General features: G+C 46.0%; 6 protein-coding genes and 1 non-coding gene across 12 annotated transcripts; 1 reads left to right on the top strand and 6 right to left on the bottom strand.

Moving 5' to 3' along the window:
* Positions 1-19,093: 19,093 nt before the first annotated feature.
* On the top strand, positions 19,094-19,558 carry LOC118089389 (corticoliberin-like). The gene has a single exon (XM_035123995.1). It carries the CDS (start codon positions 19,094-19,096, stop codon positions 19,526-19,528), a length of 435 nt encoding a protein of 144 aa, XP_034979886.1. The 3' UTR covers positions 19,529-19,558.
* A 1,330-nt stretch (positions 19,559-20,888) lies between these two features.
* Positions 20,889-53,350, bottom strand: LOC118088418 (tripartite motif-containing protein 54-like). The gene is made up of 11 exons (XM_060277357.1): positions 51,960-53,350; positions 45,306-45,466; positions 43,096-43,261; positions 39,266-39,361; positions 37,528-37,761; positions 28,853-28,875; positions 28,599-28,723; positions 27,330-27,568; positions 26,230-26,478; positions 23,033-23,154; positions 20,889-21,299 (listed from the first exon to the last, which is right to left on the bottom strand). The coding sequence occupies exons 1-10, from the start codon at positions 52,125-52,127 to the stop codon at positions 23,050-23,052; spliced, it is 1,566 nt and encodes a 521-aa protein (XP_060133340.1). The 5' UTR covers positions 52,128-53,350; the 3' UTR covers positions 20,889-21,299; positions 23,033-23,049.
* Positions 53,351-53,504: 154 nt separating this feature from the next.
* On the bottom strand, positions 53,505-107,959 carry DNAJC5 (DnaJ heat shock protein family (Hsp40) member C5). 2 transcript variants are annotated; one of them, XM_060277358.1, is made up of 7 exons: positions 107,775-107,959; positions 94,116-94,281; positions 84,538-84,628; positions 67,727-67,844; positions 63,984-64,197; positions 61,724-61,895; positions 53,505-60,573 (listed from the first exon to the last, which is right to left on the bottom strand). In XM_060277358.1, the coding sequence occupies exons 4-7, from the start codon at positions 67,831-67,833 to the stop codon at positions 60,476-60,478; spliced, it is 591 nt and encodes a 196-aa protein (XP_060133341.1). In that variant the 5' UTR covers positions 67,834-67,844; positions 84,538-84,628; positions 94,116-94,281; positions 107,775-107,959; the 3' UTR covers positions 53,505-60,475. The 2 variants fall into 2 exon arrangements, with proteins under 2 accessions (XP_060133341.1, XP_034977537.1); XM_035121646.2 differs by lacking the exon at positions 94,116-94,281.
* A 1,433-nt stretch (positions 107,960-109,392) lies between these two features.
* Positions 109,393-109,464, bottom strand: TRNAE-CUC (transfer RNA glutamic acid (anticodon CUC)). The gene has a single exon. It is a non-coding gene; the product is annotated as a tRNA-Glu (tRNA).
* Positions 109,465-116,877: 7,413 nt separating this feature from the next.
* TPD52L2 (TPD52 like 2) lies at positions 116,878-145,835 on the bottom strand. 5 transcript variants are annotated; one of them, XM_035122295.2, is made up of 8 exons: positions 145,685-145,835; positions 142,241-142,407; positions 140,175-140,323; positions 138,794-138,853; positions 134,143-134,202; positions 127,990-128,091; positions 119,387-119,435; positions 116,878-118,775 (listed from the first exon to the last, which is right to left on the bottom strand). In XM_035122295.2, the coding sequence occupies exons 1-8, from the start codon at positions 145,701-145,703 to the stop codon at positions 118,680-118,682; spliced, it is 702 nt and encodes a 233-aa protein (XP_034978186.1). In that variant the 5' UTR covers positions 145,704-145,835; the 3' UTR covers positions 116,878-118,679. The 5 variants fall into 5 exon arrangements, with proteins under 5 accessions (XP_034978186.1, XP_034978187.1, XP_034978189.1 ...); XM_035122296.2 differs by having other exon boundaries at positions 142,241-142,380; positions 145,685-145,833; XM_035122298.2 differs by lacking the exon at positions 134,143-134,202.
* An 11,594-nt stretch (positions 145,836-157,429) lies between these two features.
* Positions 157,430-158,821, bottom strand: LOC118089028 (protein ABHD16B-like). Its single transcript, XM_035123374.2, has one exon. It carries the CDS (start codon positions 158,819-158,821, stop codon positions 157,430-157,432), a length of 1,392 nt encoding a protein of 463 aa, XP_034979265.1.
* A 7,313-nt stretch (positions 158,822-166,134) lies between these two features.
* LOC118089034 (protein ABHD16B-like) lies at positions 166,135-167,463 on the bottom strand. The gene has a single exon (XM_035123383.2). The coding sequence runs from the start codon at positions 167,461-167,463 to the stop codon at positions 166,135-166,137; it is 1,329 nt and encodes a 442-aa protein (XP_034979274.1).
* Positions 167,464-232,084: the final 64,621 nt, after the last annotated feature.

Consider the following 232,084-nt stretch of genomic DNA (forward strand, 5'->3'; position numbering starts at 1 on the left):
TACATGCTGAATGGAGAAGTACTTTCACCTCACAGAGTGTTTGTTGTGGGGGAGGAAGGGAAAGGAGAATGTTAGCCGCTTTGAGACTCCTTTTGGTAGTGATAAAGCGGGATATCAGATCCAAACTCTTCTTCTTCTTTCTTTCTTTTATCTTTCCTGAATCTTCCAGCATTCAGCTTCATTGGACGTCTGTGGGTTCTAGTGTTATGAAAAACAAAAAAAAGCAAAAATGTTAAATCATAAAGCCATAGAATCATAGAGTTGGAAGGGACCCCAAGGCTCATCTAGTCCAACCCCCTTCAATGCAGGAATTGCAGCTAAAGAGCCCATGCCAGGTGGCCACCCAACCTTTGCTTAAAAACCTCCAAGGAAGGAGAATCTCACTGCTTCTCAAAGGAGTCCTTTCCACCGTCAAACAGCTCTTACCTCGAGAAAGTTCTTCCTAAAGTTTAGCCAGAATTCTCATTTCTAAATAAAGGGCAAGAGAGTTGATGATGCAGAGCAATGAATAGGGCTCAAGGTTCCTGCTTTTCCTGGCAGCACCATGTTCTTTTAACATGTCACTGTGCCCTGCAAAAATCCATTGTCTTCGGCAAACGAACTGCATTCTCCGCCTGGGTCCCTTGCTCTGCGATGCGGTCTGCTACGCACTCGAAACCAGGTCTTCACACAGAGACACCGGCCAGCTTTCAGGCCTGTAATGGGGAAGAGGCTCGGGCGAGGAGGGATGACTCGTTGCTCAAGGTCTTTGTGACTCAGACTCTGAAGAGATTGGAGAAGATTCTCTGCAGTTTTTCGACCCAGAGTTTCTGAGAAGACCCAAGAGAATGGAAATGCCGGAAGGGGGGTTTCCTAAAATAGACTTGGTGCGTTGTAGCTGCGCAAATCAAATCAAAACACCCACCTCCAGGTTACAGCTGCTTATATCGAAGACATTTCCCACATAAAAGGCTTCTGAAATTCTTTTGAGGCAGGAAACTGCACCATTATCCACAAACCCAGGCTTCCCCATCCGGGTGCCCCCTTCAGATGTTTGGGACTAAACTCCCAGCAGCCTAAGGCTGGCTGGAGCTGGTCAGAATTGTACCTCAAAACTTCTGGAGAGTAGCAGGTTTGGGGGGGGTAGATGTAGCCACTGAGGGCTCCCACCTTTTGAGGAAACAAAGCCTGTTCTATGGCTGCTTCTACTGTAAGCTGCTGCTCTTTTTAAGGTGGAATTCAGCTTCCTAGTGCAATTAGAATCATAGATCATAGAGTTGGAAGAGACCACAAGGGCCATCCAGTCCAACCCCCTGCCAAGCAGGAAACACCATCAAAGCATTCTTGACATATGCCTGTCAAGCCTCTGCTTAAAGACCTCCAAAGAAGGAGACTCCACCACACTCCTTGGCAGCAATTTCAGCTGCCGAACAGCTCTTACTGTCAGGAAGTTCTTCCTAATGTTGAGGTGGAATCTTCTTTCTTGTAGTTTGAATCCATTGCTCCGTGTCCGCTTCTCTGGAGTAGCAGAAAACAACCTTTCTCCCTCCTCTATGTGGCATCCTTTCATATATTTGAACATGGCCATCATATCACCCCTTAACCTTCTCTTCTCCAGGCTAAACATACCCAGCTCCCTAAGCCGTTCCTCATAAGGCATCGTTTCCAGGCCTTTGACCATTTTGGTTGCCTTCTTCTGGACACATTCCAGCTTGTCAGTATCCTTCTTGAACTGTGGTGGCCAGAACTGGACTGGAATTAAAGTGGATTGGGGGGAAAACTTCCACAACTTTTTGTGGCATGGGAAGGGATGTAAAAATGCTCTGGAAAGTGCCGAACTTGATGTCATATAACCTCCCACAAACAAATCAGAACAGGAGCTCGGTGAAAAGTCGACATCATATAATGTCCCACTAAGTTTTTTGGGTAGAGTAGACTAAGCATGGGGGGGGGGGGGCGGATTCCGAAAGTGAAGTTGTTCGTTTGCCCCAGTAGGCAAGGGGGTGGTGATGACCAAGCAAGACCTGAGAGGTAATAATCCACTTGGAAAAGATTTGTTTTAAATACATCAGCAGGAGACCAGGAGATTGCACTTCCGCTTATCAAAGATATAAACTTAATAATAGTACCACAGGGAAATCAACAGCAGATTACGCAGAGATAAATCTTGGGGAGTGAAAAAAATCTAATAAACAATAAAATGCTTATTACATGAAAGGATTAAAATATGTCAGATTAAGATTAATGATTTAACCACTGCTGAACCACTGACCCACGTAAGTAAACAACTCCAAGGCTACAAATCCAGAGTGGAATTCTAGGAAACAGGCTCCTGTGGTCTTAGATGCATGTTACTAGGGACAACTGACCTTAGACAGCTGCTTCCCACATCTCTTCTGGTGGTACTGGTAGACTAAGCATGGACAAAGTAGCCACAACACCATAGAATCATAGAGTTGGAAGAGACCACAAGGGCCATCCAGTCCAACCCCCTGCCAAGCAGGAAACACCATCAAAGCATTCTTGACATATGCTTGTCAAGCCTCTGCTTAAAGACCTCCAAAGAAGGAGACTCCACCACACTTCTTGGCAGCAAATTCCACTGCCGAACAGCTCTTACTGTCAGGAAGTTCTTCCTAATGTTTAGGTGGAATCTTCTTTCTTGTAGTTTGAATCCATTGCTCCATGTCCGCTTCTCTGGAGCAGCAGAAAACAACCTTTCTCCCTCCTCTATATGACATCCTTTTATATATTTGAACATGGCTATCATATCACCCCTTAACCTTCTCTTCTCCAGGCTAAACATACGCAGCTCCCTAAGCCGTTTCTCATAAGGCATCGTTTCCAGGCCTTTGACCATTTTGGTTGCCCTCTTCTGGACACGTCCCAGCTTGTCAGTATCCTTCTTGAACTGTGGTGCCCAGAACTGGACACAGTACTCCAGGTGAGGTCTGACCAGAGCAGAATACAGTGGTACTGTTACTTCCCTTGATCTAGACCTTCAGGAAACAGGACACCTGCAGGAAGCAGGACAGGAGAGACGTGACATGGTGCAAAGCACGGTGGGAATGCCAGCAACTTGGATGGGTTCAAAAGCAGGTGAGACCAGCTCATAAAGCTATCAATAGGGACGCAGGTGGCGCTGTGGTCTAAACCACTGAGCCTCTTGGGCTGCCAATCGGAAGGTCGGCGGTTCGAATCCCTGCGACAGGGTGAGCTCCCGTTGCTCTGTCCTAGCTCCTGCCAACCTAGCAGTTCAAAAGCACACCAGTGCCAGTAGATAAACAGGTACCACTGTGGTGGGATGGTAAATGGTGTTTCCGTGCGCTCTGGTTTCTGTCATGGTGTTCCGTTGCACCAGAAGTGGTTTAGTCATGCTCAGGGCCGGTGCTAGGGTTTTTTGCACCCTAGGTGAGATCACCTTCTGGCGCCCCCCCCCCCCAATTTCCCAGAGTTGTTGACCTTTTTTAGAAAAATTAAAAAGTGGAATAAAAAAATAAAATAAAGAAATAAATGAAAATAAAAAGAGGAAAAGAGGAAAAAATTAAAAAGTAGAAAAAATAAAAAAATAAAAAGAGAGTTCCTTGGTTGTTGGTGAGGGGAAGGGGTAAAAAGCAGTCTCTTTACCTTGTCAGCTAGCGGCCTCCCCTGTTTCTGGCGCAGCCTTCCCCTGCTTCCTCTGGAGCCCAATCTTGGCGCACTAGCTGCTGGAGGGGTAGGCCCAGCTTGAGCGAGCGAGCGAGCACCTCCAGGGCCGCCCCTAGGCACAGGCTGGCTGGTGCAAGGCGCCAGGGCGCCTGGCCATCAGGGGTGCCGAACTCAGCGGTTTCAGGTGGGCAGTGGGCAGGCTGGCCAGCGCCCCCTCCATTTTAGCGCCCTAGGCAGCTGCCTAGTTCGCCTTAATGGGTGCGCCGGCCCTGGTCATGCTGGCCACATGACCCAGAAAGCTGTCTGTGGACAAACGGCAGCTCCCTAGGCCTGAAGCAAGATGAGCGCCGCACCCCTTAGTCACCTTTGACCATAGCTGCCAAGTTTTCCCTTTTCTCGCGAGGAAGCCTATTCAGCATAATGGAATTTCCCTTAAAAAAAGGGAGAACTTGGCAGCTATGCCTTTGACTGGATTAACCATCCAGGGGTCCTTTACCTTTACCTTTTGCTAATGGTCAATCTGGTGTCCAGAACATAGGATCTAGAAAAATCCAAACCAGAAAATGTTTAGAAAATATAATACGGAGCATCGCCTGGAAACAAGGTAATCTATAAATCAGTTAAATCTCTGCAAAGCTGTCAAAGGAATATTCAAAGCTATTCATAGGCCAATGCTCAGGAAAAGTCTAGTTCTGTGTAATAATCAAAAAGATTTCTGAAAAAGGCAAAGTAAAATCTCCCCCAAACAAGTAAGATAAATTAATCAGCACAGAAAAACCTAACCTTGTGCAAGCAGTAAGAACAGACTATAATAGAAAAGTTTTCTTCTCTCTGTGTGTGTTCCAGATAAGAGACAAGTTGTAGCCCAAAATGACAGGTGGGAAACTTGTTTGGATGAGAGCTGAAGCTATGATGGTGTCCAGGGAAGAAAATGAACCCTCTCTCTGCTCCCCAACATCTCCAAAAACTTTTCCTGCTTGCTGATTGGCTCCTTTATTTTGTCTTTGTTCACATCTAAAACTTGCTCTCTGTTGGTAAAGACAAAACACACAGAGAAAGTTTTCTCTTGTTTTAGGGGTTGATGCAACCCTAAGCCTTACAGGAGGGACACGGGTGGCGCTGTGGGTTAAACCACAGAGCCTAGGGCTTGCTGATCAGAAGGTTGGCGGTTCGAATCCCCGCGACGGGGTGAGCTCCCATTGCTCGGTCCCAGCTCCTGCCAACCTAGCAGTTCGAAAGCACACAGTGCAAGTAAATAAATGGGAACCGCTCCGGTGGGAAGGTAAACGGTGTTTCCGTGTGCTGCTCTGGTTCGCCAGAAGCGGCTTCGTCATGCTGGCCACATGACCTGGAAGCTGTACGCCGGCTCCCTCGGCCAATAACGCGAGATGTGCGCCTCAACCCCAGAGTCAGTCACGACTGGACCTAATGGTCCTTTACCTTTAAGCCTTATAGGAAGGCCCCCAAACATCCCCCAGCGCATGCTACTAGCTGCATGGAGTAACAAATATTGTAACTTCATTGCACTGCTGTATTGTCTTGGCTTGACAAAAGCCTTCCTCCCCTTGGGAAAGATATTCAGGTCTAGGTAAAGGTAAGATATTCAGGCCTACTTCTGTAATAAAGCAGAGCTTCTTGACCAAAGTATTTCTTCCATCCCAGTCTACAGTTTCTGGGACAATCATCTGCTCTGTGCGTACAGATTCCCCCCCCCCTTTCAAAATGAGCTCAGTGGCAGGTACCTCTGCAAATTGGTCATTTATTCACTGTTATTCACAGTTTCCTGATGCTGCTTGAATACAAAGCCATTCACATCTCCAAGCGGAAACTCACCTGTGCTGTAAGCATGTCTGAATGTTCCTACATCCCTGGCCTCTCTAGTGACAAAGGGACTTGGAGGGCTGAGAAATGCCCCCTTCCAGACAGCTGCTGCCGGTCACGGTTGGCCATAGTTGGCTAGAATCAGGGATAGCCAGACATGGTGCACTCCAGATGTCAGTCCAGTCCAGCTCCCAACAGCCCCAGCCAGCAGAGCCAAAGGTCAGAAATGACAGCAGTGGTCATCCAACAGTATCTGCAGCCTTAGCTACCACTGGGGTAGATAACCCAAACAGCAGACTCAGAATGAGGCAGATTTGCATGCCCACATCTCTATAGACTTCAGTTCTGAACAGGGCCATCTTAAGTATATTTGGCGCCCTGGTGCGACGGATCCCTCCGGTGCCCCCGCCCCGTCCCATTTCCCAGTGCGAAGGGTGGGCGGAGCAGCGCGGCCGGAGCTGCGCGGCTGGGCCGGCGGGCGGGTGGGCGCAGCTGCGGAGCACCCCCCTGGTGGGCAGGCGCCCTGCGCCACCCAGCCTGGCCGTAGGGCCGGCCCTGGTTCTGAAGCCCCCAAATCAGTTCCTCTCAGGGTAAAACGCCTTCAGCTGAAGCTGTATTTGGATTTGGGACAGGGTGGGTGGGTGGGTTAATGCAAGCTGCCGTTTTGCAAAGTCCACAGCTTTGCAAACTTTTGTAATAGGTGGTCCATGGATTCGGAATGCTTAGGCACTTCTTTTGGTTCTCTGTTTCTGATGGTGCATCCTTAACCTAGGACTAACACACTGAAACATGGAGAGGCCCGGTTAATTAAGACTCCAGGAGGCAGCATCTCTGGATATCCCCGGGTACCAGGGAGTGGCATGGCTCTCATGTGCTGCTTATGTGTCAGGCGTCAGAGGATCCAACTCCCCCTCTCCCATGGTAGGTTGCCAGGAATGGATAAGACAAGGAAAGTTCTTACCAATGTTGTTTATTTAATGTTCACAGAGAGAGGCTTAGAAATGCAGCCTCTTGGAGTAATGGTGTTGCTCTGAGTAATTCTCCACCCTGCTTCTCTCCTACTTCCTCATTCATCAACAGTACCACCCACCTTATGGTTGCTGCTGGGGGCCATCTGTCTCCGAGCCCATTGCTCTCCTACTTTCAGTGCTCACCAGGTGCTAGGAGAGGGGGGTCTGGAATGCTTCCTAGTGATAACATGTTAGCCAACTGCTCCGACTCTGCCTCCTCCTCCTCCTCCTCCTCCTCTCCCATTATTTCACAGCTTCCCCCCTCATCTGCCTCTGAGCTGTGACCTCCGGCAAACCACTGTTAATAATAATAATAATAATTTATTATTTATACCCCAGCCACTCTGGGCGGCTCCCAACAGAATATTAAAAAGACGATAAAACATCAAACATAAAAAAAACTTCCCTAAACAGGGCTGCCTTCAGATGTAAATCTATAAATCTGTTGTAAATCTATACTGTCTTCCTCTTCTCTGGAAGGGTCAGGCTGGGGAGGCGGTCTCCACCATTCCTCCTCTGTCCAGGCCCTGACATTATGGGCTTCTCATAGACCTCTGGCTGGCCGCTGGGAGGCTGGTAGTAGACTGATCTTGCAGAGCCTTTCTTATGTTCTCCATGTTACATAAACAACTCGTCTCCTAATTCATTAGACGCTACTTGAGATATCACAAGTGTTTTATTAATGAAAAGAGGGTTGGATTGCATGAGTCAACAGAACTCCTTCAAAGTATGAGGTTTTTCTACCTTGCTCCCCACCCCCACCCCCAGCTCCCAATCAATGAACAAATGAACATCCCGGTCCAGCAATTAAATTTCCTTTGGCTTCAGCGAGGCTCTGTGAAGGTGCCAAGATCTTTACCGCTTGTAGTCTTCTGCAGGATCAAAGGCCCCCTAATATATCCCTTGGCAATATATGCTTTCAGATTGAATATAATACGTCTGCAATTGCTGAAATTTCTCCCACGCACAATGGGGAGGAAATGGACTGAGACGGCCGTGAAAGGAAGGAAAAGGAGAGCAATGGTGTAAAAATGTAGAATGAAGGTCCTTTCTTCCCACTCTCCTTGCACAGAATTCGGTGAGCCTTCTGGGTTCACCAGGAATGGAAGGTACTGGTCCCAAACTGACAGTTTAGTCGACCTGGTTTCCCCAAAGAGGGTTGCCATAGACCGCCCCTTTGCCCTTCCATCTGTTGCTGAATCTCTGCTTGCCCACAGTCCGCAAGATCTTCTAGAGCAGGGTTTGGGTGTCAGTGACTGCCCAGATGTTGCTGAACTACAACTCCTATCATCCTTGAGCATTCCCCAATCCTGTTGGGATGGGTGGGTGTTGTAGTCCAAAATTCCCGAAGAGACCCAGGTTGGAAGAAGCTGCTGTAAAATGTCCCATACATAGATGGTGCCATTTAAGAATATGTTGTTGTTGTTGTTGTTGTTGTTGTTGTTGTTGTTGTTGTTGTTGTTTAGTCATTTAGTCGTGTCCGACTCTTCATGACCCCATGGGCCATAGCACGCCAGGCACTCCTGTCTTGCACTGCCTCCCGCAGTTTGGTCAAACTCATGTTCGTAGCTTCGAGAACACTGTCCAACCATCTCGTCCTCTGTCGTCCCCTTCTCCTAGTGCCCTCAATCTTTCCCAACATCAGGGTCTTTTCCAAGGATTCTTCTCTTCTCATTTCTATTAATCCAAATCTATTCAGTCTCCATTCTAGCCAAAATTCAACATTAAACTACAAGTCTTATTCCAATCCTACTAATAACACTGTCCAACCATCTCGTCCTCTGTCGTCCCCTTCTCCTAGTGCCCTCCATCTTTCCCAACATCAGGGTCTTTTCCAGGGAGTCTTCTCTTCTCATGAGGCGGCCAAAGTATTGGAGCCTCAGCTTCACGATCTGTCCTTCCAGTGAGCACTCAGGGCTGATTTCCTTCAGAATGGATAGGTTTGATCCCCTTCATGGACTTGAATAACTCAGAGAAGCTATGTGCTATGCCATGCAGGGCCACCCAAGATGGACAGGTCATAGTGGAGAGTTTTGACTAAACGTGATCCAACTGGAGAAGGAACTGGCAAGCCACTCCAGTATCCCTCCATGGACAAAGACAACAGGCATTTAAGAACATAAGGATAGAAAAAGAACGTGGCAGCATCAGGCCAATGGCCCATATGGTCCAGCATCCTGTTCTCACAGTGGCCAACCAGATGCCCGTGGGAAACCCACAAGCAGGATTGGGCACAAGAGCTGTCTCCCCCCACTGCAGTTTCCAGCAGCTGGTATTCAGAAGCTTTGCTGCCTCTAATCCTTGAGGCAAAGCATATTTATCAATCTGTCTTTGTTGCCTGCCATGCAAACAAATATGAGCTTGGAAATGAGTTGTGTGGATTCGTGAAATGGGCTCAGGCACACCTCCACTTGTCCCATGATTCTAGGCACAAGTCTGAGAGGCATCTCTTTTGTCCCTCTGCTTTCCCCAGGAAAACCCGCTGCTTACTGTTGAATCAGAACAAGCATCAGTTGGGATTTCTGCAGACTGACGTCTCTTCCCCTTCAGCAGTAAACAGCAGGTTTTCCTGGGGAATGCAGAGACAAAAGGAAAATCCCTCAGACCTGTGCCTAGAAATCACAGGACAAGCGGAAGTGTAGATGAGCCCATAGATGATGTCATGCTCTGTTTGCATATCCTGATAAACTTCTCATTTCTCACCTGCCATTTGCAACATCAAATGCCCCACAATCAGCAGCGGAGCAAGCCGATCGGGGGCCTGGGGCGGCACGGGGCCAGCACCCCGTGGGGACCGTTCGGGGCAGCGCGGAGCCTGCAGGCGCCCAAGCCACCGTGTCACTTCCAGGAGAGACGCGTGGCTCAGGCATGCTGCAGGCCCAGCGGTTAGTGCCACCCGCCATTTTGTCACCCCTCAGTGGTGAAACCCAGGGCGACCCTTCCTCCGCCCCTGACCATAATGCCATAAACTTATAATATAAATGCTGTATCCCATCATGTAACGCAGCCTCCCCATTTGAAATCCACGAGGAAAGTAAGCAAAGAGGAGGGAGCCAGAAACCTACCGCTGGATTGCACTTTCCCACACAATGGCAAGAGTTATCATTGCACATCATTAGAAATGATGGAGTTTCATGAGACTCCATCTTACAAAAGATGAAGGCTTAGATTAGTAGCAATCGACAGCTTCTGCTCTTTGTCTCTGAATGAGATGCTTCATTCAATCTCCTTTGTCCCAGGGTCCAATCGCAACACAGCCCAGAAAAAGGTAAAAGTGGTCACTCATTCAGCATTAAGGAGCGCTTCAATAGAGACTCTGGTTTCAGAAGAAAGCCAAGAGGTGACATTTCTAAGGGGATATTAAAGGTAAAGGTAAAGGGACCCCTGACCATTAGGTCCAGTCGTGACCGACTCTGGGGTTGCGCGCTCATCTCGCATTATTGGCCGAGGGAGCCGGCGTATAGCTTCCAGGTCATGTGGCCAGCATGACAAAGCCGCTTCTGGCAAACCAGAGCAGCACATGGAAACACCATTTACCTTCCCGCTGTAGCGGTTCCTATTTATCTACTTGCATTTTGACATGCTTTCGAACTGCTAGGTTGGCAGGAGCTGGGACCAAGCAACGGGAGCTCACCCCATCACAGGGATTCGAACCGCCGACCTTCTGATCAGCAAGCCCTAGGCTCAGTGGTTTAACCACAGCGCCACCTGGGTCCCCAAGGGGATATTATTATTATTATTATTATTATTATTATTATTATTATTATTAGTGGAGGGGTAGCAGAGGGAAGTGAGGGGCAGATGAGGTTCATCATCCTGGGAAGGTAGCCCATCCAGGAGAAAGAAAACACTGATCCTAAACTTCTGCTGCCTTGAGGGATATCTTTGGGAGAAGAAAGGGCTAAGGAGCAAACCCAACACGAACCCAGAGTGGAGTCCCTAAGATGGTTAGATGGCATCTTGTTTGCCTCCGTCCAGCAACTCCTGCAGCCAAACTGGTGCCAAACGTCTTGCTCTGCTTTCCTTTGGACCCCATCAGTGAGGCTGAGAGAGGGGTCTTGTCAACAACAACAACAACAACAACAACAACAACAACAATTTATTATTTGTACCCCGCCCATCCGGCTGGGTTTCCAACAGAGATTAAAATACATTAAAATATCACACATGAAAAACTTCCCTAAACAGGGCTGCCTTCAGATGTTTTCTAAATGTCAGGTAGTTATTTATCTCTTTGACATTTGATGGGAGGGCATTCCACGGGGTGGGTGCCACTACCGAGAAGGCCCTCTCCCTGGTTCCCTGTAGCTTTGGTTCTTGCAGGGAGGGAATCGCCAGAAGGCCCTCGGCGCTGGACCTCAGTGTCCGGGCAGAACAATGGGGGTGGAGACACTCCTTCAGGCAGCCCAGGACCTCCATGAACACTGCCCAGGCTTGCACCCCAGAGAGGTCACTTCAGTGTGCTCTAGACTTACAATGTCCACTCACTCATTGATGGGGAGGGTGGAGGGGACTTAAAGGCATAAAAGAAACAAACCAACCAGGATACCATTGTGGATTTCACCTTAAAGATCCAGCATGGAAAAGATGAGAGGAAGTAGTTTGCATGCAGGCAAAGTTCCACGAATTATCTGTTCTTTTGAGAAATATACACGCTTTGTGAATGGAATGTTAAACTCTCAGCCTCTCAATAGATAACTCATTCCCATCCTAAATGCTGAATGATGCCATAAAAAAGAGAAGAAACCCCATAGATGAGTGTGTGAAGTAAACTACAGCTCCAATTTACGTTAATACTTGGGGGGTCCATTTATTTGTGATTAGACAAAGAAAAGCAGGCTTCCTCCGTACTCAACTAAGGGAAGAAAATTGCTTTCAAGAGTACTATCCGGGCTTCTTAAGTGGTGTCTTAAACTGCATGAGATCACGAAATGAATCACGCACAAAGCACCTAGAGAAATATTCCTTATTTTTGATGCATGAAATGGTAGCCTGGAAAAATAATCTAGTTATGAGAGGAAGCTATCAAAGTCCAACCCTTCACACAAAGGTCCTTATAAATTGCCAATTAGAATATTTTAAAAATGACAGTAGAGACAGTCCCATTATCTGAATGCCAGCTATCTGAAACATCTAAATTACCCAGATTTGCTCCCTCCAACCTAAGTCAATGTAACCTTGGATAAATAGTGCACATGTTAGCTGAACAGTGAGTTGTCCAACTGTCTTGTCTTTTTGCCGCCGTCCCCACTGCATGATGGGGAAGTCCGGAGTCTGGGAGTGAATTTGTGATTCCCGTCAGGAACACATTCAGGATTTTACCAGAAGCAGGTTCAGTGAGGGAAAAAAGTATTTGATCCCCTGCTAAATTTGCCCGTTTGCCCTCTGACAAAGAAATGACCAGTCCATAATTTTAATGGTAGGTTTATTGTAGCTGTGAGAGACAGAATAACAACAGGGAAACCCCCAGAAACCCAGAAGACAAAAGTCAGAGATGGATGTGCATTATAATGAGTGAAGTATTTGATCCCTTTGCAAAAGATGACTTGATACTTGGTGGCAAAACCATTGTTGGCAATAACAGAGGTCAGACGTTTCTTGTAGGTGGCCACCAGGTTTGCACACATCTCAGGAGGTATTTTGTCCCACTCCTCTTTGCAGATCCTCTCCAAGTCAGTAAGATTTTGAGGCTCCCTCCACAGATTTTTGATGGGATTAAGGTCTGGAGACTGGCTAGGCCACTCCAGGACCTTGATGTGCTGCTTCTTGAGCCACTCCTTTATTGCCTTTGCTGTTTGTTTTGGGTCATTGTCATGCTGGAATACCCATCCTCAACCCATTTTCAATGCCCTGACTGAGGAAAGGAGGTGCTCACCCAAGATTTGACGATACATGGTCCCGTCCACCGTCCCTTCGATGCAGTGAAGGTGTCCTGTCCCCTTAGCAGAAAGACACCCCCAAAGCATAACATGTCCCCCTCCATGTTTGACGGTGGGGATGGTGTTCTTGGGGTTCTTGGGTTCCTCCTCCTCCAAACACGGCGAGTTGAATTAATGCCAAAGAGCTTGATTTGGGTCTCATCTAACCACAGCACTTTCACCCAGTTCTCCTCTGGGTCATTCCGATGTACATTGGCAAACTGCAGATGGGCCTGTACATGTGCTGTCTTGAGCAAGGGGACCTTGCGGGCTCTGCAAGATCTCAGTCCTTCACGGCGTAGTGTGTTACCAACTGTTTTCATGGTGACTAAGGTCCCAGCTGCCCTGAGATCATTGACAAGTTCCCCCCATGTAGTTCTGGGCTGCTTCATCACTGTTCTCATGATCATTTCAACTCCACGAGATGAGATCTTGCATGGAGCCCCAGACTGAGGGAGGTTGACAGTTACCGAGTATAAGCCGACCCGAATATAAGCCGAGGCACCTAATTTTACCACAAAAAACTGGGGAAACTTATTGACTCGAGTATAAGCCTAGGGTGGGAAATGCAGCCGCTACTGGTAAATTTCAAAAATAAAAATAAATGCACCTACCGATTGCAGCCTACAACACTGGACTCCAGCAACCATTTTCTTTTTGTATTTGCTTAACTATCCCTCTCAAGCAGTATTCTGCCTCCAACCCTGGGCAACTCCTACATCCTCCAGCTAAAGTCCACAACACCACAGGGAACTCCATTGTCCACTAGTCAGTTCCAGTTTCCAACAACTCAGCAACACAGCAAATGGTGTTCCATGGTTGTTGGGTGTTTTTTTTTTAAAGGCACAAGAAGCTTTGTCTCTAAGTCGCAACCTCACAACTAAAGACTACCCATACAAACTGGAAGAAGAGACTCTTCAGATACCCAAAGGCCACATTGGATGCAGAATGCAGACAGCCTGGAGCACAACACAGAGAAGTGCCGATGTGCATGAGACAGGGGAGCAGCCTCTCATTTGGAAGAAGAAAACCAGCACAAGCGTATGTCTGCTTTATGCCCCTCTAAACTCCTGTTATAATCTCTTATTATATCACTGCCAAGACACCTATCTGCTGCTGTTAGTTCTCTTTCTCTCCCCCCAGACATCAGGAATCACAAGACAGAGAAACCAGTAGGAGAACACTTCAATCTCCCAGGACATTCTATACAAGATCTCAAAGTAGCTGTCTTATTACAAAAGAATTTCAGGAATAGACTGGAAAGAGAAGTTGCTGAATTGCAACTTATTACCAAACTTAAAACCACGGAGAGACCTGGTCTGAATTGGATTATACATGCTAAAGCTCTTTTTAGCCATCTCACCCCTTTCGTGTGCATGCACACTTCTTCAGATACACTGAAACAGAAGTAACCAGACCCTTATGTATATTCAGAAGGTGGGGGGTGATGGGAATGGGTGATGGGCTGATAGGAGTGGTAAACCTGTTGATGACTGTTAACGACTGTTAATGACTGCAATTGGTCTTGCGGGAAAAAGCAAGGGCTGAGGTGCTAAAGAAAGCTTGATCATGCTTGATCATGTATAATGAGATAAGAATCCTACGCCTCTGTTCATACCAGGTGTCTCCATGGTTTTAAGCTTGGTAATGAGTTGCAAGTGTATTGGCTGCTCAAAATATCTAAACAGAGTTCCCTCATTATGTTGGGGCAAGATCAAATGGACAATTGGTTTGGAAGCACAAGAGAGCCATAGACATACTGGATAGCCTAAATTCATCATCTGTAAAATAGGGGTAATGATCCCCTATGTCTTACAAGGATGTTGTGAGAATAAAAGAGATGAGGAAATATTGTCAAATATACCTCTCAGGTCTGGAAGGAGCTGAGCTTTGAATATGCTTAAAATAATAATAATAATAATAATCCATAAAATACTCACTCTTCACTCCCCCACTGCTCCCTCCCAAACAAGGAATGGGACTTTGTAAAGTCCCAAGCTTTAAGACTCTGCAGGAGAGGAAACTGGGGATCTGGAACAGTGGAACGAGTCCGCTACCCCATCTATGTTGACTTGTGGTGGTTGCGATTGCTACTAACCAAGCCCAAACTGCTACAGTACTGTTACACACCACCCCAATCTCTGAGCAGTGAGAGAATCCAGCGGTTCCAGGTGTTTACTCAGGTTTGGCTTCCTTGGAAGGAAGCTCCGTGGCAACTGTGGTGTCTTTAGGATATATGGTTTTGTTTGCAGGTAGATACAACCTGAGCATTAGATACCTCAGCCTCACACAGCATTAGCACCCCCATTGATCGTGCTTCTTCATTCATCACAAGTTTGGATCCAGCCCAGAGCAGGCATGTCTCTGTGTCCAGCTCCCAGCCAGCTCCCACCTCACTCACTCGCACTACTCTCCTATTGCTCTTTCCCCTAATATTTCGGGGAGGAGGGAGGGCAAGACCCACCCGTTCATTCTATGCCCCAGAGCAACTTCTTTGGTTATGCTAATTAGCCATTGCCTAGTCAAAGGGACTAGTTTGTCAAGTTTCTTCTTGTAGTTTCTCCCCCCACAGATATAGGAACCCAAAAGAATTGGACAAATTCATGGAGGCTATCGAGGGCTACTAGCTACAATGGCTATGCTCTGCTTCCATGCTTGGAGGCAGCAATGCACCCGAATACCAGTTGCTGGAAACCGCAGGAGGGGAGAGGGCTTCTATTTTCATGTTCTGCTCCCTGGTTTCCCCCCAGGCATCTGTTTGGCCAATGTGAGAACAGGCTGCTGGACTATATCAGCCATTGGCCTGACCCAGCAATTTATTCTTATGTTCCTTTGTTATTTGAACTAGGCGGGACTCGGGACATCCTGAAGACTGAACCCCCCCAAAGCTGCAGCAGGATGTTCATCCACCCAGCACCCTCCTTCTCCCTGTCCCCACGTCCCCAGCCCGGGTAACTGGAAAGCATAGAAGAAGAAACTGAGATCCTTCGCATTCCGTTCATTCAACTCTATGTTTAATAAGGAACCCGAAACTAGGAACCAACTTCAGCCCCGTTGCGTCCACCGCAATCCAGCCAGCACCGGCGATTTCAGCACTTCGGACAGCTCCCGCGCCTGCCTTGCCGTATTTGCGGTAATTCAACCCCAGCAATTTTATATGTGTACATGTTTAATGCAATCTCTTTAGAAGAGGACTCCGCTCCCTCGTTCCTCTTCCCCTCCCGGGGCTGGAGAAGACCTACGTCACAGTTCCCGGTGCTAGGGAGCCCCCACCCCATCTTTCTCTCTCTCTCTCTCTCACCCGCTCCTGCCGGGGAAGGAGGGGTGGAAGGAGCCGGGAGCGGTGCAAGGAGTCTCCCCCCTATAAATAGGTCTGCTGGCTTCTTGCAGACAGGAGTCTGATAAAGATTGGGGGTGTCAGCAGCGCCACGCAAGAGTTGTGGGGCAAAAGACCGAAACCTCTTGAAGGCTGCGCAAGGTGAGTTGCCAGGACCAAGCCCTCCTTTCAGATAGACCCTGGTAGCGCACCTGGGATGTAGCATCCGGAGCGAGGAGTTGGGCGTGATTACATGCCAAGGGGAATCCTAAGGTGCGGGGTTATAATTCTGAAGCAAAGAGGCAGGTGAGCTGCTCTTGGGTTTTCAGGTGAGGGATGGGGAGGGGTGAAGGAAAGAAGCTTCTATGTAACTGAAGCCAAGGAACCGGGAAGCTACAGGTGCAGAGAGATTGTAGGTACAACCTCTTCACCTGGGGAGACGGAGGTGAAAGATCAGCTATGAAGTGGCATTTCTATGTTTACCTCTATAGAACAGGGACAGGAGCAAAGATCTCCCAGGAGTGCAGACACGTGCTTATTTGTTAAGTATTTATTAATGGGATATTAAATGCTTGGATATAACTTTCTATGTCTTGAGGAAGGGAGGGTATACCCCCACCAGCACTTGAAAGGCTGCTGCTATTCTTGTTATTCTTTCCAATCCAATACTATTAATTAATTATTATCATCATCATCCTTCCACCCTCCACTGTAAGGTCCCGGGGCAGGTTAAGGCAATATAAATGACAAGTTTAAAACCAATCAAACCTATTTAACTCATTCCTTCCACTGATCCACAGCTAGGGTTGCCAGTCTCAATAGAGGACAGGACTTCTGTGCCTTTAATTGCCCTGCTCTCTTTTGCGTCTGGAAACCTTAAAGAGAAACCAGCAGACCCTTTGCTTGGAAATTAAACAAAGGGTCTGCTGGTTTCTCTTCAAGGTTTCCAGACTCAAAAGAGAGCAGGGCAATTAAAGGCACAGAAGTCCTGTCCTCTATTGAGTCTGGCAACCCCATCCACAGCAGGACCTCCTAATTTTCATGTAGATGGGTTTGAAGAGGGATCACACCCATTCATGGAAGAGGAAAATGTATTGGCAGGTAGTAGTTTTTATAGCTAAATAGACTGGAGCCTCCATGGTCTGTAGCAGTATAGCTCTGGAAGGCAGACTCAAGGCGAGCAAATGACAGTGACTTCCCCCAAGGAATTTGGTTCACACCATTAGAAATCAGGTGCTAGACCCATAATATGATTCAGCAGGGATCTCCTTACAAGCAGAGAATGTAAGGCAAGTTTTTGGATGTGGGTGATCATTTCTAGAGAAGCCGATAATGTTTGGTTCCCAATAAATCAGGGTGAATTAACATGAGCTTCATGACCAAGGTACGAATATAGGGTGTTATTATTCCAAGTCACATTGGTTTTTCATCTCTATTTCCTTTAATCCCCAGGGCTCCATGCTTTTCCTTTGTGTGCAGCTTGGCTCATTTACTTAAGCCAGCCACATTGTGTTGCTCAAATCTTTCTTGTACATGGCCATCTGCAGCACAGGGATGGCTCTTTGGTTGGGGGTAATAAAGTTTTGATGACCCCCCCCCCTTCATTTATTTATTTTTTAAAGTGTTCTGGTGCTTTTCTGGGCACAGTACAACTCTCTCAACATCAGAGTAGTGCTTTTAGATCCATTTAATGCCAGCATTATGTTTAAATCCGCTGTGACACGGAGTAAATGCAGCATTGGTTCTTTGCAGACACACATTAACCAAATTCAATAGCGTGGCTTAGTCCAGCATAGGTACACAGGGTAGCATGAAAAAATGACACTTGTTGAATGTTTGCTATGCAGCTGTCATAGGCATAGATTCTACATCCGGGGAAATAAGAGAAAGCAGCTAATTGATGGTTTTCATGAGGCAGTGGGTCGTAGCCATTCCATTGCCATTCCAGATGTGTTCTGAGAGGTGATATGATAGCCATCTTTTAGCTGAGATTCCTGCACTGCAGGGGGTTGGATCAGAGGACGCTTGAGGGCGCCTCCCCACTCTTCAATTCTATGAACACACAAAACGCTTGACTCTTTAGGAAATGAGTTAGTGCTAGAGATTTAACATAGACTCTGTACATGCAAAGTATGTTCTGTTATCAACAAGACACAGCACCTCCTCCACCTCAGACAAATAGCAACAGGAAGATGCCTTCTACTGAATCAGATCTTTGGTCCATCTAGCTCTGTATTGCCTGCACTGACTGGCAGTGGCTCTCCAAGCTTTCAGAATGGAGACATTTCTAACCCTACCTGGGTAATCTGAAATTTAGCCCCTGGCACTTGCAGTTAGAAGAATCAGGTATAGCAGGTGACAGGAGCAACCAGCCCCAAATCTGACACCCTGGAGAGCTGCTGTCAATCAGAGTCGGCAGGCAATAGACTGAGTTTAGACTGACCAGTTTTAAGGCTGCTTCCTGAGGTGTCCCTGAAACATTATCAGGTGGCAGAAATGAATTGAGTTGAATGCAAAGTGCACTGAGCTAGTTGCAGGAGTCTTTGAACTGTGTTTGGGTGAAGGCTGGGCTTCCTTGACAGTAAGATGTGGAAATTCCTGCACTGCAGGGGGTTGGACTAGATGATCCTTTGATTCCCTTCCAATTCTATAATTCTGTGATTCTATGGTTTTCTGCAATGTGAAGAAAGCATCTCTGAAAGACAGCCTGCCCTCTGTTACCAAACCACCCTTGCAATTAATCAACTATTCACTTCATTTAAAAGACACACACACACACACACACAGAGAGAGAGAGAGAGAGAGAGAGAGAGAGAGAGAGAGAGAGAGAGAGAGAGAGAGAGAGACTCTGATGATGCTTTAAAGCACATCCACCTAGCTCAATATTGCTTACTCAGGCTGGCAGCAACCCTCAAAGTTCTCAGACATATCTTCTATCTTATTAATTGATTTCAATTTGTGTACTGCTTGATTGTACTGCTCTACAACCAAGCTACAGCCACTCACCCCCAGACCCCCCAAAAAGACCCAGGGAGGAAATAATTGTAGCATTATCACCCTCATTCCACCAGTGCAAAGATTTTCAGCTGGCTGGGTGGACTGATTCTCCCCTCTCCTCTCCTCACATGATGTTCTGAGGTTTCCCCCAACCTCCTGAACCAGGATGAAGAGAGAGGGAGACAAGTCTCATTATGCTAATGGAAGGCCTTGTATGTTCACAGTTCTCCAGTGTTTAAGCAGCTAGCTTGTTTTTAATTCTTGTTTTGATGCTGTTTACATTGTTAGCCCCTTTGGGGCTCTTAGAGTGTGTGGGGGGGGGAGGTGCTTTGAAGTAAATCCATTCCTGCTGGGGCCCATAGTTAACTCGGATGCTGCATTTTCTCCTAGACAAAGGACATTTGATGATGGCACAGATGGTCTCAGCTGCCTTTTGCCTCCTCCTCCTGTTTCTCCCGCTGAAATCCTGCCTCCCTTCGGGGTGGCCCAGGCCAGCCGTGTCCCATCTGCTCCCTGTAAGTAGCCTGAGCTGGGAGCAGTGGCTTAGCCGCTCAGAATGGGAGGACAACCCTCCAAGACCCCCGGCTGGTTCAGAAGAGGGACTCTTCCAAGACCAAAGATCTCCCAGGTCCTGCAAACCACCAGAGGCCAGATCGGGGTCCCAGCAGCAGCAGAGAGCTGAGCGGTCTGCTGCCTCCAGCAAAAGACGCGATGGCCGCCCAAACTCCCTAGACTTGACCTTTCACCTCCTCCGGGAGTTCCTGGAGATGTCCCGGGAAGAGAGACTGGCTCAGAAAGCTCGGAGTAACAAAATATTGCTGCATAATATTGGCAAGTGAACAGGGATTGAATGGAGGGACTGGGCATAACTGTAAAGCTTAACATTTATTCTTTCAATTGTGCAGTTGGGGTTTTTTTTGGGGGGGGGAGATGATGTGATATCCCTTAATCTTGGGTCTGCTCTGTCAATTTCTCCTACACTTGTGTGTGTGTGTGTGTGTATGTATGTGTGTGGGGGGGGTCCTTCTGCCCAGCAACAAAAGAAGACAATGTGTTTTACTACAACTCCCAGAAAGTTTCTAATTAATATTGTTCCTATACTTTCTATAGTGCTGTCAATGCACACCAACCCTCTTTGACAGAGGGGCATAAGTGAGAAAAGGGCAGTTTCTGTGCAAAAGGTGTTCCAAATTTGAGATGGTAGAAGAAGTGGGGGGTATGAGTTGGGCAAGGCTAACAGGCTATGGCTCACTGGAAGGACAGATTGTGAAGCTGAGGCTCCAATTCTTTGACCACCTCATGAGAAGAGAAGACTCCCTGGAAAAGACCCTGATGTTGGGAAAGATGGAGGGCACAAGGAGAAGGGGACGACAGAGGACGAGATGGTTGGACAGTGTTCTCAAAGCTACCAACATGAGTTTGACCAAACTGCGGGAGGCAGTGGAATACAGGAGTGCCTGGCGTGCTCTGGTCTATGGGGTCATGAAGAGTCGGACACGACTAAATGACTAAACAACAACAACAACAACAACAACAACAACAACAACAACAACAACAACAGGCTATGATCATGAGTGAAAATGCTCTCCTAGAACGTCATGAAGAGTTTTTTCTAGCGTTGCATTCGCAGGTACAGCACACAATTTGAAGTGCTTGTTCCAAAGGCAGGAAACCTGCAGAGGTTCATACAGAAATTTTTAAGAACTGAAAAGCCGCAGTGGTTCTGCAAGCAGATCTTTGAGCAAGATTCAGGGGGAATCTAGTCTTCTACTCTTTCCTGATAAGGAAGGAGGTCATTTTTTTTTATTTCAGATACAGTGGGGGTGGGGTGGGGAGAATCTTTCCTGTGCTGGAACTCAGCTAGAAGCAGAGGTCCTTAAACTGTCCATCATCAAGCCTGTGATTAAATCCTGCCAAAAATGTACAGCTTATTGAGTGTTTGGGGGGGGGAGGGTGCTATAAGCATGTCTTGTATCTTTTCTACAGCTTTGGGATCATGAGGATGTGATCATGGCAAAACATGTGTATGTGTGTGTGTGCGTCTGTTCAGAGTGCCGAAGACATTGTGGCTTCTCTTGCTGATACCCAGCAGTTCATACCTCCTGATCTAAGTGTGACCTGGCTGATTTAGTCATGTACAGATGTTATTATCTCTCAGTCTCCAATGGATTACTAAAGCAACCACCCAACCGGAGGGTGTACACTGAAGTGTCCGGAATAAACTTTATTTTTTAATAAGGCTGCTTCCTTCTTAAGCTGGGGTCAAACACAGGCGGGGCCTTCAACCTCTGCAAATCACAGGTTCTAAACAAATTCAAAGAGTGGGGATGCACTTTGCATCATCTTGAATTTAATACTCCTCTCTGGAAAGCACCAAAGTGGAAGAGAATAAGGTGAGAATGTGGTTGGGGGGGGGGGTAACAGTGAAAGGAGAGGAAATAGGAATGCTGAGGAGTGCCAAGGGGGTGCTGTCCTTTTGAGTATGTGGTCTGGCTCACTTGCTTGAGCTCTGCACTGGTGCGTCTCCCTCCTTGATGATCTTGCACAACGGAGTGGGTTAGGTCAACTGATGTGCTGAGCAATAGATTCTCCTGAAGGGTGCAGTTGGACCTGATGGTTAAGAAAAGACCAGGAGATCAAACACCAGGAGAACATGCGTCAGGATGCAAGGGAGCATATTGTGATGATATATGGAAAACTTCAAGGTGGAGAGAGGATCGGGCAGTGGATTTTAAGCATCTGTGCTCAGGCTTAGACCCTAATCTGGATTCTGGCCAGTCCAAAATGGATCCATCTGCAATAGCTTCATTCACTATCCAGAGCAGGGGTGGGGAACATTTTTCGAGGGCCATATTCCCTTATGGAGAACCTTCCAGGGCCCGCATGCTAGTGCAGGGAAGGGCCAGAGGTGAAAACAGGCATAGCAAGAGATATGCCTCATACCTCAAGCAGGAAGCTACCGTTCATTCCAGCCATGCAAAAGCCAGATGTTTCTACATCCCCATGCATCTCTCCACCTCCCACCCCAACAAACAAATGTCATTATCATAGGCAAAATCTCTCGAGGAGAAGGCAGAGCAAGGCCATGACTGGGATGAAGCATGACCCAGGAAGAGCCTCGGGGGCCAAAGAAGCCCTGGAGGGCCACATTTGGTCCCCAAAGCTAAGGTTTCCACAGCCCTGCTCCAAATTCCTTCTCTCCTTCCATTGACACAACCATCAATTCACAATCCTCCAGATATTACACACTTTCTGCAGAGACGGCAGCGGCGAGGTCTCAGAATGCCAGGCACAAAGAGGTCCCCTGATACTGCCCTGAAGGCTCACTGCAACATTCAGAGACACTGAATCATGGATGTTGTGATCTTATGGTGGGAAGACTTCAGGCTTTGGGCACTGACGTTGCTTTCACTCAAACCCAGAGATGCATCAATCAAAGCCAAGTATTGATGGCAGAAACTGCAGAAGAGGAGCCCGAGACGGTGTAGTGGTCAGGGTGCTGGACTAGGACCTGGGAGACCAGTGTTCAAAACCCCACTCAGCCATGAGCCTTGCTGAGTGACCTTGGCCAGTTAGTGCCTCTCAGCCTAACCTACGGTACCTCACAGGGCTGTTGTTGGGATTTTTTTTGGGGGGGGGAGAACCATGCATACCACCTTGAGCTCATTGGAGGAAAAGGTGGAATATAAATGATGCAATAAATAATTTGTTCCTAGAACCAGAAATGAACTGCTCTCAAAGTCCTTTCCCCCACCACTGGCTTCTTCATTTCAGAAGGATTTTTTTTGGGGGGGTGAGGCATTTTACAGTGGTACCTCTACTTACGAATGACTCGACTTACTAATGTTTCTACTTACGAATGGAGCTCCGTCCGCCATCTTGGATGCTGTTTAGATAGGATTTTTTCTACTTACGAATTTTTAGAGAGGGTTGCTTCGACTTACGAATTTTTTCTCCCAATGCATTCCTATGGGATTCGACTTACAATTTTTTTCGACTTACAAATGTGCGTTTGGAACGCATTAAATTCGTAAGTAGAGGTACCACTGTATTGTTGCCACTGTTAAACAATTGGACATCAGAAACCCTTGTGGATCAACTTCAAATCACTCAAACGTTCAGCTAGCAGATCCCAGTTGACCTTCTGCCCACCCCTGACTTAAGGCTTCAGCCATGCTTGTTCAGGTATGTTTCCCTTTCTCTGTTATGTTTGTGTAGCTGGAGGAGAGTCCAATCTGATGACCCCCCCCTTCCAAGCTCCCTTCCTGTATTTTAGCGACTGCAGAGCAGAAAGCATGGAAACTGCCAGCGTGGACTGAGATGTCCTCCGGTTCCGTCCTCACCTATGCACTAACTCTCCTTAATCGTGTAGCCAAAGGGTCGTCGGGTTGAAGAAGCTGCTGAGGAGAGGTTCAGTAATCTCCTCACTTCTCCATCTCTCAGCGGTGGGACTGGATGCAGGAGCCTGGGGAAAGGAGGGGGATTCAGGGAGTGAAAAGCAGCCTCAACGGTCAAGGATAGACGAAGAGAGTTTTGGAGTGTGCGCTTCTAAAAACATAGAGGCAACCAATGCATGCAGAGTACAAAGAAACCTATTATTATTATTATTATTATTATTATTATTATTATTATTATTATTATATTTATTTACACATACATACATACCCCATCCATCTGGCTGGGTTTCCCCAGCCACTCTGGGAGACTCCTAACAGAATATTAAAGGTAAAGGGACCCCTGACCATTAGGTCCAGTTGTGACCGACTCTGGGGTTGCGCACTCATCTCGCATTATTGGCCGAGGGAGCAGGCGTACAGCTTCCAGGTCATGTGGCCAGCATGACAAAGCCACTTCTGGTGAACCAGAGCAGCACATGGAAACACCGTTTACCTTTCCGCTGTAGCGGTTCCTATTTATCTACTTGCATTTTTGACGTGCTTTCGAACTGCTAGAATATTATAAACACAATAAAACATCAAACATTAAAAACTTCCCTAAACAGGGCTGCCTTCAGGTGTCTTCTAAAAGTTTGTTTGTTTGCTTGCTTGCTTGCTTGTTTGCTTGCTTGCTTGCTTGCTTGCTTGTTTATACATACCCCACCCATCTGGGTGGGTTTCCCCAGCCACTCTGGGAGGCACTTCTAATAGAATATTATAAACACAATAAAACATTAAAAACTTCCCTAAACGGGGCTGCCTTCAGATTTCTTCTAAAAGTCAGATAGTTGCTTATTTCCTTGACATCTGAAGGGAGGGCGTTCCACAAGGCGGGCGCCACCACCGAGAAGGCCCTCTGCCTGGTTCCCTGTAACCTCACATCTCACAGTGAGCTTGGACCTCAGTGTCCAGGCTGAACAATGGGGGTGGAGACGCTCCTTCAGGTATACTGGGCCGAGGCCGTTTAGGGCTTTAAAGGTCAGAAAGAGGAGCCTGGCTGCTGGATCAGGCCAAAGGCCCATCTAGTCTAGCACCCAGTTCGCACAGCAGCCAAGCAGATGCCTATAGGAAGCCCACAAACAGGACCTGAAGGTAACAGCACTCTTCCCCCTCTTGGATACGTGTCAAACGACACCTGGCACCATCCTCTGGGCCCATCAACCCAGGTGCAAACACCTCCAGAAACTGAGGCTCTCCCTTTTAGCCCCAGCTCCTACCTCAGTGAAAGCTCTGGCAGATGAAACGTGTGGCTCATACTTGAGGTATTGTTAAGAGAGGAAGGATGGAACAAGAGAAGCTAAGAATAGACTCGCCAAGAGTCCGTTGCAAGGCCAGGCAGCCCAGGCAGCTCTTTGAAGCAAGCGAAGGGAGGGAAGAGTTTAATCATCGCTGGAGAGGCATCAAGGTTTAACTCTGAATGGGCTCTGGAGGAGCAGAAGGGCCCCTGCCCCGCATGCAATTGTGGGCACCGTTCTAGGACACCTGCTCCCTGTTGCTAAAATAAAACAGCCAAATAAATGCCCAGTTGCAATCATCCCTGCTGGAGGAAGAGAGAAGAGAGAGCTATTCTCAGAAGCAAGGCCACTTTGCACTCGCTTTGTGGCAGCCAAGCCGTGGCTTGATCATTTAACCCAGTGGTTTTCAAACAGTGTACCGTGGCACCTTGGGGTGCCTTGAATGGTGGTCAGGGGTGCTGTGGGCAACACTGGCCTCTGTCTCTCTTCCCTCCCTCCTTGGATGCCCTCTTGTGTCTCTGCCTCCTCCCAAAGGCTTGTACAGCTGTTGGTTGCAGCAGCCCTGGCTACAAGCTCCCCAGGTGAATAATGCGTCTGGGGCTGGCCAGGGGGGTGCTTCCCAGGCCCCTGTGGGGCAGTATGAGGAGGCACCTCTCTGTGGGGCAGTGGGGGGCAGCTCAGAGACCAGGGGCAGCAGCTGCAGCTGTTCAAAGGACTCCCGAGGAGAGGAGGCTGAGGGAAAACTCCACAAGGGGGGTATTTGAAAAAGGGGAGAGGCTGCAAGCTCTGCAGGCAAGGGGTGGCATAACTGGGCTCCTGAGCCCCACAGGGTTACCGCAGAGAGAATGTAGTTGGTCAAGGGAGCCGTGGACTCAAAAAGGTTGATTTAACCCTTCCCACGTCCACAGCTGCATCTGCACTGTGCTGGCTGCTAAAGCAGGAATTAACAATCTTGCAATGGAATGGAGCCTAAAGGGCCTTGGGTGGCACAAAATTGCCCCTTGAGAAGGGGTGAGGTCAAAAGCCACAGCAAGATTCTCCAAAGGCCTGATCACGGATAGGCTGAAGATTAAACTCAGGAAACAGTTGTGCATCTTTGTTTATTTCTTTTTTTATACTCTGTAATGCAACAGCTGCCATGTTCCTAATAACTGTGTATTCCCATCTGAGAAAAGACTGAAGCATCTTGGTGCTTTTTTAACTTTAAAACAGGCACGCCCAACAGGTAGATCATGATCTACCAGTAGATCACTGGACGTCTGTGGTAGATCACTGGTAGATCAGTGGCTCCCCCCAAAGAAGCTCAACAACTTTGGCTCCCCTAAAAAAAAGCTCAACATTTTTGCCCTGCACCCCAAAGAAATGGGGCTTTCCTCCCCCCTAAAAAAGCCCTACAACTTTGACCTGAACCCCCCCCCCCAACGGGGTAGATCACCGCCAGTTTTTAACTCTGTGAGTAGATCACAGTCTCTTGGGAGTTGGCCACCCCTGCTTTAAAAGAAAGACTGGGTGAGGGGAGATGAGGAGAGGCATGTGGAAGAGGCTTAGGTCTGGTACGTATATAGAAAGAGGAAAGCTCTTCCCTCTCTCTCTCTCTCTCTCTCTCTCTCTCTCTCTCTCTCTCTCTCTCTCTCTCTCTCTCATTCTCGTAACACTAGAACCTGGGGACATCCAATGAGGATGAATGGTAGAAGGTCCACAGTTGAAGAGGAGCCAACCGTTCTGAGCCTGGCTACATGTTACACTCCTCCCACCAAAGGAAAGCCTTGCCAGTTGAGAATGCTTACAGCTTCCCCCAAAAAAGGGGCAGAGAAAGTTGAGTGACATGACAACCAACACAAATAAGACTAGCTTCATGATGCCACTGACCTGGCTGGTGGCAGATGCCATCCCGTTCAGAAGATGGGCATGACCAGCTTCGCCTTCCCTACCACTGCCCAGGCCTCTGCTCTCCTCGGTCTCTGCTGAGCTGTCCGTGGTGCTGAAGGCTTCACTAGCGTCTCCCTCCACTTTGGGCTGCTCCATGTCTTGGGTGAGAACATTACTCTGTAAATTGCATTCTGGCAAGGTCGCTGGGGGACTGGAGCCGGTCAGATGGAGCTCCCCATCCAGCTGACTCTGAAAGAAAGAAAAAATCAGGAGAAGATGAAAGGCTACAATGAAACCTAAGTTTCTGCCCAACTCTTGAGCTCAAAAACTTTGCAACACCTTTAAAATCAATGACACAGCTCATTAAACAAGTTTGATTTTTACTCATTAGCCATCTTATTTTAAAAACTCAAATGGAAAAAATGAATTATTGTGATAATTGCCTGTATATGCCATCATTTGCCTCTTTTATTTCCTTTCAAATGAGTAAGACGGTCCTGTTGCTTCCTGGTCAATGTTCTAAGGGCCACGTGGCAGTGGTGGAAGGGGCCAGAGGCAAAGTGGGTGGAGCAAAAAAGTTTATTTTTGTTTATCTGGTTTCTATGCACACTCACACATCCACATACCCCTATCCTCCATCTAGGCAAAAATACTCAGAATGTGAAGCAGAGTCATTGAGGGGTGAGGCCTGGGAGGAGGAACTTCCTGACAGTAAGAGCTGTTCGGCAGTGGAATTTGCTGCCAAGGAGTGTGGCGGAGTCTCCTTCTTTGGAGGTCTTTAAGCAGAGGCTTGACAGGCATATGTCAAGAATGCTTTGATGGTGTTTCCTGCTTGGCAGGGGTTTGGACTGGATGGCCCTTGTGGTCTCTTCCAACTCTATGATCCTATGATTATCCCTACCTTGAGATGTCAGGACAAAATGCCGTGGAAAACTAGCTAGCCTTTCTACCACGCCTAACCCTTTATGAGAAAAGCAGAAATGCTGCAGGTCAAGTGCACAGCCCAAGGAGACAGAGGAGCCTGAACCTCCCATGTCCCCCTTCTTGCCTCCTGAGAGCAGCCCCACGTCACACTCAAGGAACCTAGATCTGGATCTCACCTGCTGGCCACCCCATAAATCGTCCTCTTTGCCAGCCAGGACTTCTGTCCCAGCCTGCGGTGTAGCTTTCACCCCACTGCTCAGCGTCTCATTTGTCATTGGGGCTCTTCCTTGAGCCTGCTCTTCCTTCTCAGGGTCCTCTCGTCCCTCGCCAGCTGCTGCCCCGTACTCTGCCAAAGCATCTTCAGCCTCGGCAGAGGCTCCATCTTCCTCTGCCATTGGCTCAGATTCTTCTTCAACTAGAAAGGGGGGGATTTTAAAAAGACAGCATGAAGGCGAAGGTGCTGGTGGCACACAGCTGTTGCACAGAAGTTTCGTCTAAGGTAGCCTACTCCTGCCCCGATGCTCTACACCCCAAACACTCTTGGACTGCAACTGCCATAGTCACTGGCCATTGGCCATGGTGGCAGGAGCTGCTCTTCAACATCCTCTGGAGGTCATGAAATTAGCCACCGCAATCTGAAGACTGCTTACGACGTGTTGTGCGGACTTAGATATCTGGATCCACATGCTCCATCGAAATCCCAGAGTGGACTTTGGACTCCAGAATAGGAATTCTTGATCCATTCCTACTTCTGGTTCCATGTACTTGGGTTTCATTGTGTATTGAGAATTCATATTCACCTTGGAACTCCCTGCCTATTGATGCAGGGCTTCACTGAACAGTCAAACCTCGATTCCCAAACGGCTTAGTTGCCAAACAAATCGGCTCCCGGATGCCACAAACCCGGAAGTAAGTGTTCCGGTTTGCGAATGTCTTTCAGAAGCCGAACATCCGACGCGGCTTCCGCTTGAGTGCAGGAAGTTCCTGCAGCCAATCGGAAGCCGTGCCTTGGTTTTTGAATGGTTTTGGGAGTCAAACAGACTCCTGGAATGGATTATGTTCAAGAACCAAGGTACCACTGTACTCTTTTCTGCACCTGCTAAAAACACTTTTTTTTTTAACCCAGATATGTAGAATGTTTGCATGTGTTTTAATCTGTTTTTAGCTTATCGGTCTTAATTATTTTGGAATGTTTTAAACAGCTTTTTTAAAACCTTGTTTGCTGATGAGCTTATTGTTTTATTCTTTTTTTGTAAACCTCTTTTATTATTATTATTTTGGTATAATGAAGTGGTGTATAAATTTTATGAACTAAGTAAAAATAAATGCACAGGGTTATTTTTATGAAGAGTGAGCTAATAATAAAGAAAATCAATCAATCAAATCCTGGTTTCAAATCCTTCAATAACTTGAATGGGGGCACCTAGGGGTGCTTCCCACCCCACCTTTGATAAAATCCAGCTGGTAGAGAAGTCGTTCTTCCGCATTGAAATCGACCATGTAGTGATCCATGTTGTCATAGCCTGACTCCAGCTTCTCAGGTTTGCAGCTCTGGGACATTTCAGAAATCCTGCAGGAAGGAAAGCAATCACAGGTCCCTGGTGAAGAGCTTCCATCTTTTGAAACCCCAAAACTTGAGAAGGGGAGGAAGGAAAGAGGGTAGGTATGCAGAGGCAATAAGACAAGGAATGATACTTACTTCTGGATGAGAACTTTGGCGTTCTGATGTAGGGAGAGAAAAGACACGAATGGAAAGAATCGTGATTTGTTGAGAGCGGATGACAAAGCAAGAGGAGAGCCACCCCTCATTTCTACGTCCATGAGTCAACTCTGTGCGAGAAAACACTTGACTGCAATAGCTAGTAATACCTGGCAAAATCTCAGAAGGTGGCCAGTGAGCACATGAATGTATAGAGGTGCCTGGCTTGCTGAAGCAGACCTCTGGGTTCATCAAGATCAGCACACCAGTGGTTCTCAGACTTTTCCCCCTGGGCCACACTTTCAGGATTTTGCTATTTGCTATTGCTGCAAAAGGTAAAGGGTAAAGGTAAAGGGACCCAGGTCGTGCTGTGGTTAAACCACTGAGCCTAGGGCTTGCTGATCAGAAGGTTGGCGGTTCGAATCCCTGTGACGGGGTGAGCTCCCGTTGCTTGGTCCCAGCTCCTGCCAACCTAGCAGTTCGAAAGCACGTCAAAATGCAAGTAGATGAATAGGTGGGAAGGTAAACGGTGTTTCCGTGTGCTGCTCTGGTTTGCCAGAAGCGGCTTTGTCATGCTGGCCACATGACCTGGAAGCTATACGCTGGCTCCCTTGGCCAATAATGCGAGATGAGCGCGCTACCCCAGAGTCGGTCACAACTGGACCTAATGGTCAGGGGTCCCTTTACCTTTACCTTTACCTATTGCTGCACCAAAATTCTTATTGATAAGAAATACATTGGAAAGCAAAAAGAAACAACTCCTATCCATCCTTGATTTATATAACACAGAACACAACTACTTTATAAGATGACCATGGGACCACATTATAAAGGAGAAAAGGCTGCAGCAGCATAAGAACGTGCATCCTTCCCAAAATATAATTATAAACGAGCCTCTTACATATGTAACTTAAGTACGTGTACAAACTCAATGAGGGGCGTGCGCTTGCTTTTGTCGCATAATCTCGTTTATATTAGGCCTAATCTGAGACAAACTTTCATCTCCTCATCAATACAAAGAAGCCTTTCTCGTTTCTGATCTTTCGTATTTGCCAGAGTTGAAAATCCCCTTTGACAGCAATATGTCAGGGAGAACTGCAGGAAAAGAGCCAGTGCTCTTGAAAAGAGAGGCACGGATCCTGTTTCTGGTTGTTCAGTCAAAGCTCATGTTACGTCCTCTGCGGGTTACGTCTTTTCAGGTTACGGACGCGCTGAACCCGGAAGTCCCGGAATGGGTTACTTCCGGGTTCGGCACACGTGCATGCGCAGAAGCACTAAATCACACTTTGTGCATGCGCAGGAGCGCTGAATTGTGTCAGGTGCGTGTGCAGACGTGGCACTTCAGGATGCGGCCTTTTCATGTTGCGAACGGGCCTCCGGAACGGATCCTGTTCGCAACCAGAGGTACCACTGTATATCCAAACAAAATGATCCCTGCATGTGTGCATGGGGCCCACATAAAGCGTTCCATTCTGTTCTGCCCTTTCCATGGCATTTGGGGGTCACTTCTGGGTTCAGTGTGCGTGCGCGATCGCGCATTAATCAGACGCATCTTAATTGGCCGTTGCCTGTATACACTACACTGAAATGTTTCAATGTTTATGTGATTGTCCTTGAATCTTCCTGCTACACTCGTCAACCTCTCCTGCACTCTGGGTCAGCAGCAGCAATCTGGGTTTGCAGGCACAGAACTTTCCCCAGAGACTCCAGGGTCTGGATCAGGGGCCAGATTTAGCTTTGATGAGGCCCTAAGCTACTGAAGGTAATGGGGCCCTTTATATGTCCAGCTGCCCTTTGTCAACAACAAATGGTCGCTGTTTTTTGTGTCGAATGTACGCTGCGTGGTAATTTATGGACCTAATAGGTATCTCAAGCCATTTGCACGTGTTGCCATGCAACCAGTACATGCAGAATGTAGGCACCCTATATAGAGAAATGAGCAAACCAGGGATATTTTAGGGAGCAGGCTAGCAGGTGGGGCCCATTAATTACACCATAGGAGCCTACACCCCCTTCATGGATCAATGCCTTGTCGTGGCGAAGGGGCTTGAATAACTCGGAGAAGCTATGAGCTATGCCATGCAGGGCCACCCAAGATGGACAGGTCATAGTGGAGAGTTTTGACTAAACGTGATCCACCTGGAGAAGGAACTGGCAAGCCACTCCAGTATCCCTGCCAAGAAAACTCCATGGACAAAGACAACAGGCATATAAAAGTTATGACGCTGGAAGATGAGCCCCTCAGGTCGGAAGGCGTCCAACATGCTACTGAGGAAGAGCGGAGGACAAGTACAAGTAGATTCAGAGCTGATGAAGCGGCTGGGCCAAAGCCGAAAGGACGCTCAGTTGCGGATATGCCTGGAAGCGAAAGGAAAGTCCGATGCTGTAAAGAAAAATATTGCATAGGAACCTGGAATGTAAGAACCATGGATGGAGGTAAGCTGGATGTGGTCAAAAATGAGATGACAAGAATAAATATCGACATCCTGGGCATCAGTGAACTAAAATGGAAGGGAATGGGCGAATTCAGTTCGGGTGACTATCATATCTACTACTGTGGGCAAGAATCCTGTAGCAGAAATGGAGTGGCCCTCATAGTCAACAAAAGAGTGGCAAAAGCTGTAATGGGATGCAATCTCAAAAATGACAGAATGATCTCGATACGAATCCAAGGCAGACCTTTTAACATCACAGTAATCCAAGTTTATGCACCAACTACCGGTGCTGAAGAAAGTGAAATTGACCAATTCTATGAAGACCTACAACACCTTCTAGAAATAACACCAAAGAAGGATGTTCTTCTCATTACAGGGGATTGGAATGCTAAAGTAGGGAATCAAGAGATAAAAGGAATAACTGGCAAGTTTGGCCTTGGAGTTCAAAATGAAGCAGGGCAAAGGCTAATAGAGTTCTGTCAAGAGAACAAGCTGGTCATCACAAACACTCTCTTCCAACAACACAAGAGATGACTCTACACATGGATATCACCAAATGGGCAGCATCGAAATCAGATTGATTATATTCTCTGCAGCCAAAGATGGAGAAGCTCTATACAGTCAGCAAAAACAAGACCTGGAGCTGACTGTAACTCAGATCATCAGCTTCTTATAGCAAAATTCCAGCTTAAACTGAAGAAAGTAGGAAAAACCACTGGGCCAGTAAGATACAATCTGAATCAAATCCCTTATGAATACACAGTGGAAGTGAGGAACAGGTTTAAGGATTTAGATTTGGTGGACAGAGTGCCTGAAGAACTATGGATGGAGGCTTGTAACATTATACAGGAGGCAGCAACGAAAACCATCCCAAGGAAAAGGAAATGCAAGAAAGCAAAATGGCTGTCCAACGAGGCCTTACAAATAGCGGAGGAGAGGAGGCAAGCAAAATGCAAGGGAGATAGGGAAAGATACAGGAAACTGAATGCAGATTTCCAAAAAGCAGCAAGGAGAGACAAGAGGGTCTTCTTAAATGAGCAATGCAAAGAAATAGAGGAAAACAATAGAATGGGGAAAACCAGAGATCTTTTCAAGAAAATTGGAGATATGAAAGGAACATTTCGTACAAAGATTACCATAATCAAGGACAAAAGTGGTAAGGACCTAACAGAAGCAGAAGACATCAAGAAGAGGTGGCAAGAATACACAGAGGAATTATACCAGAAAGATATGGAGGTCTCGTACACCCCAGGTAGTGTGGTTGCTGACCTTGAGCCAGACATCTTGGAGAGTGAAGTCAAATGGGCCTTAGAAAGCACTGCTAATAACAAGGCCAGTGGAAGTGATGATATTCCAGCTGAACTATTTAAATTTTTAAAAGATGATGCTGTTAAGGTGCTACACCCAATATGCCAGCAAGTTTGGAAAACTCAGCAATGGCCAGAGGATTGGAGAAGATCAGTACATCCCAATTCCAAAGAAGGGCAGTGCCAAAGAATGCTCCAACTACCGCACAATTGCGCTCATTTCACACGCTAGCAAGGTTATGCTCAAAATTCTACAAGGCAGGCTTAGGCAGTATGTGGACCGAGAACTCCCAGAAGTGCAAGCTGGATTTCGAAAGGGCAGAGGAACCAGAGACCAAATAGCAAACATGCGCTGGATTATGGAGAAAGCTAGAGAGTTCCAGAAAAACGTCTACTTCTGCTTCATTGACTATGCAAAAGCCTTTGACTGTGTCGACCACAGCAAACTATGGCAAGTTCTTAAAGAAATGGGAGTGCCTGATCACCTCATCTGTCTCCTGAGAAATCTCTATGTGGGACAAGAAGCTACAGTTAGAACTGGATATGGAACAACTGATTGGTTCAAAATTGGGAAAGGAGTACGACAAGGTTGTATATTGTCTCCCTGCTTATTTAACTTATATGCAGAATTCATCATGCGAAAGGCTGGACTAGATGAATCCCAAGCCGGAATTAAGATTGCCGGAATATCAACAACCTCAGATATGCAGATGACACAACCTTGATGGCAGAAAGCGAGGAGGAATTAAAGAACCTTTTAATGAGGGTGAAAGAGGAGAGCGCAAAATATGGTCTGAAGCTCAACATCAAAAAAACCAAGATCATGGCCACCGGTCCCATCACCTCCTGGCAAATAGAAGGGGAAGAAATGGAGGCAGTGAGAGATTTTACTTTCTTGGGCTCCTTGATCACTGCAGATGGTGACAGCAGTCACGAAATTAAAAGACGCCTGCTTCTTGGGAGAAAAGCAATGACAAACCTAGACAGCATCTAGGTCCGTATAGTTAAAGCTATGGTTTTCCCAGTAGTGATGTATGGAAGTGAGAGCTGGACAATAAAGAAGGCTGATCGCCGAAGAATTGATGCTCTTGAATTATGGTGCTGGAGGAGACTCTTGAGAGTCCCATGGACTGCTAGAAGATCAAACCTATCCATTCTTAAGGAAATCAGCCCTGAGTGCTCCCTGGAAGGACAGATCGTGAAGCTGAGGCTCCAATACTTTGGCCACCTCATGAGAAGAGAAGAATCCTTGGAAAAGACCCTGATGTTGGGAAAGATTGAGGGCACTAGGAGAAGGGGACGACAGAGGACAAGATGGTTGGACAGTGTTCTCGAAGCTACGAACATGAGTTTGACCAAACTGCGGGAGGCAGTGGAAGACAGGAGTGCCTGGCGTGCTATGGTCCATGGGGTCACGAAGAGTCGGACACGACTAAACGACTAAACAACAACAACAGGAGCCTACACAACACAAATCACTGTCGCTGTATGTAGGTTTTATTTTATCTGTTTTTTATCTTATACAATGCTACCTTGGTTGAAGAACAGCTTAGTTTATGAACAACTTGGATTAAGAACGCTGCAAACCCGGAAGTAGGTGTTTTGGTTTGCAAACTTTGCCTTGGAAGCAGAACATGTTCCGCTTCCTGTTGAGTGTGTTCCATTTGTAAATTGAGTCCCCTGCTGCTATGGGAAAGCACGCCTTGGTTTAAGAACGCTTTGGTTTAAGAATGGACTTCCAGAACAGATTAAGTTCATAAGCCAAGGTACCACTGTATTTTGGAAATGTACATCCAGGTGTTTTTTCCTTTAATTTTTTTGGGGGCCCCCAAGAGTGGGGCTCTAAGCTATAGCTTGTTTAGCTTATACATAAATCTGGCACTGGATTGGACTCCTGTAACTACCTGCAGAGAAAGCAGGGGCTTTGTCACAGAGCCAGGGTCCCATCCTTACCTTTGTAGCTATAGGCTCATACTGTTGCCTCACCCCCAAGTCATACCATTGCTCCATTTAGCTCTGCATTGTCTACATCAGGCAAAGGGGAGACCTGTGGGGCTCTCACCCTCACAACGAACTCTCTCCAGCCTAGGGAGACTGGCTTTTCCCTTTGCAAAGGAAAACTAGGCTATCTATATTAATTGCTGCTGCTTTAGAAGCTGGTTGTGATTCCAAATCTAAGAAATGTTCTAAGATTCTTCCCCCACACCCACACGCAACATCTTGTGAGTCACCCTGAGCTCCCTTTGGGAGGAAGGAGGGCAGGCTATGAAAACGGTGAAAGAAATCAATCCAGTGAAATAATCTCTGAGCATTGGCTGTGCTGGCTGGTGTTGAAAGGAGCTGGGAGTTGGACAAAGGGTGTGTTCTACCACTGCGCTATGGCTTTTTCCCAAGGTCTGAGGAAGATTTTAACTCGTCACCTAGGGACGGCTTCATTCGCCTCCATAGCTGTTCGCGCCTTCCAACGAGGAGGGGACCCCAACAAACCGCGCAAAACTTGCAAATATGGGCTTGGTTTGTGTAATGTGTACAGGGCCCCCAATTCAGCTTCCTTGGGCTACTTAAATGCAGTCTTGGGGTTTCTTTAAATCAGGTTCATTGCACTTGCAGAAGGAAAACTGCTCCAGCCAATATCTGGGCCAATATCGATGAGCTGTTCCCATCGCCTTGAGTTTCACAGGTCCATCTCAGAACTTATTAGAATCTTAATACTGGAATGGATCCAAAAGTCCAGCTACACCTGACAACATGGCAATGCCATCCACATTAACAAAAAGTCTCCTGAATGTCCCTTGTCTGAGACACTGGAGAGAGGCTGCCAAGGAGTGTAGACAATACTCAACTGGATGGACCGATGGTCTGCCTCGATATAAGGCCGTTTCCTATGTTCCTAGGACATGTTTGAATGCTTGCCTACCAAAAGGGAGAGAGACGCTTCCTGCACATAGAAAACCAGTTTTTCAGGGAGATGATTGCCTTACATCATGGGTAGGCAAACTAAGGCCCGGGGGCCGGATCCGGCCCAATCGCCTTCTCAATCTGGCCCGCGGACGGTCCGGGAAGAATTAGTGTGTTTTTACATGAGTAGAATGTATCCTTTTATTAAAAATGCATCTCTGGGTTATTTGTGGGGCCTGCCTGGTGTTTTTACATGAGTAGAATGTGTCCTTTTATTTAAAATGCATCTCTGGGTTATTTGTGGGGCATAGGAATTCGTTCACTATTTTTTTTTCAAAATATAGTCCGGCCCCCCATAAGGTGGAAACGATGCCTTATGAGGAACGGCTTAGGGAGCTGGGTATGTTTAGCCTGGAGAAGAGAAGGTTAAGGGGGATATGATAGCCATGTTCAAATATATAAAAGGATGTCATATAGAGGAGGGAGAAAGGTTGTTTTCTGCTGCTCCAGAGAAGCGGACACGGAGCAATGGATTCAAACTACAAGAAAAAAGATTCCACCTAAACATTAGGAAGAACTTCCTGACAGTAAGAGCTGTTCGGCAGTGGAATTTGCTACCAAGGAGTGTGGTGGAGTCTCCTTCTTTGGAGGTCTTTAAGCAGAGGCTTGACAGGCATATGTCAAGAATGCTTTGATGGTGTTTCCTGCTCGGCAGGGGGTTGGACTGGATGGCCCTTGTGGTCTCTTCCAACTCTGCGATTCTATGATTCTAGGTCTGAGGGACAATACCGGCCCCTGCTGATAAAGTTTGCTGACCCCTGTCCTAGGACCTGTTTGAATGCAGAGAGAGAGAGAGAGAGAGAGAGAGAGAGAGAGAGAGAGAGAGAGAGACTCTTGCACATAGAAACCCAGTTTTTCAGAGAAATGGTTGCCTCCTTACATGCTACACTTCTTTTCAACAGGGAGCTGTTTTTGTGGGGCAGCATTCAAACACTTCTAGTCAGAAGTGAAACAGCCCAGGAAAACCTGAACCACTTCGAGAACTCAGCTATACCGCTGCAAAAAATAATTTTAAAAAGTTTCAAGTGTTTTTCACAAGTTTCAAGACAGGAGTGCTTGGAGTGCTCTGGTCCATGGGGTCACGAAGAGTCGGACACGACTAAATGACTAAACAACAACAACATACAATGTGACACTAGATGGTGACAGTGAGCCTTATGGGGAATTCAATGCATTTTTTAAAAACACACATTTTCAGAACGTTTTTTTTTTTTTTTTTTTTTGGTTTTTTTAAAATACATTTTATTCCGATTTTCCAAATTCAACAAATTAACAAAACCAATCTTTTATACAAAATCTTATATTCACATCTTTTACCTTGCTCCGCCGAGCTATGACTTCCCCCCCTCCCTTCATGCGGTTTTCTTGTTAATTCCCTTTTTTGCAGTTCCTTTTTTAACATATTGGTCAATTCGTAAGGTTTATTTTAATCCTGCGAGAGTTTTTAATGATCTACAGTTTTTCTCCATATAGTCCACATATTTACTCCAGTCCTTTTGAAACCTTGTCTCCCCCTGGTCACGAATCTTGCATGTCAATCTAGCAAGTTCAGCATAGTCCATCATTTTTATCTGCCACTCCACAATTGTAGGTAATTCCTGTAGTTTCCATTTTTGGGCTAACAAAGTCCTAGCCGCGGTTGTTGCATACATAAACAGTGTTTGATCTTCTTTTCTAATCTCTCCTCCTATTATTCCTAACAAAAATGCTTCTGGTTTTTTTGGGAAGGTATATCTAAACATCTTTTTCAATTCATTATATAAACTTTCCCAAAATCTTTTAACTTTTTCGCATGTCCACCACATATGATAAAATTCACCATCTTTCTCTTTACATTTCCAGCAACTTTTATCACTCATTCTATACATTTTAGCTAACCAGAACGTTTTTTAAATATGTGTGTAGATTCCACCTGAGCCTACTGCCTTGTTTGTTGGATGGAGTGTGGAAGCAGAGCGGTTTTCGGTTACTTAACCTGCACAAATACAGCCATCTGCGGCTCCTCCATGGACTGCAAGGCTGTGTCCACCAATTTGGAAGAAGACTCAATATGGTCGCCACATGTTTTGCAGAGGGATTTCAGGTGCTGGATCTTTTCCTCCTGTTCGTAGGTGATCCTCTGCAGCATGATCTTCCGCCTCTCTTCCAAAATGGCACACATGCGATCAAACTTCTCGCACAGGGCCTGCTTCTGGGCTTTGCAGTTGTGCTGCTCAAAAAAAAAGGGAGGGGAAGAAAGCTTAGACTGAAATTGGTCTCTTGGTACTAAAACGATCCATTTCAGACTTAACAAAAGGTGGTCTGTCGTTCTGAGAGCAGGTTCCAGGAACAACAATTTCTACACAGCTTCTCTAAGGCAAAAAACTACAATGAGGGCAACATTTCTTACCTTTATCACATTTGAGCAAATTAACAATATTTATTCATCTCCTCTCAAAAACTGACTTTTTTTTAAAAAAAGGCTCCCTGCAGAAATATGTGAGATACTTTTAAAACGATGACAGATTTTCTTTCCTCCAGGAAAAATAACTTGTTGTTCTTTGCTTTTTCTTTCATACACATAAATCCATTAGCACCAGCAATTGTTGTTGTTGTTTTTTAAAAGTATGTGAATCTCACCCACCTTCTCCCCCAAATCTATTCTGCTTAATTTCCTTAGGTTTTTGACAGAAAGGCATTTACCTACAGTCAGTTGAGAAGGTGATATGAGGGAGGGGAAATTGCAAAGCTAATTCAGATCTCTCTGAAACAGGGTTTCCCCCTCCCCACAGTATTTAATGACATAAATCTTAATGCAATGCAACCATCTTAGCAAAAGTTCTTAAATGGTGAGTCCTTATCTGAACACGCAGTTTGTGCACTTCCATCAGACAAATCCTCTGGCTTAGTCGTCAGGGAAACTTTTTACCGAAGTCTTAGAGCAAATATCGTTCATCTCCACTGAAATTGACTTTTAAAAAAAAAAAAAAACAAACCACCCCTCATCTCAACAATCATTCATGTGGTAAGCACTGTGACATAGACACCAAAGGAAATGTTACAGGTAGGTAGCCGTGTTGGTCTGAGTCGGGGAAAAAAAAAAGGGTGATGGGCTGATAGGAGTGGTAAACCTGTTGATGACTGTTAATGACTGTTAATGACTGCAATTGGTCTTGCGGGGGGGGAGAAAGCAAGGGCTGAGGTGCTAAGGAAAGCTTGATCATGTATAATGAGATAAGAATCCTATGTCTTTGTTCAAAGACATAGGATTCTTATCTCATTATACATTATCAAGCTTAAAACCATGGAGCCACCTGGAATGAACAAAGACATAGGATTCTTATCTCATTATACATGATCAAGCTTTCCTTAGCACCTCAGCCTTTGCTTTCCCCACCCCCCGCAAGACCAATTGCAGTCATTAACAGTCGTTAACAGTCATCAACAGGTTTACCACTCCTATCAGCCCATCACCCATTCCCTTCGCCCCCACCCTCTGAATATACATAAGGGTCTGGTGGATTCTGTTTCAGTGTATCTGACGAAGTGTGCATGCACACGAAAGCTCATACCAAAATAAAAACTTAGTTGGTCTTTAAGGTGCTACTGAAGAGGGGGGGAAATTACCAAAGGAAATGTCACTGATCCTTTGAACACTGTGACCTGACACAGATAAATGGAGAGATGGCAAAAATAAATAAAAAATACCGAAATGTTGAGGAGTCGCGTCCTACCTCAACGTTCCTGCAGGAGCCTTGCAAATCCCCAACGTAGGCCTGGATCCGGTCGTTCGCAGCCACGAGTGCACCAATCCCCCCCGTCAGCTCTGCCTGGAAGGGAGAGGACCAAAATTAGACTGATGTGCCAACAACACGGCTCAGTCTGCTCCCCTAATGCTCCCGGAAGCAGCAGGCCGTGCTTCAGACGGCCGCATCCAACCCAGGAGAGTCAATTTCAAAGTGAGATACAGAAGGGATCCCCCCTGTGAGCACGGGATCACGGGATCACGCCTTGCACCCAACTTCAGGCCGCCCAAAACACAAAATGCTGCACAGCCAGCAACACACAATGGAGAAGGAAATGGCTCAAAGGAGACACTCTTTATTCATGCCGACCCCAAAAGGAATTTGTTTATTGATTGGCCTCCACAGTCACTTACAGACTCGCTGTTAAAACAGTGTTTATGGAAGACAATCTTACTCAGCTACGAGTGATCGCCAAAGAAGTATATTATTGAACAGTCACACACACACACACACACACACACACACCGCGGTGCAAATGCACCAAGCATCTTTGGCAACATGCTTTCAATGGCAGTTAAAAACATTTTTTCTCGCACAAGCATTTACTAGATCTTAAATCCTCTTTTGGCTCAGCAAGTCCCTGTCTGTTGCTTTATTGGTTTTTAAATGGAATTTTAATGTACTCGATCTCATGTTGTACGCCACCTTGCTACATAAATTACAGAGGTGGCTTTAAAATATACTATGATGGTGATGATGGTGGTGATAATGATGATGATACAGGGGGCAAGCCTATCCTCACACAGATGGCTATTTTATCACAGGCATGGTTGTGATCTGTGACAAAATGTTCCTTACCATTTGGGCTGGATAATACAGATGGCCAAACTACCACAGCACAATTCAAAGTGTTGGTGCTGACATTTAAAGCCCTAAACGGCCTCGGTCCAGTATACCTGAAGGAGCATCTCCACCCCCATCGTTCTGCCCGGACACTGAGGTCCACCGCCGAGGGCCTTCTGGCGGTTCCCTCACTACGAGAAGCCAAGTTACAGGGAACCAGGCAGAGGGCCTTCTCGGTAGTGGCACCCACCCTGTGGAATGCCCTCCCACCAGAGGTCAAAGAGAACAACAATTACCAGACCTTTAGAAGGCATCTCAAGGCAGCCCTGTTTAGGGAAGCTTTTAATGTTTGATGGATTTCTGTATTTTAATATTTTGTTGGAAGCCGCCCAGAGTGGCTGGGGGAACCCGGCCAGATGGGCGGGGTATTATTATTATTATTATTATTATTATTATTATTATTATTATTACCACCACAGGGTGGTAGAAGGCCCAAGACATTCTACTGCCTGAGGCAATGGACAAGATGGCTCCGTGGGTTAGAGCACGATGCTGATAATGCCAAGGGTTCACGTTTGATCCCTCCATGGGATAGCTGGATATTTCTGCAATGCAGGGGGTTGGACTAGAGGATCTTTGGGGTCCCTTCCAACTCTACAGTTCTATGACTCTATGACATATAGTTCTCCAGTTTCCCCCTCCTCCATGGGTGTATTTTCCTCTGCAGGAATTTGTCCGAAAGCAACACTGTGGGAGGAAGAGGATTGTGTTGTTGTTGTTGTTGTGTGTGTGTGTGTGTGTGTGTGTGTGTGTGAATCTATTCCTTGTAGCCAAAATTAAGCATTCCAACCATTCCCAGTAGCTTCTCAGTAATAAAGGTAAAGGTAAAGGTACCCCTGATCATTAAGGTCCAGTTGCGGACAACTCTGGGGTTGTGGCGCTCATCTCGCTTTACAGGCCGGGGAACCGACGTTTGTCCGCAGACAGTTTTTCCGGGTGATGAGGCCAGCAGGACTAAGCCGCTTCTGGCGAACCAGAGCAGCGCATGGAAACGCCGTTTACCTTCCCACTGGAGCGGTACCTTTTATCTACTTGCACTTTGACGTGCTTTCAAACTGCTAGGTTGGCAGTTATATGTGTGTTTTAAAGGTTTTCCAAGCTGGGTTTTAAAAAGAAATTAATTTTTAAAAGATTTCAGGTTGGTACACAAAAGTCGACCAATTTGTTCCCTTCAAAGAGCGGGGGGGGGGGGGGACCAAACATTATACATGCATGCATACATATAAAAAGAATCCATCAATTAGTTTTTCTCAAATTAAACATTGCTCCTTCTCATTGTTCTGAAACTACGTAGGAAGAAAGCACTTTACAATAGCGCTCTCCTTCTGAACAGAGGAAGAAATGAAGAGGAAGGAAGGAGCTCTGATGAGTTTGGGGAGGTGTTGGGGGTTTGATAAAATGAGGCATGTGTGCCCACCTGGCTGCAGGATGCCACACCTGTGTCCTAGTAGCATGGCCGGATTTAGGTTGGATGAGGCCCTAAGCTACTGAAGGTAATGGGGCCCTTTATATGTCCAGCTGGCCTTTGTCAACAACAAATTGTCACTGGTTTTTTTGTCTTGAAAATATGCTATATGGTAATTTATGGAACTACTGTAATAGGTATCTCAAACCATTTGCACATAACAAAATATGTATTTTATCAAAGTAATGGTTGAACTGAAATACAATTAAGAAGAAGTATATTAATACTGAAATACAATTAAGAAGTATATTAACAGTGAAACACAATTAAGAAGAAGTATATTACTAGTGAAATAATCATTAAGCTCTAACTTAAAATGATTTTTTATGCATAACAAACTAAATAATGCAAACAGATTGGCATTTGGCAATAACAAAAGTTCCTTCAGAAACACAATTTACAAAGACTCATATTCTAGTCTCTAGAAACTTGCTATAACATGAGATCATAATAGGTGTAAATATATGATGCAAACCACTAATAATTATAAATAGCAGTATGTAGGCACCCTATATAGAGAAATGAGCAAACCAGGGATATTTTAGGGAGCAGGCTAGCAGGCGGGGCCCATGACTTACATCATAGGAACCTACATAACACAAAACACTGTTGCTGTATGTAGGTTTTATTTTATTTGTTTTTATCTTATATTTTGGAAATGTACATCCAGTTTTCCCCCCCCTTTAAATTTGTTGGGGGCCCCCAAGAGAGTGGGGCCCTTAGCTATAGCTTGTTTAGCTTACCCATAAATCCAGCACTGCCTAGCAGCGGCTCCAGCCAGGGGCGTAGCAAGGGGGTGCGCTGGGGGCGGGCCGCCCTGGGTGCCACTCTGGAGGGGGGATGACACTCGGGCCGCCGCCCCACCTGCAGCACCCAAGCCGAGCCCCGCCACCCGTTAAAAATCCTAGTTCGGTGTGGCGGCAGCCACTCACCTGCCCGGCCGGCGCACACTTTGCTTCTTCCTTCCTGCTGGACGGAGCCGCAGAGGTGAGGCCTCCCTGGCCCACCCCTTGCCTCTGCGGCTCTGCCCAGAAGGAAGGAAGAAGCAAAGTTCGCGCCGGCCGAGCAGGTGAGCGAGCAAGCCGGCCGCCACCACGCCAAGCGAGGCTTTTTACCGGGAGGCTGGAGGCTGGCAGGAAGAAGCATCCCCTCCCGTCCACCCACCCACCGCTCCCAGCTCTGCCTTGGGGGGGGGCAGCGCAAGCCGCGACGCTGGGACCCTGCTATGTAGCGCGCATGCATCGTATGTAGCGATGTATGCGCCGTTGCGTCGTATGTGGCAACACTGCGTGTGCATGTAGCCATGCCCCACCCCGGGGTGCGCGTCATGTTTGCCGCTCCGGGTGCCTGAGCGGTTTCCGACGCCAGTGTCTCCAGCTAAGCGACAGGTCCTACTGCCAACGTCGCAGAACAAAACAGGAAACAGTGGAGCCGCCAGCGAGAAGCCAACCTTTTGTTGCATGTAGATGTCAGAGAGAGGCGCCACCTCGCAATCCTTGTGCTCCCCGAAGACCTTGCAGAGGGAGCACGTGGGGACCCCGCAGGTCACGCAATAGATGTTGATCCTTTCTTCTTCATGCTCTTCGCAAATCGGGTGCTCGGTTTTTAAAGGGGGTCTGCGGGGGGGGGGGGGACAAGAGAGGGAAATGAGCTTATAATGTAGGGAGAGACAGAGGCAAGAGACTTAAGCCAAGGAAAACAGCCACCAGCCAGGAGAAGACAATACGGAGTTGCACGCTACACATTTAAAGTACACTCCCCAGCACAGAATCCTGGGAACTGTAATAATAATAATAATAATAATAATAATAATAATAATAATAATAATAATAATTTATTATTTATACCCCGCCCATCTGGCTGGGTTTCCCCAGCCACTCTGGGCGGCTTCCAACAGAAAAAGAAAACACAATAATCTATTAAACATTAAAAGCCTCCCTGAACAGGGCTGCCTTCAGGTGTCTTCTAAAAGTCTGGTAGTTGTTTTCCTCTTTGACATCTGTTGGGAGGGTGTTCCACAGGGTGGGCGCCACCACCGAGAAGGCCCTCTGCCTGGCTTCCTGTAACCTCGCTTCTCGCAGTGAGGGAACTGCCAGAAGGCCCTCGGTGCTGGACCTCAGTGTCCGGGCAGAATGATGGAGGTGGAGACGCTCCTTCAGGTAGTTTGCTAAGGGTGCTGCAAGCAGGAAACCACAGTTCTCGTGATGATTTTTTTTGTGCAGGGGGTGCTTTAAATACATACAGTATTGTGGCTACAGTGAAAGAGAGACCTGGCCACTTCAGCTAGTTGGCATTTGTAAAGGTGAACCGTTTTTTAGAGTCTCCAGTTATAATGGGGAAAGCTAAGCCCCTAGGAAAAGTACTTAAACCAAGGTAATCAACAGGTTGCCCTCCTGATATTGGACTCCAGCTCCCATCCTCCTGGGCAAGACAGCTGGGGATGATGGGAGCTGGAGTCCAAACACACCTGGAAGTCACCACACTGGCCATTCCTGGCTATTACAATTTTGCTTCCATGTCCCCTTCAACGCCCTCAGTCTCCTTTCTGGCTGGCCAGGAGATTCGGAACCAGCAAAAACGACGGGATCTCTTATTCACATGGCAGGAAACTGCTCTCAACTATGGTGGCTTTAAAGGGGATTTAAAGGCCCTCTTTGCGGCTACTAGTCTCACCACAGCTACATGCTCTCTGTCCATGGTCAGAGGCAGCATGCCTCTGAATTACCAGTCGCTGGGCCAGCTGCAAAAGAGGCCCATTGCCCTCCTATCTTGCTTGTGGGTTTCCCATTGGGCAGTCTGGTTGGCCACTGTGGGCAGGCAACAAAGGATGCTCCACCTGGTAGGCCTTTGGTCTCATCCTGCTACAAGGCTGCCCTTGGTCACCTGGGTTCTTTTGGGCAAGTGACCAAATGCTTTGGGCATGTCATAAAACCAGCATTCTTTTCCTTCCCTCCTAAAGCAAATATCACCACCTACAATGAAGGGAGGGAGGAGAGGGGGAGAGGAGAGGGGTCTGAAAGGTTGATTAAAATCTCTTTTTCTGTGGCATACAGAGACCTCTAGTGGCCAGCTGTAACATTTCATGACCCTGATATTTTTTTAAACATATGCAGGAGTTTAAAACTTATGCCGAATTTGAAGAATATCAGGAGATGAGAATTGCAGTTTAATAATTTATAATTAATGTATATAATGGGAAAAATCTAAGTAATATAGCATCTTTATAAGTCAAGAAAAGAACACCATGGAAAGGTTCTTGATTCAGGTAGGTAGACGTGTTGGTCGGAGGCAGGATGCCTTGGAACGCCCACTCTCTGGAAGTCTGTGAGTTGTGCATATTCTGTCAACTTAAGTTGCCATTCTTCTTTGGTTGGGACTTCACTCGTTTTCCATTTGGGGGCTAACAAAACACAGGCCACAGTTGTAGCATACATAAATAATCATTTTTGATTATCCCCAACAGAAAGGACTCTTGTTTTTTTTAGTAAAGTACTTTTAAACATTTTTTCCCATTCATTATGGATCATTTCCCAATGCTATTTTATCCTTTTACAAGTCCACATTTGCCAACATTTTGGGGTGTGCAAAACACACACACAGAGAGAGAGAGAGACACACACACACCACAAACATACACAATGACGGCTGGGTGCCACATACCTCTCGGGCCCCCTGGCTGATTCTTGCTTATAAATATCAATGATGTTCTCAACCAGAAGGTTCCTTTGCAGTCCGTAGATGCCATGTCTGTCGAGGACCACTTCATGGCGGCAAGACGGGCAGCGAAACCTCCCCGCAGAGCCCAAGGTCGTTCCTCGAGACTGAAACACACAGAAGAGATGTTTTGGAGGCAGGGACACCCCTCAAACCCATGTGTTTGTGTGTGTATTATTTTGCACGGTTCCAGGCGCTTACCTAGAGTTCCTGTTTCCTTTTGGAAACAAAGCACATCAGAGAATGTGGTGTTTTTATGATATTTGGTTTATTTCCACCTATCTACAACCTGAGCCTGCGATGGAGGGGTTCACAGCATTAACACCCCAAAAGGGTGTTGCTTCTCCCATAGATGCAGCCTTGTACAGTCGTACCTTGGTTCTCGAACGCCTTGTGACTCAAATGTTTTGGCTCCTGAATGCCGCAAACTCGAAAGTGAGTGTTCCGGTTTGCAAACTTTTTTTTGGAAGCCAAACACCCAACGCAGCTTACGCAGCTTCCGATTGAGTGCAGGAAGCTCCTGCAGCCAATCGGAAGCTGCGCCTTGGCTTTCGAACGTTTTTGGAAGTCGAACAGACTTCCAGAATGGATTGTGTTCAAGAACTAACGTACGACTCTATTCAAACAGAAATCAGGCAGAGATATCTCTCTAGCTTCTCAGCCTGCAGCTTTTCCGCTCCTAGCATCTAGCTGGCATCACTCCTCCCTCCACTCTGGCCTGTGTCTGTCTAACCACCAGACATTTGAGGGAGGGAGGCCTACCCATTTCCTGTCTGGCACAGATCCATTGCCTTTGTTTCCTTAATGGCCCATTACCTAAGCTATCACCTCACCAGGAATTTGAATCCTTGCTTCTATTTTAACACTTGCTGGATCCAGGGGTTAGAAGGGTCCCGGCATACAGCCCACTTCCCCCACACACACAAAAAAAACCTTCATAACTATATATATTGCTGTCAATTGCAGTTTTAAAACACTTGGGTAATCCAGGCACGATGTCCCTCTCAGGCAATGGGGAGGGTTGAGAAAGTGAAAGATAAATGAGCTAGCTAGAGTTTTGTTGTTTAGTCGTTTAGTCGTGTCCGACTCTTCATGACCCCATGGACCATAGCACGCCAGGCACTCCTGTCTTGCACTGCCTCCCGCAGTTTGGTCAAACTCATGTTCGTAGCTTCGAGAACACTGTCCAACCATCTCGTCCTCTGTCGTCCCCTTCTCCTAGTGCCCTCCATCTTTCCCAACATCAAGGTCTTTCCCAAGGATTCTTCTCTTCTCATGAGGTGGCCAAAGTATTGGAGCCTCAGCTTCACGATCTGTCCTTCCAGTGAGCACTCAGGGCTGATTTCCTTCAGAATGGATAGGTTTGATCTTCTAGCAGTCCATGGGACTCTCAAGAGTCTCCTCCAGCACCATAATTCAAAAGCATCAATTCTTCGGCAATCAGCCTTCTTTATGGTCCAGCTCTCACTTCCATGCATCACTACTGGGAAAACCATAGCTTTAACTATACGGACCTTTGTAGGCAAGGTGATGTCTCTGCTTTTTAAGATGCTGTCTAGGTTTGTCATTGCTTTTCTCCCAAGAAGCAGGCGTCTTTTAATTTCATGACTGCTGTCACCATCTGCAGTGATCAAGGAGCCCAAGAAAGTAAAATCTCTCCCTGCCTCCATTTCTTCCCCTTCTATTTGCCAGGAGGTGATGGGACCAGTGACCATGATCTTGGTTTTTTTGATGTTGAGCTTCAGACCATATTTTGCGCTCTCCTCTTTCACCCTCATTAAAAGGTTCTTTAATTCCTCCTCGCTTTCTGCCCTCAAGGTTGTGTCATCCGCATATCTGAGGTTGTTGATATTTCTTCCGGCAATCTTAATTCCGGCTTGGGATTCATCTAGTCCAGCCTTTCGCATGATGAATTCTGCATATAAGTTAAATAAGCAGGGAGACAATATACAACCTTGTCGTACTCCTTTCCCAATTTTGAACCAATCAGTTGTTCCGTATCCAGTTCTAACTGTAGCTTCTTGTCCCACATAGAGATTTCTCAGTTTACAAGGGACCAAATTTACATTTTTGTATTTGGACATTCATCTCTAATCATTCTAGAAGAATAATAGGCCACTGCGTTATTTAGTGTTGCCTTTATTTTGATTGAGGCCCTGTTGAGCTTCATAAAAGGTGACTAGATTGTCCCAGTGAGTCTTCAAAAACACAGCTATGGTATTAAAATATATCACAACTTCAGCTCAGAACAGGTGTTATAATGAAAGTCATCGCGGAAACCTCCAGAGAGGCTTCCAGGAAGGAGACAAGTTACGTGGGCTGCTTAAGAAGGACTGGTGATATTTTTACAAGTAACCAAAGGCCAGAAGCCAAGAGCAAAACGCAAGACATTTAATCGTGTGAAGGCAAGTGTCAGGCATCTCTCGGGAGAACGGAAGGGGCTGGAAATTAGAACAGTCGCAATCTCCTAGTTATCCAAATCTGTCTGGACGTAGCCTGAGGAAGGAATCTAAGCCCTGCAAAGCAAGCAAATGTCTTGGGGAAAACGTCAAGATTTGGTGTCTTCCCACCCCAATGCTTCAGCCCACTGAAATTAAGTCACAGTAAACTAGCCTTTGCCAACCTGGGGCCGTCTAGCTGTGAAGGACTACATCTCCCATCTGCCCCAGCAAGCATGGGCTGATGGGAGTTGTAGTCCAAGACATCAGGATGCCCCTGGCTTGGTGGAGGCCACAGCATGTGCAGAGCTAGATAGAGCCACACCTTGAAGCTCAAGAGTTTGTTTTTGTTGACCGATGCTAGGATTTCCAACCTGCTTTCCCCCTCCATCAGAGGCTAACAAAAAAACTCACCTAAAATAATTAATTATAATAATCATACCAGTCAGTGCATCACAGAAATCACAGAGCAAATAGCATGCCACCATACCTAAAGCGGCGTAAAAAGAACTCAAGGAGCCAGCTAACAAATAACAACAACGCACACAGCAAGTGTTAATCACCAGCAGGCAGAGGAGAAATGCTAATTGCTTCGGCTAATAGCTAATTGCTCTCTGGGAGGGGGATCGCAGCTCAGTTCTGCAGAACATACCATCCCATGTCCAACTTAGGATATCTCTCGTTGAAGGGATCAGATGGCGAGGGAAAGATGCCTGAGACCCTAGCCCAGTGGGTTCCCAAATTTTGGGGAGCCACTGCCCCCTTATTTCTGGCCCTACCCTATAAAAAGTGTTATTCAGAATAGCGGTTTGCAAAACCCACTCAGGAAGATAACAGCACAATAACATTAAAAAGCAATACAGTAATGATTAATTGCACATTCGTTCAAAATCCCGTTATAGCTATTCGGCTAAATTAATACAACAAAGTGGATGGACTCGATACCGGCTTTTCAAAGACTGGTGGTCATTTATACCTCTGGAGGCCCCCCCCCCTGTAATGCCACCACCCAGCTTAGGAACCAAATGGATGCCCCAAATGGTTGCTGCGAGCCAGAGTAGACAACACTGACCTAGATCAGGGGTGGGGCCATAGCTGCCAAGTTATCCCTTTTTTACAGGGATTTTCCCTTATGCTGAATAGGCTTCCTCGCGAGAAAAGCGAAAACTTGGCAGCTATGGGTGGGGCACCTTCTTCAGCCTGGGGTTTTTTTGGGGGGGGGCACATGCCAGGGGTAAGCAGAGTCAAAGTGAGCAGAGAAAGAAACATTTTACCTTTGTACAGTAGACTAGTTTCTACATACAGAGAAAGACCCTTTCTTCTCCACCCAATGGAGCCAAAGGTTCCATTATCAGGGACGTGGGTGGCGCTGTGGTCTAACCATCGAGCCTCTTGGGCTTGTGGAAGTGTTGCCAAAGGCTGCTCTCCCCCTGAAATGCACCCTCAGCGCAGCATGTTGTAGCTGCAATTCCTGCATTGCAGGGGGTTGGACTAGATGACTCTTAAGGTCCCTTTCCAACCCTACAATTCCGTGCTTCATAAGCAAGCCATTCAGTTGAAGCCATGAAGGCAAAGCATTTTTTATGCTGATAGCAGCATTGTTTAAACTCGACTGCTATCCAAGTGGCCTGGGTTGATTCTAGGCAATGTGGTAATTATAGGTCAGCAATCATTCTTTTCAATATCATTACCTCTAAGCACTTCCCCACTGGGTTTTTCCCTCGTGCTTTCCTCTTAATGGAATAGTGATGAATCTGCACGTGCACAGTTTGGATTAGTACCGCGCTATGTTTCCACCCAGTCCCACACCAGCTGCAGGGTCAGAAGCAGGATAAGGGCCACTTCTGAGCTGGCAATCCCTGTGCAGAACAGAGAGGTGATGCAATGGGTCCCTGTGCCATCTCTCCATTTCGTACCAGCAGGGCTGGGGAGCTGGCATCTCAATAAGAGAAGACTGCTGTCCATTGCAGAGCATTTGGAGGCACCTCCCCATTTAGGGCACAGTGTCATGTGCAAGGGACGTATGAAGCGGGTGCAGTCCGCCCCGAGGGTCACCCTGATGGGGGTGACAAGATGGTGGGCAGCACTCGTCACAGCGGAGCCTGCAGCGCACACAAGCCACACGTGGGGTGTGTGTGGCAAGCCTAGGCAGTGTGGATGGAGGTCTTGCGCTGCCCAGATGACAAGACCCCCCTCTTGGCCTCACTGATGTGGTCCAAAGGAAAGCAGAGCAAGACATTGGACACCAGCTTGGCTGAAGGAGTCGCCAGGAGGAGGCATATACAAGACGCAATCCAACCATCTTAGGGACTCTGCTCAGGATTTGTTTAGAGTTTGCTCTTTAGCTTTCTCTTCTCCCGAAGATGTCCCACGAGGCAGCGGGTACTGTGGCTGAAGTACATTCAGTTTCATCAGCTGATCCCCCAGTTCTAGAGCTATGGAGAAGTATTTCTCCCTCTCTGCTTTTTGCAAGCCATTCTGTTCTATAATAGGTACCATGTCCTTAGCTATCTTATAGCACAGGGGTGGGGGCCAAATACAGCCCTCCGGGCCTCACTACCCGGGCCTCTGAGCTCTCCCTAGGCCACACCCCTTCTTCCACAGGCCACGCCCATTACTCCCAGGCCACACCCCTCAACACTTTCAAACCCTCCTTGAGTGTTTTTGCCTGCTCTCAATGTCTCCTTGTCCTCTGATGTTAACTGTTACTTGTCTGGCTGTAGGATACAAAGGGATGTGCAGGTAAAAGTAACCAACAAAGGTAAAATTGGCATTATTTGTTCTGCCCACCTTTGCCTCTGTCTCTGGCCTGTGGCCCCCAGAAGGAAAAACAACCCTAAGGAGATCAAGTATTATTTATGTATGCGACAACCGCGGCAAGGACTTTGTTAGCCCAAAAATGGAAAACTCAGGAGTTACCGACGATCGAAGAGTGGCAGACAAAAATTATAGACTATGCGGAATTAGCAAGACTGACTAGCAGGATCCGAAACCAGGGAGAGGCAAAGTTCCAAAAAGACTGGAGTAAATTTGTGGACTATATGGAGAGGAATTGTAGAAGTTTAAAGACACTTGCAGGATTGAAATAAATCCTACGAAATGACTTTAAGTAGGAGGAGTAAAGGAACTGCGAGATAAGAGTTGATAAGAAAACCAAATGAGGGGAGGGAGGGAAGTCAAAGCTCGGCAGAGCATTGGGAATTTGAGATAGGTGAATAGATGTTAAAAAGAGAAAATTTGTGTGTGTTGTGTTTGTTGTTGAATGTTTTGTTTTAATGTGTTTAATGTGTTTATTTGAAAAATTTAATAAATTGCTTTTTTAAAAAAAAGGAAAAACAACCCTCAGTCTGCAAAAGCTTCCCCAGCCCTCTTGTAACTCCATGATTATATAATGTATTAAAAAAATACTAACAGGGAGCCAGGAGTGCCCCCCCTTTACAGGGGTTGCTTAGCAGTGGTTCCCAACAGGTGGTCCGGGGACCCCCAGGGGTCCGTGAGCTATGCCAGAGGGGTCCGCAAGATGCTATTAGAATAAAAAATATATTAAATATATTTCGTATGATAACAGATTTTTTGTTTTGGCCGCTTCCTGCATGAGCAGAGTCTAGCGCAAAACTAGAATTAGATAAGGCAGTAGTTCTGCTGTATGCCGTTAGGTGGCGCTTTACAAACACTACTGTTTTGCAAAGAGGCAGCGCGCGCATTCTACTAACGCTCACCTCCCCAAGATGCTTTGCGCGCATCGGCTTCATTTGTGCGCTACTGCGCAGGTACCCTGTCTTCTCCATTCCCCTCCCTCCTCCCTGGACTCTTATAAAAAGGCTCTTAATTTGGCTCTCACTTTTTAATTTTAGGATTAGGAATTAATGGGGGTCCTTGTCACAATAGCGGCTCAATGAGGGGTCCTCGAGAAAATTTTGTTGGGAACCCCTGACTTATAGCATGTGTCCATCAGTCCATGCAGATTCCCCCAGTGATCTTACAAGACACAGGCCCTTCTTCAAAGCTCACACCACCTGCAATGACGACGGGCATTTTCCTAGCGATTCCATATCCCTGGTGCCACCTTCTCTCCTGCCAGCAGGCAACTGAACACTATGCGCTTTTAGCCCCCAAATGAAAACCAAACTAAGCTGTTAACCCAGGCACGTCCCCGGCTCACCTGAAAGATGTCGTTGGCACATTTCCTGCACAAGTTGTGCTGACAGGGCAGGATGACCACCGGCTTGGTAAACATCTCCAAACAAATGGGGCAAATGAGCTGCCTTTCCAGGCTATCCATGGTGGGGCAACCTCTCGGGCAGGAGTTGTAGTCCATGTGGGTCGACATGACAAGGGAAGAGGCAAGTGCCGGTCTGGACGTGGCTCCCTGTGTGCCCTCGCGCCAGTCCTGGAGTGCGGCGGCGAGAAAGGGCAAGAGGAACGGCTCACCCCTGCCAACGCCTCCATGTGGGAGGCAGCTGTTTGCTCTGATTTCCCCCGAGGTCCGCAAAAGCTCGGCTCGAATGCTCCAGGAATGTGATGGTGGAGACTCTCTTGCTCCTGCCGTCTCGAGACAGGGGACAGTTTGCCTTTTTATTCTGCCTCAGCATCCCTGCTCAGACACATTGAAGATACTGTTACCCCAATCTCCAAGCAGCGAGAGATTCCAGGAGTTTCAGCGCTTGGTTTTGTTTTGGAATGAAGGCCAGCAGGAATGAAGTTGGCGTCTTTAGGATATATGGTTTCATTTAAACTTTTATTTGTAATCTGCTTGGGGGCAGGGACCTGCCTTGTGCGCATTTTCCTCTGTAAAGCACCGTCTTCACAACACTATAAAGAACCAGAAATCAGAACACAGAGCTAAAACCTCCACCCCTTCCTTTGAAAATAGAGAAGAACCTTATGGAGCAACTTTTGGTTGGGATGGGGGCAATACACGAGGCTCCCTTTGAAGACTGCATGGAAACAGCAGCTAATATAGAATGCAGTCAGCGGCTATTATCTCTGGTGAGATAGTGTCTAGCTAGTGCAGGCATAGGCAACCTTTGGCTCCCAGATGTTTTGGAACTACGACTCCCATGATCCCTAGCTAACAGTGCCAGTGGTCAGAGATCATGGGAATCCTCACTTAGTCACGAAGCTCACTGCCTCTTGGCCTAACCTACCTCACAGGGTTGTTGTAACCATATGAGCCCACTTGAGCCCCTTAGAGCAGGCTTCCTCAACCTCGGCCCTCCAGATGTTTTTGGCCTACAACTCCCATGGTGCCTAGTTAGCAGGACCAGTGGTCAGGGGTGATGGGAATTGTAGTCTCAAAACATCTGGAGGGCCGAGGTTGAGGAAGCCTGCCTTAGAGGAAAAGGTTATGATATAGATAGGCTGGTCTTATTGAAAACTTCCACTTCTCCTCAGAATTCCTCAGAAATTTCTGTGGCCACTCTACACAAGATAGCTTTGCGTCCAAAGGCTGCCACAAAGATGGGCGGGGTTTAAATAATAAATTATTATGATTATCATCACAGTTCCTCGGGACAAGAACCCAAGCTACACAAGGAAGGTGGCTTCCATGTTTGATTTCTTCCTCCTTTAAGCCACAGCATTTTGGTTAATGGCAGAAAATGCCCTAATCCAGCCTTAAAATAAACATTTTTTTTTTTTAAAAAAGATCAAGAGAACACTTTGGGTGGTTTTTTTTGCCTTGAAAACATTTATTTTACAACCTTGGTTTCTGATAATTTAGCAGTCTTTATTTTTTCAATTTTATGTTCCTATTCAGACATACAATACATAAATTACATGCTAAAACATAAAATAAATTCCTTCTGCTTGAACTGTAGGTATGTACAGGAGCTCAGTATTTGCGAGTGTTAACAATCCACAAACTTCGGACAGCCACAGCTACTTACATACAATTTAAAGGATGACCCTTTAAGTAACATAACAAAATATATATATATATTTTCTATGTATATGTATATATATATAATTGCTTTTCAAATGCATTTATACTTTCTGATTGTTCTTTACAACTAACATTTTTCTTAATTAAAAAAAAAATCTGGATTTCCCCTTTTCTCCAGCAAGTACAAGTGCAATATGGGACTCTTGATACATCTTCATCAGGTCACAGAGACTTCAGGAGAGGCCACAATAAATCTTACTAAAAAATCAACAGTTAAGTGAATGATGGAATCTACCAAACTTTGCTTTCTGGAGCCATGGTTCATTTCAATGGGGCTTGCAAACCTTCACTGAAAGGAACGGCATGAAAGGAGCAATGGCTGGCTGGGCCACAGCTCATCCGAACTTTTTTTTAACTCATATGCAAGAAGTGGCTGCCTTGAATAGAGCGATAGCTACACAAAACAAAAAACACACACCATGTTCCCCAATAGAGGAGAAGGGGCAGCAGCAGGAGATGATGATACAAAAATTAATAGAACACCAGCAGTAGCTGAACGACGCAACACACACATACACCCACACAACTAATGTGGAAAACGCAACTTCTACAGCTTTTGCAGCTTGGCAAATCTCCAGGTTCATTACATACACACACAGCCCACCCATTGACACACAACACACAGGCGTACCAAAAAGTAAAACAAGATCGCCGAGTCAAAACATCGAAACGGAAATAAGCTGCAGGTCTTGCGCTGTGCAATTAAACAATTTGGGTTGGTTTGCCTCCAGCGAAATACCAAAAATCAAATGTCAAGTGTTATTGTTGGCCTGCAGATTAGAGTCTAATAATTAGGCATTGGGACTGCGGGAAGAGGTAAAGAAACAATGGAAAGACAGGAAGGGTCCCTGTCTTCCTCCTCCAACAGGGAAGGGGGGGGAGGCTGTCTCTGCCATGCCTAGTTTTGGGGTCTTTAGACCAGGGGTTGGCAAGGTTTACATTGCCTGGGCCAGTTCACTCCCGTGGAGATTGCTCCGTAGGCCGGATCACGTCTGCGCAGATGTGATTTCCAGTGTCTGCGTATGCACAGGTGCGTTTTCCGGTGTTTGCGTCTGTGCAGACGTGATTTCTGGCACCACGGAAGCAAGTCCTCGCTCCGTGCTGCGCCAGTTTAGCACAGCGCGCGGGGACTCAGGGGCGGCTCGTGGGCCATTTAAACGACCCTGTGGGCCACTTGTGGCCCATGGTCCGCAGGTTGCCAACTCCTGCTTTAGACAATCACATCGACTCATCTCCTTAACAGTCAAAGCTGAATTACCAGCAGAAAAGAACCATGGCAATGCAAGCACTCATCCTACGATTTCCCATGCTATGCCCCACTTTGTTAAATACGCTGCCTCCTGAAACAGCTTAGAGGCATCTAATTTTTAGCCATGCCCTGAAACTATTTCAGAAGCCACCTTTTCCCCACTTCAACCCATGACAACCATACCAGAAACAACTCTTTGCCTCTCAGGATATTGCTGCCTTCTCTTTGAATCAAGCCAACATGCATTTGCTGTCCGTTCTTGATGTGTTTGTTTGCAGGAGCCCCAATTGCTGCAGGAGGCTCCTAGAATCAGGGCACAGTGCCCACCTCCACCTGTAACGTAGGTAAAAACTGCCACAAAGGTTGCTGATTGAACAGCAGACCCCACTCCACCCAGCAACACCACCCCACCACTGAGAACATAATGTGAAACTCTGCCATTGAATAAGCTTGGGAGGGGTGCTCTTCTAATAGGTCACTACACAATGAAATGTTATGGAGCATCACTTTTTATTGACTACTACGAGGGCTATAAGAAAAGGGGGGGTGGAGAGAATCAATTTTTGGAAGTTACTAAGCTGAAAGAAAAAAGCTCTTGGTAACATCAGAAATGGCAGAAATCTACCCACAAGTGCTGCAAGGATGTTTACGTAAATGTTTTATATATACATGTATATACAGATAAAAACAACAGATTCATACATACACAGCCTGTGAAATTTATTTAGCATTCGTAGGTACAATGCCCCCTGGCTCTCCAAACAAAGGATGACTGCATTGCTCATTGCACCAAACAACTTCTTTTATTTTTATTTTTTATCACTTCAACAGCAGCTGCTGCTGAGGGGATTTGGAGCTCATCTGGAATGTAGAACAAATTAAGACCAGTTTCCCAAGCGACACTTTTCCTGAACACATCAGGACTTGGCACTTTGGTGTCTGAAAACGTAACATCTGGTTCTTAGTAACTCTGAGAACAGTGTGCCTTCTCCACGGCAGTTATATCTAATCAGTGCATCCATGATACATTTTCAGACACGGGAAAGCCTTCCAGGGTCACTCCTGTGTTGGGAAAGGGGTGTAGAATCAGCGCTCAAAGCAAGTTTCCGGATGCAAGCCTGTGGCTTGGCATGATTTAGTAAGAAGCTTGGAAGTCCAACCAGCAAACTACCAACCTTCCTCAGGTTGCATTAGCCCCAAATTGCATCTCCCAGGTAATCAAAACGGCAGCCCTCAAAGCTCTTTCCGTACCACAGGAAGCTGGACAGATCCTCCCTGACTCTGCACAAGTAGTCTGACGACTGGGCAGTATGAACATGTTATGTTAGGAGTTGCTAACACAGCCAGCTCCCCGAATACAATCTGAGAGCAAAATGGGCAGGCTCATGAAGATGCTTGGGAAAGCTAGCATCACTTAAAGTAAAAATGAACACACTAATTTAATTTGCTGGCAACACATTTAAGCATAGAAAAATGGTGCAAAAGTTTCATATGCATTGGCAGTGAACGTTCTTCATGTAAGCCAGTGCCAATGGACTTTTGAAAAGTTCATTGCCCATTTTTCATTTCTCTCTTCATTCTCACTAGCTCCAAATGAATATTCAAGTCCCTGGGAGCTGAATTGAGCCAAAGAGCCAGAGCTAGGGTGTGGTTTGGCCACCATGCAAAGCGAAGCAGGTACTTCTGGGCTTGGGGCATTATATATGCCTATCACAAAGCCGCGTGGAACTCACTTTAATTGGCTGGATCCACTGGTTTTGACACAGCTAAATGGGACTAATGGACAACCTTCTGCAAGTCTTCTAACAACATAATATGAGTTTGAAAAAAATGAAAAAGGGTGAGCCATGGCAGTCTAAAGGAAAACTGCTGTAAGGGGATGAGGTAGTGGACTTGATAAATAAGACTGAAGATAGATGGATGTGGGTTTTGTTCCAGAAATTTTAAAGGTAGCTTGAAAGGTGGCTCACACTCAGCATCATGTATGCTCACTCCCCACTCTCACCTTCTATTAAATGACTTTGGTATGGTCTCAAAAACCCTCAAGTCCTGTTTGTCCAGAGGCAGAAACAAGAAGACTTACAGCAAGCACACAAATGCAATGGAAGGTGAAACTCCTCTCAAATAATTTTCAGCTTTGTTTGCTGAATTTTAGTTGAAGATAGAGCTATTAGAAATTAGAATTAGAAACTTTCCTTTAGATCAAACAGCAAGCAGACTTTGAAAGAGCCCCTGTTCCCTGTGTGCAGCAACACAAGGTTAGGAGCAGAGAGCAGAGACTGTGTTTTAAGACTATGTGAAGCACCTTCATCCTGGCATTTTAGCTTAGCAGTTAATGGATATTTAGAACAAGCTTCAGATGGATGCAAATCTAAAGGACACAGTGGCCTAAGAAAACACAGGAAGTACTACAGCTTTACACCCAAATTGCTACTGGAATGATTATGGAAATCATTGCCCAACAGCAAAATGATTAATAAATTGATCTACTTTAAATCAACACAAATAGCAATACTCTGAACTCCAAGACTGAGAAGGAGAAGGGAGGGGGAAAGTGCCTTGAAACTGTATTAAAACAATTAACTATGCTAGAGATTGAAGCAGCTTGTTTCCAGTGGCAGCAAACTGTTTAGGGGTTATTACATGTTTGTAATAACCGGATCATGGCCCAAGTTCTTCACTAGATGCTTTGCTCTGGAGCGCCAATGTTGTTAGGTCATGAAATCAGTCCAACATGGTCAATTTTAGTTATGTTAAAATCAAGACTGAAGCCGGGCAGCAGGAGCGCAGCTGAGATCATTCTTTACTTTTAGGCAAAGAACTCTGTCACCTATAAATTCTCCATATTATACCCTCCATGTAACCCTCAACAAGATGGATGAGGCTTTCAAGTCTAGATATGTAAATCTCTGTGTGTGGGACGTTGAGTAAAATCCAGTGGCAGGCATTAGGAATGCATGATAAGCCTGTTTTTGCCTAGAGATACAAGTCTGAAATATATTAACTTTGAATCATGCAGATGGATTCAAGGAATATTAAAGTACTGAGCTGTCCAGAGTATTTATCCGAAAACTAAGGGTGTAATATCAAAACGAGTGTTAGTAATGTGTTAGCTCATCCAAATGTAAAGAACTGCCCTTCTGCCTAGCCTAAGTAAAGAGAACATGTCATATTGGGCACCTTTGAAGAAGACTGGAGAGGGCAGGGGAGGAAAGAAAAGAGCTGGCTTGGCTTTCAAAAGACTCTTTTGGTCCATATGGTTAAGAAGCTTTCAAAGATCTTTCCTTTAGTACAGATTTCAGGTCAGGTGTAGGGAAGACGAAGTCCTGCAAAGAAAGCAAACCCTGCTTGTGGGGAAGCAGAACACATGTAGAACAAAGTCAGGCCTCATCCCACACAATCTGCATTACGAGACTGTGGGATGCTGAGGAGGTGCTGGCAGAGCCCAACTGCACTATTTCAGACTGCAGACAAGGGAAGACATTTCTACAATGCTCCCCAATAAACTTGTCCAACAGGCAAAGGGCTGAATGAGACTCACTTTTCCTTGTGTGTTAATTTTTCTATTTGCATTGACTTTGCTTTTCTCCACATGCCCTGGGGAATATTCATATTGGCATCTCCCACTTGCAATCTGAAATGGTACCACCTCAGAATGGTGTGTACATAGAGACAGCCACAGTTAATTCCAAAAAGGAGGAGGAGGAGAGACAAAATTGGGGGGGGGGAGAGAGAAAGGGAACAGAAGGAAGACTGATCTGAGCTCTGAAACTCTAAAGCATCAGTGTCTCTGGGTGACACATTTTTTAAGTGGATCGAACATTTTCTAAAATGAGACTGAACAAACAATAGCAGAGAAGATGCTAAGATACCTAATGAAGCCTCATGATACCCACCACATTCACACACACACACACACACACACACACACACACACAATTTCCATTCATAATTTTTATTCCACCGTAGAGAGGGAAACCGTTCCAGAATATCCATCACAAAGTTATCAATGAAGGGAAGTAAGGGAAACCCCAAACGAAATAAACATTATCTTTAAAAAGAACACGTGCAAATCATTTCACGGGTCCACATACAAGGAAACAGATGTGATTAGTTATTTGACAACCATTCAGCAATACTAATTAAACAACCATGCAGTGCTTCGATTTTGTAAAGCACTGCACACTGGTTAGAGCAGATCAGACTTATTGATCCCATTTTAGCAAGGTAGAACAGAGGCAATCAAATTTGTGCTAGGAAGCCACATGGCTGTAGCTATACTTGGATGTCTCAGCTCCAAAACGCAGCGTTTTGTCTGCTGAGCCAATCAGCTTAGATCTGTTTCCTACATCACATAGCAGCAAACTGAAGCTTGCCACCCAGTGAACACTCAAAAGGGAGCCACAGCCAATCTCTGTCCCTTGATAAGTATACCTGCAGCATTTATACTAGAGATATTTTTTAAAAGTACTCTTAGACGTATACCTAGAATGCATAATGTGTAAAGTGGCCTTAGTTTTCTTTAAGAGGTGCTTGTAAAAATGTAAAAAGCAATGCATATTCAAACAACAGAAATCTAAACTTTGCTCTTGGCTATTTATTTGCTTAGACTTCATTCAAACGCGACAGTGAGAGCATACATAAGTTTCTGTTTTCCATGTTCATGCACAAGTAAAAAAAATGGCAATAACTGATCATAAATAGTGCAGGGGAATGATTAAATTCAAACAAAACTAGTGTGCACTTTAATTTGAGATAATTCAAGTAACATCTGGTTTTATAGCAAAACCCACATTTTGGCCCTCTCCTATACAAGAACATCTTAACTATAAAGCCACTGACACTCAGAAGATGAAACAGATGTGCAGGGAGTATTTTTTTCCTTTTAAAAAAAATCCCTTCCATGCAACATCAGCCATTTTCAAGGTTAGCTCTTGACACAGGGGTGTTAGGAGCAAAGGGGCAGTCGGGGTATACTGGAAATCTTAGTTGCTATCAAGTGGATGATCAACAGCTGCCTTCAAGTGACGTTCGTAGCTCAACTGTATGGAAGTGTGGGGGCTTCTGTGGCAGATTTAAATTCTCTCATTGTTTTTTGGCTGGTATCGCTGCTTAAAATGCAGAATGTATCCATCACACTCGTTGTGATAACTCCTCAATACATTACAACACAAAGACATTTATAACATAAACTCCACACATGCTAATTTTTTTTCTTTTTTAAAAAAGGAAACAAAATAAGACCAAAAGCTAAACTGCTTTAAATACTGCATGCTACAGTATCATCCATGTATCATCAAGATACGACACTGAAGGTGACAAAAGGCGAAGGGATTACAAAATATTCTCAGCAGGTTGGAGGCGGCCCTCCTTGTGGCAGGACGTCTCCCTTCCCCGTACTCTATTATCTAATGTCCATGATTCTAGTGCTGGATTGGCCATATTATTTATTCTTATCCATTCTAGTTAACAGTGCTTCCTTAACTTAGTTAAATCCATCGGTATGGTAGCTGGGGTGGGAGTCCGCTGTGAGCTGGGTGGTCTCTGAGACTGGCTGTATCACAATAGGTGTATCTGAGGTGTCTGAAAAATCAAAGGAAATTGTGGTTAGAGAGCTCGCTCCTAAAATTGCTGAAAGGAAACGACGCAATGAAGACCAGGCTTGTCAAAAGCAACTTGCCAGCCCTAAGTGCTTCTCGGCAACCGGGTAAGGGCGTCTACAATTTTTTTCTTCATTGCAGCTACAAATGACCAGGGTAGGATTGTGGGGGAAACAGGGAAATTTGCTGACTTAAGATTTCTGTGCAGCCGTTAATTTTATAAAAGTTCCTCCTTCTTAAGATGCTGGTTTGCTTCATTATTTTTCCATCAGTTTCAGTTAAACAGACAGAAGGGTTGTATTTAATTAATTGTTTCAACACCATATTCTTAGTTCTTGGTGTCCATTCAGTGAGTAATATGCAAGGTAGGGGAAATTCCTCCATAAACTGCTAACTGTGTCAACAAATGTTATCTTTGCCTTTCCTCTTAAGGCTACACCAACTAGCTTCAAAAGAAGCATACCCACTGGGTGCCTTTAGACCATCGTTCCATGAATAGGACTGCAAAGATGAAGGGAAGCACTCTCCAGTTTCTGCCATCAAGCCGGGAGTCAAGAGCCACTGGACGTTTGCACTCTCTGCCTCCTATAGCAAGGAGACCTACCAGCCTGGCCAAACCCATGGATCAGAGAAGGAGCAGCTTGCAAGAAGCTTGCCTTTCCCTCTCCCTGCCAGAAAGAACCCCTGGGTGCAACTGCCACAAGCCCTGGAACTGCAGAAGTGAGAAGCAGCACACTCTGGCCCCCAACCACCAGAAAGGGGACAAAGGGGGTGCCCGGCTGTGTGTGTGTGTGTGTGTGTGTGTGTTTGCAATTTGTGTATAGGTATTATGAGCTGGCTCAAGGGCCATTCCACTGAAAGGAAAGTTATAAAATCTTCTAAATGATATGAGCAACTAATTTGCTCACCTCTTCACCATCTTGTACATGAGCAAACCTCGGTTTCATTCAGGGAAATATTTAGGAATCTCCATGAAGCCAGGTCTTCAGAAAGAAAACACATTTGCTTTTTAGGGACCTCCTGGTAAGCTTCAGTTGAAGCTACACCTCCTCCCCCTCCTTTTCCTTTCTCTACTCTGCCCTGTGATTTTGAGACATTCCATGAGTGGCTGACCTGGAGAGAAGAAGACTTACCCCTCTCATCTGACTGTAGCTGTGCCTCCAAGTCTTCAGGGGAGACATAGTATTCCTGCTCTTCACCTTCAGGGGGTTTCGGTTTACACTTTCCACAGCAACAGTTACAGCAACAGCAGAGACAGCAACAGCAGTAGCAGCCCGTGATGAGTCCACAGAATACAAACAGCGCCTGCACGGAGGAAGAGAGAAAGTGTCTCCAACCGGCGCCTCTGCGACGAATGCCAACTTAACTTAGATCTCATGCTTGGGATATCAGCAGCAGAAAAACAGCGTATTGAACTTAAAAAGCTTGCACCCTCCTGTAGCAGAAAATCTAAAATGGGAAGGGAACCTCTCAGACAAAGGTTTGCCTCGTCATAATCACATATGATGGTCTCATGAAAAACTGCCCATGTGTTGTACAACCGCAAGTTACTATGTCTTGAGGTGAAGCAAAGGCCAACCCCTCTGCTCTAGCACTCCCAAGCACTGCTGTAGTTTATGCTATTGCAGTTGATGGACTGTCCCAGCCTATGGCTTCTCATCAATTACTGTGGGTGGAATTCAACCATGGGCTCTTCCAATCATTCTGTCTGCACAAGTACTGCCAGGTGGAACAACTCCATGTTGTGTTCTGGAGCTTCTCCCAGCTCCACAGAGCCAACTCTGGGAGCGCAGGGCATGCAGAAGTAAGAAAGAGAAGGAAGCCCATTGCAGAAGTCCTTCTGCAGACTGATTAGTTGAATCCCACCCTGTATTCCCCCAAAATGCAAGCCAATACATCCAAAATATGCCCCAAGAAGCACTTAGAAGCCCAGCTACTGCATAAAATAAATAAAATAAAACATGCCTGATTTGTACAAAAATTACAAGAAAGCTAATCATTTCAAAACTGTTTCAGTTTGCCACTCAGTTATCTGCTCCATGGCGCTCAAAAGCTTCTCTCTCACGAAAAAGTAGTCAGGAGAAAGCAGGAAAAGAAAATATCCCAATGGGTGATTCATCAAAACAGGAAACCAACACATTCAGAAAGCAAGTTAAGAGACTTCAAGGACTGACATCACATGACACACTGAGCTTTTAATTGATAAAAGACCACACACCCTTTTTGTACTGTGAACTTGAGTCAAAACAATCTTCTTTCAAACCACAAGGAACCTACAAAAGCATTCCAGGACTTTCAAGAGATACAGTGGTGCCTCGCTAGACAAAATTAATTCGTTCCACGGGTCTTTTCTTATAGCGAAAAATTCGTCTAGCGAATCCCATAGGAATGCACTGAATTTTTATTTATTTATTTTTTTGCCCATAGGAACGCATTAATTGAATTTCAATGCATTCCTATGGGAAACCGCGATTCGCTAGAGGAATTTTTCATAAAAAGCATTCGTCTAGCGAGGTAACCTCCGCTCGAAAAATCCTTTCGTTAAGTGGAAATTTCGTTAAGCAGGGCATTCGTTAAGCGAGGCACCACTGTAATGCTTCGGAGACTGCTGCTTGTGGAATATTTCTAAATCAGTTGCCATTTTAAGCCAGAATCCATATTTTTAAATGGATGCACTTAAACTTTTAATCATGACTGGACACCACAGCCAAAAATTTATGACAGTACTATCTTTAAAAAGGAGCATTCTGCTTTTTTCCCTCATACAGGAGGCCATGTCTCTTCCATATAGAATAATAGAATTGCAGAGCTGGAAGGGACCCCCAGGGTCATGGAGTTCAGCCCCCTGCAATGCAGGAATAAACTAAACAGAAATATGTCTGCCACAACAGCACATGCACATCATCTAAAAACAAGAACAGCAACGTCTCTTGCTTCTGAAACGTTTTTACCCATACACAAATCTGAGCAATAGATTATATGAGTTTTGTTTAATTAATTAATGGAGTTCTATAATAGGTTGCACCCCTAGGGCATCAGAAAGAACTTTCTGGCCGTAAGAGCTGTTTGACAGTGGAACGAATTCCCTGAGAAACTGGCACTGTATAGACCCTCCTTCCCTGGAGGTTTTTAAGCAGAGGTTGTATGGTCAACTGTCAAGGTTTCTTTGGTTGTGATACCTACACTGCAGGGGGTTGGACAAGATGACCCTCAAGGTCCCCGCCAACTCCACAATTCTGTGATTCAATGATTATCTTGAAAAACTAACATACCTACTGGGGAGGCAGCAGAATCGCTCAAGGTTCCTAGAAACTGTTGAAACGTCATCCTGTATGGGATTATTACTGTGCTACACAAAGAACATGTTCAGAGGAGAATCTGTCTGTTGCTTACCTTTGCCCACCAGCTGGATAGCACAAAGTACGTGTTCACGTTCTCCTCTCCAAACTGCTCTGCTACATACAGACCCAAGGAGCCATACTTATCATAAATATTTCGTTTTGTAGCATCAGTTAATATCGCGTGTGCATTGTTGATTTCTTTAAATTTCTCTGCAGCTTCTGGATTATCTGGGTTCTTATCAGGGTGATATTTTAACGCAAGTTTCCTGTGGAAAGAAGAAACCACAGAAGAACATGACAAGCCTTCTGGATCAGGGCAAAGGTCCATCTAGTCTAGCATCTTGTTCTCACACTTCTCATAGTGGTTAACCAAATGCCTATAGGAAACACACAAGCAGTATCTGGGTACAGCAGAACTCTACCCCTCCTGTGGTTTCCAGCAACTGGCATTCAGAAACATACTGATTCAGATAGTGGAGGCAGAGCACAGACATCCTGGTTAGCAGCTATTAATAGCCTGATTAATAGCCTCCTTGAATTTGTCTAATCCTCTTTTAAAGTTCCAAGTTGGTGGCCATCGTTGTCCCTTGTGGGAGCAAATTCCATAGAAGAAGAAGAAGAAGAAGAGTTTGGATTTGATATCCCGCTTTATCACTACCCGAAGGAGTCTCAAAGCGGCTAACAATCTCCTTTCCCCTCCTCCCCCACAACAGACACCCTGTGAGGTGGGTGGGGCTGAGAGACTTCAGAGAAGTGTGACTAGCCCAAGGTCACCCAGCAGCTGCATGTGGAGGAGCGGAGACGCGAACCCGGTTCCCCAGATTACGAGTCTGCCGCTCTTAACCACTACACCACACTGGCTCTCATAGTTTAACTATGTGATGTGCGGAGAAGTACTTTGTTTGGTATGTCCTGAATCTTCCAAAATCCCGTTTCATTGGGTATCAATAAATTCTAGTGTTAAGAGGCGGGGGGGGGATCTCTACCCACTTTCTCCATGCCATGCGTAATTTTATAAACTTCTAACATGTTCCCCCTTACTCACTCTTTCTCTAAACTAAAAAGACCTTACAGGGGTGGAGGAGGACTCAAACAAGTTGCATGCTCTGCTTCCATCAAGGCATCTCCGAGTTGGGATACTGAGGTTCAGCAAACCTTCACTTGTCATGGGATAGAGATAGTTGACCTGGAAGTCCTGTCTGTAAGGGCTGGTGGGGGAAGTGGGGGAGGACAGTGCTGTCTGCTCCCTGCCTTTATTCCACAAGGTGCCTTAAAGCCCCACCTCCTTTGGGGGCCTCTTCACGCTTCTGGGTGTACCTTGTTTTCATTTTTTTAAAAAAGTAAGGTATGAACGTATCTGACGCGAGTCTCATGTGGGTGCTCTTGCTGGGGGCAGAATCTGAGAACTGAGTGCAGCAACTCCCAGGCTGAGGGATGTTTGCAGTTGGTGGCAGACCTGGGTCTACTTTGTGCCACTTGCAAAGCCTGGCTCTGGGTTTGGGAGGGAAATTATGTTTTTACCTGGTATCCCACAGCCATGAACTCAAAAAGGTTGAAAACCTCTGCCCTTGGCCATTTTGGTTGCCTTTCTCTGAACCTTTTCCAACGCTACAAAATTCTTTTTGAGGTGAAGCAACCAGAACTATACACAGTATCCCAAGTGTGGCCGCACCATAGATTTGTATGATGGCATCAGTTTTGTGTTCAATTCCTTTCTTAATGTTCCCTAGAATGGAATTCACCTTTTTCTTAGCTGCCGCACAATATGAAATGCAGATGGGACTTACTCCCAAACATGTACAGGACTACAACCCAAATCTACTCCTCCTAATATTTTCTGCAGCAGTTTCCGACACTGCCAAATTTTTACAGCATACAGCTGATCAAGTCAAAAAGAGCAAAATTGTTTGTACCCAGATTTAGTCAGTAATGGCAGAAAGCATCCAACATAGTCAATGTAGGGGTGGTTTATATGAAGAGCAAAAGCCCATTAGAAAACTACAAATAGCTGCAACTCTGGAAAGGCTGACAATTTCTGCACATAAATATCCTGCAAAGAGCTCCATGTCTCAAAAGTCACATGAGAGAGATACAACTTCAAGCAGATGTTTGCCCAAAGCAGAGAACTGCAGTTGCCGGTTGACTCTTCCACTTCAGGAGGAACAAAAGACTAATATTTCCAGACAGATGCACAGCTATCCATTTACAGTGAGGAATAATACAACATTTTTCAAAGAAAGGGAAGATTCACTGTGGTACTGAACATAGGAAGCTGCATTATATTGATGGTACAACGAAAGCTAACATAAATTTCCACAAATTTCTGTTCACAAAAGAATACCTGTAGCCAGAATCTCCACACATCTCCTATTGTTTGCTTCTGCTCTTAGAAATAGTGGGAATACAATTAAAGTTTATTATTTGGAACCCATCGTTTCCACCCTGTTAGTGCAAACTCAGGAAAAGTAGCTTGCTCTCACTAAATCACTTACCATCGTGAAAAGGTTTACTGCTGACCCCTAGTGTAAAATTCAGTTCATTGCAGTTTATCACTAGTATGCCCCCTGAACTCACCTCTGGGCTCATCCTCACTTCCCTTTCTTTGTCCTGAGATTTCTTGTTCTTCTCATGATTTCAAGACACGGGTCCGGGAGATTTTCATTTTGGCCTGCTGCTTTCCCCAGGAAAAAAAACATTGTTTACTGCTGAATCGAAATATATGTCAATCTGCAGAAAACTCAATTGACGTTTGTTCCAATTCAGCAGTAAACTGTGGTTTTCCCTGGGAAAAGCAGAGTAAAGAAGAAAGAAACCTCTCAAACTGATGCCTAGAAGACTACTGCTGGTTCACCAGCACATCTATTTAGCCTATGGACTTTTATCTTCCACTGTTCCCAAAAAGTTTTAAAGCAAGAGCATCAAAAGTTTTGATTTTTTAAAAAAATGTGATTAAAAGTTTGGTGTGAAAAGCAGACTGATCTCTACAGCTAAGATTTATTCCCAAGACAAGACCCATCACTGAGTCACTGGACTTTCTTTTTCCATTGCTGCCCAGTAAAATAGCTGTGATGAAGACACAACTTTATAAAAGCAACATTATGTGGACTGACAAGAAAATTGTAGATCATGATTCAAGCCTTATTATGTTCCAAACTTTAGGAGAGATTTTATTTCTCAGTGGCATGACTTATGACTGAAAAAGCTGAAGTTCTGAAAATATAAGTGAACAAATCTCAGGTTCTACTTATCTCAAAATCATCACACGATACAACTAGAGCAAACAGTGTACTATGTAAAGGGGGTACATATAGATATCTTCTACTCAACTACAGTGGAACCTCGGTTTACAAATGCGATCGGTTCCACGGAGGCGTTTGTAAACGGAGGCATTCGCTCCCCGAAGGCACGCTTCTGCGCATGGGCGAAGCACCGAGCGCTTCTGCGCGCACACACGCTGCGCAGATCGCATCTGCGCATCCAACGCTGCGGAACCCGGATGTAAACACTTCTGGGTTCGCGGCATTCGTAAACGGGACTGTTTGTAAACCGAGGTACCACTGTACTTTGAACAAGGAAGTTGGGTTAGATTCCTATTACCATGTTTTGTGTGGGGTTTTTTCAGAGAGAAACCATAGTTATCTATGTTTCAGATAACCCAAGAGATAAACAGAATCATCTCACTTGCAGTGTTTAGCATCTCCGAGGTAGCAGAAACTTATGGAGGTGATAATCATGAGGCAAGCTGGCTGTGTTAGAATGTATGCTATGTTTAGAGCGAGCTCTTAGCCTTCTTACCTGTATGACTTTTTAATATCATCTGAGGTGGCGTTCTTGTCCAGTCCTAGAACATGGTACAATGATTCCCCAGACGTAGACAATGAGCGTTGCCTCTGGTCTCCCATCTTGAGCTAACCTGGGGAGAGAAGAGTTTAGGATAAAAATCATAATTGGGCCGAGTGCTGGATTTCACACTAGGTGGTGTACCAGGGTTCATAGCCCTGCTCAGCCATGAAACTCACTTGGTGCCCTTGGGGAAATCACCATCTCCCAGCCTGACCAAACTCACAAGAGTGTTGAGAGTAACTGTCGGGAAAACCCATATATGCCACTCTAAGCTTCCAGAAGGAAGGGCGTGACACAAAGAAGATGAAATTGGTTTATAATCTCAAGCTTCTTCCAACCCCCTTTTTTGTAGACAGTAACTTAAGAAAAACACCTAACATCTCTGAAGATATGACTATGCCCAGTTCGCACGTAACACTACGCCAAACTGTGGCTAAGCATTGACAAGCAAACACGCCGGGACTTAAGAACAAAAACCACTACCCACAGTTTTGCTGCTGTTGCTCTACACCAGTATTTCCCAACCTTGGGCCTCCAGCTGTTTTTGGACTACAATTCCCATCATTCCTGACCACTGGTCTTGCTAGCTAGGGATGATGGGAGTTGTAGTCCAAAAACAGCTGGCGGCCCAAGGTTGGGAAACGCTGCTCTACACAGAGCTAAGTCATGGTTTGGTTAAGCAGTTTGTTTGAACCTGACTTGTGGTTTTTCTCCCCCAAACAAACCATGAGTGGCAAGCCAAGGGCAAACTTTACTTTCACCTCATGGCTTGTCTGAAGTGAGACAACCCACGAAACCAGGTTAGGACACGGCACTAAGCCAAACCATGACTTAATTCCTAGTAACACAGCAGCAGCAGAAATGGGGGAGCAGCAAAGTGGCACCAATTTGAACAGGCTTGCTTGTTCACACTTAGCCACGGTGTGTGATCCGGTCTACTACTTCTTTGACTCCTGCACTACTTGAGGAGCAAAAATCCCACATCACAGTTTGTAATTGCTGTTTATGTATAGCCAATAACCTCCCATCAATACTCTGCACAACAAAGGGGTCACAGAAAACTCTCGCAGAACATAAGCAATATGTTTTTGGCAACCATTAGAATCCAAGCAACACTTCACAATCTAGCTTTAGATGCAAATTACCGTATTTTACGGACCATAACACGCACCGGACCATACCACACACCTAGTTTTTAGAGGAGGAAAACAAGAAAAAATTTTTTTCTGGTTTTCCTCCTCTAAAAGGCTGGGAGGCGGCAGCAACAGCAGCAGCACAATTTCGACCGCTTCTCTCAACCCTCAGCTGCTGGCTTTCGGGCTGATGCTGCCTCCCCCTTGTCGCTGTCGGTGAAGGGGGAGGAGCTGCCAGCTCTCCAGGGGCAAGCCCGTTTGCCCCCCTCCTTGGGAGAGCCGGTGGCAGCACCAGAGCCCCGAAAGGAGCGCGCTGATGCCGCTGCTGGCTCTCCAGGGGCAAGCCCGTCTGCCCCTCCTGACGCCGCTCGCAAAAGCGGAGCGCGGCGGCGGCGGTGGGGGAGAGAGGAACGAGCAGCTCTTCCTCCTCAGAAGCCGCTCCCAGCGCGCTCCGCTTTTGCAAGCGGCGGCGGGTGGCTTCAGAGGAGGAAGAGCTTCTCGTTCCTCTCCCGCCCCAACTGCATTTTCATTTTGAGAATCCACTTCTGTCCATACTTCTCATGGTCTCAAACATTTCTCTTCTCTCAAAGACTTAGAGCCATAGCGTCTCAACCAACCTATATTCATGGAACACCCCGACAAATACCCCAATAATAATAATAATAATAATAATAATAATAATAATAATAATAATAATTTATTATTTATACCCCGCCCATCTGGCTGGGTTTCCCCAGCCACTCTTGACAGCTTCCAACAGAAAAACAAAATACAATAATCTATTAAACATTAAAAGCCTCCCTAAACAGGGCTGTCTTCAGATGTCTTCTAAAAATCTGGTAGCTGTTTTTCTCTTTGACATCTGATGGGAGGGCGTTCCACAGGGCGGGCGCCACTACCGAGAAGGCCCTCTGCCTGGTTCCCTGCAACTTAGCTTCTCGCAACTTAAATCGCTCCTTTCTGCACCTTCTTCCTCTCAGCCATGATTAGTGACACAGAAGGGGGGAGGATCACTCCTTTATTTTCCCAGGGGAAACTTTCCATTTTATAAGTTCATCAGTTGAACCACAAATAGATTATAGGCAAGCTTAGCAGCTTTACTAAAAACAAGTAAATAGGGCATCAAAAATTGTTCCAATACAAATTACACCTCAGTGTGCAGAGGAATATTTTCCAGAAAATCCATGTCTCTGACCATATAATAATGATTAATTATTTCAGTGTTGGATAACCAGTATTATGTGCAATGTTCTAAAGATGGACATAATTATAATCGTATATAATAGCAAAGAGCAATTAAGAAAAGGAAATGCTCAATGCTTTTGAAAGGTATCTTTTTCTTTCAAACAGCACTGAGGGTTTGACTTAAGTTTGCCAGACTATAGCACGGGTCACATGGCACCCAGATAAAGAACTCCAGTTCACAGAATATGTTGGAGCCAGAAGGCATCCTGAGCAAGTTTGCAGATGACACCAAATTGGGAGGGGTGGCTAACACCCCAGAGGACAGGATCACACTTCAGAATGACCTTAACAGATTAGACAACTGGGCCAAAGCAAACAAGATGAATTTTAACAAGGAGAAATTTAAAGTACTACACTTGGGCAAAAAAAATGAAAGGCACAAATACAGGATGGGAGACACCTGGCTTGAGAGCAGTACATGTGAAAAGGATCTAGGAGTCTTGGTAGACCACAAACTTGACATGAGTCAGCAGTGTGGTGCAGCAGCTAAAAAAGCCAATGCAATTCTGGGCTGCATCAATAGGAGTATAGCATCTAGATCAAGGGAAGTAATAGTACCACTGTATTCTGCTCTGGTCAGACCTCACCTGGAGTACTGTGTCCAGTTCTGGGCACCACAGTTCAAGAAGGATACTGACAAGCTGGAACGTGTCCAGAAGAGGGCAACCAAAATGGTCAAAGGCCTGGAAACGATGCCTTATGAGGAACGGCTTAGGGAGCTGGGTATGTTTAGCCTGGAGAAGAGAAGGTTAAGGGGTGATATGATAGCCATGTTCAAATATATTAAAGGATGTCATATAGAGGAGGGAGAAAGGTTGTTTTCTGCTGCTCCAGAGAAGCGGACACGGAGCAACGGATTCAAACTACAAGAAAGAAAATTCCACCTAAACATTAGGAAGAACTTCCTGACAGTAAGAGCTGTTCGGCAGTGGAATTTGCTGCCAAGGAGTGTGGTGGAGTCTCCTTCTTTGGAGGTCTTTAAGCAGAGGCTTAACAGCCATCTGTCAGGAATGCTTTGATGGTGTTTCCTGCTTGGCAGGGGGTTGGACTGGATGGCCCTTGTGGTCTCTTCCAACTCTATGATTCTATGATTCTATGAAGGCAAATCGGAAACCAGGTAGAAGCTGCTCCATGGGCAATTACTTTAAAAACTAGAATAAAAATCTTACTTTAGAGTGAGGCAAATAAGTTCCTGTTGAGACACAGTGTGAAACACGTGAAGCCTCGATGCCATCTGGTAAGGCAATAATTAGAATATATTTTAAGCACCACTTTTCAGGAGCCTGTATTATATGACAACCAAAACAGATGTCAAAGATTTAAGCACGCAGGATCCAAATGGTTAAAGGGCAACAAAACCCTCAAACATTGTTCATGTTCTCAGGTAAGAGAAGAAGCATCAGGCGGCTCAAGGCTCCAAAACTCACAGCAGACCAAGAAGTCTGTCAGGCATGTTAATAAGAGTCTGAAAAGCAAACTCAAATTCTGCGGAAACCATCGGACATTTCGAGCTGTTCCATTTGGCTGGGACGCATTCCACAGGTTTAGAAGTGCAATACGGGATTGTCACCTGACTCTGCACAAAAAAGATAATTCTTCTTACAACCTCAAGGTAATAAATGACAACGTCCTCCCGCCATCCACAACGCAACACTCATAGTTCTTACACCTTCCATGACAATAAACCTGAGGACAGAAGCCAGATATAACAATTTCTACAGATTCTATCGTAGACTCCTTTAGCACTTCACAGATAAATTAACCTCTTTCCTGACCTCTTTGCTATCCAGTTACAAAACTAACTTGATACTGAGCTGGATCTTCATGCTGCCGCGCCAGCTGCATTTAGACACAATGCTCACCAAATGTTAGCATTGTCTTTCTCAACCTGATGCACTCCAGATGTTTTTTAGACTACAACTCTCAAAAGGCCTCGCCCGCGTGACTCTGTGCTAGCTGTGCTTGATGATGATGATGATGATGATGATGTGACCCGCCCATCTCACTGGGTTGCCTTTGTCTGAACTTCAGGTAAGTTCTTTTAATTTTGTCTGCCCTTTTGGTGTGGATTCTCTCTCCCCACCCCATATTTAATTTTATTATATTACAGTACTGTTTCTGGTATTTTATCATTGATCACGGGAGGGGGGGGGGGCTTTTTAGGGCCAAGAAGTGAAGCATAAACTCTCTCTCTCTCATATATATATATGTGTGTGTGTGTGTGTACCGTATGTATGTATCATGTATACCATGTGTGTACACACACACACACACACACACACACACACACACACACCACCCATATGCCTCCTAAAGTGGCAATAAGACCAACAATTGTACCTCTGCAATGGATATTTCTTACAGGCCCCAAATTCTCGGAAACATACGGTAACTTTCTTTCATTGTTCTTTTTGGCTGCTGAAATGCTGCAAAGTTCCACTTATTATTTCTATACCACCCTTCATTCATAGATCTCAGGGTGGTTTACAGCATAAAAATACAAGTTAAAAACACAAAACTCATAATAAAACAAAACAAAACAAAAAACCCCACCCCCCTCTGATGCTTTTACCTTCTGAGAATGAGCTTTTAAATCATTTATGATCAGGAATCTGCAGATTTGGGAAATGCTATGTTAAAACATAGATCAAACCTATCCATTCTGAAGGAAATCAGCCCCGAGTGCTCCCTGGAAGGACAGATCCTGAAGCTGAGGCCTCAATACTTTGGCCACCTCATGAGAAGAGAAGACTCCCTGGAAAAGACCCTGATGTTGGGAAAGATGGAGGGCACAAGGAGAAGGGGACGACAGAGGACGAGATGGTTGGACAGTGTTCTCGAAGCTACGAAAATGAGTTTGACCAAACTGCGGGAGGCAGTGCAAGACAGAAGTGCCTGGCGTGCTCTGGTCCATGGGGTCATGAAGAGTCGGACACGACTAAACGACAACAATGGTGAAACATTCCAAAGCATGATTGAAATGCAAAATGATTCTCAGCTACCTTTTTTTACTACCCACATGACTGGCAGTACATAAAAGAAAGCACTTCTTTATGCAGCACAGTTAAACTCTGGAACTTGCTCCCACAGGAGGCACCAACTTCAGGGAGGAGAGGGCTATCAAAAGATACTAGCATGTCGTTGGGGATCCTGCCATCTTCCATTCTGTGGACATGACCAAGCAAGTGTAGACATCGGTGAGACAGAACATGCTGGGAGAGCACATCTTTGTTTGAAACCCTATCCTGCCATGTGATGCTCCAAACCTTCCTGACACAGTACATGTGGAAGGCGTTGAGGCATTGCTCCTGGCAGGTGCAAGCTGCCTACGTCTCACCACCATAAAATAGCATGCTCAACATGCAAGCCTGGTAGACCTTCATCTTGGCATTGGTCATTAGCATCACATACTCCCGTACCCTTCTGGAGGGGCAAGCCACTGTCATAGCTGACTTGCCAGATGGACAAAATCATTTACCGGCTCCCAGTGGAGCCCAGTGGAAGGCTGCAAAAGGCCATGGTTTGCATCTCAAACATTGGACAGCGGGAAGACCATTCCCAAAGCATCACTTGAAAGTGGGGCATCTGGACTGTTTCATATAAAAGAAGGCAGGTATCACGGACTCAGACTGCTTAGGGCCTTAAAGGTTGAAGTTAGCACTTCAGAGTGAGCCCAGAAGTAAATTGGTAGCCAGCACAGTTGAAAGAGCACCAATGTGATGTGATCAATATGAACGTTGTTCTCTTATGGTTCCATGAACGTTAATGCTTAAAACTACAGTAACCCAAGAATCCAGTTACAGTAATACCTTGATGACAAGCACAATGTTATCAACATTCACAGGATGTAATTCAGCCTTTGGAGGCATTATTAGTAAAAAGGCAAATTGCTTTACACAGGGACTTTAAAAAAATCCTATGCTTGGGTTTTCTCCTCGGTTCACATTTTAACGTACAAACCCCCTCAAAATCAAGCCCAACACAACAATGCCGCTAACAAAACGAAGAGCTGCCATTCTTCAGCAGCAGACACGTTGGGAAAAGACAGGCTTCTGGCTATTTTTGGATTAGGTCATTTCAGCTAGCCCACACTAGATTAAATAGGCCTTTGGAGGAGGTATTTTTAAAGCACGTGGCTCTCAGCCAGCTTAACTCTCTCTCTCTCTCTCTCTCTCTCTCTCTCTCTCGTGGCACGGGCCTATCTATTTTCAACAAAAGATGCTTATAAAAACAAAGCAAAACTGAGCATTATTTGGTTCTCAAAGCTGGCTCTTCAAAAGAACTAGATGCATTGCATACCAGAGGCAAATCATGCTCCCATCCTGGTGGTGGGTAAAGAAATTTAGCGGGGTGTGTGAGTGTGACAAGTAAATAAGACTTGCAACAGCTAGAATAAAAAAGCAGACATTTTGCAAATTCCCCCCCCCAAAGCCATGTTAAGATGGGGGAAGCTATGTGACTCAGTGGGCATAATGATCCCAGCTGTAAGGATGGTTTGCATATATGCCTGAAATCCACTTCTGCAAATACAGCAGACCCACTGAAACAAGGGCATCTGGGTTTAATTTATGAGCTCGGAGTGCACCCACCGAAATCAATGGACATGACTATCTTCAGTTCATTGATTTCAAGTACTCTATGACTTTCTTAGATACAAACCAGAAAATCCCAATACATTCACATTTAATGCTAGATTTCATTTGCACTGCAGCTACATTGTGCTTTGAGAGCTCTGGCTGAGGTGCCTTATAGTATTTAAATTAAGCAGTTATGCCTTGAGCTCCAAGGCCCAAATGCAACGCAGGATGAAAACACAGAGCTGCATCAGCATGAAATTCCCTGCATGTTCATCTGAGATTAACTGAAATTCAGAAACCAAATTATTTCCCTCGTTGGATGGCACTGAGAGTCCTCTTTACACTTTAACATTTTCAGTGTTGTGTAAGGTGGACAAAGTATTTTGATGGGTGCTTGCAAAAGTACAGTAGCTGGAACTGAATTTGGCATCTTAAGGATATCAATATTAAGATTTTAAAAATGAAGTTTCTGGCTCTCATGCCAGTAAAGAGAACATGAGAATATGTGGGAGATACCTGAGAAAATTTTACTACTAAACAATTAATTAGCACTAAGAATATCCTTTGTATTGAACAGAACATGGCACAATGGGTCAGTACATCTGATCTTAGATCTTATGTGATGATGATCAGATGTACTGATCAGCCCAAGATCTATAAAGTACAGTGGGATAAATTATGGAGATCAACTATGAGATTTACAGCCTGTACTGGAATCAAAGAAAACATGATGAAGTTAGTGTATAGGTGGCACTTGACACCAGAAAAGATGGCAAAGATCTTTAAAACAGAATCGAAGGAATGTTAAAGTGTCAGGAGAAAGTCGGCAGTTATTTTCATTGTTGGTGGGAGTGTACAAATATTTATACATTTTGGAACGAGATATATGAGAATTTGAAAAGGATGTTAAAAATTACATTTGAAAAGAAACCTGAGTATTTCTTATTAAGTTTGATCCCAGAAAATATACCAGAAGATAGGAAAATTATTTTTTTGTATGCCGGCACAGCAGCGAGACTACACATAGCTCAAAATTGGAAAGGGGAGGAAACACCAATAATCCAAGAGTGGCAGATCAAATTACTGTAGTAGAATTTATGAATTTGGCAAAGATGACAGCGGCAATTAGGAATATACCAAAACAAAGATCGAAAGCTGAATGGAAGTATGTGGAAGATTATTTTTTAAAAAGAAGGTATAAAAATGGAGTTAGTGATTTGTTTTGATTAAGAGGGCACATGAGAATACGTATATATAGAAAGGTGAATTAATTAGTTTTATATTCCAAATTTTTAAGAGGTAAAGCAAGTTACATGTATATATTAAGGGAAATGATGTACTAACGATTGGAAGTCAATTTTAAGTTATATTGTATAGGTTTTTATGTTTTTATTCTATAGATTTCTGTTTCGGGATTTGCTTTAATTCGTTGATTTGTTTATTTTGCCCAATAGGTATAAATTAATTTGGTTTAATTTATGTATTGTTTTACGTTGGGTGGCTTAAGTTTGAATTTATGTTGTTATATTTGTTTTTGTATTTTTTAAAAAATCTGAATAAAGTAAGTTAAAATTTTAAATTAAAAAAATGGGTCAGTACATCTGGCTGTTAACTAGAAGGTTGGTGGTCTGAACCCACCCAAGGGACTGCTGTGGGCAAGATCCTGCATTCCAACTCTGCAATTCTATGATTCTAAGCACTGAGCACCCACAAGGATTTTTGAGAAAGTTATAGAAGAGTCCTATCCCTTCCTTGTTTCTCAATTGGTAGACTTGGTTTCCATTAAAAAGCAGTCCTAGTTTCTGGATAAAATCTTTCCCCTTGCAGTTGTTTTCTATAGATTATTAATATCAGCAGTCATACTGCAAAATATTTTCAACTTGTCACATGATGCTAATCTGACAAATCTAGCTACCTACTTTAGTCAATCTGACAGGGATACTTTAGAACAGGCATCCCCAAACTTTGGCCCTCCAGATGTTTTAGACTATAATTCCCATCTTCCCCGACCACTGGTCCTGTTAGCTAGGGATCATGGGAGTTGTAGGCCAAAACATCTGGAGGGCCGCAGTTTGGGGATGCCTGCTTTAAAATCTAGACTCTTTCAGTTTGGGACAGCAGTTAAATAGGAAGGTCCAACAACGTAGGCTTATACCAGCATTGCTCAGAGGATTTCTCAATGCATGAAAGCTATCTTAAAGGTAAAGGGACCCCTGACCATTAGGTCCAGTCATGACCGACTCTGGGGTTGCGGCGCTCATCTCGCATTATTGACTGAGGAAGCCGGCATACAGCTTCCAGGTCATGTGGCCAACAGGACTAAGCCACTTCTGGCGAACCAGAGAAACACACGGAAACGCCGTTTACCTTCCTGCTATAGTGGTACCTATTTATCTACTTGCACTTGACGTGCTTTCGAACTGCTAGGTTGGCAGGAGCAGGGACCGAGCAACGGGAGCTCACCCCATCGCGGGGATTCGAACTGCCGACCTTCTGATTGGCAAGCCTTAGGCTCTGTGGTTTAACCCACAGCGCAACCCGCGTCCTGAAAGCTATCTTACCCCATTAGCAAATGTAACCTGGAGAAGCAACACATATCTCAACACAGCTGCTCTCATGATTCGGCAGATAGTGGACAGATTGGCATATAACACCCTGGTCTGTTTAACCCAAAGTGTGGCTTGTTTGATTCTCTAAACCCAGCCTCACCAGTTTTCTTCTGCAAATCTCTGCCTTGCTACAAACTATAAACTTCCAGAACCCCAAATCTACAAACAAACATTTCGTTTTAGCCTCATTCTGCTTTGAACCTGATGGTCTTGCATTCAAAAATAAAGTTAGGTGCCAGAATGGAAGCAAAACTAATTTAAATGTGAGATGACAAAAGAGTTTCCATATAATGGAAAACCTACAAGTTCGCTTTTCACAGGTAATGGAATATCTAATGTGTACAGATTTTATATTCTGGAGAACAACCATATCACTATCTTTTCCACAGATTCAGCCCTTTTGGGGAGCCCTATTTCATGGGTCCCACTTATGTTCTGTACCTTTAAAGAGCATGCCTTGCTACACACTCACCAGCCATCTGTTATGCATTCGAGGCAGGGAGGGTTCCCTTGAAGTGGTTTCTCTCCATAGGCTATGAAGAAAGGTAATCTCCTGGATTAAAACAGCATCACTCTTAACTGTCTAAATACCAAGCACTAAGGGTTTATAGTTAGTACTATTGCAGGGGGGGGGGGGTGAGGGGAACAGACATGCACATATGTCTGCTCCACATTTCTTCATTACTTTCATTGTTTTCATGTATCTTAACCAATGTTTAAGTGTATCATGTCAGACTTAATTTAGATTAACACACGTCTTTGCGCATTGAGTCACTACAGTGACTCAGAGTCCCTCCTTTATCAGTGAACATCTGTGCCTTCATTTTAACACCCAGCCTCATGGTGGAATCACTGCACAATGCAAGCTAATTTGGTCGCTGGGGGGGGGGGAGTACAAAGCTGTCAGTCTTGTTTTCATGCGGCCCCCCCTCAGGAAAATAAGAAGGGGGGCTATTCAAACTAACAATCCAACACCTTCAAAATCTCTGATATATATTAGTATCAGCACCAACATATAACTCTGTAAGGAAACTGCAAGGTACATATGCTTTGTCATTTACAATAGCCCTCCTTTTACAGCCGATTTTAAGAGTATTCCCCATGTCTAACTAAACAAACTGAAGCGGCTTAATAGGAGTGACTGATCCCAAGTTGCTTACTCTGCCTTGGCAATAAAAATACATCTCTGAAGCCAGCAAGCTGACAAACTTCATTAGTCTTCTAAAGTGCTACGGTGAAAGAACGCCAAATATGCCCCAATTGTGAACATTCTAATGATCAGCCTCTATGTGCAGCTTGTACAGCACATGAGGAGGTTTTCAAAGAGCCTGATCAACTTCTTCCTCTGAATTCGCAAAGCCAATTGACCAGGCCCACTTCTAGAACACCTACATGCTGACATGAAATTAAGCAATGGATTGAAATCTTCAGCCACTGGGATCTTCAATATAGAGTCAATGTAGTATAGTGTTAGAATGTTGGGCTAGGACCTGGGAGACCAGGGTTCAAATCCCTGCTCAGCTACAATGCGCACTGGGTGACTTTGGGCCAGTAACTGGGGAGGGGGACAGCTCCTTAGAGAAAAATGTGGGCTATAAATGCAGTAAAAAATAATTATTTAATATCTCTTTATTCCAAATGCATCAATTCTTGGGCTATGGTCCAATTTCAAAGCTGTCCAGTAACATCTCCCTACCCTTTTGCACAAATGTGTGGCCTGAGACTAGCGACCTCCTTAGCTTTATGGACAGGTGCATATATGGCACAAAGCCCCCCCAAGCTGATGTTATTTTAGTGCATTGTGTACCAGGCTTGCCCACTTAGTATGACCGAATCCTACAAAACTGATAGTGTGGTGCATCAACTGAATTCCATCCAGGATTATCAGTTTGCAAATCAGCTCCATTTATTTATTTATTTATTTGGTCCACTGGCAGCAGTTTTATCACCTGTATGTTATTTTTATATTGCTTTTATGCTATGCACTTTCTCTTTTCTGTACGCCACTTTGGTATTTTCTAGTAGCACATGGCTTTGAAATCTTTAAAATACAATTAATCTTTTGAGACCTTCTTTTCAACATGGCCTTATAGGACTTGGCATTTTGCATGTTGCCAACTCTCACCCTCCTGCAACATCAAAATATCTACCACCCACCTGCCCAAGTCCCTTGTCTTCCAGCAGTAGCCAGCACTAGATCTGCAGAGACACACAAGCCCATTCCACAATGCATTTTCGGATCCTGCATGAGGCTTTGTTCACAAGAGATGCACACTCATTTGATGATAAGAATACAAACCTACGTGAAATCAATGAACTTCAATTCAATGACCATCCTCAACATTGCCAACTGCTAAGAAGCGTGTTGGGTGAAACACTTCCTTTCTTATGAAGCTGAATGACCTCTCAACTACTTAATGGGAGCTCTGATATCACAATGAATTGGTTGACATCACAAAATGGAACAAGCAACAGAAGAGCCAAAGAAATTTTGAAGGAGCACTGAACATCGGTGGCTGCAAAGGAGAGGCAGCACAACTGAAGCTCAGAAGTGATGAAGCCCCAGCAAGACTATAGGGCTGAAGGCTATGACACGGACCACGTGGAAAGGAACCACAGAAACAAAAGGCAAAGATTGGCTGGAGATGACAGTGCCAAAAGGTTAGTACCGCAATCCCAGAATGAGTGTGACAACTAAAATGGAGAAGTACCCACAACTGACATTGGTTTGTCAGTGATGGGGGAGAGAGAGAAAAGGGCAGGTGTAGAGTGAGCAGGATAGCTAGCTAGCAATGGGAGGGGAAGTAGCTAAAGACCAAAGATATGGGAACTGGCCAGGGAAGAATAGCTGACTAATGATAGGGGTGGGGAGATAGAAAAGTAGCAAGGAAGACAGTAAATCAACTGTGGGGCTCATATGGCATCGGGAGGAGGTCAGATACAAGGAGGGTCAGTGCTTTTTTCTGGGGGGACGCAGGGGTAAGCATACCCCTAAATATTTTGTGAATCTAAGTTTGGCCTCTTTGAGGGGCAGTATTTCAATATGAGTAGGAAAATGAGAGTACCACTAAACATCTTTTTGGGGGGGGGGAGCACTGGGAAAGACTATTATGAAGGGAATGAAATGGGTAGTTGTGAAAGGGCTACCTTGGTTGGAAGCCATGGCTCAGTGGCCCAGCACATGACTGGCATGCATAAAAGACATAGGCTGAGTACCCAGCATTTTCAATTAAGCAACCACCATGAATAGGGTCAAAACCAGGGTGGATTTTATTTAAATCTAACTGATTTAAATCACGATTTAAATCACTAGTCAGTAAGGCTTGATTTAAATCATAGTTTTCTACATAAAGACTAATTCTTGCTCGTATAACTTTAATATGCAAGTAGATGAAGATTTTTAGAATAACAACTTTTCATATTAGTTTTTTTATCCCCAGTTTAATAGGTTAATCATTCATATTTGGACAACTTTACTGTTGTACTTAGGAAGGAGAAAAATAACCATTACCTTAATAATAACAATTTAAATAGATTTATTCAACTGAAACAATAACATTACAGCATATGTTATTTGCTTAAACAAACAACCATGTTTGTTAACTAATTTGGCTAAACAAAAACAAAATATATATATTTTAAGAAACTTAGACTGTCAGCCCAGCCTACACATGAAAAACTTAAACACTGTCTACTCCAAACAATCAGAAAAATATTGTTTCTATTCTGTTCAGTGAACTTCAGCACTGAAGGGGTTGTTTCTGTATTCATAGGTTTGTAGAACAATAGGATTAAGGTCTTTTTCTCAACTCTGTTCATGTTATAACATTTTTGCTGTAAAGAAGAGGCATGTGATTTCTGTTGAGTCAAATTCAGTTTTGAGAACTGCAAAAGTAAACCAAGCATCTGTGATAATATCTTGTAGGCAGAGAAACTGCCCAATAATCTTACAAAAACCTCTGGAAGAGCATGACATTGTAAATGGATTAATGGAATTTATTTACCCCAAAAATTAAACATATACAACCTTATTCTACATAATTAAAAAACTAATCTTTATTTCATGATGGAACAACCTTTGGATGGTAATATATTTTGCTCGAAAAGCATTTTATTTAAAAAATATCTGATTTAAATAAAAAATCCGATTTAAATCAAAAAAATCTGATTTTTTATTTTTTTAAAAAAAATAATAATTGATTTTTATCCCCCTGGTCAAAACAGATCTCTCTGCCTAAGGCCTTGAGAGCCTGCTAATTTATTTTATTTGATGTATTAAATTTCTATACCACCCTTCATCCGAGGATTACAGGGTGGTATACAATATGGAAACACACACAAAAAAAACCCATTAAGTAGTAGCAAAGTAAAAACTGCAGCCCACCCCCACAGCAGATTGCACTGGATTAGATCAATTGGGAGAAATGAATCAGAGTAAGGCAGAATCATGTGTTCCTACAAAAAGAGGAGCGACCAAAATGCAATAGATGGAAACAAGCAATGGGAACAGGTGGTTGGCAGATGGAGATTAATAATGATGGGAAGGTGGCCTGCATGAAAGCTATGGGGCCTGGCAAGCTCTGTCCTATGTCCTTGAGGTGCTTCAAGTGCCTTGACAGCTCAGCAGTAGCCTCAGCATTCCCTTGTACCGTTCTCTTCCCGACCACCAAAGCTGGAGAAGAGGATAATCCCCACCCTCTATCTCCAAGGGTGGAAGGAAGGCTGGGGTTCATTACACTCATCTGAGTGTGATGGAACATTTGCCACAGCAAGCAGAACTGCTGGCCTATACTTGCTGGAAAGGTTGTGAGACTGAAGGGGATTCCGTTCTCACCTCTCAAAGTAATAGCTTTGTTAATTTCTGCTGGTATAGCATATTCTTATAAAATGCCAATGCCTTTTAAAATGCTAGCATCCCTTGTGGCTCATTTTGTAGCTACACTCATAAATAGCAGCACACTAATCTCTGGTATACAGAAGTATGCTGTATGAAGCGCTCCCTGTAAGTGCACAGGTGGCTATGAATAAGAAGCCAGCAAAGAAAAGTAGGTGCTCCACCAGCCAGGAATTATTCCTAGGGGGAAACGGCTCCCAGCCCCAAATCAACCATGTCAGAAGGTATGCCTGATTACCCTTACAGAGGGATCACCAAGGGCACACAGGTATGGCACACTTCCCAGTTTAGCACAACAGCGCTGCAACAAATCCTTTAAAAAGGAGTGCAGGACAACCCCATGCCAGCTCTGAAATAGTCCACAGAGGTCCCAGATGCCCGCATTCGAGATAACAGGTAAAAGGCCAGTGCAGTTTCGAAGTCAATCCCTTGTGGATTGCATGGGACAGATGTGCATTAGACCTCCCTGAAATCATTTATGCAGACATAGCTAAAAGATAGCCACATCTGCTGATCCACGGCTGGTGGGGGCTTGAGTTAATGGAGAAAAAGAGCCCAGAGTTCAAGTGATGAGGAAACCCAAGCATCTAAAGGACTATGCTAATCAATGGTAAACTAGGAGGGACCCTGACTTCATTAGACTGTTATTTTGATGTCTATTAGTTAGTTGTGCATGTCACTCTCTATTGCTCTATCACTCTTGAGAACTTAGATGCCAATGCAGCATACCACCTTCTACCCTTCAAAACTAGCTTTGGCACTCCATTACACATTTCTCAAACTGCATGCATGACAACTAGTTGTGGAAACAAGGGATGAGTCTTGCACACCAGCACCTGTTAAATTCTGGGCATTCAAAGGTTATTGTTCCAGAACTCAGGTCACATTAGATCTCAGAACTCTTTAGTTTTATTTAGTTATGGAAGTTTTTAATGACTGATGTTTTAATGTATTTTTAATCTTTTGTTGGAAGCCGCCCAGAGTGCCTGGGGAAACCCAGCCAGATGGGCGGGGTATCTTTATTATTTATTTATTTCATCATCATCATCATCATCATCTTTCTATTTAAAACCTGGTGATGCTAAATTCTCGAGAATAATCTGGATTAATTAGAATATTATACCATTCAATGGCACTGCCAAAACCAGTTACTGGCACTAAATAATAATATAGAAACGTCAACTGTTTAAATCAAGGCCACCTCACATGCTGTTATACATAACTGTATAGGCCTAGGTACTTTAAATGTATAAAGCATTAAAGCTACTTTTTGTTATATATATATATATCACACTGTCTGGCCCAGGGTATAGAATTGCTAAGAATAAGGTCACTCCAAAATAGGGGAGGAAAAGCTATTACATATAGTTGAAATACATACGAATTCAAATGTTCATCAAATTAAATGAATAGCATTTTTAAAACTAAAAAAAAAATGTTTTCTGTAGCTCACAATTCAGAACTGCCAATGGTGAATGACACAATGCCCAGTAATGTAACTGGATTGTTTTTAAAAACAAAACAGTATTCATTACTTACACTGGCAATATCACAGCTTAACTTATTATTTACTAGATTTTTAAAATGTGGGTTGTAAAACTGGTTCTTACATTAGAATTTACAGTTTGTGGAGAATACTGTCCAAAGAATTTTCTAGCGGAGAATATTATCAAGAATATTCTCATTCTCAAGAATATTCTCCGGAGAATATTCTCACCTCACATCACTATTAAAACCTAACTTTCCAATGCACATCTTGGAATTGTAATATACCCTTTTACTGCTCCTTTGAGGAACAAGAGCTCTCTGGCAATGCAACTCAATCTCTTATGTAAAACTGTAGTTGCCCACCCTGAACTTTTGAAACAGGGATGGCTACAGGAATGAAATTAAAAGGGTTGTTTCTCTTTCAGTCAATATTTAATCAATAAAATGACTCAATAATATGACAGATTACTAACTATTGTTTTTTCCCCAACCTGTAGTGCCAGTGCAGGATCAAACATACAGTCTACCAGCTTAATGTTAATTAAGAATAAAAGTTAAAATCTGGCAACTTTCAAGCGTAGCTCAACTCATGTACAATATCCTTTATAAGGCTAATCCAAGATGCAGTCCTTGCAACTAGTGCTAACTAGAAAGAATTCTCATCCTCCACTTCTACCAACTCCCACAAAGCAATGATGGAATCGCTCTCTACCTGCTGCATTTGAAGGGAACCAAACTGCTTTCTGCTCCTGCCACATCATCTGCCAGAGAGCTGAGATTTTCAAACTCTTAACAGAGGTTAAGAGGCTTCACTTGCCTTAACAAATCCGTCCTTATGAAACAGCCGAGCTAGATCCTAGATGTGGGATCCCAAAAATTCAGCCTTCAGGTTCCAGAACAGGATTCTCCTAAGGACAAAGCACAGGTAAACAACAATATATCAGATTGCTAATATTACACTGTGTATTGGGAGAACAGAGGAGGGGCAGAGAACATTTAACAATGTCAAATGTTTATAATAACACTAATCTAAATCTTTCTTGCTTAATAATAACTGATTTAAATGATCCAGAAGACAGTTTTATTACTTTACTCATTGACAGAAAAATATAATCTCCAACAACTGCAGTTTGCATAGCTGATACATGCAAATTTCTACAGGCAACTGGGAATGATGGGTGACTTGGACTTCCCATTTATGTGAAGCCTCTTACAGCACTAGAATTCGATATGGTCAGTGCCTCCAAGACAGACAAGAAAAGGCTCCAACGAGCTGTAAGAATTGCAGAAAGGGTAATTGGTGCTAGCCTGCCTACAATAGAGACAATCTATGCTACCAGAGTTAAGAAGAGAGCAGAGAGAATTGCAGCAGATCCTTTACATCCTGGTCATCATCTGCTAGATTTACTCCCATCTGGACGCTGCTACAGGTCTTCATATACAAAATCGGCCAGGCACGGGAACAGTTTTTTCCCTTGTGCCATTAAATTGTTAAATTTGTAGATGTGTAGCTGAAGGGGAGGTCAATTATGGGTGGGTTTCTTTGTTTATTTGTATTGTGTGTGGAACAGTGTGTGTATGTTTACATTGCAATGTAGCTGAAACAAATTCCAAGTGTGTTGGAAAATGTTGTTGTTGTTGTTGTTGTTGTTGTTGTTGTTGTTGTTGTTTAGTCATTTAGTCGTGTCCGACTCTTTGTGACCCCATGTTGGAAAATGTACTTGGCCAATAATAAATTCTTCTTCTTCTTCCTCTTCCTCCTCCTCTTCTTCTTCTTCTTCTTCTTCTTCTTCTTCTTCTTCTTCTTCTTCTTCTTCTTCTTCTTCTTCTTCTAATGTTCATCAGCTGCTAATTTGTGCAACTGATTAGAACAGGCTTCCTCAACCTCGGCCCTCCAGATGTTTTTGGCCTACAACTCCCATTATCCCTAGCTAGCAGGACCAGTGGTCAGGGATGATGGGAACTGTAGTCTCAAAACATCTGGAGGGCTGAGGTTGAGGAAGCCTGGATTAGAACAAGCAGGATCAGTTGAGCGAAATGACTGCAACCTTTCAGCAAAATCCCACATAAAAGATTTTAAAGCAAAATCTAAAAGGGTTTGGCCAAGAACCTTTGGCCTTTGCCATATGAAATACTCTTACAAGTGATTCAAACAAGTGTGTGCCCCATTGTTCTGGTGGCTGGCATGTGTTTCGGGAGACAGCAGAGAAGTGCACCTTTTGGGGTGAAGTCAAACTGTTGGAAGGTTGTACTGTAGTGCCTGCTGTGGCTGTAGAGACCAATATGGGAGAGACATGTTTGGTTGCAGCTGGGGCAGATGACCGTGCCCAGTTGTGCTGCTGCAGATGCACTATGGAGTTTCATTACTCAGGTTACACTTAAATTAAATGGCTGGTTAACAAATTACATCAAAAGGTAATACACCATGGGATTTTGTGGTGAAATCTGCAATGTGCAATGAGGTTCCATGCATTAGTTTCACTGTAGAAAACAATGCTGTGGGTTGTCAGAGCCACGGACAGCTCTGTCTGTTTTCATGGTTGTGAACGCATGAGGGTGTAATTAATTAGCCATCCAGCTAAAATTAAAAAGGAATAAAACTAGATTTTTTAAAAAATGGCAGCAACTGGGTGTAAAGGACAAGAAATGTTAGTAGTGAGATAAGAAGGAAACTCAAGACTGTCATTTAGGTTACAGCTTACATGTATTTATGTAAAATTATGACTGTGCCCACTGACATCTTGAAATTGGTAAGCTAATGAACACCTTAGTGAGATAAAAGGCTGTTTATTCCTATTCAGATCACAGGTGATTAAACTGAAATTCATTATTGGTTGTATTTCAGGAGCTTCACACTGGAGTCTCCCTTTGAAGTATCTGTGCTCAAGAAAAGCCACCTTAATTAAGGTCGGTAACAGTGTTCCTGGGAGGTTGTAATGGTCTCCTACTGGCTTCTATTGCCCTTTTTATGTCATTTTTTTGTCTATTTACCATCAATGATGCTTAATGCACATGTCAGCAAGGAAGGCGCACACAGCCTCCCTGCTAGTATGGAACGGTCTCAGATCCCAGCCTATTGGCAGAGGTTTGGATTAAAATAAAGCTCTGTGTTTACTGAATAATCTTTTTGTTGTTTGGAATACTCTGACTATATTTTCATAAACTGCATTTTATACAGAGAAGAGATTGGTCCCTCCCCTCCACACACATCCAAATGAGAGGAGAAAAATCACAATTCAGTGTTAATGCTTTGAAATCTATGGTACTTTTCTTCAGTTCCTCCATTTGCACAGAATTTCTGACTGCACTAAAACTGCAGGTTCTACAATCACATTTCCCCCCCTTTAAACTCATATTACTTTCCTTGAAATTAATAAAGTATCTTCATATGCTAGAGGGGCAGTAGGTATACAGAGAAAATTATTGTCATCTTAGGTTGCTAACAGCAACACTTGGCCTTCAAAAAACTGATAGATTTGTTGTCAGCTATGCCTGATGCTCTTAACAGATGGAGGGGAAACTAAATTCTACTCACAAGTAGACCCACTAAAGTTAGTGGTTCCAAGTTAGTCACATCCACTTATTTCAATGGATCTACTCAAAGTATGATGACTAACAATGGATATAACCCAATGACAATATTAAATATTGTTGCTATAATAAATTTTGAAACCTGAAAGTATTTTATTATATTTTTTTACCCTGCATCTCCTCCCATAGCAGCCCAGAGTGGTACAAAATTAGATAAAAACAATCTAATTAAAATACTGTTAAGAAGCATTTTTATGTGGGTATCAGTAAAGGAGTTTATATATAACCCAGAGGTGCATTTTAAATAAAAGAAAACATTCTACTCATGTAAAATCACGCTGATTCCCGGACCATCCGTGGGTCAGATTGAGAAGGTGATTGGGCCGCATCTGGCCCATGGGCCTTAGGTTGCCTACCCCTGCTTATTCAAAACCCACACCATTGGGCATGGCCTATTTGGCAATGATGTGAGATAAGTCACCGCCCGCAGGGAGCACCCTGACTTTGGACCTCTCCCCCTGTAGAATTGTGTTTGTCTCCTATGGTGATGTAATTTCGCTTACAGTTTAAAATGTACCTGTTTGCCTGGACCTTTGGCAAGGAAGATTTGGGCTGATGACCTATTATTCAATGCCTTTTGTACTGCATTTGTGGGGCCTGCCTGGTGTTTTTACATGAGTAGAATGTGTGCTTTTATTTAAAATGCATCTCTGGGTTATTTGTGGGGCATAGGAATTTGTTCATATTTTTTTTTCAAAATACGGTATAGTCCAGCCCACCACATGGTCTGAGGGACAATGGACCAGCCCACGACTGAAAAAGGTTGCTGACCCCTGGAATAAGGTCTCCACCACAGATCTTAAGGCACAAGTCAGCAAGTATTGGAAAAGATGCTTCTATAAGTACTAAGGCCCTAAGTTGTCCAGGGCTTCTAATACTAATGCAAACACCTTGAACAGGAACCAATAGCTCAGAGGCAACCAGTGCCATGCTTTCTGGATTGGCGTTATATGATCGTACTTTGTTGCCCCATTTATTGGCCCTAATGAAGCTGGTCAATGCCCCCAGACACCAGCTTAGGACCTGAATAGTCTCTCCTGATTCAGATGAAATTCAACAGCATACCAGTATTCCAGTTAGTAATGTAGTCCTTCCTGTTTCAAGGACCCAAACTTGTTGTATAGCTGAAATATTTAAGACATTTCTACAGCCAAGTTCAGCATGCCAGGTTTTAAATTATGGGGAGATTCATCAGCATCAGAAGCCATCATCAGGCTGGCCGACCTCTTTCAGAATAGATCCCAAGTGGGCAATGTTTGCCTCAAACCTATTTTTCAGCAGACCTATAGGCTTGGAGCTTTGTATCAAACCTAAAGCACCTTGCCTTCACCCAGAGGAAATACACTGTTGAATCGTATCGAGTACTGTCAAGTCGCAACTTGGAGAGATGCACAACACAAAAAGATTTGTTTGGTTGATTCAAATCACCCTTACTGCTTTCTGGGTCCTCTGTTGCTGAGCTCTTTTGAGGAATCCAGATGGGAAGAGGCAATGGCCAGGTCTGCACATCATAGTAAGCGAAAGTGTGTCTTATCATGACCATATAAACATGCTGGCTCCCCACAAAGAGCCTGCAGTCGCTTTGCTCCCCGCAGAATTTTTAGTTCAGCACATAATGGTAACACAGCCAGGATTTAGCTTACAGTGTTGGGCAAACCCAGGATTGTGTTTAAAGTCTCTCCTCCCCAACCTTGGCTACAAATCATGGTTTAGGAGGAAATACTTTAACGGGTTCAGATGACACAGTATGCCTACCCTTGGATTATTTGCCAGTCCAACCTATAAAGTCCAGAGATGAGCAAAATAGCTGTTGGCTTCTTCACAGGAAACGGCGTATATATACATTAAGCCATAGTACAGCTTAGCGTGATATATGAACACGACCAATCTGTGTGTTTAGTGGGTCTCTTGGCCTAGAAACACACTATGAGAAGCTGAGGATCTAGAGTTGTTTAAACTCATTTTTATTAGGTAAAAAGTTATGTTTCCATCACCTAATTGGAGCAATCTAGTACATACCACATGCACACAATTTTTCAGCTTAATTACGGCCCCCAACTAGCTCACACTAAGAAATATTTTTAACCATCATCATTAACCTTGTTTTACAGGTTACACTCTCTTGTGACAAGTTTAACTACCGCTGCCCAAATGTTGTTGCTCTAATAAGCTTAGTGGATTAAAATTTAGCCATTTAAGTCTAATTGACCAACTTCTTATAAAGGCCTGTGACCTTGTACTCTATGTAAGAATATGACACACTGATATTGAGTGCAACTAGACATAAGAGGGGCACCACAGAGTCATGCAGAATCCTTATAAAGTATGCTTTGGGGGAGGAATGATTTAAACCACACCGTGGGGTGGTTTGGGACTCCTCCAAGTGCACTTTGCCCCTGAAGCAGCTTTTGCCTCTCCTGTCAGAAGTGAACTCACCCCCACCCTGAAAACACTGGTAAAAAGCATTGAGGGAGCAAACAATACAGGGTGGAAAGTTAATTACCTCTCATGCTGTGCATAAAAAGCTCCCTCCTTATGCACACTTTGAAGGGATTCAGTAGTAACCCAAACACCCTTCACCCCCCCCCCCCACTAAGAGGGGCTTTCACCAAAGGTAGAAAAGCAGTTACCATAGCAAGTAGAATTCAAACTCTTATATGACCCTAAGATGTTAAAGAAATTGAATTCTTTAGAAACTCCCAAAGCCTTCCATTTCACATACTAAATTACTGAACTGGTTAAATGAAAGAAACAATGAAGGCTTTCTTTTGGGAAAAGTTATTAAAAAGGGGGGGGGAAACAAGTCATCTAGAAGAGAGCCTTTTAACCTGGGCTGCTTATTGACTTATTTCTAAAAAAATAAGTATTTTTTTAAAATAAAAAAACAACTATATTAGGATTCAAATATACAAATCAAGCAGAAAAGGAAAGAAAGAAAACCAACATCAGTTGCCTCCCAGAAATGACAGGCATTAATATCATGCATGTGGCTTTGAGAGGATGCTGGCTAATTTTTAATATATCAAAACTGTGCAAGAGTTAAGGCAACATATTATCACCTCAAACAGTGTAGCTAAATATCCCAAAAAGCTGGGACCTAGTTAAATATGTAACCAGACCAGGTTATGAAAAAACAGTGCCAAGGTAATATAGATGGTTCATACCTTTCCTATGGAAAATATCCTGTCAGGAGAAAAAGAAATAAAGTACTTCTATGTATTGAGAAAGAAAGAGTCAGCAGAAACCCACTTGGAATAGCCTAAAGATGGAAGGTAAGAAACAACTATAGCTACAAAGGCATGAAGAACTGTTGTTATTTGACCTAAATATGAATTATATATAAAATCTAAAGCTGAAACCTCCACTACAATATGAACATGTCAAAATACATTAGCAATATACTGTTTATTCTATCAGATATTTATTCTATCTGCTGCTCGAGAGCCGTTTGACTGACATTATCCTGAAACCCGCCTGCTCACATAAAAAGCCTAATGCTTTTTTCTGCCCTAGAATCACCAGATTATGAATGTGAAACGAGAGCGCTAAGAGCAGAGCTCAGAAACTGTGACATCAGCAGCACCAGCAGAGTCAGAGTGACTTCATGAGACTGCGCACCACGGGCAGCAGCGAGAGGCCTGGCAGGGTGTCAAGTGCGTAAGAGGATGCGCCTCCAGTGTGGGTAAGCTACACTAATACCGGAGCAATCTTTCCAAATGTAGTAGCAATGGAAGCATCCAGCCAGGACCTATGCAAAGCAATTTATACTGTAGTTGATGGTTTTCCCTTTTCAAAGGTGTGGTTAACAGGAGAACTGGCTGTGTACAGTGTCTTGAAGCAAAATCTCCTGACAATGAGCTGCAAACAAGGAAGCAGACTTCTGCTTCTACGATGGAACTTCACCCTCCTCTGTGCGCCCCCCCCCCCCCGTTCCCATGCACCCTTTAAAATCTGTTCCAAAGGGTTTGGGGACCCTTCTGGTGAAGATAAGAATAAGCTCCAACAACTAAAAGGGTAGTCAATGTTTTCATTTTTTGAAAACTTCAAAGTTTTTCTTTCCTTTTTCTTAGAGGAACTCACTAGGACACCTTCAAAATCCCAGAATCTCAGGCACACTTAGGGCCAATGATTTATATGCATACATTATAGATGCATCTGACAAGAGTGAAAGAAAAACACACACTTTGGTTTGGTTTGCTGTTTTTTTGAGAAAGGAGGCTGTTTACAAAGGGCAAGGATGCTAGGTGGAAATGTGAATCATACTATTTAATGTGCAATGTTTCCTTATAGCCACCTGCAAAAGACCAAGGGAGAGATTTCAGAACAGCAACCATGTTAGCCCACTGTAGCTAACAAGTGATGCTAACATGCATTTTAATTTTATTATATATTTTACACTGTTGGTTTTACTTATATATATTTTTAGTTCAACTTGCTTTTTGCTTCTGACTTTTATAAGTAACTTTAACATACTGTACATTTTATATTTTATGTAAACCGCTTAGAGGCTTTCACAAGCTCTATATAAATTCTCTTGCACACACTCTACCCCCATAAAATAGCATCTGAATTCATTAATTAGCTTCCGTCTTTCTGCCTTACCCCCTACCCTTATTTTGGGAACTGCTACTACAAACACTTCATCCAACACACTATATCTTTGATATTCCTCCAGAAAAGTGACCATGGCCTGAAGTGGATTTTTCTGTGGAAGGACTGGGCTCTGTTCCATTCTGGTACTTAAAACCAAGTCATGAGCTCATATTTCTTTTCTTTCCAACTGTATGTTTTCTATACCAAGCTCTCATGGATGTAACTCAGGATTCTAGTAAAACAAATAAAATAGAATAGGCCCTGCCAGCCTTAAGCCTGTCTGCTTCTCACCCAGGAACTTCTCTACCATAAGGGGATGACTTTAAACAGATAAAACCACTAATTAAGATCTGTAAGAACAAAAATATGACACGACTGAGCCCTTGATGGTCCAGCTCTAGGCAAAGGACAGATAAGGACACACAAGTTTCTATGGAAGGTTCAAGACAGAAAACAACACATGCTTAATTCATTGAATTCTTCATCACAGGATGTTGGAAAGACCATCAGCATACCCTGACTTTTTAAAAGGATGGCATACAAGTATTAAATACTACTGGTCACATAACCTATTAAAAAAAAAAGGACCCCATGTTTGTAAGAGGATCAGTCCCAAAATACTCTGAGGCAAATGAAAAGTGTTGCTGCTCAAAGGTTATTTGGAATGGTGGAAGATTAGTTGCTTAGTGAATAGAGTGCAGGCCTGTAAGAAAGAATGGGTATTCCAATAAGTCTATGAATAATGTTAGGCTGTCAAACTGGATGGCAGCTCAACAAATAAAGAATGAGGAGTCAATGCTAAATGGGGAATGAAGGTGGTTGAGAGTAAAGGACTCAAAGACTACATTTAGAAGACTTCAAACTCTTCACAGAGTGCAAGAGGGTTTTTTCCTTCTGGTTCCTGGTATTGCCTATGAGAACAATACAATTGAGAATTTCTTTCATGTCACTGAGAAGAACAAGACCACTGAGTTGAAGGTTAACCTCAGTGCTTATATCATGGGAGGGTAAGCATTGGACACCATCTATTTTAGATATTATATTGCTATCAGATTGTGTGCTAAATAGCTTTCTCCTCAATCAATGGGGCATGGTGCGCACCAAGTGACCTGCCATGGGGCAAACAGCAGCTTGGGGAGGATATATTTTAATTGGGGAAATGACTGCGAGGGGAGGGTTAAACTCACACTCCTCCCGCATCTCCACTGTTTCAATCCGAATTGGAACTTTCCAAAGTGTCATTAACATAAAAAAAAAAACCCAAACAAACAAACAGCGAGAGACCCTGTTCATGAATCTCTAGGCATGCCTGAAGTCAGAAGGTATATTTTGACATGTCAAGACAGGATACAAGGAGGTAAAGTTTGGATCATCATTCCAACTGCAAAACAAAGGAAGGTGAATTGAAGTGGCACTGGGTAGAAGGGAAGGGTGTTTAGGCAGGGATGTGTCCAGGCAAAGTACACACAGAGAAAGAGGAGCTTAGTTCCCATCCTGCCAGCTGTTTTAGTTTCTTCTGCACAAGGGAAACCGAATCACACACTACAGTGCAATGGTCATCCATTTTTGTAAGGGTGTGGCATTCAAAAGATTCTAACCTTAGCTGTGCTTTTTTGCCACTTCACGTTTTACAATGCCAGTAAGAAAAGTGTGCACTCTGGTCAAATACTACCAGGCAATGCAAGCTCATAAATGAGACAAAGTGTCCTGCACTGCATGTACTGCCAACTGAGATATTCTTTCCTTGAAACAGAGTACAGTGGAACCTCTGCTTATGGACATAATCGGTTCCAGAGGTCCGTACATAAGTCAATCCGGGTCACTGGTAGAAGCGCTGTTGTGCGCAGGTGCATTTGGCGGCAGCGCGCTTCTGCGCATGTGCAGACAGCGGCAGCCGCTTCTGCGTGTGCACGAATCATGGCAACCCCGGTATTTACTTCTGGGTTTGCCGCGGTTGCAACATGGATTGGGCCCAAGTAGAGGCAGTTGTGGATTGTGGTTGTGGATTGTGGATTGTGGTTGCAACATGGATTGTTGTGGATTGTGGATTGTGATTGTTGTGGATTGTGGTTGCAACATGGATTGGGCCCAAGTAGAGCAGTGACAGCAGTCACGAAATTAAAAGACGCCTGCTTCTTGGGAGAAAAGCAATGACAAACCTAGACAGCATCTTAAAAAGCAGAGACATCACTTAAAAAGCAGAGACATCACCTTGCCGACAAAGGTCCGTATAGTTAAAGCTATGGTTTTCCCAGTAGTGATGTATGGAAGTGAGAGCTGGACCATAAAGAAGGCTGATCGCCGAAGAATTGATGCTTTTGAATTATGGTGCTGGAGGAGACTCTTGAGAGTCCCGTGGACTGCAAGAAGATCAAACCTATCCATTCTTAAGGAAATCAGCCCTGAGTGCTCCCTGGAAGGACAGATCGTGAAGCTCAGGCTCCAATACTTTGGCCACCTCATGAGAAGAGAAGAATCCTTGGAAAAGACCCTGATGTTGGGAAAGATTGAGGGCACTAGGAGAAGGGGACGACAGAGGACGAGATGGTTGGACAGTGTTCTCGAAGCTACGAACATGAGTTTGACCAAACTGCGGGAGGCAGTACAAGACAGGAGTGCCTGGCGTGCTATGGTCCATGGGGTCACGAAGAGTCGGACACGACTAAACGACTAAACAACAACAACAAGAGGCAGTTGTAAGTAGAGGTTCTACTGTATTCAGGTTTATAGCACTCCACCCAGCCTTAAGAAAAACAAGGGCTGCAGGGTGAGGACATATTTCAAGTTTCTGGACAACCTGGCGATTATTCCAGCCTGGCCCCATACAAACACCATTAAATACTTGGCTGTACTCAGAAAAAGCTAGCAGAGAATTCAGAAATGCCCATGTTAGGGATCAAATATATTTCAAATTTCTGTCAAGTAAGATTAACAGTAACAGCCAACTAAGTCTTATTTTTAGTTTCTTTCTCTCTATATGTAAAATAAATAAATATCACCTTAGGAATTTTGAAAGTAGTGGCAACAATATTCCCTTGGGTACTTAACATAATATATTGCTGATTTATGAGCACGCTGGGTACAGCTTTTTCTAGGGAACACTGAAGCTCAGTACAAATGTTACACTTAACCATGGTACCAAGACCCTGGATGTTGCCTTAACCCTTGATGACTCCAAACTTACAAGGTATTTTGGAGAGGACCTATAGGGACTCCCATCACACCTAACCAGTATCCATGCTGCCAGGGCTTGATGGAAGCTGAGCGTCCAAGAACCTACCGTATGGAGCGCCACAAGTTCCTGACAGTTTGCATTTCTTAGTACAGGAGGTATTGATCTGATGTGTAGAGATCTTTCCTATTCTAATTAATTCAAGAGGGTTCTGGAAGCTTGTGTGTGTGAAAGAAACAAGCAGAAGGTTCATGGTGTTTGGGTTATTCCTTCAGAGAAGTCAAGCACTGTACAGCTGGTACAGATTCTGTTATCTCTTCTGTCAAGGTCAAGCTGACTATAATAATAAGGCCAGAAGGAGCTTGGGTTTCACTTTCTCTTTCTGTCTCTCTTCCTTCTGGTGTGGTGTTCTGTATACTGTATAGTGTTAAAGTTTAGTCTTATTATAAGTTATTGTAAGTTTAAGTTAGGGCTGCTGCAATTAGATTTCTTATGGACAGTGCCAATCCTGAATGTATTTTGTATTTTTGACCATTATGCTCATTTGCCTTCAGTAGCAGTAAAGCTCTGCTGGATGAAATACAATTGCCTCTGGTCTATTTTGGGGGGAATCCTGCAACGTGTTTAAGTTTTTACTCTGCTAACACTATGTCGGAGTTCTGCTCTGGATTAATAATGAGTAGAATTCCGTGACAGTTCCTATCCCTGCATTAAGAAATAGTTTACTACAAACCAGGACCATAAATCAGTTTCAATACTTCCTTCTTTTAATAAACCACAGTTAAAGCTGACCATAGTTTGTCCTTTCCAGATATAACAATAAACAGAAGTTAGAGGAAAAACGGGAAGCAGGTGCTTCGAGTCCCCAAAGACAGGAGCAAGCCCAAGGCTCCCCCACATAGCACGAAACTGCAGTTTATTGTGATATTCAAGCTGGGTCATGGAAGCCATTGGTTAGTTTACTGAGCTAAGTCTTGTCCTTGAGAGCATACAAAAGTCAACCATGAAACTTACTTGTTACCTGCAAGCAAAGAGGCTGGGCAAGTGGGGCAACAGTTTTTCATACTTCCTTCAATGAAGTAAATGCTTAACCACTTCATGAAGATTCACTTCAAAGGAGGCTTGATATCCTGCTTGGAACCAATCCTTAACCTAGGCTTTATATTCAGGTATAAGGTAAAGGCAAAGGTAAAGGTACCCCTGACTGTTAGGTCCAGTCATGGGGGTTGCGTGCTCATCTCACTTTATAGGCCGAGGGAGCCGGCGTTTGTCCGCAGACAGCTTCTTTGTCATGTGGCCAGCATGACTAAGCCGCTTCTGGCAAACCAGAGCAGTGCACAGAAACTCCATTTACCTTCCCGCCAGAGTGGTACCTATTTATCTACTTGCACTTGACGTGCTATCGAACTGCTAGGTGGGCAGGAGCTGGGACCAAACAATGGGAGCTCACCCCGCCGCGGGGATTCGAACTGCCGACCTTCTGATTGGCAAGCCCTAGGCTCTGTGGTTTAGACCACAGCGCCACCCACGTCCCATATTCAGGTATAATAAACCTCAAATCTGGCCTTGACACCTGAAATATAGATCCCGCTCCTGCCAATCTAGCAGTTCGAAAGCATGTCAAAGTGCAAGTAGATAAATAGGTACTGCCCTGGCAGGAAGGTAAACGGCATTTCCATGCGCTGCTCTGGTTTTGCGACTGGACTTAACTGTCAGGGGTCCTTTACCTTTATACTATTAGACACAATCTCATCAGCATCCTTGCAAGTGCTATTACAGTATTGACTGTGCACTCTATTCCACCGATATTCTATGGCAGCAGTTTTCAGACTATACCCATGCTAGGACATCTCCCTCCTTGGTGCTCATTTCCCCAAAGTGCTTCATTCAGCAGATTGTCAGGTCTACGCACAGCTGGTGATTCATGGACCATTTTTAGCATACTTGCTTTTTAGCAGCCCCTGTTAGTAACCAGACTGGCAACTATGCAATATATTTTATCTGGAAAAGTTTTGGAATTAAAGACTGTTACATAAGCGAGGCAGTGTTACTTCCGCATTTGGCATCCTTAAAACATGTTACTACCACCACCACCACCAAAAAAGCATGTGCAACAGGAAACAGGAAGGCACCATTTCACCAATAGGATTTTAGTTTGTAAATTAACCATAACACCACGTGGGAGAGACAGGACCTCCTTTCATATTTGAAAAAATAAAGGCTAGTCCCAGTTCTGGGCACCACAATCGAAGGAGGATACTGATAAGCCTCAACGTGTATAGAGGAAGGTGACTAAGATAATATATCTAAAGTGCTGTCACAAGGAAGATGGAACAAGCTTGTTTTCTTCTACTCCAGAGGGGAGGACCCAAACCAATGGCTTCAAGAAAGGAGATTCCAACTAAACATGAGGAAGAACTTTCTGATGGCTAACAGCTGTCTGACAATGGAATAGACTCCCTCAGAAAGTGGCAGACTCTCCTTCCTGGGAGGCTTTTAAGCAGAGGCTGGATGGCTATTTGTCATGGATGAGATTTCTGCATTGCAGGGTGCTGGACTTGGATGATTCTTGCAACTAACTCTAGAATTCTATGAAGTACACAAAACAAGCCGAATTCTGTTGCTTTCATTCAGTTGGCAGATGGCGAAGAAAACTGGGACATGTCTCATTTCTACAAGATCTTTAAATCTGATATAGTTACGTACAACTGTCGGAAATCATAAATGAGCCGTTTTGGGGGGGGGGGGGAAGATGTAAAGACAAATAACCAGAAGCTTCAAAGATGGACTACATAGTTATTTTTGTTACTCTATTCCTTGCTTTCAGTGTTTTATTTATTCATTAAATTGATATCCCACCTTTCGTCCAAAAGGAGCCCAGAGCAGCAAACAAGTGTTTTTAAAAAATCTTAAAAGCAAATCCAATACAGATATAGACTAACATATCAGCAAGTCTGCCATCACATTTTCAGATTTATCTCTACAACTATGGCTTGTTCCTGACCTGCTTCCTCACATTGTATTCAAGCTAGCATCCTCAATACGGTACTGAGAGCATGCAGCAAACAAGGAAAAACACCAACCTCCCTTAATAACCTGTTTACCCAAGGCTAACAAATCTGGGGTAACACACGGATAAGCAAGAGAAAAGAGCAAGAATTCACACTCAACTCTGAACCTGCTATGTGAATTTTTTTACTTCAATGTAATACGGTCTTATGGACACCTCTCCATGGAAACCGTTGTAAAAGCCTGTCCATGTCTGGAAAAGGACAGAGCTACATATTACAAATGTTTGCATGTAACTCATTATAATGGCTGTTCCCTACCACCAACACCCAAAAAAGGATCTCCACGAGGAAGTAATGCCTAGCAGAGAAATAGCAAGGGGGGAGAGAAAGAGATACTAATCTTTTCTCCACCCACTTTTCTGCTCTGAATCACCCACCAATCTGGCCACCCTCCAAGCTAGGCTCCAAACATCTGCTAACTTCCCCTAAAACGCATTTGATATCCTGCAAGGGAAAGTGTGACTGGGAGCGGGTGACCTGGAGAAGAAACACAGGAGGTAGGGAAAGGGTTATGCACCTCCTCTCTGCCCTCCTATTTCATCACACACACAAAGCTGATTTTTCAAAGATAAAGGGGCCATCAGGAGTAGAATCCAGTAACTCTTGAGTCTGGATACCCTAAAACTCCACTTCAGAGAGGAAACCAAACTCAAGATTTCCCATGCTGGACAGCTCCAAGAGGAGTATACCTACCATGCACTGAGAATTCCCTACATTTTCTGGACAAAGACAGGATTCCGCAGGCTTAACTGAAACAGTCTTTATACATTAAGCACAGGTGAATACCCATAAGGTATGAAAAATAAAACGATCTTGGAGATTGCTGGTGGGTCAAGTTTCACTGTTAAGCAAATGAATTTATTACATAGTTGAGAAACGTAATTCTCATCCTAATTACTAAGCGTGTGAAACTGACATTCCATGCACCACCACTGTAAAGAGAACATATTGCCAAGCAGTTATAAGTCTCCTACATTACCTTCCCCTTCAAAAGATTCCCCAGCAGGTCAACAAACTGCTTGCAAATTCTACATTTTATAAGAAATTTCATAGCTTGGTTCTAATGCACTAGTGGGTCACAAGCCCAAAGTCAGAAGCCATTATGTGAGCATGGCAGAGACAGTAAATGGAGCTCCAGAGGCACAAATGCTTAGAATCTGAATGCAAGAGTAAATGACACCATGATTCAATTAAACATACCCAAGAATGTGTTTGTGCTTTCCAACTCCTGGACTTCTTTATGGACTACTCAAAATTGAAAGTGAGCAAAACTAATGAGCATAAAATGGATTAACTGGCATACATAATTTTAAAAGAACTGCTAGTTTGACAGTTTAAGTAACAAAAACGTAAAACTCTGATTCTTCATCTTTTTGTCATTAGCTAAAAGCAACCAATCATTTCCATAGATACATTTGCAGATGCCTCAAGACATGACTTAGAAAATTATTTTATTCAGCAAGTCAGCATTTCACGATCAGCTATGTCAGAGGTAAATGTGTTAATAGCTATCTGCATATTTTGGAGTAAATAATCTTATAAGACTGCAGACAGAGATTTGATTTCACCAGCTTACCATGCTCAATTTCATGAAGCTGCTCCAAACATCAAAACGAAAATACCCAAATGTTTTTTTTTTTATAATAATAAAAGTTCTGATGTACTCAACAGCCTGTTTAGACTGGAAGTAGTTGCAACAACACACAAAGGAAGCACACAGAACAGAAGGGTAAGTGCTGCGTGTGACACCTTTTCCATAACACGTAGGTATGGCAACACATAACAGGTGGTGGGAGAAACTCAACATGGGGTTGTCATTTTCAGCAGCACACCAGTGATCAATGTCATATTTAGTTCCACCCCAATTTATGACTGTTATACAGCAAGCCTTTGCATAAAACACAACCAGCATCTGTTCCTGAATGGCCTTGGCATGCATTTTGTTTCTGGAGCATACTAGGAAGTTTTGTTTTGTTTGTTTTTTGCTACTTTGAAATATTTTCATTTTCATTTTCCACAATGTGACTCTAGACTGTATGTCTAGGCGCATTTGCATGGGGGGAAAGGAGAACTGCTACATAATGCAATAAACCAACAGAAAATGAATCTTCTGTAGCCCTTCCTTTGAGCACTTACCTGCTTTGCTCTTAGGAGTTATCGAAGAGATAAGAGAAGACAATTAACTCACTGGAGCACAATTTAATGCTGCTGTAAACTAATGAATCAAATCTCTTAAGGCAGTTTGAAAAGGTATTGCACTGATAAGAATGAAAGTAATCTTGGGTACCATTTAATAAAATCAAAATTAGTCAAAAATGGGGTGCTATGGCAGAAAAGTTAACGGCCACTATAACTCCTGATAACTGAAGTGTCATCACATGTGTTCAAGCCAGGAAGTAACAGACCTACTTTTTACTCATTCTGACTACTGTTTTGGATGCATTTTTTGCATGGACAGTGATAACCTGAAAATAACTTTGAAAAAAACATGCATTATAAGCTACAGTATGCATTTGCATAGTTTAATTTGAATATGTATGCAGAGTTTGTGTTGTTGTATCTTTAACTTTGATTTAAATACATGTTGATATAAATAAATCTAAAGTCAGAAATGCTTGTTAACTATTTATTATGCTTTGCAGTTTGTTTAGCTTGCACAGTGTAATCTGCCATGAACACAATTTCCTTCTGGAAAGGCGACATATAAACTGAAGCCTAATCTAAGCTCTAGAAGACAAATAGCAGGGTATTTTTAAGCCTAGAGAAAAGGTGTAGGGTGCATATTGACAATTCAAAAAATAGTTAAAACGTTAAAAAGAAAAACAGCACAAGCAACAAGCAGCTTAAATCAGAGGAAGTTGGGTTTAGCTGAACTTTAGTAACAACTTCCTAACCATATGAACAAGTGAACAAACGGCGTAAGAGCAGAACTAGGCAAACACCTGTTGCCCAACCTACATTTGTTAAAATACAGTATTGGGGATACAGGGACACGGGTGGCGCTGTGGGTTAAACCACAGAGCCTAGGGCTTGCCGATCAGAAGGTCGGTGGTTCAAATCCCCGCGACTGGGTGAGCTCCTGTTGCTCGGTCCCAGCTCCTACCAACCTAGCAGTTCGAAAGCATGTCAAAGTGCAAGTAGATAAATAGGTACCGCTACAGTGGGATACAGTGGCCAGAGGATTGGAGAAGATCAGTCTACATCCCAATTCCAAAGAAGGGCAGTGCCAAAGAATGCTCCAACTACCGCACAATTGCGCTCATTTCACATGCTAGCAAGGTTATGCTCAAAATTCTACAAGGCAGGCTTAGGCAGTATGTGGACCGAGAACTCCCAGAAGTGCAAGCTGGATTTCGAAAGGGCAGAGGAACCAGAGACCAAATAGCAAACTTGCGCTGGATTATGGAGAAAGCTAGAGAGTTCCAGAAAAACGTCTACTTCTGCTTCATTGACTATGCAAAAGCCTTTGACTGTGTCGACCACAGCAAACTATGGCAAGTTCTTAAAGAAATGGGAGTGCCTGATCACCTCATCTGTCTCCTGAGAAATCTCTATGTGGGACAAGAAGCTACAGTTAGAACTGGATATGGAACAACTGAGTGGTTCAAAATTGGGAAAGGAGTACGACAAGGTTGTATATTGTCTCCCTGCTTATTTAACTTATATGCAGAATTCATCATGCGAAAGGCTGGACTAGATGAATCCCAAGCCGGAATTAAGATTGCCGGAAGAAATATCAACAACCTCAGATATGCAGATGACACAACCTTGATGGCAGAAAGCGAGGAGGAATTAAAGAACCTTTTAATGAGGGTGAAAGAGGAGAGCGCAAAATATGGTCTGAAGCTCAACATCAAAAAAACCAAGATCATGGCCACTGGTCCCATCACCTCCTGGCAAATAGAAGGGGAAGAAATGGAGGCAGTGAGAGATTTTACTTTCTTGGGCTCCTTGATCACTGCAGAAGGTGACAGCAGTCACGAAATTAAAAGACGCCTGCTTCTTGGGAGAAAAGCAATGACAAACCTAGACAGCATCTTAAAAAGCAGAGACATCACCTTGCCGACAAAGGTCCGTATAGTTAAAGCTATGGTTTTCCCAGTAGTGATGTATGGAAGTGAGAGCTGGACCATAAAGAAGGCTGATCGCCGAAGAATTGATGCTTTTGAATTATGGTGCTGGAGGAGACTCTTGAGAGTCCCATGGACTGCAAGAAGATCAAACCTATCCATTCTTAAGGAAATCAGCCCTGAGTGCTCCCTGGAAGGACAGATCGTGAAGCTGAGGCTCCAATACTTTGGCCACCTCATGAGAAGAGAAGAATCCTTGGAAAAGACCCTGATGTTGGGAAAGATTGAGGGCACTAGGAGAAGGGGACGTCAGAGGACAAGATGGTTGGACAGTATTCTCGAAGCTACCAACATGAGTTTGACCAAACTGCGGGAGGCAGTGGAAGACAGGAGTGCCTGGCGTGCTATGGTCCATGGGGTCACGAAGAGTCGGACACGACTAAACGACTAAACAAAAACAACAGTGGGAAGGTAAACGGCATTTCCGTGTGCTGCTCTGGTTCACCAAAAGCGGCTTTGTCATGATGTGGCCACATGACCTGGAAGCTGTACGCCGGCTCCCTCGGCCAACAACTCGAGATGAGCGCTGTAACCCCCAAGCCAGTCACGGCTGGACCGAATGGTCAGGGGTCCCTTTACCTTTACAGGGAACAGAGGGGGATCAGTGAGTGAAATGTGCCTTTTTTGTCCCCAGCCACTAGTTCTCACCTGCAAATGTTCCCCAAACTGTCCCCCGCACACTCAGTTTGGTTTAGTTCCAGTACGAGTTTAGCTGGGCAAATTACTCATTTTCACCCCAGGGAAGAGTATACCACAGACCAGTAAGGTAAGAACTGGCAGATACTCCCCCTTCAAATCCCCCCCCCATCATCATCACTGAGGATGGTAATCCTCATGTTTCCCATATAACATTCAGCTCCACACTAAGGTGGGAAATGGTGACCATGTTCAACCTTTACTGTCGCATTATGCCTCTGAATACCAGTTTGGCGAACCCCAAGTGGGTAGAGTGCTCCTGCACTCGTCATGCTTTTGTGTTTTCCATAGGCATCTGGTTGGGCCATTTTGAGTACAGGATGCAGGTGAGATGGGTCACCAGGCTCTGATTATATCCTTATGGTGGGATTTCCTCCCTTACAGCTTTTCAGGGAGGGGAACAAAAGATGCCAGTCATCTAAAGTTTCTTAAGGCCAAGTCACTCGTGGCTAGCAATCTGGTATGTGTGCTGGGGTAGCTAATGCATGCAGCCCTCGCTGCACATATATGATGGGTGTCATGCGCATATATGTCTATACATACATTGACCTGAACGTTACATTCAAGCTGGTAAGAGCAACATTCTGAAGACATCTTAAGACAGATGTTTCGTTACTCTAGTCTAAACATAAGGGGGTGGATTCACCAGCTACAACATTCCCCCAATAGGTCTGCTGCTTCCTACTAATTCTCATGCTTAGCCATGTTCCTTCCAGGAGACCAAACTGGAAGAAAAACAAGAATGCGCATGCGTATTCCCAGACGGCCCCAACCCTGGGTGGAAGGGCAGGATAAAAGCCTAACAAATAATAATATTATCTCGCACAAAGCAGTCCCCTACACCCGCGCTCCATCAGGGGGGGCCTGCTACACAGTTTAAGGACCAGTTTAAGGATACTGTCACATGCATAGACAGACGTCCCTGAGGTAAACAGACTGATGAGAAAGCCAAAAATGGTACCCTGGTTACTCAACCTGATCTGTGTTTTTATTGGAAGACACTTCCATGCTTCCATCTTTAACTCTCTAGTTGTGGCAGTGACTTCTGTTTTGCATCAGCTTCTTTTCTTGCTCAGTAACTATGCGCTTCCCCACCCTCAAAGAAATGGAACTGAAAGCCTGCAACATCTCAGTGTTAGAAAGGCTTACCCTTCTCTTTCAGGCACCAATTACCAGTCTTCTGTTCAGTATTGACAAAGGCACGTGTGAGCCATCAGCTTCCATTAACCATGGCATATAAAACTGAAGTCAGGAAACTATAGGAATAATTTCTGCGGCCACGGCAGCAGGAAATTGACACGTTATATTTCCTGGATTCTTATTTACCCACAGATTACATTTCTATAGCACAGGGAAAGATGTCATGCGTATGCATGAGAGCTCTCTCTATTTCCAAAATACAATAGAATAGTATCAGTTTATTGTAGTATCAGAGGACAAGATGGTTGGACAGTGTTCTCGAAGCTACGAACATGAGTTTGACCAAACTACGGGAGGCAGTGCAAGACAGGAGTGCCTGGCGTGCTATGGTCCATGGGGTCACGAAGAGTCGGACACGACTAAACGACTAAACAACAAGTATCAGTTTACCAGACAACACACATGGGTCTGTAAGAGAGGTTGGTGATAAAGCAGCCAGATCACTGGGAACCAGCAGCTGTGCAGCTGAGAAGCTTCCGCTCACAAGAATAGCATGACTTAATGAGCAACACTCCGTCCACAATCCAACACTTCATTGGAGAAGCAGAGAAGCTGCCTACAATATTTTTGTACATATTTTCTTGCCCAACTGATTTCCAAACTGGCCCAGTTCTGAAAGGGAGTTACAGAATGTGGAAATGCAATTTGGTTGCAAATGAAAGTGCCACACTATGGAAAAGTGCAGAGTAAGTCCCCCACCACCTCCCAGAATTTACTGAATTGAAGCATATCCAACTGGTGCAAATTTAAGAGCAACACCTTCACTTCCCACCCTGCTTCTTCCTCCATTTTAATCTCCCTTTTCAGTAGGCACAGAATAAATTAAAATGTGCTATAACCATTTGTTAATTGAATTGGCTTTATGAGAGTCTGTAAAAGAAATGAATCATGCATCACTAGCAATATTAACAGGTAGGTAGCCGTGTTGGTCTGAGTCGAAGCAAAATAAAAAAATTCCTTCAGTAGCACCTTAAAGACCAACTACCGGTAAGTTTTTATTTTGGTATGAGCTTTCGTGTGCATGCCTGTGACCCACAAATGAGCACAGTCTGACCCAGGGGGTAGCTGATGTGGTGCCTCTGAGATAATACAACTCTCATCAACCTGAACTACTGGCCAAACTGGTTTGGGCTGATGAGAAATATAGCCCAACAATTACTGGAGGGCTCCATATTGGCTACTTCCCTAACCTTTACATTTGTGAGGTTTTCTGTTTTGTTTTGTTTCTCTTTCAAAGAAAAGGTGACAGAAAAAGAGATGTATTCAGAAATCATTTAAAAGTAGCTCCTAGGTCCAACATTGGGCTTAAAGGCGGATGCCAGGTTTTACATGATTAGAAATGCATAAATACAACCATTTTCATCCCAAATCAGAGCTTAATTTCTTTAATGAGATGGCTATATACTTGCTAAGCTCATCAGTAGATGACCAATCTAGTTCTAGCTTACATTGCTTTGCTTCAGTGACCAACTGCTGTGTCATAAATGAAAGGTAACCTCACCTTTTCAGAGTCCAAGGAGAAAATCACAGCAATAAAACAGCTTGAACAGATAAGGCAGATTTCATCTCACACTAGTTCAAAATGATGTACTGACTTTGTCTTTTACCCTTGAATACACATTATACTACAGAGCTTGCAGCCTGAGACACAGCACAAAATGCAGAGACCTACAGCAAAAGCTAGCAGTACACACTAACTGCAAACTGATACTTCAGTGGATAAAATGCAAGCAAGATGTGAAAGCTTCTAAGTCCCTTCTGTGTCACAGCGCCAGCAGCTGGCATGGATGGCTTTCACCTCTTGGGGGGGGGGGGATGGCTCCAGCAACATAACATGCTCCAGTAATATGTCAAATGAATTGTTCCGCCATGTCTACGACTGCAAGGTATTGGTAAAGCATAGAAGGGACAACTAAGTGTTGCTCTGACTCATGGCCCTTGCTCATTTCATCCAGCAACATTTAAAGGCACTATCTGTGGGGTGGCCACCAGTCAAAACCAAAAAAGGGAGGATGCAAATTCAACTCTCAAGCTCATTTCACAGATGCAGTTAATGCATCGCGTCATAAAAACTCAACTGTGCAATGATTCTGTGGAATCATCGATTAGGGGGACGAGACTTCTTGATTCTCTCCCACCCATGTCACTTGCCATTATCAATCACAGTGAATACACAGCGATCCTACCTATAAAACCATTATTTATATAATCTATGAGCTTTTTAATCTTTAATCATCTTGGAACTGCATGAGAAGGGAGCTTGAGCACGTACCTATGATAATAGCTTTCCCTTGGCACAGAGTAAAGGTACGTCAGTGAAGGGATGAGGAGTTCCCCCAGCCTACCTTGGATGAAAGAGGTTCCCAAGAATAAACCTCCAGCTCTCCCCTGCAGGAACTACTGCTTTATCAACCCCATTCTCCACATTATGTTGAGGAGCACACACATGCACACACACATCTGCAATAGAGCCCAGGGGGAACCCCGCCTCATCTTCTTTTACCCCCTCGTAGTTTCTTCCCAATGACTTGAGGCCTTTTTCTTGCCAATCTGTCTTTCAGCATTAACAGGGCTGTCCTCATCACCAGGCAGACTCTGGCGGGGGGGGGGGGTGCGTAGAGGGGATGTTATGTCATGCAGGAAGAGACAGAAGCTTCCAACCCCAACTTTCTCTTTCACAAACACCCAAACAGCCCTATGCATGATCTGCCCACAGCCACCTAATTCCAGCCTCGATTTCTCTCCCCACCCCTTTTCCTCTGTCATCCCCACCCGGACCAGCAGCCCTCTCTCTGCCCTTCAACTGCACCGGCGGCCTCCTCCGCACAAACGGGACCCCCAATTCCCCTCCCCATCTCCCACTCCTCCTCTTTCGTCAGCCCTTCCCAAACCCACCTCATCCCTTCTTCTCCCCTCCCCATATCCCTGGTTGAACGACCCCCATCCCCCACCTCCTTGCACTCCTCTTTTCCTACCCACCACAATCTGACTACATCCCACCCCCCAAAAAACACACCCATCTTCTTCTCCCTCTCCCCCCCCACCTCTGGGGTGGGCCTCAATTTCTCCCCTAATTCTCCTCTCTTTCACACACTCCCCTCCCCATTTCGCACACTCCTCATTCCCCCACCCTCAATGGTCCCCTCAATTCCTCCTCACCCTCAATTCTTCCTTGACCCCCCCCCCACCCTCAACGACCCCTCCCCATTCCCAAACCCCACCCTCAAACACACCCCTCCATGACTCCTCACCTTCCATTCCTCCTTACCCCCCACAAACCCTCCTCATTCCCCCTCACCTCTTGCCCCCCCACCCTCAACGACCCCTCCCAATTCCTCATTCCCACCCTCAAACCCTTCTCGCCCACCCTCCATTTCCCCACACGCCCCTCTTCGACGTCCCCCCCCCCCCAAATGCGCCACAGAGAGAGACCACGAGCCCCTCCCGCCATGGCTTCTCTTCCCCCCCCCCCTCTCGCGGCCTCCCTCCTTCTCCGCCCGGCCGACCGACCGAGAGACGCTGACAGAAAATCCGCCGCTTCCCTCCTCCTCCTCCCCCGCCTGGGCCGCCGCCGCCTCCTCCTCCTCCGCTGCGCCCTCACCTGCCGGATCCTCCGTCGGCGTCTCCCGGCGGGCTGGGCACGGTGGGGTCGGATCCTGCGCAGCTTCCTTCCTTGGGGGGAGAAGGGGGCCAGCGGCAGCACCGAGCAGAGAGAGAGAGAGACAGAGCTAGGCGGCCGGGAGGGAGCAGGACGACGCCGACGACGACTGGAGCCAGCAGCGTGCGCGCTCACGGAGGAAGAGGCTCGGGCACGCGCCAGGCTGTTCCGAAGGGTGCGCGCGCGCAGGGCTCGCTCCCGTGCGCCTGTCTCCGTGCGTGGGCGCGCGCGCTCCCCCTCGCTCACCTTCCCGTCCCCCCCCCCCCCCGTCCGCGCAGGAAAAGAAGACAGCCTGACGCAGGCAAGGCTCGGGGAACTAGGGAGCGCGCGGGGGCGCGCCTGCTTGCCTATCCATTTTCCCCGTCCCTTTCTTCGGCAGCAGGCGCCTGTCTGGTTCGCCTGGAGAGGGGGAAAAGAGGAGGGGGAAGGGAGGGCATGCAGCAAAAATCGTAAGAGGAGTGGGGAGGAGGAAGGAAGGAGTTGGGAATCGTAAAACTTGTTGTGGAGCTGGGAAGTGGGGGGTGGACCCCCGAGGGTCGTCTAGTCCAACCCCCCTGCAATGCAGGAATCTCGACTCAAGGGTTAAGGAGGAGGAGGAGGGGTCGTGCGCTTTGCAAAAAATAAAAATAAAGGAGGGACGCCGTGCACTCTAGAATAAGAATAAGAATAATAAAAACAACCGTCGGTTTTAGTTTTCTTGGAAATCCTAAAACACCCGCAATCCCGGACACCCTCTTACTTGGGTGTCATATTGCACACATACTCAATGGGGTGTTTTGTTTTGTTTTTACTTCTGAGTAGACGTTAGGTGTAAGCTTGAGTAAAGTTGCAGGCACAAATCAGAGGGGTGGTAGTGGGCGTGTACGTGTTCAGGTGCGGGATGCGACGCAGGGTATCCGAGCGCGCGCGCAATTTGTAATACTGTAATAGTATAATTATTGTAAGGAGGCGCTTTTCTGGAGGAGGCCGGTGGCAACGTCTCGGCGCACCCCAGGCAATGTAGCCCCACTTCTTCTCTGGCTGGTGCACGGAATGGCCTTGCAAATCTTTGCCCCGAACCATCTCCTTGCAGCGCGCATCCTCGATCGGGGACTCCCCCCGGCCCCCTGCTTCTGCTGAGCCTTGCTAGGCGTGCTTACTCGGGAGCAAGGTCCACCGAGCCCTGCGAGGCTTGTTCGGAAGCAACGAGGCGCGGGATCGCAGCCTGGCGCTGCAGAGGCGCGCGGGGCGGGCTTCCCCCTTGCAAAGCGCGCTCGCCGGCCTCGTTCATGGCGGCGGCAATCTTCTTAAGCGTGTGCACGGCCGCGGAGCGAGCGTGAAGGGTGCAGCCGCCGGCGGCAGAAGTAGCGGCGGCCTCCCTTGGAAAGAACAGGGCGCATGCATCGAGCGGATGGTGCACGCTTCCAAATGCAAAAAAAAAGCAAAAGCGGCTGGCCTGCAGAGTATTGCATTCAGGGAATGAAGAGCAGCCAGTGTAGAAGCAAATGCAAAAATCAAAGCGAGCTCCCCACCCATTGTAAATCTACGTGGATTTAAGAAATTTTTGATTTAAAAAATGTCATTCCCTGACCGGGAATCGAACCCGGGCCGCGGCGGTGAGAGCGCCGAATCCTAACCACTAGACCACCAGGGAAGGCTAAAAGAGGAGTTGGCTGACATGCTTATCTTCGTGAAATGACGTCAGTCTCTTTTTCCCCTCCCCCAAGTTGAGTGCATGTTGTTATAATGAGGTCTCATCTCTACACCAACTTCCAGGCAAGGCAACAGCAAGAAATGGCCAGAGTGCATCCATGAAAGGGGTGGGGGTGGGGAGAGGTATTTAGCTACATAATAATACATTTTTAAATTAAAATTTGGAATAACGAGATGTCATTGTTCAGCACTGCCCGGAAATGAAAAGTAAATATGGATTGTGCACTCTGTTTCAAGTAAAAATATTGCAACCGCATGACCTCTGGAACACATGGATTCATCTGCCCCTGGAACCTCATGGCTTTCCGACTGGCCACTGGGACGCAGTCAGGGCTGTGGGCACCACCAAATAATTAAACAGCTACTGTACATTGTTGTCAAAAGCAGTAAAGGGACAAACCTGTTGCAATAAACAAGAACAGCTATCTGAAGAAGTGTGCATGCACATGAAAGCTCATACCAAAATAAAAACTTAGTTGGTCTTCAAGGTGCTACTGAAGGAATTTTTTTATTTTGCTAGCACATTTATCAAAGCTAAGCAGGGTCCTATGTGGTTTCAAATTGGATGGGAAACCACTGTTGAGATTCTTGCTTTGAAGGGGGGGTGTGATTAGATGACTCCCTTCCATATCAACAATTCTGTGATTCTAGCCATTTGCCCTTCCAGCATGGATCTGGAGAAGTGCCGTGGCTAGTCTAGGCAAATCAAAATTGTAGCAGTGTTTAGCATTTGCCTTTCTCATTCTTTTTTTAAAATTATTATTAGGATTAGTGGTCCAACCATTACAAATATCCAGTACCTGTAATCTTGACAACAGCCTTGTAAGGTAGGCTGCATGGTGCACTGTACGACACAATGCCGCTTTCATTGCATGAAAATCAGTGGCACTTCTAAGCATACTTTAAAATCCCCTTTTGAGCTCAATAGGACTTCTGAGTGTTTGGGATTGTGCTGTGAGTTTCCTGTTCTCACAGTGGCCAACCAAGGTGCCTGTGGGAAACCCACAAAGAAGACCCGAGCGCAGGAGCCCTCTCCCCTCCTGTGGCTGGTATTCAGCAACTGGTATTCAGAAGCGTTGCCGCTCCTCTATGAATTTACCTAAGTCTCTTTCAAAGCAATCCAAGCTGGTGGCTACCACTGCCTCTGGTTGCAGTGAGTTCCATCGTTTACCTGTACGCTACACGAATAAGTACTTTTGTTTATTTGTCCTGATTCTTCAAGCACCCAGCTTCATTGGATGTCCCCAGTGCTGGATTTATGTCTAGGCTAAGTTGGCTGAAGCCTAGGGCCTTAGATGCACTTTCTTTAAGAGATACATTTAGGATATAATCCATTACAGTATTCCTATATTACAGGCACGTCCAACAGGTGGATCGTGATCTACCGGTAGATCACTGGACGTCTGTGGTAGATCACTGGTAGATCACTGGCTCCCCCCAAAGAAGCTCAACAACTTTGGCTTCCCCTAAAAAATGCTCAACATTTTAGCCATTCACCCCCCAAAAAACAGGGCTTTCCTCCCGCCTCAGAAAAGCTCAACAACTCTGACCTGAACCCCTAAAAATGGGCCTTCCTAAAAAAATCTCAACAACTTTGATCTGAACCCCCCAAGAGGGGGTAGATCACTGCCAGTTTTTAACTCTGTGAGTAGATCACAGTCTCTTCGGACTTGGCCACCCCTGCTATATTAGATGTATTTGAAGCCAATTTAAAAAGTACTGTGTACAGTTATGTTGCACACGTGTTTTCCATTCTTGCTATTCTGAAAGCATCTAAGCAAGAAATTCAGCAAACTGTTGATGGGAGCATACCCAGAAGAGATGGATCTGAAACTTTGCACTTTCACCTGTATGTGAGACAAAGCCATAGGCTTACAGCAGAGCACTCTCTGTCTCATACAGACCTTTATCAAATTATATACAGTACAAGGAAAAATTCAGGTGGCCTTTCCTAATGTGGAAGCAATCTTGCTGCAATTTCTTAGCTTTAAAGACCTTTAAAGCCCTAAACGGCCTCGGTCCTGTATACCTGAAGGAGCGTCTCCACCCCCACCATTCAGCCCGGACACTGAGATCCAGCACCGAGGGCCTTCTGCCGGTTCCCTCGCTGCGAGAAGTGAGGTTACAGGGAACCAGACAGAGGGCCTTCTCGGTAGTGGCACCCGCCCTGTGGAATGCCCTCCCAGCAGATGTCAAGGCAATAAGCAACTGTTTTACTTTTAGAAGACAACTGAAGGCAGCCCTGTTTAGGGAGGTTTTTAATGTTTGATGCTGTACTGTTTTTAATATTCGGTTGGAAGCCGAATATTGAAATATTATTATGGCCACTAACTGCTCGGGAGAGAGAAGTTTTTCAAGACTCAAAAAAATTAAAAATGAATTAAGGGCCACAATGTCTCAAGAGAGGTTGTGCTCACTGAGCATTCTGTACATTGAAAGTGACAAACTTTGTTGTTGTTGTTTAGTCGTTTAGTCGTGTCCGACTCTTCGTGACCCCATGGACCATAGCACGCCAGGCACTCCTGTCTTGCACCGCCTCCCGCAGTTTGGTCAGACTCATGTTGGTAGCTTTGAGAACACTGTCCAACCATCTCGTCCTCTGTCGTCCCCTTCTCCTAGTGCCCTCAATCTTTCCCAACATCAGGGTCTTTTCCAGGGAGTCTTCTCTTCTCATGATGTGGCCAAAGTATTAGAGCCTCAGCTTCACGATCTGTCCTTCCAGTGAGCACTCAGGGCTGATTTCCTTAAGAATGGATAGGTTTGATCTTCTTGCAGTCCATGGGACTCTCAAGAGTCTCCTCCAGCACCACAATTCAAAAGCATCAATTCTTCGGCGATCAGCCTTCTTTATGGTCCAGCTCTCACTTCCATACATCACTACTGGGAAAACCATAGCTTTAATTATACGGACCTTTGTAGGCAAGGTTAGTAGGTTTGTAGGCAAACTTAGACAAACAAATTTTGATGAAGTTTTCTGATGTCCTTTAGAGGAGAAATTGTGAATTTCATAATTTTAAATACCCATCATCATCCTTGGCTTCACTCAATTTTGTTTATAACATTCTTCCATTTTCTTCTAGTCATGAAGACTAGTTTTGTTATGATAGCAAATTAGTTTGGCCTCATTTTGGAAGCTCCCAATTTTCTTTCAATTAGCAGTTCAGGTTCTGATGAAATTAGCCTTCAGAAAAATATCATGAGAGCATTGCAATAAGAACTTGAGATTTAAGGGGCACCATTTACCTTCCTTCGCCCTAGGGCCAACTTTTCATGCAGGCAGCTGCAGTCATGCATCGCAGCTGTCGGAGGCATGGTCCATGCACCACTTTCAAACTCTAAAATCAGAATTAGTTGCAGATTTCTTTTTGGCTAATTATGCTCCTCCCAAGGTGTCCAGGAATTTGGCTTTTATCTAGTAAAGAAGAGGTGACAGGATGTTATGGAATGCAAAATCTCCACCACACAAAAAGCCATGAGGATGACACCTCACCGGGCTGTGTGTCTCCTTCCCTCCCACCCATTGCTTAATGAGAGCATCTCTTGCTGAGCTACTTTATCATATGAAACAGTCCTGCTGGAATAGATCAAAGCCTTGTCTCGTCTGGCACGCCATCTCCAAATGCAGTCGTGCAGAGGGACCCAGGCAATTACAAACAGGGCATGAGGAGGCTGCCTGCCTTTTATTTGTCCACAGATCTATGCTGTCTCTGCACATCAGATGTAGTCAGCATGGCAGCCTCTAGCTGCTCTTGAGTGACAGCTGTGAGCATCCTTAAGCCATTGGCTATGCCGGCTGAGGCCGACGCAATCAGAGTCCAGCAACATCTGAAGGGCACCACATTATTTATTATTTTACGTATTAAAATTATATCTCACCCTTTCTCCCAAAGGAGCCCAAGGCATCAACTCCAAATAAGCCACAAGGCAGAACATCTGTAAGAAATATTTGTGGCTATATATTTTCCTTGTCTAAAACATACTTGAGACAAAATAAAAATTAAAAAAAATCCTTCCAGTAGCACCTTAGAGACCAACTAAGTTTGTCATAGGTATGAGCTTTCGTGTGCATGCACACTTCTTCAGATACACTGATGTCCTTATTCAGACCAGGTCTCTCCATGGTTTCAAGCTTGGTAATCAGTCTGTTTCTGAAATTTTTCTGAAATAAAACAGCTACTTTGAGATCTTGTATAGAATGTCCTGGGAGATTGAAGTGTTCTCCTACTGGTTTCAGAAACAGACTGGAAAGAGAAGTTGCTGAATTGCAACTCATTACCAAGCTTAAAACCATGGAGAGACCTGGTCTGAATATGGACACTGGATTCTTATCTCATTATACATTATCAAGCTTTCTTTAGCACCTCAGCCCTTGCTTTTTCCTGCAAGACCAATTGCAGTCGTCAACAGTCGTTAACAGTCATCAACAGGTTTACCACTCCTATCAGCCAATCACCCATTCCCATCACCCCTCCCCACCCTCTGACTATACATAAGGGTCTGGTGACTTCTGTTTCAGTGTATCTGAAGAAGTGTGCATGCACACGAAAGCTCATACCTATGACAAACTTAGTTGGTCTCTAAGGTGCTACTGGAAGGATTTTTTATTTTTATTTTGACTGCGTCAGACCAACACGGCTACCTACCTATAACTAATACTTGAGACAGATACCTTAACCATTCAAACTGCTTTAATTACCCTCGGCCCTTAAGACAATTATGCCTCAGATTTGTTCTCATTTGTAAAAATGAGTTTTTAATGCAGGTACAAAGGTTTGGTGATCCTTTTGTCATGTTGGCTGTCCTGGCTGTATATGGACATTCTATTTGATGGCACAACTAGACCAATTCTCCATCAGTTTGTCCAACCATGTTTAAAGTTATCTAACAGTGCAGTCCTAACCAGGTCTACTCAGAAGCGAGTCCTGTTGAATTCAGTAAACCTTGCATGCACCTAAGTGGGGTTAGGATTGCGGTCTGGTGTTTGTGTTTTCTTTTACGCGTCCTGGATCAGTGTGGCTAATTAGCTTTGTTGTGGGATCCAGAATTCTAATATACTGAGTGAACTCAAGCTCAGTGCCTAAATTTACAGGCAAAATCCTTCCCAAGCTTAAGACAGTAGCTACTTCAAGTGTCTGCTTGTGACAGTATCTCAAGAGCCAAGGAAGCCAGACAGACTGCTTTGCACGATTCATGATGTTTTTAATTGTCTTTCTGCATTGCATTATCCCTTGAGCACCAGAGAGAAGAGGCAGAGGACGCAAACTTTTTTTGCTGTTTTATCTTTGTTGTCCAGGTGACTCATCTCAGCAAGTCCTGGTTCGTTGTGCAGAAAGAGAATTCCAAACTGATCTCTTGTCTGTATAATAATGCTGATACACATTTCTAAAGGAAATTTTCCTATCTGAAGGAAATCCACACTGCAGTATCAACAAGGCATTTAACCACTCTCCAGCTGCTGTGAACAGGTGCTTTTACTGGACAAGTTCTAACAATCTGCACCCAACATGCCAGGAATTAAACGTCAACGCCTCAGCTGTTAAAAAGTCTAATTGCCAAATTGGCTTTTACTGTCTGCTTTCCTTTCTGCAAATACAAATTTCGAAACAGTCAAGAATGTAAAAAGCCCTGGTGGGTCAGGCTAAAGGACCACCTAGTCCACCATCCTATTCTCACAGTGTCCAACAAGATGCCCGTGAGAAACCCCTCAAGCAGAACCCAAACGCAACAGTGATTCTTGTGCCCTTTTAATACTTTGGCACCCAATTGTATTTGTAACAGACGGGTTTCGTGCCAAATATGCAGCCCAGTTTTAGCACTTCAGGAAAGAGTGTGGGCTAACATCCCCTCCTCCTTGAGCATCACTACAAGATACATTGGATATCTGCTTCCCATATTTTCAACTAACCACAGAATGTTATGTTATGGTATGGGAGAAAAGTTGCTAGTTTTAACTATGATTTGCCTGAGCAAACTTCAAACTGTTGTTTATTATGCTTGCTTGTTAAAACTAACCAGTTTTTCTATGTTCTGCTAACCACTAGGATGAATTACAGCAACAAGTTGAACTTAAGGCTGCCTCTGAAGATGGTTTGAGCATATTTCTTCTTCTTTTGAGCATATTACACCTATCCTGGCCCAACTGCAATAGCTACCAATTAGTTTCAGGGCCCAATTCAAAGTGCTGCCATTGACCTATGAAGCCTTAAACAGCTCAGGGCCACAATACCCCAAGGACCGCCTCTCCCCATATGAACTGACCCAGACTCTGTGATCATCATCCAAGGCCCTTCTTCATGTGCCTCCTCCACGAGAGGTCCAGTGGGTGGCAAAAAGAGAACGGTCCTTTTCTGCAGTTGCTAATTTGTATGCCTGGCACCTTTGCTATGTATCTTTAGACACCAGACAAAAATGTTCCTCTTCTCCCAGACACTTGGCTAGTTAAAAAAATCTACGGCCTTTTAAACTGTGTGAGTGGCCCGGGGTGGGGGGGGGAGGGTTTTGTTCTTGTGTTATGTTATGCATTTTTGTGTTTTTATATTGTAAGCCAGGCTGTGATCTTTGGGTGAAGCGTGGTATAGAAATTCAAGGCATAAAGTTAACCTCAGTTGGCAGATTGTATTACACAAATACCTTCATCTTTGAAGGGGGGGCAGCAGGGGCAGGAGGACAAATAGGAACAGCAGTATACACAGGTGAGTCAGAAAGCTATGAAATGCAAAGGTACAGATGGTTTGCAACAGGCCTTCTGTGCAAACAACAGGTGTAAATATGGTTGCCGTTTCTCATTGCTACAGCGATGGGTGTAAGAGCATTGTACTGATCGTCCAACATGAAACTGTCAGGTGCATGTAAGTGGCCTCTAGCTAATAAATTCTGTTTAAAGACTAAGAGATTTGACTGTTTTACCCTTAGAGAGGTTGCTTGTGTGCTCATCTACCCACTGATTCCAGACAGCGTTGTGTATGGGCACAGAGACTTGTGAAACCACTTCCCTCCCCCCCGCCTCCTTTCCAAAGCCTTTCCCAAACCATCTGAATCACCTCTTCATTGCCAGATGACTCTCCTCTAGCCCACCTCCACTCATCACCCAACCCCTGACCACCTTCATATTTCATCCCCTGCAGACAAAGCCTCCCGCACCCTAAGCTGCCATCATTTCAGTTCAGCACCGCTGGCACAAATAAGTTGCAGTGAACAAGGGCAATCACATCGGGAGCAACCAACCATGTCATCCATTTAGAAATGTCTGAACTCTCTGTGATGCAAGGAGGGTCACCCTGAAGCCAAGGTCAAAACCACATGGCTCTTGGGCAGGTTCGCACCTGGGACACAAACCCAAAGATGAAGACAGCCGTTTTGCTTTTCAAAAAAGAATATTTTATTGACAAAGTTCCCCCCGTAGTCACCTGTACAGGAGAAACAGTTCAGTCTGTGTTCTAACAGCTCCCCGGTCCCAGTGGCACCGCTTTCCCCACCCAACACGGGTGCCTACTTTACCCTTGAACGAACTCCAGCAAATGATACCCCCCACACCCTGCAGATTCTCTCCTCCGTTGTGCCAGGTCTACACGGCATGGTCATCGTCCATAGGCAACACAGGAAACAGGGAGAGTTCTACAATCAGCACGTTAAGTGTTGAAACTTGCTTCTCAGTGGGCGGCTGGGCAAGAGGGGTCAGATAAGAGCTTGAAGCCTTCTGGGGGCACCAAGGCCTTGAAGCAAAACAGCTTTATCGATATGTACTTCGGGCACTGCTGAAGTCCCACCGAGCCTCTAAGGCACAGAAAGGTTTGGATAATTTAAGAGGCACCTTTTGCCTTAGTACTAAGGGGCCAGGACAGTGGAAGGTTTGCAGCCTTTTTTTGGAAGGAGGAGCAGACACACCACACACTAGTGCTCCTAGCATTGAATGAAAACAGAGCCAGGAACCGGTGGCAAGTGTTGCGAACAAAAAGCATCAGAGGTGGATCTCTTTGTCATCACATAAAGTGTACAACGTATTTTAAGGAGGTTCCTGGTAGGAGAACCAAACCGAGAGAGAGAGAAGGAGCCCTCCACAATAGCTCTCTTGTGCTGCGATCAACATGTCCTTCCTTAATCTGATTAAATGGGTGGACTAAGGAAACAGAGGCATAAGCCCAGAGGCAGAGAAGCAAGTTCCACACACTCAGAAGAGAGAAAGAGAGCAAAAGCAGGCATGTGAACCACCACACACCGATGAAATGAACACAAGACCAGCACATCCACATGCGATTACTATGGTAGGATGCAGAACTCCAGTGCTTCACCCCTTCCCTCCCCCCCAAAAAAGAATTCTTTGCGCTTTTGAGATATAAAAAAGGTTATAAACCAGTAAAGCAGGTGGTGATGTAAGGCTTGTGTTTCAGCTTCCGCATTCAAAGGTAGATTGCCCCTAAATGTCGATGCTAAAAGCTGGCATGTTCTGAAGTCCACTGCATTCCAAAAAAATAAAAGTTCTGAGATTCATTAAAGCTAGAGAATCGGTGTAGCAAAGCTAGGCAGTCGCTAAATAGAGGCTCTAAATATCTTCTATCACCCTCCCTCCCCTGCTTCCCGGAAGAAAACCCCAAACCTGGTTATATATATCTTAAATGGAAACTGCAGACTTCCGAAGCTTTCCCGGTGCTTCCAATCGCAGAGAAAGCCACGATAGCAGAAAGCTGGCTAGCTATATGCAGAGGAGGAGATGGAGCAGGAATCGAGAGAAGCTCCCTGTGCAGCTAGCGGCACCTGAGAACTATTCTTTCTACATGACATACAGAAATCATTTTTTTGCCTGCACATTAGAGGGGATCGGGGTGGGAGGAAAGAGTGCAGGACTTTGGTGCCAAAAAAAAGGGCTGTTTTGGGCCAGGGTTGCAGAATCCTCATTGCTGGTGCTCTTCCAAAAAAGGCAGCCCAGCAATGTGTTCCATCTAGAAACCTTTTTAGTGTAAAATATATAAGTGTACAAAAAACTGTGTGTTCACTTTATTGGACCTGAAGAATCCAGCAGCAAAAGAACGTCTACATATATGATGTATGGATCTCTCTCGTCAGAGTGGGACCTGCGGCCCAGGACCCTTTTCCTTTTGTCTTGCATGTTGGGAAGAACAAGGGGCGAGGCTCTGGCAGTCATGCACCACGGATGTAGACTTAGAAAGGCGCGTTGTCTTGGGAGGGCTTGTCGCCAGATGCTGATGGGGAGTGGAGCTCATCAGTGCCGTTGTCTTTGCCGCCCACAACTTTGGACTGGACAGAAAGGAAGAAATGGGAACAGGTGAGAGCAGGAAGCAGCGGCCAGGACTCAAACGAAGAACCCCATCAGCAGAAGCCCTCCAGTTGTGCAACGGAGCTTCCCCTCCCTTCTATTTCCCCTGAAATTGGACTGGAGTGAGATGTGCCCCCGGAACAGAGCATGGGGAGAGGACAGGAAGGACCATTGCAGCTGGCAAGCTGAACTGCTTGCACGATTGGAACATTTGTAATAGCGCATTGAATTCCACCCAGCGTCATTTGAATCCTTGCCCTCCCCACAATCTACTTTCCTGTGCACAAACCTTTGTACAGAAGCCAGTTCACACAGAGTGTGATCAAGCAATATAAAAACAGGATGGGACTCAGCGGACAGGAGGACAGGTCCTTAATGACAGAGGCGGCTGCCCCCACCTACATCCCCTTTCTCATCCAAGGAGGCTTTTCATTCATTCATATGGGTCTCTCTCCCTGGTTTTGCAATATGCAACCTCTCCCGTTGCACACACCCAGCCAGTTATGACAGCGGGCATTTTGCTTGTCTAGCAGAAACGCGTCGATCCTAAACACATTGAGGCTTTGTAACCATGTCACAGGAGGGAAATTACCTTTATGGTTCCAACGCGGTCTTCAAAAGACTTGAAGGTTGCAGAATTTCTTAAGGGAAAAAGAGGAAGAAGCAAGTGAGAAAATAAAACTGCAGAAGCATATTAGAAACTTGCATTCCGTTTTGAGGCAGGTGGCGAAGCATCTACAGACCCCTCCAAAGCACTCATGGCCCCTGAAAAGCTTGGCTCAACCACAGCTGCTGCAAATTCCTGGTTCTGCTACCAGCATTCACCAACTCGTTTCAGAGAAATAAACGTGCACCCAACTGCAGAGGAAGTCAATATCAAAAACTACTTGGCAGCTTTTAATTTAGGGTCCCAACCAGAGAACATCCTAAGGTAGCACACACATACACAACGTCCCCTCCTCCCCAAAATGAAAAAGAGAAAAATCAAATATCAAGAGACCCAGGAACACACAAAAAATATTTAGTGGAATTAGTTCAAAAGTATCTCAGTTGCCTCCAGTCGTCTTCATTTATCTTAGTTTGGAGAATAGGTTACCAAGAGCTGCCAAACTTTCATAACCTAAGAGTCACGTTCCCAAAGTAGGCTGAGATTCGGCATGGTGTAACTGATAGAATATATTTGTTTATTACATTTATATACCACCTTTTTCTTCCAAGGATCTCAAGGTGGTGTACATGGTTCTCCACATTTCATTCCATCCTCACGACAAGCCTGTGAGGTAGGTTGGGCTAAGAGATGGCGACTGGGCCCAAGGTCACCCAGTGAGCTTCATGGCTGAGTGGAGATACAGACCCTGCTCTCCCAGGTCCCAGTCTAACACTCTGACCGTTATGCCACACTGCCTATGGGCCCGAGATCCCTTGCTTTGAATCCCCACCCTCCCAGCCACAAAGCCCATGGGCAAGTCACAATCTCTCAGCCTATCCTACTTTCAAAGTAGGCCGAGGCACCAGCTATCGAAATGGACTTAGTCATGGTTGAGAAGATGTCCCCATAGATGTGTTCTTGAGCCATATGAAAGCTTTGCGATAGCCATTTCAAAAAACTAGAACTGTATAATACAATGTGAACCAGCCATCAAACACAGGAGCTGAAAAGTAGTTTCATCAGCTTTGATGTTAGCACTCACTTAAGAGTGGACAGTGACCGATTCTGAAAAAGCAGTTTGCCAGGCCCACCAGTTAAAAGTGATCCATTGCACAGAACATTTGTGGGTTGATTTTAAAAAAATTGTCTACATAAAGCTGACGTGATGCCCTTACGGTCCACTTTCTGCAGGCAAGGCTGCAAGCTCATGCTAAGGGACCCCCATAACTGCCTTAGTTAATATCTGTAGACTGAAGATTCATTCCTATTAATATCCAATGACCAGCCAGCCCACTGCTCTTTTGCAGCAGGCAAGACAGAATGAAATATTTTTAAAGCAAAGCAATTTAACTGGGTCCTGAGCGTGGCAAGTGGCTGTTTGGGGATGGGGGGGGTGGAAGAGGAGAGGGGCTTTTCGGTGGTGATGCCAGGACTTTGCAACACCCTCCCCAGAGTGCCTTGCCTGGCACCTCCTTCAATGTATTTTAAGCACCAGTCAGATACCTTCATTTTCTTCCTGTAATATTTTGTCGCAACTGCTTACATTTTTATGGATTTGCCTTTTTATCCTGTATTTTATATTTTGCAATATTTGTAACTGTGTGTTTGTTAGCTGCCGAGAAAACCTTGTTGACAGGCAGGACATAAATATCCAAGTTATGAACAATTCACAATACACGATCTTTTCCCCTCTGAGTGTGTGCCTCACCACCACCCCATACATTTAGCAGAGCCAGAGTCACCCTTAGTCAAATATGGGAGTTGCAAAAGAGATGGGGGCTTTTGCTACTTTACCTCATAGCTGGCATACTTATCGAGTGACGAATGGAGTAGCTGCTACTCGGAAGCGTTAAGGGGAAAGGAGGAACATATTAGAAGCAGTTAAAACCCTGGAAGCCGCCACACCCAGCTGCCCCCATCCACACAGCGCCATGTACAAAACTGCAAAGCATTTTGGGAGACTTCCTTTGTGCAGAACTGTGTTTTGGGGGCGCAAATTGTATAGCTTCCCCCCCCTTGCTCGATAGGCCACCACAGCTGAAAATGCAACCTTTTACAAGTAGGCTCTCCGAGGTTCTGAACCCGCCCCCATAAAGACCCCCCCTTCCAAAGTGTGCCAGAGGTTTATAACTAAAAGCAAAGGAATCTACTCCTCTGCTCAAAGAACCAGGCTACCTGTCGACTAGCAAATAGATACAAAACACCACTACTGATCTTGATTCAAATCAGCCTGGGAGGAGGAGTACTTAAAGCTGGGGTCCCTCAATATGGTACCTTTGGGCACTAAAACATCCCGGGAGGGGGTCTGGGGGGTGTTCTTTGCTTCTCGGAGGGTGGTCTGCTTTTGGGGCTATGTAGGGGTTTAGCTTGGGTCTTTGGGGGAGTGAAAGGCTCTGAGCACCACCAGTTTTTCTCCTGCGAAATGGGCATTTTGTGGTACCCGCAGCAGTTTTAGACTCCCAAATGCGCTCCTGGGCTTAAATGGGTTGGGGACCCCAGATTCAAAGCATCCACTGGTGTTGCCGCACCTTAGAGAGCAAGCGTGACAAACACACAGCCCTTCCTGCCTACAACTCCAATTCAGACCTATCCAAAGCAGCCACTGGCCAGGGATGGGTGGTGGGATCTGCAGGCACCAGGGTCCCCTCTTCCGTCGCACGGCGACATGAACGGGACATGTCACCAGCCAGAGGAGCCTAAAGTCCAACATCCCACATTACAGGAGCTGGCTGGATGTTGCACTGCAGCTACACTGCCTCTGGTCAAAAAGCCAAAGCTGCCCACACAAGCACCAATTCATTTTAATTTAAGGGAAAGCCTTTTAATACTGCGCTCTGCCCAAGAGACGCATCTGGCCCACAACCAAGCCCAGGAGTGGCCTCTGTTTAAGGGGGTGGGGGGAGAGGCAGGGCAGCACACAATGCTGTCAACACAGCAAAGTGGGAAAGAGGCATTCAAATGGCTTTTGCAGCACTAGGTTTCCGACCCCCCCCCCCAACTTGCCTTCAATCTAAAGCCATGGGTGGAAAAGGAGAGCAGGTGAAAGCTCCTCCTGCCAAGCGTGTAATGAACTCGCCCAGTTGTGACAGTTTTGTGTAAAAAAAAAAGCTGCCTTTGTCTGGGGAGAAGCAAAGGTCCAGCTTGCCCAGCACCGTCTATTGTAGGCCAACTGGCTGTTGTTCTCAAGTGTCTTCCCAGCCATTTTATCTGGCCCCCATCTGAGCCAAGTTGCGGAATGAAGCCAAAGGAAAGCTGTTCAGACTCTTCTGTTGTGTCAAACCAGTTCTTGCGTTTAACATGACCACCCCAAAAAGGCATTTGGGAGCATGTATGCGTGAGAGATTAAGCAGCCCCTCCGACAGCCAATAACCTCTCATTTTTTAAGAGGGATAACCAGAAGCTTTTGGCTTTGAGCTCATTGGAAAGATACTGGCAGCATCTATAAATGGCTCTGGGCTTGGAGGGCTGGAGTGTTATGTTGCCATTTGTGGTTCCCTTTCCTTTCAACTGAAAGGGAGGCTCATGTCTATTCCTCTGAAAACAACCTTGCTTAACCAGATTCCTTGCAGATATCCCTCCTGAACAGTCTTACCTAAAGGAATGTGAGAAGGGGTGGGCCCTGGAAGAATCCAATGGCAGCAGGAAAGGAAAGCAGTGAAAGAGGTGATTAGTTGCAAATTCCCACACCAACCAGTACAACACTCAAGAGATCCCAAAGGAACCCACCTAAAGACCAACAGATAAAAGAGCAAGCAGTGATTTCAGGAGAGGTTAGGAACAGAGGAAGCTGTCTTATACAGAGTCAGACCATTGGTACACCAGCACTGTCTTCACAGACTGGCAGCGGCTCTCCAAGATTTCGGGTGGCGAACATTCCCAGCCCTACATGGAGATGCTCAGGATTGAACCTTGTAGCCAATGCATGCAAAGCAGATTCCTTGCCACTGTAAGCTCCAGCCCTGCTGTATTCCTGGCACTGGGCACTGACCATGAGAGCATTAAGCCACGCTAAATTAACCTGCCATTTATTGCATCATTAAGCATGTGGCAAACTCTCATAGGTAAAGAGATACGCTTGCCAACTTTTCATCCAGAGGCACTGCTAACTGGTTAAACCTGACTCCTTCAATCCACCTGTATTTACTATGTGGCCAGTGGGTCAATTTTACCAGACCCACAGATCACACAGCGGGGGAGTTGGTCTCAAAAAGCATCTCAGACGCAAGTGTGCCTGGGAGGAAAACAACCATGATGAACTATTGTGTAAATCCTGCCTGGAGAGTGAAAACCTCCACCTCCCTAAGAGGCTTAGGGGTGTGTGTGTCATTTTAACGTGCTATGGAGAATTCTGTATCTAGCCCTTCAGGGTAGAAATCTACAACTAGATAACGATTTTCAACTTTGTAGAGAGGGGCTTTGCATTTCGAGGGCAGCATGCCCTCCAGCCACGAATGCATAACACACTATCTGGGTTCAATTGACTTTTACTTAGTACACCACCAAAAATTAATCTCCAGCTTTGCCAATACAGTGGTACCTCGGGTTACAAACAGTCCTGCTTATGAACGCGTCGGGATACGAACTCCACAAACCCGGAAGTAGGTGTCCCGGATTGCGAACTTTGCCCTGGGATACGAACACAATCCGCTTCTGGGGCTGAGGGAGGCTTATGGAGGGAATGTGCGCCTCGGGTTAAGAGCGGACTTCTGGAATGAATTAAGTTCGTAACCCAAGGTACCACTGTATGTAAGGGCTGCTATATTTCTCTTTACACTTCCTTTCAAGCCAGGAATGTGTGTGTCTTTTTGCTTAAGGGACGAAACAGATACTGGTAACAGCTGGACTCTCTCTTTCAGCATTTGCCCCTTCATCCCAGAATCCTACAGGCAACCTGATACCCGAGTCCATCTGCATCTTCAGATGAGTGTCTAAATGGAGACTTCAAAATGCAGAGTTATTACTATTATTTCTTCATGTTTCCCCTCATTCTCCCGACCCCTAAAATCCTGTGCACGATTTTGAGACATTTCAGTTGGCTTTAATAAGACACACTGCCCAAGTATGGATTTTGGAAGGGACAGACACTATTGTACCAAGAGGTTCAGGGACACCCTAACAAAGCAGAAGAGTTTAGATCAGGCACCCCCAAACTGCGGCCCTCCAGATGTTTTGGCCTACAACTCCCATGATCCCTAGCTAACAGGACCAGTGGTTGGGGAAGATGGGAATTGTAGTCCAAAACATCTGGAGGGCCGAAGTTTGGGGGTGCCTGGTTTAGATCCTTAACTGCTTCTCCTAAGTCATGTGAGTGGGATTTGGCAGCATGCGCAAAGCATCTTTTTCTGCCCTCGATTCCTCACAAGCTGTAGAGCAGCAAGGAGAAAATGCAGGCCAAGGTCTGGTAGCCAGGAATTGAGTGTGGCAGTGTCAGAATTAAGAGGACTAAGATTCCAAAGGACTCTGTTCCAAAGGAATATTGGGAGAACAGCTGTTATGAAATCTTGCATCCCAAAAAGTCCAGTGCGATTTGGCCCAATTTGCATTGCACATAAAAGTTTGATGATAGTGGTCCCTTGTTTTCAAGAGGGATCATGAGAACCATGCCATTGGCCAATGCTGCAAGGCCGTTAATTCCATTCATTAAAAAAAGATTAGCAGAGGCTTCTCTACTGGGGCTTTTCACAACAATTAGCTAGTTATGATGGGTTGGATCCAGAGGAAGTTATGTCACAGTTTGGTTCCATTTAGTTCAGTGGAACTGGAGTGTGACTAAACTTATCAAGTTGGACCCTGAGGAAGTTAAATCAGATTAGATACTATAGAAAATATACAGGCAATGCATCGAAGTTGAAGGCTTATCCAGCAGGTGTCTGCGAGTTCAAGGAGATTATTGGTGCTTAGACCTGACCAAGATCAGATGACTTCCTTGTCCCTTCATCATTTACCTTTCCCCTTACTTGGAGCAGCCAAGCTGGAAAGTTTCATCTATGAACACACTTCACACTAGCAAAACAAAGGAATGGAGTTTGCTTCTTAAGAAAATAGTATAAAAAGAGCAGAATCTCAAAGGCACATGACAAAGATGAATGAGGCTGAACAGAGAAAAAAATCTCTTCTACTCAAAGGAAAGAGGTTCACTGCAAAACACCAGTTTCACTCCTTTTAGTCTCCGATCACATAAGTCAAGCTTCGTGGCACAAGTCTGCCATTCATTTGAGGGAATTGGTTCAGTAAGGACTAGGAGAAGAGCCTCTGTGGACATCAGGATGACAACATGGAGAACTTGCAGGAGGAGGCAGCTTCTCTCTCCCACTTGTTTGACTGCTGCTATCTGGGGCAGAGAAAATTACATGCAGCGGTACTTTATTGACATTTAACTAGACATTACCAGAGTGTGGGAAAGAGGAGACCACAAATGATCTGTCCTAACTAAGTTTCAACCACACCTTTGTTAAGATGTGGGTTGAAAGTTCATTCTCTTCGAGGATAAACCACCAAAGTCTCCATTTATCACATTACACTAAGTGGCACAGGGCATTGCTCTGCCTTCTCAAAGGTTTATTCTCCTCATTAGCCTAGCTATGAGTTCTATTCCTGCTTTCTTTCAGATCCTGTGTGATTTGGCCACAATGACAAATACATTTGCTATTCACACTCTAGATGCCACATTGTAATTTGTGAATTTCAGGAAGTCGACCATGTAAAACTAAAATAGCAAACTAGGTTCTTAATAAGCTGGGGGGGGGGAGAGGAGGCATGGGTCTTGTTTGCAAGCTGTATCAGTTTCCAGGAAAAGGTTGTCAAGACCAACACATTTATGAAATAATTCTCTGGGACATTTAAGCAAGCATGTTGCTTTTGGTAAGAAAACGGTGCTATTTGCTAACTCAAAGAACAACATGCACACATACACACAAAACCACAATGTACTAGAGGTGGCAATAGTCCTGAAAGTGCTATTATGTGATCAGAGTTTATATCAAGCGCTTACCACCCCGATATTCCCAGCCAGAGAGGGAAAGGAGAATTTCTGAGAAGAATCAATGTTGGAGTGAATACAAGGGCTCAATTCTACATTAAGTACTATTGACACATTAAGCAGTTGAGATATATATATATATATAGTGTAGCACAACGCAGCTTGCATTTATAAAAACCCTCAAGAGTAAGGATTGAAGGAGAATCATTTGCTGTCCTGCATTTCACAAATAAGTGTGAACATACCCTGTGAACCTTGGATAACTTCCTTCCATATTCTCTTGACCGAATCAGAGTGGCAACTTCACTTGCTGCAAGTCAATGCTAGTGTTGCATTACGTGGGGATACAGTATTCAAGTAAGACTTCATGTGTCTTCATGGGAAAAGGTAGAGTTAAGCTTCTAGCCTGCTTTTGGCCCTGTAAATATTTAGACTACCAGCAGTTCAGTTTAAAATGAAGACCTGAATAGAGTTTCCAAACCAGAAACTGCACCCTTCAGCAAACGCTACACAACTATCACCTGACTGCAGGCTAGCAAAGTTTGGAGCACATAGATAATTTGCAATGGAGCTGAACTCTAGTGAAAGTCTGAACATTTAGGGGATGTTTTAATTATTTACTTATATGCCGCTTTTCCATAATGAGATTGGCCAAACTGGCTTACAGCAAACATCAAAATATAAAGCCTTAGAAATACAAATATACAAAATACAGAACATGTCATTAAATAAATAAATAAGCATAAACCGATTTGGCAAACAGAGAATAAATTCAATATTACACACACACACACATTTCTAGGTTTAAGTACATAAATACAACACAACACAAGAGTTAACCAGCAATAAAGTTTTTGGTACTGGTCTGCTGCACTCCCGATAGGGGTATGCCCACAACCCAAGTTCTCACTGAACCCATGAACAAACAGGATTAGACCATCTAATGGGTTAAATGCCCCCCCAACTGACCATTTAAATCAAGCTTATAAAACATTAGGTGTGTAACAAATAGAGAAATCTATGCCAAACAACTGTTATTAAGTTATGGACTCAAGTTCTAAACTTAGTTGCCTATAGTAGTAGTACACAAGCACATGTGTAGGCAAAACACGTTCTACAAATCAAAAAATCCTCTGTCGTTTTTCATCTCAGAAAAACAGTGATGGAGCAAGAAAAGAAAAGAAAAGAAATCAAATAATTTGTTTAAAAGATCAGTTTATGTAACATTACAGTGCCTGGCAGTGGGGGACATGCTTCTAAAAGCAGTGTACACTAGCTGCAAATTCCTCAGAACTAAGAAGAATATTGCTTTTATCAGATATCAATAGGGCATTATTATTATTATTATTATTATTATTATTATTATTGGAGAGGCCACCAAGGAAAGGCCATTCTTGGCTTCAGAGAAAATGTAAGTGAAATAGGCAGTCCAACAACCTGCACCTCTCGCCCCTGTAACTGGAACCAGTTAATAATACCAGGGCTGCTACGATACTGATTGCTACTGTTGCACTGGGAGCATGCTCAATTTCCTCTCCCTTTGAAGCAAATATAGCGCAAAAATTACCTCATGTCTCCAAGCTTCCGGCTGATCACAGAACCCACGTTGGAAAGGGCAGCCGAAGTCTTCTGCCCTGCCTGCGAGAGAGTTTCCTGCGTCTTCTTGTAGCTAGGCAAGAAAAACAAGGCCTGTTAGCTGCTGAAGATAGCAATTAAGGAGGAAGGACTAGGCAGCGCTAGGGGAAAAGGCAGCTGGTGTCTGGCAAACAGGGCTCTTGTGGATAAAGGGGGCAGCGGCACTTCTGACCAGGGTCTCATTGTGCGCAAACAACACTTGAGGGTCCTCCATGGCTCTTCATTCCAAAAAACCATGCGGCTGTGGTTAAAACAGGGCATACGTAGCTGCAAGTGACATTGGCACACATCCTCAGAGGCATTTACTGAAACTAAAAGACTTCAGTGAATATGTGAGAATGGCTGGAAAGTTGTTTAGCTGGTTCCCAGTGCAATGATGGGTTAAAGCCTTTTTGCACAGAAGCGGTAAAGATGTTTCTTTAACGTATGCCTTTACTACCAGTGCTGGGTTTTTTTTTTTAAAAAAAAAATCTCATTGCACAGGGCTAGAAGCGTTTTCTCACTGCAAGTCAGTCAAACTGCATTTGGGGCATTCGTTCTCCTTAACGACGCCATGATTTTCCTTTGCACCCATATTTAAAAAGAGGATTTCTCATCTACCCGTGAAATTACAACCAGCCCCCCCCCCTCCCCCAGCAAAAAAAAGCTTTCAGCTGGCAACAGCATTAGAAATTTAGAAGGAACGGTTAACAGTGACAAGTTAATTCAGAAAAGAATCAGCCTTGCTTCTGCTATGTAAGGAAAATGTTTCCCATCAGTTACCATTAACATTGCTATTTTAAAACAGGGACAATAGCAACACACTCCAAGGAACTGAAGGACCCATTTCTGGGATAGTTTTCTGCCATCAATCCAAAGACTCAGATGGCACAGTCTTTATTGTTTTAGTTCCAACACAGTATTTCAGTCCCTACGGAGTAAGTCACTAACATCCCCAGAAAAAAATCAGTGCACGGAGGGAACAGATTAAAGATTACAGCCAAGCACCTTCTAAACTCTTCCCCTGACCGTTAATGCTGGAATTCTGCATGCACTAACAACCTAAACTCAGTGGGACTTGTCCCTCATCAGCCACATACAAGATACCACTATTCACATTGCCATTAATTAGGATAGCACTAGAATCATAGAGTTGGAAGAGACCACAAGGGCCATCCAGTCCAACCCCCTGCCAAGCAGGAAACACCATCAAAGCATTCTTGACATATGCCTGTCAAGCCTCTGCTTAAAGACCTCCAAAGAAGGAGACTCCACCACACTCCTTGGCAGCAAATTCCACTGCCGAACAGCTCTTACGATCAGGAAGTTCTTCCTAATGTTTGCATTGTTTGTATACAGTGGTGCCTCGCTAGACGAATTTAATTCATTCCACGGGTCTTTTCTTATAACGAAAAATTCGTCTAGCGAATCCCATAGGAATGCATTGGATATTTTTTTTTGCCCATAGGAACGCATTAATTGAATTTCAATGCATTCCTATGGGAAACCGCGATTCGCTAGACGAATTTTTCATAAAACGAATTCGTCTAGCGAGGCAACCTCTGCTCGAAAAATCCTTTCGTTAAGCGGAAATTTCATTAAGCAGGGCATTCGTTAAGCGAGGCACCACTGTACTGTACAAACAGCATCGCTGGTGGCGAGTATATTCCATATCCTAACGAAGTAAACCGTTGTACAGTGAATCCTCATAAACTCACTGCCCCGGGCTCTCGTGTGCTAGCTAATATCACTTCAAGTATCAGAGCCAAGCTGGAGAGAAAGCTCAGACTGTGGTCCATGGAGAGGCAAGACTTGTCCTCGCCCATGAACCCAGGCCTCTGGTTCCTTCCTTTGAAAAATTATTAATTATCTAATTATTAAATCTGCACTGCAGCCTTCTTCCCAAAGGTGCCCAGTTCTCATTGAAGCTGGCAATTCTTGTGTGTAACCTGGGCTACTTTAGATTTACAGATGGGTGCTCACTTTGAAGCTTAATAGTTAAAAGTAGTGCTCCAGTAGGAACACAGCCGTTGAAAACAAACCTGCTAGACCCTCCCGCTACCCCAGTTTTCTATGTAGAGGGTCTGAGATCTGAGCCACAGCTGCATCCTCAAGAGGGCCACTCAGAAGGCAGGTCGGCCATCTCATCCAAAGGGAGGCCTTGGTCCCAGCAAGAGTTCCTCAACAGCAGTGTTTCTCAAGCTTGGATTACAACTTCGATCATCCCCAACCACAGGTCCTGCTAACTAGGGGATGATGGGAGTTGTAGTGCAATGACAGCTGTGGACCCAAGCTTACACTGCTCTGCAGATATTAAACTTCTTCTACCTGTCTACCTAGGCTAGACATGCTTCAGCAGAAACCCTCAGGCTTCTCAACCCTGTCTGTGCAGAATAAGGGCATGAACAGAGGCAGAACCTTCTCTGCGAGGGAGCCAAATGGATAAGATCTGTACTACAAATTTAGCATGCATCTTTTGAGTTGCACCTTATTAATGGAATTTGAAGGTCCTTTTTCAATTAAACCAAACTGTACCCATTGAAGCAATGGACAGACAGAACAGGAACAATGCGGAGGTTCAGCTTAAATGTGGGGAAAAAATTCCCATCTGTTCAGGGACAGAATCTTGGTAACATGCTGGACTGGAGCCCACGATCTAGCAACTAGGCCATTTTACTTGCTTCCTTGTTTAAAGCATTGGCAGCTTCATTAAACATGGCTGCAGCTATCCCAGGTGTTGGTCCTCAGTTGTTTAAAAGGGTTTGTGAATGCTATTTGTCTTCTTCAGCATTCTCCTGCCCTGCATTAGTTGTTAAGATACTGCAAGGGTCGGCTGGGGACGACTTAGCAAGACCAGCTGTCGTGTAGCTGTACCTATTATTCACCTTGACACCAAAAGCACCCCGATTACAGTCCAGCAAGTTCCTAACCATTTGTCCCCCAAGACGTGGGGTATAATCATCTGAAGGCGTAGGCCAGCAGCACCTGGTCTCTGTACTCCTCAAACATTATGGTTTTTTTTTAATGGTAACCCTAAGCCCCAGCACTATTTCAAACACTCTCTCTCTCTTTGGCTCAGACATGCAACACGGAAGCTCCTTAAGCACTGTACAAAAGCTGCTTCTACCCTAAGCGTCCCAGAAGCCACGTGTTGCTTCCTGTACTGACAAGAAAGCTCGTGCATTTGCTTGAACCACTCTGGAATAATACTGCTTATTCAGCTGAGGCCTCCCAAAAACCCATCCTGCCTTTGCGGCTTCCCTGCAGCCCCAGCTGTCTTAGCAGAAGCTGAAGTTTCCGACAAATATAGGGAAGAGATATTTGCCTTGCAATACCCTAATACACAGCCTTCCACAAGCCAATGCTTTCCACATATTTTGAACCATCTGTGATAGCTGGGGCTGATGGAAACTACGTTATGAAACATCTGGAGGGCACTGGGTTGGGGAAGGATGGTGCACACCTCCACCCCTCTAGTCATTTGTCATCGAATTCAGTGAAGCGTTGGTACTTAACGAAAACCTGAAAAGGAAGGCTAGCATAGCATGACTAAAAAAAGGTAAAAGGTAAAGGACCCCTGACAGTTAAGTCCAATCACAGACGACTCTGGGGTTGCGGCACTCATCTTTACAGGCTGAGGGAACAGACGTTTGTCCGCAGAGTTTTTCCGGGTCATGTGGCCAGCATGACTAAGCTGCTTCTGGTGAACCAGAGCAGCGCACGGAAATGCCGTTTACCTCCCCCCTGCAGCGGTACCTATTTATCTACTTGCACTTTTTGCGTGCTTTCAAACTGCTAGGCTGGCAGGAGCTGGGACCGAGCAATGGGGGCTCACCCCATCGTGGGGATTCAAACTGCCAACCTTCTGATTGGCAAGCCCAAGAGGCTCAGTAGTTTCACAGTGCCACCCACGTCCCTATAGCATGCCTAGAGGTGTTTTAAAAATTCAGCTCCGGAAACTTTCCACCGAAGTTGACTTCCTGCTGCAGTTTTCAGGAAGCTGAAGTTTGCAAAACTTCCTGCTTTGCCTGGGGGTGTCCACTCAGATTAAACTCAGGACAAACTCTGATTAAACCCCACCAAAGTAAATTGCTTTCTGTTAACTCAAAGCAACTGCCGGTTATGTCAATGCACAGCAAGGTAACCATACACTTTCATGGGAGAAAGCAGGTAGCAATCTCAGTTTAATGGAGGTCAAGTTCCTCTATCAGAATTTCCCCCTAATCAGCCTAAATTGTAACAGGAAAAAGGGCAGGTGGCACTGAGGGGCAATGAGTTAAACAATAAAATACCCCCAAAAGCAGAAAAGTGTTGTGGGCAGGGGGGAGGAAGGGTGAAGCTCCACAAACAAGTCACTAAGGCCAAGTACTATACAGTCGTACCTCGGAAGCTGAACAGAATCTGTTCCAGAAGTCCATTCGACTTCCAAAACATTTGGAAACCAAGGTATGGCTTCTGATTGGCTGTAGGAAGCTCCTGCAGCCAATCGGATGTCGCTTCGGATGTTTGGGTTCCAAGTAACTTTTGCAAACTGGAACACTCACTTCCAGGTTTGCGGCGTTCGGGAGCCTAAACGTTCAAGTCGCAAGGCGTTCGACTTCCGAGGTATGACTGTAAATCCAAAGGAGCTTCTCACAGAACAGGTCTTTCCCAGTTCCTTATTTCTGATGCAGTCTATCCTCCCTGTAAAGCAGACATCCCTAAACTTTGCACTACAATTCCCATCTTCCCCGAGCACTGGTCCTGTTAGCTAGGGATCATGGGAGTTGTAGGCCAAAACATCTGGAGGGCTGCAGTTTGGGGGTGCCTGCTGTAAAGCCACTCCAAAGGACTGGGAGATCCTTCAGAATGGCATTCAATGAATGAAGTGCTGCAGCAGGACTGGAAATCAGTAACCCACCCACCCCTCACATGCATGCAAGCAGAAATGCCTTCCATTCCAGCCTCAGCTTCTCTGAATTCAAGTAACCAGGGACTCTTCCTCTGTCATCAGCTCCATTGAAGTGAATGGGAAACAATCAGAGTTGCTGGGTTCTTCTGTTACTTCCACTTATTTCAACAGGGATGAGATGCTAACATGAGAGACTCACATGCTTGATACTAATGACTGTAAGATCATATAAGGACTATAACCAGAAGTTTCCTAGGCATAAGGTGAACCAAATGAAATTGTTGCAGTGCCCTCCTGTTGAAACTAGGATTGGGAATCTACGGTTCTCCAGAACCCCCATCTAAGGGTTACACAATGCACCTGTCTTAAGCTCGCTTTAAATTATATGCAGTAATGCTGCACACAGGAGCATTACTGTGCTTAGTTAGGTTCACTGCAAGGCCCTGTGAGCCTACTGAATACAAAACCTTTTAAAAAATAATAAAACTCCATTCCCTTACCATCTAAATTCTGCACGCACACACAAAATGCATTCTACGATTTGCAAAACTATGCCATTTGCAACCATTTCTCTCTATGCTGTGGGTTTTCTCCCCCTCATTTGCATGATTTATTCTGCTTTGCTAGTCATGGGTGGGGTACAGTCACTGAAGCTCTCTGGCTGCTGAAATTTCAGACACGCTGCCCACATACTTTCAAACTTTTTTTACACCCCTAAGGGCTAGAATTCATGCATTTAGAAAAAATTAATTAAAAGAAGAGAACCTCAGGATTCTGGTCCCGCTATTACATTCTGCATTACATTTTGCACTCCCGCAGCACCGCAGTCCACAAGCAAGAATCATCTGCAAGCTTAAACTGCGCGTTGACCTGAACGAGGCCTATCAAAAGGAAGCGCAGAAGCAGGCGAAGGTGTTTACTGCCAAAGAGCAATGGGCAAACGGTGTTTACTGCCAAAGAGCAATGGGCAAACGTCAGGGTGGCAAGGATATCACAGATCAATTCATGGAATCATAGGGAAAGCTGCCACGCAGTAAGCTGCAGAGTCTAAGTCATCCATCTCCCGCTATCCCTAATTAGTCAGCAAAATAAATGGCCGTTTATAGAGAATGGAGACCAAGCAGGAAGGCAAGTTAGTGCAGGGAAGGAACTGTTAGTTGCAGGATGCTATTGGAATAAGGGAACGTGCTTTAGGCTGAAGGTTAAGACACTCACGCTTCTGATTGGGTTAATTTCTCATTCCAGTCCTCCAGGGTGCTGCTGGCCGAAACATATCTATAAATACAATGGAAGTTAGAGAAGGGGCCAAAACCTTTCTTCCACAGCACTCCAAACCACAAGGGCTGTAACAAAGACATCACTATTTCTTCAAGCTTTTGCATTTATTCCTCCCTAGTTTGTGTTATTTCGAGGTCAGATTCCTTCCTGTTCTTGGGGCGAACCATCAAAGACACACAAGTCTTATTTTTTAAAATAAAATAAAATGTTCAGACGTTACAAAAATGGACTATCCTGTTCCTTCATTTTCATGCTTGCGGAGGGCAGAGGGGAAGGCACCACACTAGACTTAGCAGTTCCTACTTTGCTGCAGTTAGATTGAAACAGACAGAGCCCATCCCTGCAGGATCAGTCCCATGGCCCACCTAACCCAGCATCCTGTCCTCACAGCGGGCAGCCAGATGCTCTAATGGGAAACCAGCAAGGCAGGATTCAAGCACAGGAGTTTACGCTGGGTGTTCACGGAAGTGCATCAAAACAGCAACCGTTCTTCTTCCTTCCTTTGGCAAAGGCAGACCCACCAGTGACCCCAAAGCTACTTTAATCAGCCTCTCCCTCTCCCACTATCGTTTGGTTGAGGCAGCAGTGTCTCAAAGAAATTGCCACACATACCTTTACGTGACTTAACATTTGCCAGGTGCTTTGTTTTAAAGTGCAATTAAGTTTAAAAGGCTGCAAGGCTGCTGCAGTGCAGATAGTGGTGGAAGGCAAGTTTTAAACTGGTGGAAGGCAGGTTTTAAACTGCCGTTTCAAACATTTATTTCTATGCCTCCCCTGCGGAAAAATCAATCTGAAAGGCTAGATTTTTTGGGGGGGGGGAATGTGTCTCACTGTTGCCTATGGCTTGGGCTACCATTTGCAGTTAGATGCACTGCAGCATCTGGGAAAATAAAGAGTGAAGACATAATTGAGCGTCTTAAGGTCACACTAAGCCCAGGATTCTATAAATACAAGTGCTATAGCAGCCTATTAACACCCAGTTTTCAGAAACCGCTTTGAGGGGTTTTTTGGGTGGGGCATTTTACAATCAAGCAGTACATAAATGAAATAAAATTAAGATTTCGCTTTTTGGAAAAAAAACTTCTGCACGGGGGGGGGGGAGAGTGTCTGCTTAATAGTTAGCTGGCTGGCAATAATTACCTAGTCCAGTCCCAAATATAAAGGAAAATACAAGCCAAGACAAATAATTTGAGTCAAAAACAGTTCTAGCGTGCCAGCTTTAAGCTGAATTGTCAGGCTTGTAAAGTAATAAAGCCTGAAAGAATCACCACTACCCTGACATTTGCTCAAAGGGGCGGACCAAGGAGCAACAGAGTGCCCTGTCCCAAATTCAGGAGCTTATTTGGATTTCTGCACTAGGCACGGGGCGGGGGCGAGATTCTCATACACTAATTCAGGCAAGGGTGCTCATATGCCAGCATGCAGACCTACAGATATAGGGATGCAAGCAGTCGACCATATGGACACAGCTCCCTCCCCCACCTCAGCAACACCACACCAGGCAGCCCCAGCCCAAATCCCAAGCCAGCCAGGAGGCTGCAACACAGTCATGTCCAAAGTTGCTCCGTCTTGGCCAAGAACTAATCCTAGAATACATTCCTAGGTGTGCTTCCTCAGCAGTGAGCCACACTGAACTCCGTGGAACCTTTGAGCAGAGATGCACAGAATAACACTGCAGGACTATCAGCTTGAAGGTCTCCCACGGCCCCATTCATCCTCCTTTGCTGCCTCTTGCACCTGGAATGGCAAGCTGCGAATGCTGCTGCTGCCTCTCACACCCCAACGAGGGAACAATGCCTTCTGTGGCCACCTCACATGCTGTTGTTGTTTAGTCGTGTCCAACTCTTCATGACCCCATGGACCACTGCACACCAGGCACTCCTCTCTTGCACTGCCTCCCGCAGTTTGGTCAGACCCATGTTCGTAGCTTCGAGAACACTGTCCAACCATCTCGTCCTCTGTCGTACCCTTCTCCTTCTGCCCTCAATCTTTCCCAGCATCAGGGTCTTTTCCAGGGAGTCTTCTCTTCTCATGAGGTGGCCAAAGTATTGGAGCCTCAGCTTCACAATCTGTCCTTCCAGTGAGCACTCAGGGCTGATTTCCTTCAGAATGGATAGGTTTGATCTTCTTGCAGTCCATGGGACTCTCAAGAGTCTTCTCCAGCACCATAATTCAAAAGCATCAATTCTTCGGCGATCAGCCTTCTTTATGGTCCAGCTCTCACTTCCATACATCACTACTGGGAAAACCATAGCTTTAACTATACGGACCTTTGTCGGCAAGGTGATGTCTCTGCTTTTTAAGATGCTGTCTAGGTTTGTCATTGCTTTTCTCCCAAGAAGCAGGCGTCTTTTAATTTCGTGACTGCAGTCACCTTTCTGCAGTGATCAAGGAGCCCAAGAAATTAAAATCTCTCACTGCCTCCATTTCTTCCCCTTCTATTTTCCAGGAGGTGATGGGACCAGACAGAAGAGGATGAAGAAGAAATCACTGTTTCACCGGTGGGAGGGGTGGAACAGGGAAGGGACTTGATCCAAAAGTCCCCCAAAAAGGGGGGAAACAAAAAGGTTGTCACCCCAGTGAGAGAGGAGGAGAAGGAAGCAGGTGGGGGGGGCAGAAAGAGAATGAGATTGAAAATAAAATGTTGGGAATACAGCGGGGGGGAGGGTTGAGCAAAACTTAGAATGGGACAGAGGAGGAGTGGGGTGAGGAGGAAGTGAGGTAATTTCTATAGGTGGATAAAACATGGTTTGAACTCGGAAAGCATCAAGGAGCTGGCTGAAATCTCTGGAGACATCGATTCAAAGGAAAGGGGGTAGATTTAGTTTTAAGGGTGGGAATAAAAAGGGGGGAAAGATTTTGAAAATTAATTTTGAATATTTTTGGGTAAAAGGGTAGAGAATATTGGGTAATGTAGTTAAAGAGAAGTATGAAGGGCAAATAGTCAAAAAGAAGTTATAAATTGGAAGAATGTAATTTTAGATTGGGAAACTGCAATAATTAGTGATCAATAAGGAACTCAAGAAGGGGGAATGAGGAAGTCTGAAATGTTTAGATTATAAATTGGAAAATATGATTATGTCTTTTTATTATTTTGGGTTTTTTCTTTATATTTTTCCTTCGCTCTTCTATATAAAATGAATAAGAATCATTTATGAATAAGGTATGAAATGGGAGATAAGATGTAATTCTATGATGTCTAGTTAAGATTTGGAAATGTTATGAGAATTATTAATAAGGACGGAAGAAGGGGAAGGGAAGAAGTTCGAAGATATAAGATGTGATAATATTGTTCTGCATTTTTGTATTTCTTTTTTTTTAATTTCTTTTTTTCTTTTTCCTTCCCCCCCCTTCATGTAAAACCTAATAAAAATTATACAAAAAAAGGAGGTGATGGGACCAGTGGCCATGATCTTAGTTTTTTTGATGTTGAGCTTCATACTATATTTTGAGCTCTCCTCTTTCACCCCCATTAAAAGGTTCTTTAATTCCTCCTCACTTTCTGACATCAAGGTTGTGTCATCAACATATCTCAGGTTGTTGATATTTCTTCCGGCAATCTTAATTCCGGCTTCGGATTCATCCAGCCACCTCACTTAGTGAAATCCAAGGCACCATTTCTCCTTTGCAAAGCAGCCTCCAGAAAAAGAAGAGAAGAGTTTGGATTTGATATCCCGCTTTATCACTACCCGAAGGAGTCTCAAAGCGGCTAACATTCTCCTTTCCCTTCCTCCGCCACAACAAACACTCTGTGAGGTGAGTGGGGCTGAGAGACTTCAGAGAAGTGTGACTAGCCCAAAGTCACCCAGACGAGTCCACTGCTCTTAACCACTACGCCACACTGGCTTTCAGAAGAAGAGGTCCTCAGTGAAGAAGCAGTGAGCCAGGGTGCAGAACCCTTCTCTGCTGCCCGCAAGTGTTTGCAGGGGGAATGCAATGGGCAAGAGTTGAGCATCCTTTCCCACTGCTGATCTCCCCCTTTCAACACCACTTTGTAGCCATGGAACATACGGGTATTCAACTAAGTTTAATTCACAGTATAGTCACTGAAATTAATAGACCTTGCTTAGTCATTAATTTTAATGAGTCTACTCTGCGTAAAACTTATACCACCCGATGGTTCCAACTGAAAGCTAAAACCAAAAGTTACGAAATTGCATTTGCTAACACCCAGCCTTTACATTTCCCACTCTCCTTTGTCCATGGTCTACATGTGAGCATCAGAATCTGAAATGGTAAAACCTCCCTTTTGCCATGTACAGGAGTGATGCTAAATTAACATAGCCAATTCCCGGCTGGACTTCTGCAATGTTTCAATGTGGCCTGGTAACTGATTGGAATTTTCCTTTCTCTATGCAAGGAAATGTCACGGAAGACAGCAAGATTAGCTTAATCTTGAACGGGGACAAGAAATGTTTATGGGCAAAAGAATGGAGCTTTGACGTTAATAAGCGAAAGGCCCAGAAGTTGCTCCTCCAACATCCCAAGCACACAGCCAGCTTCCTCTGGGACCAAAGGGGTAGAATGAGTCAGAGGAAAAGAGCAAGGAAGAGGGAGTTGGTGCTTGTAAGGCGGGAGAGGAACTCACAGGTCCGATCGGGTCAGTTTCTCATTCCACTCTCCAAGTTTCTCAGAGGTTTTCATATAACTAGAAACAAAAACCTGGGGGTCAATCACACTTTTGAAAGCTGGGGTTGAAATGGTTTCAAGAGAGGAGAAGAAAACCCAACATCCAAGAGGCAGGTGATGAAATATTGACCCAGCCTTACCCAGTCTTGGCAATACTCCTGTCAGAGAAAAATGAAGCAGTATGTGAGATTCACAGCATCCTGGGATGGGGAGCTACAGTATATTTCTAGCTTTGATATATGCACAGTTCCTCAGGTGCCTTTGGGAAGAGGTTGTGATTTAGAATTATAAAATTAAAGGTGTTGCAGGGGATGAATGGATTGGGGTGTGCGCTGCAAAGCTGCTACAGCTGTTCCTCAGGCTAGCAGAAGTCTTGGCAAGGAGGGTTTTAAAACCAGTGGGTTCAACAAGGCAATTAGAAGCCCAGACTGTGATCCAAAGAAGCATCAAGCCTAGATAGCTCAGTTGGTTAGAGTGTGGTGCTGATAACGCCAAGGCTGCAGGTTCGATCCCCGTAGGGGACAGCTGCCTATACCTGCATTGCAGGGGGTTGGACTAGATGGTCCTCAGGGTCCCTTCCAACTCTTCAATTCTATGATTCCACCGCTATGACAAACAAGCTGGGTGCTCAGTGGCCTAATGGGCACCCTCTATATGACGTAACTGGCAATGGGAGCTCCATGTAGGCATCCTTCAAGTCTCCTTCCCTGTAAAGCAAGTGTGAAGAAGTGGTTCTGACTGTTGGGAGCCAGATCCTTATCTCTCCTACCCTTCATGGGTCACGATCTGGGAGGTGGGCATGGTGTCAGGTGAGGGGGCAATTTGACGTTCCAACAACTGTTGCGGCTTCAGAGCGCTGGGCAGGCCATGCAAGGAGCCCTGTGTGGTGCTTTGGAGCCCTGCCGATCAGCTGGTGGTCAGTCCTTCAAAGAACTGAGCAGGGCCTCTTGGGCAGGAGCAAGATTACAAAGAGCACCACGGCTCTTTGCCAGCCCCTCCATGCAGCCAATCCCAGCTGGCTTGCTCCACTGATTGGTGGTGATAGCAAGCCTCCCCTGCCAATACACAACTGGGAGCATTTTAAGGCTGTGCACTGGCAGCCCTGTCACATGTGTTATCGGTTGTGGCTGTGGTTTGGGGATAAGTCTCCTGGACCAGAGGTCCTCCACTGCTATGGTAAAGGAAGATTTAAGGCTTCAGGATCTCAAAGGATAAAAGCTCATAGATAGGACTCGTGCTAGGTGGAGAAGGCCTTTTTTTTCCTGTCAGAGCAAGCCCCAATAGAACACCACGTCTAATTCTACAGGTTAAGGTGGAGAATCACCCTAGGCAACACCTACGCAGTGGAGACCTGGACATCATGCCAGCTCTTTGAGAGGTTTTGCTTCAGGCCATCCAAGGGGGTCAGGCCCAGCTTTCTCTTCAGCTCCCCACAGTGTCTCTCTTTGGCAGCCAATACCTGGCGCAGGGTGCCTATCTCCTCTTCCACCTGCAAAAAAAAAAGAAAAAGAAAAGAGAGGAGAGGTATCTGGGTTAGAGACCCAAGTGTCGCAGGAGCAGGTACGTAACTGTTCAGCATGGAAGGTGAGCAGTGACGTCCTGGCCTCCAAGAGAAGAGGCAAGCAAGACATGGACCACAAAGCATTTTAAATGAATTAATCAACATAACTGCTTAAGCTTTGTTCTGCAACTAGTGGGCTGCGCCCACAACTGGGTTGTAGCCTGTTGTAACGTGTGAGGCAGCAGTGGTGCTACCAACATACAAATACTTCGCAAAATTAAGAAGTAGTTCGGGCTAAAGTTAGGTCCCCAGAAGACTGAAGATTATTTATCTACAGCACTGTTCCCCCAACTTGGCCATCTGGCTGTTTTGGAACTACAGTTCCCATCATCCCTGACCACTGGCCCTGGTAACTAGGGATGATGGGACTTGTAGTCCAAAAAGAGCTGTATACCAAAGTTTGGGAAACGCTGTTCTAGAGTAGAGATGGCCAGAAAGTAGGCCACAGCGGACCGCCTAACAGCTGATGGTTTTCTGGGATTCTTGCCAGAACACTGTACTAGCTGGACCTTGATCCAATTCTGCAAACACTCTGTGTACACAAGTGAAGAACTCATGGCCACTTCCTACAGATCGGTTGTTCCTTAACTGCCTAAGTATTATGGGCATGCACTTTTACTTTTGTGAGTTTAGACCATGCAGTTTCTGATTAAGAAAAAGTAGACTGCAGGCCTTTGTACAAAGAATATAATTGATCGGAGAGTTTCCCCAGCACATCAACTTTAATGGAAACCTGACACAGCAACATTCCTGATGGATGTGTTTGTATGAACACAGCCCTCTGTTTCTGCAGTCAAGTTTCACATGCAGGCTGATTTGTGGTATGAAGCCCAATCAGGAGAAAATATCAAAGTGTTGCAATGTGTGAACAGTGGACCTGACATATCAGTGATTTGCTTCTGGTCCTCAAGGAAATCCAGTGTCATTTGTCTACAGAGGACCTTGTGTGTTGCAGAAGGTTCTTGGGCATGTTTTGGGAGATACCATTTCAGCTTAGGTCTGGTCAGTTGCCCTGCATGCTAGACTTTAACACTATTCCACAGAAGTCAACTGCACCACCTAGAACGCACCCATAACTCTGAGGCTTCAAATCAAAGAAATTGTTTTTTAAATGGACAGTATTCAGCCACCTTTCTTTACTAAGCAACCACAGGATTTCTAAGGAGCAGGGTTTGAAAACCAGTCCTATGCCCCAGTTTTAGAAAACCATGAGCAAGACCTGTATTACAGAGACCTACTGCCAAATAACAGTGCAGTGTTGGAACTGGAATGGGGAGAGTTTTACATCCCCAGAGAGATAGCCATGAAGCTCACTGGGTAATCTTCAGCTAGTGCGTCACCCTAACTTAACTCACAGAGTTGTTCTGAGGATAAACATTGTGGAGACTACATCTGCCACCCTCAGCTTCTCAGAGGACGGGCAGGATAAAAATTTACTAAAGGGATATTTGAATTCCTAGGTAATGTGGCTGTACACATAGTAGCGCCTTCAAATGCCACAATATTGTCTAAGACTCTAAAGCAGTGTTTCCTCAAATTTGGGTCTCCAGCTGCTGTTGGACTACAATTTCCATTATCCCTGACCACTGGTGCTAGCTAAGGGTGAGGGGAGTTGTAGTCCAACAACAGCTGGAGAGCCAGGTTTGAGGAAAAACTGCTCTGAAGGAACATGTCTACAAAATAGGGAACTACAAGGTTACACCAGGCACTTTAGAAATTCTGGTCTGTGGGCTTTCTAAGTCTGAGCTCTTTAGAGCTACAGGGAATAAATTATCTGGGCTCCCTGCACCACAGCAACAGAGCACAGCATGGAGAAAAGCAGTGTGTGAAGGCAGCCTCCTTTACCTTGACCAGCTCGGCCCTTAGCTCCTCTTCCTCCGCTTCTGTGAGCCCATTGTAGGCCGAGGCCCTTGCAGGAGGAGCAGCGGGGGCGGCAGCACTCGTGTTATCCACAGGCACATCTGTCATAGTATCCGACAACAGACCTTTGTTGGGAGAGTTAAGGTTGATATCTGTCATGGACAAGAAGCAAACCAGGGGGGAAAGGATAAGCAGCTAAAAGGCAGAGCATGTTAGTCTTGCAGGCGCCGCTCTATACAGTGAAGATGAAGAGGGAAAAGAGGAACAGGCTGCTCTAAATCAGGTCCTGCCCAAGAGACCCGCAGAAGCATATTTGCATTATCAGGAGCTCCGGAGAAGCAGCTTCCCACAAGCTGCATCCACAACAACAAGAACTGTGCACCGTCTGCTGTCCCTGGAGACATGGCCTCTTCCCTTCCCCTCCGGCTGACAAGTTCGGGAATGGCAATCTAGTGATCTTGTCATTCTCCTTGCAGGGAGAGCAGGTAACTCAAGGCTGCCTCGCACAGTAACCCAGCAACAAACCCAGGTTTGTCAGAGCATGCATAGGGACTTGCCTTTTTATTATCAAGGCCATCTACCTTAGTATTGTCTACACTGACTGGCAGCAGCTCTCCAGTTTCAGAAAGGGGTCTCTGCCAGCCCTACCTGGAGATGCCAGGATTTGAACCTGGGACCTTCTGCACTGAGGGCAGATCCGTGAACTACAGTCCTTCCCCTTCCATACCCCTGACAGGGAGCAAACGCTAGTACTGGCATTCTGAAGACCGCATCTATACTGCACACATCCTCATATTATTCTCATTCCCCTTGCAAAATGAAGGGGTGGGCCTATTAAGAACACAATGGGTTGCCTTGCTTCTTGTAATCTATATTGGAAGTGTGCCAAGGGATTTGGTGGCAATGCTGCCTCAGGAGTGATATTATGGAAGGGTGAAGCTGACAGTTGCTGGCAGAGGTGGTCCTCCAAGCCCAAAAGGGTGGGGTAAACAGAAAGGTCTCTAGTTGCTTGCTCAACATGAGCTTGGGGCAGGATAGAGCCAGAGGAACTGTGATACAGATGTGGTAGAAAAGCTGAAATCCATACTATGTTCCAAAGTTCATGGAGAAGAAGCTTGCTAAGTTGCTATCTCTACACGGAGCTTACCTCATCGTTTTGCTGCAAGGCTATAAATCACCTTGCTGCTTGCTTAGAGGGATGGAAGTGCAACAAATGATTAAAAGAAGCTAATGCAATATGACCTCGCTGTCGAAGCCCTAACCATATCCCACAAAGATGACTCTTGGGCAAAATGGAAGGGAGGCCTTTCCAGCTAAATCAGCCACACACAAATGTGCTGAATTACGTTACTCTTCGGCAATTGCAATGACAGCCTCTAGGGCGGGGGGGGGGGGCACCTGAGCTGGTGGGCCCCCAAATCCGCTCCAGACAGCAAGGCGCAGATGAGAAGTTTGGGTCTAGGGCCACAGGCTCCCACCCCAGCTTTAGAGATTGCAAGTTGCCCACTTTTCAGCATAAGAAGAAGTACTCTTGCTGTCTTTACCCCTCAAAAGCCCTGCAGATAAGATAGCAGCTGCACTTTCAAAGACACAAAGGAGCAGGCAAAAGGTTAGTTTAACAAACAAAACCTCACTACACACACGACTGTGTGTTACTGCTCACAGCGGACGGGAGTCGAGAGCCTACATAAGCACGTTAAAAATTAATGCAACTGCTTGAAAAACAGAGGAGAGAATCGCACAGACCATATACTTTCATTCTTTGCTGGTAAGCATCAAAGCCAAAGCTCTCAAGAAAAATGAAAGCAGGGAATCTACCAAAGCTCAAAGCTATAACTCTTTGATCTCAAGCTAACCCACTTAAAAGGATGGCGGGGAGCTCAGATTTTCGAGCTCTATATTCAGCCTCCTGGAATTCCATCGCAGGTCCTCCCCACCTAGCCCCCTGATCAAATCCGTGGGGCTCCCTACGTAAGGGGTAGCGCAAAATCAAGGACCAAGCTTAACATTTTGAGTCTCCTGACTCCCATAATCACTCATCAATCTATATGCCCTGCCCACCTAAATTCAACCATCATGCCCATCCAACCAGGGTTCAAATCCCCCCTCAGCCACGAACCCCACTGAGTGTGCTTGGGCCAGCCGTTGCCTCTAAACTTGACCTAGCTCACAGACTTGTTGTGGGGATTAAAAGAGGAGAGGAGAACTATGTAAGCTCTCTGATCCACCAACTTCTTCCCTCAGCTGGGCCTACACAGAAACAACTCTTGCATGTAAACACCTTCCCTTCTTAATAAATCCCCTTCCCACTCACTCTCCATGTGGCACACCCTAACCCAACCCACCTCAAAAGCAAACATTCCTGCTGCACTGGATTTAGATCCAGTCCTAGTTCTCAACTTTGAGGTGGTCTTATTTTTATATAGTAATAATAATAATAAAAAAGAAGCTGTGGGGTATACATAGGGTAGGTGCTACTTAAGACAACTTCCTTGCCAGCTTAAAAGCAATACATGGTTAATTACAAGAACCAGCATAGGAAAAAACACCAGCACCAGCTATGACTTTACAAACTCTCCAGCCAGCTGAAACCCCAGCATCTGCTCTCAAAGGCCACTCCTCAAAAACAAACAGATGCTCAATCCCCATTTAAAGGCTCGCAAGGGAGGAGCTACTGGCACCAGGAAGGGTATCCCATAATCATGGGGCCGCCATTGAGAAGGCTCCCACATAACATGCCTGCCAGCCTGCTCACTGAAACTCACGTTGTTCCACAATACAAATAAAAGGGGAGGGGAGAGGGGGGGAAAGAATAATTTCCCCCCATTTCATAAAATTTATACACCCCCTGATCGTAAAATAATAATTTTTTTAAAAAACACCTTCAAGTGGTTTTCAAAACCCCTGCACATAAAAATCTAATGTCAGAGAGAAGGCTAGCCTAGAAGCCTTCTTTGCAATATACCACATTTCTACATGCAGGAATCTGTCCACTTACACAGCCTAGAAACCGTCTCCCCGATACACTAGCTTTCTACATACTGTACAGGGCTTTGCCTACTTACACATGGGCTAAAATCCTACCCCCATAAGTTACCTTTCTATATGCAGGAATCTCTTCGCTTATACAGCCTAGATAAAACCTTCCCCTCGACATATAACTAGCCTTATTCATGCAGGATTCTCTTTCCACTTACATGGCCTAGAAGCTTGCTTTCTACATGCAGGGATGCGCTCCCTTGCGAGGCCCCGCCCCGCCTGCCGCCCTCCTTCAAACCGAAGCGGTGTCGCCCTAGGAAGCCGAGAGCAGGCCGGAGGTGGGCTACGTCCCGCCCCGGGGCCTGGCCTCCTCCTCCCAACCCAGCGCGGCCTTCCCAGGGGGACGAGGCGGCGGCGGCCCTCTCCCTAGCCTGGCCTGCCTTGGCTTACCCTGGCTGGCGCTCTCCATCTCGCCCGGAGGCCGCTGCGCAGCTACGCGAGGGAAGGAGGCGGCGGCGGCGACAACAAACTCCTCGCTTGACGGCGCGGCGACGTCACACGCCTCCTGCTCTTCCCTCTCCGCACGCGCACTTCCTCCCTCCCCCGGAAGTCGCAGCTGTCAACGTCATCAGGAGGCGCTTGCAGCCTTAAGAGGAGCTTACAAAGGGCCACGGCTGCCGCCTTAATTTCCGGTTCCCTTTTGACGCTTCTATATTGAGGATAAATCATTAATATAAATCGGGGTTAGACGCTCCATTTGCTTTCTCCACATTTGCCGAGGTTGTGATCAAAGTGTCGTTAGCCTTCGGTTCCCCCCATTCCCCCTGCTTTGGGGAGAAAAGCGTGGCTGTTTCAAAGCAGGGCGGTCTGCCTCTAACCTATCTCGGAAGCATTTTTAAAAGCTGGCGTAGAAATCTGAAGCAGAAATTCCATTTCTGTTTCTGATTTTGCACTGAAGCTTAAATGTCTTCGCCGTTCAATCCACGCGCTGCTAGGACCTGCGATCGGGATCCGGAACTAGCCTGCAGGTTCGCTCCAGCCTGCAGCCCTTTGGTGTTACTCTTTGGCTGCAGACGGTCAAAGGGGTTCAATCGCAAAGTTGTGCTTATGATTTCCGGTTACAGGTAGGTAGCCGTGTTGGTCTGCCATAGTCGAAACAAAAATTTTAAAAATCCTTCCAGTAGCACTTTAGAGACCAACTAAGTTTGTCATTGGTATGAGCTTTCGTGTGCTCTTCAGATACTTCAGTACTTCTTCAGATACCATGATTTCCGGGCAGTCTTGACGGCGCTGCCCTGGACGTGGTTACTTAGTCATATATATATTAACTAGCGCCACTACACTTGGCAAAATAAAAAAATTCATTCAGTAGCACCTTAAAGACCAACTAAGTTTTTATTCTGGTAAGTGTGCATGCACACGAAAGCTCATACCAAAATAAAAACTTAGTTGGTCTTTAAGGTGCTACTGAAGGAATTTTTTTATTTTGTTTCGACTCAGACCAACATGGCTTCCTACCTGTAACTACACTTGGCAGTTGGTGGGTTCACAGATAACGTTCAACAGGTGTGTAGTTTGTGTGTACCCAACAAATGAACTGTATACACCCTTTCGCGCAAACACTTGAGCAGGTTGCAGAAACAACAGTTTGCACCTATGTGCAAAGAGTAAGCAAGCCTAATAGCTCACAGTCTCCTGGTATGGAAGCTATACTCGGAAATAAAAGCAGCAGCGACAATACAATTTAAACTCAAGCACCCAGCACAGCACAGCACAACAGCTACAGCCAGGAAAGCCATTCAGTGACCCACCAAGACCCTCAGCAATTTTCAAGTCATGGGCGGTGGGCGGTTTTGTAACCATTGCTCTAGTTGTGTAGAAATATGCTATAATTTAACCCAACACATTTTGATTTGAATTGTTCACAGGCTCCTTTGGGCCCAACCGATTTCAATCAGCCAGCCCCCCAGATCCAACAGCTAAACAATACTTTTATTGGGTCCAACCACAACATCGCAAAAGGTGTGGCAAGCTTTCGAGTCCTTCAGCGGGTAGGATGTTACACAACACAGGCTGAAGGGGACTAGGCAGGGTGGTGTTTTCTCAGGACTAAGCCCTGCTGAGTTTAATGGGACTCATGCCTTAGTACAACCTTCGCCAGCCTGGCACCCTCCAACTCCATTAAGCCTGGGACTGAGGGAAGTTTTGGTCAACAATCATCTGCAGGTTGGTAAAGGCTGCTCTGGTGGGTGTGATTAGTAGGGGAGTCTTCCCCTCTCCTTCCTCCAGTCTGTTATGTCTCCCTTTGGACTGTAGGTGGAGTTATCAGTCCAGGTATCCCTTCTGCCCCAGGCTTGTTGCTTTCACATCTCCAAATTAATATCTCTGAATCCACACACCTTGGTTTAGCATCCTGGCAGAAAGATGTTCTGCAAGCGAGGGGCAAGTGGTGAGTCGCTGGGAAAATAAGCTCTCATGTTGCAGCTTAGCTGAGGCAATCCAGTTTAACCACTTTTAAAGGGATTTCTGGGGAAATCATTCTGACTTAACCGTTTCTGCTTTCAGGGACATCTGTATACCGCATTACACAGTGAAGAGGTCTTTCGGCTCAGGAACTGGGCTTTTATTGTGGTGGCAACTACCCTTTGGGACTCCCCTTACAGATTAGACAGCCACCTCTATTGTCTTTTCTACATGAATGGAATGCTTTCTTCAGCTATCCCACTTGTCTGCATCTGTAGTAGAACTAATTTTTTTTAGTTATAGGTAGGTAGCCGTGTTGGTCTGAGTCGAAACAAAATAAAAAAATTCCTTCAGTAGCACCTTAAAGACCAACTAAGTTTTTATTTTGGTATGAGCTTTCGTGTGCATGCACACTTCTTCAGATACACTGAAACAGAAGCCACCAGACCCTTATGTATATTCAGAGGGTGGGGGTGGGGGTGATGGGAATGGGTGATGGGCTGATAGGAGTGGTAAACCTGTTGACGACTGTTAATGACTGCAATTGGTCGTGCGGGGGGGGGGAAGCAAGGGCTGAGGTGCTAAGGAAAGCTTGATCATGTATAATGAGATAAGAATCCTTGCTTCCCCCCCCCCCCCCGCAAGACCAATTGCAGTCATTAACAGTCGTTAACAGTCACCAACAGGTTTACCACTCCTATCAGCCCATCACCCATTCCCATCACCCCCACCCCCCACCCTCTGAATATACATAAGGGTCTGGTGGCTTCTGTTTCAGTGTATCTGATGAAGTGTGCATGCACACGAAAGCTCATACCAAAATAAAAACTTAGTTGGTCTTTAAGGTGCTACTGAAGGAATTTTTCTAATTTTTTTGTTATACCTGTTTTCATATGTGGAATTGTTTTAAAATGTCCACATTGTTGCTGTATATAGAATTGCTGTTTTTGATGGTTACAATGCTTTATCTGTTTTATCAGTATATATTTTATGGTTGTAACCCACCCTGCATCTTGTATAAAGAGTGAATAAGATATCTAACAAATCAATAAATTACACAAACATCACAAAGTATTGCCCTTCTGGGGTATGTCTGGGGGGGTGGGGATATTAAAATGGCAGCTGTCAGTAGCAGAGCCCTGGCTGACATGACTTTCATGCTCCTACAAAATTCACCCACCAGCATCCCAAAGGCAAAATAAGGGAACTGGTTTCACACACCACCATTCGTTCGGTTCTGCTCTCTCCCCTTAAAAACAAAAATACCCAGGCTGAACTTCTAGCCTTTCGGAAGTTTGGCCTGGTCCCAAGTTAAATCCTTGCCATCTTCAGCATCTGCACCATGCGTTTAAAACACTTTAATACCACTTTCAGAGTCCCAAATAATTCCAGGCATGACAGTTTGTAGTTTGTTAAAAGCGCTGTTAGGAGATCCCCGTTGCCAGAGTTCCCTGGGAAAAGGGGTTGACTGCTAAACCACTCTGGGAACTGTAGCTTTGCCAGGGGAACAAGTGTCTCCTGCCGACTCTCAGCACCTCAAAGAAACTACAGCTCCCAGGATTCTTACGGGGAATGAATTGAATTGGTATAAGAGTCTGGGTTTTGAATTATGGTGCTGGAGGAGACTCTTGAGAGTCCCACGGACTGCAAGAAGATCAAACCTATCCATTCTGAAGGAAATCAGCCCTGAGTGCTCACTGGAAGGACAGATCGTGAAGCTGAGGCTCCAATACTTTGGCCACCTCATGAGAAGAGAAGAATCCTTGGAAAAGACCCTGATGTTGGGAAAGATGGAGGGCACTAGGAGAAGGGGACGACAGAGGACAAGATGGTTGGACAGTGTTCTCGAAGCTACGAACATGAGTTTGACCAAACTGCGGGAGGCAGTGCAAGACAGGAGTGCCTGGCGTGCTCTGGTCCATGGGGTCACGAAGAGTCGGACACGACTAAACAACAACAAAGAGTCTGGGACGGCCCACCCATGAGGCAAGGTGATGTGACTGCCTCAGGTGGCAGGATCCACAGGGGCAGCAGATCTGGTCTCCATGGAATGCATTGCCTGCTGGGAGGTTGGTTCTGCCACCTCCTTGGCAACCCCTCACCAATGCCGTTTCCACAGTGACCTCTCAATGAACGGGAGGCAATGCTGGTCTCCTTCCACCCCACAATGGCCGTTGATTCCCACATCAACCATCAGCTAAGCTTGATTTAATTCACCTTGTTCCCAGTCAAGTTCTCCACTCCCCCATTCCTCCCTGGCAGGTGTACATGTGCCATTTTGTGGTTTGCCTCAGGTGCCCAAACGTCTTGGGCCGGCCCTGACAAGAGTGCTTTACATGTACGGCACAGACGGGCTAAGCCATGCATCATATTTCTGTTTCGTCCACCAAAGTAACGTGGCAAGGAAGAGATAGCTCTATCGGAAGAGCACGAACCTCTTAATCACAGAGTCGTGGGTTCGAGTCCCACGTTGGGCAAAAGAACCCTGCATTGCAAGGGGTTGGACTAGATGACCCACGTGGTCCCTTCCTACTGTACAGTTCTAGGATTCTATGGCTGTCCATACTTACTGATCATGCTGGTGCTTTTTGAAAGAGAGAGAGACCGTCCAAGGGACATAGGCCTGAGGGTCCATGACCACCTTGCACCTGGGGGGGAGAAACAGATAAGAGATTCTGGGCTGACAGTCTTGACTTGTTACAGGTAGGTAGCCGTGTTGGTCTGAGTCGAAGCAAAATAAAAAAATTCCTTCAGTAGCACCTTAAAGACCAACTAAGTTTATATTTTGGTATGAGCTTTCGTGTGCATGCACACTTCTTCAGATACACTAGAAACAGAAGTGTCAGACCCTATATATATACAGAGGGTGGTGGGGGTGGGTGGGAATGGGTGATGGGCTGATGGGAGTGGTAAACCTGTAGATGGCTGTTAATGGCTGCTGATGGCTGCAATTAGTCCTGGGGGGGGGGGGGAGCAAGGGCTGAGGTGCTAAAGAAAGCTTGATCATGCATAATGAGATAAGAATCCGATGTCTCTATTCATCTTGACTTGTGACGTCCCAGCAGAAAGCAAAAGAAATGGGTCCTCCTTCTTCTGACCCCAGAACTGGCTGGCTGGCCCCACCTGCACTATGCATTTAAATTGGAACCAGTGAAGGCAGTGAAGGTCCTGTGTGAGTGCCTGGAGGTGGCTGGAGGAAGGATGGCGGTTAAAGGATTGAGGTTGAATCCTGACAAGACAGAAGTACTCTTCTGGGGGGACAGGGGGCGGGTGGGTGTGGGGGACTCCCTGGTCCTCAATGGAGTAACTGTGCCCCTGAAAGACCAGGTGTGCAGCCTGGGAGTCATTTTGGCCTCACAGCTGTCCATGGAGGCGCAGGTCAGTTCTGTATCCAGGGCAGCTGTCTACCAGCTCTATGTGGTACACAGGATGAGACCCTACCTGCCCACGGACTGTCTCGCCAGAGTGGTGCATGCTCTGCTTATCTCCTGCTTGCACTACTGCAATGCGCTCTGTGTGGGGCTACCTTTGAAGGTGACCCGGAAACTACAATTAATACAGAATGCGGCAGCTAGACTGGGGACTGGGAGCGGCCGCCGAGACTATATAACACCGGTCTTGAAAGACCTACATTGGCTCCCAGTACCTTCCCGAGCACAATTCAAAGTGTTGGTATTGACCTTTAAAGCCCTAAACGGCCTCGGTCCTGTATACCTGAAGGAGCGTCTCCACCCCCATCGTTCTGCCTGGACACTGAGGTCCAACGCTGAGGGCCTTCTGGCGGTTCCCTCGTTGTGAGAAGCCAAGTTACAGGGAACCAGGCAGAGGGCCTTCTCGGTAGTAGCACCCACCCTGTGGAACGCCCTCCCATCAGATGTCAAAGAGATAAATAACTACCTGACATTTAGAAGACATCTGAAGGCTGTTCAGGGAAGTTTTTAATGTGTGACATGTTAATGTATTTAAAATCTTTGTTGGAAGCCTCCCAGAGTGGCTGGGGAAAGCCACCCAGATGGGCGGGGTACAAATAAATTATTATTATTATTATTATTATTATTATTATTATTATTGCAGTATGAGACCACTTTGAAGTCATGGGTTCCCTTGCCCCAAAGAATTCTGGGAGCTGTAGTTTGTTAAGTACACCGAGAGTAGGGCTGCCATATCTTGACGAGCAAAAAAGAGGACAGCCTGAGCTGCTGCCAGCCCAAGCCGGGTAAAGAGGAGCAGAGGCATGAGAGACTGTTGCACCCGCAAGCCTTTTCCCCCAGCTCGGGCTGGCAGCAGCTGCGGTGTGCAGAGCAGCCCAAGCCTGAGCCACTGCCAGCCCGAGCGGTGGCAGGACCCCAGCTCATATCTGATCTTCACTGTGACGGCTTCGCTCTGCTGCAGCGCTTGTGGGGCTCAGCACCCTCTTGAGCAGGGGTAGGCAACCTAAGGCCCATGGGCCGAATGCGGCCCAATCGCCTTCTCAATCCGGCCTGCGGATGGTCCGGGAAGAATCAGTGTGTTTTTACATGAGTAGAATGTGTCCTTTTATTTTAAATGCATCTCTGGGTTATTTGTGGGGCATAGGAATTTGTTCATTCCCCCCCCCAAAAAAATATAGTCCCCCCCCACAAGGTCTGAGGGACAGTGGACCGGTTGCTGATCCCTGCTCTTGAGCATGTGTGTGCCCCCCCCAAAAAACCACCCACCCCCCTTTTTTAAAAAAAAAACTCAGACATTTCCTTTAAAATGTAAACAAATGTAAAAATAAGGATTTAAAATAATAATAATAATAATGTAATACAGATTACTCAAATGTAAGAGAAATATGGAAACCGCAAAGAGATAGAGGGAAGTCAATGAACATAGAAGCGACTCAAACCAGTTCAGTGGAATAGAATGAAAGTGACAGTAAAGAAAAATAGAAAATATGAAATATGAAGGTAACGTCTTTCTAGGAACTTTGGATATAGAATATTCAAATTGTGGTTTGTACTCCTTAAATAATTTTGTGTATTTGACAAATGTTTTTTCCCCTTTTCTTTTTTAATCTTTTTCTTCTTTTCCCCCTTTTTCTTTTCATATTTTCGTTTATGTATTGTTTTCAGTATATGTGGGTGTAAGGATTAATTTATTTTCTTGTTTTGTAAATTTTAAAAATGCAATAATTTTTTAATTTTTTTTAAAAAAATCCTCCCGGATAGGCATGTTGGCCCCCCAAAAGAGGACATGTCCGGGTTTTCCTGGAGGTATGGCAACCCTAGCCGAGAGTTGTTAAGAGATTCCTTATTCCCTTCACAGAGCTACAATTTTTAGAGTTCCCTACCCAGAACCGCTGGTGCTGGAGGAGACTCTTGAGAGTCCCATGGACTGCAAGAAGATCAAACCTATCCATTCTGAAGGAAACCAGCCCTGAGTGCTCACTGGAAGGACAGATCCTGAAGCTGCTTTAAAAAAAAACTGCATGGAAATCCATATTTTGAGAGGAAACATTTTTTTTTTAAAAAAAATTGCATTTTCATATTAATATTTTCTTTTTTTAAAAATTTCTGGTTAATGTTGAAACAGGGTGGGGTGGGTTTATGGGGAACAAGTGCAAACAGACTAGACTGTCAAGACTAGACTGATGTCAAGACTAGACTGATTCGCCCATCCCTTATAGCAGCCTCTGACAACCTAGTGCCCTCCAGTTGTTTTGGACTACAAATCCCATAAACGCCATCAGCAGAACAACATCCGAGACGAGCAGCAGGTTCATTGCTTTATAGTGACCCCTACAGTGGACCAACATTGCAGGTAGAAGCGTTGGCTGTTAGAAAGCACCCAAATGTAAACAATATGGTTAAACCCATTTTTCAGTCGAACTCAAAACGTTGCATAATAACAGGCATCCTTTTTTGACGTTGCAATAGTTCCTAAGAAATGCATTGCTCTGCTGTCCTCAATGCTAGAGAGATCTGACTGGACTCGACTAGAAGTTGAGCATTTAGGGTCACTGGTCCCATGCTGTGGACCATGGGTCAGCAAACTAAGGCCCGCAGGCCAGATCAGACCAAATTGTCTTCTGGATCCGGCCCGCGGAGCGTCCGGGAATCCAGGCAGCCAGCATAGCGTGCATGCACGATGGTTTTTGCGACTGAGCCAGGCTTGGGGGTCAAAAGTGAGGCGGGTGGCTGCTCGAGACAAGCCCCTTCTCTGTCCGCCGCGCGCGCACAGCAATCTTTTCTTTCAGGGTGGGGAAGAGGGAAAAGGAGCCACAGTTCAGATTTCCACCATGGAGCTGCCGGCGACTGACCTCAGGAAAAGCAGTTGCGGCGGCAGGGGCTCGGAGGCGCCTTGGGAGCAACCCCCGCCAGTGTCTGTGGCGGCGGTGCTCCCCACCACAGGAAGTGGGGAGCCCCTGGGTGGCTGCACTCCAAAACAGTTCTGCACTCTGCTGGGGAGGCCGCTCCTTAGCTACATGGTGCAAGCCATGGAAAGGAAAACAGCCGCCGCTGCCTCCTCTTCCCTCGCGCGGGGAAAATAACATTTTTGCTTGAGCGGCACCGGCCTGACTCTGTGTGGCCAACGGCTTTTCCCTTCACCCACAGATGCGCACACGCTCTCCAGGGCTGACAGGAATGGCGCGCTTACTCAGCCCCCACCCCACCTTACAAGATAAATAATGACTGCCAACGTGTCCCCCCGCTCGAAAAAAGACAATCACATTTGGGCAACGTTGGGGTTGGTCCCAATAAGGGTTTTTGCCAAAAATGTGGGTCATAATCATGGCAACAAATAGTCCGGCCCCCCACAAGGTCTGAGGGACAGTGGACTGGCCCCTGCTGAGAAGGTTTGCTGACCCCTGCTGTGGACCAATCAGGGCCGGATTTAGGTTTAATGAGGCCCTAAGCTACTGAAGCTAATGGGGCCCCATATATTTCCAGCTGTCCTTTATCAACAACAAATTGTGGCTGTTTTTTGTGTTGAATAATAATAATAATAATAATAATAATAATAATAATAATAATAATAATAATTTTATTTATTTATACCCCGCCCATCTGGCTGGGTTTCCCCAGCCACTCTGGGCGGCTTCCAACAAAATATAAAAATACAATAGTCCTTCAGATATTAAAAAGCTTCCCTAAACAGGGCTGCCTTCAGATGTCCTCTGAAAATCTGGTAGTTGTTTTTCTCTTTGACATCTGGTGGGAGAGCGTTCCACAGGGCGGGTGCCACTACCGAGAAGGCCCTCTGCCTGGTTCCCTGTAACTTGGCTTCTTGCAACGAGGGAACTGCCAGAAGGCCCTCGGGAGCTGGACCTCAATGTCCAGGCAGAACAATGGAGGTGGAGATGCTCCTTCAGGTATACTGGACCGAGGCAGTTTAGGGCTTTCAAGGTCAGCACCAACATTTTGAATTGTGCTCAGAAATGTATTGGGAGCCAATGTAGGTCTTTCAAGAATCAAGACCGATGGTCTCAGCGACCACTCTCAGTCACCAGTCTAGCTGCTGCATTCTGGATTAGTTGTAGTTTTCGGGTCACCTTCAAAGGTAGCCCCACATAGAGCACATTGGAGTAGTCCAAGTGAGAGATAACCAGAGCATGCACCACTCTGGCGAGACAGTCTGCAGGCAGGTAGGGTCTCAGCCTGCGTACCAGATGGAGCTGATAGACAGCTGCCCTGGACACAGAATTGACCTGCATCTCCATGGACATATATACTATGTGGTAATTTATGGACCTAATAGGTATCTAAAGCCATTTGCACAGAACAAAATATGTATTTTATCAAAGTAATTGTTGAACTGAAATACAATAAAGAAGAAGTATATTAATAGTGAAATTTTGGAGGGGACCCCAAGAGAGTGGGGCCTCAAGCTATAGCTTGTTTAGCTTATACGTAAATCCGGCACTGGGACCACTCATTCAGCAGAGATTTGCAGGCACTCTCACTTTCTATTTTTCAGACGTCTCTGGCAGACCCTTTGAATGCCGATAGGCCTATGCAGCTGCGTTTTTCAATCAGTGATTTTAATTATAACCTTACAATTATAATTATATACTGATTAATGGTGTTTCCTGTTTTATTGTATTGTATTGCCTTCTTCTTCTTTGGCAATCACTTGTAGCCAAGCAAGATTGTCTTCCATGAAACACGGTCAATACGTACAATAAAATATCATTGCACACTGCCATGTTATGCTGTATGGATTGGTGGTATGTAAATACTTCTATAAATAAATGAATGTCTGTGAATTAAAAAAACAAGAGTGGGTTCAAAGGCTATCCATTTGCAAAATTGGCCTCCTCCTGCATATCAGTCCCCACACCCCACAGGGTGATATTCAATGAAATTCTGCTCAGAGTAAGACCCACTGAAATTAATGAACAAGTTAGGTCCATTTATTTCAGTAGGTCTACACAGAATAAACTACTTCGAATACCACCCCTAGATTTCAAGCACTCTTCTGCACAAGCTTCTAAAAGCACCAGTGTTTGCATGTCCCAAAAATAAAGGGAGTGGTTAGAGGGTCAAGCCAAGACTAGGGAGAACCCGGGTTCAAATCCCTATTCTTTGGGACGGTCACTCTCTTTTTTTTCCTTAGGCTGTGTTTACATTCCCATCTACCATGCACTCCTTGCCTTTCCAGTGCGGGATTTTCAATCCATGTTCACATACCGTTATCCAAAATGCAGGTGTATCCGCTGGCGGAGGAAGAGGAGTGCGGGGGGAGCGCACTGTCCCCGGCAGCGTGATCCCGGTGGGGTGCCATCACCGCTGCCCCCCTCCGCCCACGCTGGGCGCCACACCCCCTCAGGCGGCACATCACACCCCCAGGACACACGTCATGCCCCCTGGTGTTGGAGCATGAAGCTCCGCCACTGGGTATATCCTGTACTTTGCTATAAAATACTAGTTTGGTGTGTTGCTTCTCAAACCAGCTTCACACTAATCCGGATCCTTAAGCCCTTCCTAATTCATGTCTAGCCAAGGTGGCGTAAAGACACCCCTGCCGCTGTGAACACCCCCTGGTGTGAACACAAGCAGGGATGATGTGAACATTTGCTCGCAATATATTCTAATTTTAGGATAAGTCCAAAAATATAGCAAATAGCTGCCTGAAGTTTGTTCTTTATTGCAGCTCCTCCACACACCAGGGCCGGCTCTATCATTGGGTGGAGTGAAGGGGCTGCCTCGGGTGGCAAAAATTGAGGGACAGGGAGTTGTGTGAAGACACAGCTGTATGTGCCCTGTGTGGGTTGCCTTCTGCTCCCTAACCTAGCTTGCTTCTCTCAGCTGTGGCAGAGAGAACGCTGTGCTTTTTTCTCCAGGTTTCGGTCTCCCTTTGGAAGCAAACCAGGCCCTTGACCATCCCATCGCAGCAGGGTAATAAAGCAAACAACCGTGGGTGGGGCCAAACAAAGCTTATGACCTCCACCCTAAGCCCACCCTCAAAAGCACTATTAGCAAGGAAGAGCTGTCTGTTGGCAACTCTCTGCATTTCACAACAGTGTGCATTTGATTCCCACATTGCATGGGGACGCTTTGGGTCCTTTCCATCTCTATGATTCTATGTCCGTCTCTTTTCTCCCTCCCTCTCCTCCCCCCACAACTCAAAAGGAACTGACGGAGCATAGTGTTGTTGTCGGGGGAAGGATAAATCTGGGCACCCAATTAACTTTTCCAAGCCTGTCTCTTTCTCATTCTTTCTTTATGTGTCTTTCTCTCTCCTCCTGATCCCTCTCCCCATCTCCTGCTACAACTTCCAGGGCATCTGAAAGTCATCCGGCTTGAGGAGAGACCAGTGCGTGGCATCCACGTTCCTCATGTGCTTCTTGGCCAGGAACACGGCCATCAGCTGCTTCCCTCGGCGGGCGAGGTGCTTCCCCACCCTCCAAGGGAAGGAGGGGCTCCCATTCTCAAAGCTGTCTTTGTACTTCTGCAGCTCCTTGAGACACCACTCGTCGTTTATCCTGTAGCGCTTGTAAACAGACTCCTCCTGTTTGGGGTTGGCAGCCCTGAGCCAGACCTGGACAGCCTCCAACCCGTCCTGGGACATGACTTCGGGGTACCGGTGCTTCAAGAGCTGCACTAGCAGCTCGTTGGCTCTGTTGCACCTGAGGTTTGTGATCTGGTCCTCGAGGCCAGACGGGCAGGTGGTGATGACCTCGTCTTTGGTCCTGCGGATCAGCAAGACGGGTCCCTGGTACAGGCACAGCTGCTCACCCACGTTGAGGTTGAAGTGCTCCTTCACCGTCCGAACCACCAGCTTCTTCCAGCTCTTGGGCATGACGTTGAGCGCCAAGGGGAGCAGGTCGTCAAAAGTGGCGTCCAGCACCAAGGCTCCCAGAGACGGGTACGTCATGGCAGCCCACGTGGCCGAGTAGCCCCCTAAGGACCACCCGTACACAATGATGTCTTCTATCTTGAAGCCCAGGCGGCTGGTGGCATACCGGATCACGACATCCACTGCATTGGCGTCGTTCTCTGGGTAGGGATGGCCGGTGCTCCCGGCGAAACCGGGGTGGTTCCACCCCAGCACGGAATACCCGGTCCTCAAGGGGGTGAAGAGGCAGCCCCACTGGTAGAAGCTGACGTTCCCTTCGCAGCAAACCACCAGCCGGTTCCCCCGCTGATCCCCTTGTCCTTTCAGCTTGTCCCTCCGGTCCACAAACATGGTGTCGATCTTGTTCCCGTCGCGAGCCACCAGCTTGGCCCTCTTCCCGTTGTAATCCCTCAAGAGGCGAGCTTGGCCCTTGGCCAGGACGGGCAACAACGCTTGGTTCAGGAGGAAGACAGAGCCGGGGTAGAGCAGCCACCGGCCCAAAGAGTGCGCCATGATGTAGCTGGCCCACTGGCTGGGCATTTGCTTGAAGTGGCTGAGGAAGTTCCAGCGCGAGGCCCGGTCTCTGCTAGGGCCTCGCATCAAGGCCGTGGTCAGCGGGCACGCTCTCGCCGCTGCTTTGACCAGGATTGGGCGGCCACCGTGGCCTCTGTTGCTGCCAACATGGCTGGGCGGGCTGCCGTTGACGCCGGCCTCGTCCCACCGGAAGTCAACAGGCCAGTTGCTGAAATCAAAGTCGTAGCTGGCCATAAAATAGGTTTTGAATATGTGGGCCAGAGCCTTTGGAAAACAGAAGACGCACATGGAGAGAGATAATGGTTATCTTCTAGGAGAGGCATAAATTACATAAAAAGAGGTGTGGGCAGGGAAGGTTGCCCCACGGCAGATATTTCTGATGTCTCCAGAGCAGAACCTTTCCCGTTGACGGATAGATTACTTCATAGGTACATGATGCGGGCTTTGGAACTGGTTGGAGTTCACCCCTTTGGCCATGGTGAACTGGTCATTCGCGCCTGCCCATCAGGGGGCCTCTGCACCCTTAGTCCACAGGGGAGTGTCATAATCAGTGAGGTCATGCCTCCTTTGTGAACATTTCAGCAGAGGCCTGCACTCAGAAGTAGCCAAACCAACCAGTCCCGGTGCCCCCAGATACACTTTGAAAAGAGGAGTGGCCGAGGTCCTTCCTTCCTTGGAACTCCCACACTTTTATTGCCCACACCTCCATCGCTTTTAGCAGGTGTCTTGGTCATTTGCCATGTTCTCCCCCAATCTTCAGGTATTAGTCCACCCTCCCCAAACCCTCCTTGGATATTTCGGCAACCCAAAGTTCATTCCCGCCTTCTTCCAGAGCAAGGAGGAGGAATCAGGCTGTATGTGTGTGAATGTGCTTTATTTTAACACTCGTATGATCAAGCTTTAAAACACTGCAGGGATGCTCTGCAGGGGAGATGAGGTTAGGATTTGTGACATCATCGAACAGCGGCCAATCAGGGCTGTGAACAGCCAGGGTTCTGTTGCAAACTATAAGAACTTGGCTATTGTTGCCTTGGGCTGGAGAAGCCACGGAAGAAACATGGTGGGTTAACTTCTAGAGGACAGCAATTGGGTTGTTTTGCTTGTGTGTTTAATGCACATTCTTATGCACTCTCATTCACTTCCGTAACGGCGTGCCCGCACTGAGACACATTCCCTGCCCCTCATTTATTTATTTCATAAAAAAACGTATATACCATTTGATTGCAAAGCCTCAAAAGTGATTTACAAACAAGACAAAACAATAAAACACCAATAAGAAAAGTTAGCCACTGCGACCTTAAATGTTCAAAGAGTTAAAATAACAAAAGACTAGAAACAGATTAATACTCGCATCAACTAAGGTTCTGGCAAAAACACCTGAGGTTATGAACATCTGTGGCATGACCCAGGAAGATTTCCAGCCACACAGAGAGACCTGGAGGGGCTGGATTTGGCCCCTTTACCTGAGGTTCCCCACTGTAGTTTTCAATGAAGAGAGAGTGACTGACTGAATGACCAACCTTGCTTCCTGAAAACCTGCATGTTCACATTCATCGGGTGGTCCTCAGGTGAAATCGCAGTTGTCTGCCTTGAGTTCATGAGACAGGCGAGCTATGAATGCAATTATAATGATATTAACACATACTGGCAGTTTTTATAAGGGATGACTCTCTACATCAGGCATTCCCAAACTTCGGCCCTCCAGATGTTTTGGACTACAATTCCCATCATCCCTGACCACTGGTCCTCTTAGCTAGGGATCATGGGAGTTGTAGGCCAAAACATCTGGAGGGCTGCAGTTTGGGGATGCCTGCTCTACATGAACCTGGGGCTGTAGCCAACTAAATTCTACTCAGAGTAGACCCATTGCAACTGCTTGTCCGGGTGGAGGAAAGAAATGCATGTGTATGGAAGCGAGCCTATCACAGGAAGGCAAATTTTACATTTGTTGCCCCGCCCACCACTTGGAAGTGGCCCCCAGGAAGCTGTTCAGGAGGGAATGTGGCCCTCGGGCTGAAAGAGCTTCCCTACCCCATCATAAAACTTCTGGCGCCAATCTTCACCTCTCCCTGCTACCCAGACTAAAGCTGGTCACATATTTGTGTCCTGGTTCTCCTCAACACCCTTCTCCTTCCTTCTTGTACCTCCCCTTTGCCAAATGTTAGACTGCAAGCTCTTTGGGGCAGAGACTTCTCTCTCCTTGTCTGTAACTCTATAAACTTCCATAAACATCACTTATATAAAAAGGTAACAAAGCCTGAACTCTATTTTTCCCCCTGTCTCAAGAAGCTCTAAGCAAAATAGACATATGTGCCAAGCTCAATTATCTTCTCCCCCATTATTTTCAATAGAGGCATGTCTGATGTTTCAAGGCCAAAATCTTTTTCTTCTCCTGGCCTAGGATTCTGCTACCAGCCGCCACTCACTTGCCCCCAACACCTGTCCCAGTTGTTACTAAGAGATAAATATTGGAAAGAGAGGGAGCATAGCACTCGATAAGCCCTAAAGAGGGAGGGAAAGTTGTATCCAATAAAACGTTTTCAAAAATGTGTCATTAAATGAATGACACCGTTAGGGAAGGATTGTGTTATGTGCTCCCCCCCCCCCCCGGAAGCAAACACTTAGCAGTCAGCTTCAAGCACAAACTTTCTCTGTGGAACCCGCTCCTAATAACAGTTTAAGGAAAAAACAGAGGATTTCCCACAGGCTTCTGGCTGGCCTCTGTGAGATGAGAACAGGATGTTGGACTAGATGGGCTATTGCCCTGATCCAGCAAAGCTCATCGTAATGTTGTTAGAAGGGTAAGTGTGGACGAGCATTTAGATACCTTATGTGTATCCCAAAGGTAGAAATGGAGAGGAAGGAGGGAGGGAGAAGATTAGATTTCCCATTATCAGCCTGACCCTCATGACATCACAGTTCGGTCCCAGTGATGTCATTGCCATGGAACACTTAAGTGTGATGACATTATGCATTGCCTTTCTGTGGGTCCTGTAAGCGAAGAAGCACATGAGGAGCTGCCACCCTCAGGCATTTAACGGTCCATCAAGGTTAGGAATGGGGAGCCTGTGGCCCTCCAGATATTGCTGGACTACAACTCCCATCATCTCTACTTGCCGCACTGGCTGGAGCTGATGGATTTGGGAGTTCAGCGATATCTGGAGGCCTCGATTGAGGTTCACATTGCCGGCATTTCCTCAGAGTTCTTGTAGTGGGTCTTTTCCAGCCCTGCTGCCTGAGCTGATCATCCTGCAAGACGCTGGGATCGGTTCTGGGCCCTTCTGTAAACAATGTGCATTTCATAGAATCATAGAGTTGGAAGAGACCACAAGGGTCATCCAGTCCAACCCCCTGCCAAGCAGGAAACACCATGAAAGCATTCTTGACATATGCCTGTCAAGCCTCTGCTTAAAGACCTCCAAAGAAGGAGACTCCACCACACTTCTTGGCAGCAAATTCCACTGCCGAACAGCTCTTACTGTCAGGAAGTTCTTCCTAATGTTTAGGTGGAATCTTCTTTCTTGTAGTTTGAATCAATTGCTCCGTGTCCGCTTCATCCCATTGGGTTAAGTCTCCTCCTCTAGGGGTGCATGAGGAAGTTGATTTCGGTGGATTTCGGTGGGAACTGGCCTCATCTGCACCTCCTAGACTAATGCATGGATCAAGACATATTGTCCAGCTATTTGGGAGCCTGTCCCTGTTAAGTATAATAGTTTAATAGACAATGAAATGAGAATACCTAAATGTGTATTGATGAACAGGTTTAACATGGGGATTTTCCAGGGGGCTATATTAAAGCCAAGGAGAGCCTTCTGAGCTCTCGCTGAGTTGATAATTAACTGGTTGTTGTTCTCTGGTAGCGAACATGTGAGTGTTGTAACCTTAGATCACTGGATGTCTGTGGTAGATCACTGGTAGATCACTGGTTCCCCCCATAGAAGCTCAACAATTTTGGCTCGCCTAAAACAAAAGCTTAACATTTAACATTTTCTCCCTGCACCCCCCAAAAACGGGGCTCTCCTCCTCCTCCCTAAAAAGGAAACAACTCTTGCACCTGAAACCCAAAAAACCAGGGCTTTCGTTCCTAAAAAAAAAAAGCTCAACAACTTTGACCTGAACCCCAAAAAAGGGGGGTAGATCACAGCCTGTTTTTAAACTCTGTGAGTAGATCGCAGTCATTTGGGATCGCAGTCATTAGATCATGCGGCGAAGGTATTGAGTTGCAAATCTTTTGTCTCAAGGCTCTGGGAAATAAGGACATGTAAAAGACCCTCTCTGACTGAGAGAGAGAGAAAACAACTCCAAGCTAAAAATGGAATCCTGTCATATTCTGTACGTTGCTGAGCCTGTGCTAGACAGCACAAGACATTGCATGGACATTTTGGGTGTATCATTTGATGTTTCTGTTTTATTCTGAAGAGTTCTGCTAGTAAAAATTTGAATCATATATTTATGGGTCTGGACAATGATTTCTTCCAAAAGGGCAGTGCTGTGGGGCAACGCGCCACTAAGCTCTATGGGAAAGATGCCTCTGCCCACAGAGACCCTAGAAGCCAATCAGGGCATGTGCTGCGAACCACGCCCACACAGAGAATCAGCCAATGAACTCATGACAATGAGGACACGCCTCCTCATTGCATCAGAAAACATGCAACATGTGAGATCTCACCAGAGCATCAGCACCAGTGGCCCAGCCAGCAATTACCCTGCTACTGTCAGTCTTCGCTTTTCACCCCTACAGGCTTGGAGTTCAAATCCCCTTGCGCTCCTTGCAACACACACTCACAAAGCGCAGGAAGGCAAAGACCCGCAATGCAGCACTCGGCACAGCTCCCTGGCTATCATGGAGGGGAATGTGTGTGGAGGCCGTGCAGAGCACGCCAGCTCTTCCTGGAACAAGAGTTCAAGACCCGCCTGGGAGGGGAAGACCCTTTTGCTGAGAAGCCAAGGGGTGGCATGAGAATCTTAGATTTTTGAAGTGTCAGGCATAGCTCTAGTGGCTTTAGCCCAAACGTAGCAGAGTTTTCCTGCACAGCACAGAAGCTAGTTGAGGTGGAAATGACTAGTCGGCTAGACGCAGAATAACTATTTACAGGATTTATTAAAAGAAAATAAAACCAGCAGAGTTTCTGCATACAAAGCAAAGCAAAATAAATCCTCTCTGTCTCTCTCTCTCTCTCTTCAACCATACGCAGCACTCCTACTCCTAACACCCAACAAGGAACAACTGTGCTAGCATTCCTAGATAACAGAGTTCAGTGCTGGTCATTAACCAATCAGAGAGTAGTTTCCAGGCCAGGCAGACCTTGGCTTTCTGCCAAGAGTAAATTGACACTGCCTTGAGTTAATTGAGTGAAGCAAGAATCTGTAAGTTTCCCATGAGAACCAATTAACAGAAACTGAACAGAGAACACTCAAGAAGGGCAACCCCAGGCACACACAGAGAGCAGCAGCTTCCACTGGCTCGATGCATAGGAAACAGGGTCGGGAGGCAGGAGATCAAGTCCTACCAGGGCGGATGGAGGGGAACACACCCCCACTTACCTTTTGCATGCGTATCCCCACCCATCATATTAGAGGGAGACAAAGGACTTGACCCTGCCCTGCAAGCTCCACAAAGCAGCTCCCTAGCCTCTCAGCTACAGCAGTAGACTGTCTGGAATCAGCCATGTCTCTCTCCCTCCTCCAGCCCCAGGCCAGTGGTGGCTGGTGGCCATTGGGATTGGTAAGGAGTAGACAGGGAGGCTAAAAGTGGTGGCACCAGAGAGGCCGAATCAACTCATTCTATCTTTGTCCCCATCCGTCCTCCTCCCTGCAGCGTCTTGCAAGGGCAGCCCTGAGATTAAGGAGGAACAGGAAGCCCGACAGCAAGGGAGCCTACCTTGCTTGTTGTTGCAAGTAAGAAGGCCGGCTGAGTTTGGAGATGCAGTGCCCTCCCATTCACCCCAATTGAGATGTCTCCACTGGCCCAGCCCCCAGTCATCGATCCCAGGAATGTGCAGCTCATATTTTACATGCCAGGAGGAGCTGCTGGTTCAAATCCAGGCACACTGGCACACTGGGGAAAGGAGGAGGGGCTCCCACTCTTGGGACACTGTGGGCCAATTAGCAGCAGCGCTGCATTGACCAATAGCCCATCCCCTCACCCAGGCAGCCCATGTGATCAATCCACCCTCTCTGTTTTTCCAGGTAGGTTGGCTCTGCTGGTAGCAGAGGCTCAGGCCACATGTCACGCTCTCTACTTACCCTTCCTTCTACTGCTATACCTGCCTATGGAGCCATAGCTTAGGGTCAAGGCTCCTAAATGCATACAGGAGGCCCCTTGCTGAGCCCTCGTCATCTCCAGGTAGAGCTAGGGAAAAGTCCAGCCTGAAATTCTGGAGAACCAATATAGGGTAGACCAACGGCCTGATTTGGTGCAAGGTACTCTCCCATTTTATTTTATTTATTGCATTTAAAGGTAAAGGTAAAGGGACCCCTGACCATTAGGTACAGTCGTGACCGACTCTGGGGTTGCGCGCTCATCTCGCATTATTGGCCGAGGGAGCCGGCGTACAGCTTCCAGGTCATGTGGCCAGCATGACAAAGCCGCTTCTGGCGAACCAGAGCAGCACACGGAAACACCGTTTGCCTTCCCGCTGTAGCGGTACCTATTTATCTACTTGCATTTTGACGTGCTTTCGAACTGCTAGGTTGGCAGGAGCTGGGACCAAGCAACGGGAGCTCACCCCGTCATAGGGATTCGAACCGCCGACCTTCTGATCAGCAAGCCCTAGGCTCAGTGGTTTAACCACAGCGCCACCTGGGTCCCTATTTATTGCATTTGCAACCCACCTTTTTCTCCAAGGAGTTCAAGGAGCACATGGTTCTCCCCTTCCATACAACAACCCTGTGAGATAGGTTCAACTGAGAGGCAGTGCTTGGCCCATGGTCCCCCCAGTGAGCTTCATAGCTGAGTAGGGATTTGAACCCAGGTCTCCCAGGTCTTAGTCCAACACTCTAACCACTACGCCACACTGATCCTCCATACTTATTCCTACGTACTCCCAAATATTATATCTAGAGTAGGAATTATTTGCCCTCGGCTCTATGGGACCATAATGCATAATGGGTCCCAGCTCTTTGGAATTAAAGAAATAACCAGCAGCAATAGCTGTGCTTTCAGGGCATCTCTGCCCAGCTGGGAGTCACAAGAACCAAACTTCAGAAGCTATAGATTCATAGATTACAGGTTGGAAGAGATTCAAGGGTCACCTAGCTCAAACCCTGCAATGCAGGAATCACAGCTAAGGAATATCTGACGGAAGGCCATACAACTCCTGTTTAAAAACCTCAGGTGAAGGAGAATTGACCACCTTCCGAGGCAGTCTGTTCAACACGCAGCTCTTACTGTACAAAAGCTCTTCCTAACGTTTAGCTGGAATCTCCTTTCTTGTCATTTGAATCCGGTGGTTTGGGTCCTGCCTCCGGAACAGCAGAAGGTAGAATCTGACCCAAAAGACCTCACAACCGTCTGCACAAACCAACCGCAATGATGAATGCTAGTTTTTATTTCTCTCTCTCTCTCTCTCTATAGTCAAGCCGCCACCTCCCCAGCTGAGCTAGACCTTCCAGGGCATCTGAAATTCGTTTGGTGGCAAAGTTCTTCCATGGGTGGTCTCCACGTTCTTCAGGTGCTTCTTGGCCAAAAACAAGGCCATCTGCTTCTTCTTCGCGGGGGAAAGGTTCTTCCCGACATTCCACGGGAAGCTGCAATTTGAGCCAAGGCTGGCTTTGTAGCTGCGGAGTGTTTGGAGGCACCAGTCCTCATCCACTTTGTAGAAGAAGCTGTAGATGAGGTTGTCCATCTGAGGGCAGTCGGCAGCCAGCCAGCTGCGCACCACTTCCTCCTCCTCGGATATAAGGTCGGGGTAACGGCACCTCAAGAGCTGCAGGAGCAGCTCGTTGGCTCGGTTGGTCTTGATGACAGGCAGCTTGCTCTCCGAGTGGAAGTGGGTGCTGGTGATTTCGTCCAACGTCCTCCTGACAAGCAGCACTGGGCCGGGGTACTGGCACAGCATCTCCGCCACGTTGAGGTTGAAGTGTTCCATCACGGTCTTGATGACCAGCTTCTTCCAGCTCTTTGTGATCACCTTCATGGCCAAAGGGAGCAAGCTGTCAAAGGAGGCATCCAGTACCAACCCACCGAGCTCCGGGTAAGTCTTGGCAGCCCAGGTGGCTGTGTAGCTCCCTAAGGAGTAGCCGTAGATGGCAATGTCCGGCAGGGCAAAACCCAAGCGACGTATGGCATATTGGATGACCACATCCATAGCGTTGACGTCATTCGCCGGGTAGGGCTTGCCCGTGCTCCTGCCGAAACCAGGGTGGTTCCACCCCAGGACAGAGTACCCAGCCTTCAGTGGGGTGAAAAAGCATCCGACCTCGTAGAAACTGCCATTGCCTTCGCAGCAGATCACCAGCTGCATCCCCCGTTTCTCTGGACTTTTCCTCTTTCTCCTGTCCACAAACATAGTGTCAATTTCGTTCCCATCGCGGGCAATCAGTTTGGCCCGTTTCCCATGGAAATCCTCGATGAGGCGAGTTCGGGCATTCACCAGTATATTGGCGGGGACTTTGTTCAAGAGGCAAACGGAACCCGGGTAGAGCAGCCAGCGGCCGATGGAGTGAGCAATCGCATACCTGGCGAACTTGCTGGAGCAATGCTTGAAGGAGTGGAAGATGCTGGATGTGGAGCTCTCTGCCACAGCGCCCTCCTGGGGAACCGTAAGCATCCCTTGGGGGTTCCGGTTGTCGATGCAGATGGTGCTGCTGCTGCTGTGTCCATTGGTGACGGTGCTGGTCCCTGCTTCATCCCAGCGATATTCCACCGGGCACTTCTTGAACAGACAGCTGTCTTTGATCATCAAGTAGGTTTTCATTTTGTAACACATGTTGGAGCTCTTTGGGGGGGAACGTTCAAGGGATCAAACGATGGCGCCTTTCAGCAAGCTGGGTCAGTTAAAGGAAGGGGAACCTGAAGAAGAGAAGGCCAAAGTGATATTTATAGAGCCAGGCTGGGAGTTAGCAACTTTCGATTAGGGTTCAACCCAGAAGTGGATGTGGAGCAGCACTAGAATGTCTTGAGATGGCTGCTGCCCACCTGCCCTTGGCTGATGTTGGGAGGGTCATATCCTGCAAAGGGCAACCGGGCACTTCCTCCAAGAGTCCCTACAGGCCAGTCACTCAAAGCAAAGGTAATAATAAGCAAAGGTCAGCCCCCTTTGTGAGCAATTACTCCTCTGAGGACTTGGCTGGTAAGGCATCAGCTGCCAGGGGGGGTCTGGAGGTGGACTTTGCAAACTCCTCTCTGGGGTGGTGGAGCAAGAGCACAGAGTCTGTCCACTTTGCTGCATCAATCCCAGCCTCGTCTGTCGGTCCCATGGAACAAAGGCTTCTTTGCAGGCCAGAGCGCCCCTTTATCTCAGGGACCGGAAAGTGGGCCTCATCGAAGGTTAGGCACCTTCTTCCATCAGTAACATTATTAACGCTTGTTACCCATCCTTCACTCTAAGGTACCAGGTCAGGCAACAAGGTTAAGAAGGTAAGAAGAGCCTGCTGGATCAGGCCAATGGCCCACCTTGTCCAGCATCCTGTTCTCACAGTGGCCAGACAGATGCCTGTGGGAAAGCAGCAAGCAGGATTCGAACACAGGAGCCTGTGGTTTCCAGCAACTGGTACTCAGTTTGCATCATAGCTGCCAAGTTATCCCTTTTTTTAAGGGATTTTCCCTTATGCTGAATAGGCTTCCTCGTGAGAAAAGGGAAAACTTGGCAGCTATCGTTTGAATTGAGGGGGGAGAAGTTCCCAGTGTAAATTCCAACTTGAGGGGAACCATTGTCATTTAGGCATCTGCAGGGGAGAAAAGGTTTAAATTCCTCCTAAAGGTTTAAATTCCCCCTCCATGCTTGCTGTGAGCCATCATCCCAACTGATGGAAAAAGCATTTTGTAAAAGCCGCACATTAGATACGTTTTATGCCACGTACAGTTTGATGCTCAAGTTGAAAGGGAAGTGTGACCAGCCAGTGGGAGAAGCCGTCTCTCTTTTTGCTCTCCCAACTCTCCCAACTCTTCCCCCACCCCACCCACAGCACTGACCATAGGGCCATCGCTTTCCTCCTCCTCGCCACAAATGCAGCTCTCAGGGTGATGTGTAATCTCAACCCACAGTGTTGGAAAAACCTCACAATAACCCCCATGCAACAGGAGGCAGACGCCGTTGCGGGGTGCGGACGGCATTTCCTCGATTCCTCTTTCCTAGGAAGAGGGAAGAGGGGGCAGCAGGGTGGTTGCAAAAGCCCCCGCTGGAGACAGATGACTGTTGGAGAACTGGAGGGGTTCCTGCCTGTGAAACTCTTTGAGGAAGGAGGAAAGGGCAGCGATGATGCTCTTTTCAAGCCCCAGAGAGCCAGCGTGTGTGTGTGTGTGTGTGTGTGTGTGTGTGTGTGTGTGTGTAAGAGAGAGGAGCCTGGTTTTGGTACAAATCCATCATCCCATTTTCATCACTGGGAGAACAAGTCTGTAAGTGCAGTTTGAACAAAAGTGAAAATAGGGGACACACACACACACACACACACCCAGCAGAGGAAACAAACTCTGTCTCTAATCAGATTCTTAGTTACTTCTGTGTTAATAACTTTACATATACTGTACACCATAGCTGCCAAGTTTTCCCTTTTCTCGCGAGGAAGCCTATTCAGCATAAGGGAAAATCCCTTTAAAAAAGGGATAACTTGGCAGCTATGCTGTACACAGACATGTATCTTAATCTGCAATTTTATCTTGCAATGTATGCTTTTATTCGTTCTGCATGTTGCTTTTCATGCTGATTTTTTTTAAAAAAATCGACGCCTCTTTTATATTCTTCATAAATAAAGTTTAAAAAAATTATTATTATTTATTTATACCCCGCCCTCCCCAGTCAAAACCAGGCTCAGGGTGGCTAACACCAATAAAATTACAATAAGACATAAAAGAAAACAATTAATTAAAATACAGATTAAAATACAATATTAAAATTTAAAATGCAGCCTCATTTTAAGTAGTCCATAAATCCAAACCATGAGGGAGGGAAAACACAGGGGTCAGACTGAATCCAGCCCAAAGGCCAGGCGGAACAGCTCTGTCTTGCAGGCCCTGCGGAAAGATGACAAATCCCGCAGGGCCCTGGTCTCCTGTGAAAGAGTGTTCCACCAAGTTGGGGCCAATACTGAAAAGACCCTGGCCCTAGTTGAGGCCAATCTAGCCACCTTATGGCTCGGGATCTCCAGAATATTGTTGTTTGTGGACCTTAATGTCCTCCGCGGGGCATACCAGGAGAGGCGGTCCCGTAGGTACAAGGGTCCCAAGCCGCTTAGAGGTTTTCTTTACAGTTAAGCAGCATGCAAATATTATTAAATAAACAATTGTGGGCACTCGGCTTCGAACACTAGTGGCGGGAGCACATTAGAACCAGAGTGAATGGTCATCATTGCTCTATATCACATTTGTATCCCACCTCTCTTCCAAGGAGCTTGAGGGGACACACATCATTCTCCTCCTCCCCATTTTATCCTCGCAACAACCCTGTGAGGAAGGTTAGGTTAAGAGTAAATGACTGGCCCTAGGTCACCCAGTGAGCTTCATGGCCGAGTGGGGATTTGAACCCAGGTCTGACACTCTAACCACTATGCCACACAGCCTTAGTGCCTCATCAGCTGCCATTCCACCTGGCTGCATGAGAAGGAGAGTAGGACATGCTTATCTTCCTCCTCCCTCTCTGGCCCTTTCCTCAATTCTATTATATGAGTAAGCCATTAACATATTTTAAAAACTCTGAACTGCATTGAATTGGTAAATTGGTAGAAAAGTGACCTATAAATGTAATGAATATATATATATATATATATATATATATATATATATATATATATATATATATATGAATATGAGAGAGAGAACATGCAGCTGTTGCCTTCAACTGGGGGCAGGGAAGGAGGGGAGAATCCTGGCTTTACTGAAAAGCATCTAGCAACTGCCCCAATTTCCAGATTTTTTACATACAAAATATTCTGGCAACTGGCCTGGGGGTCAAAAATGGGCCAGACTGGTCCTGTTGCCATTTCCGCATAGTTGCCGTTTGGTGTTAGAGGGGGGGCATGTCTTTATGAGATTGAAGACTGCTTGCATCACATACCCCCCCCCAAGGTCCCTATTCTGCAGGGACAGTCGTGGAATTATAAAAGCCATCCCGGCTTTTGATTTGATCCCGGAAGGTCCCTATTCCCCCCCCCCCCCGGGCCAAGTGTCAGGAAAGGGCAACAGCTTACAGTATTTTCTTGTTGCGTGTGGGTTTTGTTTTGTTTTGACTCCCAGAGAAGCAGAGTGGTGCTTGTGGATATTCTGCCTCAGGCGTCTAAATAACATGACCAATGTGGGTTTCGCCTGGGTTGCGTTCAGATCAGATAACCTGTTCATTGAGCTTTCTTGCCGATCTGTTTGCACAGAGTTTCTTAAAGTTCAGGTGACACTGGCTAGTCATTTATTTCTTTATTTATTCCTTATCAAGAAAAGTCTGTGGGGGTTTTACGAGGGGTATTTCTAGGACTCAGGTGAAACTGTGAAGCTCCCTTGTAATTTTTGCTATTGTTAAATGCTACATGTTGTTTAAGTAATCTTGCAATGTTTTTAGTATCAAAATGTGGGGGTTTTGTGTGCTATTGAATTTGCTATTGTTCTGCTGTTGTTATGAAACCGCTTTAGAAGTGTTTGTTTGAAATGTATTCCTGTTTTCTTTGTTTTGTTGTAAGCTGTCGTGAGCTTTATTTGGCGTGGAAAAGCTGCATACAGATAAAATGAAGGGATGAATGTTGTGCAGGAGATCAGTTCTAATTGCACAGCCTGGATTACCCAGTATGCAACTGAATTCCACCCAAAAACGTATTTCTCTATTACATCCATATCCCACCTTCCTTGCAAGAAACTCAAGGTGGTGTGCAACAATAGTTCTCTCACAGTTCTAAAGTAGTATGATATTGTTTTAAATGAATAGTGTGGATGGGACCATAACTTTTAAAAGTGTAACTTTAATTTGTGCTTTCTTTTTCCTAGCCCCCACCCCGATCCTTTTCACTTGCATATTGAATCTTTTTATATCATAAGCCTGGGGGCAGGGACCACCTAAGAATTGGATTTTGTGAAGGCATTCTGAAAGCCCCCCCCCTTTTTTGCTAAAGACTAGGTTTTTAACGCTGCAAGGAAACAAGTAAATAAATAATAGTGTCTATTCCAGATGTATTATTTGCTTCATGAATGATGCAAGCAGGAGTCCCCAACAAAGGAGTTTTATTTAAGACTGAGGAATTGCTCAATTGGTACAGCGTTTGACTCTTAATCTGAGGCTCGTGGGTTTGAGCCCCACTTTGGGGAAAAGATTCCTGCATTGCAGGGGGCTGGACTAGATGATTCACGTGGTCCCTTCCAACTCTAGAATTCTGTGATTCTGTGAACTCTTACAACAGGTGTAAGGGAACCTGTGGCTTTCCAGATATGTGGTCTAAACCACTGAGCCGCTTGGGCTTGCTGATCAGAAGGCTGGTGGTTCTAATCACCACGACGGAGTGAGCTCCCATTGCTCTGTCCCAGCTCCTGCCAACCTAGCAGTTCAAAAGCATGTCAGTACAAGTAGATAAATAGGTACCACTGCAGAGGGAAGGTAAATGGTGTTCCCGTGTGCTCTGGTTTCTATCACGGTGTCCTGTTCTGCCAGAAGTGGTTTAGTCATGTTGGCCACATGACCTGGAAAGCTTCTGTGGACAAACGCTGGCTCCCTCGGCCTGAAAGTGAGATGAGCACCACAACCCCATAGTTGCCTTTGACTGGACTTAACCATCCAGGGGCCCTTTACCTTTTTTATTTTATTTTTTTACCTTTATAGGTCCTATCACCTTGGTGATGCTGGCTGGGAGATGGGGGGGAAATGGGAATCTAGCAAAATTGAATGGTTGACTGACGGTGTTTATATCCCACCTTTTTCTCCAATGAGCACAAGGTGGCACACCTTGTTCTCCCCCTCTTCATTCAATCCCCACAACAACCCTGTGAGATAGGGTAGGTTAGGCTGAGAGGCAGTGACTGGCCCAAGGTTACCCAGTGAGCTTCACAGCTAAGTGGGGATATGAACCATAGAATCATAGAATCATAGAGTTGGAAGAGACCACAAGGGCCATCCAGTCCAACCCCCTGCCAAGCAGGAAACACCATCAACGCATTCTTGACATATGCCTGTCAAGCCTCTGCTTACAAAGAAGGAGACTCCACCACACTCCTTGGTAGCAAATTCCACTGCCGAACAGCTCTTACTGTCAGGAAGTTCTTCCTAATGTTTAGGTGGAATCTTCTTTCTTGTAGTTTGAATCCATTGCTCCGTGTCCACTTCTCTGGAGCAGCCGAAAACAACCTTTCTCCCTCCTCTATATGGCATCCTTTTATATATTTGAACATGGCTATCATATCACCCCTTAACCTTCTCTCCTCCAGGCTAAACATACCCAGCTCCCTAAGCCGTTCCTCATAAGGCATCGTTTCCAGGCCTTTGACCATTTTCGTTGCCCTCTTCTGGACATGCTCCAGCTTGTCAGTATCCTTCTTGAACTGTGGTGCCCAGAACTGGACACAGTACTCCAGGTGAGGTCTGACCAGAGCAGAATACAGTGGTACTATTACTTCCCTTGATCTAGATGCCTTTCAGGTCCCATTCCAACACTCAAACCATGACATCACGATAGCAACAGTCTGCAAAGGCCCCCCTGGCTGCTGACCAGCTCCGGCGGGGAAGAATTTGCTGCTACTCTAACTCCGGCTGTAAAACATCCCTGTTTTGGAATCAGCAATAATTCCCCTAGAGCTGAACAAAGTCCTTGGGTTGATCTCCTCTGCAAGGATGGATGGGAGGGAACAGGGGGAGGAACAGGCTGCAGAAAATGGGATCAAGGGCTACACTGGCAAGTGAAAGGTCACATTCATCACCGAGAGGGGAGGAAGAGGGCGACTGGGGCAGCAAAGGAGGGCCCAGGGTGACTCTCTTGAGAAAGAAGGGGAGGTCAGGATGTCTCGAAGAAAAACAAAACCTCTCCCTTGAAATATGGCTGGATTGTGGGGATGTGGGGAGTGGCATGGAGGGACAGGGTCGTTTTATTTGAGAGGGTTTTTTTGGGGGGGCATGACTGCAGGGTAATATGCTGGGATTCAAGATGCGCACAGAAATTCGAAATCCCGGCAGCTCACAGCTCATCCTGGTCTATCAGCAGCAATCTTGCCTCAATTTCCCTTTGCGACAGAGAACACATGAGCACTGGGAACACACCAGTGTAAGCAGTAACAGGTACACAGCATGTATCTGTTCTACTACAGATGTTACAGCTAATGTCTGGGGTCTGCCGTTTTTTAAAAAATCGTTTTTATTTGATTTTACAAATATAAATTTATAACGAAACCAAAGACATATCCATAGAGAGAGATTTATCCAAATCTCAATACTCCCCCCCCCAATCCCCTCCATGGGTCCTAATGTCAACTTTTCAACTGCATATTATGTCATAGTCTATATTTTACATCTATCCATATTATCCATAGTAATTGTAATGTTACAAGTGAGATTAAAATGCTGCTCATGTTTTCATCTGCCTACAGTGGTCTCCTAAGTAAATTATAACATTTTCCCATTCTTTCTTGAAATTTTTGTCTTCTCGATCCCTGAGCCGTTCAGTTTTGCCATTTCAGCATATTCTAACAGCTTGATTTGCCATTTCTCCCTGGTAGGGACTTTTGTCTTCTTTCTACCTCTGGGCTAATAGCATCTGTGCTGCTCTTGTCACACACATGAAAAGTCTTTTCTGTTCCTTTGGGATGTTGGTACCTACAATCTATATATATAAAAATGTAAAAATCGTGAAAATCCAGGTTCCACTTTTCTCCGTAACCACTTGACCGATCGTCCTGAAATTTTGACACAACAATCCAGGCCACTCCCCGTGCATTGTTGGGGGCAAAAATCCCTCAAATAGCACACCTGCGCAGGTACAGACCTGGTTTTCCACCAACTCAAACAGCACCCTCAAGTGGAATTCCTCCCACAGTACACACCCTCCCGTCCTGTGAAATCTAAGCCACACCCACAAACCAAATGACATCATCAACCAAGCAACTGAAACCACACAGGCGGCCATTATCAGACAGACTAGGCCACTTTCCAGACTAGGCCAAGTGGAGGGGGGGGCAATAGAGGGCAGGAATACGTAATGGGTCAGAACAGGGTGGGGGGAGACACAGGGATGAAACCTGCCCTCTCTACAATATCTCCCCTTGGCTTTGCAGACTAGGCCGCTTTCCAGACTAGGCCAAGTGGAGGTGGGAGGGACAATAGAGGGCAGGGATACGTAATGGGTCAGAACGGGGGGGGGGAGACACAGGGATGAAACCTGCCCTCTCCACAGTGTCTCACCTCAACTCAGGGGGATCTGAAGGGGGGCTATTACCCTCCATTTCACAGACTAACGCACAGCAACGCGTGCAGGGCCAGCTAGTTCCTAATAAAAAGGCTTCTGGTTTTTTTACAAAAGTTATTTTAAACATTTTTTCCAACTCATTACATATCACTTCCCAGAAAGCCTTTATAACTTTACATGACCACCACATATGATAAAGGGGGGGGTGTCTTGAGGGGGTGGCCTGGGGGGAAATGGCCTTGCGAGTCATATTGGGACTCCTCCTGGACCTAAGGCACGTTACTAGGGGCAATGGCAACTCTTTGCAGTGGAGGAAAACATGCTGGTTCTAGGATTACGGCAAGAATGAAATTCCCTGATGAAAGTATCACATCCCCTTCCCTCCTTCCTGCGTTGCAGGGGGTTGGACTAGATGACCCCTGGAGTACCCTCCAACTCTACAGTTCTGGGTTTCTATGATCCCCTGCCTTGCCTCTCTTTTGCAAAGTCCTTGAGGTAGAGGCCCATCTTTCCCCCACCTTACTTTGTCCCTCTGCAAAGTAAACTGAAGGGCATTAATACCCACCACGGATGAGTCAGGGCAGGCCAGCCGACTAGGTCTTAACCCCAGTTGGCTTCCTTCACCCGGATCCGCCTGAGGCCATCTGCTTGCTTGGGGGAAGGGGGGGGAAATCTCCCACCCTGGAGGCTAATCTTCTTTAATCTCTGTCAATTGGATCTGTGCCTTTGTTCCACCAGTCAGCGGGAGACCAGCACGTTGGCTCAGTGAGAGGGAGGCAGGCAGCCCTGTGGTTTCTGGGCAGAACACGTGTCTGCCCTCCGCGGGGCAACCCCTTGGCATAATAACACTGTGCTACGTGGACAAATGTTTCTGTTTTCATTTTTGGCAGGGTGGTGGCTGTATAACACTGACTCAAACCGAATCCTCCAGAACAGGGCGAGACCAAGCACCGTGCTTTCAAAGCATCCAGTCAGGCTGGCATAGCGTCCCCCAGTCTGGTGTCCAGGGGAGCTGTCTACCAGCTCCATCTGGTACGCAGGCTGAGAACCTACCTGCCTGCAGACTGTCTCACCAGAGTGGTGCATGCTCTGGTTATCTCCCGCTTGGACTACTGCAATGCGCTCTACATGGGGCTACCTTGAAGGTGACCTGGAAACTACAACTAATCCGGAATGCGGCAGCTAGACTGGTGACCACATAACACCGGTCCTGAAAGACCTACATTGGCCCCCAGGACATTTCTGAGCACAATTCAAAGTCTTGGTGCTGACCTTTAAAGCTCTAAATGGCCTCGGCCCGGTATACCTGAAGGAGCGTCTCCACCCCCGTTGTTCAGCCCAGACACTGAGGTCCAGCTCCGAGGGCCATCTGGCGGTTCCCTCACTGTAAGAAGTGAGGTTATAGGGAACCAGGCAGAGGGCCATCTTGGTAGTGGCACCCGCCCTGTGGAATGCCCTCCCACCAGATGCCAATGAATAAACAACTATGTGACTTTTAGAAGACATCTGAAGGCAGCCCTGTTTAGGGAAGTTTTTAATGTTTGATGTTTTATCGTGTTTTTAATATTCTGTTGGGAGCCGCCCAGAGTGGCTGGGGAAACCCAGCCAGATGGGTGGGATATAAATAAATAAATAAATTATTATTATTATTATTATTATTATTATTATTATTATTATTATTATTACAGGAGTGTTTATAAGAGACTATCAAGTTGCTTTAAAAACCCAAGATTGTTTATGTATGCAACAACAGCAGCAAGAATTTTATTAGCACAAGTATGGAAAACAGAGAAAACGCCAACAAAGGAAGAATGGCAAGCCAAGTTTATGGATTATGTGGAACTGGCTAAGCTAACAGAGAGGATACATGAGAGAGACAACATTGAGTTCAAAAGGGAGTGGGAACCATTTATAAACTATATAAAAAAGACAGTACGTTTAAAGATTTGGACTCATTGGCAGGTTTTGACTAAACTTTCACAACTACAGTATATAAAACTACCAGGGTATAGAATTTGTTTAATAAACCAATACGGAAATACGGGGGGGGGGAGCCAAAGAGGGGGGGGGAGAAATATTGATATTGATAAAAAAATAAAAACCCACCAAATTCAGTCAGTAGGACTGAGGCCTCATCCCCTCTCTTTTGGCTGACCAACAGCCCTTTGCTCAAGCAAGAAGAGAAAGGAGGGTGAGGGTCTTTTTTAAAGGGCTGTCCTTCCGTGGAGGTTTTTAAGCTGAGGTTGGATGGCCATCTGCTGTGGATGCTTCTGTTGAGATTCCTGCATTGCCAAGGGTTGGACTAGATGACCCCTGGGGTCCCTTCCGACTTTATGATCCTATGATCCTACGAGTGGCAATTGTGGCACCGGCTTGCCAACAGCTTGCTGGTGTTTATATGACCACTAGGCCTGTTTCCCCAGCATGCCTTGCTCCTGACCCTTTGCCCTTCCAAGCTCCCCTCCCCTCCATGCAGAATGGCCGGCAGATGTCCCTCCGGGCTACTGCAGCCATGCAGAGCTTTGGCACAACCTCCTAATCGTGCCCTCCTAGGAGGAACGCAGATTGGGTCTTGCAAGGTTTCGAAGGGGATTTAACTCCCTCCAAAATGGATTCATGCTGTCAGCTGGATTTGCAATTAACCCAACCATCCTCTCTCCCCCACCCCCACCCCAAATGCCCGCTTTGTTTCTCGCCAAAGGCATGTAGATTGTGTTTCCCCAATACTGTACACCCTGCCATTCTGGGGGGGGGGGCTCCCTGCTCCCGCAATAATATGACCTTGATGAGAGACACTTGCATTGGGCTGTGTTAATTGTGACCTTTTCTTGCCAAGACCATCTCTCCGCCGGCAGCTTTTGCAGCTGAGCCTCTGATTCCAAACAGCCAGGGCTTATTAACATGACTTCTAATCCCCTAACGACCCCCTAATTGTTCAGACATATGGATGGCTCCTTCCCCCCTTGCCAGATTGAACCCCCTGCTTCCATCCCACCCACCCCAGGAAAGCCTTTGCCTCTGACAAGGCTGGCTTTGAACTGAAGTGTCTGTCTGCACAGCATCCCAGTTCAGTGGGAGTCCATCATAAATATCAGATTACCAGCCCCCCTCCCCCCAACTGCATCCTCTGCCCTATTTTCCCTCTTCTCCTCCATCTCATCTTTTTCCAACGTGGGTTCGCAAAGCTGCTTGCCAGCAGCATGCCCACTTTCCCAGGGCACAGAGAGGGAAGGGTGGACTCTCTGCAAAGAAGATGTCGTCAAAGAGCTTGCGATCAGGCAACCCTCTTCCCGTCCCCCTGGAGCAATTCTAGGTTACAGAAATACATGGGGATAAACGGCAATGGAAGAGGAAGAGAGAGAAAGACAAAGGCTAAAAGAAAAGGGATGGGGAGAATGAAAAGAAATAGGATTCCCAGGAGTAGTGCAAACATACACCCCTCAAGCCAGTGTGGTGTAGTGGTTAAGAGCGGTAGACTCGTAATCTGGGGAACCGGGTTCGCGTCTCTGCTCCTCCACATGCAGCTGCTGGGTGACCTTGGGCTAGTCACACTTCCCTGAAGTCTCTCAGACCCACCCACCTCACAGAGTGTTTGTTGTGGGGGAGGAAGGGAAAGGAGAATGTTAGCCGCTTTGAGACTCCTTCGGGTAGTGATAAAGCGGGATATCAAATCCAAACTCTTCTTCTCAAGCCAGTGTGCATTCTGCCTCCAATGTGCCGTAGGGGTTACGGTGTTGGACTAGGGCCCGGGAGGACAGGGTTCAAATCCCCGCTTATCCGATGCGGCTCACTTGGTGACCACAAGCCAGTGCCTACCTCACAGGGTTGTTGCGATGATGAAATGGGAGGGGGGAGAGGAGGAATGCCGCCTGGAGCTCTTTAGAGGAAAGGTGGGGCAGAAATTTTAAAAGGCGAGTAACAGTCGACATGATAGAAGCTTGTAAAATCATCCAAGGAAAGGGGAAAGCGGGTAGAAAGAAAGAAAGAAATCATGATACTGGGACGCGTAGACATCCAGTGGAGCTGAACCTTGGAGGGTTTGGGACGGTGAATTTTGCACCGTGAATTCCACTGCCCTCTAAGGCGGTCGTGTGAATACATGCTTTGAGTGTCTCCCTGGCCTTGACCTGTTTCTCTCCTGCCTTTGGCCTTGAAACGGATTCTGCCTGAGATCAGACCCTGCCAGCATTTCTTTGCCTACTTCTGATGGGCTGAAACGAAGCTCGAAGAAGAGAAAGAAATATTATGGGAGTGAAAGAGAGAGAGAACAGAATTCGAGAGGTGGTGACTTAATGGAAAGGATACAGGTGGGGGGCAGCTTGACCACTTGAGGAAACTCAGTGGATCTTCCTGGAGGTGATGGGTTTATGTAGCCAAGGCAGATGCTGTACATCTGGCAGTTGGGAATTCACTCCTGGAAACCCCAGCCTTTTGCTTACCAGCCTTTTGCTTACCAGATGTGTCCTCGCCTCATCTATTTTCCTCTGCTCACTGCCCCCCCCAATGCAGTCCAAACAACAAATGAAACTCCCAGGATGAGTGCAGCTCAGAAATGGCCTGTAAGATTTATTCCAAAGACAGCAAAAGTGAAGTGTGTTTTGGGACACAGGTCATCGGGGGGATCGTACATTAACAACATAGATACTGCTTCATAACAAGGCAGACCCTCGGTCCGATATAAAGCAGTATAGAAATGAAATGAATAAGAATAAGAATAATCTAGCTTAGTATTGTCTACACAGACTGGCAGCAGCTCTCCAGAATTTCAGGAGGACATTCTGGAGATGCTGGGGGATTGAGCCAGCTTTCCACAATGCCTTGAGGTCTGTTCTGTGGTCTGTATGTTGAGAAAGTGCAAACCCAGAACGTTCAAGGAAGGTGGAATCTAGACCCATATAAAAAAATGTTGTGAAATGCTTGGGTTTTTTTAAAATCGAAACATATATTGAATTTGCCATAGCTCGCCATCGCCATCTATTGTCGCATTTGTATAATGCACTTTACAACACAATGGAAACCTTTTATTTGCAGCTGTATAGCTGAGTCCAGAGTCAAAGCCAGCGCCTCCCCTTTTAAAAAAATTAATAAATCTTGTTTATTCAGTATGTGTATTTTCTTCACCTCCTCAACCAAACATGAAAAAGGGCAATAATTCATTCCAGACAGCCTAAGAGCTCCAGCCCAGACGGTTGTCTGTTTGAGGTCTCTGACGAATGCCAGCTCCAGATGGCCTTTAAAGCCCACTCCTTCTCATTGCTCCCCTCTTAGAGCAAACCCCCAGGGGCCATCCCATATCGTTCCAGGATCTGGAAGACAATTCTCTTCTTCAACCACCCTCCAAAAGGGAAAAACAGGATGATGGTGGGTCCTCTACTTCCCTTAACCTTTTCCAAGAGCCTGCAGGGTTGTTCAGTGGATTTTATTCTACAAGGTCACCCGTGCAAGGGACTCTGGGTCCCTCTTTTTCCTTTTAGTTCTGCACATAGATTATTCATTTTTAAAGCACAGTTCACCAGACCTGGGGCTCTTCCAGGTGGCCTGCATGTTGTGAAGGACAGAGAGAAGGGCAAGTTAAAAGAAAGTGCATTGCAAACTCAAGTCTGTGGAACTCCCTTCCACAGGAGGCAATGAGGACCACCAGCTTAGCTGGCTTTAAAAGATTAGACTAATTCAAGGAGGAGATATCTTTGGATATCCCAAAGATATCCTGCAAGGCAGCAGAGGTTTAAGATCACAATCTTCCTTCTCCAAGACGGACTCCCTTCCCAGGTGGACAATTCCCACCTGCCCCTCACTTCCCTCTAGGAACACATGCAGAAACCACCTTCTTGACCATTGAACCTACTGCTGGTATCATCCGCTCAATCCACTGGAGCCTGTCTTTGCAGGCAGGGGAAGTCCCCAACTCACCAAGGCTTTGAGACCCACCGGCTACCCTCACGTGGTTCAACCAGCCTGTCGAAGCCATTCCCAGCGTGTGGCTGCTGTCGCATGCTGATAGCTTCTAGGAGCCGCAGGCGAGAGCTGAGGGCAGGGTGGGGACCAAAGGTGGACAAACGACCCCAGAAGGAGCATGACGTGTCCCCCGCCAGAGGTTCTATGCCTCCCCAACACCCAATACAGCCTCCTGACAGAGCTACAATTCCCAGAGTTCTCTTGGAAAGAAGGATTGATGGTTAAACTATTCCGAGAACTGCAGCTCTGGGAGGGCAATAGAGGCTCCTAACAATTCTCAGTGCCATTAACAAACTACAGTTCTCCGAATTCTTTGCAGCAAGCCACTGCGGTTTCGAGTGGTATCTTAGTGCCTGAAATGTACGATGTGAATGTGACCCTAATTTTTCCGGGACGTGCATGAGCCAGGCTCTGGAAATGTGGCACAACCTATTTTTAACAGGCACCACCTGGCCCTGGGGTGAATTGGCTCCATTCCTAAGCAGCTCTGCAAAGTCCTGTTTTGGTGGACACAGAGGGAACCTGCGCAGCACTCAGGGGCTCAGGATGAAACGAAGGAGAGGAACTGGGTGTGGAACAAATGGAATTTTTTTTTTAAAAAAATGAGTAGATATCCCTAATCCCAGAGATGTGACAGAAGAAAGCCAGAGTGCTGAACACACACACCTATATCCTGATCCGTGCTGGATTTCTTGGCTGGCAAATTGCAGAAAAGACAAGTTGCTGCCTCAGAGCTCAACTCTTAATCCTGGCACAGTGGAGGCGGCAGAAAGAACAGAAACTCAGGGATTTTCGCAGGGCCTTTAACCTTCTCCTGTATCCTTTAAGATTTGACTGCTTTAGTTCTCCTTCCTCCCAGGAGGTTTGGCACAGCCGTAATCTTTGATGCGTTTGGTTCAGCCATCTCCAACCATGTGCCCTCCCAAGGGCTGCTGGGAGTTGTAGTCCAAGGTGTTATGTATTCAGTGGTCTGTGTTTGCCTGAACTTGAGTCTGGAGGACTAAGGATTCGGAGCTCCTGTGTTCCGATTCGATACATGATGTCCAATCACAGAACATTTCAGGATTTCGGCCTCTGCCATTGGCCCTTGAACTCTGAGCTGTGATTTGCAGCTTGGGAGTTTAGACAGCCAATCACATTGGGAGTGGGAATGGTCCAGGTTTTCAGAAATGTATATAAGCAGTTGCTTTGCCTGTTTCCCAGTTATGTAGTTCAATAAAGGTTATTGCTGTTATCACTGTGTCTTGCCTCGTGGGAACCCACCTACACTTCACAAAGCATCTGCAGGAGGCCAGGTGAAGAACATAAGAAAAGTCTGCTGGATCTAGTCCAGCATCCTGTTCTCACAGCAGCCAACTAGATGCCTCTGTGAAGCCTTGCAAGCAGATTCCAGCATGAGTGTTGCTGTGGAAGGCTGCCTTACACTATTCCTATCAATCTAGATGATCATGGGGTATTTGGGGTGCTAGAAGAGGGATAGCACTTCTGGTAGGGTTGTTAGTCCACTTTTGGCCTCAACGCTGCACTCAGCTCTCACCGGTGGCTCCCAGAAGCTGTCCGTATGTGTCAGCAGCCACATTCTGGGAATGGCTTCAATTCACCGACTATACCCGGGTGAGGGGAGCCAGTGGGTCTCAAACCCTCAGTGACTTAGGGTCTTCCTCTGCATGTGAAGACAGGCTCCGGCGGACTGAGCAGACAAGATCAATAGTGGGTCCTGCAGTCAAGAAGGCGGTTTCTGCATGTGCTGTAGAAGGAAGTGAGGGGCAAACGGGGCTCGTCAGCCTGGGAAGGAGAAGATGAGCCACCTCTTACCTTCAGCATTGCTGTGGAACCCCCTGTGGTGCCCTCTCGGCTCGGCTCACTGCCCAGTGTGGGCGAACCGGTCGCACTCCCCATAACCCACCTCTACACACTGCCCAAGCTTGCACCCCAGGTAGGGGTTTGACTTCATCCCTGGAGGCACACTCCATTGTCTCTCTAGACCAACAGATGCCGTCAACAACAACAGATGATAATGCACAGTCCTTTAGTCCTTTGGTTTTGTCCAGCTAACCTCATGAGTTTTCCTTACTGGGTGAAAATATCTGGAAACCGTCCTGCAAGTGGTGCAAAATAATATGTAGCACATTTAATTTGGGGGAGAGGGAGAGAAAGTCAGAGGGAACGCTGGGGAATTTTTAGCTGCATTTGGCAGTATGTTTGGAGTTTGGAGTACGCTTGCTTCCACTGTGCCCATTTGTAAATGAACGAATAAACAGATACAGTCTCCAGCCCTCCTGCTCTCATCCCTGGCATGCTAGTTTTCTGGGTGCCAGGATTTTTCCATATCAGAAGGATTCAAAAGAAGCAACACCTGCCCAGAGCCCAAGCTGCAGACCACGTAGGGTTGTGACTTCCCACCTTCTCTGGTCCGGTACTGCTCACCACTGCCCCATGTGGCAAGCAGCCTCATTACAGAGCCGTTTGGACTTTGGGGGCTCGTCCACACTAATAGAAATGTAATAAATAATAAATACTGTAGTTCTTTTCCCCTGCGCTTTCCAGGGCTCCAGCATGTTCATTGATTATTCCTGAGTTGGGGCCTCTGAGGTCCACCGCCGAGGGCCTTCTGGCGGTTCCCTTGCTGCGAGAACCAAGTTACAGGGAACCAGGCAGAGGGCCTTCTCAGTAGTGGCGCCCGCCCTGTGGAACGCCCTCCCACCAGATGTCAAAGAGAAAAACAAGTACCAGACTTTTAGAATACACCTGAAGGCAGCCCTGTTTAGGGAAGCTTTTAATGTTTGACACACTATTGTATTTTAATATTTTGTTGCAAGTCACCCAGAGTGGCTGGGGAAACCCAGCCAGATGGGTGGGGTATAAATAATAAATCGTTGTTGTTGTTGTTGTTGTTGTTGTTGTTGTTGTTGTTGTTATTGTTGGTCTCACAGGTCCTGCTTCCCTGCTTCTGCCTCGCTCAAAGCTGCTTCCCAGCCTTGCTGCGACACTCTCACCCCCCAGGCTTTTGCCCACTCAACAATTTCTCCTCCGAATTTACGTCACCTTGCCTTTCAGAAGCCAAGGTGCTTTCCGGCCCAAGGAGAAGGGAGAAGGCAATTGAATGGTTGACTGCAGAGTACAAGCTCCAGCTGTCATTTCCTCTGCTGCTCCATCCACCCCCTCCTCTTCTGCCCTCCAAGCACACCCCCAAATACCCTTGGGGACTCAAACCCTTGCAAAGCCAGCTGGAGCTGCCGAGCAACACCCCCCCACACACACACAGCAACCAGCTTTCATCCAGACTGCTGTTAAGAAGCCGATCTCGTTTCCAACCTCTAAGTCACTTACGCAGATTAAAACCAGCAAGCCAATGTCCCAGCCCTGACCCCAGGAGACCCCATTTAAAGCTCCCTTCCTGAGCTCTCCTTACAAGGCTTCTCTGTTCTCAGGCACTAAATGGGTTCTGGTGAGACCGAGGGAGCCCCGCTGCACACACACAGTTGTGGGGGGGGAGCAGAGATAAGGGGGCTATTTTAATCTGAGCCTTATCAGGTTTTTTCCTCCCAAAGAGGGAGCTGGGAGCAAGAGGTCAAGAAAGTCCCACCCTTATCATCTCCTCCCCCGGGGGCTTCAGGAATGGGGGAGATGGAGGTAAAGAATGGGCCAGGGGCGTTGGAGGGGGCCAGGGAAGCAGCAGCAGCGGCTGTGAGAGGGATGAGGGTGAAAGAGCCATTGAGGAGCAATCTCTGTCCCTTGTGCATCAAGGTGAGGCCATCGTGGTCAGGCATAAAACATCCCCCAAATGCATGTTTATTCCATTGTTTTTAAGAACTATTCCAATACAGGACTTCATTCAAACCTTCCCGCTACACACACTGCAAATAAACTTAATTCCGCCGCCTGTGAGCTCTTACACAGAGAAAACAGATTCAGGTAGGTAGCTGTGTTGGTCTGACACAGTTGAAATAAATTAAAATTTGTCCAGTAGCACCTTAGACACCAATTCCCTCCCTCACCCTTCCCCTCGGGTGGGCGGGGTTTGCGATATCGCACAAGGCTTACCTGTAACAGGTGCCACCCACCTGCTCGGGTTGGCCTATGACCCGCCACCTGGCCAGGTAGGACAAAGGTAGGGGTGTGTGTGGAGTTAAGGCCAAAGAAAGTAGGCTCAGCCTTGTGGTCAAGCCTCTTTGTTCTTTCTTCCTGCTAGAGTCTAAGAACAAACAATTTAGTTTGTTCTAGGTATCTGAAGAAGTGTGCATGCACACGGAATCTTATACCCAGAACAAACTTAGTTGGTCTCGAAGGTGCTACTGGACAATTATTTTCTTATTATTTCGACTGAGAAAAAAGCTTTGCTAAATTTTAGATTTATGAACACATGCAAGTGCTGTTAAGGATGGAGAGAGAAGCTAGTTTTGGGGGCCCTTAAAAACTTTTTTTTTTTACAGTTTTACTCTGCAACATTCTTGACTTCTCCCTTGTCCTCACCTTCTCCTCCCTAAATGCATCTCTCCTATTCAGACTTTCAAAGCCCAGGGAATCTTGGGATTTAGGAAGGACAGCACCATCAATGAAGGGCCCTCATACCTTGGCTTAATGCTGATCGATCGTGAACCCCTTGTGCCTCATTTAATATCCCCCCTTATCCATGTGGCATTATTCTTTCTCCCTGCTGAGAGGGAAGAAGAAGGAAGGGAGAGGGGTTTGCAAGGACCGATGTGGGGCATTCACCTTTGCCGCTCTGGGCTGGATGCCCAGTGGGGGAAGAGGGGCAGACAGACAGCAACAGCAGCATTCTGGTCACTGCCGGGCGATGAGGCAATGCTTTAACTTCCCATGGTGCCCTATGGTTCAGAGGAACCAGAGACCAAATTGCAAACATGTGCTGGATTGTGGAGAAAGCTAGAGAGTTCCAGAAAAACATCTACAGGTGAAACTCGGAAAATTAGAATATCGTCGAAAAGTGCATTTATTTCAGTAATGCAACTTAAAAGGTGCAACCAATACTGTATATGAGATAGATGCATGACATGCAAAGCAAAATATGTCAAGCCTTTATATGTTGTAATTGTAATTATTTGTCATTAGGCAGGTCAATTATCAATGGAATGTAATTAATGAAATGTAATAGTGATGTTTATTTTTGTGTTATTGTAATTATTTGTTTTAGTACTGTGGAATTTCCAAAAGAAAGCATTTGTAAAAATTAAAATTAAAATATAAAATAAAAAGTCGCATTACTGGAAAAAATGCACTTTTCGACGATATTCTAATTTTCCGAGTTTCACCTTCTGTTTCATTGTCTACACAAAAGAATTTGACTGTGTCGACCACAGCAAACTATGGCAAGTTCTTAAAGAAATGGGAGTGTCTGATCACCTCATCTGTCTCCTGAGAAATCTCTATGTGGGACAAGAAGCTACAGTTAGAACTGGACATGGAATAACTGATTGGTTCAAAATTGGGAAAGGAGTACGACAAGGCTGTATATTGTCTCCCTGCTTTTTTAACTTATATTCAGAATTCATCATGAGAAAGGCTGGACTGGATGAATCCCAAGCTGGAATTAAGATTGCCGGAAGAAATATCAACAACCTCAGATATGCTGATGACACAACCTTGATGGCAGAAAGTGAGGAGGAATTAAAGAACCTTTTAATGAGGGTGAAAGAGGAGAGCGCAAAATATAGTCTGAAGCTCAACATCAAAAAAACTGAAGTCGTGGCCACTGGTCCCATCACCTCCTGGCAAATAGAAGGGGAAGAAATGGAGGCAGTGAGAGATTTCACCTTCTTGGGCTCCTTGATCACTGCAGAGGGTGACAGCAGTCCCGAAATTAAAAGACGCCTGCTTCTTGGGAGAAAAGCAATGACAAACCTAGACAGCATCTTAAAAAGCAGAGACATCACCTTGCCTACAAAGGTCCGTATAGTTAAAGCTATGGTTTTCCCAGTAGTGATGTATGGAAGTGAGAGCTGGACCAGAAAGAAGGCTGATCGCCGAAGAATTGATGCTTTTGAATTATGGTGCTGGAGGAGACTCTTGAGAGTCCCATGGACTGCAAGAAGATCAAACCTATCCATTCTGAAGGAAATCAGCCCTGAGTGCTCACTGGAAGGACAGATCCTGAAGCTGAGGCTCCAATACTTTGGCCACCTCATGAGAAGAGAAGAATCCTTGGGAAAGACCCTGATGTTGGGAAAGATGGAGGGCACAAGGAGAAGGGGACGACAGAGGACGAGATGGTTGGACAGTAAGTAAGTAATATCTTTATTACGGTCATAGACCAGCAAAAAAGAAAAAGAAAACCAATAATACATAAAATAGATAGTTCTTAAGTATCATCTTTGAACAATTATGTTTCATAATCCTATTTTAAATTAAAATTGGGTTAAGATTTAATGAGGGATAGTTCCCTTTAACTATTATCCGCTGAGAATTAATAGGCGGCTTTATCACTGTTATCGGTTGATGCCACGGCGTGTCTTAGTCTTGATGCGTAGTAACAAAATTTAGCTACATTCTTAGTGCACTCTGGATTAAAATCCGCTAGTAGGTATCTAGTAAGCGTTGTGGTTGGACAGTGTTCTTGAAGATATGAACATGAGTCTGACCAAAATGCAGGAGGCAGTGGAAGACAGGAGTGCTTGGCGTGCTCTGGTCCGTGGGGTCACGAAGAGTCGGACACTACCGAACGACTAAACAACAACAACAACAGTGCCCTAGAGTGATGCTACATTGGCAGAGGGGCATTGTGGGAAACTCACATTCTTGGCAATTACTAGAGTGCTGGGGGGGGGGTTGCGGAATTGCTGAAATTGGAGGCTTGCTCCTGCATGGCTCCCACCACTTCCCCCACCCCCAAAGCGTGAGAAGAAGACCCCCCCCCACCTTCCCTCCTTATCTGCCCCTCACTCCCCCTGGGCATCCAGCTCAGAGGGGGAGAGATTAAAGTCCCCCATCCACCCTTTGCAACCCCCCCTTCCTCCCTTCCTCCCCCCCCCCTCACCAGGGGAGCCTTCCTGCCTCCTGGTCTGCTGCATCTGTCTCCAGAGCCAGCCTCGAAGCAGGAGGGGACCTCCGTCATTTCCCTCTCTCCACACACACACACACCCCATTTTAAAAATAGCTTGAGATTTATTTTCTGGAAGCATGGAAAGCCCCTGGGGGTGTAAGAGAGGAAGCAGACAGGCTTCTGAAAGCCAGGGGAAGGTGGTGGGGGAGCTGGGGGGGGGAGGAGGAAGAGGGGGAGAGGGATGAAAAGGCCAGGAAACCACCCCCGCTGGCTCTCCAACAGCCCCGAGGAGGGGAACAGGCTCAAAATGCAAACAGCATGTGGTTAGTTTGGAAACTCCCAGGCCACAGACAACAGTGGCATTGTCTGATTCCTGAGAGGGTGCCTGCTTTGCGGCCTGTGCCCAGCTGGGGTGGGGAGAGGGGCAGAACCGAAGGGGCTTCTGCCAGCGCTGTGCCCACCTGGCCCTGATTTAACCAGCTTGCAGGTATTTTAAGAAAAAAGCTGCTCCTTTTCCCTTATGGGGTATCCAAGAGCCCATATAGAGTCTTTACGGGTAGGAGAAAATAACAGAGAATATTGAGAAGCAAGGCAGCTAGTAAGCCTGATCTTTATTAACTGTTGCAACAGGGTGCTCGCTCACCACAAGCAGGAGGGACCCAGAACAATGGTGTGCAAGCCCTTGAAATTGCCCTCCCTGTAGCTCAAGTTGTTGTTGTTTAGACGTTTAGTCGTGTCCGACTCTTCGTGACCCCATGGACCAGAGCACGCCAGGCACTCCTTTCTTCCACAGCCTCCCGCAGTTTGGTCAAACTCATGTTCGTAGCTTCGAGAACACTGTCCAACCATCTCGTCCTCTGTCGTCCCCTTCTCCTTGTGCCCTCCATCTTTCCCAACATCAGGGCCTTTTCCAGGGAGTCTTCTCTTCTCATGAGGTGGCCAAAGTATTGGAGCCTCAGCTTCAGGATCTGTCCATCCAGGGAGCACTCAGGGCTGATTTCCTTCAGAATGGATAGGTTTGATCTTCTTGCAGTCCATGGGACTCTCAAGAGTCTCCTCCAGCACCATAATTCAAAAGCATCAATTCTTCGGTGATCAGCCTTCTTTATGGTCCAGCTCTCACTTCCATACATCACTACTGGGAAAACCATAGCTTTAACTATACGGACCTTTGTTGGCAAGGTAATGTCTCTGCTTTTTAAGATGCTGTCTAGGTTTGTAGCTGAAGACCACCCCCGAAAACATCATACATACATACATCACTGAAGGAGGCGGTCTCCAACAGAAATCCTGTGTGTCAGGATTCCTGATAATGGTCACTGATTGCTTTACCTGGGCAGCCTGGCCATTCTTTATGAGATGCTAAATACTTAGTTCCTGAATCCTGGTCACAGACTCACCGTATTCATACACAAATACGCCCTTAAGACAGGCTTTGTGAGCAAAAAGACAATAGGGAAGATTCCCTATTTCTTTCCTCACTGCAGAGGAATATTTGAGGTCACTGGGAGAATCAAAATGGCTTCAGGATTGCAGACATGTGGTTTATATACTTACCGGTATGTATGTGTTTGCCTTGTACATTTATGAGTGCCCATTTTATATTTGGGACCTTAGAATTCTTATAACACAGGCCTCTGTCGTGTGTGTGTGTGTGTGTGTGTGTGTGTGTGTGTGTGTGTGACTTCCCACAGATCTAGCATTACGTGAAAAGTGAGATGCATTGTCCTGCCGGTACAATGCCAGCCCAGGCCACGGATCCCTGGCACGCCAACCCTGTGAGCTAGGCATGCTGGGACTTGCCCATGCTGCCTTTGCGCTTCCTTTTGGGATTGCCAGCTTTCCTTGGCCTGCTGGAGCTCTTCCACTTTTGAACAGCAGCAATGGACGTGCACCGGGGGATGGGGCATTTTCTCCATGCTCAGCAACTGTTGGATTTCTGCCGTGTTGCAGAGACAGGAACTTTGCTGGGGCAGGAGGGGGGGGGGGAATTGTCAAAATTAGGGAGAGAAATGCAGCAGATGTGCAAGGGGTGCAAACATAGCAAGTAATGCTCCCACCAGCACTGGAGTGCTGGTGGGGACTGCGCCTGTTGGATTTCTGATGAAGGAGCGTCTCCACATCCATCGTTCTGCCCGGACACTGAGGTCCAGCACCGAGGGCCTTCTGGCGGTTCCCTCGTTGCGAGGAGCCAAGTTGCAAGGAACTAGGCAGAGGGCCTTCTCGGTGGTGGCGCCTACCCTGTGGAACGCCCTCCCAACAGATGTCAAAGAGAACAGCAATTACCAGACCTTTAGAAGGCATCTCAAGGCAGCCCTGTTTAGGGAAGCTTTTAATGTTTAATGTTGTTGTTTAGTCGTTTAGTCGTGTCCGACTCTTCGTGACCCCATGGACCATAGCACGCCAGGCACTCCTGTCTCGCACTGCCTCCCGCAGTTTGGTCAAACTCATGTTCGTAGCTTCGAGAACACTGTCGAACCATCTTGTCCTCTGTCGTCCCCTTCTCCTAGTGCCCTCAATCTTTCCCAACATCAGGGTCTTTTCCAAGGATTCTTCTCTTCTCATGAGGTGGCCAAAGTATTGGAGCCTCAGCTTCACGATCTGTCCTTCCAGGGAGCACTCAGGGCTGATTTCCTTAAGAATGGATAGGTTTGATCTTCTTGCAGTCCATGGGACTCTCAAGAGTCTCCTCCAGCACCATAATTCAAAAGCATCAATTCTTCGGCGATCAGCCTTCTTTATGGTTTATTAATGTTTAATAGATTGTTTTATTTTATTTTTCTGTTGGAAAAATAAGAATAATTATTATTATTTCTGCCTGTTGCGCCGCTGCTTAAAGGGACTGGGACTTCTGTCAGAAAGAAAGGCAGCAACCCTGTTTTCCACCCGTTTTCCTCTCTCGTTTACCTCATTTACCTTTGTCCTTCCTCCATTTGCTGTCTATTGTTGTGTGTTTCCGCGAATGTTATGTCGTCAGTGTTTTGTGGAATTAATGTACTCAGAGAATCACACGCATATAAAAAGGCTGTGGGCCACTTCCGACCTCTTGGCTACATAACCCCACGTGGAGGTTTGGGACTGTTTTGTCATGATACGAAGAAGAAAGTTTCCAGAGTTAAACCGTCCTGGGTTTAATAGCGCTCTCCTGCGACTAGCCTCTATCTGGCATCAGCAGGACAATATCCATATCATGAGGCCCCCAGCCCCAGATCTGACCCATCAGTCAATGCAGGAATGTGCCGGTCTCCCAAACAGGGATCAAACCTGCAACCTAGATCTAGTTGAGATTCCTGTATTTCAGAGGGTTGGACCAGATGACCCTCAGGGTCCCTTCCAACTCTATAATTCTATGATTCTTTTTTAAAAACAAATTGGTATTGGTTTTGAAACAAATACAATAACCATTAAACACTTAAAAAAAATTCCTTCAGTAGCACCTTAAAGACCAACTAAGTTTTTATTTTGGTATGAGCTTTCGTGTGCATGCACACTTCTTCAGATACACTTGAAACAGAAGAGTCAGACCCTTATGTATATACAGAGGGTGGTGGGGGGAGGTGGGAATGGGTGATGGGCTGATGGGAGTGGTAAACCTGTAGATGGCTGTTAACGACTGCTGATGGCTGCAATTGGTCCTGCGGGGGAAAAGCAAGGGCTGAGGCGCTAAAGAAAGCTTGATCATGCATAACGAGATAAGAATCCTATGTCTTTGTTCATCCCAGGTGGCTCCATGGTTTTAAGCTTGGTAATGAGTTCCAATTCAGTAACTTCTCTTTCCAGTCTGTTCCTGGAAGGAATTTTTGTGTGTGTCTAGATATACAGTACAATTACACATTCAACATTCAAACACATTCCAACATTAAAACTTAACATAACCCCTTAAACTGAGATAATTGGTGTATAATTATATGATTCTATGATGCCCTGCAAACCCAGACAGGAAGCTACGTTCAGTCATTTTAACAGTATTTAACCAGGTGGACCAATTTTCTGACGCAGCGTAAGACAGCTTCCTGAGTTCCAGTCTTACTGCATGCTAGCATATCCCATAATAACCTCACCAGAGCCAGCCTTCCCTCCACTGACCACCACCGCTGAAACATCTTGCCGTGGGAGGAGGATGTGCCTTTACATTGTGCTGCGGTGGAAGCTGCAATGCGCTCTAGACGAAGCCAGGAGGGTGTGGAGACAGGTAAGGGTCTAAGGGAAACGGAACACTGACCGTGCTGCGCCGAAGGCACCCGGTTGGTTCCTGTGCCCAGTTTGAAAGACTGGCTTGTCTTTTTGGACCTTTGAAGCTGTAAAGTCTTTGGGTCCAGGAAACTTCAAGGTCAGCCTGCTCCCATTGGAACCCCCCTGCATGTTAAGATCAGCGCTGGCATTAGAACCTTGCATAATTTCACCTGAGATATTAAGGCTAGACAAACTGGGAATGCAGGCCAGTCAATGGGCCAAATGGGCATCAGGCTGCCTGAGTAAAATCCAGGCAGAAGCCCAACCAACCATGTTCAAATATATAAAAGGATGTCATATTGAAAAGGGTGAAAGGTTGTTTTCTGCTGCTCCAGAGAAGCGGAAACAGAGCAATGGATTCAAACTACAAGAAAGAAGATTCATTCCACCTAAACATTAGGAAGAACTTCCTGACAGTAAGAGCTGTTTGGCAGTGGAATACGCTGCCAAGGAGTGTGGTGGAGTCTCCTTCTTTGGAGGTCTTTAAGCGGAGGCTTGACAGCCATCTGTCAGGAATGCTTTGATGGTGTTTCCTGCTTGGCAGGGGGTTGGACTGGATGGCCCTTGTGGTCTCTTCCAACACTATGATTCTAACCAGGACGCCTGGCAAACTCAGCTCCGACTCTTTTCTCCATTGCAATTGAATTCTGCTCATGTTCAATCTGTTGCTAGCTGGAATTCAGTTGGTTTGGGAAGTTTTTCTTTTTCTTTTTTCGTTTATAATTTTGTACATCATTTTTCAATTTTACAACAAATGCACCAATACAAATTCAATTAAAAAATAACAACCAGTCCTCAAACCAACCCCTACTCCCACCCCCGGTTTCTGTTTTAATCCAGATTTATACCACAGTATATTCCTGCGTATAAGACTACTTTTTAACCCAGTTCTCCTTAAAACGCCCTTTGAATTATTTCTTCACTACTCGTTTTACTTCAATCCTGCTAATGAGTTCAGTTGTTTACGATGGTTTTTCAAATACAGTTGTACCTTGGTTCTGGAACACCTTGTGACTCGAACGTTTTGACTCCTGGACGCCGCAAACCCAGAAGTGTGTGTTCCGGTTTGCGAACATTTTTCGGAAGCTGAACGTCCAACGCGGCTTCCGATTGAGTGCAGGAAGCTCCTGCAGCCAATTGGAAGCCGCGCTTTGGTTTTTCGGAGGTCAAACAGACTTTTGGAACAGATTCTGTTCGAGAACTAAGGTACGACCGCAGGCCACAAGTTTCCTCCATTCTTTATTAGTTTTACAGGTTTGATGGGTCAGTCTGGATGATCATTGTGGGTCCCTTCCAAGCCTGTGATCCTGCTTATGTGACTCTGTGGGCGGAAACTTGCTGAACTGATCGGATTAGCTTCTCTGTAAGATAACAGCCTAAAATGGCCAGTTAAGTACTGCCATTTACATGTCCAAAGAAGTTGCTCTGTTGCCACAAAGATGCTGCTTCCCTGAAGTTACTACATTATTGCCATTGGGAGGGGCACTCATTGTGGGAATGTTCTTCTTCTTTGGCGATCCCTCGTAGCCGAGTTAGATTGTCTTCCAAAAACACGGTTTTAACATTATACATGATCAAGCTTTCTTTAGCACCTCAGACCTTGCTTTTTCCTGCAAGACCAATTGCAGTCATTAACAGTCGTTAACAGTCATCATCAACAGGTTTACCACTCCTATCAGCCCATCACCCATTCCCATCACACACACACCCCACACACCCTCTGACTATACATAAGGGTCTGGTGACTTCTGTTTCAGTGTATCTGAAGAAGTGTGCATGCACACGAAAGCTCATACCTATGGCAAACTTGGTTGTTCTCTAAAGTGCTACTGGAAGGATTTTTTATTTTTATTTTGACTGCGTCAGACCAACACGGCTACCTACCTGTAACGGTTTTAACAGTGAGTCCGTAAGTGACTGTGGAGGCCAATTTTGGATCCACATGTCCTTCCACAGTGGGGACATAGGTTTCCGGGCGGGAGTTGGTCACAGTGAAGGTTTGCCAAGCCTGCCTTCCTCTTAGCGCGTTTCTCAGGGGGAGGGTGCTCCAGACCAGGTATAACAGGAAATTCTACCTTGCCTGGAGTAACATCCCCCTGTCTGTGTCCACTCTAGGGAAACAAGGAATGCTGTACTTGACTGCTCCAATGCATTACATCCCCACACAAAAGTGCAGCAACTCCCCTGGAGCACTTGTGCTGCAAAAAGTTACAGGAACTCAGCACGAAACATTTGTGAGGTACAAGCAGTAAGGGCTGCTTATAGCCTCCCCAACACCACCTTGAGCACAAATCCTGATGAAGGCGACGTAAAAAGGGATCTCCGAAGGGGACCGATGCTGTGTGAATTTGCATTGCGGGAAGGATGTTTGCTCTAGCCGCCTTGGGAGGTTTTTAAATCAAAAGGCTGGTGATGCATTTCCTTCCCCGGTGGGTTAATTAATGAATTAATTAAGGCTGTGTCAGATCTTACAGTGGAGCAAGGAGATTTGCCACCTGGAAGCGGCTTGCCGTTGCCATAGTTACTTCGTCGCAGGCCGGCCAGCCATCATTGACCCCATTTTTAAAATCCCTCCTGAGTCGGATTCAGCCTTCTGACACCAAGCGGCACCCCCCACAGCGTTTGGCTTCCCTTCCCTTGCCCTCCAGCGCAGAAGAAAGCCTCAACAGGTCAGAATGATGTCTACATCGCCCAGGTCAACATCCTGCTTCTTACTGCAGCTGGCCAGATGCCGGCTGAAAGAGAGGGCAGGGCTAGACTGTATCTGCTCAGGAAGTTGTCCTCACCCCGCTGCCTTACATTCGCCGTATTCCAAACACCTTTGTTTAGGTTGCTTCGAGACAACCCTCCTTTTTGAGCAGACACCCAAGTTTGTTTGCACAAAGGGCGATTCCAGACTGTCGCTATTTTGGGGTAGGATCCAGAAATATTTCCGCAAATTTAAGCTGCCCAATTAGAGATGCAACAAACCTGCTTTCCTCCAAAGATCAGACTTGAAGGAGAGTGAGTTGGATCAATCCATCAGCCTCTGATGGATGATTTAGAAGGATTGGGTCCGGCATCACTTTTGCACTCTCTCTCTCTCTCTGTGTGTGTGTGTGTGTGTGTGCGTGCCAGTATCCATACACAGCAGAGTTACATCTCAACACAGCTCCTTTCTTGGAAGCGTCTTTGGGGTTGAAGGTACATACAGTAGACAATAAACACTCATGGATGCCATAAAGATTTGGTCAAGTGCAGAAGTTTGCGTGACAGGCATAAAAGCATATGAGTAGCAAATATATACAGTCGTACCTTGGATCCCGAATGCCTTGCGAGTCAACCGTTTTGGCTTCTGAACACCGCAAACCTGGAATGAGTGTTCTGGTTTGCGAACGTTCTTTGGAACCCGAACATCTGACGCAGCTTTTGTGGCTTCCGATTGGCTGCAGGAGATTCCTGCAGCCAGTCGGAAGCCGCACCTTGGTTTCTGAACATTTTGGAAGTCAAGTGGACTTCCGAAACAGATTCCGTTTGACTTCCAAGATACCACTGTACAGACATTCACCACTGTCGTGGTCAAGGCATGCTCAGAGTCCAACAAGAGTCCAAGACTCTCTCTCTGCTTCTCTCACCGCAAGGCGCAAACAAGAGACTCACAAGTTACCGTACAACAAGTTACGCAGAACCGTTGTTATCAGTACTTCCTGTCACACTGCGCTTGTCCAAAGAACAATTCCCACAGAAAATGTCCTTGCATAGACACAACAAGCTCAGCCTTCTGCAGCTTCTTGAAACTTCTTCTCTGTTTTTCTGTTTCTAGAACAAATGATTCTCACACAGAGAGAGATCCAACAGAATGATGGGCAGAACAACTGTTCTGATGCAACGACATCTATCCTGACACAAACAATTCAGGGTGAATGCTCATTAAGCAGCCGACATCATCTGATCTCCCTGCAAGCAAATAACGATGGGTGCTCAATAAACAGGTCTTCTGGAAGCACCCAAAATTTGCAGGGAGGTGAGATGTTATTGCACCCAGAGTTCTTCTCACACACTTTCCAGTACATTTTTCTGGTGCTTTCCTGATTGCAAAATGTCTATTTTGGGGCGGGGGCAGGTGGGTTTGTTGTTGCTGTTGTTGCTATTTATTACGTAAGCTTCGGTGAAGATATTTAGGATGGTTTGGAGGTCATTCTCTGAGTGTGCACACACTACATTGTCATCAGCATAGGGAAGCTCTATGACGGAAGTTATGGTAACCTTACTCTTTGCTTTCAGCCTGCTCAGATTAAAGAGTTTTCCATCTGTTCAATATATGAGTTCTACTCCAGTGGGGAGTTTCTCTTCAACAATGTGTAGAATCAGGACAAAGAAGATAGAACTAATGCCAGTGTACTGGAAGAAGCAAAGCAATGATTCTTCAACATCAACTTTGTTGTACTGGTGATGCTGTTCGAGTGCCTGATTATCGCCTTCCAAAGCAACTACTCTACTCCAAACTTAAAAATGGAAAGCGTACCGTAATGCTGGTGGTCAACAAAAGAGGTTTAAAGACTCTCTCAAGGCAAATCTTTAAAAATGTAGTATAAACACTGACAATTGGAAAACATTGGCCTGCAAGCGCTCCAATTGGAGAACAGCCTTTACCAAAGGTGTCATGGGCTTTGAAGACACTCAAACTCAGGACGCAAGGGAGAAATGTGCTAAGAGGAAGGCATGCTTGGCAAATCCACACCGTGATCAACTCCTGCTCGGAAGCCAATGTCCCCACTGTGGAAGGACGTGTGGATCCAGAATTGGCCTCCACAGTCACAGACTCACTGTCAAGACTGTGTTCAAGGAAGACAGTCTTGTTCTTACTCAGATACGAGGGATCGCCAAAGAAGAAGATTTATTATATTTGCATGCCACCTTTCTTCCAAGGCCTTCAAGGTAGCTTCATACCCTCCAACATTTCTTCAATGAAAATAGGGACGTCCCATTCCATAACGAAAATTTTACTATTTATACCCCACACATCTTACCGGGTTGCCCCACTGGGCAACTTCCAACATATATAAAAACATAATAAAACATTAAACTTTTTTTTTTAAAAAAAATCCCTATACAGGGTTGCCTTCAGACTTCTTGAGGGTCAGATAACTTCATCCTCTCCAACATTTCTCCAATGAAAAAAGGGACGTCCAAAGGAAAAGTGGGACATTCCGGGATCAAATCCGAAACTGGGATGGCTTCTTTAAATCAGGGATGTCCCTGGAAAATAGGGACCCTTAGAGGGTCTGTAACTTACACAGTTCTCCTCCTCTTCATTTTGTCAAAACCAGCACTTTGAATTAGGCCTGGGAACTTATTGTCAAGCCAGGACTGACATTATATGCCCACAGCACATACATAGTGAACTGTAGAACATTCATCATTTGCTTCTCCAAGAGGTCATTCGTTTGGCTGTTTCCACCCAGGCCCCTTGGCTTCTCTCTCTCTCTCTCTCTCTCTCTCTCTCTCTCTCTCTCTCTCTCTCTCTCTCTCTCTCTCTCTCTCTCTCTCTCTCTCTCTCTCTCCCTGCCCCCCCCACCCGCAGCCCAGATTCAACTTCCTTCTCCCCTTCACCTTTGTGACACCCCCTGCGTGCAACAGTTCTTCTTCTTGTTTTTCAGGGTTGCTTATTCCTTTTCCCTACCAAGGTCGCATTTCCCCCACCAGATGCACACCCACCCCCCACAAAGTCTCAGTTTCACCAGCTTTAAGCTGCATTGTTCAGCTGCTTGCTTAATTTAGCTGTCTTCCTGCCTCCAGAATACACTGGGCTTCACCCTCTCGAATCTGCCTGCAGTCATGATGAGGAGCTGCAGAGCTCACTGACTACCAGACAAGCTAAGTGAGACTGCCAAGCTCCCATTTGCAAGGATCAGGTTTTGTTTTCACATCTCAAGATTCCTATACCTTCTGGGAGAATCCCTTCCGTATGCCCTGCAATAAAGGCATGCACCATTCCCTTTCAGTACAGGATAAAACAAAAAAAAATCCTTCAGTAGCACCTTAAAGACCAACTAAGTTTTTATTTTGGTATGAGCTTTCGTGTGCATGCACACTTCTTCAGATACACACAAGCTCATACCAAAATAAAAACTTAGTTGGTCTTTAAGGTGCTACTGAAGGAATTTCTTTATTTTGCTTCGACTCAGACCAACACGGCTACCTACCTGTAACTAGTACAGGATAAATTACAGTTCCACTTTGAGCTGGTCGCTGTGAGAAAAGGATGCAGTGCGGCATAGTGGTTAGAAGAGTGTCAAGACCTGGGAGACCAGGCTTCAAATCCCCATTCAGCCATGAAGCTTACTGGGTGACCATGGGCCAATCGCTGCCTCTCAGCCTAACCTACCTCAAAGGGTTGTTGTAGGGATTAAATGAGGAGTGTTTGAACCACGTATAGCTCGCTCTCTCCTGCTCTGGAAGGTAGGACTCGAACCAATGGCTTCATGTTACAAGAAAGCAGATTCCAGACTGCCACTGTTTTCAAGTGGGATGCCCGCAGATTCAAGTCATACAGGTATAGCTGATTGGAAGGTCTTGTGCAATAAACCTGCCCCCTCCCCCAAATTATCTTTTTGTGAAAAGGAAAGGGGAAAGGGGAAATGCACTGGAAAGTGATGGATAACACTTGCTTTGATGACACTTTGTCTAATCTCCCTGCAAACAAATTTGGAAAATGCTCATTATAGACCTGACATCATCTAATCTCCCTGCAAACCAATCAGGATAAATGCTAAATTCAAGCTGTCTGGAAGTGCCCACTGGGAACTTAAATTGCCTTTGTGCCAACATTACACCAGCCAAACTCTCTTGGCTTCTCCCAAAGAATCCTGATCATTATATTTTGCTGAGCGCATGGATATGAGGATTCTGTTAGAAACTACCAAGCATCCACACAGTTTCCAGAGTTCCATAGATTGATGCCAGAATGGACACAGTTCATTTTGTTGGGTCTGCAGGCCACCCCAGCCTGAGAGATTAGATCAGCCTTCACCAACCTGGGGCCCTCCAATATTATGGACTATGACTCCCATCAGGTCGAGGAAGCATGGCCAATGGTCACGCACAGTGGGAATTGTAGTTCACAACATCTGGAGGGCATCACAATATTCCGTGGCTGCCATACCGCTGCATTCGTGTCTCGAGTGGGGCTTATGCGCAACACATTTGTGATTCACATAGGTGAACGATACTTTTAGGAGGAGAAGAAGAAGGTTAAACCAGTGTCACCCCGACAGCATGAAGACACCTGCATCAATGCACATTAACTCCTTGTATTTTGGGAGTCTGGAGCTGTTAACTCCCCTGCGCTTTCAACTCGGAGAGACAGATAGCTATGGAAATATTCCTGATATCTTCCTTTCATTTGTCTGTTGTTGAGGGTTAGGAGGGCACCAAGCGCAATGCCTTGACCCTTGAGACTCAAGTACAGATCGTAATTTAAGTGTGGGCTTGACCCTCTCTCGAGATTGATTTGGCAGCTTCTCCTCCCACATCTGGCTCCCTTTCCCCATTTGCTCATCACACACACACACACACACACACACACACACACACACACACACACCAGGCAAGGGAGTTGTTGCCCCCAGTGACAACAGCTGCTTTTTTATTCCAGTGTTATGGTTCACCGCTGTTCAGATCTGCAGCCCAGACCGCCTCTACCTGGCAAGGGAAATCTCCCTCAGTGGGCGTTCCCGCAGCGCTTGGCACACACTTAAAACAATAATAATTTAATAATAATTATTTATTATTTACACCCCGTCCATCTGGCTGGGCCTCCCCAGCCTCTCTGGGCGGCCCCCAACAGAAAAATAAAACACAGTAATCTATTAAACATTAAAAGCCTCCCTGAACAGGGCTGCCTTCAGATGTCTTCTAAAAGTCTGGTACAGTACCGGTAGTTGTTTTCCTCTTTGACATCTGTTGGGAGGGCAGGCGCCGCCACCGAGAAGGCCCTCTGCCTAGTTCCCTGCAACTTGGCTTCTCGCAACGAGGGAACCGCCAGAAGGCCCTTGGTGCTGGACCTCAGTGTCCGGGCAGAATGATGGAGGTGGAGACGTTATCTCCAGCAAGACCTGGAAAAGTCCAGGGTTGCTCTCATGTTATGTTAGATGCTTGTGCCCGTGGCAAAGCTGCTGGTGAATGAAATGGTCTGGTAGAAAGGAACCGGTGACAACTTTGCCACAGAACACATAAGATGCGGATCTGCCCCCCTTGCTTGCAATATTCAGTTGCGTCACAAACTGAAGGGCATTTCCTCCCAGAGTTAAGGGTCCTCTGTATTGCACATCCTCCTCTGTATTGCACATCCATGATGATTTATCTTCGGGGTACCCTCGGAACAGTTTTATGCTTTCAGTGCTATTTGCTCCTGCAAAGGATTGGGGCAGCCATACTGCTCCATTTCCATTCAGAGCATCTCCTGTAACTTCCCCCTGAAATCCTGTAACTTTTCGTACTGCAAATTTATGTGTTTGTGGGGGTTGACCACTTTTGTCACGCTGCCGCCCCTCTGGACAGCAACAATGCAGGGGAGAAGCATCACAGAAAAACTAAAACTAATAAAACAGAATAAATCCACCACAAATGCACTTTTTTGTGTCAAGAACATATAATCATAGAATTACAAAGTTGGGGACCCCAAGGGAAATCTAGTCCAACCCCCAGCAATGCAGGAATCACAGCATTTTGCAGAATACGCCCGCAATAAAGCACCAGTCTGGAGGGGCCCTTTGTCTCCAGCTCAAAATGTTGTTTTATTTATTTTGATTTATTAAACTTAATAGTCACTTGTTACAGGTAGGTAGCCGTGTTGGTCTGGGTCGAAGTAAAATAAAAAAATTCCTTCAGTAGCACCTTAAAGACCAACTAAGTTTTTATTTTGGTATGAGCTTTCGTGTGCATTTCGTGTTCGTATCTGAAGAAGTGTGCATGCACACGAAAGCTCATACCAAAATAAAAACTTAGTTGGTCTTTAAGGTGCTACTGAAGGAATTTTTTTATTAGTCACTTGTTACCCAAAGGTCTCTAAGTAACCTACATTAAAGTAGAAAAGGTGGGGGAGGGGATAACTGTTTTGCATAACGTACAACTTACAGAAAAACAAGAATAACACACCGGCTGCATAAACAGTAGCAAACAAATGTTAATATGAGATTCTGCACACATACAGTCTCTGCATTGGGCAAACCAGACATCCACAGTTCATTACTAGGCAAGCACATCGCTGGCATTATTTCACGTTCTTTTATCTGCACCATCAATTATTATTATTATTATTATTATTATTATTATTATTATTATTATTATTATTATTTATTTATACCCCGCTCATCTGGTTCCCCCAGCCACTCTGGGTGGCTTCCAACAAAATATTAAAAGGGCTGCCTTGAGATGCCTTCTAAAGGTCTGGTAATTGTTGTCCTCTTTAACCTCTGGTGGGAGGGCATCCCACAGGGTGGGTGCTACTACCGAGAAGGCCCTCTGCCTGGTTCCCTGTAACTTGGCTTCTCGTAGCGAGGGAACCGCCAGAAGGCCCTTGGCACTGGACCTCAGTGTCCCGGCAGAACGATGGGGGTGGAGACACTCCTTCAGGTATACTGGACCGAGGCCGTTTAGGGCTTTCAAGGTCAGCACCAACACTTTGAATTGTGCTCGGAAACATACTGGGAGCCAATGTAGGTCTTTCAGGACCAGTGTTATGTGGTCTCAGCAGCTGCTCCCAGTCACCAGTCTAGCTGCCGCATTCTGGGTTAGTTGTAGTTTCCGGGTCACCTTCAAAGGTAGCCCCACATAGAGCACATTGCAGTAGTCCAAGCGAGAGATAACTAGAGCATGCACCACTCTGGCGAGACAGTCTGCGGGCAGGTAGGGTCTCAGCCTGCGTACCAGATGGAGCTGATAGACAGCTGCCCTGGACACAGAATTGACCTGCGCCTCCATGGACAGCTGTGAGTCCAAAATGACCACACCTGCCCGCGGACTGTCCCCCACAAACAGTATTTCTGTCTTGTCAGGATTCAGTCTCAATCTGTTAGCCGCCATCCATCCTCCAACCGCCTCCAGGCACTCACACAGGACCTTCACTGGTTCTGATTTGAAAGAGAGGTAGAGCTGGGTATCATCCGCATACTGATGAACACCCAGCCCAAACCCCCTGATGATATCTCCCAGCGGCTGCATGTAGATGTTAAAAGTCACTCTCACTGATTGCTGTGAAAACTACATTAGCTTTTTAAAATGGGTATCTCATTTATAAAACCACTTTTTCAGCCCAACCTCAGTTCTGGTACTTCTCAGGTGGGCACCATAGCTATTCTAAGAGAACAAGGGAGGCATTCATGGTGAGTTCCGGCACACCCTTTTTTCTAGAAAAATAGCACTCCATACTTTGCCATGTGCTGTGAAGGAGCCTCGGGACTGCCTGAGCTATAAACGTCAATTTCCAGGGAGCGTTGCAATCATGCGCACGCCCACAAGTCTGAAAGTCTGCATGGTCCAAGACTAGACACTGGGAAAGCCCTTTTGGAAAGCAGATGAGCTTTACTTAAATCCTAACTTTTAGACTAAAGCTGGGATAGCACAGTCAGTGGAACATGAAACTCTTAATCTCAAGGTTGTGGGTTCAAGCCCCATGTTAGGCAAGAGATTCCTGCATCGCAGGGGGTTGGACTAGATGCCCCTTGTGATCCCTTCCAACTCAACAATTCTATGAATCTATGATTAATCTACCAGTTAAAGATTGAAACTGTTTAACTGTTGAAATGATCAGCATTGCAGGCCTATGAATAGTTTCTTGGGAGAAAGTCTGGGGTGTTCCTGGGTCAACATGTAATAGCATCATGCTGCACAGCTACAGTCCTCTGTGCATTTGATTGTTTCCCCAAAAATAGCCCGGCTCTCATTGGCACCAACAGGTCTTACTTCCAAGCAAACATGCACCTTCTTCTTTGGCGATCACTCGTAGCCGAGCAAAATTGTCTTCCATAAACACAGTTTTACCAATGAGTCCGTAAGTGACTGTGGAGGCCAATTCTGGACCCACACGTCCTTCCACAGTGGGGACATTGTTTCCCGGCGGGTCGGGAGTTAATCACGGTGTGGATTTGCCAAGCATGCCTTCCTCTTAGCACATTTCTCCCTTGCATCCTGAGTTCGAGTGTCTTCAAAGTCCATGACACCTTTGGTAAAGGCTGTTCTCCAACTGGAGCGCTCGCAGGCCAGTGTTTCCCAGTTGCCGGTGTTTATTCTACATTTTTTAAGAATCAGGCTGCATCTCTTTTAGACTCCACTCTGGACCCAATCCACAGAACCCCTCATCTCTCCTTCTGGCTGTTCCTAATGTCTCCAAGGTTGGGGGGGGAGGGGGGAGGAGACTCAGAGCAGGTAGGGCTGCATTTTACGATCCAAGATTGTCACATCTCCCACACCTGCTGGCATTCATCACAAGAAGAGAGAGAACAGATTCCCCCACTCCTCCTCCCATTTGGTGGTGGTGGGGGGGGGGAGAAAGTAATTTTGAAGAGCTCCAAGCTCTTAATGAAAGGGGCAGGCCTGGTCACATTCCATTAGTCAGTTCACTGCCCTGGGGGGGTGGAGTTCAGGGTTGAGCCCTCAGCCTGCCTCCCCCATAAGGCTTCTCTTGCAATATAACTTGGTTTAGCTCTCATGTAGAGATTTCTTTTATTTCCTTGCTTTGTCTCTTTGGACTGGAGGCTGGGGGCGGTGGTAGAAGAGGCCAACTTCTTGTTTGTCGAGGGAGTGCTTGATGCTTGGAATCCGGGGTCAGTTCTGAAGCGCCGAGGGCTCTCAGAAAAGGGCCTGCGTCTTGTAACCACATGGCTAGCCAAGGAAGAAAGGAGAGAGAGAGAAAAAAAAACAAGCAGAAGGACAAATGGCGAAGTTCTATGAGCATTTTGCGGCAGAGGATGGCTTTGCTTATTTTTACTTAAAGGAGGGGAAATTATCCATCCTGCATCTTCCAGCATTCAGCTTCACTGGAGGTCCACGAGATGTAGGGCTGAAGCAGTACTGGTAGTTCATTCTTCGCAGGGGCTGGTGGGAGCTGTAATCAGGTTGGGGAAGCTGAAGTCAGCCTTTGTCTCCTATCATGCCCCCACCACAACATTTCTCCAATGAAATTACGACAATGAAATGTCCTATTCTGTAGTAATAATAATAATACAGTCATACCTTGGTTGCCAAACGCCTTGGAACCCGTACGTTTCGGCTCCTGAACGATCGAAAACCAGAAGTGAGTGTTCCGTTTTCGAACAATTTTCAGAAGCCGAGCATCCAGTGTGGCTTCAGCGGCTGTAGGACACTCCTGCAGTCAGGCGGAAGCCGCACCTTGGTTTTTGAACAGTTCTGGGAGTTGAATGGACTCCCAGAACGCATTCTGTGATACGACTGTAATTTTATTATACCCTACCCATCTGACTGGGTTGCCCGCCTAGCTGCTCAACAAATATAAAAACATAATAAAACTAGTTACAGGTAGGTAGCCGTGTTGGTCTGCCATAGTCGAAAGAAAATAAAAAAATTCCTTCCAGTAGCACCTTAGAGATCAACTAAGTTTTTTATTGGTATGAGCTTTACTGTGCATGCACACTTCTTCAGATACACTGAAACAGACCCTTATATACGGTAAGTGAGAGGGTGGGGAGGGGTATTCCCACCACCCTTCTGAGTAATACGCCTCCCCACCATAGCTGCCAAGTTTTCCCTTTTCTCGCGAGGAGGCCTATTGAGCATAATGGAATTTCCCTTTAAACAAGGGATAACTTGGCAGCTATGCTCCCCACCCTCTCAGTATATATAAGGGTCTGGTGACTTCTGTTTCAGTGTATCTGAAGAGGTGTGCTTGCACACGAAAGCTCATACCAATAGCAAACTTAGTTGGTCTCTAAGGTGCTACTGGAAGGATTTTTTTTAATAATAAAACTATACAGGGCTGCCTTCAGATGTCTTCTAAAGGTTGTCTAGTTAGTTATCTCCTTGGCTCGGGGGTCGCATAGCTCCATACCTTCCAATATTTCTCCAATGAAAATAGGGATGTTCTAAGGAAAAGCAGAACATTCCAGGATCAAATCAGAAACCAGGACAGCTTCTGTAAACCCGGGACTGTCCCTGGAAAATAGGAACACTGGGGGGGGGTCTGTCCTGTCCCTCCAGGTGACAGAAGCATTCCGCTGTGTGCAAATCGTTGTTCCCATTTTTTGTCTCACTGGGAGACAAACATTTCCCTGCTTCCCCACTCCACCCCCCACATAATTCCCCTGGGGGAATTCCATCTGAGCTGCCGCAGAGGCTGGGCTGCCCATTCTCCCTCTTTCCTCTCACAGTGCAATTATTAAGAGAGATGGCATGGGCGGCGAATGGAGGAGAGAACATTTACCATGCCCATAAGTGGGATGTGCATGGGAGTTCAGAAGGAAAATGGAAAGCAACAAATAAAACCCACCAGCAGCTGATAAATCAAATAGAGAGACAGATTTGTGTGTCCTCCTAGGAGAAGGACAGATAATTAAACAGCATTTCTCTGCTTACGGCTTCTGAGTGATACCCCTCCCCACCCTTTCTCTACATATAAGGGTCTGGGGACTTCTATTTCAGTGTATCTGAAGAAGTGTGCATGCACACGAAAGCTCATACCAAAATAAAAAACTTAGTTGGTCTTTAAGGTGCTGCTGGAAGGAATTTTTTTATTTTGTTTCGGCTTTCACCATGAACTTTAGAAATGAACTAGATTGAACAGATCTTCCTTTTACCCCTTCGGAGAGTCTTGGATCACCTCCAGACTTTCTGCATTTGGCAGAGAGATTCAAGCAGGTAGCAGGTTATACCAGGCATCTGGCCACTCTGAGGACAGGATGGTGGCCTGACTGGGCCATTGGCCTGATCCAGCAGGCTCCTGTTATACAGTCGTACCTTGGAGGTCAAACGGAATCCGTTCCAGATGTCTGTTCAACTTCCAAAACGCCTGGAAACCAAAGCGTAGCTTCTGATTGGCTGCACGAAGCTCCTGCAGCCAATCAGGAGCCGTGGAAGCCCTGTTGAATGTTTGGCTTCCAAAAATAGTTCGCAAACCGGAACACTCACTTCTGGGTTTGTGGCGTTTGGGAGCCAAAACATTCGAGAACTAAGCTGTTCGAAAACCAAGGTACGACTGTAGAGTGGTACCTCGGTTTACGAACTTAATCCGTTCCGGAAGTCCGTTCTTAAACCGAAACCGTTCTTAAACCGAGGCGCGCTTTCCCTAATGAGGCCTCCCGCCGCCAGTGCTTTTCCACCATTCACCTTCCATTCTTAGAGTGAGGTAAAGTTCACAAACCAGCACACTACTTCCGGTTTTGCGGAGTTCGTAAACTAAATAGCCTGTAAACAGGGCTGTTCTTAAACCAAGGTACCACTGTATTCTAAATGGTATCCATTCACTTTTACTGCTGAGCTGCCCGGAGAGATCCTCGGATCTTGCACAGCTGAAGTGAGTCGCTTGGCCTCCCGTCATTTTGCAGCCATCTCATTCCACAGTGAGGATGTGCAATGAGAACCAGAGGTCTCTCCCCCCCCCCCGGCACCCCTCAGACAGACACAGGCTCATCTCTTCTGCTCCTCAGCCCCAGGCTTCTCCTGCTAGACTGCGCAGCTTCCTTGTGAATAATTCAAGTCAACACGTCCAGCCTTGCCAGCTTTGGAACAGCTTGGTAGCCTCGGACCAAAAGGTTGCTCTTTCGTTTCTGGGTTGATGGTGACGACCCTGTTGTCTGAAAATGTTTGAGTGCTTTGAGTTTCTTTATTTATTAAGAGCCTTTATTATTATTCACGGTGTGGGGAGTTGGGGACTGGAGAGTATTATTATCATTTATTAAATTTGTATACCACCCTTTTGGATTTTTTGAATAGTCAAGTTACTTTAGAGCCGGTCTAATATAAATACTGTCCGTTAAGAGAAACAGGTGCCGGTGATTTCTGTTCATTGCTCACAGGCGTGGGCTCCGCTCCTTGTATATAAGGCTCTGCCAGAAAGCCTTCTGCATCTCTTAGTTAGATCTCTTAGTTGAATGTATGTCTTAGTAGATCACTCTTTCAGTAGAATGTATCTCTCAGTTAACAACATAAAATTACAACACAGTCATAAGTTGGTTTTCAAACAGCTTAGTTCTCGAAAGTTTTGGCTCCCGGACATTGCAAACCCGGAAATGACTGCTCCGGTTTGTGAACTATTTTTGGAAACCGAACATCCAGCGGGGCTTCCAAGGCTTCTGATTGGCTGCAGGAGTTTCCTGCAGCCAATCTGAAGTCGCACTTTGCTGTTACCAAAGTTGGTTGCCTCTCTCTCTTTCTGCCTAGCAGTAGCAAGATCCCAGGGGTGTTCCAGGTACTCAGTCAGGGTCTTCTTCCTTTGGAGAACTTAGACTGCCATGGCTTTAAGAAATATGGTTTATTCACCTATTTATACTTTCAGTCTGCATGGAGTGAGTCCAGATCTTACAGAATGGTCGTTTCAAGAGGGGCTTGTCCCCCACAGCATGTGGCCAGTCTTCAGTCAACCTGCCCAAGATGGATCCCAGTCTTTTTTTCTTTCCTCTTCTTCTTCCTAGAACACCTTGCTCAAAGACTCTCTTTTCCTGTCACCTCAAACACATACCACCTTGGCAACGTTTGTCCCCCAGGCCAAAGGATTCCTCTCAGATTCCATTTGGTCATATTAACACATTTTGCACTTCACTAGGCAAGCCAGGCTGGTTTGCATAGGCCAGCTCAGGGATTCCTTGTCTGGCACAGTTGTGCAGCTTGTACTTTCATCCATATCCCCATTAAGCAAAATCCTACCATTTATTAATTTCTAAGGTTTAGGGGGAGTCCCCCCCAAAAAATCTATAACAATACATAGTAAAACTACCCTGCTCCCACAACACATTTAAAAGGTCATTGGATGTGGTCACTGGAGGAGGGCAAATGTTGTCCCTATTTTCAAAAAGGGGAAAAGAGAGGACCCAAACAATTACCGCCCAGTCAGCCTGACATCAATACCAGGAAAGATTCTAGAGCAGATCATTAAGCAAACAGTCTGTGAGCACCTAGAAAGGAACGCTGTGATCTCTAAAAGTCAGCATGGGTTTCTGAAAAATAAGTCATGTCAGACTAATCTGATCTCATTTTTTGACAGAATTACAAGCCTGGTAGATGAAGGGAACGCTGTGGATGTAGCCCAGGGGTCCCCAAACTACGGCCCCCGGGCCGGATGCGGCCCAATCGGCCTTCCAATCCGGCCCGCGACGACCCCCGCCGCCCGCTGCCGCCGCCCGCTCTCACGGCGCGCGGCGCAGCGACGATCTAAAAAATCGCCAAAAAATCGCCAAAAATCCTTTGTGCGCATGCGTATGGGCCTCTCCTGACCCGGAAGAGGTCATTTCTGGTGCACTTCCGGGTCAGGGGAGGCCCATACGCATGCGCACAAGCGATTTTCGGCGATTTTTTCCCCGCACGGGCGCGTGTGCGCATGCGCACGGGCGCGCACTCCCCCGCCCTCCGGCCCGCTGCGCGCGCACTCCCCTGCCCTCCGGCCCACCGCGCGGTCGGCGCGGTGGGCACCGGCCCGCTGCACGGTAAGTCTGGGGACCCCTGATGTAGCCTATCTTGATTTCAGCAAGGACTTTGACAAGGTGTCCCATGATATTCTTGTAAAGAAGCTGGTAAAATGCGGGCTAGACAATGCTACCATTCAGTGGATTTGTAACTGGCTTACTGACCGAACCCAAAGGGTGCTCATCAATGGCTCCTCCTCATCCTGGAGAGTAGTGACTAGTGGGGTGCCACAGGGTTCTGTCTTGGGCCCAGTCTTATTCAACATCTTTATCAATGACTTGGATGATGGGCTTGAGGGCATCCTGAGCAAGTTTGCAGACGACACCAAATTGGGAGGGGTGGCTAATACCCCAGAGGACAGGATCACACTTCAAAATAACCTCAACAGATTAGACAACTGGGCCAAAGCAAACAATATGAATTTTAACAAGGAGAAATGTAAGGTACTACACTTGGGCAAAAAAAATGAAAGGCACAAATACAGGATGGGTGACACCTGGCTTGAGAGCAGTACATGTGAAAAGGACCTAGGAGTCTTGGTAGACCACAGACTTGACATGAATCAGCAGTGTGATGCAGCAGCTAAAAAAGCCAATGCAATTCTGGGCTGCATCAATAGGAGTATAGCATCTAGATCTAGGGAAGTAATAGTACCACTGTATTCTGCTCTGGTCAGACCTCACCTGGAGTACTGTGTCCAGTTCTGGGCACCACAGTTCAAGAAGGATACTGACAAGCTGGAACGTGTCCAGAAGAGGGCAACCAAAATGGTCAAAGGCCTGGAAACGATGCCTTATGAGGAACGGCTTAGGGAGCTGGGTATGTTTAGCCTGGAGAAGAGAAGGTTAAGGGGTGATATGATAGCCATGTTCAAATATATGAAAGGATGTCATATAGAGGAGGGAGAAAGGTTGTTTTCTGCTGCTCCAGAGAAGCGGACACGGAGCAATGGATTCAAACTACAAGAAAGAAGATTCCACCTAAACATTAGAAATAACTTCCTGACAGTAAGAGCTGTTCGGCAGTAGAATTTGCTACCAAGGAGTGTGGTGGAGTCGCCTTCTTTGGAGGTCTTTAAGCAGAGGCTTGACAGCCATATGTCAAGAATGCTTTGATGGTGTTTCCTGCTTGGCAGGGGGTTGGACTGGCTGGCCCTTGTGGTCTCTTCCAACTCTATGATTCTATGATTCTATGTTGTAAGGGGGAAGGCTTATAGGGAACAGCCCCCCCCCTCACCAGGTCGAGTTCCTCGCAGAGCAGTAAGTCCAGCAGCGGATCAGATTACAAGAGCCAGGAAACAGAAAGGGAGATCCAAGGCTCTGGAGGCCTCAGACAGCCCCTGCTCCAAAGGGAGGGAGAAAGAGCTGTGGAGGAAGGGACCGGCAAACAGTCAGAAGGGAGGCCCTTCCCCCCAACGCCTGAATTGAGACGAACGGTTCCCCGTAGGAGCAAGGGGAGGCACTTTGGGGTTGCCAGGCTGTTATGTTGGGCGCGAAACAGAAAGCAGCCATTGCGAGGTTCTGACTCAGACTGAGCAGACATGATTTACGGACACTTTGCACTGTAAATAATATGCACAAATAAAAACATCTTAAAGACAAGCAGATGTGGAGGGTCATTACTCAAGAGTAGCCACAACAACCCCTGACAGATGTTAATCAGCCAAATGCCTGGTTGAACATTTTCACCTGGCACATAAAGGTGTATAATGAAGGTGCCAGGCAAGCCTCCCTGGGGAGAGCATTCCACAAACGGGGAGCCACTGCAGAAAAAAGTCCGTTCTTGTGGTATAGTAGTAGTAACAACAACAACAACATGTATACCCCGCCCATCTGGCTGGTTTTCCCCAGCCACTCTGGGCAACTCCCAACAAAACATTAAAAACACAATAAAAGATCAAACATTAAAAACTTCCCTAAACAGGCCTGCTTTCAGATGTCTTCTAAAAGTCAGTTAGTTGTTTATTTCCTTGACACCTGATGGGAGGGTGTTCCACAGGGCAGGCGCTACTCCTAAGAAGGCCTTCTGCCGGGGTCCCTGTAGCTTCTCTTCTTGTAGTGAGGGAACCGCCAGAAGGCACTCAGAGCTGGACCTCGGTGTCTGGGCAGAACAATGGGGGTGGAGACTCTCCTTCAGGTATACTGGGCAGGAGGCCATTTAGGGCTTTAAAGGTCAGCACCAACACTTTGAATTGTGCTCAGAAACGTACTAGAAGCCAATGTAGGTCTTTCAGGACCGGTGTTATATGGTCCCGGCGGCTGCTCCCAGTCACCAGTCTAGCTGCCGCATTCTGGATTAATTGTCGTCACCTACAATGCATAGAGCGCATTGCAGTAGTCCAAGCGAGAGATAAGCAGCGCATGCACCACTCTGGCAAGACAATCCACGGGCGGATGGGGTCTCATCCTGCGTACCAGATAGAGCTGGTAGACAGCTGCCCTGGACACAGAAATGACCCGCGTCTCGATGGACAGCTGTGAGTCCAAAATGACTCCCACGCTGCCACCCTCTGGACCTCTTGCAAAGGAGGCACACATAAAGGGCCTCAGAGAAGGAGAAGGAGAAGAGAAGAAGAGTTTGGATTTGATATCCTGCTTTATCACTACCCTAAGGAGTCTCAAAGGGGCTAACATTCTCCTTTCCCTTCCTCCCCCACAACAAACACTCTGTGAGGTGAGTGGGGCTGAGAGACTTCAGAGAAGTGTGACTAGCCCAAGGTCACCCAGCAGCTGCATGTGGAGGAGCAGGGAAGCGAACCCGGTTCACCAGATTATGAGTCTACCCTACACCACACTGGCTCTCAGTGGATGATCTCAAGGTCTGGGTTGGTTCATAGGAGAGAGACGGTCCTCTACCCTCCATCCAGCACGCAAGAAACTCTATTGCAGTTCGAGGACATATTTCATCTAGCCAAAAGCCCCTGAAGAAAGGTCAGAGTGGAACTGAGAGCAGGATGGCCTTGGGAGAGTCCTGAGATGGGAAGTCTTGAACTCCCCAGCCGTGAATTTCCCCACCCCTGCACTACAGTACATCACACTGAACTCTCAAAACCTAAGAAGCAGCTCATGATGGCTTCTCACAGCCTGGAAGAGTCCCAACTATGGTGCATTTCACCCTCTTCTTCTCACAGTGAATGTTGAATATAGTCTCAGGCCACATTCACACCAGACCTTTAAAGCGCTCCTGGGATTCTGGGAGCTATAGTTTGTTAAGGGTGCTGAAAATTGTTAGGAGACCCATGTTCCCCTCCCAGAGCTACCATTTCCAGAGTGGCTTAACAACCAGTCCGTCTTCCCGGGGAACTCTGCCAAAACTGCCAAATACTTTTCAGTATAGTCATCTTCAGGGCCGGCCCTACAGCCAGGCTGGGTGGCGCAGGGCACCACGGCGCCAGCCCGCCAGGGGGGCGCCGCGACTGTGCCTGCCCGCTGGCCGGCCAATCCGCCGGTCCGCTGCGCAGCTGCGCCCACGGCAACCGCGCTGTGCCTGCCCGCCCGCTGCGCAGCAGCGCCCACCCACCGCTGGGCAGGGGGGCACGGGAGGGATCCGTCGCACCACGGCACCAGGGGCGCTTAAGACGGCCCTGGGCATCTTATTGCAGATAATCTAATGCTGAGTTACCAGGTGGTGACTAATCATATCTTTGGGTAAACCACCTCCAAAAGTTATAATATGATTTCTAATCAATGTTAATAAGGAGATGAAGCAGAATATAAATTGGGGACTGGGCCCAGAAAACGCATTTTCTGACCGTGCTGTCACCTGGTAAGCCAAGGAGGAGGATGCAGGCTGAATACTGCAAGTTAGTATTTTATAGTGTTTTTGGAATGTCAATGGAGCCTCCATTTTCAGCAGCAGTTTACCTGAAAGGCTGGTGAGTATTATAGTACTATCCCCAGATTGCAAATTTGGGGGCTGAGGAGGTTAAGGCAGATTGGTTTTCTGCAGACTGCCTCAGGAGTTAATGGCTGAGGCAGGATTTGACCCAGAAAATCCTCGGCTCCACTTACTACCAAGCATGCATGGTAGTAAGATCTGGCTACTCACAGATCTGGCTACTCACAGATAACCTTGCATGTCTGAAATGGCTTCCCAGACCACAACAGTGTCTGGATAAGCTTCGCACTTCCATCTCAACTGACCTCCCCGCTCCCTATCACCCTGGGCAGGGAACTGAAGGAAAAAAGACTAGGGTACTATATTGAGTGCTCCTTGGCTTGGAATGTAGACATTGGCTTCTCATAGCATCACCGGACAATCCTCCCAGCTTGTCATACTGAGAGAAGAACTCTCCCCATCTCAGTGACTCACCCTTCCTTCCTCGGGAAAACCTGTGATCTGATAAAAACCATGAAAGCTATCTGCTAGGAGCAGCAAGCAGTGCAAAATGCAAGCATTGTCTCGCATAAGGAAAGGGAGAGATGGGGGTGAAGGCTCAGGAGTGGCTTCAGACATGAAAGGAAGCCTTGCCTAACAGCAGGAGGCCTGTGGCTTCCCTGCATGTTGCGACGCCACTGCCATAGCCAAAGGGATGTCATATATTTAACAGAAGATGGGTAAACTTCAGGGATGCTTATAGCTTTCCCTGCACAAATTCCCCTTTGTATTTCCCATGCATGACTTCCCTTTCAGACACTAAGGTCCAAAAAGCCGTTTCAAGGCTACATACACGTACCGGTACTATACCTCAAATGCCACATTCAAAGCATACCCCTCTTCCCCCAAAAGAGCTATGGGAGCTGTAGTTTGCTAAGGGTTGCTGGGAATTGTAACTGTAAAGGGTAAACTACAGTGCCCAGAATTCTTTGAGAGAAGGAATGTGCTTTGAATGTGCTAAGGAGCAATTCTGTGCATAATTTACCTATCACAGTGCAAAAGGACCAGGTGTGTGTGTGTGCGCGCGCGCGCAACTTCAGTTGCAGGAATTAGGGGAGAAACACAGCAAAGTTCAAAGGCCTAAGGGAAGTTCCAGAGTGTACCTATTTTGGAGTGGAATTTGACCACAGACCTACAAATTCAGGTTGCGCAATTAAAGTTGCTTTCACACTCTGGTGCAACAAACCTGTTCTCCAATATATTTTTTTATCATACTTTTTGCAATAAGAAAAGGGATGGGGAAATGTGCTGGAAAGTGTACTTTGGCACAACTTTGTCTAACCTCCCCGCAAATGTATTAGAACTAACTGTTAGTAAATAGCCGGCCTTGTATAACCACCCAACAAACTTTGCAGAAACAAAGCGGGATGGATCCTCGATAAACATGTCGTGTAGAAGCAACCTTCTGTTGCATAGGTCGGCATTTAAACTTCCCTTTTCTTTTTGCAAAAAAATAAAAAATGAAAGAGCTTTCTGTGCTGCTGCAGCCTCATTTCCCTCTGCTTTCTTGTTGAATTTCACCTGAAAATAGTGGTGCCCTATATTGTGACATTTTTAATGTTTGACGTTTTATCATGTTTTTATATTTTGCTGGAAGCCGCACAGAGTAGCTGGGGAAACCCAGCCAGACAGGTGGGGCATAAATAATAAAAATTATTATTATTATTATTATTATTGGGCGCCGTGTTAGCTTTCCTTAAAAACATATCCTCCTTTCAGTAGCACCTTATAGACCAACTAAGTTTGTCATAGGTATGAGCTTTCATGTGCATGCACACTTCTTCAGATACACATCCAATGGGACCCAGGTGGCGCTGTGAGTTAAACTACAGAGTCTAGGGCTTGCTGATCAGAAGGTTGGCGGTTTGAATCCCTGCAATGGGGTGAGCTCCTGTTGCTCGTTCCCAGCTTCTGCACACCTAGCAGTTCGAAAGCACATCAAAGTGCAAGTAGATAAATAAGGACCGCTCCGGCGGGAAGGTAAACAGAAGAAGCAGCTTTGTCATGCTGGCCACATGACCCGGAAGCTGTCTGCGGACAAACGCTGGCTCCCTCGGCCTATAGAGCGAGATGAGCGCCGCAACCCCAGAGTCGGACACGACTGGACCTGATGGTCAGGGGCCCCTTTACCTTTACCTTTAAGGTGCTACTGGAAGGATTTTTTAAAATTTTGTTTCGACTACGGCAGACCAACACGGCTACCTGCCTGAAACTATATCCTCCTTTGCATCTGGTCACATGACTGTCAGGACCAGATGCTTCTCCTTTGGCTTGTTCCATTTCTGCTCTGAGCAGAAGCAGCCTCTCCCACTGACTCTGAAAGAGGAAGCTCTGGCAGCCACAGTCTCGCCTGCTCTTTGGTGGAGAGTCTTGAGTGGGAGAGGCGGGCCTTGCCCACCTTGGCTTCCGAAAGTGGCTGTGGCTTGCGTGCTGTTTCAGCCACATCTCCCTTCGTCGTCCCACCAGGCGCAAGGCACACAGAGTTCCTCTTTGGCTCCTTACGAGACCTCGAGGCCTTCCTAAAAAATGAGAGCTTGTGACAGCCGAATCTAATCTGGCACATGATGTAACATTTGCGGGCTACACCAGTCATGCACCTCTGAATACATGCTTCATTCCAATAGAGAAATCTGACCAAGCTCTCCAGTCCAAGAAAAGGGGAAACCTACATCTACTTGGAATTGCAATGAGGCTGAAGTGATAGGATCAGGCCCATCTAATCCAGTACAGTGGTACCTTGGATCTCAAATTTAATCCGTTCCGGAAGGCCGTTCCAAAACCAAAGTGTTCTAAAACCCAAGGCACGCTTTCCCATAGAAAGTAATGCAAAATGGATTAATCTGTGCCAGACTTTTAAAAAACAACCCCTAAAACAGCAATTCAACATGAATTTTACTATCTAAAGAGACCATTGATCCATAAAATGAAAACAATAAACAATGTACTGCAGTCACACAATCCATCAATCAGTAGCTGAATTGGGTTCCACACAGTCACAAAAACAAAAAACGCAAAATAAATAGCAAAAACAGACAGACCTCAGCATAACACTCGAAACGGAGCATGTTTGCTTCCGAAAAGTGTTCGTAAACCAGAACACTTACTTCCGGGTTTGCAGTTTTGGGGCTCAAAGTTGTTTGAGTACCAAGGCGTTTGAGAACCAAGGTAGCACTGTACTCTGTTCTCACACTGGCTAATCAATCCTGTGTTTTGAGGGCCAGCTAAGAATGGAGCTTCCATGTTCAGGAGCAATATATCTCAATTTGCCCGTCGTATGTCTCTGTCAGTCTCCATTCATGAGATGGGGAACCTCAAGCTACCTGGCTATGTGTGTGTTTGTTTGTTGCGCACAATTTAAACACAGCTTGATTGTAAAAGCGGCTTACAAAAAAGATAAAACAATAGAATAGTAAGAAAAGTGAACAACAATAATTTAAGACTTTGGGAATGTCAAAATTAACAATAGACCGAAAGCAGATTAAAACTCGCATCAACTTTCTAAATTTTTGTTTAGACTTGCCTAAACAAAAATCTTTCTAGCAGGCACTAAAATGACTACTGTACCGTGAAGGTGCCTGTCTGATATCAATAGGCAGGGAGTTCCAAAGTTCCACTAAAACGTGGAATAGACATTATGCAGGCCCTCCAAGTGTCCCTATTTTCCGGGGACAGTCCCGGATTTACAGAAGCCGTCCCAGTTTCTGATATGATCCCGGAATGTCCTGCTTTTCCTTAGGAGAAATGTTGGGGGAAATACATTACATGGCACCTGTAACGATGCCAGTTCCACTGAGCAAAGCGGTCGAGTGGGCATGTTCTGCGGTCATTCTCTTGCAAGCCCCCCTCCCTGCCCACGGCCCTTAAGTGCACTGGGGTTTTCCACGGGGTCCCAATGCTCTTTCTGCCAAGGGTTTCATTGTGGGGTCTGGGCCCCACAGGATCCCGACAAGACAAAGTCCCGGCTAGATTCCCCCCCCCCCCAGGAGTTTCCTTTTAAATAGCTCAAAGTCAAGGCAGGTTTGCAACGGATAACCGAGCCACGTGCCTCCGTGTGAAAACCACCCCACCCAATAGCCAAGAGTTCACAGACCCAAGTCTGTACAATGGGGAGAGTCCACACTTCCTGGCATGGCAGGCATTGGCAGGCACCCACTGCCCTCCCTCCCTTCCTTTTTCCGGTCTGCGTGGATCCTCACTTCAGGCTACAACCCCGAATTCACCTGCAATGCTTCTTTCTTCTGGGGGGGGGGGACAGGAAATGCATCTTTCAGAGGCCCATAATGAGGTCAGGCAGGGATTTTCCTGCTGTCTGTTTGATGGATGTTTTATGGGGAAAACCTCCCGGCTGTTCCCCGGCTCAGGTGATGCATGGGGCGAACTGGAATTCCATCACTTGGATCCCTGTGACAGTTCCTGGCTCTGGACGTCTGTGGGGGAAACGGCTGCCCACGGGGGCCTGGTCTCAAACGCAGGCCAGCATCCGCCTCCTGTTTCCATCAGGACATCGTGTGACAGCTCACCCCCACCCTCCCACCCATGCACATTGCCGCCCATGTGGGAGTCAGCATTTCCTGTGCAAAAGGCCTCTCTGCACCACCACCGCCCCCACTGTTTGTGTGAGTTGACAGGGAGTTCAGATACAGGGCTGGTTTCGAATCTCGAGGTAGCTGGAGGAAAAGTGACCCAGTGGAGCCTGTCTGGGTAGCTCTGGACGGCCCCCAAAGTAAGGAGAGAGGCTTCTTAACAGTGTTGAGCCTGTGTAGGAAATAGGTCTCCTGCCCCTGTTTCCCCCTGTCTCCAAATCTATTTTTAAAAATGCTTTAAAACAGGCGTCCCCAAACTGCGGCCCTCCAGATGTTTTGGCCTACAATGCCCATGATCCCTAGCTAGCAGGACCAGTGGTCAGGGAAGATGGGAATTGTAGTCCAAAACATATGGAGGGCCGAAGTTTGGGGATGCCTGCTTTAAAAGGTAAAGGGACCCCTGACCATTAGGTCCAGTCGTGACCGACTCTGGGGTTGCGCGCTCACCTCGCATTATTGGCTGAGGGACCCGGCGTACAGATTCCAGGTCATGTGGCCAGCATGACAAAGCTGCTTCTGGCAAACCAGAGCAGCGCACGGAAATGCCGTTTACCTTCCCGCTGTAGCGGTTCCTATTTATCTATTTGCATTTTGACATGCTTTCGAACTGCTAGGTTGGCAGGAGCGGGGACCAAGCAATGGGAGCTCACCCTGTCTTCCCACATTTTAACCTCTGAACAACCCTGCAGGGTAGAAGTTCTATAACTGTCAGCCGTTTCTTGTACCCCTGAGACAAAGGAAGGAGGCAGGTCAGGGGCTTTAGCACCATGGAAAGCGCCAGGTGGGCGCCTTGCTCCAGGAAGGCCTGGAAGTGTCCTGATACCTTCTGAGCCTCTGGCTCCAGCCCATCCAGCCATGGAGACGCTTAAAGGGCCAAAGTCCTGGCCTGGAGATGGGCACTTCTTCTCCTTGGCATTCAAGGTGGTTTAAAGGTAAAGGGTCCAGTCGTGACCGACTCTGGGGTTGTAGCGCTCATCTCGCGTTATTGGCCAAGGGAGCTGGCATACAGCTTCCAGATCATGTGGCCAGCATGACTAAGCCGCTTCTGGCAAACCAGAGCAGCACACGGAAACGCCGTTTACCTTCCCGCCGGAGTGGTACCTATTTATCTACTTGCACTTTGATGTGCTTTCGAACCGCTAGGATGGCAGGAGCTGGGACCGAGCAACGAGAGCTCACCCCGTCGCAGGGATTCGAACCACCGACCTTCTTATCGGCAAGCCCTAGGCTCTGTGGTTTAACCCACAGCGCTACCCGCATCCCAGCTTATAAAAACAACTAGTTTAAAACAATATTTTTTTAAAGAACCCACACAAAATAATTTAAACACATCCAAACACATTTAGAAGCAGTAATTAAAATATATTTTGCCCAGATAGCATCATCTGATTCTTAGTTTTCAAAGGTCTGTCTGAACAGGAAGGTCTTACGCTGTTGGCCGAAAGATAACAAAGGAGCCAATTCAAGCTCCACAAATTCCACAATTTGGGAGCAGGCACAGAAAAGGCCCTCTCCCGTGTCATCACAAACCATTATGAGGATAATAATGCTGGCCTACCTTATAGGGTTATAGCAAGAATTATAAGATCATTTGCACGTTACCCGTTGTATATTATAAGATCGCTATCAAAAGCTAGCTTGTGTTATTACTCACATGGTGCAGCAATAAAACTATTGGCCCATTTGGAAAGCTAAGTAGGGTCTGGTATGGTTTCAAATTAGATGGGAGCTGCATGTTGCAATTCCTGCATTACAAGGGGTTGGGCTAGATGACCCTGAGGGTCCCAACTCTACAATTATGTGCTTCTATGTGCTCTGATAAACCGGCTGCCTAAAAGAGGTGCTTTCTTCTTGCCATGCATACTGTGTGTGCCCCAATGCCTAGCAGAACAGAGAGGCTCGGGCCAGTTGCTTGTGGGCTCAATCTCCCAACTCTGAAAGCCTTCATCATCCAGCACCTCAGGACCTGATGGCACTTATTAAACACCAAGGACACTAATATGCAAAGGGGAGAATTTCACCAACTGCTGCACTGTGAAGGGAGAAGCTGCAGCTGCCAAGATCCCCCCCCCCCTGCACAGCTGCTGGGGGCAAAGGAGTCCAGCTCCCCGTGGAATTTGGCAATGTGACTCAGGAACACCCTGAAGAGTAGAGCAAAGGCGCTCCTCTGGATGCAGGCCGCTCCCTGACCCCCTGAGAAGTCCAGGGTTGTTTTAAAAACAATCCCCCCCCCCAGTAAAAGGGCCAGAGATTCCTCTGCAGAAGTGTTTGGCTATAAGGAGTGTCCCCCAGTGAACATTTTTCCAGTGTGAGATCAGCCAGTGGGAGCAGCCTTGAACAATTGGGCTGGGCTGGGCTGGAGGAAGCCAAAGATAACGTTTTTTGTTCTCTGGTCATCTATGCATTTAGTGTCCGCCTGATGCATCCATGTGTGCTAGCCTGCCACCCAGGAGTGATGGGTGACCTATATCAGGAATCTCATTATATATCCCCAACAACCCTTGTAGGGTTAGGTCAGGGGTCGGCAACCTAGAATCATAGAATAGAATCGTAGAGTTGGAAGAGACCACAAGGGCCATCCAGTCCAACCCCCTGCCGAGCAGGAAACACCATCAAAGCATTCTTGACATATGCCTGTCAAGCCTCTGCTTAAAGACCTCCAAAGAAGGAGACTCCACCACACTCCTTGGTAGCAAATTCCACTGCCGAACAGCTCTTACTGTCAGGAAGTTCTTTCTAATGTTTAAGGCCCATGGGCCACAAGCGGCCCATGGGAGTTGTTTAACTGGTCCATGGACCCCCGCCGCCTGCTCGGTCAGCTCCCGTGTGCTGCACTAAACCGGTGCGGAGCAGAGCAGGGACCACCTTCCACGATGCTGGCCAGCTTCCCATTGGTTGCAGGAAGCTGTGCACACCTCCTCCACGCTGGAAATAGCGTTTGCACATGCATGCGTGCACGCACTCCAGCCCACCGTGGCGTCTGCAGGACCGTGAACCAGCCCAAGCCACAAAATCTTTGCCAACCCCAGGGTTAGGCTGACAGATAATCCGATTTTATGCATGTTCAATCAGAAGGAAGACACACAAACACACACACACTGCATGCTTGCTAAGGATGACGGCCTTACTGCTATTTTTCTAGAAAAAAGAGGTGCTGGAACTCACCATGAACACCTCCCTCATACTTTTGGAATGGCAATGGCACCCACCGGAGAGGTGCCGGAACTCAGTTCCTGTGGGTTCCCTGATTAGTGCAGGAAGGCACTAATCCACGAGTGGGATTTGCAATAAAAGTGTTGCACTATGGAATACTCCTACTCACTCTTCCAGGCAGCCAGCCACCCACCCACCCAACCATGTCCTTCTCCAAATATTCAGTTCCATTCCTTTTCCCACCTGTTTTTTCTGCTCCCCCCCCTCCACCGGCAACAGCGAGTCCTCATGAAGCTGTCGACTGTGTGCGGCAGCTGTGAAAAAGAGAAAATCCATGCTAGGTGTCGTTGGGAAAGGAACTGAAAATGAAACCATTGATATTGTAATGATGGCGCAACTGCAACTGGAATACTGCATGCAGTTCTGGATATTATGGGGTTCAAAAACGGCCAACCAGGATGATCAAGGGGGTGGAGTCACTCCGTTACAAAGAAAGGTCGCAGCGTCTGGGACTTTTTAATTTTTTAAAAAAGTAGAGTAAGAGGTGACATGTCAGAGGTTTATGGAATTATGCAAGTCATAATTTCCATCTTACTGTAGGTTTTGTTTCATTTTGAAAAATACATTTTTATTTTATAGTTTATTAAAAAGTAAAGGTAAAGGACCCCTGACAATTAAGTCCAGTCGTGAACGAATCTGGGGTTGTGGCACTCATCTCGCTTTACTGGCGGAGGGAGCCAGCGTTTGTCCGCAGACAGTTTTTCCAGGTCATGTAGCCAAGCATGACTAAGCTGCTTCTGGTGAAATCAAAGCAGCGCACAGAAATGCCATTTACCTTCCCACTGCAGCGGTACCTACTGTATTTATCTACTCACACTTTTGGTGTACTTTTGAACTGCTAGGTTGGCAGGAGCTGGGGCCAAGCAATGGGAGCTCACCCCGTCATGGGGATTCGAACTGCCGACCTTCTGATTGGCAAGCCCAGAGGCTCAGTGGTTTACATGATGTTATTGTTCATATTTTTGAATTATATCTGGGGCACCATCCCTGGAAAAGACGCTGATGTTGGGAAAGAAGGAGGGCACAAGGAGAAGGGGACGACAGAGGACGAGATGGTTGGACAGTGTTCTCGAAGCTACCAACGTGAGCCTGACCACACTGCGGGAGGCAGTGAAAGACAGGAGTCTTAGGGCACTTAAAGGCCTTAATCTGGCCCTGCCTTTAGAGGTTTCTCCCCTAAATACCGGTATCTTTTCGGGGGAAGGATACTTCTTCAAAACCCAGTGTTCCCCTGACTCTGCTGATAACATTCCTATTGTGCATGTGAATGGTGCCATTTTTCACCATATAAGCAACGATACTCAACACATGAACCCCAGAAATGATTTGTATATTTGAACGCTCCCTAAATTTTGATCATGCCGACCCGAAATATATTTACTCAAAAACTAAGTCTTCTTTGTTATTTCATTGGTGCTTTCTTCCAAGCAAGCATGTATAGAATTGCAAGCCAACATAGGCAACTCTGTCAAAGCCAACCAGATTTTTAAAGTCTTCACGGGGGTAGAAAGAAATGAGGGATCAGAAATTTATTCTGAGCATGTCAACATTTCACTGAGAGGCTTAGGGAGGGGGAAAAAATTGCCCAAGGCACTTGTTCTCTCCAGATGTACTGAGTGCACATGAAATAAAAACCTCAGAGAGGAAAAGGTTTGATGAGGTTGGGAGGGGGAACGTAACGTGGTTTGCCCCCAATCTCAAAACACAGAGATAACACTGATGCAGCTCTTGTTTGACGTCTGCTCAAAGAGAGCCCTTGTTAGAAGTTTAACTTGTCAATGCACTGAAATGTATGTGAAAGACTAGTCATTTCATGATCACCAGTTCAGTTTCTGCATGCTCCTCCTCCTCCCCTCTCTCATTACAGGGTCAGTGCTTCAGTGGGTCTGTCGCTTGGTTAAGAAACTCCGAGCCAATTCATTTGATGATTAAATTTGCCAACATATGCACAGAGCTAATACCAAGAGTTTTAGTGCAAGGATTTCCCCCCTTTCTGGTAGACTATGTATGCAACTGCGGCAGCATGCATCATTGTAACAGAATCATTCTTCCAGTATTTGAAAGAAGGGCCAATGCCCCCTTTCAGATGGTGTGCAAAATATGACAGGTTTGGAAATAGTATCCATAGATTTATATCCTATCTTGTTTTCTGTCTTTTCAGACAAGGGCTGCCTTTCAATGCAGCTCACATCAGTTTTAAAAGCAGAGAGAAAGAGAGGCACCTGCCTGCCGCCTGGCTTACAAAAACCCACAAGGGAAGCGGAGGAAAAAGGTGAGAATGAAGCAATGAGCTCTAAGTCAGAAGTTACAGTATATCCTGTTCAGGGCAGGCCAGGCTGATCTCCTTGCTTGAATAGCAATTGGTGGTGCTTGTTCTTTTGGCCAAGAATGGGGCCAGGATATTCTTTCCCCTTGCGGTTGCAGCCACAAGGTAACTACTGTAGCAGTTATCATTTTTATTATTTACTGTATACCCCGCCCATCTGGCTGGGTTTCCCCAGTCACTCTGTTGCAGCAGAGGGGCAAGGAAGGGGGGAAGAGCTCCCTGCAATTGCCTCTTCTTTGGGCAGTGGAAGGAGTGAGCCTAGCGTTGCCCAGATAGGCCGGTTTTGCCACAATTACTGGAATCGTAGAACTGCACTTTAAATATGAAAGATCACTTCCGTCCTAAGTGTTTGTCCGCGCTCCGCCAATCTCATTCGAAAGCTTTGGGGTTTATGACTGCTGATTCTAGCACAATACAAAAGCAGGGTAAAGGTAAAGGTAAAGGGACCCCTGACCATTAGGTCCAGTCGTGACCAACTCTGGGGTTGCGCGCTCATCTCGCATTATTGGCCAAGGGAGCCAGCGTATAGCTTCCAGGTCATGTGGCCAGCATGACAAAGCCGCTTCTGGCAAACCAGAGCAGCACATGGAAATGCCGTTTACCTTCCCGCTGTAGCGGTTCCTATTTATCTACTTGCATTTTGACATGCTTTCGAACTGCTAGGTTGGCAGGAGCTGGGACCAAGCAACGGGAGCTCACCCCATCACAGGGATTCGAACCGCCGACCTTCTGATCAGCAAGCCCTAGGCTCAGTGGTTTAACCCACAGCACCACCTGGGTCCCTAAAGGCAGGGTATATAGTACTTATTCCCCTTCATGGATCACTGCCTTGTTGTGGCAAAGGGGCTTGAATAACTCCAATAAGCTACGAGCTATGCCATGCAGGGCTACCCAAGGCGGACAGGTCATAGCTGAGAGTTTACACTAAATGTGATTCACCTGGAGAAGGAACTGGCAATCCAGTATTTTGCCAAGAAAACTCCACGGACATAAAAATGGAGAAGCTTTGAGAAGAAAGTGAGAGTTTCCAAGGCATGTTCTGGTTCATGGGGTCACGGAGAATCGAACACCACTAAGACGACTAAACAACAACAAAATAGTCCTTATTGGTTGATAAGGAACATGGGAGAGTACATTTGTGCGGTGTCCAAATTTGGTAAGCAGGGTGAGGCCTGGTGCCGATTGTTAAAAGTCCCCTGCAAGCCCCAAACTCTGCTTTCCTCCAAATGAAACGGACTCTGTCAAATTGCCCTGGAACTTCCTGCTTGTCTTTAGAGCATGAAGCAATTTCACAAATCCCATTATCCTTCCTCCACCTCTAGTGGCATTTACCAACTGGGAAAGTATTCCTGTTGGCCTTTAGGGTTAAAGATACTGTATGCTGTTTTAATTCAAAAACTAAATGAACATCGTCTGATGTGAGTTGGGGCCTCTGGTTTTATTTTTTGGGGGGCAGGTATCTTCTGCGACACGTCACTGACACAATAATAGTGCATTCGTTCTAGATTTATACTGGCCTGTTCACACATCATTCTGCGTTATTAGTTGTCCTGTGATACTTCCCCAGTGTTGCTGCATTATATTTCCCATTAGAACTTTATAGCAGGTGAATGAACTGAGGGTAGTATCCAACTAAACTGTACTCAGTAGAGCTGATCTACTGAAATGAATGCATTTAAGTCATCCATTTCTGTGGGTTTACTCCGAATATGTCAGGCATTGGTTATCACTCTGTCGTCTACTGCAGGCCCCCTCAACAATGGTGGGTTTGTTTGTTTTTGCAGGTTTCTTCCGCAACATGTCATGACATCATAATAGCACATTACTTCTGATGGCGCTGTAGGTTAAACCACAGAGTCTAGGGCTTGCTGATCAGAAGGTCGGCGGTTCGAATCCCTGCAACAGGGTGAGCTGCCGTTGCTCGGTCCCAGCTCCTGCCCACCTAGCAGTTCAAAAGCACATCAAAGTGCAAGTAGATAAATAGGGACCGCTCCGGCGGGAAGGTAAACGGCATTTCTGTGTGCTGCTCTGGTTCGTCAGAAGCAGCTTTGTCATGCTGGCCACATGACCCGGAAGCTGTCTGCGGACAAACGCTGGCTCCCTCGGCCTATAGAGCGAGATGAGCGCCGCAACCCCAGAGTCGGACACGACTGGACCTGGTGGTCAGGGGCCCCTTTACCTTTTCTGAATATACAGTGGACCCTCCACAAATCATTCTGCCATATTAGCTTCCCCAGTGTTGCCATCTGGGGCTCTTGGGCACTATAGGGCAACTAAAGAGGGATAACCCTTCGTCTTGTGGAACATTGGTAGTATTAAAGGTTACAGGATTTCAGCAGGAAACTGCAGGGCATGCAACGACCGGGAAAATAGTAGTATGTTTGCCCCCAAACTGAACTGAAAGCGGGATTGCATATAACTTCCTTGATACCATCATGAGTATAATGATCGTGAATGCACATTAAAAGGGACATCTGGAGATGCCACATTTTGGTCCTCAAGAGAGCTGCTGTGCAGCAATGTGATGAGCTTAGTAATGCAATGCAAAGTGGTTATTTCTTTCACAAAATGGCATGGGAAGCTCACAACGGCTCCTGTTTTAAGAATACTTACTGGGATATAAGTTCCATTGAACTCAGTGGGATATACTTCAGAATACACAAGTTTAGGATTTGGCTGCAAAGGGCGCGCGTACACACACACACACACACACACACACACAGAGCACCATTTATTTTCTTCTCCTGGAGACATCTCAGGAGAGAATTCCCTAGAGTTCTCCCTCCCACAACCTAACAAATGCCTTGTTTCACATCATGGAAAAAGTTACAGTCAACTTGTCAACTCCCACCATTGAAAGCATTATAATTCACCGACCTCAGGGCTGGGAGTATGTCTATGATGGGGAAGCAAGATACAAGAAGGGTTTTTGTTTTTTTAATAGCTTGCTTTAACAATATGCTCCTCATATGACCTTGCTAGTTGTTCCCCATCAGCACCCCCATTCCTTCCTCCTCTCTCCCCTCCAGGAGCGCCTGATAAAGAAACCTTTGCCCCAGTGTAATATGAACTAGGAAAGTGGAGTCCTTAACTCTTGCAGTTGAGGTCAGCTTCTTGCATAGAGTGGGGCCACCGAAGGCAAAATCTTATAGTGTTGTGTCACAATAACATAAAAACTAGTTCCTTCCCATTCCATAGGATAGGGATAGAATTGTATCTACACATTGTCTCACTGTCTCACTGAGTTGGTTCAAGAGAATGCCATTGTCACATACCCTCCAACATTTTTTCAATGAAAATAAGGACAACCTACTTGATGATGATGATGATGATGATGATTTTATTACTTATACCCCACCCATCTGACTTGGTTGCCTGAGCCAGAACTTCCCTATGCAGGGCTGCCTTCAGATGTCCTCTAAAGGTTTAAATAATAATAATAATAATAATACCCTGCCCATCTGGCTGGGTTTCCCCAGCCACTTTGGGCGGCTTCCAATAGAACATTAAAATACAATAATCTATTAAACATTAAAAGCTTCCCTAAACAGGGCTGCCTTCAGATGTCTTCTAAAAGTCTGGTAGTTGTTTTTCTCTTTGACATCTGGTGGGAGGGCATTCCACAGGGTGGGTGCCACTATTGAGAAGGCCCTCTGCCTGGTTCCCTCTAACTTGGCTTCTCGCAGCGAGGGAACCGCCAGAAGGCCCTCGGCACTGGACCTCAGTGTCCGGGCAGAATGATGGGGATGGAGACACTCTTTATAGTTACTTATCTCCTTGCCTCGGGGGGTCACACAACTCCATACCCTCCAACATTTCTCCAATGAAAATAGGCATGTCCTACCTTACCCTCCAACATACTTGAGATGAAAATAGGGACATCCTAAGGAAAAGCATTATGTTCTGGGATCAAATCAGAAACCAGGACGGCTTCTGTGAATCCGTTACTGTCCCTGGAAAATGGGGGCACTTGGAGGATCTGTTGTCAATGATCTCAAAAGGCACTGAGAAAACATAACCCCCGCCCCATGTTCTTTTCCCAATAAAGGTAATCCATTAGGGCAGTCCCATAGCCAGGCCTGAACCCAAACTGAAATGGGTCAAGGTAATCCATTTCATCCAAGAGAACTTTCAATTGTCCTGACACAATCCTCTCAATCACTTTCCCCCAAAAGGGGATTACCTGAAACTAGGTGGTTGTTCCCACACATCAAAAGTACATATACTGTACATAAATATCTCCTTAGACTAACTGTGTGGGGAAGCTAGTCGGGAAATAATCCTGTCTTCCCTTAAATCTCTACAACTTGCACTAGCCACTGGTCGATCGCGCACCACACCGTTGTTGCTGCTAGAGCACACTCCTAGCAATAGAAGCCACTGTGTGGTTGTGAATCCTTGGCTGGAGTACAGATGAAAAGAAGCAGGGGCCTTTACCCTCCTGCTTTAAGCCTAGGGCTCAAAAGGCTTTGAGGATGCACATAGACTGCTTGTGAATCCTCCAAGTGGCAAGAAGACAACCACTTTGCAGCTTTAAAGGATTTGTCTGGAGAATAATTTCTCCCTTCCAAAAGATTGTTTCAGCACTGAGGGGGTCTTACCCTTTGACATTCAATGAATGTGGGGTTGGGCTTTGGAGGACGCCGTGCCTTTGAGCCTAGTTCTTCCTCCCCAAACTTACAGTTAATTCATTAATCAATTCATCATAATCCTGCAAGCGCTGAAAGTCATGCCAGGAGATGCCTTGAATGTAGATCACATTTGCACATGTAAGGGCACAATGCACAACTCTTTGCTCCCCTGCTGTTATTTGCAAAAGTGATCTGTTCAAAAGCCAGCAATACCCAAATTTAAAAGAGCCAGAATGAAAATAAAGGATGAGCAAATTTGGAACAACCTAGAAGAACTGGGGTGGGGAATAGGGTATTGACCCTTCCAGCTTTTCCTAGTCCCTTTGAGGGAGATTCTTCCCGGAACTCCACTTTCCATCTCATTCCCCAAGGCAGAAGTCAGGTTGCTTGCAGCTGCTGCAGCTCACAGGGGAGTGATGCTTCCTTGACACACAGAGCTAAATAAATACAGTACATACCTTCTTCTGGGGTGGGGGGGGCAGGAATAGAAAATCCTGGGGGTTGTAGGGGGGGAACTAGGGCATGCATGCCTGAAATCAAAGACATGCAAGGGCGATAGAGGAATTCGTTCCCAGAAGTGGAGGAGTCTACAGAGAAAATATAGTCATAAGCAGCTGGAATGAGAAGACCTTAAGAATGCAATTCATAAACCACTTACTTGCAAGTGTTCTCACTGAAGCTATGCTTGGTTTGGTAAAATTATATTATTCATCATAATTTGTAATATTTTATTTTTTTAATAGAAATCACACTTCATCTACACCAGCCTTCTCCAGCTTGGTGCTCTCCAGGGGTTGTTGAACTACAACTCCCATCAGCCAGCTGATGTGAGTTGTAGTCCAACAACCCCTGGAGGGCACCAGGTTGGAGAAGGCTGATCTGCATGGACCATACAGCCGCAAAGCGTGCAAGCAGGAGGCAGGGAGGGGAGGAGGCACACAGAGGAGGCACACAGAGGAGTGGACAGGACTTTTGTGTGAATAAATGTTCGGTGGCAGCAGCAGCCACTGGGCAGAAGCATGGCAGAACATGGGCCCTGCACCCTGCACTCAGTCAGTGTTGGAAGCTGGGCCATAAAATGCCTCCTAAATAGTCTTACAATGAAGCAAGCAATTGATCCAGACCACATCACAGCTCTTGATACCGGTACTGGGCAACTTCAAAGAGCTGTTGGCTGAAATGCCATGAAGTGATAAATTGGCTTTTTCTTGTCCTCAATCGCGCTTTTAAATTTGCACAAGTACATGGGCTATTGCAACGGGCAAACCATGATTTGTCTGACTGACAACAGAACTCTTCCTAGCAAGCCTTGCCTTCAGCCACCTGACAGAAAAGGCTGCTGAGAAAAATCCATGTCAGCCTTGAAAGACAGCTTTGTTGCATTAATCAATTTGTATTGATCTTCTTTTCTTAAAATAAAGACTTTCAGAGTGCAATGAATGAGCGGATCTGAAGGACGGTTAACAAAATTCACTCAGGCTTTCAAGCGAAGCTGCGGTGTCTTTTGCATGCGTGAAACGATGTTTCTTCACTCTTGCACAGATATTGATCCAATATCTGTTTTCACTGGGGCCATGCCTGCCAAAAGTTACAATCCATACATATGGATGCCACGGACAGTGAATGGCTCTACTCACTCAGGCAGAGTAACACCAGGATTTGGTATCAGGGTCTAGCATAAGAATACGCTTTCAGATTAAAAGAAAAAGAAAGAAAGAAAATGCTTTCAGTGAAGGGCTCAGGTTCAAGAAACCACAGGGACCATCTATTCCAACTCCATGCAATGCAGTAAATGTTTTCCCAATGTGGGGCTCAAATCCACGACCCTGAGATGAAGTGTCTTATGCTCTAGTACTAACTGAGCTACAGTACTGGCTGAAGCAGAAGTAGGACCTGCAACAAAATGTGTTCCTGGTCAGAGTTCCAGCCAGCCCTTTCTAGAATACTCCATACTGCCACCACCCCAGTTTTCAACCAATTCCCCAGACTTTCACTCAGGATTCCCCCATGCCCACTGAGCATGCTCAGCTTTTATTGGCAGTTTCTGGGGTGTCATCCCATTAGTTTATTTTCCTCTATAGTGTGTGTGTGTGTGTGTGAGAGAGAGAGAGAGAGAGAGAGAGAGAGAGAGAGAGAACTTCTGCAAACCTCTGGGTTCCCCTGAGCATGCTGGTATCTCCCTCTTCTGCATGGATGGTACTGTTTTGGCTACATAAGGGCTGTCACTCAGAGAACTGAGATCGCTATTGGCATAAACAAGTGGGCCCTGTAACAAAATGTTGCTCTGCATCGCTGATGAGCCCTGTGGCTGAGGAGCTTAGTCAGCATGAATGAGAGGAGTCTAGGCTTTAACTTCATGCGCGGAATTTAGTTTCTGAACATTTTAAAACTAACTGCATGCATGTCAAATGAGCACAAAGCTTCTGAATGCAACTGGACTGCGTGATTTGGAGGAAGTTGATGAGGCAATTTGAGTAAATTGACCTTTTCTGCAACCCACAGACTCCTCCACCCTGCTGTTTGGACAATAGACTGCATTTGTTTTAGAATTTGCTGCAGCAGGTTTATAGTGAGCTAGTTAGAACTAAGTTAGAAAGAGCAGGAACAATTATCTCTTGTGGCTGGTTTTAGGGGTGGTGTAGCGGGATTTGGCACCAGTATATTCCACTCCTGACACTCTTAACCAGGCATGTCCAACAGGTAGATCGTGATCTACCGGTAGATCACTGGACGTCTGTGGTAGATCACTGGTAGATCAGTGGCTCCCCCCCCAAAGAAGCTAAAAAACTTTGGCTCCCCTAAAAAAACTCAACACCTTTGCCCTGTACCCTTTAAATGACCTGAACCACCAAAAACAGGGCTTTCCTTCCTAAAAAAAAAAAGCTCAATGTCGCTTTCCTCCTTCCTAAAGCTCAACTTTTACGTGAACCCCCAAAACAGGGCTTTCCTTCCTAAAAAAGCTCAACTTTGACCTGAACCCCCCAAAAGGGGGTAGATCACTGCCAATTTTTAACTCTGTGAGTAGATCACTGTCTCTTGGAAGTTGGCCACCCCTGCTCTTAACCACGGTGGCATAAGTTAGAGTACAGTACTGTATAGATGTGAAAGGTGAATATGATTGAAAAAGAGGCAATTGAAAGACTGAAGCATATTTTATTAAACTTCAGAATTCTATTATATGCTTATTCTCTGATGTATTTAAGGGACCCAGGTGGCACTGTGGTTAAACCACTGAGCCTAGGGCTTGCTGATCAGAAGGTTGGCGGTTCGAATCCCTGTGACGGGGTGAGCTCCCGTTGCTTGGTCCCAGCTCCTGCCAATCTAGCAGTTCGAAAGTACATCAAAATGCAAGTAGATAAATAGGAACCGCTACAGCGGGAAGGTAAACGGCATTTCCATGTGCTGCTCTGGTTTGCCAGAAGTGGCGTTGTCATGCTGGCCACATGACCTGGAAGCTATACGCCCGCTCCCTCGGCCAATAATGTGAGATGAGCGCGCAACCCCAGAGTCGGTCACGACTGGACCTAATGGTCAGGGGTCCCTTTACCTTTTACCTGATGTATTTGCATAATAGACAGGAAGCCATATTACTACTTTTTTCACTTCTTTTTAAAATCCAAAACTTGATTTCCTGTCCTGTAGACAGGGGTTTTAGCCATCTCAGCATCTGGAGTAGCCAGCTGTTTGACTTCAGCATTTTGGTTCAGCTTTGGTTGCACGGACTGAATTTTGAAATTAAAAAACAAAACACAGCTAGGATCTGGGAGATACCAAAATTATTTTATTTTGCAAACACACACACACTTTTTTATAGGTCACAAAGTTTTCAAAGTTGCATGGAAAGGGTTTTTTTTTTTTTAAAAAAAAGTCTTCTGAGACTGAGAGTTGGTGTTCTTTGGAATATGTTGACTTGCGTTGTTATATCAGCTCGAAGCTGATTAATATATAAAGTTAATATAAAGCTGAAAATTATCTTGTTTTGCGACACGTCAGGTAATTCCACCATGTCGTGGAATTTATGCACACAAGTTATTAGACATCTTTGAAAAACTCACATTTCTGGGAGGGATTTTCCCCAATTTATTTGTTTGTTAAATAAATTAATGTGCATTTGCTGGGATGGGTGAATTCTATGAAACTCAGCTGGCTTCCAAACTGTTATTTTAAACAGGCAATTGCTATATATCCAGATCCTCTCTTCTCACTCTGCCTTTGATTTTTGTGGTGGCTTGTGAGTTACTGAGCATCTGTTGGCTCCCTTCTTACAACATGCGTTTCATTTTACTTTCGCAAAGCCCCTCACGGCGAGGAGGAAAGCAGCTACAAGATGTGCGAATCCACCCTGACTTCGCTTAACTGTCCCCCTACATTAAGCCCTCGCCGCAATGTTAGAGGGCGTGAAGGACAGCGGTAGCAGGAGGGGAGGAAAGGCCCTGACCGTTGCCAGGGAGACAGAAGCCCTAACTTGCCCTTGGCAACAGTCTTGTCAGGCTCGGCTGTGTCCCATGATGCTCAGCGGCCTCCTCCTCACCCCCCTTCTACCCCGCGCCCGCGCTCAACCAACCCTCGTGTCCGGCAGCTTGACAGTTGCGCTCCCACCTC

The sequence above is a fragment of the Zootoca vivipara genome, chromosome 7, assembly GCF_963506605.1.
Source record: "Zootoca vivipara chromosome 7, rZooViv1.1, whole genome shotgun sequence".
Classification (NCBI taxonomy): domain Eukaryota; kingdom Metazoa; phylum Chordata; class Lepidosauria; order Squamata; family Lacertidae; genus Zootoca; species Zootoca vivipara.

What these genes read in the sequence shown, in the direction of transcription:
- DNAJC5 (XM_035121646.2), bottom strand. Translation starts at nt 67,833, where the DNA reads ATGGGAGACCAGAGGCAACGCTCATTGTCTACGTCTGGGGAATCATTG. An exon ending in TATCCAGCTGGTGGGCAAAG is followed by an intron (nt 61,896 to 63,983) that starts GTAAGCAACAGA and finishes TCCTCCGTGCAG; the next exon opens with GCGCTGTTTGTATTCTGTGG. An exon ending in GCTACAGTCAGATGAGAGGG is followed by an intron (nt 60,574 to 61,723) that starts GTAAGTCTTCTT and finishes TTGATTTTTCAG; the next exon opens with ACACCTCAGATACACCTATT.
- LOC118089389 (XM_035123995.1), top strand. Translation starts at nt 19,094, where the DNA reads ATGATGGCACAGATGGTCTCAGCTGCCTTTTGCCTCCTCCTCCTGTTT.
- LOC118089028 (XM_035123374.2), bottom strand. Translation starts at nt 158,821, where the DNA reads ATGTGCGTCTTCTGTTTTCCAAAGGCTCTGGCCCACATATTCAAAACC.
- TPD52L2 (XM_035122295.2), bottom strand. An exon ending in TAAGGGCCGAGCTGGTCAAG is followed by an intron (nt 140,324 to 142,240) that starts GTAAAGGAGGCT and finishes TTTTTTTTGCAG; the next exon opens with GTGGAAGAGGAGATAGGCAC. An exon ending in AAATTAACCCAATCAGAAGC is followed by an intron (nt 128,092 to 134,142) that starts GTGAGTGTCTTA and finishes TTTCTTGCCTAG; the next exon opens with CTACAAGAAGACGCAGGAAA.
- LOC118088418 (XM_060277357.1), bottom strand. Translation starts at nt 52,127, where the DNA reads ATGTCGACCCACATGGACTACAACTCCTGCCCGAGAGGTTGCCCCACC. An exon ending in CCAGCTGGATTTTATCAAAG is followed by an intron (nt 27,569 to 28,598) that starts GTGGGGTGGGAA and finishes CCCCCTTTCTAG; the next exon opens with TTGAAGAAGAATCTGAGCCA. An exon ending in TGGCATCTGCCACCAGCCAG is followed by an intron (nt 23,155 to 26,229) that starts GTCAGTGGCATC and finishes TCCTTTCCCCAG; the next exon opens with GCTCCTGCATCCAGTCCCAC.
- LOC118089034 (XM_035123383.2), bottom strand. Translation starts at nt 167,463, where the DNA reads ATGTGTTACAAAATGAAAACCTACTTGATGATCAAAGACAGCTGTCTG.